Source organism: Brachycentrus maculatus, unplaced genomic scaffold, assembly GCF_059751285.1.
Source record: "Brachycentrus maculatus isolate JH-2025_06_01 unplaced genomic scaffold, ASM5975128v1 h1tg000261l, whole genome shotgun sequence".
Taxonomy (NCBI): domain Eukaryota; kingdom Metazoa; phylum Arthropoda; class Insecta; order Trichoptera; family Brachycentridae; genus Brachycentrus; species Brachycentrus maculatus.
Window position 1 is genome coordinate 2,560,001 of NW_028281012.1, and position 227,500 is coordinate 2,787,500.

Genomic DNA, 227,500 nt, shown 5'->3' on the forward strand with positions numbered 1-227,500 from the left:
CTCATGTTTGTGATTATAATCCAGGATTCGGACCTCACACACAAATGAAAGAGATTCTGCTCAATAAAAAGCTTCTTTCATCTCACCAATACATGTCTCTTGTGAAATTCTAGCGATTCAAGCACGATTTCGAAATTTAATTGTAAATATATAGAAGTTTTAAGAATTTGAGTAGTGTGGTTGTCAGTCGTGGGTAGAATTGGTGAATGTTACACTGTGTAAAGTGATTACTTAAACCAGCCTATGACGGTCGTAAGCCCCGTAAATGCCCAGACGTCTAAGTTGAGATGTCAAAAAATAATACTACTACTGTTGATGACAGTCGACAGGCCGGTTTCTCCTAAGGAGTTTTCCGTGGTTTCCTCCCAGTAAGAGCTAATGCTGAGATGTTCCCGATTGGCCTACACTAGATTATCCCTCCAGATTCCAACGCAGACAAAACAAAAAGGTAGCTCTTAATAGAGAAGAAAAATTCTACTTGACGATTTACAAACCAGGTATAATCATAAGTAGGTTAAAATATTGAGATTTCAAAAATAATATATTACTCACATTTGTGTATTAGGTGGGGTCTCTGTTACGATGTGGCTGGCGGTTGGGAGGCCGAGCTTTTCTTGCGTTTCCCGCAGGTCCTGCATCTTCCGCACTTCCTGCACCTCCGCGACCTGCCACATCTCCCACATGGCATGCATTTCTTGCATTTCCCAGAGCTGTGACAGCGACCACACATGCCGCAGATCAGGCACCTCACACATCTCCTGCAGGGCTGGCATTTGCCACATTCTCTGCATATTGATCATATATGAATATTATTTATTTATTTTAACTGCACATAGTTGGTGGAATTCCATATTGGGTAATATATCCAAAATAATATACGGTTTTTTGGATTGAATTCTACATTTATTTATGTATATGTTAATACGTGACGCGTTTCGTCTTCTTAGGACATTATCAAACACAAACCGTCTTTTATTTTGGATATATTACCCAACAATGAATATTATTTATTGATTCGGCATTAACTTTGTGCAATGACATGTTGATATTTAAAACAAAATACTTCAACAATATTTGATTGTTTCTTTAAACTTCATGTACAGAAAAGAAATAAGTACATTGGCTGGCTTATTGCTAAAAAGCAATATCTTCCAACCAACCTCAACCAGAATAGTGATATTGATCAAAACGTTTGATACCGTATATAGCTGTTTGCAATCAGAGGGTAAATAGTACTTGAAAAAAAGCATAAATAACAAAAAGGAAGGGAGTTTAGGGAAGGAGGTAGAGGGAAAAAAACTAAGGGAGGAGGTTTGATGGACAGCTAGGATTCTAATGATAGATAGTAATGTCTCACACGTTTCTTAAAAGTTATTAGAGAAGGTGCATTTTTTACAAGAAGAGGTAGTTCATTCCATATGAATATACAATATAATACAACTTAAGAGTTTTATTTCATTACACACTTTCTTTATTTTATCGATAATGCTGTAGATAAAAAAATAATAACTTCATCAAAAAATGTTTTCCCATTTAAAAAAGGCAAAAGATAAAAGTTCAAATGGACACTTAAAATATATTTTTTAAATTTGACTTGATTTTTTATCATTTTGATAAGGTTACGTTATAAAAATAATAATATATTTATATATCTCATAAAATAATTCATTAAATCACCGTAAAAGGTCCTACTCAATTTACATTTTCAAAGTGTTTTAAATTTTTTGAAAACTTTGGAAGGGCTAAATAAGAATATAATCAGTGTGTAATATTGATTTAAAAAAATAATATTGATTTTTTACTCACAGTGAAATCTTCATTCACAGTAATTAAATGTAAACGATAAAACGATGAAACGATGGAACGATGGAAGGAAAAATATATCAATTTATTGAACGAAGAAAAATGAAAACACTAATTCACAAATAACAATATCACACGACCGTGTGAAGTGACTACCAAAAATAGTAACAATAATTTATGCAAATAATGAAAATATGAAATAATTTTTTTTCCAATTAATTGAACGATGAAAAAATGAAAACACTTGCAATTCACAAATGACAATATCACACAACCGTATTTAGTGACTACCAAAAATAGTAACAATAATTTATGCGAACAATGAAAAGATGAATTGAAAAATCTTTCAATTAATCGAACGACAAAAAATTAAAACACCCGTAATTCACAAATGACAATATCACACGACCGTCTCCACTGACTACTAAGATGCGATAGGCGGCTGGCGGTATGCAATGTTGCCAAACAAATCGCAAATAAAATATGGGAAATTCAAGCAGATTTCAAGCACCGGTAACACATAATGTGGCGCCTCCCCCTCCCCTCCACACATAAGATTCTCGAGCTATAGATATCTATGGTACAAAATTTATTGTCGTTGTGCATCATTTATATTGTTTAATTTTAAACACTGGCTATTCTTTTATAGTGTTTGATAAAAATCGCTAGATGGCAACTGTAGTAATAAAGCTCGAGTCGCATTAAGTTGAAGGAAATTCGTTTCACTGTTTTTGGTGTCAGAAACTTTCGCTAGATGATACCCTCGTAATTTGCTATTTTTAATATATTTTTGCGATATTTAACCATTGTTTAGTTGTATTTTAATTCAATTTATACTTAACAATATTTGTTTTCCTATTTCACCGTTGCAAACAGAATTTAATGTTTTTTTTTACTGTAATAAACGGCGTTTTCGGCATTGAACTGAACTGGATGCTTTGAATTGATATTATATATAAAAAAAACATTAAAAAAACTAGCATTGAATGCAAATCTTTTTTTTGGGAAACAATTATAAAAAATGATTTCAACCACCTTTTTATGAGTAGACAATGTATTAGTTAACAACATTTATTTCTGGTACTTTCGTGACATGACTCCGACATTTTTATACCGCTTTTGGAACCATATTTATTGTCAGTAAGTTTTTTTTTTCGAATAGAAACGGAGTAGAAAAAATGTAGATTTTAAGATATATTTTGCTTTACTTTAATTAAATAAAAATACATATTCATTGAATACTTGTACGTTAACATTCTTTAACAATACTAATCGACAAATGCTTTAAAGATAAAAAATACATTAGAAAAGACAGACACAGTTATCTACATTATGTAGTTAAAATGTTAACTTTCATATGGAACCCCACCCCTGAAAAGCTATATGTGAGCTGAAAAGTAGGAAGTGGCATTTTCCAATATTGTTATATTCCAATATTCTTTATTACATTGCAGTTTGCTGGATAACAAGTAAGCGTATATTTTTTCACGACTTGTCTTTTCCATTTTACATACAGCTCAAGCATTCCATCTGCCCATGCGAAGGTTTTGTTTTCTAAGAGATAGGAGGATACTTTTCCATTGTTTTTCATGTTAATGTTTTCTATCGATTCCCACTGACCGGAAAGCCTATTTCAGTAGATGGTAAGTCATCTTAATATTTTGATGACTTAAAAATATATTTTAAGTGGTTTAAATACATTGAGACGATGATTGCAGTGATGATAATCAAGATAAGACCTTTGTTGTTACAGGATTATTAAAAGAATAATGCGATTTTTCGAAGAATTTATTGTAAAACGATTCAATTACATGTTTTTTCCTTAATTAACATTTTATAAATATACATTGGTAACTAATTAATACGCACTTAAAATAAATTTAAAATATTAGTCTTATTAATTATTTGAACCAAGGCAAAGATGTAATAAAATGATTTAAATCAAGCATAGTAATTTGGGCGCGAAAAAGATGCTGCGAATACATATATGTTGAGCAGTGATAATTATTACTTACACTGGTCAGCACTTATACTATTTCCCTTTTCATGTATTTTTAAAGTTCTAATATTAAAAGAAATTTTGCAAATCAGTACGAGAAGTGTTTTGCTTTTAATTTTTATTAGTACTTACAGCCAATCTCGATCAGCATATACCAAAGCATATATATCAGAGAAAGTAATAAGAACCGATGTTTATTTATGCGTTCTTCCATTCCTTTATCAAGGATCTGACTTGGTTTACAGTATCGTATGTTACAACGAGTAACGTAAGTAATAATCGGTATTGTTTGTTGTATACAATGTCCTTATCCATAAAGGAATGTTTGATCAGTGGCTGCTGAGATTAAAAGGGAAAATTTAGACCACTGTCTTTATCTGAAAAGCGATGATTAACCAATGGTTACCGAGAGAAAAAGGCAACATTTAGAACACTGCCATTATCCATAAACCAATATTCGATAAATGGAAATTAAAAGGCAACATTTTGACAGTTGCATTTTAGATTCAGTATGCGTAAGCAAACCTGAATCTAGGGAGGATAAGATGCCGACCAGTGTTGTTATTTTTTTGCATTTTTAATAAAATATTTAAAAATATAATATCTGGCTAGTCAAATATTTATTTCAGAGTTATAATATATTAATAATTGTATAATATATAGAGTCTTCTTTGAAATCTTTGAATACTTACTTTTATATTATCTTAAAATAATTTGATATGTTAAGTTTAATTAATAATGAAGTATCGAAGACTTCATATACAATTCCTAGAATACAAACATATGTGCACTGATACGTAACGTGTACATTAATATTTATTTTATTGCATACCTACCTACATTTATAAGCCACAAAATGTGCACGACAGCGAGCTAATGAGAAAACATGTCATTCGAGAATTTAATATATTGTTTGTGTTATAAAGAACATACTTATATTTAGATTGAACATTTTATTACATCAATGAAAAGACAAAACTTAAAAAATATAAAACAAGCGTTTGGTGCATTTATTTGAGAAGATGTTTTTAATCCAATTCTTCAACCACTTCCGCTAATGTTTAAATGTATAAAATAAACACTAAAAAATATGTTCATCTTGTTTTTCTATACAACAATAAAGTTGGAACTCACCTCCAGTCATTGTAACGAGTCTAATTTGTTCGTTTTACGACAAAATAATACATTGGACAAACATTGTAAAAAGATAAAATATAGTAATCTTGAAATGATTGCATCCTGTATCGTAAAAAAAAACGATAAATTAGAACATTGAAGTTAAAATAGTTATTGATATGAAAATACAAGTGATGTTAACATACTAATCAGGGCAGTAATTGCACATGTGCACAATTAAATTGCAGTGTACGTAACATCAACATTACTTATGGTCATTCATTTCTAATGACTTAAGCATTTTAAAACCCAAAGTTTAGGTTTAAATCTTATGTTTATCTTACTGTCTTTTTTTTTAAAATATTTATTTATACTGACTATTAGATTACCGACTGTACGACATTAAAATGTTAACTTCCTTATGGAATTCCGGACTAAGTCATCGATTACATACAGTAGTTAACATTTCGACTACGTCTTGTAACATTTTAAAGTTCCAATACAAAAGTTACATATTCATGTATTGTAACCTCAAAGTTGCAATTCTTCTTACACTTATCCGCACCCAATAGTGCATAGGGCACTATTGGGTGCGGATAAGGGTAACACTTTGTCAATACACACGTATTGACGCAGTGTTATATTTATTTTTACTTACATGGCAAGGTAATCACTCCTGCACTTTAGGGACCAGTGCAGGATAATATTAAATAAAAACGTATTTATGTGTAGAATCACAAATATTGATTTTCACTTCACCCTCTGGGAATCGACCTCCAGCACGGCAGCTTAACACGCTGACCATTACTCCACGGAGACGGGTTACGTACGGAAGTTAATATTTTAATTAAGTGTAAGAAACAAATATTTAATTATTTTATTTTCGGCGTCATAAACTTCATGATAATTCTTGTCGATAACCCTTTTCAAAATGCCAAAGCCATTAGAACTAAGAGTCCAGGAATAAAGCTAAAGTTTCTTTTAAATATAGATATTAAAGGCATTGTTAACTTTCTGGTACGGTAATATAACACTCACCTTATCATTCATATTTCACTTTGTATTTCACCGATTTCGGAATAACCTAAGGTAATAATAACAGAAGGTTTTGACCTGATAGTCATTAAGTATATAGTGTTTTTAAGTAGTATTACACAAAGTGAACGATGAATGATAATGAGAGATGAATGATATGTTAAAGTTACCTACACAGTGTAGTTAACTCTTTAACTACACGACTACAGCAATCCCAGCCTAGGGTTGAAAACTTAATATAAATATATGTCTGTATATAAAAAAAATGTACAACTGACTATAAGGCTGAAGCAGAGAAAAAAGTGTCAGTTAAATGAATTGATGGTTATTAATTTCATATAATTTCCATTGACATTTGTGTCCATTCGACTTCCTAAGAAATTCTTGGAGAATGTTTTTATACTTCCTTAATAATTTCGTCGCTAAACACAAGATGTTCGCGGTTCCCAAAGCCAGGAATATGTCTTGGAGGATGTCGTTGGAAAATAAATTTCCAGCACTCTCCATATAATTCATCGTTTACTTTGTGAAATACCACTTTTATAAACACTTATTCGTGACAACTGGTTTCGGAATAATCATTCCATCGTCGGGTCACTAAAATAAAATTATTACGGTTTGACACTTGTACCAAAATAAAACCGTAATAATTTTGTTTTAATGACTTGATGATATATTATTCTTCTGAAACCGGAAGTCACGAACAAGTGTTTATAAAAGTGGTATTACACAAAATGAACGATGAATGATAAGGAGAGTGTTATATTACCATACCCACCAGAATGTTAACAATGCTTTTAACATACAACATACTCATAAAAAATAATTTTCCAATATATCAAAATTTTGTACATAGAATTTTGCTGTTAGGTTATACATACGTTAAATATTTATTGTAATGCGGTAAGCAGATTGGTGGAGGAATTGATTTAATTGAAATACATAAAATAACTTTTTTTGTTTGTTTTTTTTAAGTATCAACTTTCTTTTAAGTTATTTTAAATATTTATAATAAAATAAACTAAAAATTTAACATTTTAAAAAGCATATCATAAAAGTAAAATGGCTAAATTGTAATAATGGCACAAAATGGCAACAACGACTTTGTGCGATATTTAAAAAAAATTAAACCCATTTTTTATCATGCACACTGCTATAAACTCCACATAAAACTGATTTGTAAAACTGAAAATGTATATATATATATATATATATATATATATATATATATATATATATATATATATATATATATATATATATATATATATATATTATATATATATTTATATATTTATATATATATATATATATATATATATATATATATATATATATATATATATATATATATATATATATATATATATATATATATATATATATATACACATACATATATAAACATACAGATACAGTCACTGGATGCGAATACCAAATATATTTCTTAAATTTACAAATTTGACGAAGTAAATTTATTTTATTGATTGATTTGAGCTACATTCAGGGAATCAACATCCAAGATTGCAGACATGTACTGCGTTTTAAACAAATATTTTTAAAAGATTTCCTAAGAATTTTTTCTAATAAAAAAACTCAGGTTTATCCCTCGTTAGTTGAGATTTTTAATAACGTTTTAGTGGAGCTTCATATATCTGTTGTCGTTTTTTTTACAAACGTTCACATTCACCCTCGCACTATCCTATGTTACAACTAACATGGCTTAATATAATAAAACATAAACGATATAAATAAATTTGTACAAAATCAAAACAATATGTTCATTTAATGAAACAAAGTTTTATACACACCACTTACACATAAACCTTAAAGAAAAATCTTGCGAAATTTGAATTAAATAAAAATATTTTCAATGATTATTTAAGTAATCATATAATATGTAATACAAGCTATCTAATACCCAAGGTAAATGCTTTTGACTCAATTAAAGGCAAAAAACTCATTGAAAACCTTAACAAACAGGGTACGGTTGACAATACTAAAGATATATTTAAAATTAACATTAAGTATCTACATTATAACTGGTGCAACTTAATTTAACCCCACAATGCATACCGGTGCAAAATTGCTTTATATAATTTATTGTTCTAAGTACTATAATATTATATTCCATAGAGATTTCATATAAAATATTTGATTCAAGTCAAATTTTAAAAATTTATTTTAGAAAATCAATTAAAGTAATGTATGAATAATGGCTTACTACGATTAAAACTACTATTAAAACACTTATTTTATAAGCCATTTATGTAAATTTTGTATTTTGATATTTTACAATTTCCTTTTATTAAATAATATTAACATTATTATTTATTTGGTTTTTTTTAATCGTGCATTGTAGGGTTAAAATAGTACAAAATCACATTAAAAAAATGATTATAATATTTATTATTTTAGATCATAAACCACAAAAATAGTGAAATGTTGTTGATATTGTACGTGTTTCTGATAATTGGTTTCCTTTCATAATTTAGTTGAGCGATTACGGCAGTATTTTCGATAGTTACGGTGTTTAAAAATAACCGTTTTGGATATGGTTTTGTTTTTAACCCGTTCTCTAGAAAAAGCTCTGCAAAATCTAAATTCAAATTTAAAATTTCTATAAAATATATCCCTTAAACGTTCATTGCCATGATGAAAGCTGTTAAAATGTTCATCAATATGATTCGTAAGTAAAAGTGCTATATTTGACTTAAAGAAAACTTATCTAAGGAAAAAGAGAAATTTCCACAGTATATAAGAACCAATCAATTTAGTTAGGATACGAACCTTAGAGGCATACTAATGCATGTTTGAAACGAAAATGTCAAAAAGAGCCTAGTGTATTTCCATAACCATAAGACTTGTCATATTTTGACGAGCCTACATCTCAACATTCTGATATCAATGATAAAAAATCCACACCTCATAAGAACTTGAAAAATTATCACCGGTGCAAAAGAGAAAGATTTCCCTTGAAAATCTTTCACTTATTTAGGTTTCAGAACTTTAGAGACTCCTGTGATTCTTTTAAATGATCTACTACTTTCAAATTTATAGATACGCCCAGCATTTTATTCTGACTTCTTTTGTATATGTAAGTGTTTACGACATAGAACTTAATTTAGCGCATTTTAACTTATCGGGTCATTTTCTGGGTCATCGTTAGGGTCTGGTTTTCCGATTTATACCGTAAATAAAATATATACAAATAAATTTAAGATTTTTCAACAAAAAATATTTTTTTGTAGAAGGAATTGCATTTCTCTGCTATTAATTTACGCGATTATTCACATAAGCTTTATTAATTTCGCGAGACTTGCATATGTATGCATCATTGGTACGGGCAAATAACAAGCACGATTTGAAAATGTTTCATTTTTTAATACCGAAACATCTTGTGTTCCGTTATATGAAAATCAAATCTTTACTTTCTATTTGTAGTACGAAGTATCACATTTTAATGAATGGATAATTTAACAAAAGTTTATGTTTTTAAAATTACTATCGTAAAAGCTTTCAATCACTTATATAGAAATTACAATAAAAACCGAAAACGTAAAAGAGATGATATCTTGCTCCTAACTCAGCAACGCAATAGCAATGTGTAAGATAATAAAGCATTTAAAATGAATTGAACAAAATGCTAATGTTAGATAGCACCAATATTAAATTTTGATAACCGGTGTTATTTTTAACTATACAGCCGATTAATGTAATAATAAATAACCTTGAAAACGTATATTTTTAGTTGCGTACACTGTAAATTGTTTTATTATTCATTGCATAAGAATATAAAACATGCATACATTCATTCATATATATATATATATATATATATATATATATATATATATATATATATATATATATATATATATATATATATATATATATATATATATATATATATATATATATATATATATATATATATATATATATATATATATATATATAAATTTATATATATATATATATATATATATATATATATATATATATATATACATATTATATATATATATATATATATATATATAAATATATATATATATATATATATATATATATATATATATATATATATATATATATAAATATATATATATATATATATATATATATATATATATATATATATATATATATATATATATATATTTATATATAAATACATGTATAAATATATCATGAATGAAAGAAATCATAAGGTTTTTTTTCCTTTCAAAACATAATCTTTCAGGTTATTTGATTACAATATACTCGTAGATGATTTCCTCATATTTTGAGAAAATCCTTAACATTATATTATATATCTCAACTTTTCAGTGGGACTAAAAACACAGTATTTAAAAATTAAAAGTTTCAATTTAATTTCGAATTTTAAAAACATTTTATGTAAGAAACAGATAATTATTAAAAAAAAGTGGATCACCTCCGTTTAATTTGTTTTAGCATAGTGTAAGTAATTATTATAACAAAAGTTTGCAAAAATTATGAATAATGTATAAACATGGCGATTTCGGACAATGCGCCTACTAAAAATCTTAAAAATACTTTGCAGCATATGAATGTCTTCACAATGCTAAAATTTATTTATATTTTTAATGGCACGCAAAGCTTCAATTGCACGGGGGTTTATATATATATACAAATTAATACCAGCTTTGGCATTTTTAAAACTATGAATGTTTAAAAAATATTGTAATAAAACTCTATTTGTACTTATACCAGGCTTGCTTAAAAATCTTCAAATAAATGCAGTGTATGGCTATTAGCTTTATATTAAATTATTAATAACTCCACATAATTGAAAAGAAATATGATACTCATAACAAGTTGGTAGAAAATTTTTTCACTCACAAAACTTTTCTGCCTACGTACTTTAATGGTATTCACGTTAGACTGTCATATGGTATGGATTCAATGTAAAAATTATTATTTTAACAGTTGCTTCAGTTTGGCAAACGAAGTAGAGCTTTTGTTCAGGAGACTATTGAACTAAATCATCCCTATGCACGATTCTGTCGCGTATAAAAGGGATGAAAAATATGTTTTCAAAGAAAATAATAACGGAATGTTTATTTGACTATTTTATTTCCTTACTACTACCTTATTTTAATTAAAATAATGCTGTGGGGAAGAATTGGGTACATGAACAAATATATATACAGTGCATAATGTACATAATTTTAAAACTATATTATGCATATTAATGAACAAATATAATACTTTATATACATGTGTACAGTTTTCAACGGCATATATGCGTTGATCGATTATGAAATTAACTTTATATGTACCTAGTGGTTTTACTTTATGTGTTACGTGAATTACCCGAAGTTGCTTAGAGATGCGCTTTATGAAAAAGCCCCGATGAGATTTTAAAAGGGAAAACAAGCGTATTTAAGGGTGTAATATTTATATTTTTCATTATTTTTCTTATGCAATAAACGAAATTTTAAGGGTTTATTTTTATAAAGAATAGCTCTAACAGTAAATAAATATTTTACAGATTTTGGATAAATATTATAATTTATTTACAATAATTACTTTACTAAATCATCAAATATTATTTAAAACAAACAAATAATATTTTTCTCGATATCTGATAGAATAACAAGGATAATTTCCCTGAAACGTGCTGGTATTTCCAATTAATATAACAGTTTACCCAAATGAAATTGGCAAAAATTGATACAAAAATATATCATTACTAAAAACGAATTTTTACAAAATAATAACAAAACATTTAAAGCAAACGTTTAAAACTGTGTGGAGATATCATATTTATTCGTCGATCATTTAGTAGTAAAGAGTATTTTTATAACAAAAAAAAAACAAGAAATAGCTATGTATAAATTTTAAAAAAAGATAATCACTGTAAATAGTACGTTCATGCACTAAGGGTTGTTTTTTATGGAATATATTGCAATAAATGCAGATTGTAAAAAACGGAACAGTTTTTTTTCTTAAGAAATTTGTACGGGATATTGTCGAAAAGACAAAAAGTCTTGACAACCTTGTTTACTACAAGCTTTTAAGACTTTCAAGGCCTAAGTTACCTTAGAAAGTTGAAGGAAAGCTCTCAAGATGAACCGAGCAAAGGAAGGAATTCATGGGTCTGATTTAAAGTCAAATTGTTTCGAATAAAGAAACATAAATCATAGTTAAAAATTAAGATAAACATATCGCTCACTCCTTTCAACAACGTCATAAATGAAAAAACTTGATGTTTCAGGAGATAATTTTTAATGTTTAAAAATATACTACAATGTATTACAAATAAATATCAGGCCACTTATTGAAATTTTTACTGTGCAACAGATTTTTAAATGTTTAAATTTTTTGTAAAATTTTTCAAATGCAGAAAGTTTTTTCTTCATTTGAAAAATATTGAGTATATTTAAATAAATAATTAAACAATACCTTTTCTGCCCTGGAGCGGGTAAATATTAAGTTAAAAATATGCCGCCGTTGGTGGGATATAGTACATTTTCTGGACATTCCGAAAACATGCACAACTGAAAATTGACGATTTTTGATATATGACGTTTTTGAAAGGAGTGAGCGATATGTACTAAAATAGCTTTCTGCTAGGATATAAAGTTTTGCTTTTCATTAGAATAAACACAAATTAAAAAAAAATAAAGAAAATTAAAAGATAAAAAGATCATAGCCTTCCTACTTTGATTTTGAGTCCATCCGAACCAGATGGGAAGTTTAGATAGTGTTTATTAAGGAAATTGAGGTATTTATAAAATATAGCCATCTTAGATGCTGAGCATGTGACTCAACCATAGATACATATATGTATATTTATGAAAATCTTTTACCAGCGGCCTGGACCCATGGTTACTGAAATCATCACACTTGGAGAAAAAGCTATGTATTTGTTTTATAATTATATAAATAGAGCTTTACCAAAAAATTATAGAATAACTTAAATCTAATTAAAGAAGAATTATTAAAAAAAACAATTATTTTGGCAACAGTAGGCAGTTTATAAGCTTAGCTGTGCGAATGCTTGTGTCATTTTGTTGAAGACAATGAATGTATTTTGTCGTATCACCATCTATAATGGACTGTGTTAAATTATTCGAGGGACGTATCTAATAATTTGAGGACTATCTGTAGTTAACACACGTTAACTACAGATAGTCCATCGGCGTCTTTTTGACATCGCGTGACTATTTATGAATATTATACAGTAAGATTTTTCATAAATTATGCCATTTTTATTATTGCGAGATTTCACAATATTATAAAATAACTCATCACATATATTGCTTTAAAAATAATACTACCTCTATGACTCATCCGTACCTATTTGCTTTTTTTAATGACTGGAATAAAAGCTTAGCAATAATAACTTTTCTTTTTGCCGATTCTCCACTAACCGTTCATTTAACCCACGTGACTACTTTATCATTACGCTCACACAAAATATTCTCTCAACTTTATACTGAATGTTTATGTGCGTTCCTGTACACTGGAAATGCAATTTCAATTCCAGTAATTTTCTTTTGGCAACATTAACGTCCTAATCAAATGAATCGTGTACGAAAAGCTAGTTTCTACTGTATTTAAATGGCTTCAAAGAAGATAAACCGTTCTACTGATCGTCTGATCCCATCATCATCATACTGCTAGCGTAGTTAAATGCTGACGAACAGTCTACGTCGAACGCGTTCTTGGATTGCGTGGATTGCTCTACCTTCCGTACATTTTACGTGCCATGCAATATGTTTCAATGGGAGAAAAAACATTGAATGGCGGTTTGAGTGCTTTCAGCGATAAGTTGCATCAAAACATTTTAGCTGCGGAAACTTAAACCACTTTTGAGAATACCAAAACCTTAGACATCTATAAATGGGAATTATACCTTACGTCCAACATAAGTGTTGACTGTACCAAGCGTATGTAAATTTATAGTAAAATCGGGATACAATTTTGTTTTGTTTCACATTTTCAAAAAATTATGCAACTTAGCTTAAAAAAATTGCTTTGCAAGAGAGGGCCTGTCAGGAAGCCTAGATACTCCTGTATCAGATCTGGGAATGCGGTGGGACAGCTTTCAATAATGTACCAAGCGCATATTTGGAATTAAAGATAACAACAATCCCCCGAGTGCTAATGGGTGTTTGTGACGTAGTGTGTAATTGGAGCATTGCATTTATAAGTGGGCGCATTGGTTGCAAGGTTGTTGGAGGTCGTGTTGGGAGAAGTGTTGCGACAAGGGCGGAACCGGCGCGGGCGGGGCGCCTGCGCGGGTCGCGGCCGCCCTGCGCGCGGGTCATTTGGCCGCCTTGGGCAGGTGGCGCTTCATGTGCAAGGCGAGGTGGTCGCTGCGCGCGAAGCACCTCTCGCACGCCGCGCACTTGAAGGGCTTGGCGCCCGTGTGCTTGCGGAGGTGGCGGGTCAGCTCGTCCGACCTGGCGAACCTCCAGCAGCAGTCCGGCCACTTGCAGTCGTAGGGCTTCTCACCTGAAAACATACGACTCTGAATGCGTGACACCCCCTCCGCTCCTCGCGTCTCCTACATATACGATACGTAGGTACCGAGCGAGCCTCCACTTCGAACAGGAAAATTAAAGGATACTAACAACGCAGTATTTTTGACCAATTCTTGAAAATCACGTCTCAACCAAAGAAATTTCCCTACGAAAATCAATCGCTCACAAAAACATAAATAACTAAGGTATTGTAACTGCAGACAGTTGGGTAATATATCCAAAATTAAACAAGGTTTTGGATTAACTTTTACTTTTATTTACATATATACGTGTAAATGTGACGCGTTTCATTTCTTATTAAGACATTATCAAACACAGAGTATTTGATAGTATCTTAATAAGACAAAACGCGTCATATATTTATGTAAATAAAAGTAGAATTCATTGTATTACCCAAAAATATTAATTAGGTACTAATCCAAATCATTCAAACACCACCATCTTAAATCATGTATCGCAGTTTAACTTATGTTTTTAAACAGTGTCAACTTATGCAGATTCACAATAAAGCTAGAATGCAGTACTTATTACACTTTCAAATACATATTTTGCCGATTAGCGCTCTCGTTACTCTACTGGTCCCTTTCAACTGGTGAATTTTCATGCATTACGGAATTACGGGCACTTTTTACCAGTCTAAAGATACCGTCAATGGGAAATTGCATTAAACGCCAAAAACATTATAAGGCATGATATATCGCACATTTGTAAAGTAATATACCAAACAGTTCACTGAACATATGAAATAAAAATAATGACTCATTTCAAGAAAATACATATAAAAATGCCACAAGACTGATGTAAAAAATCGCAATATACAGTATTATTTCAAAATATATTTCACGCCAACAATAGCGCATACTACATATCTTATCATAGGTTAAGTGTTGTTTCGAAACGGTCGTTTAGGGTTTAAAATCAAAAGATTTTCATTAAAAAAAAAATATGATATAAAATTGCAATACTTATGAGAATCTTATTTTTTTCGTATCCTTTATCCCTTACCTGTATGTATTCTTTGGTGTGCTTTCAGATGTGAACTTTTAGTGTATACCTTCGCGCAACCTATAACATAAACAGATATTATTATTTGATATAAGTATGTGAAAAGAGGGGTGAAGGATGGCGCAGGACCGCGAAGATTTAGCCAGAGATATCCCTTCTTCCTTAGAAAATAACAAAAAATAACTACTTGAAAATGAGCACTATTTTTGACCGACTTTGGACTAAAAGCGTGTAAATTAACTTCAGTATTCGGCACTCTTTTGAACTAGTTCTAACTTTTGTCCTTAAATCTTCGACATATTTTTAATAGCTTGTAAATATAATCAGAAATAAATATACAACTTTACAAAAAATCATTTAACTGTTGTAATTTGGCTTCTACTCTTGATAAAAAGTATAACTAACCATTACATTTCTAAAATGTCGACAACTGTTCTAATGCTGATTATTTTATTTTTTTCTGGGTTTTATACCGGAGATTTATATTTATGACTTTTACACGTCAGAGTAAGGTTTCAAGTATATTTATATATATATATATATATATATATATATATATATATATATATATATATATATATATATATATATATATATATATATATATATATATATTTATATATATATATATATATATATATATATATATATATATATATATATATATATATATATATATATATATATACCTTAGTCGTATTATATCGATTGAAATCGATAGGTGTCATGGTAAACACTGCATTTTTTTTTACATAAAACTAGTGTGTAAATGGTGCTATGGTGGTGAAGGGTGGTATTGTTTGCATGCTGTAATAGTGATTGTCCTGACGAAAAGACGGGTACATCTCGAAACCGGTAGACATAAAAATCTCGGTGAGTGGTTTTATACTAATATTATTAACATTTTTGTAAAAAAATAAATAAGTAAAAATGACTAACCACAAAGTAAATGCTTTAAATATTAATAATATTGAGAATATAAAAATAAAATGTTTTTACCTATGAAGTCACAGTGGTGGACGCGACGCTTTTCCAACTCAGGGTTGTTCCGCCTATTGAACTTCAGTCCGTGGGGGTGCGGGGTGGGCGGGGGCGGAGGCTGCTGGTGGCGGGGGGCCAGGGGGTACGGGGGTGGCGGGGTCCGCCGCGATATACACTGAAGGAAAATACATTTTCAGAATTAATTAACATTTTTTTCATTCTTTTACAATTCACAATTTAATATAAATGTTATACAATGATAAAAGAAAACACTTGTTTTATACCACTTGAGTTTTATTAAAGACTACATGTTTCAGAAGTTAAACTTCCATCATTCAGGTCTGTATAATAACTAAAATTTAAAATTGTTCTATAAATGAGGAGAGGGAAAAGTTAGGGGGAGGGGGTAAGTCAAGGAGCGGAATTTGAAAACAAAGGAAAAATGGAAAGCAAACGTGAAGAATTTTGAAACAATATATTATTTAATAAATTATTATTAGAATTTAGTTTTTTTTGGATTTCTAAATTTTCTAAATAATTCATAATTTGGCCTTTGTTTGAAACAAGGTGTAATAATTTTAATTTATGAGAGTGGAATGAGTGATTTGTATCTATTATGTGATTTGCAAATTCCGAAAAATAATTACTAACAAGACAGCTACGGTGTTCTTTAATTCTAATCTTTAAATTTCTCGCGGTTTGGCCTATATATTTTGATCACAATCTCCACACGAAATTTCATAAATACCACTTTTTTGTAATAAATCTATTTTTGATTTTGAGTTTTCGAGGATTTTATGTAAATTATTATTTGTAAAATATGCAGGTTGGATATGGGATTTTCGAAATATTATTAGATATTGAACCGGTGTATAAAATTTTTCGAAGATTTTCGAAATATTATTAGATATTGAACCAGTATATAAAATTTTTCGCCAAGATTTATTTTTAATTGAATCATTATTAGCAGCCGGATAACTGTATTTTTTAGTTAAATAATTTTTTAGTATTTTATTTTTTAACATTAAAAATACAAAAAAAATCAATAATATTAACAAATACAAAAAAGATACCACAAGGACATGGCCTGTGTGTGGGTAAACATTATATTTTAGGTTATAGTAAAGGGCACTGGAAAGAATACAATAGTAATTATAAAAAGTAAAATTAGATAAAAAAGTTTATATTGTATATTACCAGTTGAAGTTTGCCGGTTTTTTAAATAAAGAAAACGCTTAATTCTCAAGACAATCTCGATTTTTTTTATTCAAAGTATTGACCATCGGATTCTATACGTTTTGCCCATCTTTGAGGCAAATCATGGATACCATTAAAAAAAATCTCTTTTGAGGCAAAGCATTCGACGAGCCATTTTTCGACTTTTTCAAAATCGGCGAAGCGCTGCTCTGCGAGTAAGTGTCCCATTGATGCGAAAAGGTGATAGTCGGACGGGGCAAGGTCTAGAGAGTTCTAGAGAGTACGGCGGGTGCGATAATATTTCCCAATTCAATGCTTTGAGAGTGTTCTTCACCACTTCAGCTGTATGAGACGGTGCGTTGTATGCGACAATTTTTGATTTGTCTCTCGTTCATTTGGTGTGGTACCCATTTTCCATAGTTTTGGATCTTTCCCGTGGCTTTTAAACATTGGCAAATCGCTCCTCGGGTCACATTTAGTATTTGGGCCAATCGTTGTTTGCGATTGGGTTGGGTCTTCATCCAATAACGCCTGCAATTCCTCGTCTTCTCCACTTTTAAATTGACGAAACCATGTCTCACATGTTCTACTCACTGGAGCATGTTCACCATAAGTTTCTACCAGCAACCGATGAGCTTCAACTGCTTTTTTCTTTTGATTTACTTGGAACGAAACTCGACATATTCACTTAAGTAAACAACTATGACACTATTACTTTGGCAGAATGTAACTTAAGGTTAAGGTAAATGTCCATAGAAAATTATGACAAAGATGCCAAATCTTAAAAATGTATACATATCTCTAGCCACATCTATGAGTAAAACCGGCAAACTTCAACTAACACCCTTATGTAAAAGCATTTATAACTTTGTGGTATGGTAATAAAACACTCTCCTTATCATCCATTGTTCACTTTGCGTAATACCACTTTTATAAACACTTATTCGTGATTACCGGTTTCGGAAAATCATTTGCCTTCGTTCTCTCTTTCAAAATTTTACTTTTATACAAGTGTTATATCGTAATAATTTTATTTTAATGACCTGATTATGGAATGATTATTCCAAAACCCGTAGTCACGAATTAGTGTTTATTAAAGTGGTATTACACAAAGTAAACAATGGATGATAAGGAGAGTGTTTTAAATTTGGTTCTTTAAATTAACAGAAAATATTTCACCTACTGAATTAACCCTCGATTTATTATACACGTGAGATCCAACTGATTGATCAGAAAACATTGGAAAGAGTGTGGAACAACTTGTCATACATAAAAACCCCTTCGCAAATGATTCTTCTTCATCGTTAACATAAATTTACAGTCTCATTAATATATGATATAACATTGTAATAATTTGTTCATTTTTACTTTTTAATTTTTAAGTTTTATTTTTTCAATGTACTTAAGGAACATAAAACGCGCTAAAAGTGCTAGAAATGAAGACTCTAAGGAGCGTATCTGGCAAGAGTCTTCGAGATAGAATAAGGAACACCAGGATAAGAGAAATATTTGAGATCCTAGATCTCATTAGGTGGGGAAGGCAACGAAGAAGACAATTGTGTTATTCGCATGTGAGGAGAATGGAAAAAATCATTAAAAATATACAAATAAGAAATGTCAATTTTATTTTTGATTTGGAAATAACTCGAATAACGTGATAATTTAAATTTAAAAAATTCAACACTTGTATACGATCCCGTTTTGTGGCTATTAATGTAAACGCGGCTAGTTTCGAGAACATCAATAGTTCTCGAAACTAGAATATCTATAATTCTCGAAACTAGACGTTTTTACTTTAATAAACCCCAAAAATAGCCTTGTGTAAGTGATTTATATTTTATATTTGCATAAATGTTAATGAAAAAATAATCTTCATTCATAAAAGTATATCAAACATCTGTAATAGTTACATAAATTACATAGCGTGTCAAATAGGGGTATTTGTGTTTAAAAATAAAAACGAATTTAAAAAGTAATATCCGAATACTGACCATGACATTTGTCCAACAAGTAGATACCTACGTTATATTACATTATTGCGCGGAAGTATTCAAAATGCATAATATTAAACTGCATAATAGTATTAACACCGTGAAAACAAAGTAATTCGATTTATTATTATGTACCGAAACTTATATAATCGTTAGTGTCTTTTTATCATAAATTTTATCATTATCAACATATTACAAAACAGGGTGGCGCAAAATTGATCATCCTACCGGAAGATGTTATAATTTTTGTCGCGAATTGAAAATCGCATCGTACGTCAATAATACTTGTTATTTGTCAACTAGATAGCTGAAAAGATGTTAGTTTTTAAAGTATACATACATATATGTATTTTGTCCGCCTCCGTGGTGTAATGGTCATCATGTTTAGCTACCGTGCTGGAGGTCCCGGGTTCGATTCCCAGGGGGGGAGGTGAAAATAAATATTTGTGATTTAACACTGTAATATGTATTTAATATTATCCTGGACTGGTTCCTGAAGCGCAAGAGTGATCACTTTGCCTTCATGTAAGTAATGATCAAGATAACACTTCGTCAGTGCCCTATGCACCATTAGGTGCGGATAAGGGTTATAAAAATAAATAAATAAAACATATACATATGTACATTTATAAAGTCCATTTTTTTTCTTCAATTTAATCTGATCATGTTTGATGGAATGCTTGAAAATTAAAGAAATAATGTATAGGATTAGAAGATTATTTTTTTAAATTAGCCCCTACTAATTTAAAAAAATATTTATTTACTAAACACAGAAATATTAGAGACACAACTAAACAACCTCGCACATTACAGGAACATTGGAAAATACAGGTGGAAATCTCGCACATTATAGGAACTTATGATGCTATCTACGTGAAAGTGTGGGACAACTTCAAATGCAGATTGGAAAAGTGCATTGATGAAGACAGTCAATATCTCGCACACATTTACCAAACATAAAGCAGGAGTGATTTGGAGAAACCCATAAAATTCCGGAATCCACAGATTTTCATTTTATTCTAATTTGAGAATCTGAGAACTAAAAACCCACCTTAATCCTTAAGAATTCATAACATTAAACATTTCTTTATTTCTGTTAAGGTTATTATATTTGGTTATTAGTTCGACGTATAGCTACAAATATAAACAAATGTTTTATTCATTTGTAAGACATTATTCTAACTGTACATATGTAAAAACAAAAATTAATTACACAAAACAAACATAGTATTTTTAAATAACATGTTATCTTTTTTTTATTTGCACATAATAAATAAAAATTTTATTAAAATATTTTTTTTTTAAATAATTACAAGTTTCATAGGAGCGTTCAAAAAATTACTTTTTCGGTAAACACAATCATAGAGGATTCCCAATGCACCAGTAAAATTAAGACCATACCTGGATAGGTATGGTTTAACAGGAATTTCATAAAAAAATACTTTTCACTGCCCGAATACTAAAAAAAAATTAAAAAGGGATAAATTAAAACTTTTTTCTGGGGTATAATAGAACTTTGTAGTTTCGAAACATGGACGGTGACTAAGGAGAGAGAAAGAAGCATTTAAGTTGTGAATGAGGAAAGGATGTGAGAAGAGTGTATTACTAAGAGAAAAGAGTGACATACCCAAAGGTTTTATGATAGTGAAAAGAAAAGTTTTTTAGAAACAGAAGAAAATAGAATAGGGAAGAACAAATAAAAAATGAGGAGATTAGAGGAAGAGGAAGACCAATAATGAGTTATATGGAGTAGTCAAAAGAGATGATAAAGATTTGAAAAACATGCTTTTGACAGAGAGAGTGGAGGACGCATAACACAGAGGAGCCTAACTCTATAAATTCGTATTCATAAGATAATATAAAATATCATTTTATATAAATTTTATATAATCAATGATCTTTGGTACTTTTTCCCATTCAACTTTTTTTACCACCTGTGCTTAAGTTATCTGAAAAGAGGAAAAATAAAATAATTTATTATAAATTTATTACTATACTATCAAAAATTATAAAGGCAGATACTATGTTTTACCTTGAGACTGCCACGTCATCAGTGCATTATGGAATCCGGCTACAATGTTCTGGCTATTTAACATTTTGAGATCTTTTGCAAGTCATTGTAGTAGCGCCCACGCTTATATTCGACGCAATGAAAATACACGGTATCGCGAAAAAAACGTATTTATTAAGAATTAATTGTTGTTAATTATTTATTATATTTTGGTAACTAATTAAATATATATATATATATATATATATATATATATATATATATATATATATATATATATATATATATATATATATATATATATATATATATATATATATATATATATATATATATATATATATATATATATATATATATATATATATATATATATATATATATTGTATATATATATATATATATATATATATATATATATATATATTTATATATATATATATATATATATATATATATATATATATATATATATATATATATATATATATATATATATATATATATATATATATTTATATATATATATATTTATATATATATATATATATATATATATATATATATACATATATATATATATATATATATATATATATATATATATATATATATATTTATATATATATATATTTATATATATATATATATATATATATATATATATATATATATATATATATATATATATATATATATATATATATATATATATATATATATATATATATATATATATATATATATATATATATATATATATATATATATATATATATATATATATATATATATATATATATATATATATATATATATATATATATATATATATATATATATATATATATATATATATATATATATATATATATATATATATATATATATATATATAAAAATATTTATATACAAACATAATATTAAACTATTCTATAGATAATATATGTAGATAAAAATGTATTATTCATTTAAAATCTAATTTATCTACAAAATATTTTGAAACATATCACGTACATAAGTTACATATACTCGTACAATAACTCATTTTGGGACATGAGATTAAGGTAAAACACAAATAAGGAAGGAAAAAAAATAAAAAATAAAATAATTTCAAAACGTTTGTGTTAACACACGACTACCTCTTTAAATGTTTTAGCAACTTTCTTCTATAATTGAGCATTTCTTTAATATTAAAGAAACTGAGACGAAACATCTATCATATTTATGAAAATGCTTAGAATTTTATTAGTAATTAATACGAGTAATAAAAAAATATTCATCACTTTTATACTGAAAAGTTAAGACATTTTTACTTTTTTCATATTTTATTTATTATAACATTACTTTTTTGCGTTTTATAAAAAAATATAAAAATTAAAAATGACAAAAAAATATTAAGTATTTTATAATATTTTTTTTAAATGGTAAAAAAAAAGGTTGAACCTATTCAAAATAAATAAAAATAAAATATATCATTTACGTCCTATAATTTGACACACCGCGTATATTGTTTAGCATAATTTAATAAGCTTTCCATCAGAAAACATTACTGATGCTATTCAACTTGGAGACCAATCAGTTTGTTTGAATATTTATAAGTCTAAAGTATTTGTAGAAATATTGTGTGATTCAACCTGCATCAAGTTGATTAAAATTATTGTTGATTAGCAATTTTTACTCGTGATAATTAACTCTGTTTAAAATGTGTGAGTACTATTTTTTTATGGAGTTAGCTGTTGTTGTGTTGTGTCAAAAAGTGCTTACATTTAACATTCTTATGTTGTGCTGAGATACACGAAAAAAATGCGTTAAATAATTGCCTTATATATAAACCATATATTTTTTGAAATGTAAAATATTGTATTTTTTTTTTTAGTTTTGCTTAGTAAATACCAGTATTTCTTAAAATATATTGTGACACGTGTTTCTGTGCATTCAGCATCGATACACGTGTCACATGCACCGTAATATGGTGTTTGAAAATGCTGCTGAATTCATTGAAACGTGTCACAATACATTTTAAGAAATAGTGGTATTTGCCAAATATTTTTTTTAAATTAAAAATGGATAGATTTTGCCTCAAAGAGGCTGCCAATATATGTGACATTTTGTAATAAAAATGTGATTCGCTAAATCATATGTTAGTTAAGATAACACGTACCTATCTCGCTCCAAAACAGACAATGTTTTCGTTAGTAACAACACATGGTAAGTCTAAAATGGGCATTTGTGCATTATAGTAGTAACGTCAATATTCCTTATGAAATTAATGAAATAAAAAAATACTAATTTATCAAAAAAAAATCAAATAAAAGAAATAAAGTAAAACTTGGATATAAGTACTAAAGTATTTTCAATAATTTGTTGAAATAAGTTTTTCATGTAACATACATCAATCCAGGCTTCCAGATAACTGATTTTGAACAGGTGAATACAGTGACACATACATTTTTTTATAACTACACATATGCAAAAAAAATACTGTTAATTATGTTCAGAAACTCATTTTATTTATATTTGAGTGAAATAAATATAAAACCCTATCCACACCCAACCAAATAGGACAATTTCCTGGATTCAATATTCAATATTAGATCACTATTCCCACTAACTCTTTAGAGAACTTTTACATTGCTGACCACCTTCCTTCATGTGTTCACGATCAAGATAAAAATTGCGTTTATATTATGTAGTGCCCTATCGGGAGCGGATAAGTGTTTGAAGAAGAAGATTCACCTGTAATCCTGGTGATCCAGGGTCGGAGGTGGGCGGCGTGAGCGGGCTCATGTACAGGGCCCGGCAGGGTGGCGGGAAGGGCGGGGCGAAAGGCGGCGCCTGCTGAAACTGCGGCTTGATGTCCTGCGGCGGCGGCGCCAGCTCCGCGGCCTCCAGCTTCACGAGCGGCGCCAGCATGGATGCGTTCTCCGGGTCGATGGTCCTGATGGATGAGGCTATGTCCTCCCATAGCGCTGGCCGGAAGAAGGCGTCCTCCCGCCCGGGCTCGAACAAGTCCGCCTCTAGAGACGGCTGGCCGCCTTCCTGCTTGCACAGCAGGTTGTCCAGCTCGCTCGTCTAAAACAAAGTCATAAAAAAAATTAATCAAAAATACAAACTTTTTATAAAACCTATTAATTTATTTATTGCTAAATTTTCACAGAAAATCCGGCACCCCGGCTTATAAATTCGATCACGCTAAACTGTCGTAGTCGCTTTAATTAAAAAAAAACCGGACTGCCGGACAGTAAAATTTCGTGTAGTACACAAGCGCCCATAAACGTTACTTAACTTTGCTCATTCTAAGTATGTACTAAGTTATCAAAAATTAACCTTACCTAACCTAACCCAATCTTAAGATTGGGTTAGGTTAGGTGAACCGAACATAAACTTACCTAATCAAACGTTACTTAAACTTGCTCATTCTTAGTAGGTACTAAGTTATCGAAAATTGACCTAACCTAACCCAACCCAATCTTAAGATACTCAACCGAACATAAACTTACCTAACCAAACGTTACTTAAACTTGCTCATTCTAAATATGTAAATATTATTATTTGACATCTCATCAAAGATGAAGAAGAATATGGAAGTCTGGGCATTTACGGGGCTGACGACCGTCATAGGCTGGTTTAAATGATCACTTTACACACGTGTAACATTCACCAATTCTACCCATTATAGACAACCACACTACTCAAATTCTCGGAAGTTCAATATATATATGAACCAATATAGAAACCTTGTTCTTGAATCACTAGAACTTCACTAGAGACATCTATTGGTGAGATGTAAAGAAGCTTTTTATTAAGTAGAAACTCTTAACTAAAACTCTTAAATAAAAAGCATTTCTTTCATCTTTGATGAGATGTCAAAAAATAATATGAAAATAACTCCTGTAATTGGAGATAATCCAGATTATGTGAACGAGTATTTGGACACACTCAAAATGTATGTAAATATTAAGTTATCAAAAATTGTTGACATGTTGAGATGTCAAAAAAATTGTTACAATTTTAGAGCCAGTACGTGTCAGTACGTGAACGAACATGCTAGCGATGATATTACTTTTACATTTTTTCAAAACATGGACGCGTTCGCGTGTTTCGTTTTTGGACACGACACCTATCGGAGTTTTGACGAGGCAGAGTATAACGAGTTATGAGATATCGCTCACTCCTTTCAAGAACGTCATAAATCAAAAATCGTCAATTTTCAGTTGTGCATGTTTTCGGAATGCCCAGAAAATGTACTATATCCTAGCAAAAGCGTCATATTTTTAACTTAATATTTACCCGCTACAAGGCAGAAAGTGTCGTTTTTGCATTTTGAAGAAAAGGTATTGTTTAATTATTTTTTTAAATAAAATAAATATTTTTCAAATGGAGAAGAAACCCTCAGGTTTTACTTTAAAAGATCTGTTGCACAGTAAAAAGTTCAGTAAGTGGCTTGATATTTATTTTTAATACATTGTATTATATTTTTAAACCTTAAAAAGGTTCTCCTGAAAAATCAGGTTTTTTGATTTATGACGTTCTTGAAAGGAGTGAGCGATATGGAATACATAAAGAATCGATAGAAGAGCAGCCCCGGAGTAAATGACAATCGACCAGCTCGCCGCCCACACAGCGTACACCACTATTGTATGCAAATGGCGTCGAGCGAGCTCGCTGCTAATGCGCCCCGTTGCACGAAATTATAACAGATTATATTATTTAAGCCGAATTCATGGGTCTGTCATGTACTCCATCAGGGAAGGCAGCCAAGATAATGTTATTATATTATTACATATTTCAAAAGTTCTGATTGATCTGATCGTGCCAAGTCTTTTTCGGTCGTCGTCGTTCTGTTTTCCCTCTTACATTCGCCACATATATTATCTCTCGTTATCCATTTGCTCCACATGTCTCAACTCTTCCTAATCTTTTCAATTCTTCCTCGTTCAGCCTTACATTCCTTCCTTACATCTTCGTTTCTAATTCTGTCATACAATGATTGTCCACAAATTCGTCTGAGGGAGCGCATTTCAACAGCTTTCACTCTGCTTTCATCCTTCCTTTGCCATTTCCATGTATCTGCGTAATCGGAGGGCATGTATGACTAGATGCATGGATGTGAAGGAGGCGAGGAGTGTATGTCAGGACAGAAAAGTGTGGCGTTCCATCCTCTCTCCCTACCCCTGCGGGGAAACGGCGTGATGGTAGTAGTAGTAGTAGTAGTAGTTGTACATATTTCAATTCCAAGTTGAATTTTGATGTGAATCTGATTTGTTATTTACAATATTTTCAAATTTATTGTACCATACTTTTAAGGCCCATTCATTCATTCGAATCCTTATCCGCACGCCAATGGTGCATAGGGCACTGCATCATATAAACGCAGTGTTATCTTAATCGTTAACATACAAAGGAAAGGTGATCAGCCCGCCGCTTCAGGTACCAGTCCTCCAGGGTAATATTGAATTAATATTAGAGTGAAATAATCAGTCATATTTATTTGACCCCTCCTGGAAATCGAACCCGGGACCTCCAGTACGGCTGCCGAGCGTGCTGACTGTGATGGCTAGATATACTTTTAAAAAAATGTCTGCCGAATCAGTCGATGAAAAAGGATTTAATGCCTGAGGACGACATCTTACGACCCCTACCATATTCAGTCGGGAAGAGTTATTTAGTTCACAAAGTTGTCAACAAATGGCAGTATACGAAGGCAATTATTAATTTACTCTATTGAAAGATTAAATAAATAACTAAACATTTGTGTAAGTAATATATTTCGTTCCTATAGAGACATCTAAAATACATTTTCATTATTTTGTTTCATTAATTGATAAGCATTTACCAAATAAATGTAAATTGAACGAAGGAATATATTGCCTTAAGGCCACCAAAGGGGAAAGGTTTGGATAGAGTTCTACAGCAACTTTGAAATGTTCCGATGACGTTGAAATTATTTTGTGGATTTAGCAGCATCGTTCAAAATATGATTGAAAAATTATTTTTGTGTATGTCGAGCTTGTTTAAAAAACTGTGACTTTTTCACTAATTCATATGTCCCTCTACGATAATGTAGATCATATTGACTAGTCTAACAAGTCCGGGTTAATTTTGATATCTATGACTGAAATTATTCTGCTCTACTGGGACTCGTGCGTCTCGCGTGTGACGCTTATCCTTCCATGTTTAAGTAAGACAAGCTAACAAGCTTAAAACATTAAGCTCTCAAAGTAAGGACACGGCAACAAAGCTTCCCTCTTAACTTAAATCTCCCCTTTCTTTTTTTATATGACTTTATTATTATTTAAAAAATAATTTTTTTTGCCCTATAATGGCGAATTGTTTATAAATAATGTCAAAATATTATTTTAATTATGTGATAAGTTTTTAATTAACCTAGCCTAACCCAATCTTAAGTTAATCAACCTAAGCTAAACTTACATGATCAAACGTTACTCAACCTTGCTCGTTATAAGTAGGTACTAAGTAATCAAAAAGTAACCTAACCTAACCTAACCCAATCTTAAGTTACTTATCCTAATATAAACTTACCTAACCAAACGTTGCTTAAATTTGCTCATTCTAGGTAGGTAATAAGTTATCAAAAGATATACTAACCTAATGTAACCAACCTAATACAACTTAAACATGTTTAAACTAACGTTACCTATCCTAACCTAGTTTTAGTAAGATAATAAATTTTTTTTCTTTTTATAAACCTTTTTTCAGTACCAGGCTATTCCAAGATTATATTTTAGGATTGTCGTAAAAATGCGTACGCCCCTGGCGCTAATGTTCGTGTATCGAACAATGACTGAATGTAGGTACGCTGTACTCCGAGCCGAGTGTCTGTTAGTTCAGACCCCATGCTGGGAACATTTGATTCATCCAACTCACTCCTCAACACCTGGAAAAAGAACCGGGCGATTTTGCATCTCCGTACAGTTATTTCCATTCACCTTCTTCACCTGTCAGACTCTGTTCGCTCAGAATTTGTTCGTGTCCAACTCCACAGACTCGAGGAGAGTGTCGAAAATCGCCGAGACTATACGCACATCCTGACCAAAAATGTATTCGACGCTAAGCCCCGCCTTATAAATATTAAGCCATTTCGTCTGAACCTTTTGGCGCAGACCCTGCAAAACTTCAGAATTCTCGGTTTTCACCAACTAAAAAAGGCTCTTTGTTTTCCCACTTATACAAAATTACTTGTAATGGACGCAATTACAATTTCGCCCCGTCATGAAATAATGTTCGTAAATACTCGAGATGTATAAATCAACACGTTTATTAGTATGATTGAATTAGTTTTAATGTTAACGGCATTGCTGAATGTATTTTATGTATGTGTGTGTGCACACACGGCATCTGAGCAAGTTGTTTTTACAACTAATATAAAATACTTATAAAAATCAGGCTAACAAAAAATATGAAGCGTTATTAAATTATGGTTTAAGATCGTTAAACTAGTTTGATTATTTTGTGCGTATTTATTTATGATAAACATTCGATTGCATGTAATACTTACCTACCTATTCGCTCTTCAAATACCATAATAAAATCACATTAAAAACATCTATTTAATAGATTTATATTATCCACTGACACTTCGTGATGGAATTGCATTTTTAATATATTATTAGATTAAAACCAATATTTTTAGCTTTTCCACTTTATTTTTATTTGACCAGCGACCGGGTTTCGTCGTTACCGACATCATCAGACTGGTGGGATGCTATACAAATTGTTATGTTATATATAAAACAAGGCAGGAGTTGATAACCATGATTTGATATAATTTTATTGTTTTATTGTTTTATCTCAAATTAAATTAATTTCTCATTTCCCTTGTTTTATATATAACATAACAATTTGTTTAGCCTCCCACCAGTCTGATGATGTCGGTAACGACGAAACCCGGTCGCTGGTCAAATAAAAATATAGTGGAAAAGCTAAAAATATTGGTTTTAATCTAAAAATATATTAAAAATCTATTTAAAAAAAGATTAAGTTTTACACGTAACTTAATTACTTACATCAAGGGTTCAGAAACAATATTTTAAATTCATTTTTACCAATAGTATTTTTTTACTCTTTGAATGAAAAAATTAAAGTTTCTATTTAAACAGATAAGCTGATTTGAGAAGAGAACTTTAAGGACGGTTCAAATAATGAACTACAAATATAAAGGTCTTCTACAAATATAAAGGTTCAAATAATGAACGACAAATATAAATGCAGTCTTTTATATGAATGGCGGAGGAATAGGGAAGAGGGGTTTCATTTTAAGAATATATCTTTTAAAATATTAAACAAGTTAAATAAAATTAAGAAAATAATTTAAATAAAGTTTTACATATTAATGATGGCATTTTTAACGCAGTGTGATGACGTAATAATTGAAATATGTATATCTGGGCCGAACAGAATAGTAAATCATTATTGTCAATCTGATTTGAACGCAACTTACATTCATTAATAATGCTTACTTCAATACACAGATAATGTAACGAAGAAAATACATACACGCACGAGTTACTGATTATTTATCTTAAATTAGAATGAAAAATAAATTGGAGCTGTGAATATTTGATTAAAATATGTGTTTTTTTGTTGTTGTTGCTGGAAGGTCACTGTGACTGATAATCCGTTTATATGTATATGGTAAGTGGATTGATTGAGTGACCGAATCGAAATATTGAGATAATTTCGTTCACAAACTTTGATTCGACACGTGTTCACTGATCCACAGATCAATCCAATCCATGTGAGCAGAAAACAGAACGAGTACGATTGAAAAAGACTTGGCAAGATCAGATTAATCAAAACTTAAAATCAGGTGGTGTCAAAAGTCTACGAGATCGAGAGACACTTAAATAATTTTTTCGTTATTTTTATCAAAGTCGTTCAATTTTGATATTTCGACGGTGGCTTCTAAGATGGATATATCAATAGATAAGCGGACAATCCATGTCCAAGCATACCACGAAAACTCAAAGAGACGTTGCAGCCGAGGTTGAAGTAAGTTTAGCGAAAGTCAGTGAAATCATAAAACGCTTTGAATTGTGCTTGAATCACTAGAATTTCACTAGAGACATATTTTGGTGAGATGAAAGAAGCTTTTTTATTGAAAAGAAATGCCCTGATTTCCATATTTTACTTCGTCCATGTAAAGATTTCAAAAAAACACATGATAAATAACTCCTATTATTGAAGATGATCCAGATTTGTGAACAAGTATTTGGACACACTCAAAATGTTGTAAACAGTAAAAGTAATTAAGTATATGGCGAAATAAATAAATGAAAAGCGGATATGCGCGCGCATGGCACGCTTATGTTGTGGAGGGCCAATGGCAGGCGCGGGTCGGCGCATGCGCCGGGCGGAGTCGGCGTCGCCCGGAGAGGGAGACGCCGTCCAATAGCGGCGCTGACAATAATGCAATAATAGCGGTACAGCGTGCCAACAGAGTGAAAGCTGGTTTTCCGAATCATCCTAACATAAGAGACAGCCAGGAAAAAAGTTTCGTCCAATTTTATGTTATACAGGTTTTTGTATTATGCAACAATTACATTTTATTATTTCTGGCATTTATCATGTGTGTGATTTTAATCCAGGATTTCGACCTCACATACAAATAAAAGAGTTTCTGCTCAATAAAAAAAGCTTCTTCATCTAACCAATAGATGTTTCTAATAAAATTCGAAGTGATTGAAGCACTTTGTTTTGAAATTGGATCATATATATAGAACTTCCAAGAATTTGAGTATTACGCTTGTCAATCATGGGTAGAATTGGTGAATGTTACACGTGTATAAAATGTTTACTTAAACCAGCCTTTGACAGTCGTAAGCTCCATAAATGCCCATACTTCCACATTCTTCTTCATCTATGTTGAGGTGTCAAAAAATAATAATTAAATTTTAATTCAATGAAGAAAAGGTAAATATTTGTGTTTTTATTATTTAGAAAAATGCTTCAATTTCATACTATTTCTGTGAGCCTAAGCATATTACTACAAATAGGTAACGAATTGTGGTTGAGTGCATTCCAACCGAAAAATTCTGACCACTAACCACTGACCATACCCCGACACTTCTTACTATCAATACTTTTTTAAAAGGACTTTAATGAAACTGACTCAAAGGACTGTGCAAATTAGCAACGTCTAGGATATACAAGCTAGCAAGAGTACGGGTAATCAACCCGTAGTGTCCTATTCAATAATAATAAGACAGACGCCGTGGCGTAGTTGGGTAGACGCTTGATTCCGAAACGGGCGTCGCGCGTTCAATTCCCGTCAATTGAAAAAATAATTCAAGGATTATTTATATTCAATTAATCTTTAAAAAAATACATGGAGTTAAAATTATTCAAAATGTCATCTTACGACACCTTCAGACTCTGAAAAGTCCCCCCCCCCACTTAAAGAAAACAATATTAGTTTTTTTTTGTTGCCTTTTTTGTATAACCGTCATTGTACAAAACTGCTCTATACATACGCATATATATATATATATATATATATATATATATATATATATATATATATATATATATATATATATATATATATATATATATATATATATATATATATATATATATATATATATATATATATATATATATATATATATATTGTTTTTGGGGTTGTTTATGGAGATGTGTGTATGGAGATTTTTTAATAAAAGTTTTTTTTTTAAAAAAGCGTTTTTCACAAAAAGTGGAAAACATGCTTTTACTGTGGCTTGACATTTTTCGATGAGATATGTACGTTGCCATTCATGTTATCTGTAAAATTAGGAACTAAAATAATAGTGTCCAGCCATCACGTATGTACATTACTTGCCTTCCTTTGCTCATGTACCTGCAAGTATATGAAACTATGTAATAAATTAATCTACTTCCCTTTTACGCCTCTAGGCATATTTCACGGCCTATAGCGAACATCATCAAAATGCTTTCATGAATACAATTCGTAACTGTTTTTTTTCAAATTGTGGTCTCGTTGCGTTTAGTCAGTACCTACATATGAAAATGTTCAAGTTGCAATCAAATGTCATTACTCAATGACATTTGATTGCAATTAACTAACTGACGATTAACTAACTAACCATTGCGAGGCTTCTTCGCAGGGGTAGGTAGAGAGAATAGAACGTCACACCACATAAATAACCGACAGTTATTAAACCTCCCAAACTCACTTTGAAGCACAGACTTCTTGTGTTCCGAAGCGAGTCTCCGACATAATCTATTGGCAGGAATACTATACCGAGTTACAGAAAGTGCCAACAATTGAACGGAGGCTTGCATCAATGCTAGAAGTGGCCATTTGAAAGGCATACTTTTGTATATCATTGTAAAATGTATATTTAATATAAGTATGTACATTTTTCACATTCTTTTTTTTGTGTTTCAGTCTTGTTAACCTTAATCTCATGTCCCAAAATGAGTAATTTAAATAACTCATCGCGAATATTATATTATTGTTTGACATCTCCACATAGACAAAGTAGAATATGGAAGTCTGGGCATTTACGGGGCTTACGACCGTCATAGGCTGGTTTAAGCATCACTTTATATTTACTATTGGAAACAATCCAGATTTGTGAACATCTATTTGGACACACTCAAAATGTTGGGAGCATTATGTTTTAAAATAAATAAGTGAAACGAATTATAACTTTGGAGATCTTTTTGAGTTATTTAACAAACTAATTATGCATGACTTCTTGGTTCACCCTATTTAATGATATTTATTTGTATTTGCTGTAAAGTAAAAACAATAAAATATATAATTGAACAATGAGAGCTAACCCTTTGAGGTCCTTTGGCGGGAGCCACCCGCCCGAAACAAAATTACGCTAGAGGTCCAATGGCGGGTGTCACCCGCCCGAGCTGTCATATGAAAAACGCGGTAAGTTTCTTATTTCTTAATAAAAAAAAACGGTACTTATACTACCATCTGTTGTAAAACAAATGAAGCTTGCCTTCAAACAAAGAAAAAATAGTTGATAAAACAGATTTCTGTTTGAAGTTAGAACTTAATAAATCAAAAATTCTTAAATCTATACTGAAAATATTATAACAATGCAATTCCTTTAGAGCTTTAGGGTATACTGTTAAAAAATTAAAGAATTGTTTCAAAATTTATTTAATAAAATTGTGGACTTTACCATGAGAATTATTATAAATAATTTTCTATAAAAGCATTTTTGAGGGGTTGAGAAAAATTCAAATGAAGCCAATCAGAGTGACGATTCCTGATCTATCCGATCCTAATACAAAATATTAAGAAGATGGAACAGAGCGCGTTACACGTGTATTCGTCGCAGATCATCTTGACTTTCATGTATCGATAATTCCCTTGTGAAATAATTCATATGTTAAAAATGTTATTTTTTTATATCTCTCAACATAGATGAAGAATGATATGGAAGTCTGGGCGTTTACGGGGTTTACGACCGTCATAGGCCGGTTTAAGAGATAACTTTAACACACGTGTAAAATTCACCATTTCTACCCATGATTGACAACCACACTACTCAAATTCTTGGAAGTTCAATTTATATGATCAAATTTAGAAACATTGTGCTTGAATCACTAGAATTTTACTAGAGACTTCTATTAGCGAGATGAATAAATAATATGAAAAATGACTTCTATAATTGGAGATAATCCACATATTTGGACACACTCAAAATATTACGTTGAAAGTGATCATTAAATTCACATGGAAAGAGGTTACATATATTTATAAATATTATATAGCATCCAGTGAACGTGTTTAAAGAAATTCATCACATTAAAGTCATTTACATTTAATTTAATATGTTATACACTAAAATGGACATAAAATCATTTATTATTACAATTATTATGCATAAATTATGTTAAATAGGGTACGTAAATCACGGAACGCTGGCGAAGAAAAGTGATAAAATACACTCCCACGTTAGAAAAGATTGATAGAGAGTCAAAATAAATGTACCTTTATGCCATTTCAACTATTAAATACACAGTTTTTTTTATAAACTTATAATATATTACGCGCACTTATTTTAGGTGTTGTTAAAACATTTATTTGCTAAGAATTTAGACCTTTTAAAATACTTTACAGTAAAGCCATGATGTATTATATGGTATATTATACCGAGTACTAAACGCTATATGAAGATATAATGTTTCCTTTTACCGAGATTTTTATGTCTACCGGTTTCTGTATTCATATAAATGATTAAATTTCAAAACATTGTATCACTAGCATTTTCACTAGAGACATCTATTGGTGAGATGAAGAAGCTTTTTTATTGGGCAGAAACTCTTTTATTTGTATGTGAGGTCCGAATCCTGGATTATAATTACATACATGAGAAATGCCAAAAAATATCCTTTTCATATTTAAAAAAAAGTTATGTTTGATTTTTAAAGTTATTGGTGGTTACCTACTAAGACAAATAAAATCATATGGGTACTAAATATCCCTTTCATATGAAAAGGATATTTAGTACCGTAGAACGGGGCTACTTGAACTTTGATGTGTTACTTGAGCCCAGTAAAATTTTTTTATTTAGATCGTGGTATCGATCGAAGTATCGTGACAATAAGTGTCATCTGTCAGGGAAACAATGAATCATGTCGATACGTTCATTATTATAGAACAAATACAGATTTAATTTTTTTTGTACTGGGCTCAAGTAACACAACGCGTCATATTTTAAAATAATATTTACTCGCTACAGGGGATAAAATGTTGTTTTTGCATTTTGAAGAAAAGGTATCGTTTAATTATTTTTTTAAATGTATTAAATATTTTTCAAATGGAGAAAAAACCTTCTGGTTTTACCTAAAAAGATCTGTTGCACAGTAAAAAGTTCAATAAGTGGCTAGATATTTATTTTTAATAAATTTTATTATATTTTTAAACTTTAAAAACGTTCTCCCGAAAAATATTTTATTTATTTATGACGTTCTTGAAAGGAGTGAGCGATATCAAAGTTCAAGTAGCCCCGTTATATGATTTTATTTGTCTTAGTAATCACCAAAAACATTCAAAGTCAACTCTATCGAAAGGATATACGAATAAAATAAATGAACTGAAATGAACAAAATTTTGAATGTCTCCAAATACTTGTTCACAAAATGAATAAATTATCTGGTCAAATTATAAGCTTAAATAATAAAAATGAAAATGGTATTTTCTGGCGTTTCTCATGTGTGTGATTATAATCCAGGGTTCGGACCTCACATACTAATATAAGTGTTACTGCTTAGTAAAAAGCTTCTTTACATCTCACCAATAGATGTCTCTAGTGAAGTTCTAGTGATTCAAGAACAAGGTTTCTAAATTGGTTAATATATATAAAACTTCCAAGAATTTGAGTAGTGTGGATGTCAATAATGGGTAGAATTGGTGAATGTTACACGTGTGTAAAGTGATCACTTAAACCAGCCTATGTCGGTCGTCAGCCCCGTAAATGCCCAGACTTCCATATTCTTCTTCATCTTTGATGAGATGTCAAAAGATAAACTGAAATGAAAATGAATATCACGAAATGTTAATACGAGTACCGAGTGTAATTATTGAAAGCAATCATAATACGTAGACGTAGACAAAGCAATCATCCGGCTAAATGACAGTTGTATTCAATGGATATAACGAAGCATGTAATAACGCGATGGCGATACGATGGTTCGACGGTCTCCTTTCGGCTATTGTTTTAGTTTAGCCGAGTGGAACTGAGCTCCGAGCACTGAGCATGCGCGCGCAAAGTAACGATTGGTCGCCAGCGGAAGTGTTCCCTATACTTCGATACCTACAAGCGATGGCCCATTAGCCAGGGCCGGGTGGCCCGAAAACCCTAGATGAAAACGCCATTGATAAAATTAATTATATATCTGGCGGTGTCAAAAGTCTGCGTAATCGCGATGTGAAGGAGGTGAGGATTATACGCCAGGACAGAAGAATGTGGCGTTCCATCCTCTCTGCCTACCCCAGCGGGGAAACGGCGTAATAGTAGTAGTAGTAGTAGTAGTAGTAGTAGTAGTAATTATAAATCTTTTATCCGCCTCCGTAGTGTAATACTCGGCTACCGTTCTGGAGGTCCCGGGTTCGATTACCAAGGAGGGGTCAAATAAATGTAGGTGATATTTCCACCCTAATATGAATTCAATATTATCCTGGACCCTGGACTGGTTCCTGAAGCAGAGGGTTGATCACCCTTCCATCATGTGTTAATGATCAAGATAACACTGCTTTTATGTAATGCAGTGCCCTATGCACCATTGGGGTGTAGACAAGAACTAATATAAATTCAATATTATCCTGGATCCTGGACTGGTTCCTGAAGCAGAGGGTTGATCACCATTCCTTCATGTGATCAAGATAACAATGCGTTTATGTGATGCAGTACCCTTTGCACCATTGGGGTGTGGACAAGGATTTGAAGAAGAAGAATTATAAACAGAACAGTTGTATGCATGGTTTCGCTACAATTATTTAGAGAACTTTCATAGCTTCTGCTTCTGTGGTCTCAATCTTGCGGATGGGTTCGCGGCAATAAATAATACCTCCTTCGCCATTCCGGTCTATCGTGCGCCACCCTCTTCAGCTCCTCATACAAGTCAACTCATATCCTCGTACGTCGCAAAGATATTCGCGTAGTGGGCGTTGGTTCCCTCGATCATTCCCTTTATTTCCAGGTGTAGGAAACCCTCCAGTCGCAGTACGTGACCGTTCCATTTGGCGCGTATCTTCGAGATAGTCGCGAGTAGGTGCCTTCTTCCTTCGATTCTTCGTAGAACCTCATCATTCGAGGTATGGTCTCTCCAGGATATCCTCACATTTCTTCTGTTGGTCCACATCTCGAACGTATTCAGCTTATATTATCTCTTCATAGCATAACCCATTAAATTATTGCATTTGAAATGACACACGTATCCACACGGGGATTTTACAGTTCATTTCAAATGAAAAAAATACTAACAAAAATCGCCATGACGGCCCTGGTGTGGTCGTTCGGAAAATACCCCATTCAAATGGGGAATAATGATTGCTTAAATGTATCAGAGATTACCAACGGATTCACTCATTTGCGCATGGCATTGAAATGACATAGAACCGAAATGGAATTGTGATTAACCGTCATTATGTTTATGTAAAGATGCCAACTGCATTGTTCTAATTGAATGTTCGTTTTTTAATGTCAATATTATCGATAGACAAATTAAAACAGCCTAAAGCAGCTTGTGCACTACACGGAATATTACCGGCAGTCCGGTTTTTGAAAATAAAAGCGACTACGACAGTTTAGGGTGAAGGAATTTACGCGCACCGTGATCACGCACCGATCGAGCACACCGATCCCAAGAAAAAAGACAAAAACGCAAGCCTATTCAAGCCAATTATCCGTTTTATATGCTAACTGAAGTGTCGGGCGGTAAAATTCCGTGTAGAGCTCAAACGCCTTTCAGATGTAACAACCAGTGTTTCAGTAAAATCTAATGATTGTTTTAAAATTTAAAACTAATTTTAGAGATTTGCAATCAATCGCTTGCTCATTACAGTAGAAATAAACTATATTAGATTATAATTATTATACAGGGTGGCACAAAATTAATCACCCTATCGGAAGATAATATAATTTTTGCAAATAGCGTCGTAAGTCAATCATATTTGACATTTCGCTCACTCCTTTCAAGAACGTCATAAATCAAAAAACTTGATTTTTCAGGAGAACGTTTTTTAAGTTTAAAAATATAATACAATGTATTAAAAATAAATACCAAGCCACTTTTTGAACTTTTTACTGTGCAACAGATCTTTTTAGGTAAAACCTGAATGTTTTTTCTTCATTTGAAAAATATTTAGTATATTTCAAAAAATAATTAAACAATACCTTTTCTTAAAAATGCAAAAACAACACTTTCTGCCCTGTAGTGGATAAATATTAAGTTAAAAATATGCCGCTTTTGCTGGGATAAAGAACATTTTATGGGCATTCCGAAAACATGTACAACTGGAAATTGACGATTTTTGATTTATGACGTTCTTGAAAGGAGTAAACGATTTGTGAACAACTGCAATATACAAACAAATTGATTACACGGGCATAAATGTGTATGTAACACTGGCGGCAGCCACTTGACGGATATCTTTACCACTTAACACAAAAATAAAAGATCTAAATAAAAATTTCCATCTCTCAAAATCTCTTTTTTTAATTTAGTAAAAATGTTATTCCAAACCAATTTGGATGGTTAGTTTTGCACAACTCTATATTTATTTATAAACTACAGCTGACTAGTCTAGTTCACAAGTTTTAAACATGATTGATGTACGATGCCATTTGCATAAATTATAACATCTTCGGAAAGAGTGAATAATTTTGCGCCACCTATATAATATGAAGCACCAACTTTGCGTAAAGTTCAATCAAAGTTAATTTGTAAGTTAGACTTCTTCACCAATAACAGTTGGATTTTATCAGCTATAATTTTAGATTGATTTATTTAAAAGCTTTTCTTCTGCGATTATCACAATGTTACCTACTACAGACCTCGGAGTCCCTTACCCAAGAAGGTTTCGTTATTATAAATGTATTTTCTTGATTTTCCTGGGAGACGAAATATGTCCAGAGTTTGACGGATCACATAACATATGTATGTCCTTTGTTGTCTTGAAAAAGTCGCCAGGAAAGAGGCTGTACTGCGTGCGTTTGAGACTGTAATTTGTGGTGATAAATAATGATATGGCAGACCTGGAAATGTTCCTCCTCCCTCGACTGTGAAGGGGCGTATTGTCCCTTGGTGAATACAAATTACTCCGTAAACTAACATTGTAATTAAAGCCAGCAAGCATTCAATAATGCGTCGAAGCATTGTTGATTTACTGTACCATAATAATTATAAATGAATTCCAATATTTCAAACCATATTTTATTTTGCACTTAGTACATACTATCTGTACCCAGCCACGTATTACTGAGGCTCAATCTCTTTAAATGAAAAAAAAACAACAGGCACACCTTTGTAGTATGTTTAATCCATATTGCTTGTGAAGCAATTGAAGGACTCCAAAATCTATAAAACAGCATTGCAAATAAAAAACATTAAAAAAGCTTATAGAGAACAACTGTTAAGACACAAGAATTATATTTGGTAAAGCGTATGTTGCTGTTATGTTTAATAGGTGGCACTACCATTGCGGTAAAAATAACTATTTTTCTAATTAATCACGCTTTTACTTATTTAAAGTAAAATATAAAATTATTAATAAAAAACACCCGCGTACAACACTCTGTGTAAAAATATTAAAGCAATCTAGGAATAACTTTTAGATTTTTAGCAAACGTGCATTTATATTTTTGTCTATATAGATTAATATATTTTTAAGAAAATAATAAAAATAAGAACTGTTAGTTATAACTGTAATGAAAAATCAAAATATCACATTTATGCTTTTTAGCATACTGTAATATATTATACATAGATCTCCAAATAAGTCTGTACATCGGTGATATTATAATAGTACCGAAAAATTAATTGAAATTAAAGTAAATATGCGAAGATAAAAGAATATGATATTGATGTTCAGAATATACAATATATTATATTTATTGTTTCGGCATTCACTATGTAGTAAGACATGTTGAATTTGTAAAATAAACACTTGTTTTTTTTTATAACTCAAGTGGTAAAAAAATAGTGTTTTTCTTTTATAATTACAATATATTACATACTTAATTTAAGTTTCAAATTCAAATTTTCAAATACCGAAGTGATCCGGAATGCATCGAAATACGTGTCACAATAGATTAAAAGAAATAATGGCATTTACTAAGTAAAACTGAAATTAATTGCCGATTCAATTAATGAAATAATACACTACCATGAAAAAATCTTGAAACCTCAGTTCTACAACATAAATGCTATTCACATTTCTGCACATCTATAAAATATTATATTCTTGAGTCAGTTCGCGTAGCAGTTATAATACTTAGCTGAGTTTCAGCTAACTTTACATTATCATATTAATAATGTATTATATGATTACGAAAGCTCATTTTCGCCTCTGGCGTTTCCCATCACCATCTGTATGAAATCCTAGTTAATTACGTATATAACAGTATATCCCAATATTTATTATATTATATGAAATCATTGAATCCAGATATATGTACATATATAAAGCGGATAATCGTCCTACACACTTTCCACTGCAATGGTATTGCATCTACATACATACATGTTATGTCCACATAATAATCAAAGATGTGAATTTAATATCAAATGCAATATTAAGGTTTTCGTTAAGTTGCAACTTAATTTTCTCTAAATCCAGGTAACATTTTACGTAATTGATTATTTTCTTTAAAAATAGTTTTTTATTGAAAAAATAAGTTTTTCTTTCTTATAATATATGGTTTTGAAAGAAAAGCGTAATTGAAAGGTTAGGAGATAATATATCCTTACATATTTTTTATAATATTTATACATCCTTTTAAAAAATCGGGCGTTAACAGACATGTGACTTCTCCAGTGGGATGAATTCTGTGTTCGCGAATATCCCCTTAATGGCGCATTTAAAGAATTTTATTGCGAAAATAACGCTTTTATTTATATAAACATAGCAAATTGACTATAAATTTTTGTAATACAACCACTGATATACAATAGATAGAAGTCCATGTTAAAAAATTTCGTCGTGGTATAAAACGTTTTTTTTCTCTATTTTTCGGTTTACCTGTGGTCTGTCTGACGGTCTGCATTTTTATGATTATTCGAATCGTAATAGCATTGGTAAAAATATATTTTTGTATTTTTCTTTTTGGTACCAGATACATGTATTATTTGTATTTGTCTATTTATAAATGTAGTTAGATGTTGTATCAGAGTGTGTGGGCAAACAAATACTATATTATCTCTGTGCTGGAGAAGGAATCTTAGCGTTTCCCAATATTAAAGTTCTCACGCCTACTACTGGTCTTACAACAAGGAACGATTACCACACTGCCTGCCAAAGTGTTATCTGGTTCATTATGAAGGAAGAAAACGCGTAGAAAGGAATGATCGAAACCGGCGCTGCCGTAGAAACAATTTGATTATTCTAACACTTTTTTCTTAGGTTCTCCGAAAATGGCGAATACTCGGCGCTGACGCATGTACCAGATTCTACTGTGGTCGCTGTACCTACTCACTGTTCACCCATTTGTTTCTGTCAAACTGTTCACCTTACATTTTTTTACCATTTATTTATATTATGTATTTATCTATACCCATTATTTAGAAGTGATAGGCATTTAAAAGTTCAAACGGTTATTGCATTGTATAATATAATATTAAAATACTCTGCGATCGTGTTACTTTTACTTGAGATACAATTAATAAATTTTACATTGTGCTTTCAGCCATACTATATCGCAATAAATGCTCTTAACAACTATCACAAAAAATTGCCACATTTTTTCTACCCATATTAAAAATATATACATATATATATATATATATATATATATATATATATATATATATATATATATATATATATATATATGTATATATATATATATAATATATATATATATATATATATATATATATATATATATATATATATATATATATATATATATATATATATATATATATATATATATATATAGGAATTAATTTATAAATGTATGTATGTATTAACGCTGCATATTGGCTGGTTCAATATAGAAGAAAAGATAGCAAAATAAAAGTAAAGATCCTCGGATTTTGTTTATTCCAAATTTTGTATCGGGATATTGAATACAGAAATTTTGCTCTATATATTGTAATTTTAGCAGACGAGTGGGTAAAAAAAATAAATAATGCTTTAAAAAGACGATTGTATTACCTCACAGGTATGTTCATACCTAAACATAAGATGAATCACGGATGACTAGTTTAAATAGATTCAAACAGAGATTATATTATTAATACGCATAAATTATAAGTATTAATTTTTGTATGACTAACAAAACCTGTTCAGTACAAAAATAAAACGGTTTGTGGTTCAAGACACACTCGTGTATAATTTACTGTTACCTATTTATATATTTAGGTAATACTAAGCGTTTACAAACAAATATATGTATTCGAGATTTTTTTATTAATATCTCAATATGTGAGCGAAGTGTTTTTGAGGTAAGACAATGTAACTCAGGGCATTTAAAGGATTGTCTACCCGTCATTGGATGGTTTAAGTTAACACATTGTAGGTACACTGTGTAGCATTCACCATTGTCACCAGATTAATAACCACATTACCCAAAGTTCTGAAGTAGTATTTATGCTTTTTTTTATTTATTTCAAAACGTATTACATACATAAGTCAAATATATAATATTCCCGATGAGTAATTTCTATTTCTCATTTTGGGACATGGGATTAAGGTTAACAAGACTGAAACACAAATAAGAAAGTTACTAAAAACAAAACTAATACATGGAAAAATATAAAACAAATAAAAAAGAGTTAAAAAGCATGTTTAAACGAAACAAATGAAAAAACATAATTTAAGAAGATGTTTAAAAGAAATTAAATTAGAATATATAACAAACGAGAAAATATTAAAAAAAACGTAAGGCAAGAAGCATGTTTAATGAAACAAATGAAAAAAAACAAAAGGAAAGAAGCATGTTTAAAAGAAACAAGAGAGAAAAAGAAGAGAAGAAGCATGTTTAAAAGAAACAACTGAGAAAAATAAGAGAAGAAGCATGTTTAAAAGAAACAATTTAAAATAAGCTTAAATCGAAAAGATCAACTGCGCATTATTTCGTCGGCGACATGTATGATTGAAATTAGTAATATTTTCACAGAAACCTCATGAAATGTAAACTGGATTTTTATCGCATTATTTTACATTCACTGAGATGGCTGAAAACATACTAGAAAACATACAAACAGACTAGTTTTTTATTCGCGATTTGAGTGTGTCCGAATTTTCGTTCACAAATTTGCACACTCGTGAAATATATTGTGAATACAGTGATCACCATTATTACTATTTTTGTCTTGCTACTTACTATTCATTTTGCATTTTTTACCTACATGTCATTCACCTAGGGCATCGATTACATACGGAAGATAACGATTTAACTACGTGGTGTACATACCTTTGACTTTACTTTTATAAACAACATTTTGAGTGTGTCCAAATACTTGTTCACAAAATCTGGATTATCTCCAATTACAGGAGTTATTTTCATATTATTTTTAACATCTCATCAAAGATGAAGAAGAATATGGAAGTCTGGGCATTTACGGGGCTGACGACCGTCATAGGCTGGTTTAAGTGATCACTTTACACACGTGTAACATTCACCAATTCTACCCATTATTGACAACCACACTACTCAAATTCTTGGAAGTTTTGTATTTATGAACCAATTTAGAAACCTTGTTCTTGAATCACTAGAACTTCACTAGAGACATTGAATTTGAGTAGTGTGGTTGTCAATAATGGGTAGAGTTGGTGAATGTTACACGTGTGTAAAGTGATCACTTAAACCAGCCTATGACGGTCGTCAGCCCCGTAAATGCCCAGACTTCCATATTCTTCTTCATCTTTGATGAGATGTTAAAAATAAAATTACTTTTATAACTTTACTTTCTAATAATACTGACAGACAACCGATTTTTTAAGTTCCAAAGCCGTCAGAAACTACTGTTTTCATCAAAATGATTAATAAATATAAAAAACACATAAAAAATACACAATGAAATAAGCACAAGAGCTGAGTCTCTTTTTTGGAGAGGAACTGCTTAATAAGAACCAGATATTTTATAAATAAGAAGAAATGTTAAGAAGAAATGTCCAGTCAAAATATTTACTAGACATTTATTCTTAAAGTGTAAATAATTATTGAAAAATTATTAAAACAAACAAAAATCATTTCCTTACTTAACAAGCAAAGTGTTTTTATTTCGAAACAATAATAGGATAAAATAAAAATTGTCCTGAAGTAGGTACTTTATTTTAATTTTTTTTTACCGTCAACCTTAAAAAAATACTATATCTATTTTATTAAAAGTATTATAGATATACTTACCTTCGTGACTCATTCAATAGTACGATTTTATATCACCATTCGCATAAATAGTTAATGTTAAAAAATCGTATGTATGCTAGGATGACTCATATACATATTGTCTGACCAACATATTTTATTAATTTATTAGCGATATATCGTTAATCAGAGAAGTTGAACACCGTCTCGGATTGCCTCGAATATTTTGAAAATATTAATAGACACCTATTTGACAATCGTTACATCACCTTAAAAGTGTTCGCCAACATGTTAGGTTTCATATATACACGGCCATGCAATACTTTTGGTCACACGAGATCACACAAAAATTTACATTATAAATTTGATCAAAGTAGATATGGCGAAAGTTGATATTTCACACATGTGGCAAATGTTATGTGATACGAGTAGATATGCGACAATGTTTACAAATGAAAAAAAAAATACAGATCGCTCACTCCTTTCAAGAACGTCATAAATCAAAAATCGTCAATTTTCAGTTGTACATGTTTTCGGAATGCCCATAAAATGTACTATATCCCAGCAAAAGCAGCATATTTTAAACTTAATATTTGCTCGCCACAGGGCAAAAAGTGTTGTTTTTGCATTTTGAAGAAAAGGTATTGCTTAATTATTTTTTTAAATATACTTAATATTTTTCAAATAGAGAAAAAAACCTTTAGGTTTTATCTAAAAAGATTTGTTGCTCAGTAAAAAGTTCAATAAGTGGCTTGATATTTATTTTACATACGTTGTATTATATTTTAAAACTTTAAAAATCGTTCTCCCGAAAAATCATGTTTTTTTTATTTATGACGTTCATGAAAGGAGTGAGCGATATGTAAATGCTATAACATACCTACGTACCTTTAGTGCACAGAATTAAATGCAAGCATGATCGTCTCGTATTAAAATATAGAATATCTTGGGCTCAGTTTACTGGCATTTTAGTTTTTTTCCATACCGATTACTCTTGAATCATTATTCACATATATGTATGTAGGTACATATTCTAGGGAGTGTATTTTAGGCTAGAAGTAGACGTTTTTTTTTAAATATCCTTACTTCCTTTTTTCAGCATTAAAATAGCAAAGGTGACTATTGTGTGTAAACATGCATCCATAGTTTCATTTGTCACATTTTGACTGATCATTATCTAAAATAATAATTTTACAAAGCCGTTTGTTAATTTTAGTACACTTTTTTTTTTTTAATATCCTTACTTCCTTTTTTCAGCATTAAAGTAGCAAAGTTGACTATTGTGTGTCCATAGTTTCATTTGTCACATTTTGACTGATCACTTTACGAGTAGATTATCTTAAAATAATAATTTTACAAAGCCGTTTGTTTATTTTATTGAGTATTACTCCGTATCTTCCAGTCGCTCCACTCCGTGTATAAGGTCAAGCATGCATTGATAAAGCGTTTATTCTTTTCAGTTTCGGGGTTATCGTAAAAAAGATTTATTAAATTATTATGTGTTTTACCATCTAGTTTAGTCCATTGTATTTCAGATCTGATATTAGCTTTACTTCGTCATAAATTTATCAAAGTTTTAAAGAAACGTTAAAGTGATTTATTTCATAATGCGATGATACATAGACATTTTTATGGAACATCTTAACTTTCTATGAGAATGGATAAAGGATGCAGCCTCTAAATTATAATGAAAATGAGTTGGTGCGTGGGTGTTAATAGTTAAAGTACAAGTAGGGATTGCAATATCGAATGAAAAAAACCGAACCGGTTCTTCGGTATTTCTTAAAAAATACTGGTTTTGACTTTTAAATGTTGTTCAGATAAAAATATTTTCAAAAAGTCTTTATTTTAAGCACACTGTTTTTTAATATGGAAAACGGTTTCCGATTTTTACAAAAACTTTAAAATAAAACAGTAAATATTCATATCATGTAATAAAAAATGATAAGAAATAAATATAACATTATTGAAAATATATCACTCACGATTACCAAATGAAAAATCTTAATTTTTCAACCCGAATTTTATTTGACCAGCAACCGAGTTTCATCGTCACCGACATCATCAAACTGGTCGGCTATGGAAATGTCGGTTACGACGAAACCCGGTTGCTGGTCCAATAATATTCATGTGGAAAAAACATAGTTGTTATTTTATTCATAGAAACATTAAGAATTTTCCATTGTTGTTATTTTATTCTATAAAATGCAGTTTCACCCAAAAATGTAAGTACAAAACTTTAATCTAATAACATTCTCAAATTATTATTATAAAACTTACGAAGTCAGTTTCAATGTCAAAAAAGGAAAAATTTTTTTTTCAATAATTAATTCAAAATCAAGCAGGCGCTTAATAAGATAAATCTATTTCCACACCTGAAACTGTATAGGATACTTGAATATTATATTCATAATGTAAAAAGCGAATGGCTGGTACCCTGTCAGGTTCAGGAGCAGGACTTATTTAGTAAAATAGTTATGATAGATACATATGATGACCCTGCGGGAATCACACCCAGGATGCGATATGCATATTAGACGATATTTTATTATGGACCTTGGTAGAAGATTTTTAATTGATTGGGAAACAATAAAATGCAAAGATATATGTACATGGTAATATTGAAAATACGGATTAAACGTCCTGAATAATTTGAAAGTTTATTACCGTTGAAGGATATATATATATGTATGAGATGTATATATATATATATAAATATATATATATTTAAATATACGTATTCTAATCACTATACGGTATCCTTCAACAATAATAAACTTTCAAATTATTCAGGACGTTTAACACATGAAGCGGCTATTTTATGCACGTAGAAGGGTGGATATGCAACCTTGAGTAACATTGCTATTACTGCTATTCTCTCCTTTCGCCTTCTAGTTAATAGTTCATTCTCTCACAATTTTTTTTTCCATTTAGAAGTTATCTTTTTCACACTAAGCTCATATTACGAAATCGATACACGTCCCTTGGTAGACTATTCAGCAGACCAATCATTCTCCTTACAGGCATTACCAACACTGAATTGGTTCAAGACTCAAAAAGAACGAATGGTTTGTGTTTCCTGATATAACTATCCAATACATATTGTTAACTTAGATCCGAATTTCATATAAGACAATCATAATCGTCAATAACATTTTTTCTACTTTTACCATGCAGTCTTTATAAAGAAAAATGTAAATGTTTGTCTCTTCAAATACTCAAATCGTCCAAAGTAATTCAAGGATTACATTGGAATTTTACAACGTTGTATTTAAATACGCGGATATTTACACTAAACACCTGTGATTGGTATTTTTACCTGTGACTGGTAAAAACACTGTTTTAACAGTTACCATATTTTGTTTTATTAAACTCAACAGTGACACGCGCATATCTTAATATTGCTCATGGTGGACAGCATGCTTCTTGAGACTGCTGACACTTGTATTTTCAATGTTTTTTCATTGCAATGTTGTGTCAAACAAATTTGATATTTTCATTGAACATACTAAACATATAAAGTTTGTTTATGATTTCTTTTAAAATTAACCTGATCAATCCGCAGTAATGTTTCACCGGATAACGTTAGATGTATAAGGATATTCAATAAATCAATATTCTCACTAAAAAATATAGGATCTGTCGAAAAAAAATTAGATCATACAAAAAATATGCTAATTTGTGACTCACTCGAACTGGGAAGAATTGTAATTGTTTTGATTTCATATCTGTCATCAAAACTATTTTAGTATATAATTTTTTATTAGTTCATTGAATCCCTGTACTCCACAAGTACGTGCATATATGTTCATTTTGTATTATGCGGTACGCAAGGACGAGGTGCTATCATTTGAACTTTGTATTCTTTTAAATTCAACACACGATTTTACTTGGACACTTTGTGAGATGCCAATGAACTCCTTCAACGACCAATATTATCTTGGCAAACGTTCACTTTATATTGCATTCCTCTAAACGGTTATTCAGGCTCTTCTTAAAAATCTTTTCACGATTTGAATGACTAAAATAATCCGCATTTACTAAAATTCATCTAAAATTAAGAAAATTCAAACGAGAGGAGATTATTTTCTAGTATATTGGAAAAAATGGCCTATGCAAAAAAGAGAATTATTAATAATGATATTTCAAGAGCGTTTGTAATTTATATTACACATGATAAGAAAATATTAAGAGTACTACAATTTTGACTTAGTTTCACATATGGTATTTGAAAATGATGCGGAATGCATTGAAACGAGTGTTACAATAGATTTTAAGTAAAACTTAAACTGAAAATGGATATATTTTACCACAAACTGACTGCCAAATCTGTTAATAAAAATATTAAGTACTAAACAATCATCTATCTTGAGTTGAATAAGTGATATCTCAACATAGATTAAGAAGAATATGAAAGTATTGGCATTTAAAAAGCTTACGACCTGTCATTTTTGACAGAATACTTTATACACTGTACCTATAACATTCAAACTTCTCCCCATCATTGAGAACCACAATACTAAACTTTTGGAAGTTATATTTATGGTTCAAATGAAAAGATCTATTGAACATACATATGTTACTTTATCGGCGATATATAGATAACGGGTCGAACCATAGGATTAAAATTTTATATTTTTAGAAGAAGAAACTTTAAAAAAATTTACGTAAGATTCTATTTAAACCATATACCATATATATAAGGAGACGAGAAAAATACCATTTTCAATAATCATATTACTTTTTTTTACCAAATTATTATTCACTAACATTTATTATTACTTTCTTATGTTACCATACTTCCATATTCTTCTTCATCTATGTTAGATATGTAGATGGCAGTATTTTTTTCCACGTAAATAACTTTTTAGTTCTTTAGTAGATCAAATCCGGAATTTGTAACAAAAATTTGGATACACAAATGTCTTGAACGAATATGACTTCACAAATACATAAATATAACAGCCAGTATATTTCTCGATTATTTAACAATACAAAATCCATAGGAATATCTCGCTAAGTATACAAATGATCAATTTAAGGCCTTACTCGCAAAAAAAGTATTCATTGAGCATCCGGCTGCACTGGTTAGACGGACGTCAGGTCACGTCCATTTTTGTTTTTGTTTTTTTAGAATACATATTGAATTAATATATTTTATAATATCTTTTTTAACTCCTTACTTTCAATAACTCTTTTTTTTATAAAAATCATATATTTGTTTCGAAGAAAAGCTTATTTTTTCGATACAAAAATGGTGTTTTTGGAAATATTCAATTCCGTCAAAAGTTACCAGCGTTTAATGAAAATTAAGTTGCGATATTTCTTATGTTGGGCCTTATAGAAGAATAGTTCGTTCAGACAGAACATGTTCGTATTTCTATCTGTGGATAATTTGTATGAATGTGTGCGTACTCGTACGCTGCAGACGTGTTGCCATAACCACATTTTCTTAGTATGAAAGATAGCATCTCAGTTACCAAGAATCGTGTTGACAAAATATCAAACTATCTCTCAAACAATTTGAGCAGTACATGAGTTGATAATTTATAGGATATATTCTGAGTGACGGCTGCCTACTTACAAAAGCGGTTTGTAGTTAACGTTTTATATATATATATATATATATATATATATATATATATATATATATATATATATATATATATATATATATATATATATATATATATATATATATATATATATATATATATATATATATATATATATATATATATATATATATATATATATATATATATATATATATATATATATATATATATATATATTTATATATATATATATATATATATATATATATATATATATATATATATATATATATATATATATATATATATAAACTGAAGACAATCAAATAATGCCAGTATGCCATGGATGGCAGTATTTGTCAATGGTGTTAAAATTTTAGAAATATAAAAAAGTTTATAAAAAACAAAACCTAATAAGTATCACATAAAATTATTATTTTCTAGTTTGTTCCGGAATTTTGTGGTAAATCTGTTATTTTTTGTTTAATATTTTTCTATTGTATTATCTGAATTCATCCTTTCAATTATGATTTCTAATGATAATTTATGTCTTATATTTACGTAATGTATACTTTATGAATTTTTTCTCGTATATTTTATTTTCTTCTTGTTGATTTATATTACGTCACTTTTTGTATGACCAGACTATTATTTTATGAGACTTTATGTTATCCCCAAGAAAAGCTAATTTTTTCCCGTTGTATCGTAAAAAAATATTTTATCCTATTTACTGTTTTGATAATTTTAAAACAATTTAATTTCCTTTTTTGTACCCTGTTGAAGGGTCGATGAAAAAAATAGCATACACTCAACATATCGAGTTTTAATAGCGAATAAGAATTTTTTTTGATTAAAAATTGACTTTTGAATCAGGAGACAAGGATGCGTTTGTAATAACTTCGTTTTATCAAAAATCGTGATATTTTTGCTCAGTTATAGAATCACCACACACATTTTTCGGAATTTGGCGACAAATAAAAGTATAGTGATAGGATTGGTATAAAAATTGAATAATTGCCACAAAAATTACTTTTATATGAAACCATTAGCACTGAAATTTTAGGGTGTGGTCAAAAAAATGTTCTTTCTATCAAATAGGCTCAAGTTTTGTTCATCCGTTTATAAAAAAATGTTTAATTCAAATATTGTGCGCTGACATCTATTTTAATTTTCTATGCTTATTGGAAAGTTATGTCAAGTTTGATGTGTTATAATTTGAGTATTACTATAGATAAGGGGATATTTGTAAACACAGATTTCATTCGCAGGGCGACCCCCAGAGAGGTCATATGTCTGTTCACGCCCGTTTTTTTCACGAATGTATATTGTACGTTTTTTTAGAATATATTTCAAAAAATATTTTAATACTGGTTTTTAACGCCATACACTTCAATAACTATTTTCTTTTCAAAACCATGTAATTATTTCAAAGAAAACCTTATTTTTTTCTTTGTAATTTTGTAACCTTTGTAACCTTTTTTCAATGTAAAAGCGGTGTTTTAAGAAAAAAATCAGTTACGTACAATGTTACCTGGAGTTAGAGAAAATTAAATTGTGACCTAACAAATACTGGGCCTTAAGGATGTGAGGAAAAATATTAAAATAAAATAAAATGTATGAAGAGCATCCTACTAACTTTGGCAAGATTGTGTATTATTTATTTATTATTATATATTTATGGTATATGAGTATATTTTTTCACGAGCAGTATTTTTAATTCAGCAGCATCGGATTGAACGATAGAATCATCGATAAAACATTATCGACTGATTTCTCTTGATAAAATAAATGTTTTACCATTAAATAGTTACATACGCTCGAGTTCACACGTTTGCCCTGATTGAATAATAACAACCCGAATTGTTATACATACATTATGTTGGAGTAGCGCGTGAGGTGACTATGGAGCTAAGTGAATTTACGTGTGTGCAATAATAAGTTTAATATTGGACTAAGGTCGATGGTCGTCCAGAATGTACTTATACAGGCTGTTAATCCGATATTCGGATTTAAGGAGCTTTTTAAGGAAAAACGGTGGTATGCTTCATATAGGTATTAATTTTACTCCAATTTTTTTTTAAAAATCACGCGGGATTGTACTGAAGATTCGTTTATCGTGTGAGCTATTTTGTTTTGTCAGAATATCATATTACAACTTATGATAGTCAAATAATCATACGCTAAAATAATCATTACACACTCGTTTAAGAATTACTCGTATACAAAAAAACACCTCCCACTAAAGCACACAAATCACTATATACACACTTTATGGAACCACAAATAAAACCTTAGATCCAAAACACCGAAACACACCAAACAAAATCTAAGATATAACTCTTCTGGTTTTAAAATAAAGGAAAGCGCAAGATATTCATCGTTTTTAGGGTGTTTTATATCAATGAAATTTCCAAGTCTTAAGAGATGACTATTTTACTACGCATACAATGCAATCTTAAACCATTTTTTTAAAATAACATTTTATAAATGGTTACTACGTTTTTCTAAACACTTTTGAAGAGTGATGAATTATCTGTAACTCGTAGCACTATATTCTGGTTTATCCCTCTGATTTCTTGAATAATATATGCTTTTAAAGCTCGTAATATTTGAGATCTATTTACGAAAACCATTAACTTCAAGTATCCCCACAAGGAAAAGTCAGAGCTTCTTATTATCTGTTATGCGATGTGGCTCTTCCTTACTGCATTAAGAGAACGGTTTTTCTAGGCATTTATTATAATGTGTGCAAATTAATTCGAATTCTATCACGGAAGATGTCTCATGCATTGTATCACTTTGTGATGGTGGCCACTAGCATAAGTTTATAAATAAAATATTTTTATTATACGTGTGAATGTGTTAGTCAATGCTGCGTTGCGAAGTATAATACATTTTTTATATAGTATTAATTATTAAAATAATAATTATTTTATTTCGGCCAAACCAAGTGGTGGGTGTAATAGTACTTAGTATTTTAAAATATAAGAATAACAATAAATATATTTAAAAAAATTAACACTGTAAAAATGTAGTGTAATTTCTTTTTATAAAAAAAGGTATCCTGATTGCTTTGAAATTTTATAACAAAGCATTGAATTCAAATACGCGTATATTTATAAATTAAAATGTGAATGATTATTTATTGTGATAGCTTTTAAATTTTGAGAGTATCGTTGCATTTGAATATGCGTGTGTTTTTATCAAAATATTAAAATGTAACAGAGGACGAGTAAAAACGTTATTTAAAAAAGGCTCAACAAAAAGGCAGTGCCATCTGTTAAAGGGCATTTAACATCTGTCTCAGATGTTTTTACCTGTGAATAGCTTTAGGAGATTTAAAATTGTAGGCAAACGAACGTTTATGGATATTTAATGTGGAGGAGGTCCTCACCAAAACGTTACATTTCCATTATAAATGATTTTAAGTAATCAGAAATTCTGCCTTGTAAAATTGTTACGTTTTGGAGATTAAATAATTTCATATTGGTTTAACACAGGATTGGTCACGTTTTTTCGCAACTGTAATTAAGATTTCGATAGAATACAGTAAAATGAACAGATTTGCATTTAAATGATTTTTCATGCAATATTGGAAATGTAACTTTTTGCTGAGTACCTCCACAAATATAAACAAAAGATCATACATGACAATATCGAAGTGCTATGTGAATATGTCATGCGTTTCTCGTTTGTAAAAAAATATGTAATTATGCATAGTGATGTTGACATTTGAAGCGACCTAAATCTGTAGATCGTCATCCATTTAATGTTTTATTAGAAGCGTGAATAACATTGTAATTGGTACCGTAGTCACAGTCATAGTTCTCCACAAGGTGGTTGGGTGGAAACGTACCAAGGAACGGAGACACGGATGGTGCCGAGAGCCGGAGAGGTGGTCCATACGACTACTAATTATGGTGATTACGATCAAGCCCTGGGCAGGCTTATGTCATGCGCTGATGTGGCCGTATCAATTTTCTATCTGACATCTGCACTAATCATGATATACATCATCAGAGATTACTGCTATGCAACGTTACGAAGAAGAAGGTAAACTTTACGGCATTTAGTAGGAAATCATCACTCAGAGATAAGCAGAAAAGGATAAAAATCCACAACACACTGCCTTTGTTCACCCATCTCCTCATGCATACTCCGACGGTTATTCCGAATCCTGACTTCTCCACCGCCAAATATTGAGATTATACCATGTTTGGTATTTTTTTGCTTCTATTTCCAATTTCGTTCGCCTAATATATTTTGTCAACCGTTTTTTCCGTTCTCATTCTTTCCACGTGCCCAAACCATCTGAAAACGCCTTTCTTAATTTTATCGATAATCTCAGTCTTGTGTTCTTTCCTTATTTCACCATTCTACATCTATCATACATAGTTTTGACAACACATTCATTTAAGAGATCACATTTTGACTATCAAAATACCTAAAAGCTATTTAAAAAAATTAAAAATGTTTCTAATCGAAAAAACTATGACATTAAAATGCGAGTGCTAGTTTAAAAAATACGAATAAGAAAAACATTTTTTGACAATAATCGTCCATGAAATAATTTTTTCATTAAATTTTAAATATTTTTCTGGTAAATGTAAAACATTTTTCTCATTTTAATTTTTTTTTGGTAAAACATTACACATTTTTCTCATTCAATATTAAACATTTCTTTAGTAAAACATTACATATTTTTCTTATAAAATGTAAAACACATTTCTGGTAAATATTCAGCTAATTTTGCAGCTGTAAATATAATTTTGTACGCATTTGTGTATAACGATGGATTTCTCTGTTGCATCAACGTATTAATAAATTTAGTTACAGGTGTACCTATAAGGTATAAGGCCGTGTCAGTCGAATTATTAATGGACCGAAAGAACATTGTACAATAAATTTACATTTCAGTCTAAACTGAGCATGTAAATGACTTAAACTTTGGTAGATTAAACGGCAAGGCGAGAAGAGAAATTTATTTAGTAAAATCTTACTGTTACCTTAAATCTAATGTAATATATTATAGGGCCAATGAGTGTAATGCCCTGGAGTTAAATGATCCGTAAAAAGCGTGTTGCTCTCAAACTTCTACATAATATATACAGTATTTCAGACTCTCTAGTTGAAGCAAATTTTGATAAATTACACGTGAAGATTTCAGAGTTTTAAAGTAAGTATTATGCCTATGTAGGTACTTAATGCAAAACCATAATATATTTAAAATGTATTTCCAGGTTATAATAATAATATTAAATTTGGAAAATTTATAAAGAACCAGTTTTATAAAATATTATATTATACTACCTTAAGAACGTTTAAAACCCGTAATAAATTTTCGTACAATAATTTTTCATTAGAAGATTATGGAGTATTTTATATGTATCTACAATAGATAAACGCTGTTTACTCGCCGGAGATGAAAAATAACGTTTTATTATAAATTCTTCTTCTAACCTATATCCGTACTAAGTGCTGTATAGAGCACCAGTCTCGTTATCAGTCTAGGGTGATTTTACAATAAATATTAGAGATAAATTGAATGCAAGACCTGGCATACAAAACGCACCAACAACTAAACTATGGAGGTGGATATTATAAATGTTTAAGTCATATCTATTGTTCTTTCATTTGTGGAGGTCCTCATCAAACCGTTACATTTCCATTTCCAATGATTTTTAGTAATCAGGAATTCTAGCTTGTAAAATTGTTACATTTTGTTGCAATTTAATAATTTCAAATTAGTTTAACACAGGATTGCTCACGTTTTGTCGTAACTTTAATTAAAATTTCAATAGAGTACAGTAAACAGAACAGATTTACATTTAAAGGATTTTTTTCGCCATATTAAAAATGTAACTTTTTGGTGAGGATCTCCACATTTAACTATTACAAAAAAGTAAATATTAATTTTGTTCGCCTCTGTAGTGTGATTGTTAGTCTGTTTTCCTACCGTGCTCAGAGTATTAGATTTGTTTAGAGAGAGATTCTTTGAAATAATAATATTGTCATGGATCTTAAGCGCAAGATTGACCAATTTGCTTAACGATTAAGATAACACTGTTTAGATAAAAAATGGTGCCTTTTGCACCATTGAATAATGATAGAGGTTAAACGAATAAGAATTATTACTCTCTTATTGTATCTATCAATTATATACATCAAAGATAGAATGAGTTAAAATTACTTCTTTCGCAAAAAGTTTTTATAAATAGCAGAATATATATTTAAAGTTCATCTCTGTTTCTCGAGTTTAACTGGATCATTGTCATTTTCAAAGACAGATTTAATCACGTCTTAAACGTGACGGCAGCAAGAAATGGCTCCTAATAAGCCTCGATTTTTGTGTTTTATACTTTATATTTTACTCTCGTACATAGAACTCGTACCTACAACGAAACCCCGTTATAAGTTTATAATTCGTTATAGGAGTCAGTTTGTAATTGGTAGTACTCATGCATGCTAAATACTTGGATTATCATTGCCAAACCTCTGGATGATTGCTAATTTAAACCGATAAATTTTAATTTAAGCTTCAGGATTCAGATGAATTTGTTTAAATTTGCATTCATCATGACATGTTTTTCTTCCAGTTCCTCTCCTATCTTCTATTTGACCGTAACCACAGAATTATAGTTGTTATGACCAATATTTTGGAGTTTTAATGGTGAATAAATTGGACTGACATTTATTTCCGGCGTAGAATATTTCACATTGAAATTACCTTCAGTATATTTCCACATACGACTTTTATCGTCATCGCAAGAAAGATATCTTTCATTGTTATCTTTCATGCAGGTTTTATCTGTTTCACGAAAAATGACGCATCCTGACTTTCAAAGTTCGTGCATATTGAAGTGATCACGGAGAAGGTCATTTTCAACGCACGTGTTGCTCACATTTTCTCTTTGGCTTCCTTTGTATTTTTCATATTATTCTAAACATATACCTACCTGTATCTGACAAGTCTCGATCCTTAAATCACCCGCGTTCTTCCATCAATTTCAATATTTCATCTGTAATACAGTCACGTTTCTTTTTTGCTGGACATTATTAGTCGAAATGCATAAGGGATCTCAGAAAATGAATACGAACTGTTGGATTATAAAAATTGACTGTATTATTTGATAAAATGATTATTTTATGTGAGGATAAATAAAATAATCGACCTGCTGTATGGAATAAATTATATATGTATAATATTATACGTACACATGTTGAGTATTTAATGACTTTAATTAAAATCTATTAAGAAAATCTTTTCCACATATCATGAAAATAGATTTAAGCTCTCTCCTACATTTGCAAATTAGGTATTATTAAGTTAGTCGAAATACTTGTATTTCACATAGTGGTTATTATCGTTTTTTGTATCTATTAATTTTATGGTGTATTCCACTGGACAGGCTATAATCACATTTGATTTTTCTATTAACATTTTATGTTTAAAGGAAATAATATATTAATTTCACCAAGAAAAAGTGGCTGTTGAAAATTCTGATTATATAATTATTATCGTCGAGTTTTGTGCGGAAGCTGTTAGCGTCGCAAGTTCTATGCAAAATTGTGTTTAAAAATTATCATTAGTTACAAATCGTAAGATTCGTAATATTTATTTGCGAGATTTAATGTTGCATGTATTCATTCTTGTACTATTATGATACATAGCGGTAATGTATGATATTACAGTATTGACGGCAACTAATCGTGTAACGTTTAGTTACGGAGCGAGTGTGTAATTATTAATGACAGCACAAGCCGCAGCTTACGCGGAAGATCAAAGTTGTGTCATCGAGGGAATATTGTAATTAAGAGTAAACACTTGGAAGAACGTGGAGACTCCATTATAATGTGATTACTATGCGAATCACATTTCTTGACACTCTGCAAACAATATGCATCAATTTTTCTTGTACCCTTTAAAGCATAGAAATATTTTTTAAAGAATATCCATTAAGAATTTAATATTCATTTATATTTTTTGGAAATATAATACTTTTTGGAATGATTCTTTAATGTTGATCATAAACGTTGATTGATAAAATATATTTACAACATTTTGAGTGTGTCCAAATATTTTTTCATAAATCGGGATTATCTCCAATTATGGGAGTTATTTTTAATATTATTATTTGACATCTCATCAAAGATGAAGAATAATATAGAAGTCTGGGCACTTACGGGGCTGACGACCGTCATAGGCTGTTTTAAGTGATGACTTTACACACGTGTAACATTCACCAATTCTACCCAATATTGACAACCACACTACTCAAATTCTTGGAAGTTCTATATACTCGTATATGAACCAATTTCGAAACTTTGTGCTTGAATCACAAGAACTTCACTAGAGACATCAATATTGGGTAGAATTAGTGAATGTTGCACGTGTGTAAAGTGATCACTTAAACCAGCCTATGACGGTCGTCAGCCCCGTAAATGCCCAGACTTCCATATTATTCTTCATCTTTGATGAGAAGTCAATAAATAAAATAATAAATAATAAAGTGTGGTTGTCAATAATGGGTAGAATTGGCGAATGTTACACGTGTGTAAAGTGATCACTTAAACCAGCCGATGACGGTTGTCAGCCCCGTAAATGCCCAGACTTCCATATTCTTCTTCATCTTTGATGAGATGTCAAAAAATAATATGAAAATAACTCCTGTAATTGGAGATAATTCAGATTTTGTGAACAAGTATTTGGACACACTCAAAATGTTGTATATATATATATTTATACATATTATAAACATCTAGAGAAATAAAAATGAGAACGTTCATTTGTTTAAAACCTTAAATCTCCTTAATTACTGAGTGTTTTGAAATTTCGACATATTATGGCATTCGATTACGTCCATGTTTTTATATACCTTCCATTCCATTCATTCCATGGCATTCCGAAAACATGCACAACTGAAAATTGCCGATTTTTGATTTATGACGTTCTTAAAAGGAATGAGCGATATACTCATGTCAATAATTGCAGTAGGAGGGTTTAGCACGTTCATTGAACTAATTAAACTTTTTGCTCAGCCTGACATCAAACGAATCGGGATTTTGGCGAAGGCACCTAGCCAAGCGAAATATTAACGTGAGTGACGAGATTGATTATTACGTTTTATATTACATCCATAACCGGTATCGATTTTAAAACTATTGTCTGACAACCCACGCGCATATTTTTGTAGTTTTCGCTATTATTTTTATTACTTGCTTCAATACGATGATTGGACGTTGCTAAGATATCGTGACAAAGAACTATTTTAGTGTTGAATTTATTGATACATCTGTATAACTTGACACATCGGTCATTAGTATAATTATGATGTTGGTACATCTTCTCTACGGCACAGCGTGCAGCAAAATAAACATGAAGATTTTCATATAATTTTGTAACATCTCATCAAAGATGAAGAAGAATATGGAAGTCTGGGCATTTACGGGGCTGACGACCGTAAATGCCCAGACTTCCATATTCTTCTTCATCTTTGATGAGAAGTTACAAAATAATATAAAAATAACTCCTGTAATTGGAGATAATCCAGATTTTGTGAACAAGTATTTAGACACACTCAAAATGTTGTAAATAAATTATCTGGTCAAATTATAAGCTAAATAAAAAAATAAAAATCGTATTTTCTGGCGTTTCTTAAGTGTGTGATTATAATCCAGGATTCGGACCTCACATACTAATATAAGAGTTTCTGCTTAGTAAAGCTTCATTACATCTCACCAATAGATGTCTCTAGTGAAGTTCTAGTGATTCAAGAACAAGGTTTTTAAATTGGTTCATATATATAGAACTACCAAGAATTTGAGTTGTGTGGTTGTCAATAATGGGTAGAATTGGTAAATGTTACACGTGGGTAAAGTGATCACTTAAACCAGCCTATGACGGTCGTCAGCCCCGTAAATGCCCAGACTTTCATATTCTTCTTCATCTTTGATGAGATGTCACAAAATAATATGAAAATAACTTCAGTAATTGGATATAATCCAGATTTTGTGAACAAGTATGTGGACACATTCAAAATGTTGTATGAAGATTTTCGTTTTATTTAACATAAAATCGTGGATTTTATATCTTAAACACTGCGTTTTTGATCATCGCGCATAAAATATTGTAAATCCATTTATTATAGAGTGAAAACAGTGGTAGTAAATAACATTTTTAGTACGATATTGACCTCGTATTAACGGATACCTATGCCGTCGTTTACATTATTAACTAATTCGCTTTTAGATTACGCACTGCTGCCAATATCCATTTTATAAATATTTATTTCACAAACGAATATTGCAATCCTAATCCTACCCAAGTGTGTGTCCGCCTCCGTAGTGTAATGGTCAGCACGCTCGGCTACCGTTGTGGAGGTCCCAGGTTCGATTCCCAAGGGGGGGGTTAAATAAATATGAGTGATTTTTTCACTGTAATATTTATTCAATATTACCCTGGACTGGTACCTGAAGCGGAGGGTTGATCACCTTTCCTTCATGTGTAAACGATCATGATAACACTGCGCTTATATTAAGCAGTGCCCTATGCACCATTGGGGTGCGGATAAGGGTTTTATTATTATTAATCCTACCCAAACATTTTTTCGAAATATTTTAGATTATCGATAGATTGATCAGCCCAGATTTTAATGTTCATCGGAAAGGCGTTACTTTCCTTACTTAATGGATTATGAATTATTTACTGGAATATCTATAAAATAATATTTATCCCAATGGTGTTTATTACAATTTATGAATATCTGTAAGTTAGTTATTTTTTAATTAAAAACGGAATTTCTTCTTCTTCTTCTTCAAACCCTTATCCGCACCCCAATGGTGCATAGGGCACTGCATAATATAAACGCAGTGTTATCTTGATCGTTTTATTTATTGTTTCAGCATTTACTTTATGGTAAGATATGTTGAAATTATTAATGAAAACACTTGTTTTTTACCACTTGAGTTTATTTATGTAGTATATTTATTTATTAACTAGTTTCGGAAGCTAAGCTTCCATCACCAGGTCTAAATGTAAACATAGTAGTTTTGTAAACAATGAGTTTACATTTAGACCTGACGATGAAAGCTTAGCTTCCGAAACTACTTCATAAATAATCTCAAGTGGTAAAAAAAAGTGTTTTCTTTGATAATCTTGATCGTTAACACATGAAGGAAAGGTGATCAGCCCTCCGCTTCAGGTACCAGTCCAGGATAATATAAAATAAATATTAGACTGAAAAAATCACTTTTGTTTATTTAATCCCCCTTAGGAATCGAACCTGGAACCTCCAGAACGGTAACCAAGCGTGCAGATCATTACACAACGGAGGTGGACAAATTGATTGCTTAAGTGTTTTTTACCATTTGAGTATTACCATATATTGTAACGTTAGAATCTTGAAAATATTTGGGGTGTTACATGCATTCATATTTTTATTCCTGATATCTGAAATCCGTTTAAGTACATACATGTTTTTTTTACTATCCGTTTCTCAAAAGTGATGGTACAATTTATTAGTGCAATAATATTAGCCAGAGGCCTTCAAAAACGGAAGACAAATCACGACCACATTAATGAAGGGGTCAGAGTAATTATTTCAGATTTAAACCCTTGACTTGTACTGGGTAGAAAACCTTTTATGAGGAATGCTAATCACCTAGAGTTATTAGCGAGTTGCGTGCGCATTGCGCCCGTCTTCCCTCGCGTGTAGTGAGGCCTTAAAACACCGAGGCTTTGGTCTTCGTAATGTGAAGTTTTGAGCGCGGTGTTGGTTATTTATTATTAGTCTGTTTGCACGAAGGTCCAACGCCGGAATGGCTTTCTGTGCTCCGCGGACAAGACGTATTAAGCTATTAATGCATTCGCATAAATATCAATTTTCTGGAAACTAGTGGTACCTAGAAACTAAATATTTGAAACCGACCACTGTTCCTAGGCGCATGTACTCGTAAACACATTTCTCAAGTCTAGGAATAGGAAGTGTATAATGAGAATACATGCATTCAAGAAAGTTTCACTGATTATTTTTTTTTCAAAAATGTTAATAATAGTATATAACCACTCACTCAGTGAGTGGTTATATACTATTATTATTATCATTTTTGTAAAAAAATAAATAAGTTAAAATGACTAACCACAATGTAAATGCTTTAAATATTAATAATATTGAGAACAAGAAAGTTTGATTTTGATAAAAAAAAATCTCCATGCTTTACGTTTTCAACTAACCTAGAAAAAAATATAGATACAGTTTTTCGCATATAATATAAGCCTTAATAAGTTATAGTTTCAATCACATCATTATTTATTTTGTACAAACATAATACAGTAAACCCCACTATAACGCCGGTAAATGGGAGGGGACGTTATAAGGAAGTTAATGTTTTTTAATTGTATTTCATTTTTAAATGACTCATTTCAGTAATTTCTGCTGGTTAAAACATTGACCCTTTATAAAATTCCCTAAGATAAAAGGGTACCTATGTCACCTATGGGTTTACTGTATTTTGTATTATGTAAAAAGCTACCCAAAACACCTACTTTTACATTTGTAATATGTGAGGTTAGTGAGATAAATTTCTCTAGTTAGCTAGCATATTTGTCAAAAAAATCTACTACATGGGGATTTCAGACGAGCTTTGTAAAATTTAAAAGAAAATTATATCAAATTAAAATAATGCAATTGTAGAAATTGTGCTAGAAAGCGAACTGCAATAGGGACTTGCTGACGCATCTGGCAAAGAATACCTAATAGTATTTTTTTTTAAATATTCTATACTAGAAAATGCGATGAGAAAAGTCGTGCAATAAAAGTGATGACGCACCTAATGGAAAATGGTCTAGTGGTATCATGACAGAACACATGCTTGTTGAATTTTGTTGCAAAAGTTTTGTCGAAATGACTCTCCATGAGGTAAAGGTATAATAATCGTACTTTATTTAAATTTTTACTGACGTTTCAACATTGATTAATAAGCTTATATTTATTAAAAATATGAAAGCCTGAGCTTCCAAAAAGTCTTTGGATGGTTTTAGCTATTCTTTTTATACGTTTTGTAACCTTCCCTATTCTACTCATTCTTGTTAAACACATTTTTGAAATTTCTGATATTCGTATGCATCGATATTTTCTGGCGCTTCTCCGTGAAACAATTCAGAAGAATGTAACATGCATTAAAATTTAAAGGTAATTTCTACATATGATGCAAACTAATTTCTACAAAAGATGTCACCGATGAAATTTTGCTTCTAAATACAAATTCTATTTTCAATTGAAACATAAATATAAATCTTGAATTCAAGTCATGTGTATTTCAACCATGTGAAGAAAGCATTAAAAGCTTCTTAATCTACATTTACTGAGATGTCAATTAAAATCATTGTACAAATAATTATTAAACGAAGTGAATCAAGAATTTGGTAATAAACGAATGTGCATTTAAAAATATTGTGAGTGTTTTAACTTGGTAATGGTCCCTTTAAAAATTTCACCAAAGGTAACATATAATGGAAGTACACAACTGGTTAAAAAAACTAATGATGTTTTTGTTCATACATGCTTCGATAATGTCACAGAAAAAGTGGTTTAAACTATGTGATGAGAATACACACAATTCAATTCATTATGGTACAAATTAAAGTAAATATTCTAAGAGCAAATATAATAGGTTAAATTCGGTTACTTCATTACGTGGGTAATTGTTTCCTCACGATATTTATATCTAGGAAGCATGTTCACAAGTGATGGAAAAGTGGATAAGGATATTGAGGGAAGAGTGAATGCAGGGAATAGAATAAATGGTGCTTTGAACAGAGTGATTGCAAATAAAAAAATGTGTCCACGGAAGCGAAAGTAGCGGTTCACAACGGAGTATCGGTAGTGACACTAATGTATGGAAGTGAAAGATAAAACTGACAACGGAAGGATGAAAGCAGAGTGAACGCTGTTGAAATGCACTCCCTCAGACGAATGTGTGGAAAAATCATTGTATTACATAATTAAAATCGTAGATATATGAAAGGAATGTAAGTCTGAACGAAGAATAATTGAAAAGATTAGGAAGAGTTTTTTTTAAGGTGGTATGGACTGTGGAACGGATGGATAACGAGAGAATGACCAAGATATATGTGGGTAATGTGAGCGGGAAAACAGAACGAGGACGGCCAAAAAAGATTTGGCACGATCAGATCAATCAGAACCTTAAATCTGGTGGTGTCAAAAGTCTGCGTTATCGGAGGACACATATGATATATGGATGTAAAGGAGGCGAGGAGTGTATGTCAGGACACAAGAGTGTGGCGTTCCATCCTTTCTGCCTACCCCTGCGGGGAAACGGCTTGATTTATTTATTTATTTATTTTATTTGGAAAACCAACAGAGAACAATAGCATATAAGTATACATCTTAATTATTGAAAAAAGCTACAATAACAGGTTTTCGCAGAATGAGTGTTAACAATAAAAAAAAACAGATTATTAAATACATATATAATATATTACAAACAATTGTTTGACTGTAATGGTAATAGTAGTAGTAGTTTCCGCAAGGGTTATATTATATGGTATTGTACAAACATGTGGTGCGATTAGAGTCTTGCACATGGGTAATAAGTATGGACATGCGTTGCGGATGCGTCTGCTGTGTCGTGCAAAGTATGGCGGGCAGTTACCTGATGATGGTAGGAGGGCGGGAATAGTCCTTGCAGAGCGTCCAGCGGGGAGACGCAACCCTCGCCATGGCCTTGGAGCATCCAGCTCTACCACAGAAACAGAAACACACCCTTTATTCGCTGTCCAATCCTTATATATAAACCTTATCCGCACCTAATGGTGCATAGGGCACTGCATCGAATTGACGCAGTGTTTTCTTGATCATTACTTACATGAAGGCAAGGTGATCGATCACTCTTGCGCTTCAGGAAACAATCCAGGGTAATATTTAAAAAAAATATTGCAGCGTAAAATCACTAATATTTATTTTCACCCCCCCTGGGAATCGAACCCGGGACCTCCAGCACGGTAGCTAATCACGCTGACCATTACACCACGGAGGCGGACAATCCACCATCAATAACAATGTGACAATACAAACTATGTAATCAGGAGTTTCACGTGGTTTCATCCCAGCAATGAGCAAATGCTGAGAATTTATTGTCACTGCAGACAGTTGGTAGAATTCCATTTTGAATTGTTGTCAACATTTTGAGTGTGTCCAAATACTTGTTCACAAAATCTGGATTATCTCCAATTACAAGAGTTATTTTCATATTATTTTTTGTAGATGAAGAAGAATATGGAAGCCTATGACGGTCGTCAGCCCCGTAAATGCCCAGACTTCCATATTCTTCTTCATCTTTGATAAGATGTCAAAAAATAATTTGAATTGTTGTTATTATATATGTAAATAAAAGTAGAATTCAATCCGAAAACCGTGTTTAATATTGGATATATTACACAACAAATTTCTGAGAAGTTCCTGATAGGCCTACACTTGATTATTCCTCCTGTTCCCAACACAGATTCAAATAAAAACTTATTAAATTAGCTGGAAGAAACAAAAATCCACTAAATTGTCTGTAAACCTTGTACATAATAAGCAAGGTAAATAATAAATGCAATTCCTATTTAAAAAAATACAAAGTAATCTTGCAGTTAACAACATTTTGAGTGTATCCAATACTTGTCCGCCTCCATAGTGGTTAGCGAGCTAAGCTACCATGCTGGAGGTCCCAGGTTCAATTCCCAAGTGGGTCAAAATAAGTATTCGTGTTTTTTTCCAGTCTAATATTTATTTAATATGACAGCGGAAGGCTGATTTAATATGACCTTTCCTTCGTGTATTTAACGATCAAGAAAACACTGCTTCTATACGATTCAGTGCTCTATGCAGCATTGGGTGCGGATGAGGGTTAGAAAAGTCGGGTTGTGGTCCCGTGGTTAGTGTCGCGGACGCTTGAGTCAAAGTTTCTCGGTTCGAACCCACTCCACCACAATTTGATACCTATTTCTAATAATGAGCCGTTTAGGCTCACAGAAATAGTATGAAATTGAAATATTTGTGTAAATAATAAAAACACAAATATTTCTTTAAAAAAAAAGGAATACTCGTTCACAAATGTGGATAATAAGTATGTGATTATAATCCTTGATTCGGACCTCACATATAAATATAAGAGTTTCTGCTCAATAAACAAACTTTTTCGTCTCACCAATAGATATCACTAGTGAAAATTGTAGTGATTGAATTCTGTGTTTGGGTTGCATCCCCTTAATGTGTGAGATGTTCATAATTAAAAGAATATTAATACCATACACTGAGAACTATAATGGTATTCGCGATATCCATCCAATATTATTGGGTCCGGTTCTCCCGAAACAGCAATAAAATCCGCTAAGCCGCGAAATCACGCGAAAGTGTCACAATAATGAGGAATATTTCATTATTGCCAGTCGCGCACTCTGAACCAGGGGCGGAACAAGGAGCAAAAAGAATTTTTGACGCAGGCGCCATATTTGGAGAGTTTTCAGACTGCTTTGGTACTGAAGAACTTTGTAGATGTTTATATTTTGGCTCTTTTACACTCCTCAGAACGTAGAAAATCTAACAAATTCATAATTTTGGAAGTGAGGATCCCCACAACTTCATCTTCATTCTTCATACCCTCATCCGCACCGATGGTGCATAGGGCACTGCAACATATAAATGCGTTATATGGATCGTTAACATGTGAAGGAAAGGTGATCAGCCCTCCGCTTCACGTAATATTGAATAAATATCTGAGTGAAAAAACCACTTTAATTTATTTGAACCTCCCCTTGGGAATCGAACCAGGGACCTCCAGTACGGTAGCCGAGCATGCTGACCATTACACTACGAAGGGGGACTGCTAGTTGATTAATTCTTCAACTCCACAACTATTGGATTCATTCCTCCATATGTAAGGATACGGTCACTAAACTCCTTCTTACTTGTTTATGACTCACCTGAGTTACTTGTATTACTCTATTTTCCTGTGAACCCCTTTACTTTCTCTGTTACTTCTATATTCTCGATTCTTGACTATCCTAGCAAAATATTTAACATCGGAAATCCTGCACGTTTAGTATTCATTTATTTAATTTGATTTTAACTTCATCATTCACATGAATAACAAATTTCGGTGTTTTGGATGTTGTAGTTGTTGTAGTTGTATATACCTTACCATAAAGTGTGGTGATTGTGATTTCTGTGCTTTGCTGGAAAGTGCTTTCTTGTCTTATGAGAGAGTAATTCTTAATTGCATGTGTAAGGATTGTTTTAGTATATGGTTATTTGACTGTCACATGTGTATGTATGTTATTTACAGATGGTTGCTGAAGGATGTAGACATTTCCAGTTTTAGGAATGCCTAGCATCCATCCCCTGCATCACTTTCAGAACACACTTAGGAAAAAATAAGTAGACATAAATTAATTCCTATATATTTCATTATGTTACTTCTGTATTTGTGTCGCAGTGTAGAAATTTTAATTTTTATGTTATTACTTCTATAAAGGTAATTAGTTTTGATCTGGCCATATGCACCTAAAAGATAATTATATTATAAAAGGTTACAGTTTAAAAAAAATAATTTTAATTTGTACCCCAGGCGCCAAATGGTTCGTCCGGCCCTGTCCGAAATATACTATTTATATACCAACCACAGTTCAATACCGTTACAAGGGAAAATTCGCACAGAAAGTAACATTTCTAAGTGTACTAGTAAGCTCACTTTTTATGAACATTCGCACGTTATCCTGAAGTCGTAAAGTCGAAGGTGTATACTCGACTTCACCTTACAAAGCGAGCGTAGGAATCCATGAATTATTCTTTGTACTTGTATTATGAAGAGCAAGCTAGCACGAGATTACTGTATAAATTCATATTTTTCTAGACTCGTGGTGTAGTGATTATCACATATTGCCAATGCACACGAGATCAAAGGTTAAATTCCGAGTCCAACATAAATTAATAATTTAAGTTAATTAAATTCGTCTTTAATCCAATATAAACCATTGTAAATTATCTAGGACAAAATGTTTTTTTTTTACAAAAAATATATTGTTTTATTGAAAGTATTGTATATTGAAATCACGTAAACTGACGCAAAAATAACAGTTATTTTTGCCGTTTACGTCAATCTGTCTTTTTGGGGATTTGATGGTACTTTCCCTCTAATTGAAAGTGCTTTGCATTGTTAAAAACTCGTAACTATTTCGGTTGAAATTATAAAACGGTAAGATTCATCGTTCACGTGTGCACATTTACACCTCGCGCTCCGGTATGCGTGACCCCGCGTGTCCATCTGTTTGTGAACGATCGCAGAAAACATCGTCATCTTAACTTCAAACTGCGTGAATACAATTTCGGGGTGTCGGGAAAATAGGTCTTAAGCGCTGTGAGCAAAGGGACGATGTTGGGTCAGCAAAATGAGTGATTTTAAGAGTTTTTTTTCTGTTTTGGTGGCGTGTCCGGCGCGTGGCGTGACGCCGTCCGGCGACGTCCATTAGCTGATTACTGGCGAGGGGAGGGGGTGTTTTGACCCGGGAGGGGGAGGATACCCAAGAAGGATGGGGCGCATTTTACCCCTCTGGAGATAAGATAAAACACCGGGCTTTCTGACTCACGGTGCTTTAACCTGCATATTTTTTTCTTGTTATGATATTTATAATATTATACGAACATTTTATACACGTACATATAATGTAGAAAAATCATTACTTGTGTCTCGAATTAAAAAAGTGTTATAAACTATTAAATTGAATTTTCCCACATATGGGATAGAGACCAAACCTTTTTTAAGAAATTCAGAAATAAGGAAGTTGAAGTTCAAAGCCAGAAACACGCTAGGAGACCGAACAAAGAACACGAAAATTCGTAAAATGTATAGTGTTTAGGCTGTGAAACATGGCACCTTATAAGGGCCCAGAGCAGCCGTGTACTAAGCTTTGAGAATAGGTGTCTGCGGAGAATTTTAGGCGTGCGGTGGTTTGACTTTGTGAGGAATGAAGAGATAAGGCGTAGGACGCAGCAAATCTTGGTCACAACTGTCGTCAAGAAAAGGCGATTCAGTTGGCTTGGCCATGTACTCCGCATGCCTCCTGAGAGCCGCCATCAAGATTACTTCTTTTACAAGGCATCAGGTTCGCGCCGCCCAGGACGAATCGCCCAAATCTAACGCCACACCACTCTGTCTTTGCAAACATTCTTCGTCTTTCCCACATTCATGAATCTCCTCATACATACCCGACGATTATAACGACACCTGACCCTGCCGCTTTCAAGTATTTAATTGTGCCATGTTTTTCTCGGTCTTCCTCTGCTCCTTTTCCCAATTACATTCGCCTCATAAATTTGTTTAACCGTTATTTCCTCACTCATACGTTTCACATGTCCAAACCATTTAAACACACCTTTCTTAATTTTATCGATAATGCTTATCATTCTCCCAGCCTTGCATTCTTTCCTTATTTCACATTCGAACATCAAACATCGTTTTGCCGCACATTCGTCTCAGGGATCGTATTTCGACAGCATTCAGTCTACTTTCATCCTTTTTTTGCCAACTTCATGCCTCTCTACCATACATAAGGGTTGGAACCATGACTCTATTGGAGTCTATCAGATTTTTATTTGCTAAAACTGATTTTAGTGCACCATTCACTCTGTTCCCAGCATTCACTTTTATTCATTCATTCATTCATGTGTGGATGAAAGACTTTTTGGTCTTAAAGATTTTAAAGCACCGTTATCCTAATGCATAAGGTGAAAAAGATAGAATAAATTACATAAATTATTTTTATTATTTTAATGATTTCAAAATATCAAGTACGTATTAAATTATGAGTTATTTTAATTTGTATCGAATTTTATTGTTTAAATTTACTTTAAAGGTCATTTAGTACATACGTACACATCTCGCAGCTTCCTTATTGTCAGGCTGTCTTTATACCAACTTTGAAGTGCATTAGCAAGGCTGTTTAATTTCAAATGATTGTTAGAACATGGAAACTTGTTATTTAAGTACAGTTTATATAGGGTTATCCAATAAGAGGTTTCATTATGATATTTGAAAAAAAAACTGGTATATTTTAAGATAAATCAATGAATATTTATTGCATTGTTAAGAGAAAAGTATGGGATTAACGATGGAAGACGATATTAGCCAAATGGCCGCCACGGCTACGGCTGCAGCACCATATCCTTTTCATGAAATTTTCCATGACCAATTTGCACATTTGCGGCTGTATGTCCACGATAACTTCACGAATTCCATCTTTAAGGTCTTCAATCGATTGAAGAGCATTGGCATAGACCTTAGTTTTTACGTGGCCCCAAGGAAAAAAGTCTCAAGGTTTTAATCACAAGATCTCGGGGGCCAACTGTGATCACCTCTTAGAGAAATAACACGGCCAGGAAATTTTTGTTGCGAAATTGCGATTGTTTCGTTGCTTGTGTAGCATGTAGCGCCGTCTTGTTGAAAATAAACGTCGTCCACATCAATATCTTCCAATTCCCGCCATAAAAAATCATTAATCAATCCATTCACCGTAACAGTTACACCTGCCTCATTTTCGAATAAGTAAGGTCCAATCACACCGCCAGCCCAAAAACCGCACCAAACAGTGACACGTTGAGGGTTTCGATTCTTCACATCACCAAGTTGTCCCAACAGCTGAAATTTTTTAACAAGTTTCACTATTGCTGGCCGAGAAGGCGCTTCACGACGCCCAAAAAGGGCTTTTGTTTCGCGAACTGTGATTGCAAAATTTTCACCATTTCTGTAGTGAATTTTAACAATTTCAATGCGTCGTTGAAGCGTGTATCCTTGCATTTTTATTAATCGCGTAGTTTTTACTTGTCAAATATCAAAAGATGACAGCTTTAAAAGTGGCAGTTGCCCAGATAGCGGGCCATTCAAAATGAAACCTCTTATTGGAAAACCCTATATTTGCATTTAAACGATTGTTTCACCTAAAATAGATTCACTGATTAATTTGGTAGTATTGAAAGGAAACGTTATGACGTTATCTATTGATAATTGAGTATACATAAAGGATTGCATTTTTAAATATTTTTTTGAAATTTTGTTAGTCATTTTAACCATTATGGCTTAGACCTCAACCTTTCAACTCATATGCGCACGGCCGCGCTAAGGAATGCACGAGTCTTCACTCCCTTGTTTTATAAAGGATGTACCTACAAATATCGTTTTGTTTTATTTTTTAGAAAATGAATTGAAAAAAATCTCTTGTCCTTACCTTTCGATAACTCTTTTCTTTTCAAAACCACATAAGTATTTCTAAAAAAAATATTGTTCAGATTGGAGATGAATCTATGAAAAATAGTATTTATATTCCGTAACGCTAAAACATGAAATCGTATAACATACGTAAAATATCAACTTAAATACTATTAAGGTACTCATTTGAAACATTTTAAAACATTTTTTAAAACACATGACAAAAAAAATATATATATATATATATATGCTGCTGTAAACAAAACTGGATAATGATTAGGTACTTTGAATTTAAGAATCACTAAAAAATAATCCCGAACTTTGATTGTATTAAGGTATATTACTTTAACTTTGATTACCTGTTGGTAATCAATGTTAAAAATCCATACTAAATTGACAACTTAAACCATTATCGACGTAAAAGAGTACATAAAGGCACTATTGGGTAAAATGATTATGTTAATATTGATGGTTATTCAAATTATTTTGAATAATTATATGTTTTCTTATCCATATCGACACATAAATGCCGATTATGAAATAATGTATGGCCATATTATAAAAAAAGCAATAAAAATAAAAGCTTTCCAGAAGCCAAATGAAAATATTCACTCCATCCGCTATTCAACAGCGGTCTGATGAAAGTAAGATACAAATGTTTTGACATTTCGAAAATAAAAGGCATAAACTCAATTATTTTATATTGTCTTTGTCGTAATATTATCCATTCAAATACAATAAAGTATTCTAATGAATTCGATTAATGGTGAATTATGCCTACGAGTATATATTTTTAAATTAACGTTTCGGATTATTGCCTTCAAGTATGCCTATCTCTATTATTCATGAGACGAAAATATTGTTTTAATGATTTTGTTTAACAAAAGAAAATATTTCTATTTGCTGATTTTTTTACTCCATTGATGACTAAAAAACCGGAACAATATTGAATTCTAGTACATTAGTATTCAAATTAGAATTGTCGTTTTATTTAAATGAGCGATGACTCAACGGTCAAGTAAGTTATATTATACATACGTAGATTGCGCTCAGCTGAATAATGATATATGGCAAATGTTTATGTCTATCAGTTTTGTGGATGTTACCACATTAACTTTTTCCCCTGAGGTGGGAGGTGTCATAATGACGAGGGGATTCCTCGGTATGGGGGGTGGAAACGACAGACGGTCGTAGATTCTTGTGAAACATTTAATCATCATAAAGTAAATTAACAACGGGCGTAGGATGAGAAACGAAAACGTAGCAAATGAATATGACTTCCAACCACCTGCTAGTAATACAGAACTTCATAGAATTTCATTACACAGCTTAACTTATCAACAAAATATAACATCAGGTCATTTAAATCGCATCAATACTAAACCCTTTCCATTCTGACCATTTTTTCTCATAACTGATCAGCTACTCGGATAAAAAAATGCGACGTTTTTCTACCATTGAAATAAATATTTTGGGACACTCTGTCTGGCAATTAGTATGACCATGTTAATTATGATTTACTGAATTTATCTGAAATATTTTTTGGTAGAATATACTTGGGTGATAGAGAAATCAGTTACTAAAGTTATACCTGCGCCGGGCCAGACATTGTGGCCCACGGAGCTGCCTATTAGAATCATACGGGCCAGAATGTCTGGCATACAGAGTGGTAAGAGTTAAATAGCCGGATCAACCCATGGCTCAAATCCTCAATTTCCATCATTAATGTCATTGCAAGTTGAAAACAATCTTGTATTTTTTTTTAAAATATAATTTGAAACATATTACAGTTTTTCGGACTTCCCCTCTACGCCATTTCTCGCAGTTTTCTTTCTGAATACTTAGAATCACACATGTTTTACCTGTACCTCTGCTTAGTGAGAGCCAAAATTTTGGTTTGATAGAAAAAATCTAATGATTTTTCAGTTCATCTATTGAAGAAAAGTGGTCACCGTGTAATAGAGATTTAAAAATACATTTGTTATAAAATGGGTATCTCAACATAAACAAAAAAACAATACAAATAAATAATCATGAATATTTATTTTTATTGCTTTTTCAAAAAAAAGATAATGCCTGAAATAAACGCTAAAATGAAAATCATTACCTTTCGTGAAAACGATTTTATACTTCAAAAATTATTTTATATTTAATTAAAGTAATTTTTTGTTTAAAATTTTATAAACATAATGTAAATTGATGTTAATAATATTGCTTGAATTTCTTACCGAAAATGCTACGTATTTAAAATGTATAATTTAAAAAGTTAATCTAACCAACTCAGAAAAAAACCGTAAAAAACGTATATTACCAAAGAAAAATGTTGAAAAAATTCACATCGAATTATTAGACCTAAAAATTTTAATATACCTACATAATTTAAAAAAATATAAAATTTTTACTGTAGATTTCTAAAACACATACTTTAAAATATATGTATACTGCTGTAATGAATTGACAAAATAGAGAACAAATACAGTGGAACATGATAATTCGTCATGCCAAGGAGAGGAGGGTTGATGAATTATAGGTACTGCAGTTAATTCGTTTGTAGTTTTTTTTAAAGAATAGGTCTAAAAAAATAGAAGAAACAAATACAGTGCATAAACTTTTACTCGATTTATTGCATTAACTTGTATTTCCATCCATTTATTTAATTTACAGTACACATTACTTCGGTAGTGTAAAGGCAATCTGTCTCAGACCAAATTTTAAAGGAGAACAATAACCAACTTGTGAAATAAAATAACTCATTTGTTTTATGTATTTTAAAATGAACATATCTTAATAAAACTAAATAAGTATTGCAAGTACAGCTATATCCTTTTGCCAGATTATGGAATATACTATTTTAGACATTTTGTGGAACAAACTTGGAAAATGAAAATTTTGACAGATACACCCCTTTGCCATTAGCCTACCGACTTGTTGAAATAATTTGTATCACTGATTGATAAATTCCACATTTGCCGCGTTGCGATTAGTTTGGAAAGGTTTGTCTCTAGTTGCTGTTGATACTTTTTGATAATGAGAAATGTCATCTTCATCTTGTTGGTGTCCTCGTTGATTACTCATTCAACTATCTAGTCGTTGTTCAAAATCTCGTATCCCAAATCAGAACGAGGGCGAATTATTGAACATGCTGATTTATGGAGTGTCGAATTATTAAGTTTTTACAGAAAATAACCTTTTATTACAAATCGTTTATTTAAAATGACGGTATAAGCATTTTAAAAATTATGTTAAATGATTTAATAATTATTTTAAATGAATAATTAATAAAAATAACTAGCCATCACGCCGCTTTCGCGCAGGGGTAGGCAGAGATAATACAACGCCACCCCGATCTGTTTTTGCAAAAAATCTTAACTTCTTTCACATACATGCATCTTTACACATTATACATACCCCCTGATTATTCCGACTCCTAATATCTAATACTGACTTCTTTCAAGTATTTCAAATAATTTATTTGCCAAGTTTTCCTCAGTCTTCCTCTGCAAATACATTCGCCTCATAAATTTGTTTTACTGTTCTTTCTTCACTTATTGTTCCACATGTCTAAACCATCTCAACACACTTTTATTAATTTTATCGATAATGCTTATTTCAGGTATGCATTTTTCCCTTATTACACCATTCGAAATCAATCACACAGCGTTTTGCTACACATTTTTCTGAAAAATCACATTTTTACTGCATTCTGACGTCTTTTATCCTTCTTTTGCCTAATTTATGCATAACATCTGTATATAATGGTAGGTACCAGAACTCTTGTGTACTGTCAGTTTAGATTTCCTTGATAAGATTTTATTTTCCATATCTGATTTCAGGGGACCATTCGCCCTGTTATGAAATAATTGATAAACGTTAGAATTAAATAATTATTATTATCGAGATTATAGTAAAAAAACTTTATATTAAACGATACGCATGCTTACCATTATCCAAAACGATGAAAAATGATTTTATACACTAATACGCGATTATTGATTTTTGGAGCGTAAGTATGAGCACATTGACGTAAAAATGATTTAATGCTTGAGATCATGCCATACAAAATATAAATCGATTGATTAATGACCTTATAAACGGCATTTTCCGGTTTTGAATCCAGTATTTTAAAGGTGATTCGACGTAAATTTATTTACGGCAATCGTAAAAAAATATATTTGTTATTAGTCATCTTCTGAAAAAAGCACAATTTAATATTAATATACTATTTTTGATTTAAAAAAAAAATACTAAAAATTAAATAAATATGAAATTACTAGTCATTCTAGAATTTTCTTTAAAAAAAAATTAGTAATATTTGGCACACAACATGAATTCACTTTAATGACGGGAGTAGAATTTAAGATGATTATTCCACCACGAAATTGGAAGTATATTCCAAGTATTTTGAAACTATCCAAAATTCACGATATTAATTTGTTCGTTGAAAATATTATTTATTAGAAAATTGTCAAAAAGAATTGACGTCATTAAGTCCCCGGAAACTCAAATAAAAATTTTCACACACAGAGATTTTTCACTCTAATATTTATTTAATATAACCCTTGACTGGTACCTGAACTGCATAGTTGATTACCTTTCTTCGTGTGTTTAACAATCAAGATAAAACTGCTTCTGTACTATGCAGTGCCCTTTGCATCAATGGATGTATATATATATATATATATATATATATATATATATATATATATATATATATGTATATATATATATATATATATATATATATATATATATATATATATATATATATATATATATATATATATATATATATATATATATATATATATATATTTATATATATATATTTATATATATACATATATATATATATATATATATATATATATATATATATATATATATATATATATATATATATATATATATATATATATATATATATATATATATTTATGTATAAATATATATATATATATATATATATATATATATATATATATATATATATATATATATATATATATATATATATATATATACATATATATATATATATATATATATATATATATATATATATATATATATATATATATATATGTATGTGTATAAATTAATTGATATGTTCCTATGTCCTTAGCAATGCCTACATGGATTAGTCTGGAACTGATATTTGATGGATATTATTGTGTCACTCTAACATTCAGGAATTTTTCTTCGTGTCCTTAAATATTGTAAAAAATAATTGGAAATAAGAATATTTATTGATAACAATAAAAAACTTATTTGTCAATATTTTGTTTTCTTACATTCACAATTAAAAAAAAATATATTATACGAATAACCCACACAGTTTATGTCTTATCGAATGTTTAAACTAAGTGCATTTAGGGGTCGTAGGCGACCGTGTAACGGGTGGGTACACGTGCTAAGCGCTGCCACGTGTCATCCATTTGTAGTCAGTTAGGGAAAACGGAGGCACACGGTATCTGTTGTAATTGGTCACTAATTGATTGGAAATGGTACAATTACTTTTCGATTATTGAACAAAAATATATATATTAAATCATGTAAAATAGCATTGAATCGTTAACTTCTCAAGATATTCTTTGTTAAAAATAATAATAATTAATATCTGCGTAAACACACAAAAAATTACAAAATGTACATTTTGTATTTTTAGCTTTATACGAGTACCTACATGTGGCTACATCGTAGAATGCTATGATTCCATGGACCGATATGGTCAGCAACGAGAATGTGCTCCAAAGAGCAAGAGCATGGAGTCAGTTTCTTGCTGATATCCGAGCTATTGCATTTAATCATTAGAGGTGATTTAGAGGATCGATGGGGTGTGGGAAAGACAGATTTCCTGGCTCCGGAATATACGAGGTTGGACGATTTCTCTGATCGGACTGAGATCAGGGCGACCTGGCAAGACACGAACAGAAGAATAAGAAGTTATACACAATGAAAGTCTCACCCAAAAAAAAAAAAAATTTTTTTTCTCTGATTGCGGTTAGTTAATAAATATGAAAAAATATTTTTAAACTCAAGATTAAATTCGAATGAAAGAATTGTATATTTAAAATATGTATACACATTTTATATTTTTACTTTTATACAAACAAGGTTTCGTCCGCTAAATATCCAAAAAAAAACATGCATTTCTCTGAATTTGGTTAGAAATTCGGTTGAAATGGTGGAAAACTATTTACAAACTAAAATTCAAATCAAATGTACTTGGTACTAAAAAAAAACTTTTTACATAAATTTTGTAAATATCTTATCAAAAACTCCTTTTCACATTTTTATTTAAAATATGTAGTTCCTTTTTTAATAGAATTTCTATACATTTCTACTAAAAACAATCTTATAATTTTTGTTACGCTGAGCTTCTCCTAAAAAGAGATTGAGCTCTTGTCCTTGGAGATGGACTTTTTCCTTATTGTTTTGTTTGTTTGTAGTATCATGGTATACATTTAAACGAATATTACAGGGGAACATATATATTTATGCGATATGAGGGAGTCATCTTGTTTAGGTTTCTATTGAAAGCTGTCCCGCTGATTCCCAGATCAGATACAGAAGCATCTACGCTTCCTAATAAACCTATTTTTTTTAAACTAACTAAATTTATTGAAAATGTGAATCATTTCTATTGTAAAGTCTATATTTGTTTGTAGTCTTCGTTTATTTATTTTTAGAGTTTGTGTTTCTTTTATATTTTTAATTTCTTTATTATTCATTATCCAAAATCTTGCTGTTATTAAAATCAATCTTTTAATAATTGACGATTATGGGTTTGGTAGGTGTAAAATTTAGGTAGGCTCGCTAAGGGTTGGGGATGAGATAGCGTGTAGTCTAGCGTTCGGCTATGTGTACAGCGGTTAATGGCACTTCGAATTATGGCGGGACATTATTAAGCACATTAAGTCAACGTTTTAAAATGAGCTTCAACAAAAGATATCACTCAAAATGTACCCTGCATTTACCACAGAATGAGCTTTAGCATTTTCGTACAAAAATATAATTATAAGCTAGACCTTTTCCACGCTGCACTGGTTCGACGTAATTGTGGCACGCTAGGGTTCTAAATGGTTAAATATAAAATCACGTGACAATTTTTTTTACTTAAAACTAGTAATTTGGTAAATATACACACACACACACACACACACACACACATATATATATATATATATATATATATATATATATATATATATATATATATATATATATATATATATATATATATATATATATATATAACGTGGTAATATTTTCCTTTTGAAAATTAAGTGTAAATAATATGTAAAGTGGGTGTATAATAATAAAATAAACAATGTGTTGCTTTGTAATTAAAGTTTATTCTTAATTTATCTTTATAATAATTTTTATATCTATCTATCTATCTATCTATCTTATTCTGACAGTCAATAATATTATCGGAAGTCTTTTGTTTTATTCTGAGCTGGAACTGTTTTGTGTAGGTACTATTTGTAAGTACTTAATAAAATGTATAGGTAGGTACCTAGTTATTTTATTACATCTCCCCCCTTGGGGATGAAAATTCATAGTAAAATTTTCACTCGTCCTCCGGATCATCTTCTTGTAGTGAATGGACTGGTATAAGTTTAGTGATATGATATTTTTTTTTTCTTTCTTTCTTTTTTCCTTCTTTTTTTCTTTCTTTTTTTTCTTTCTTGTTTTTTTTTTCTTTCTTTCTTTTTTTTTCTTTTTTCCGTTCTTTTTTTCTTTCTTTTTTTTTTGTATTTTTTTTCTTCTTCTTGACCCTTTTAAAGTAGACACAGTTTTTTTTCAATCCATTTGTTTTTTTCTTTTGAATTCCTTCATTTTTATTCTGATCTCTCTTAAAGTATCTTCTAATTTAACCAAATTTATAACTTTTAATTGTTCATCTGCATTTTCATTCGATTTTAATACTGGATTCCTGCTTAGACTATCTACTTCTAAATTCTTCTTTCCTGGAGTATATTTTATTTTATCTTTCGTAGAAGTTTTTTCTACTTTATTTTTATTTTTATTTTTCAAGCACTGTTTCTGTGTTATTTGTTTGTCTTCATTTTTATTCTGATCTTTTAAAATATCTTCTAATTTAACCAAATTTACAACTTTTAATTGTTCATTTGCATTTTCCTTCGATTCTAATACTGGATTCCTGCTCACACAATCTGCTTCGAAATTCTTCTTTTCTGGAGTATATTTTATTTTATATTTTGTAGAAATTTTTTTCACATTATTTTTATTTTCATTCTTCAAGCACTGTTTCTGTGTAATTTGTAAATCTTCATTTTTATTATTAATCTTATCATCCTCCTTTGTTTTAAACCAGCACGTTGCTTCAGAGTGATATCGAGTTCCCTTATTTAAATTTTCACAAATCTTACATGGACTTTTATCTTTAATTTTATCACTAGTTTTTCTATTTCCACGTCTTCTTTGTTTATCTTCTAATCGTTTTCTTTGATCATCTTCTAATTTTTCTCTCTCACTCCGAACATATTGTAGTAATTGTTTTAATACATCTAATGTTTCATAATCCATTTCCAATTAACAAAATTGTCGTTTTATAACGTGGTAATATTTTCCTTTTGAAAATTAAGTGTAAATAATATGTAAAGTGGGTGTATAATAATAAAATAAACAATGTGTTGCTTTGTAATTAAAGTTTATTCTTAATTTATCTTTATAATAATTTTTATATCTATCTATCTATCTATCTATCTTATTCTGACAGTCAATAATATTATCGGAAGTCTTTTGTTTTATTCTGAGCTGGAACTGTTTTGTGTAGGTACTATTTGTAAGTACTTAATAAAATGTATAGGTAGGTACCTAGTTATTTTATTACACATATATATATATATATATATATATATATATATATATATATATATATATATATATATATATATATATATATATATATATATATATATATATATATATATATATATATATATATATATATATATATATATATATATATATATATATATATATATATATATATATATATAAATATATATAGATATATATATATATATAGGTATATAAATATATGTAAATATATATAAATATATATATATATATATATATATATATATATATATATATATATATATATATATATATATATATATATATATATATATATATATATATATATATATATATATATATATATATATATATATATATATATATATATATATGTGTATATATGTATATGTATTGTATTTTATTCATTGTTTCGACATTAACTTTGTGGTAAGACATGTTACAATGATTGAAGAAAACACTTGTTTTTTATCACTTGAGAGGTAAAAAACAAGTGTTTTCTTTAATCATTATATATATATATATATACATATTTTTTATATTTTTCCCTTGTAAATCATTTTGTAATTCCAACCCTTATGTATGGAAATGAGGAATGGAGTTATCAAAATATGGATGAAAGTAGACTGAATGTAGTCGAAATGCAATCTCTCATGACAGATGTTCGATTGGTGAAATAAAGAAAGGAATGCATACCTGAAATAAGCATAAACGATAAAATTGAGATTGGTTTGGTTTTGACAGTTGGTAAGAATGAGTGAATGAGTGATTGAATGACGGTAAAACAAGTTTATGAGGCGAATGTAGTATGAGGAGCAGAAGAAGACCGAGAAAAAGTTGATTGATTACATCACAGGATAAATCTCAAATGATTGTTGAAAATGTTAGAACAGAATTTGAAAATGAATGGAAAGGAATCTTTATGACTATTTAAGTGTTAATAGTATAAAGGCGTCGTGTGCGGGGTCGGTGGTGCAGTTTATTCAACACCTAACTGCATATTGAGGACGTGGATAAACATCACTAAAATGCAAAAGAAAATCCGCGAGAGATTATTTCTGTTAGTCGTGTGTTGTATTTTCCATACGTTTATCATTTTACCCTTTCCTTTTTTCCCTCAAAAAATATTTGGGATATTAAGTAAATATTGTATGACCTACTTTGCTAGAGCTTCAGTTTATTTTTAAAATTTTATTATATAGAAGTGGAATATATATGTACTCGTACTAAACGGCATAAACCTATCATAAGTGAAGGAGATCAGAGTTAAATACATATATTGCTATCTGGCAAAGGGATAATAAGAACTGTATTTCAGGAAAGGGAAAATGGCAGTGCTGTATAGGACACTCGGGTTTGATACACGTACTCGCGCAAGCTCCGTATTACATTCATAAGTCACGTATATTCCCGATCAATAATTTCCATTTTTCATTTTGGTACATGGGATTAAGGTAAACAATAACTGAAAAAACAGATAAGAAAGTTACAAACAAGAAAACACAATAAACAATACATTTCCGTGTTTTTGATCTTGTGGTTCTGTGCATGTTTTCATACAGTGTGTAACTGGTTATTTTTTGCTGTGTGTTTTTTTTGCTGGGAGGTGCTTTCTTAGGATTATTGAATATTTGTGGCATTAGCGGTATATTGATCCATTTTTAAGCATAACAGAAACTGCTCGGATGTCGGGAGTGAGTTTCCATACGCTAAATTTAAAAATTATAATGAATTTTATATCCTGTGTGTACATTATACACACAGGGGATGTTTACCGCTGTGAGAAGCATGTCACTGTCTAATTAAAATATAATTTTCCTTTTTACTCACCCCGCGTATGCTAATTTATAGGACCTGACAGTTGAATGTTCGTGAGTCACAATTAGCCCACATTTCCAACGAGGTTACCATGATAATTTAAAATGAATTATTTTCGCAAATGGTTATATTCCTGCTCGCTTCAAGAATTTAAGTGGAAAATTTCCACGCAACGTGGAAAGGGACGCCAGATATACCTAACTAATATTTATTGCGGTGGTGTGCTTCATTACTTTCCACAGTTATATGGCCCAACATTAACGCTCATTATTAACATATATACAATATGTAATATATCACATGTTTATTTTCCTTGTCCCATTGGGTTACGACGTTCACATTAGCATATTTTTAAAAACGAGTAATTTTATATTTTACGAAACCAAAAATTACCAATTCATATTTGCATATTGTATATTTTTTTCAATCTTATAAAATATCTCGTAGAGTATACAATATATCTTTCAAGTTTCTATGGAAAATCTAATTCGAGAGCTTTTAGCTGACGTTTTACCCTACAGTTTAATGTGAAAGGTGTTTTTGTTGTTTTAAATTTCAAAGGAAAAGACTGTTTCTGAAACCAACCCTGATAAGATTGAATTGCTTTGACTTATAATAATAAAATTCAAGGGTTAAGTAATAACTTAGAGTGAAGTGTTCCAAAATATGGATCATACCAATTGATTTGTTGAATAAATATATATTCAGAAAGTATTTCCATGTTTTGTAGGGATTTTAGTAAAACGTAGTAAGGTAGTGATAAGCGTCAATTGTAACGTCTAACGGCGCGTCGGCTAGCTACAATGGAGTGGTAAATTTTACGGACGCGTGTTATCGCGCTGTATCCGATTTTCCGCTTTGGGTGAGCTATGTACCGCCATCAGGAGTGTTTGGTCATTACATAGAGCCTTTACGCATGCCCGTGCATAGTATCGAGCGACCGAGGGGCGGAGTCGCGACACGCATGCGCAATACTAAATATACTGCCAATTTTGCTTAGCACCGACGCCGCACCGGAGTTATTATCTGTACCGCAGATGATAAATTTCACATTTCATTATTCATGCACAATAAATTATTTTCTGAGAAGTGACATTTGAACTTGAGCGTCGCAGCTGCAGTCTCCGCCTATACTTAGTTTTAATGTTTTAAATTTTACAATCGATGCCAAGGATGTCTGAGGAAATTTATTTTTACTTATACGATATTAATATTCAGTTAGAATTATAAGAATAGTATTATGAATGCGATGTTACAGCGGGAAAGCAAGGTTTTATCGCTGGCAAGTACGTATATTTTAATGGCGTTATTCTATCTAGATTGTATCGCCGAAGGTAGGTACTGCCTACAGCAGAGTGGAAGACTCGCTCGGAAAGGTCAGCTCAAAGGACGCCCCGAATGCAACTCGGAGGCTCGATCGTACCCGCTAAATTAGTCAAACAAACCTGCATCTACATAATATACCCATTTGGGTAGATATTCCACTCAGATTAGAGTATCTACTTTTTGCAACTCTTTATACTAAAAATGTTGGCCGTGAATTGAAATAGAAAGGCTCGGTGTAAAGGTTACGAATATTATTTGATATAATTTGAGAGGCAATATACTCTAAACTGGTTCCAGCATAATGCGGGTTTCGACACCTATTGTTCTTGCACCGAGTGGGGGACAGCCCGACGCGCTCGACGCGACGCGTGGAAGGAGATCTATTGATGGTATACCACTCTTTGCAAAGTATGCAATAAGCATGCCGAAACACACTCCCCCGAGGCGATAACAGAATTCTCCAAAAATTATTCAAAGTCTTAACATGAATTATGGTAAGTTGCAAATGACCATTACTCATTGTAATAAATTCTCGATATTAGGTTCTCGCAGACCGAGACTAATAATAATTTGTGCCTACATATGAGGCTGTATTCAAATATTAACCTTTGTACAGACTTTCCTTTAGGTACCGGCGCACAATTTGTTTCGAACATAAATTAAATAGAAATAACTTGTCAACGTTAGAAGCAATTCTCGAACGCCAAACGTATTTAAAATCGTAGAAGTCGACGCGTATTTACCCATATAGTCACAACATGTGTACGACGCAATGATATATCGGTTGGGTTTAATTTCTGTCGGCGTACTAATGGCATTCGGTACCCTCTTGGAATCTTTTTTTGCTGCCCGATTCTCTGTTCGCTGTAGAGACAATGCAATATAATTTGCCGGTAGGTCTACCTTCAAATCTCGATTGTTGAATCCTACGACACAAATCGCCCACGCGGGTCGGATGAAATATACATAGAGGTACGTTTCTCGGAGAGTTCCGCTAGTAACAAAAATGAGTGTATCAACCTGTGTGGTACACGGTACGGCATAATAATGGGCACTCCATTCATTCTTCATCTCCGATAACGAAAATAGGCATTTCGGGCCATGACACCACTCCGGAGGGGCGGAGGACTTTTGATTCATACTGAAGCCTCAAAAGGCCGGTTTATCAATCTCAGTTCAGAAACGAAAAATGTGTACATTTAAAATCGCACAACCACAAGCACACGCGATGTGTTTGACGAAGCAAAAACATTTGTTCAATTCAATCATCACGTCAAATAATGAACGAAAATGATAGAATTTTACTTTAGTTGGATCTCAATTTTCATCTTCTCAATATTCTAACACATGTATCAGAGAACTATTAACACATTACAAATAAACAATGGGTTATTGCGTAATGGGATTTAGAAAATATTAAGTGGTATCATCGATGATATCTGAAAGTGCCAATGTCACAATAGTTCTTGAAATCTTCATTTACTTTATAAAACTCTTGCGTCTGGTTTATTTTGGTAATTTTTCGAAGTATTGACTAACTTTAAAAATTTGATATTCATTTGATACACTTTTATAGAACTTGGCTCGGTAGAACTAGACGGTTGTGTCATTTAACATGAGGCGATCGGTGACTTTATTCGGTGTATACGCTCTACGGCTCTGTTTTATTGGCTTATAAGCAGGTAGGATAGTAAAGATACCAACGATAGATATGAAAAAATACATCACAAATACCTAAACCAATCGAAAATAAATATTTCTTAAAATTAGTATAAGATCATTTAGCAATAGGGAATCTAAACCGCGACTCCTGTTTCGCAGACGGGTGTCTACCAAACTACGCCATGACGCGTGAATCTTAATTGAATTTGTTTATTGTTTAAATTTTCTTCGCACTTCATAACGTTTTTGTAGTTCCCTATGACGTGTGTAATTTTTTATTTATTTATTCAAATATATAACACACATAAGCAACATTTATAATATTCCCGATGAGTTATTTCCATTACTCTTTTTGGGACATGAGATTAAGGTAACAAGACTAAAAAAAAATAAAAGACAGCCAAAATGTTAATATAAAGCAATAAAAGGTACAGTAAATAGGCATATAAAAAAGGAAAGAAGTATGTTTAAAGGAAAAAAATGAGAAAATATCCATCACACAAATATCTTTCCATAAAGTATTTTTTCAGTTCATTCATTTTGGATCCCTGTATGGGTTCTACTTTACATGTCAGGCTGCTGGTTAATTTACGTAAAGGCATTATATTGCATGGACCTTACTCCAAACTTAGTTGTGTTTATCGGTTGTACATGTATTTTATTATGTCCTAGTGTATAGCAATAATGAATTTCTCTATTAAAAATCGATTTGGTGTTGCTGTGAGTCGTTTTAAAGATAAAAAAAATCCGAAAATCTTAAAATACAATTTTATAAACTAACCGCATTGTGTGTATAAATGGTATGCGACGCAACATAACAAAAAAAAAACTGATGCGTGTTTTTTTTTTAAACGTCAAAACATTATCTGGGAGACTGAAGGTACTTGGCATTAAAAGTCATTGAGTTTTATGGCAACAAACTAGTACGTTTAATAATTTGCGGCTAGATTTAAAATAGTATCAATGAAAATAAATTCTAGGTAGCTATAAAAATGACAAAACAAATACGATCAAAGCGTCAGAAAACACGTTTTACTTTGGAAGTATCAAAATAATGTACGTGGTATTTACTAACTTCGAGACTTAATTAAGGAATGGTGATATAATATTATGATAAACATAGTAGGTATAGTCGTGTACAATATTGTAAGGTCTATCTATGCTGGTATAATATGCTTAATTATATTTTTAATTTACAAATTTACTTACAACATTTTAAGAGTTTCCAAATACTTGTTAAAAAAAATCTGGATTGTCTCAAATTATAGGAGATATTTTTCATATTATTATACATGGGAAGAATTGGTGAATGTTACACGTGTGTGAAGTGATCACTTATGACGACCGTAAGCCCCGTAAATGTCTAGACATCCATTTTTTTTTCATCTATGTTGAGATGTCATAAAATACTACAAAATTACTAGTTCATTCACATAGTAATCATTTAAACACGTCAAAGTAAAGAATAATATGAGAATTCTATATATTTTTAATGCTTTTTATAAGAAATAATAAGATCTTATATAATGATTAAAGAAAACACTTCGTTTTTTACCACTTGAGTTTTATTATAGACTACATGTTTCAGAAGTTAAACTTCCATCATTCAGGTCTGTATAATAACTTATTATACAGACCTGAATGATGGAAGTTTAACTTCTGAAACATGTAGTCCATAATAAAACTCAAGTGGTAAAAAACGAAGTGTTTTCTTTAATCATTGTAACATGTCTTACCACAAAGTTAATGCCGAAACAATAAATAAAAGATCTTATATCATGTATTAAAAAAACGAAAGGTGGGCTTTTTATACCAAGTGGATATTTTGTTTTACTGGCATTTTTTATAGAGACACTATCGTACAATGTTGTTATAAACTAAAAAAAAATATGCAAATAACATGGTTGATCATTGAGAATCAGATGCAAGCTATGGTTTTTTTAAGGCGTGTAGTGTCATATTACACTAAAGTGTAATATATATATATATATATATATATATATATATATATATATATATATATATATATATATATATATATATATATATACACATACATATTGAGTATGCATAGAGAAAATGCAAATATTCCACAATCATCGTTGTTATGTCAAGAAATTAATGATTTTAATAGTCATCATCACCCTTCGTATAATGTGATTGTCATGAGATTGGTCATTAGAAAATGCATCCATGATATTTTTACTTGAGTTGTGTGTGAATACATAAGCTTTAATATATTTAAGCGAATGAACCAGAACATTTATGGCTGTAATCAATTGAATGGAAAACTCGTTAATATATTTTTTATTTTATATAAATATGTACATATGGTGTAGATCAAAAATAAAGAAAAATAGTTCTAAAAAACAGCGTTACGTAAACAAAATCAGTTAGTTCGTAGTAGACTAAAGAAATTATGAATATGTTGAGTTATATATGTAGTTATATATACATATGAGTTGTACAAATACTGACGTATTTTTTAGTGTTAAGTTTTAATAAATATAAAAAAATATATTAATAAAATTCTGTTTTTTCAACGTAACTTATTTAATGTAATAAATTTGGGGTTCAATAAACGGATTGTATAAAAAATGGTAAATTATTAATATTGAGGTAATGTTTTACAAAAATGGAGAATTTTTATTTAAAAAAAAAAAAAAAATTATTTACTATTTTCAATATTTACATTATTTTAAAGTTGAATGCTGGGTTTTTATAAAGTTTAGTTTCAGGTTTACAAGAAGTGAAATGCGAAATGGGTTTGCATATTTTAAAATAAATGAGGAAGTAACTAGGACACTCCTTATCCATCGTCATGGAACATCATTCTTCAGTAATTCCTTTATGTCCAAGCGGCCGGACTATGGAATAAATTATCTCTTCGTATGAAAACGCACCATCTCTGATGTGACTGGCTTTCAAGAAACGCCTGAAATATTTACTACCTATTCTTGGAACCCTAACATTTTATCATATCTACATCAACCATTTGTACATAAATCCTAACATATAAATCTTCCTTGGTTTCTTCTCCCTCTCCCCCCTCAACTGCATGCCAGATCCTTTTTATTCTGCCTTCCTTGTTTTCATCATATTGTAATATTATAATAATATTTAAGGTATAATTTTAATTTTTTTGTGGAAAATCATTGAATGACAGAATTAAAAATGAAGACATAAGAAAGGAATGTAAGGCTGAACTAGGGATAATCGAAAGATTAAGAAGAGTTCTTTAAGGTTGTATGGACACGTGGAGCGATTGGATAACGAGAGAATGACTAAGAAATTATATGTGAAGGGGAAAACCGAAGGAGATAATCAGATCAATTAGAATCTAAAATCTGGTGGTGTCAAAAGTCTGCGTAATCGGATGGTATGTGTGGCTAGATATATGTCAGGACAGAATAGTGTGGTGTTTCATTTTATTTTACTTTGTCTTTCAATACTTTTAAAATATAAGATATTATGTGTTCATAGATATATTATAGATAGTCAATATAATTTGTATTTTTACAATAATAATTACAATTCGTATGTACCACATTTATAAGCATTAAGAATTGTGGTAGACTTTAGTAATCTTTAGTAGTAATCTTTAATACTCGCCTGATTTCACTATGTTTATTATTTTTTAATAATTATTTTCATCATCTTACTCACCCAAGTGCAGCGGTATTTAGTCTAATGCGGACCTGGATTATGCAATTAACATGTACAACACATAGTCTAACATCATAACGCTGTAATAAATATGGTGTATATGTATAATTATCTGCGACATCACCCAAGGTTACCTGTTAAAATGAAATGTAAATTTTAATATCAGAGTTTAAACTAAAAAAAGCTCGTGGTATTTTTTACAAAAACGGTTTATTTTTAAAATAATGGAAATATGAAATAAAAGCATCACTATTTTCAAATTATAATTATGTAAGTATGAATTATGAAGTACAATGTAAGTATGGAATGTGTTTACGATTATCGAACAGTAAAAAAAAATTATTATGTTTTTACAATATTTAAAGTGTTTTTTTTTTTATATAAATTAATTTTAAGGAATATCATTGTCATTGTCAAAATGATGGGATACATTATGTTTGAAATACAATGTGAAAGTTTATTAAAAAACTAATGTATTTCAAATGATATTGGGTCGTGAATCGAAAAAGGGTAAATACATTGCAATTAAATAAACGCAGAAGTCAAACTTAGGAACTGAAGAAGGATATTAAATGTAAAATTAATGAATTTGTATATATTTTCAATATTAATTCGCGTAATTGTAACAACTTTTTTAGTTTATTAATGTAAACACAAGTTTTGGGAACTAAAGATGTCCCCATGTAATTCCTATTTCATAAAAATATTTTGTAAACATACACAGTTCCCTATGCACTATCTGGGCGCAATGGAGGTCAAAAAAAGAAAAGAAGATAGTTTACGTTTTATAATAAAATAATCAATTGAATATCTTACTGATGAAAATCCGTTGATGTAATCGGTATACATATTTTTAAATATGTACATTATTATATTTCATCATGCCTTCATTTGCAAAAAAACCTAACATTGCGCATGGTATAATGTACGCTGTTTTTTATGAATTTGAAAAGACATAAATTTTCCATGATTCCTATCATCAGGAGCGATTTGAATGTATAGGCCAGGGATGGGGAGCCTTTTTAAGCCTAAGTGCCATTTAAAAAAATAAATAATAATATGTCGCATGCCGCGGTAATAAACATACATGAAATGTTTGTGTAACATCAGATTTTTAATACAAACAAAACATTTTTACCTCAAAAAATAACAAAGTACTCATTTATGGTAAAATAAAAGAAATAAATAAAAAATAGACTTAATCCTAATAATGTATAATAGAACCATTAAAACATTGTTTATAGTGAATTTTTTGTTGTTGGATGCTAGATGCCGATTTTTTATATCGGGTTCATAGCTGCTAGCTTTTAATAAAATACAGGCAGTAGTACGGCTGTCCAAACTCAAAACACAGTAGAGACATTTTTATTGTAGTACGTTTTTTTGCGTTTTTGGACTAAGTAGATTCTACTTAGTCCAAAAACGCAAAAAAACGTACTACAAAAAAATGTCCCTTACTGTGTTTTTAGTTTGTACAGCCGAGTACTTTCGTCTGTAAGTCTACCATATTTCTTATGTCTGATTTAATAATGTTTTAATTTTTTTGTGCATCAATTTTTTTTCTCAATTTCTCGATTTGCGTGCCATGTGAAATCGTCTGGCGTGCCACCTATAGCACCCGTGCCATAGGTTCGCCATCCATGCTATAGGCATTGATTGCAGTAAGCGCTATCTAGCGCCAATATATGTTGCCATGGCGCGGGCGTACTGAACATTTGATATAAGTACTAGTACATAGGCAGAGCGGCGGTACATTAGGTCGGGGCCGATACACAATACTGATTGGTTTCGTCCCTTAACAATGTTGTTGATTGAGGAAATTAATTTCCGGTCATTGGTTTTTTGTTTGACAGATACCCACACTAACAGACGGTCATTTGCGATTTCATCGAAAAATTAAGCAGTCTTTAATAATAACGTAGTGAATGCGTGTCGGCACAACGATGTTTTTACAAAGGATGTCACATGTTTCAATTATTTGTTTTGAAAAATCGTATTATTTATTTGTTTTGAAAAATGTAGCGGCCCACGTTTCTTACATTAACTTTAATTCTGTTACATGATAAACAATTTTCCAAATTAATAAACAATAATAGAAATATAAACCGTAATAAACCCATCATTAACAATATAAAAATGACTAAAGCCTGTTCCATATTGTCTATGTTTCCACTGATAAAAAAACAGCTTCTACCCCCTCTTTAAACTTCAACGTCCCTAGGACATAACTGTAAGATTTAGTCATAGTTTCACATGCGGTATTCGAAAATGATGCAGAAAATATAGAAACAAGGGAGGCCATTTAGAAAATATAATGAAATAGCAGTATTTAACATGTACAATTTTGGATTAAAAATTATGTACGTCATTAATTTTAAGTTATTTCACTTTTAATTTTAATTTGAATTTTTTCATTACTTTTAATTGTTATTACTCTTTTTTTACAACCAAATTTCTATTCTTTATAAAGGTATTAAACCGGCACCATTATTTGTTTCTGTTAGTTTGTAGTGTTCTCATCTAATTTATGAAAAACATTAAAACAATTTGTATTGCACTGTATTTCATTTCTTGTAATATGTTTTTCATTGTTTGTGAGCCATAAATTAATAAAATAAAATAAAATAAGTGGTTGTACATACAAGTATTTCAGCGAGAAGCTAGACTAAGGTCCCTTAACTGTCTGTGGCCAGTCAATTTAGGGACCTTTAATATTTAATTAAAACTTTACTTGGTAAATAACACAATATCTAAAAATTTATTGTGAAAAGTAATTTGATGTATTCCGCATAATTTCTAAACACAGCAAACGGTAGAAAATATTTGAGAAGTGTGGTTGTTAATCATGGGTAGAATTGATGAATGTTAGACATGTGTAAAGTGGTCACTTAAACCAACCCATGACAGCCGTAAGCCTCGTAAATGCCCAGACTTCCATATTCTTCTTCATTTATGTTGAGATGTCAAAAAATAATACAGTAAACGGTGTTAGTTATTTTGCCATGTAAAATTTAAATGATAGATATTATAACAAAGTGAAAAAAGCCAGCCCACTACTGTACTCAGTGGCTGTGTGTAAGGTATTAATAAAACAAATATTTTGACCGTTCGTTTTCACATGAGTTTTAGACGAAGCAGAAATGCGACAAAACCAGTTTGTGCATTGATAAGAAGTCTTGAGATTAATGTACCGTCGTACGCTGCATAGCTGCTGGTTGAATTTTATAATAGTAAGGTTACCCAGTCGACGATTGACCTTTCGACAATGTATTATATGTGTGAACTAGTTTTTTTTTACGGAATGCTTGAAATGGTACCTCGGACGGGTTTTGTTATTTTATTTATAGCTATAAAACGTTTACGAATTTATAAAATGCAAGGTTAAATTTAAATAAAATCTACAAAATACATTGGAGTGAATTAAAATTACATTAACTATATACTCGTAAATGCGATTTCGTTCACTATTTTCTTAAACTTTTTATGAAGAATTGAATATGTGTATTATTTAAAAACTTGATAATGGAATTTTATGAAATTTTGGTTTCAACCATTTTCATTAAAATACTTAAATATCAGAAGTTCAGTTTTAAATAAAAAAAATTATGTAGGGTTTTGTGAAAATATCAAAGCATATGAAATAGGTTTTTTTAATTTTTTATCATATGCATTATCTGTGTATTAAAAGAAGTATTATATTTCATAATTATTTAACACACCTAAGGAATTGAATCCCAAGCGATCTAATTTAATTGATGTAGATTATCCTTTGGGTAAGCTCACAAGTGTTATGTCTGAACGTGACGAACATTAAATTTAAACTGCAGCTGTCGAGTTCACAAATAACAAATATGATTGACGTAGGACGTTATTTGCAAAAATTTTAACATATTCCGATAGGGTGATTACTTTTGCGCCACCGAAATTTAATCGTTTTATTTGAAGAGATTTATGAATTATGTAAGTTTATACTAGCTAGGCACGATAATGTCAGTGAAAATGCCTTCAATTGTTTTCTTTAGTTATGAATCGTTTATTTTGTACACTACCAACCAACTTTGTCCATTCCATCTTGTCAAGTTATTTAATGAACATAAAAAGAGTTATTTTTTCACAACTCATTAAATACGAAGAATAAAATGGAAGTCTGGGCATTTACGGGGCTGACGAACGTCATAGGCTGGTTTGAGTGATCACTTTACACACGTGTAACATTCACCAATTCTACCCATTATTGACAACCACACTACTAAAATGGAAGCTCTATATACATGTATATTTGTACCAATTTTGAAACATTATTCATGAATCACTAGAACTTCACTAGAGACATCTATTGGTGAGATGAAAATAAGCTTTTTATTAAGCAGAAACTCTTTTATTTTTATGTTGTAAATAAAAAGAGTTAGTAGATATACAGGTGGCGCAAAAAGAATCACCCTATCGGAAAATGTTATCACTTTTGCAAATGGCGTCGTACGTCAATCGTATTTGACATTTATAAACTAGACAGCTGCAGTATACAAAAAAATTTGAGTGATGAAAAATTTATCATTTGTTTTTGTTTTTGAATAACTTTTTTACTTAATAAAAAAAAATTGTGATGGAAATCTTTATTTCTATCTTAAGATGATATCCGTCAAATGGCCGCCGCTAGTGTTAATTCACATTTGTGTCTATTTTATGAATTTGTTTGTATACTGCAGCTGTCTAGTTTAAAATGTCAAAAATGATTGACGCACGTCATTTGGAAAAATTATAACATCATCCTATAGGGTCATTAATTTTGTGTCACCTGTATGATGATCCGCAACCTACAAAATTATTGTTTGCATAACCTATACCTGTTTATGTGTGTTTTCCGCTGTGTGTTGACTTTAGCGTGCTAATCACTCGAGTGAATGCTGCCATTGAATCCAAACCTTACACAAAAGTGATCTTTTCTGCGCATTTAAGGCCCAGCATACGTTAAGTCGCCACTTAATTTTCTCTGAATTTAGGTGACATTTTACGCAATTGATTTTTTTTTCTTAAAACAACTTTTTTTGAAAGAGAAAATTTGTTTTTTACGTCGAAATTATTATATGGTTTTGAAAAAAAAGAGTTATCTCCATATATTATATATATTCTAAAAAACAAAAACAAAAAATTAATACATCATACATTTTTTTAAATCGGGCATGAACAGACATGTGACGTCTCCAGTGGTCTTCGGTGGATTGAATTCAATGTTTAAGTCCCGTTTTAAGTCTTACAGTGATATTAACATCTTAACATAGATGAAGAGGAATTTAAATGTCTGGGTATTTACATGAATTACGACCTGTCATATGCTGGTTTAAGAAATCACTTTATACACGTAAAACTTTCACCATTCTACAAACGATAACCAACCACACTACTCTAATTGGAAAATGGAATGGAAAAATTGAATTTATGCTTCAATTGAAAATATTAACTGCATTTTAATGTAAAGCTTCGTCTGCGTCATCAATGGTTTAATAAGAAAGTTTTAATTTTATTATTAGCAGAAAATTTTCTGAAATGCATGTAAGATTTTTTCCCGTATTATTTTATATACCTACTACGAGACATCTGATACTTTTATTTTACTAAATTTTTAAGAAATGGGTTTTTTTACTTACAATATTTTGAGTGCAATTTTGGATAAGTTTTAAAAGTTTTATTTTGCAGACACCTTCATTCCAACATTGTAACATTCCTCAAGAATTATTTTACATACTAACAGACGCTTTGAACACATGATTCTAAATTTTTATTTAACTTATTTTTTACCAGGTATTTTATTCACAATATTTTGAAAGCATTAGACATTTTTTTCACAAATGTGGGTTTGTGAAAAATCTCTGAAATGGAAAACCCAGAATTGCATACACTTAAAATACCAGTTTTAGTGATATTTTGTTTTAAATGCGGTTTTAAAAAATATATATATTTCTACGTCGCAAAAATGGCTCTTATAACACTTTTCATAAAGTCCTTAGGCCTATGGACTAACGACGATAAATATTTTTCATTCATGGTAACTAAATTAAAAAGTAGAACAAAGAACAATTATCAAAGTAATACTAAAACAAAAATCGCTATTCTCAACACAAACCCTTTTCGCAAAATTTCCAATACATTCAATTCAATTCAAACCCTTATCCGCACCCCAATGGTGCACAGGGAACTGGATTATATAAACATAGTGTTATATTGATCGTTAACACACGAAGGAAAGGTGATCAGCCCTCCGCTTTAGGTACCAGTCCAGAGTAATATTAAATAAATATTAGACTGAACAATCACTAACATTTGTTTTGACCCTCTAGGGAATATTGAGTAAAAATTAGAGTGAAAAAATCACTTATAAATCAAACCAGATATTTGGCCAATTTTCTTTTATGACAAATCAAAAACGTTCCACATTCTAAAAAAACACATATATTGTTAAATTTTTTGCATGATATTTACTACACAATATTTAACAATAGACACGAACAATTATATAAAATAAACATTCAATAGAAAAAATCAATTAATTTAATGCCTGTTTTCAAAAATTGTTCCGCCAACACTAGACGAAAAACCGCGCGTTACTCATACGGCGCCGTCTTGACAACTGATTTCTGCTGTCGAATTCATAATTCCGTATTTCCAGGTGTAAAAACTATCTTTTAATGTTGTCAGAAGTGGTATCTATTATTGTAATAAATATAAATTTTCTAATAATGCTGTTATTATGTTTTTTTTTTTAACAAAAAAGTGATAATGAAAACAATTACTGTCTTGGGTCTATTAATTAGGCACACGACTGTACTTCAAGAAAACAGTCACCCAAAACTCGAAACAACCATATCCCAAAAACACAAAACATCAGTACCAACAAAATTAAATATATAATATAATTACTGTAATTGGAGATAACCCAGATTTTGTGAACAAGTATTTGGACACACTCAAAATGTTGTTAACATTATACATTATAAAATTATGAAATTCGCAATTGAAATGCCAAAATGTCTATTCTATATTATTTTTTAACATCTCATCAAAGATGAAGAAGAATATGGAAGTCTGGGCATTTACGAGGCTGACGACTGTCATAGGCTGGTTTAAGTGATCACTTTACACACGTGTAACATTCACAAATTCTTCCCACTATTGACAACCACACTACTCAAATTCTTGGAAGTTCTAAAAACATATATGAACCAATTTTGAAACATTGTTCTTGAATCACTAGAACATCACTAGAGACATCTATTGGTGAGATGTAAAGAAGCATTTTATTAAGCAGAAACTCTTATATTAGTATTTATTCTATATTTTTAAATCAGCATTCTTTCATAAAATTACATTAGTACTTAGGTACCGTGCGCCCGAATACAGTTAGTAAACCTTAGAAGAAAGAAAATTTTATAAACAACACATTGTTGTAGTGGGTCAAGTTGGTATGCAATAAGCAATCAATGGAGGATGATGTTTTCGACAAGAGATTTAAGTGCTCACCTACACAAATCAGTCTATTAATTTTAAACATTGTCCTGTCATATCGTTAAATTAACACCTTAATAAATTACGCACTCAAAACAATAGATTTTTCGTGATGGATGTTTATATTTAACAGTTGGTACTCGCATACATTGCCGGTAATATTATTTGAGAACGAACAATTTATTAAAAAAAGTGCTCACTCCTTTCAAGAACTTCATTTATCAAAAATCGTCAATTTACAGTTGTACAAGTTTTCGGAATGCCCAGAAAACGTACTATATCCCAGCAAAAGCGGCACATTTTTAACATAATATTTACCCGCTACAGGGCAGAAGGTGTTGTTTTTGCATTTTGAAGAAAAGGTATTGTTCATTTATTTTTTTAAATATACTTAATATTTTTCAAATGGAGAAAAACATCTAGGTTTTACATAAAAAGATCTGTTGCACAGTAAAAAGTTTAATAAGTGGCTTGATATTTATTTTCGATACATTGCATTATATTTTTTAACTTAAAAAAAAGATCTGCTGAAAAATCGAGTTTTTTTTATTTATGACGTTGTTGAAAGGAGTGAGCGATATGTATGTTTTTACATGTTGATAAACTTAAACAATAAAACTCTCTCTTACTCTGAACTGGTCCCTGAAGCGCAGGAGTAATCGTCTTGCCTTCATGTAAGTAAACATCAAAAAAACACTGCGTCAATATGATGCAGTGCCCTATGCACCACTGAGTGCGGATAAAGGTTAGAAGACGAGAAGTTGAAGAAAACAATGAAAAATATAAATTTCCGCAATACATAAATGTTTCAATCTTAAATCTCCTAAAGATAATGATCGATTGCTTTGAAATGTTGACACAATGTCGTAATCAAATACTTCCGGGTTTTTTTATACCAGTGACACGTAAAAACAGGTAACATTTATTTACTGCAATGGCAGCGCCATCAGTTGAATATAATGTAAATAAACGCAATACTAATCATCGAACGTTATTATTGACAGCTGCTAAAATATTCACAAACGATGTGAAATATATGAAATATGATTTTTAATTTTTTCACTGTCAAAATATTGAGATTTTTGTAGTTCAACATATATTATATTTCTTCAAAATATGTGTTCACGGTTTTGATAGTGATCAACTTTAATATTTAAAAAATATTTTTAAATTATACATTTTTAATTTAAAGATATGGTGTTGTATAAGTTATATAGTTACATATATAGTTATCCAATTGTATATTTATTTACTCATTTTATTTAACTATAAATATAAAAGGCTACCATAGACACATTTTGATTAACTTCAGAAACAGAAAGGGAGCCGTCGATTTATAATGTAAAGAAGAGATAATATCGATTCATTAGTGAAAATGCAGTTAATGTTTTCTTAAACAAATTTACGACACATTAGTAAATTAATTATTCTTTTCGATTGCGCATACCTATTAAGAATATATTATACAATAACAGGTTGATGTACTCAGTAATAAGTATGTTAATTAATAATTTTAATACGAACATCAAATAGGTATGTAATTTTTCATGATGGTCATATAAACACAGTAAAACCATTATAACGGACTAATTTAAGAATTCAGGCAGAAATAAACGTCGAATCAATTAAAGTGAACATTTAAAAAATATATTTTTAATGTTTTTTTATTATATTCACTGAATTAATCACCATACGAATGATATTACTATATACCTACATTAAACCCCTCCCCTCTTCCCCATAATTATTAACCTATATATACCCCTAAATATTTTTGTTCGTTAGTTTTCATTTTTACCAGAAGATGAAAGCATCTGTAACTTTTCGAAACTAGTCGTATATAAAAATAAAACTCATTAAGTGTAAACATTTTTAAAAATAATCAACATGTCGTTCCACAAAGTTAATGCCGAATCATTAAATAATATCGATTAATAACATAGCATAAACCCTACTCAAATAATATTACAAAATCGATTCATGAAATGGCATCCGAAACATTTGCATATTGTTTTATTTTCTCTGGGTGTCTTGAATGGATGGTGATGAAATGTTTTTTATTGTTAAAAGATTTTGTTTTTCAACAGCGTAATAATATTTTCCAACTGACATTTGACATTATTGCTAGATAATAATGCCTAAGGCTCAGAGCGATCGAAGCCTCACCCATAAGCTTGGCCCCGTACCGACCATGATCTATTATTCTACAGAGAATTGAAAAATGTGTTGAAACGGGAAAAAATCCTTACTTGCGGGTTTAACGAAACTATCGATAATATATTTTTTTTATGATTACGCAAATTCATCAAGTCAAATTGATTCAGTTACAATTTGGGTTTAAATGTTTTACGATAACACATGGAAATGAAGTATTTTCTCTGATTTTTATCAAACAACTATCACATATCGCTCACTCTTTTCAAGAACGTCGTAAAAAAAACTTTATTTTTCAGGAGATCGTTTTTAATGTTTAAAAATATAATACAATGTATTAAAAATAAATATCAAGCCACTCATTTAATTTTTTCCTGTGCAACAGATCTTTTTAGGTAAAACCTGAAGGTTTTTTCTCCATTTGAAAAATATTTAGTTAATTCAAAAAAATTATTGAACAATTATTGTTATAAGGTGTTATACCTTTTCTTCAAAATGCAAAAACTACACTTTCTGCTCTGTAGCGTGTAAATATTAAGTAAAAAATATGCTTCTTTTGCTGGGATATAGTACATTTTCTGGGCATTCCGAAAACATGCATAACTAAAAATTTACGATTTTTGATTTATGACGTTCTTGGAAGGAGTGAGCGATATTAGATTTAAATTTTGAACTCATATTTCTTGGTGGAACAACATTTTATTTAATAAAACAACAATACGGATTTTTCCACACTAATTTTGTCTGAGCAGTGAAAAGTGGCGTGCCCAGAGAATTAATTAGGCTAGGCATTAGAGGTAGGTAGTAAGGTAAGCTGGTACTACTTAGTAAGGTAGGGTAGGTACTGGTTGCATTTTTATATGTCAATCGGGTATGTTAGGATAGGCATTGGCTTTCTGCCTATAAGGAAGGCACGTTCCTGGCAGGGACCGGGTTCCATCATTACCAACATCATCAAACTGTCTGATGATTCTATAATAACGAAACCCGGTCAAATAAAATAAAAGTAGAAATAGCCGTCTAGAGTTGTTTTATTTTATTTATGATGTATTTAAAAAAATACATATTATATATTAATACAAACCATCAAATCAATTCAAATCATTTAATACGCATTTTTATGTCACGAAACATCTTTGCATTTCTGTCAATAAGCGTAGAAATAAAATAAAGTATAAATATTTAAAAAACAATTTCGAAATCACGCGTTGTGACTAATTCTCATATATTTATTACAAACGGAACAATCAAACTTTTACGCTTTTGTACAATTTTATCGTTTTTTAACAAAAATAAATCATTATCTCATATTAAAAATAATATTAAAATTAATTACAATTTTTTAGGTTACTTTTATTTCCTATTTTTTCGTTTATTTTCAAATGGCATATAATTGTGTCTGCTTCCGTGGTATAATGGTAAGCGTGTTAAGCTACTGTGCTGAACGTCCCGGGTTCGATTCCCAGGGGTTGGTGAAAATAAATATTAGCGATTCACTCTAATATTTATTTAATATTACCCTATACTGGTCCCTGAAGCGCAGGAGTGATAGTTACGATCAAGACAACACTGCGTCAATACGATACAGTGCCCTATGCACAGTTGGGTTCGGATAAGTTTAAGAAGAAGAAGAAGATAAATTTAGGTTTATGTGTGTTGGTATATGTACATGCATAGTAGGGCAGCTTATTTTCTTAACCAATTCTTAGATGCATTTTCAAAAATAAATATAACATCATCCTGTAGAGAATTGCGTACAAATAGCGGTGTACCTCTGTGTTTTGGTAGCTACTATGGATTCTGTCCGATCCGTCTTATTTCACGAAATTACGACTTGAGGAAACTAGTAACCGCTTACATTATGTATTTTTATTTGTTCATTCATAAACTCGGGTTTTTATTTTGTAATTCACCATTTATCATGCTCAGATTTAACTGAACAGGTTTGACTTCTTCGCTCTGACGCGTGTATGTAAGAATGAGTCAACGTTGGGCATTATATTTATATCACATTATTATCATCATTGGTTAGCGATAGTTTGAAGGAATTAAAAACATTGTGTTTTTAAAGCCTATATATCTCCCGAGGTTATTTCAAAATGTAGATTTTAGTGCAGGTACGTGAATGAAAAAAAAAACGAATTAATGGATTGTCTTTGCTCATAAAAATATATTGCTAACGAAACGTTTGCAACTAGCTATTATTTTTTTTAATAGCTTAAGGCCAAAGTGCAATAAATTATGTAAAAGGTAACAAGAGATCAGAACTGAAATGAAGTGTTTCGTCCTACGCATTAAATTCTAATAATATGCAAGTACTGTAAACTATTGACTTAAAAAAAAAGTCACGGGTATTACAAAATCATGTTAAATGTTGCCCAGTCAAGTCTGAACAGTAAAGGAGAATGAATCGTATCCTACCCTTATCCAATTAATTTATCTGTAGTAAATGACTGTAGCTCAGGACTCATGTATGTAGGTATTAAAAAACCAAAAAAACATATTATTTATTGATTCGGCATTACATTAAAGACATGTTGATTAAAAAAAAAACACTTGTAATAAACCACTTAATAAGTGGTTTATGTAATAAGTGTTTAATTTTTAAAATAAAAAGAAAAAATCAAAGAAAACATATTATTTCGCTTTCACTCTATATTCACTTTATATACTTATGTTCACCAATCCACCCATTATTGAACAACCATTTTGCATTATATTCAGGATTACTTTCATATGTTTGTTGTAATTTTAAAGTTGTGGAATTTGATGGTACTGCTATCAGTTGGTTGAACTGAAATTTCCCAGTGAATCGAACTCGGAAATCGAAATTCATATATCGCTCACTCTTTTCAACAACGTCATATATAAAAAATCGTCAATTTTCACTTGTGCATGTTTTCGGAATGCCCAGAAAATGTACTATATCCCAGCAAAAGAGGCATATTTTTTACTTAATATTTACCCGCTACAGAGCAGAAAGTGTAGTTTTTGCATTTTGAAGAAAAGGTATAACACCTTATAACAATAATTGTTTAATAATTTTTTTGAATTAACTAAATATTTTTCAAATGGAGAAAAAACCTTCAGGTTTTACCTAAAAAGATCTGTTGCACAGAAAAAAAATTAATGAGTGGCTTGATATTTATTTTTAATACATTGTATTATATTTTTAAACTTTAAAAACGTTCACCTGAAAAATCAAGTTTTTTTAATTATGACGTTCTTGAAGAGAGTGAGCGATATATTATAAATGACATCGGTTTTATGTGTTATCGACACATTCGATAAATTTAATAATGTTATTTCAAATGACCAACGTACATGTACACAGTAAAAGGGTACATAATATTAAATACAAAATTTATTGTTTCCCATGACACGTAATATAAAACAAAGTAGCATCCCCCTAAATTCATTTAACTAATGGTATTTACTCCTTCGGATTGTATTCCCTCCAGAGAGATATGGGGAAAGGTAAAGCTGAATTCACAGCCCTATATCGTCACATTTTTAAAACATAAGTCAACGCTTTAATTCAAATATTTTGATAGTGAAAAAACTAATTTACGAGTATATAGTAAGCTAATCATGAAAGCATTTTGATAAATGTCATCTATAATTATGTGATCCAATATCAATTGTGATTTTTGTAAATTTAACGAAATCGTTTTTTTTATTTACCTACTTTAAAGCGTCGTTTTAAACAGGGTTTTTTTTCCATGTAAGTTTTTTCACGGATAAATTTATTTTACTTAAAATTTTAAATCAATTATTCGAAACAATGTTTACTCTTACGTAATTAAAATAATTATTTATGTATATAATTCGTCAAAATGATAAAATATGGTATTGTAATGAATGTTTAAATGATATTAGAATTTATATTTTTTTTAGTAAAAAGCTTGACATGAAGTTAGTTCCGGGACCTTTTTTATTTAAAAAAAACTTGGTTTGAAACATATGACTCCTATCCGAAACCAAATGGTGAATAGAGCATTACCACAGTGTTAACTTGACCTTCAATCAGGAAGGCAAGGTGATCAGTCGTGCGCTCCAGATCTAAGAGAGGAGTGGAATATAATTGATGGGATACACATAAAGTAAGCGAAGATCATTACTGCTAAAAGCGCCCTTGAGGTAGCATTTTACGGAAATGGCGCTCAATAAATATACGAAATTAATATTTTAAAGGAAAACAATTAAGTAGAGACTAAGAGCGTATGTCGTGTTAAGCGCTTTCAGCATACCATACTCTCTGCTTACCCCTGAATTTAGCGGAGTGGTGGTAGTAATAGTGGTTTTTAGCAAGTTTGTAGGGGTATTAAGTAATATTATGTTAAATCGTCGCTCTCCTCAATAACTGTCGTAACTGACAATATACAAGAATGTCAGCTCATTACCGTTTTGTTGACATGTTCTAAGCGTGCACGCGCTCGCCGAGTCTCATAACATACCTGTATCTTTCGCCGTTTAATAGGTATTCATATATTTTTTTAAATTTTAGTTTCGAACTTATTTTTTTTTCAATAACGTAAGTAAAATGTAAGTATATTCACTCTACATCGACATTTTTTTCATAGACCGCACCGAAAGGTGCATATCACAAAAATAAACATTCCGATGGAAAAATGTTCTATCGCCAATTTGATACAACAGTTTGCTAGGAGAACGGCAATATAATTATCATAGGTAAATGATAGTCGATATGTATTGCAATGGTTTATTTTTACACGGTCTTACATTACAAAAATGAATTAGCATATTCTCATTATTGTTAAAACCAGCAGTTATCAAAATATTTCCAATCGTTTTGAGGTCTGGCAAATGGGCAAGCCAACTCCGAGAGTAGAGCGCCGGTTTTCGCGCGAGGCGGTAAGTGACGCCTTTCGTGTCGAGCGACTGTAGGTCTTGTGACGCCTGACGCGAGGGCCGTTGTTTCACGTAGGGGAGAATGGAGTTGAGAACATTTGAGATGGTTTGAGATGTAGAGGGGACGGAAACCCGTCCTGTGGGCGGACGGGCCGCGATAAACACTGCAGCTGAGATCGACGCTCAAAATCCATAACACAGTAAGCAAAAAAACACAACAAAAAAGAAGAGCATTTGGCCATTCCAGAAAAACGTCTAGAAACGTCGATTCAGGAATTTCCTCGTCGTATGCATTATTCCTTAGAATTATCATATGAATTTTTTTCCTTACTAATGATATATTTTAAAAATATTTGTTTTAAAAAAAATTATCAAAATATTGGTATATATTGTATAAAATTACTTTAACGTGCTCTTTTTAAAAACTCATAAATTTTAATTTCGTATTGTTAATAACTTATCATTCTCTTTGAATAAAGAAAAAGCACATTGTTTAACAAACAAAAAAACTAACAAACGGTTCTTTAAAAAAAACTTTATTAATATTTCAGTTAAATTAAGAAATGTTTATTTATAATTAAAATGAAATATTAATAAATTAATAAACGAGCATTTCATTTATTAAATAAAAATTATATCTAAAGAAAAAAGGGTGATTAATCATTTTTACGTACTTAATGAAGAAATCTCCGAGAACTGTGTGAGTATTCCGAAATGTAGAAAAATGTTTAAAGTAGCAAGAGAATATCCTGGACTTTTAGTGAAAGGTTGTTTTCACTGACCCAGTCTGATACCGAACTCGGTTGTCGATGTACAATAATTATTTCGTGTCGTGCTAGTACACGGTGATGTACACTTTGAAGTACATTTTTGTATCATATTTGAATTTTGCAATCGTGATGACACATTATTTGAATATTTATTTTTTTTACATTATAATTTTTTAGTAAATTGTGCGTTACTTTATTTTGAATTATCAGCAACCCATTTGATGATGGCTGTAGGTATATCAGAATTTATTTACAAGAGTCGAGAGAGTATTGCTTGTATCTATTTTTTGCTAATTCATTCATAGTTTTTTTTACTTGTTGGAATATTGAGTTGAAAAAGTGATCTACAAGAGGTGATAAATAACATACAAATAAAATTTACAAAATTTCTCATGTGTTAGGCATATGAATATTTAATAAGAAAGCATAAAAGGGGGTGAATAAATCCTTAAAAATTAGTGTGTTATGTTACGATCAGGTACATGAAGAAAAACAAATATTTGGAATGTTAGTATGTGAGGCCCGAATCCTGGATTATAATCACACACATGAGAAACGCCAGAAAATACCATTTTCATTATTATTATATAAGCTTATAATTCGACCAGACAATTTGGACACACTCAAAATGTTGTAAATAAATTGTTTGGTCAAATTATAAGCTTAAATAATAAAAATGAAAATGGTATTTTCTGGCGTTTCTCATTTGGAATGTTGTTACATTTAAATTTTTATACATTCTTCTATGATCGTATTTTTTATTAACGTATTAATTTTACATATTTTAAAACGTACTAATTATTACTTAAGACTTTAAATATATATATTTGTATTTATTTATAATTCAGAACATACCATGTTATGCAAGTCATTAGGAATATCTCGTAAATGTCCAATTCCTTACCTGAAACAAAGAAAATAAATAAAAATAACGTAATGTTCAAGGTTTAATTTGATTTTAGTTTATTTAACTGTTTCTTGATTGAGCTGCACATCACATTATATTTATATATATATATATATATATATATATATATATATATATATATATATATATATATATATATATATATATATATATATTTATATATAAATATATATATATATATATATATATATATATATATATATATATATATATATATATATATATATATATATATATATACACCGCTGGACAAAAAAATTTACGAGTTTACTTGCTACCGCACGCCTTGACTTTACTGAATTCTTTTTCTAAGAAATCCTTTATCGATACCTCTTTCTTTTGTTCAATAAATTAAAGACACTTTGTGTCACCTTTCTACAATATTTACATTTTAAAATGTCTCAACAATTTTGTTTTACCCGCGTTTGAGGGAACATAACACAACAATCATGGAAAGTGCAAAGCAAATGTCGATTGCGATAAAATCCAAAATAATCACACTGTCGCAACAAAACATATCTAATTGTAAAATATCTCGTCGAGTTGGGTATTCAGAAGGTGCAGTGAGGTTTTTATTTAAAAAATTCCAAGAAACTGGATCCATAGAACGGAAAAAAGGAAGCGGATGGGGGCGCGCGACATCTGCCCGAGATGATCGCTTAATAAAAAAAATTGTTATGCGCGATCGATTTTTAACGGCACTTAAAATACACGCAGAGGTGCAGTCTACCAGCTAATCAACATTTTTAGTAAAAACAGTGTCCAGGCGGCTGTTGGAGCATGGTTTCCAAGCACGAAGTCCCGCAAAGAAACCATTACTGACGAACAAAATGCAGAAGGCTAGACTGGATTGGGCGAAGGAGCACCAGAATTGGACCTTGGAGGATTGGCAAAATGTTATTTTCTCCGATGAATCAAAATTCAACCTTTTTGGTCCAGACGGCAGAAAGATAGTTCGACGAAAACTTGGGGAAAGATACCATCCGTCGTGCGTCACTCGAACCGTTAAACATTCACCCTAAGTCATGATTTGGGGGTGCATGACAGCGTACGGTTTGGGACCTCTAAATTTTATACAGGGTACGATGAATGCCATCCAGTACAAAAAAGTGTTGAAAAACCATCTTATTCCAACAATCGAGGACATTACGCAGTATACCGCGGACCCGATTTTTCAGGACGATTTGGCGCCGTGCCATAGAGCCCGCACTGTGAGTACAAATATTTATTTTTTAATGCACTTTGTAGACCATTTGATAAATAATTTATTGTTTTTCTTACAGATCATTGAATACAAGGATAAAATTGGCTTAAAATCGTTGACGTGGCCCGGGAATAGTCCTGATTTGAACCCGATAGAAAATTTATGGGCGATTATGAAAAAAAAAGTTGGGAAAAAAAAATAAAAAAAACATTGAGGAATTAAAAAAAACTTGATTCAAGTTTAGAAAGAAGAAATAACATCAGAAATTTAAGATTCGCTTTACGCTTCGTTAAATAATAGAATTTTACGTGTTATAAAAAATAAAGGTGAATTCACTAAGTATTAAATATTTTTAAATGTTATAAATATGTTTAAATGTAAAATACCTTAATTTAAAATAAAGCGATAAGAACCTTCTTCTTAAATATGAATTAAAAAATTACATGTCTTTTATTACTCCATCACAAACACTCGACCATAAATGAACCGTTATGGGTCTCTAAGGTTCGGATAATCTGATACCTGGTATATAATGGCAATTTCTAAATACAATTCATGAGTAAGATCTTTCATTTTAACCTTGAAGTAACGAGTAGTCATCACATATGTTAAACAATACAAAAAAAAACTAATTTAATATCAAGAATAATTCATTATGTGTCAATTTTAGTTTTTTTGAGGACTCGTAAATTTTTTTGTCCTGGGGTGTATATATATATATATATATATTTATATATATATATATATATATATATATATATATATATATATATATATATATATATATATATATATATTATATATATATATATACATATATATATATATATATATATATATATATATATATATATATATATATATATATATTTATATATATATATATATATATATATATATATATATATAAATATATATATATATATATATTATATATATATATATATATATATATATATATATATATATATATATATATATATATATATTTATATATATATATATATATATATATATATATAAATATATATATATATATATATATATATATATATATATATATATATATGTATATATATATATATATATATATATATATATATATATATATATATTTATATATAAATATATATATATATATATATATATATATATATATATATATATATATATATATATATATATATATATATATTTATATATATATATATATATATATATATATATATATATATATATATATATATATATATATATATATTTATATATATATATATATATATATATATATATATATATATATATATATATATATATATATATAAATATATATATATATTTATATATATATATATATATATATATATATATATATATATATATATATTTATATATATATATATATATATATATATAATAAATATAATATATATATATATATATATATATATATATATTTATATATATATATATATATATATATATATATATATATATATATATTTATATATATATATATATATATATATATGTATATATATTTTAATATATATATATATATATATATATATATATATATATATATATATATATATATATATATATATATAAATTTATGTGTGTGTAAACAAATATGTTAACACCTCAGGTCATCCCGATCAGGGGATATAATGTTGATTAAGGTGCATTAGCTCTAAATACGTTAAACCCTCATTTATGGGTCACCCCAGGGTACTGCTACACGCTAACTCATAAATGGACAAAATATCAATTTGATCCTAATTACGGAGGGACAACAACAGGGGTTGGCTGTTTTGAGGGTGGCCAATGCTAACATTATGCCGCATTATTTTTCTGGTGTCTTGTGGTGTGAAATCATCCGTTCATCGGTCTAAGTGTTATGGGTGTTTTTTTATATATTAATACGAGGTTAACCATGCGTGCTGCGAAGGGTAACTCCATAAACTTAGTAAAAAGCTTTTTGTAAGGGTTAGGAAAAGCGTGTTCAGACGAGGACATGCGTTTACATTGTTTTATTTTGAATTAACTGCATTTGATAGTATATTTTGATTCCTCTACTGATATATCACATAATGTTTACTCCAGATATTACGTACATGTATATTAAAAATTACATGAAAATTCTACAATAAGTCACAATTTTACATAGTTTTCTAAGATTTTCTAAAATCATAAATCTTTTCGACATTCATAAAATTATTTCATCTCGTGGGGTTTATCTGTGCCGATTAAAGCGTTGTTGACTTGTCGCTAATTATAAAACGGTGATCAGTCCTGCATTCCAGATCCAAGTCTGTCAGATGTATATACAAGTACCTCGAAGTAACACTATTTGAATAACTTTTACTCTTCTTCTTCCTTTATCTTTCTTCATTACGCATAACACACATGTGTGTGCTATTAGGCTATGTATCAAGTTGTCAACGAACGTAAACCGTACCGCGCAACTGTAATAAATCTTATTATGTACAAGTTTTATAGATCATTAAGTGGATTTTTGTTTCTTCTAGCTAAATAAATATGCTTTTATTTTAATCTGTGTTGGGAACAGGAGGGATAATCTAGTGTGGACCAATCAGGTACTTCTCTGCATTTGCTCATTGCTGGGAGGAAACCACGTACATCTACTCGAAAGGAGAAGGCGGACTGTTGACTGTCATTAGCAGACCTTCCGTTCCACTAGAAGAGGGTTTGGCATTTACATAGTTTCAAGATCTCAGAGATCAACAGCTGTACATGTGGTGATGAGACACCTCAAGATGTCCTTCACCTGTTGATGCTTTGCCCCCTATTTTCAGCTTTCAAAGACAACAGCTGGAGGCGCGTTGCAGGAGCTTGGGTGAGGACCTATCCGACATCGGATCCGTGATAGTTTATAAGGTGGTTCAAACATGATAACAAATAGGTAAATTACACATGTTACAAGTACGTTATAAGCACAATGTCTCCGTTGGAAAAGTTTGGTATGAAATGAGACCACAGCTTAAGGTAGACTAAAGCTCTAGAGTATTTAAAGTACCTATTATTAGTTTGTTTTTTCGCCGATAAAACCAGAATCTATTAAATCCAACATTCCTTGCATTAACTGCTAATTACTTCGTCACGGTTTTATGGGTTAATGTGATATTAATCAACTAGGAATTGGTATGGTGTCAAGTTATGGAAAATTTTATTGCACGTTAAAATGAATACTCAATGTTCAATTCATTACCTATTTTTTTCTTCGAATGTAAACATTGTTATTTATCTTATAACTTCCTGGGCAACCAAATATGTGTTATGTCTGCATAGTTGAATATTATGCTAGTCAAATGTATATGCATGTACTGATTTTTAAAAAAATGTTAATAATATGAATTATATATGTACTGATGTTTTGAATTTAATTCTTACGTTTATTTTTATGAAAGGAATAAGAAAATTCAACTTTGAAATAAGAAAAAAGAATCACTTTGGAAAACGCGTTTTTTGTAACAAATAAAAGTTATTAGTTTTTTTTGTTTTCTTAAAAGCTGTTTTATACATATGTCATTCGTAAATTATGAGTTTATAGTTAATACTAGAAAATCAGGCCAGGTGTAGAAATAATCGACGTGTATATATATATATGGAAAGATGCATGAATGTTGAGGAGGTGAAGATTGTTTGCAAAGACAGATTGGTGTGGCATTTTATTGTTGCGTTAATACGATGAAGTGCCCTATGCACCATTGAGTGTGGATAAGGGTTAGAAGAGAAGAAGAATCTCGAAGAAAAACGGCGTGACAATTTGTCAGTTTTTTAATAGTATAAAGAGAATGGTTCCAATATCAAAATGTGTACGAATTGATTAATTAATTTTTTAACGTACGAAGATGAGGAAAAAATAATTTGTACCAGATTTGGATAGATACTATGTAACTTGCGCGACTGTGTACATTGTGTATATTTGACCTCGGCTAAAACAAACGGATTTTTACGATACATTCATTTAGCATATACCTATATATTGAGGTTTTTTTTATATTTGTTTATACAGTTTTAGTATTTATGGCACCGATAGTGACTTTCATTTGATAAACACTTTAGTATTTATGAACTTGGTCCCTAGACCTTAAAAAATATCAAGTTTAATTAACTTAATATTATTGTCCATTAATGCTTCTGTAGTAAAAAAAGTCTTAATCATGTTACCAAACATTTTTCAGAATAAAATGGTGTTATAATTTTACAGTTTATATATTTTTCGTTAAATTATTCAAAAATAAAATTAATAGAGATGAAATATACGAACATTTCAAATGATGAGAAAATGTACACATTGAGATATAATAATAGTCAAGCGTACATATTCTTAAAATTTTGAGCAGACTTAAACAGCGGAAGTCCAAACATTTATTTTTTTAGTTTCATTAATCGATTCGGCAGACACTTTGTGGTAAAATTTGTCCAATATTAATTTTACTCAGTAATACCACTATTTCTTAAAATCGATAAAATAGAGATGACATTCAGACTATTATCAACCATTTACCGATGCACTATTTTAAAATTTCTAATGCCAACTATAGCATGATCAATTTTGTATGTTTGAGATTGATTAAAAAATTATTTTGAGCTAACTATACACCACTGAGAATTTCCTTGCCTGAAAAAGGTTTAAATTTTCGAAATTTCCTAGCTTACGCGCATCATAACTTTAAAGAGTTAATAAAAGTTCAAAAACTAAGGCGACTGTAGTACGTAATTAAAATTAAATTTTTATTCATAATTCGATGTTTTTATTTATTTATGTATTTTTCAAAACATATTACAAACATAAGTCATATATATAATTTTCCCGATGAGTAATTTCTATTTCCAATTTTGGGACATGGGATTAAGGTTAACAAGACTGGAACACAAATAATAAAGTTACAAAAAGTTTTTTTTTAATAACCAAAACTAATACATGGCAAAACATAAAAACAATAAAAAGATATAATAAATAGGCACAAGAAGTATACTTAAAAGAAATAAATCTGAGAAACATAAGATCAGAAGCATATTTAAAATAAATACACGAGAAAATATTAAAAATGAGAAAATATAACAAATGAGAAAATATAAAAAAAAACATAAGGTAAAAACAACATTAAGAAAATATATTGGTGAGATGTAAAGAAGCTTTTTACTAAGCAGAAACTTTTATATAAGTATGTGAGATATTATTTATATTTACATCTCACCAATAGATGTCTCTAGTGAAGTTCTAATGATTCAAGAACAAGGTTTCTAAATTGGTTCATATATATAGAACTTCCAAGAATTTGAGTAGTGTGGTTGTCAATAATGGGTAGAATTGGTAAATGTTACACGTGTGTAAAGTGATCACTTAAACCAGCCTATGACGGTCGTCAGCCCCATAAATGCCCAGACTTCCAAATTCTTCTTCATCTTTGATGAGATGTCAAAAATTAATATGAAAATAACTCCTGTAATTGGAGATAATCCAGATTTTGTGAACAAGTATTTGGACACACTCAAAATGTTTTAAATAAGAAAATATGACAAAACACTACATATATATATATATATATATATATATATATATATATATATATATATATATATATATATATATATATATATATATATATATATATATATATATATATATATATATATATATATATCCATAAATAAATTTCGTTAGTAAATTGCTAACGCGACCAAAAACAATTATTATTTTTTGTGAATTCTTACAATACTCATTAAGTTAAATTACAAAATTTATGTACAAAACTTTAGTGTTAGAATTTTTTTTATTATGACTATTCCATCATTCAGGATGCAATCGTTTTTAGATCTCCCCACTTCTATTATTCACTTATGAACAGTACTTTTATAAGTATTTGTATTTATTTTTAAGTTTCTATTTATAATGACTACATTAATAATGGAAGCGGGTTTTACAACTTTATGGCATAATAATCAAAGTTCTTTTGACCAAATAAGGTATGATTTTATTTCATGTGTTTCTGTGTTATGGATGTTATACGAGTAGTTTTATGTACGTTACCATAAATTGTGTCAAATGTGATTTGTTGGCTTTGCTGTGAGGTGCTTTCTTATGTAGGTCTTAGTTTTTCTTAAATGCATATGTGAGGATAGTTTTGCAAAAGTTTACTGTCAAAAGTTGTAATTTGTTGAATATTTCCTCTCTGGAAGTCCGTCTCGGAACTTGAACTATTATTTTTAATATTGATTTTTAGGCGACAATAACACTTTTTAATGATACATTACTCGTACCATCCGAATTAATAATCCCACTCTATAGAAAACACTGAGATAGAGGGTGATAATGTTTTACTAATTATATTTTATTTTATATGTGGTTTTAAAGATGTAAGTTTTTATTTTATTTTATAACAGTCTCAGTTGATAAATCTCATTTTAAGTTTTTGTCTTTATGCATTCTTAAACCCTTATCCGCACCCATTGGTGCATAGGGCACTGTATCTTATTGACGCAGTATTATCTAGATCGTTACTTATATAAAGGTAAGGTGTTGTCAATTTTATTATTATTATTACAATAATAAGTATGGATTTTGTGGTAATTTTTTTCGTACATTATTGTATATTTTTATAAACAAATTTTGTAAAATGTGCCATAGGCACAGGGAAACTTAGAAAGGGCACATTATTGCATTTTTTTATTTGTCATTGTGTATGTTTCATAAAACAAAATATAATTTTAAAAACTTATTTATGTTATTTGAAACGACATTTCAACTGACTTCGTTCACTTATAATATAATTATTTAATGTTGAATACGACAGTATTGATAAAATCCTGAATGATGAAAAGAATCAAAGCTATCGGTTAGGGAGGAGAGAAAAAAATAAATGTCGAAAAAATGCCATAATGCTTTACGGAACTCTGAAAGCTTGATTCTGAAATTTCGTTGATGATTATAGACATTTTACAAATGGTCTCTAAAGAAGATCCTATACGAATAGTACCGGAAAGAGAGAACAAAGTAACAGAGGAGTTTCGTTTTTCAATGTTATCGCCATTTCAGGAAATCATGTTACATTAATATACTAATGTCATGAAATCATGGTACATTAATATACTAATGTCATGAAATCATATTACATTAAAATACTAATGTCATGAAATCTTGTAACATTAATATACTAATGTCATGAAATCATATTACATTCATATACTTATGTCATGAAATCATGTTACATTAAAATACGTATGTCATGATATCATGTTCCATCAATATACTAATGTCATAAAATCATGTTACATTAATGTAATAAAAATATGCGTTAGTCAATGTTATACATTTAACACCCTAGAAGAAGCTGAGTTTAGATTAATTATCTTCTATCTTCAAGGTCCAGGGCTGTGATCCCAGTTGATTTTTTATTATTCACAACTTTTTTAGTGTGTCCAAATACTTGTTCACAAATCTACCAATAGTTTTCTCCACATAAAAGTTATTTTTACGTTTGACGTCTCAAAATAGATGAAGAAGAATATGGAAGTCTGAGTATTTACAGGGCTGTCATAGACTGGTTAAGTGATCTCTTTACATACGTGCAACATTCGCCATTCTACCCGCGATTGATTCTAAACTGCAATTTTTTTAAAAAGCCATGTATAAATCATTAATTTCATGACTAATTATGTATTTCTCAATTAGAACATTTTCTTATCATTTGAAGTGTTTGTGTATATCATCTCGCTTTATTTTATTTTTGAATAATTTAACGAAAAATATATAAACTGTAAAATTAAACATCATTTTAATTTTAAAAAATGGTTGGTAACATGATTAAGACTTTTTTACTACCGTTTGAATTTGCGTCTTTTTTCGTATCGGTATCTGCAACATAGGTACGTAAGTTGCATTCTGAAAAAAACATAAAGATGTTAACACGAAAAAAAGGACGTGTAACGGGCTCCCTTTTGGAATATTGTGTTTCTCCTTATGTGCGCTTGAAGGAACGAATTAATGTTTAAATTAAGGAACTTAAGCCGACTTCAATTAATGTCCGTGGTTCAGCTGAAAATAGTACTTATACTAGACTCCTATTGTTCCCCAAGTATACAATAATTATATTAAACCAATCAGTGGAAAATTAATCCTTTTCAAATTTTGAATATAATGGAGCATCCGGTGAGTTATCCTCTCGTGATTGCTCGAAAATTGAATTTTCGAGGTGAAAATCACTTTCAAGGAGAATCGCTTTCGTAAGCCCCGTAAATGCCCAGACCTCCATATTCTTCTTCATCGTATGAGAATATGTTTGAATGTGGAATAGGTGAAGATTGTGTTCAAAGACAGATTGGTGTGGCATTCTATTATCTCTGCTTATCCATGTGGGAAAGCGGCGTGATTTTTGGTTAGTTAGTTACATTTTTTCTATGTCTCTCAAGTAATTAATAATCTTTGATGGAAATTATGACGGTATTTTATTAGAAACATCTCAAAATTCGTAAAAAAATTAATTGCAAATCAAACACTCGTATAATACTATTTTTTTGTATTCTTTGTATAACTTGACCTTAAATTATTTGTGAAATTTAGAAATACATAAAAATTTCATTTCCAAAATACATCACCATTATTATCTATGTTCCCATGTAACAAAGTCCCGCCCTTTAACCTATCCCTCTAGATATTAATTATTGAACCCACCTCAATATATACCTGAATATTTTTTTCTCGTAAGTTTTTGTATTTTGTATTTTTTCTGTTTACTTTTTTATTACACACTCTCGCTAAGTTCGTTAGATATTAATTTCCAAGTAGATACGCGTTCACGTAAGTACTCTAATATTAGAAAAATCACTGCAAACAAAAAAACAAATATTGAAGGAATCTCAAACAAAATCATTCGAATTTTCATAAAAATAGAATCGTATGAGCCGATTTTAAATTGTAATCCGCAAAATACATCACCATTATTATCTATGTTCCCATGTAACAAAGTCCCGCCCTTTAACCTACACCTCTAGATATTAATTACTCAACCCACCTCAATATATAAAGGAATATTTTTTTTCTCGTATTTGTATTTTGTATTTTTCTGTTAATTTTTTTAGTACACACTCTCGCTAAGTACGTTAGATATTAATTTTCAAGTAGGTACGCGTTCACGCAAGTACTCTAATATTAGAGAAATCTCTGCAAACAAACATTCGAAAATATTGAAGGAATCTCAAACAAAATCATTCGAATTTTCATACAAATAGAATCGTATGAGCCGATTTTAAATTGTAATCCGCATTTTTCGGCATGGATGTGTTGTGAAAAATTGTCCGTTTAGTATTTATTTATATTTTTAATATTTTACTGAGAACCTGAACAAATTATAGTGGAAAATAAATTGAGAAGCGTTAAAATGAAAGTGATTTTGCCTCAACTACTGGAAGAAGGTCCGGACGCTTTTCCTTCAACCTCTTGCGAGGACTCGTGCGGAAGGCGGCGCAAACGGTCTTGTTCGCGACGGCGGAAGAGACGTCGCTCGTGCTCCAGGCGCAGGAGGAGGCGGCCCAGAAGGAGGTCCTGCTCCAGGAAGCGCAGGCGCTGCGGCCGGTTGCGCAGCAGCAATCGCCCGAGCCGGGGGAAAACGTTCAAGACGAGACGCTGCAGAGATTCAAAGTCCGGCCGCTTCAAGAGGAACCGGTGCTGCAAGTCCAACGAGCGTGAATGCCTCACTATCAGAAAAAGGAGGCGCCGAAGTTGTTGAAATTTCAAGTACTCTTGAATTTATTTCAACCCTGCAATATTCTGTATCGTACTTCTATTTGTATAGTATTTATTGTATTGTTCGAATAAATTGTTTACACGCACGTTTCCTTTTTAATAACAATGACGTTAAATTAATACCCTGGAAGAAGCTGAGTTTAGATTAATTATCTTCTATCTTCAAGGTCCAGGGCTGTGATCCCAGTTGATTTTTTATTATTCACAACTTTTTTAGTGTGTCCAAATACTTGTTCACAAATCTACCAGTAGTTTTCTCCACTTAAAAGTTATTTGACGTCTCAAAATAGATGAAGAATATGGAAGTCTGAGTATTTACAGGGCTGTCATAGACTGGTTAAGTGATCTCTTTACATACGTGCAACATTCGCCATTCTACCCGCGATTGATTCTACACTGCTAACTTGTTAAAAAGTTATGTATAAATCATTATAATGATTAAAGAAAACACTTGTTTTTTACCACTTGAGTACATTTTAGACTACATTTTTCCGAAGTAAAACTTCCATCATTCAGGTCTGTATAATAAGTGAATGATGGAAGTTTAACTTCTGAAACATGTAGTCTATAATAAAACTCAAGTGGTAAAAAACAAGTGTTTTCTTTAATAATTGTAACATGTCTTACCACAAAGTTAATGCCGAAACAATAAATAAAATATAAATCATCAATCTCATGATAATTTACATATGAGATCATAAATAAAAAAGGTGCCTGTTTATTGAAAAACTTTCTTAATCGAACAAAGATGGCTCTTGTGAACTCATTTTTTCATGGTCATGAGATTAATGATATATGCAGGAGTTCCAAAAATTTGTGTTGTATGATTTTTTTTCTACTAATTTAATTTTAAATCATATAATGTGACCAAGCAAACTAGGATTCAGTAAATATTTTATATATAAGAAAACAAATAGCTTAAACATATAAACTATTGGAAGAACATTTTTATTTCACCGCAAACTATTTTTTCCGTCATTGAAATATTTATCTTTAGTATGTATGGTACGTCCGCCTCCGTAGTGTAATGGTCAGCACGCTTGGCTACCATTCTGGAGATCCCGGGTTCGATTCCCAAGGGGGGTAAAATAAATGTAAGTGATTTTCTCACTGTCATATTTATTTAATATTACCCTGGACTGGTACCTGTAGCGGAGGGCTGATCACCTTTCCTTCATGTGTAAACGATCAAGATAACACTGCGTTTATATGACGCAGTGCCCTATGTACCATTGGGGTGCGGATAAGGGTTTATTATTATTATTATTATTAGTATGGTAACTTGTTGCCACTCAAATTCCATTTATGTGCCAATAGGGCTAGGATATTAAACGGAAGTTGTTGCTTAATTGACGTAGAGAACATAATTCAATCTTCCTTAGTCAATATCTTAGCACTTTAAAAAATTACGGAAGACAAGACACACAAGGTGGTTCTTCTTCTCTTATTCTTCTTCTTTTTCATCTTGTTGTTTTTAAAAGGGATTAGCCTACTGCGATGTCGATTCCCAGCTATCGACCCATCTCTTTAATGGTCTGCCCGGAAGTCGTCTATCATGGGGTCGGCCTTACAGTGCGATGTGGGGGAGTCTGGATGGTTCCATTCACCTCACATGCGCATGCCATTGTCTCCTTCGTTGCCTTCCCCACCTAACGACATCTTCGATCTCGCATATTTCTTTGATCCTAGCGTTTCTTATTCTATCTCGAAGACTCTTGCCTGATATGCTTCTTAGAGTCTTGATTTCTGACACTCTAAGAAATGAATGAGATTTAGTTTTAAAGCAACACCGCTATGCGCATCATCCCAAAATTAAGAAAACAGTCAACTAGAAAATAATGTAATCAGAGTAAAGGAAAGTCAAAGTCACGTATGTTAAGTAACTAAGCGTTTGTACATTTTTCAGAATCGCGTTCTTGAGCATAAAGATACGCTCATCTTAAAATGTTAAAATATTCAAATTTAATAGTCCTTAAAAATTCCATCTCACGAACTCAGGGTATCCATTTTAAATGTAGATTTATCTCTCCTCTAGTATCTCTCAAGATATAATTAAATCGTCAGTGCTCTACTAAAAGTGCAAAAACATAGTATTTCGGTAAAAAAAATAATGGAAATTCGAAATGGAAACCTTTTACACTTTTGAGACTTTTGTTTCTAACAGAATACTTTATGCTTTAAAAACAACGAATATGTCTGCGATCAGTTAAGAACTCCATAATGTTGAATTAAAATAATACAGAAATTAAATGAAAATTTCTTCGAGTCAACGATTGTAGGCAGAAATGAAAATTAACGTAGGTATAACTCAATACTGTATTTTTTTCATTTAATAAATTTGCATGAACTTCACCGAATTGAAGTGCCATCAAAAGATTTCGATAGCGTATTAGGAATTAATACTATTTTTTTGACATCTCAACTTAGATGAAAAAGAATATGGAAGTCTGGTCATTTATGGGGATTCCGACCGTCATAGGCTGGTTTCAATGGTCATTTTACACACGTGTAACATTCACCAATTCTACCCATGATTGACAACCGCACTACTCGAATTCTTGTAACTTCTATATAACTATATAACTTTAATTCTATATAACTTTAATTTCGAAACAAACTGCTGAAATCACTATAATTCCTAAAGTAATATCTTTTGAAGAGACGAAAGGAGCTTTTTATTGATCAGAAACTCTTTTCATTTGTATGTGAAGTCCGAATCCTGGATTATAATCATATACTTACATAAGAAACGCTAGAAAATTTTATTTTCATTTCATTATTTTTAGATTATAATTTGACTAGTTAATTTATTTCTAACATTTTTAACGTTTATTTATTTGGACGAACTAAACATACTGAAGGTATAAATACCACCGTACATATCATCGGTTAGTAAAACCTAAGCTGGTTGAATAACTAGTATTCGTACTATCTTCTGGTAAATAGGGTAGGTAAAATGGATTTATTTGGTAATTGACAACTGTCAAACCAACGTACATATATTGAATGAACGAAAGCAAAAAAAGCACAAAAGTTAAAGAATTCGGAATCGTTTATTATTGTCATTAAAAAGCTTGATAATCAGAACGAATTGTGTTGCGTTTATGATGATTTCATAATTTATAAATAAGGGTAAAATGAAATTTCAACAACTTCGGCGCCTCCTTTTTCTGATAGTGAGGCATTCGCGCTCGTTGGACTTGCAGCACCGGTTCCTCTTGAAGCGGCCGGACTTTGAATCTCTGCAGCGTCTCGTCTTGAACGTTTTCCCCCGGCTCGGGCGATTGCTGCTGCGCAACCGGCCGCAGCGCCTGCGCTTCCTGGAGCAGGACCTCCTTCTGGGCCGCCTCCTCCTGCGCCTGGAGCACGAGCGACGTCTCTTCCGCCGTCGCGAACAAGACCGTTTGCGCCGCCTTCCGCACGAGTCCTCGCAAGAGGTTGAAGGAAAAGCGTCCGGACCTTCTTCCAGTAGTTGAGGCAAAATCACTTTCATTTTAACGCTTCTCAATTTATTTTCCACTATAATTTGTTCAGGTTCTCAGTAAAATATTAAAAATATAAATAAATACTAAACGGACAATTTTTCACAACACATCCATGCCGAAAAATGCAGATTACAATTTAAAATCGGCTCATACGATTCTATTTGTATGAAAATTCGAATGATTTTGTTTGAGATTCCTTCAATATTTGTTTTTTGTTTGCAGTGATTTTTCTAATATTAGAGTACTTACGTGAACGCGTATCTACTTGGAAATTAATATCTAACGAACTTAGCGAGAGTGTGTAATAAAAAAGTAAACAGAAAAAATACAAAATACAAAAACTTACGAGAAAAAAAATATTCAGGTATATATTGAGGTGGGTTGAGTAATTAATATCTAGAGGTGTAGGTTAAAGGGCGGGACTTTGTTACATGGGAACATAGATAATAATGGTGATGTATTTTGGAAATATAATTTTTATGTATTTCTAAATTTCACAAATAATTTAAGGTCAAGCCATACAAAGAATACAAAAAATAGTATTATACGAGTGTTTAATTTACAATTAATTTTTTTACAAATTTTGAGATCTTTCTAATAAAATACCATCACAATTTCCATCAAAGATTATTAATTACTTGAGAGACAGAGAAAAAATGTAACTAACTAACCAAAAATCACGCCGCTTTCCACATGGATAGGCAGAGAGAATAGTATGCCACACCAATCTGTCTTTGAACACAATCTTCACCTCTTCCACATTCAAACATATTCTCATACGATGAAGAAGAATGTGGAGGTCTGGGCATGTACGGGGCTTACGACCGAAAGTGATTCTCCTTGAAAGTGATTTTCACCTCGAAAATTCAATTTTCGAGCAATCACGAGAGGATAACTCACCGGATGCTCCATTATATTCAAACTTTGAAAAGGATTAATTTTCCACTGATCGGTTTAGTATAATTATTGTATACTTGGGGAACAATAGGAGTCTAGTATAAGTACTATTTTCAGCTGAACCACGGACATTAATTGAAGTTGGTTTAAGTTCCTTAATTTAAACATTAATTCGTTCCTTTAAGCGCACATAAGGAGAAACACAATATTCCAAAAGAAAGCCCGTTACACGTCCTTCTTTTCGTGTTAACATCTACTTATATGTTTTTTTCAGAATGCAACTTATGTACCTATGTTGCAGATACCGATACGAAAAAAGACGCAAATTCAAACGGTAGTAAAAAAGTCTTAATCATGTTCCCAACCATTTTTTTAAATTAAAATGTTGTTTAATTTTACAGTTAATATATTTTTCGTTAAATTATTCAAGAATAAAATAAATAGAGATGAAATATACAAACATTTCAAATGATGAGAAAGATGATGAGAGATACAGATACGAATAAAGACGCAAATTCAAACTTTTTTTTTTTTTTTTTATTATTATTATTATATTTTAGGTATTACAAGGTTTGGCATTTATGCATCGAAATGGATTCTTTCATCGGGATATGAAACCAGAAAATCTTCTTTGTATGGGTCCAGAGTTGGTTAAAATTGCAGACTTTGGATTAGCAAGAGAAGTTCGGTCCAGACCCCCATATACAGATTACGTTTCTACTAGATGGTAAAATAATATTCCATGTATCAAATCAAACATAGACTCGAGTTCCCTTGACCAGAATACAAAGGGGTCAATATTTTATTTATTCAAACAGATATTTGTGTTCTTATCGTATTTCAAATCAATACTATTTTTAGGTAAACCTAAGTAGCTTGTGTTAGAACAGAGCTGTCTAAACCAAATACAATCTCGGGCTAATCCAAATAACTAAAAAGATTGGAGGTCTGCAGAAACCAAAATAATAAAATACAGGGATAAAATTGTTGTAACATGAATAATTAATTTTTAAAAAAAACTTAATATTATTGTCCATTAATGCTTCCATTAACGATGTAAACAAAATTAAATTTTTTGATTAAAGTTTTTTAATTGCTATAAGCAGAGTTTCAAACACGTGCGTTTTATAAACCTCAGTGAAAATAATCATAAACTTTGATGAATGATTACACAAAATGCAATGCAATGATTTTTGCAACACACACACACACATATTAGGTCTTTTTTGAGTGATTTGAGTGATGAAGTTAAATAGCTCATAAACTCGCCGTAGTCCTTAAGAATCTGTACAATATTACTACCGTTTTATGTTTTATTATATGTTTTATATTTGATATTTTTTAAAATCATTATTGGGCTAAAAATAAACAAAACTTAAAATAAAATATATGAGAAAATCTTAAAACTAAACAAAAAATATAATGAAACATTAACAATTAGAGTATTCTCGTTTTCAAAAATAACTCTTTTGACGGTTGAAAATTTTTAAAAATATCCTTCATTATAATTTCCTTGATTATTATATTACAAGTTAGCGATATTCGTCTTGAATGTGTACATAAAATATTATATCTCGGACACAAATAACAATGTAATAATTTTATCAAAGAGTATTCCGACGTGTTACATAAGTCTGATAATGATATTAGGTGAAACTAATAACTAGAAACTACTGAAATGTGAATGTTTAGATGGTCAGACAAAATAAAAAGTTCACACATTCGTGGAAACCTGGGTTTAACTGACATATATAGTAAGGAAAAAGGAAAGGCATTTGATATGGTATGGGCACGTATGTAGGACGTAGAAAACCTAAACATATTGTAAACCAGGCGATCGCCATTGATCTTCCTCAAAAGACATCTAAAGGAAGACCAACAAATTCATGGATGCCATAGAAAGATAACATGATTTGAAGGCATAACCTAGGTGACATTGTATAGGATGGAAGGACCAACAACCTGAGGATGAGGATAGCTGGCCTAAACAGTATACGATAAATTGGGATGGAGACACTCAATTATGGCACTTTATTGTAATTTGTTGTTAAGTTAATGATGAAATAAACAACTAAATAAACTTGTATGCAGTCTTAGAGAGGTTTCCGTCAACGCCCCCGCCTTGTCTCGGTATATAGCCACAATAAAGGCATCGCTTACCACTCTATCGTATGTTGGGTGACGCCATTTCAATCGGCCTGCTAGAAATTTGCGCGATTACACCACACTTTATTGTGCTTTCAGTTACTGCGAACAAAAGACCGACGCAACTAAATAATAGCTCGACTTCTCCGCTGACGTCCATCACTAAAAATGCTAATGGCACGTGCCTATTAATTTCTCGAGATAAAATAAAAATAATAAAAATAATTGTTATTCGATGTGACCACATTATTGTGTCAGAGGGGACATTAAAAGTTTTGACCAAGCCAAATGAAGAATTTGGTATATTCACTATAAAAATGATATTATCTTTTTTCCCACTTAGCTGGCCGAGTAGTTAAAAGCTCACCGCCATTAACTCATTCCGCCGCATATTAATTTTTAATTTACCTATTTTTTATAACAGATTTTTACTATTGAAATTTCAACCAAAAGCGATGAAGATTTGAGATGGGAATATTTTTGGGTATTTACAGGGCTTATGACATATTGCTGGTTTGTTGAGGCAAACTTAACATACCATATCATTAAATAAAGCCCTCAAGGGTTAAATCCAGTATTTGTGTGAAATGTTTGTATTTTTTTAAAGTAATTTTTATTAATGAACCAGTTGCAGTTGCAGTTGAAAAGAAAGGAAATAGAAAACACACATTTTTAATATGCATAAAATCATACATAATGCTTGTAAAATAAAAAAATAATTAAAAATCTATGAAACATCAATGCAATAGAAAACAACAACAAAAAAGTCTATATAACAGCATCTGTCAAGAAAGACGCATGTCAGCCTTAAACAATATTTAATTATAAATATTAATACATATATATTTATATATATGTATATATATATATATATATATATATATATATATATATATATATATATATATATATATATATATATATATATACATATATTTACATTACATATATATATATATACATGTATATATATATATACATTTACATATATTTATAGATACATATATATATATATATATATATATATATATATATATATATATATATATATATATATATATATATATATATATATATGTATATATATATATATATACATATATATATACATATATACATATATATACTTATATATCGGTAGTGTAAAGGCAGAGGGGTATGTGTCAAATTTTTAATTTCTATGTTTGTTTCACAAAATGTCTAAAATAGTGTATTCCATAATCTGGCAAAAGGATATAGCTGTAATTGCAATACTTATTTGGTTTTATTAAGATATGTTCATATAAAAAATACAAAAAATAAATTAGTTATTTAATTTCACAAGCTTGTTTTTGTTCTACCCTTTGCCTTTACACTACCGACATACATATATACGAGTATACCTAAATAAATTGATAATTTACATTTTTAAATATTAAAAACTAACCCGTAATAATGTCGTTAACCCAAATGCAATCGGATATAACATGTCATATTTGAGGTTTATTGTTTTGTTGTTATCTTCTTATTCTTCTTTCTCTTTAGCTAGGACTGTGTCCTGTTATTCTCGGATTATGCTTTTGGAGGTGGAAGACCAGCTATCTTTCCATCGTTTAAGCTGACCTTCTGTGTATGTTACCTCTTATGCATTCGTCTGATGCTATCCTTATCACTTGACCTGAACTTGCTCATCCCACATGATCACTCCAGAATCCTCTTCTTACTCCTTCCCACATCTTCGACATCGCAGATTCTTCTTATTTCAGAATTTCTGTGTTGTTGTTATATTTTAATACAGCCGTTTCAATAATTTGTTGCTGAGAATTTCATTGATATTGTAAGAGACTTGTAGAAAAAACCTGATTTTAATGGGAGTCTAATCCCATCATTGCATAAAATGTATGTTACCATATCATCGATTAATCAGCGGAAATATTCATTTATAGAATTTTACAAACATAAAAAAATATATATTTTTTCTATATATTATTTCGAGAAATAAAAATACTTTGTGTTCTGATCCACTCACATTTTTATTTAACCAACTATTTTCGGCAACAACCTGTTGCCCTCTTCAGGGTTACATTTATTACTAAACCCTGAAGAGGGCAACAGGTTGTTGCCGAAACTAGTTGGTTAAATGAAAATGTGAGTGGATCAGAACACAAAGTATTTTTATTTCTCGAAATAATATATCAAAATGATCCACAAAGTTAATGCTTTCAATATTCAAAACATATATTTTTTCTTTTATATATAATATAAAACCCTTACCGCACCTCAATGGTGCATAGGGCACTGCTTCATATAAACGCGGTGTTATCTTGATCGTTTACATATGAAGGAAAGGTGATCAGCCCTCCGCTTCATGTACCAGTCCAGGGTATTATTAAATAAATATTAGAGTGAAAAAATCACATATATTTATTTGACCCCCCCTGGGAATCGAACCCGGGACCTCCAGAACGGTAGCCGAGCGTGCTGACCATTACACTACGGAGGCGGACAAATTTTCTTTTACCGATAATAATAATATGTAATTTTGCGCACGCTTAACTAACTGCTAAATTATTTTCCAGTTTTGTACTAGGAATGTTCAGGTAAAATGTCAGCGGCGCTCGATGAACTTTTACTACAACACAAACTCGTTTATTACAAAAGTCACGGCTAAACCTCTGTACATTCAAATAATGGAACGATTAATACTAGACCATAATTTCTCAAAAAAAAACATTATTTAGTAACAACGAAATTCTCTAAGAACGATTTTAACTGGCTTTAAGGTATATTTATATCCCTCATACGAATGTGTGGCAAAACGGTGTACGATAGATGTTCGAATGGTGAAATTAGGAAAGAATGCAGGGCTAAGATAAGAATTATCGATAAACTTAAGAAAGGTGTGTTGAGATGGTTTATACATCGCTCACTGTTTCAAGAACGTCATAAATAAAAAAAAACTTGATTTTTCAGGAGAGCGTTTATAAAGTTTAAAAATATAATACAATATTAAAAATAAATATCAAGCCACTTATTCAATTTTTTACTGTGCAACAGATCTTTTTTGGTAGAGGTTTTTTCTCCATTTGAAAAATATTTTGTATATTTAAAAAAATAATTAAACAACATTTTTTCTTCAAAATGCAAAAACAACACTTTCTGCCCTATAGCGGGTAAATATCAAGTTAAAAATATGATCCTTTTGCTGGGATATAGTACATTTTCTGGGCATTCCAAAAATATGCACAGCTGGAAATTGTCAATTTTTGATTGATTATTATTGATCATTGACTTGAAAGGAATGAGCGACATGTGGAAAGTATGAATGAGGAATGAAAGGTTAAATAAAGTATGAGGCAAATGTAGATGGAAAAAGAATCAGAGAAAGACCGAGGAAAACTTCAGGCACAATGACGTATGTCAAATACTTGAAAGCGGCCGGTTCAGGAGTCATAATAATCGGTGGGTAACAAGATAATTTAAATTAAAAATAAAACACTAAATAGAGAAAAAATATTTTTACTCTACTAGTTTCGACTGCAGATCATAAACAAATTTATATTTGTTTAAGATTTGTAGTACGCGAAACTAGTCGTGTTTAACACTCTCCTTATCATTCATCGTTCACTCTATGTAATACCAATTTTTAAAAAAAACACTACTTCATGACCGAATAATGTTTTGGAATAATCATTCCATCATCAGCTCAAATGTAAAAGTGGACACAAAGAGAACTATGAATAATGAGGAGTGTTATATTACCATTCCATAAAGTTAACACTGATTTTAATATACAAAATATAGTCGTGTTTACATTAATGAACTCAAGAAGTTGTCTTGTACAAATGCTTAATTATTATTTCTCGATGATTGTTTTAATTCATTTTAAATTTAAATCACTCTTGATATTTTTGTATATGAGTATTTATTGCATCTGCAGATAGTTTAATTGTTGCACTAAGCAGAGAATATCGGAGTGACAGGGAATAATTTACATTTTTATAATGCCATAAAAATCCATTTTCTTCTTAGCTTTAATAAACTATTGCATAAACATCACCCACGCTCCATAAAAGTTCTTTCAAAGCAGGAGTATGTTAATATAACCACTTACATAAATTTATCTTCCCTGAGAAAAGGACTCGTAACATCGAGTACGGTAGACAAATATGCCAATCACTCTACTATAGAGGCGAATAAAGCCTGATTTCTGAAGCACTGATTTACTTATAAATATTTCAATTGATTTTTATTTTCATTATTTGATTCGGCAGGCACATTGTGGTAATATAATCTATCCATTACGTAAGTTTTACTTGACAAATGCCACTATTTCTAAAAATCTATTGTGATAAAATTTTCGATGCAATAAGCATAACTTTCAAACACCGTACATCGGTCAACCAAGTAAAACTAATGAGAGGAGTTATTTTCATATTATTCTTTAACATCTCATCAAAGATGAAGAAGAATATGGAAGCCCCGTAAATGCCCAGACTTCCATATTCTTCTTCATCTTTGATGAGATGTTAAAAAATAATATGAAAATAACTTCTCTAATTGGAGATAATCCAGATTTTGTGAACAAGTATTTGGACACACTCAAAATGTTGTAAGTAAAACTTAAATAAAAAGTTAAATGAAATTTAAAAAAAAATAATTTTAAGTATAATATGAGGTACATCACTTCGCATGCCTCCCAAGAGCTTTTATCAAACACAAGGCATCAAGCTCCGTAGACAATATGTCGGCAGTTCTCGCCTGAATTTCGGGACATAGACTTGACATAGGAATCCTCCCAAGGATTTGTATTATTTAACTTAAAGTACCTTTACCTATAGGTGCAAGGAAACTGAATGGAAGGTGGAGGTACCGGAATCGATTCCCAGGGGGGGGGGTAGTGAAAATAAATATTAGGTATTGATTTTTCACTTTTATTTTTTATTACCCAGGACTGGTCTCTTAAGCGCAGGAGTGATCACATCGCCTTCATATAAGTTACGATCAAAATAACACCACGTCAATACGATTCAGTGCCCTATGCACCATAGGCTTAGATGTATATATATATATATATATATATATATATATATATATATATATATATATATATATACATATATATATATATATATATATATATATGTATATATATATATATATATATATATATATATTTATATATATATATATATATATATATATATATATATATATATATATATATATATATATATAAAAATATATAAATATATATATTTATATATATATATATATATATATATATATATATATATATATATATATATATATATATATATATATATATATATATATATATATATATATATATATATATATATATATATATATATATATATATATATATATATATATATGTATATATATTAATATATATATATATATATATATATATATATATATATATATATATATATATATATATATATATATATATATATATATATATATATATATATATATATATATATATATATATATATATATATATATATATATATATGTATATATATATATATATATATATATATATATATATATATATAAATATATATATATATATATATATATATATATATATATATATATATATATATATATATATATATATATATATATATATATATATATATAATTTACACATGTGTGTGATTGAATAACCCGTTTTTTATTGATTAGTGTCGTTTCTCAAATAAATAATAAAACACATTGCCGCTTAGTTTGCCCACAATACAATGGAAGGTACAAGCATTATTAAATGAATACAGCATCAGGTGTTCCTTATTATAAATAAATACACTAAGACCCCCGACCGCGTGACATTCTCTGTCCGCTTGTTTAGCTGTATTCTACGTTATAACGATGATACCAACGCAGTACACATTGTCTGTATAAACGTTTCTTATATTTGCCCATCACTCGATAATACCCACTAATGGTAAGGCCGATAGCTTTTGTTTACCGCGGCTAGCCACAGTAAAAGCTGTGTATTTGTTTACATGTAATAGATAATACTACAACGGAATCAAATAAAAGTGATCTGAAATCACTCGCAAACGAGAGGAGGCTTTAAAAAAACACAACAGAATGATTTTAACGGGAAAAATCAAATCTGTCTCTAAAATTTTGAGTCAGAAGCCTATACTTTGATTTAAGTAAAAAATGCATAAATTTAAGGAACTAAAAAATATAACACTCTCCTTATCATTCATCGTTCACATTGTGGAATGCCACTTTCAAATTCACTATTTCTTGAATACCTGTTTCGGGATAATCATTCATCATCAGGTCAAATGTAGACCTGATGATGGAATGACTATTCCGAAACCGGTTGTCACAAAAATGTATTTTTTATGTGGTATTACACAAAGTGAACGATGAATGATAAGAAGTGTTATATTACCATACCACAAAGTTAACAAAGCTTTTAATATACAAAATATAAAAATGTACTTTGAGAATCCTATTTGCCCATATAAATCAATAAAAAATGTCATATTTTTCATTGAAATAGTGGTAACATATTGACCGAATAAAATTTAAATTCAAAAGGATAGATATGACCAAAAAGTGACTCCTGAATCAATTACTTATAGTAAAAATCAAATGAAATATTTATAAGTAAATCAGCGCTGAAATCAGGCTTTATTCGCCTCTGTAGTAGAGTGATTAGTGTATTTGTCTACCGTACTCGATGTTACGAGTTCTTTTCTCAGGGAAGGGTCAAAATAAATAGGTTTTATTGATTTTTCATCTGTTTATTTTATTATCACCTGGACAAACCATTCAATTAAGCAATCAATTGGAAGCTTTTGAACAATTTTTTGGTGTAAAACTAAGTATACAATTTTTAAAAAAATCTCGTAAAAATATATTTTTGGGGCAAAATTGTCAAATTTATAACTAAAGTTAAATCAATATGTCACATAATTTCTTGACGCAATTTTATTGTAAGGATTTTTCGTTTTGAAATACAAATACCAAATTCTTAAAATTCCAATGAAAAGTTGTTTATTTTTGTAAAGACAAGCGCGTAAAAGTTTTATGACAAGTGTAATTAACTTTATAAAAATATCAAGAATAAGTTAATTTACGCGTTTAAGTATTATAAATATGTATGTAATTACTGTCAAACGATTTCGATAAAACGTGTAGGCACTTTAAAGTTTAAAAATATTTTTTTTAACTTAACCTTTAGATAACGTTTATTTACATTTGACGATATTTATTTAAACATTATCACATTACAAACAGAATCATGGAAAAAAAAGTTTTTTATTATTCTTATTTTTGTGGTGATGCAATATCCTACACATATGCGTCGATGCATTTTACTATGTTAGCACAGAAACGCTTCGGAAGTGTGCATGCTAGTATACTTACTGTTGACCTTATGTATGTACAATAATATGTGTTTCTATTAAACGTTATATTAATGTTCTCGCTGTCAGAGATGACTACTACCTGCTATAGCCTCATCTCGCCAGCAATAAAGGAAATATCGTTACGGCAGACATTCTGAGATTTCGAGTCCGTCTGTAGTGCAATGTGTCACATAACTTGACCGCGTGTCCCTTTCTCTTAGGCTACATCGCGCCAAATGCTAGAATCATATCGAGCTCTTATCAATACGTAAAAACAGACGCTTCCACAAACACGCTCAAAAGTGCACTAACCTTTTTACGTCGGTACTTTGCACAACGTGGTGTTGTTTGCACCTCTCGCCTCGCCGCCAACTTTGTCAATAAGGAGGCCTAATAGTAAAACTGGTTTGTAGGTGAGCAGGTAGACAGAGAGGGCGATACGCGCGCCGGATCATGAATGAAGCTGGGTACATTGATGAGAATGGTCTGTAAATCAGCGCTGTACAGTTAGAGGATACCGTTCTGCCCGTTACTCGCCGGACACGAGGGACCTCGACGCGCGGCGCGGCGTGCCCAACGAAACCCGCCTCGACACCGCGCGGCGAGCGATGCGCCTCCGAGTGGACTTTACCCCCTCTACCCTTTCTATTAATTGTCTTTGGATTTATATCAATCACACCCAGAGCCGTACAAACTGGCTAGAAGAGATCGCCACAAGTCATTAGCCTGCCAATATAAAATATGCATATTAGAAAGAGATTTTCTGGCGCAGTCGTAGAAGACGCGGTTATTACAGGTTTACCTACCGCACACGATGATTTAGTAGCCCGCGATGCAGTGTCTACTTACTGAGACACGGACTTGAAAACTTGCTCAATAAGTTAAAAGAATTTCCGCGACACTCGCGCAAAACATACTAACGTTATGCCATTTCCAAAGAAATAAATCGTATTTGTTTGCCTACGGTCATGTGCAGGTGTATTTCTACCATTGAAATGTGCGTGGGTTTCCTAGCCAACTAATATGTATCTCGTACTATGCTAGCGTATTTCCCGAAGATTTAAATCGTGTTGTCTCAAGGTAATCTCAAAAAACAAAGTTTGATAAATTGGTCGACCGGGCAGGAAACTTGCCTACAGTCGCAAAGGTCGAAGGTTCACATCCTGATTTATCCATCCTCACAGCGCTCTCACGTTTTGAGGAATACTTTAATTATTACTAAGTCTTTCTCGACTTCAGTTATTTTAATCCAAACAAACGATTTATTACAACAGTTCCACATTATATCTATGATTTATCAATGTTATAAGATATGCTTTAATTTTTCACGTTTGAGTTCTCATTATTATGTTATTTGTAGCTTTAAATTATGAATAATTTTTATTTCAATAATATCGGATATTACACAAAGTTTTCCGAACAAAAGTGGTATTACGATTTTAAAACTAAATTCATATATTTACATTGTAATACTACAAAAATAATCATTATTTTCTAATATTTACAGAACTTTAACAACAAAAAAATCAATTTTAATTGGTTTACTTCGCAATATAAAGCACAAAAATATAATTATATACAACTGTCCCTACTAACTCTTATTTTAATTTTTTACTTATCGTATAAATTATCTCCCCAAAAATCTCATTATGAGGAATATTTTGAAATATGCAAGCAAGGTTAAGAAAATCCTATAAACCTGTATCAATATATAGAAATTCTTAAAAAGATGAACATTTTTATAAGCAGTTACTAGTAATTTTGTAATTTTGTTCTTGCTTTATTCATGTTTTTGTTTTTTAAATTTAGTGTTAGTGTATCTTTTATTTGTTTAGTATCTTTTATTTTATTATTATATCATTTACAATGATTTTTTTTATATTCATATGTTTGTAACTGGTTTGTATTATGTTACTAAATTTTGTTTTATGTTGACTGACTTATCACAGGGCCTATTGTTAGTCTCGTAGAGTATGTGAAATATTTCAAACGTATGTGTTTTTTTTTATTTAAATAATTACACCAGCTTGTTTACGCCCTTTCCGCTACCTCTTATAGCTGCGTCACTTCTTGTTTCATTATCACATTCCGTCGATTACAAAAAGATTAAAGGCAGGATACCTGTAATTATACGCGTATATACATGGAGACTTCATTGGTCAATCACATTAAGTCCATGAATGATCGAACAGAGATAGTAAAACTTTTGAATATTCTGTTTTTTGGTGGGGTTTTATTTTATTTTATTTTTTTTAAAAGATAACATTAATAACCATTTATAAATATAATACAAATAAAATTATGACAAACATAATATGCGTATTTAATAATGGTTTTCATAACGTGAGATAAAACATTTTAATTTTATTTATTTATATTTATTTAGTTATTTCCTTCACAATTTTTTCTACTGAAGGCACCACCGCCAGCGATACTACCAAATCCATCAAATAATAACTATTATTTATGTAAATATATTACCAAAAAACTTTAAAAAAAAACATTTTCATGATACGTTAAATAATTTATTATATTTTTACTGTATCGGTCCTATCGTTATAACCATAACATATTTTTTATGAGAATTATAATTAATTGAACTTAAGTTAGCATCATTGGCGTTGTAACTATTTATAATGCGAGTTACACTGGCGGACCTTTGAACTTTCCAATATGTAGGTATCACTTACATAAATCTAGTTCATTCAGGTTTCAAGATCAAGCAATTAATTCTCTAATTTGTAGATGAAGTTAAATGAAAGTTGTAGATTGGAATGTATGTGATTCTACGAGATGGGCTACCTGTTTCTGCGGATGTGTGTATAATAAAATACCTTCATTATCATGACGTCATACTACACGTGTGAATACAAACAAGCTGTCAATACATGGTAAGAACATATCATGATAAGAAACATACTGAATTTTAAGTTTCGTAAAATATTAAACTCGTTCGGCAGTTGAGTTAGACAGTTGGGAATAGGAACGTAAAAATTTACTTGTTTTTTATGTCTTATTATCTGTGACCGGCCACGCAGTGTTGTGCCTCGTTCTAGTTTAATGGAAAAGAGAGAAAACAGAAAGCATATGTTTAATTTCACAATGATTGTGAAGCAATGACAATATTAAAATCAAGCAACCAACAATGCAATCGAAAATATTAAATATGATTAGAAACAGCAGCTAACAATAAACAGCATTGCGTGAATTCCTTTAAAGTTTAATAGATGGCACTGATATAACGGTTTTAAAAAAAAACCTTTGTTTTTAAACATGTTTTACCTACTACAAGTATATAAAAACGAGCAGATTATTTTTTTTGACATCTCATCAAAGATGAAGAAGAATATGGAAGTCTGGGCTGACGACCGTCATAGGCTGGTTTAAGTTATCACTTTACACAGGTGTAACATTCACCAATTCTACCCATTATTGACAACCACACTACTCAAATTCTTGGAAGTTCCATATATATGAACCAATTTAGAAACCTTGTTCTTGAATCACTAGAACTTCACTAGAGACATCTATTGGTGAGATGTAAAGAAGCTTGTTGTTAAGCAGAAACTCTTATATTAGTATGTGAGGTCCGAATCCTGGATTATAATCACACACATAAGAAACGCCAGAATATACCATTTTCATTTTTATTATTTTAGCTTAAAATTTGACCAGATAATTTATTTACAACATTTTGAGTATGTCCAAATACTTGTTCACAAAATCTGGATTATCTCCAATTACAGGAGTTATTTTCATAAAAAAAAATTGACATCTCATCAAAGATGAAGAAGAATATGGAATATTCCATAATTCCACAAAAAAAATAATAAGAAAATAACTCCTGTAATTGGAGATAATCCAGATTTTGTAAACAAGTATTTGGACACACTCAAAATGTTGTAAAAACGAGCATATTCGAATGCAACATCTGTCAAATTTTTAAATCAATTTATGAATAGATTGTGGGTGTTTGAGATTTTTACATTGTTATTTATATATGTAGGTAGCAAAGGATTGAATCGATGTTGATTGTTAATTAAATAAACCCCCGTTGAATTATTATATATTAATCCATCCTGAGTTTAAGAGGATCTGTTCTGAGTTTATATATACCCACCCTTATTGCCGTGCGCAGAGTTTTTAATCGGGGTAGGTAGTAGGGTCAGGCAAGGATAAGGCACAGTAGTCACTGGACGTGTTTCTATATGGAACGCGAGTAATCCAAGGTAGGCACTGCTTTTCTGCCTATATAGAATTCACGCCTCTACCACCCTCCCTTTCCGGAATCTTACTCGGGATCTCATGCATGGTAGCTAAACCCTTACTCCTACGCATTTCGCTTGTTTTCCAATGCAAAGTTCTCAAAAAATGTAGGGTGTTCATAGATTACAAAAAAAACCTTCAAATATATAATGTATAGAAAGAAGTCGATATAAATAAAAATATGCAAATATTAAATTGGCTCCTATAATCGGTATTTGTAAGCAAGATACGGAAATATCTCACGAACACATTCCAAGTGAATGTTTGTATTATTTCAGATATTTATCATCTACAACTTATCTCACGCGAGACCCAAGAGTCGTTTAAGCAATCCGAATAATTTATTCTTAAACTCGTACGACAGTAATTTATAATTTTACAATACCTACATAATTATCCACACACCGATATCAAATTTCTCACAGATCATATTATATTCTTTGAAGCACATTATAAATGGGTGTGTATACTTTACGTAGGTATTTATATATATATATATATATATATATATATATATATATATATATATGTATATATATATATATATATATATATATATATATATATATATATATATATATATATATATATATATATATATATATATATATATATATATATATATATATATATATATATATATATATATATATATATATATATATATATATATATATATATATATATAATATATATATATATATATATATATATATATATATATATATATATATATACATATATACATATATATATATATATATATATATATATATATATATATATATATATATATATATATATATATATATATATATATATATATATATATAGGTAAACTAACTTACTAATCATCACGCCGCTTCCTCGCAGGGAAAGGCAGAGTATATTAAGATATTCATTTAAATTCTTAAGATGGATTTTATTTTTAAATATGGCTTCTCGCATATAAAATGTTATTTAATTCAAGATTCTCTTATAGACCTTGTAAATGCCCAAACTTATTGTATTGTAAAAGCATATTCTTCTGTATGTTTGTTGAGATGTCAAAAATAATATAAATAAAACTAAGTTAAGTTATTTAGTTAGGGTTATTTGTTTGAAAGCTGTATTGTACGCATAAATGATGCGTATTTTCTGTTTGAGGTCCCATCGAAATCTCGAGTGTGAAAATGCACAAAAGTGATTGAATTCAAGGCATACGGCAATCGGGACGCCGTTCAACACAGGTACAAAGAAGTACCGGCCGATCTAGTTTTCTCAATGACGAAATACAAACGCGAGTTCGCAACTGAAACCTATCTGTGGCATTTATCCACTGGTAGCTATTCCAAGATTGATTATCCTTGAGACTATGAACGAGAATCGAGAATTGTGCCTTGCCTCGTTCCACGATGTAAGAATCTCTTTTGAGACTAGCCGCATTCTCGCGTCGACGAGTCATTGTTTTGTCACTTTCCTCTTGGAGCCAGGTCCAGCGGGAATATGATAAAAATTGTGAGAAATATGCAGGTTTCTGCCGAGAAAAGCGTTGGCTCTGCAAATACTTTAACGGGTATGGAATTCCGATACGAAACCCGAGTGATAGTGTAGCGAGTCGCTATTACGAACTGCAGTGCGCACTTTTACAAGATCCTTCTTCAGCATTTAGCAAATATATGCTTCCTGTCTGGTTTACAAGGATGAAAACTTACGCACTAGAAAATAATCAAATTATGCCATATAATACAATTGTAACAGACATTTCGTTATACAGGTGGCACAAAATTAATCACACTATCGGAAGATGTTATAATTTTTGCAAATGGCATTCTACTTCAATCATATTTAACATTAGGAACTAGACAGAAATTAATAAAACGGGCACAAACGTTTATCAACACTGGCGGCAGCCACTTGAAAGGATGTCATCTTTTCTACTTTACAGAAAAAATTTAAAGGTTTTAAAATAAAATTGTACAGATTTCCATTTCTAATTTTTTTGTGTAGTAAAAGAGTTGTAAAAGAAAAACACTTGTTTTTTACCGCATGAGTTATATTTATTTTACTATAATGACTAGTATCGGAAGCGATGCTTCCTCGTTAGGTCTAAATATTGTATAAACTAAAGCGTAAATAATTATCAGGACAGATTTTCATGCAATAAGTTAAACTCAAAATAATTTAATTTGAAAAAAAAAAATTAAAATAGTTAAAACATAAAAAAATATGGTGATTAGTTTCCTGTGTTTTTTTATGTTCCCTCTAAAGAAAATAGGAGACAACACATGTGGGGTCACATTTCTCAAATGTAAGTGTCACATACGTGTTAAATAATGATTTAGAACTGATGGACAAACATTTATAACGTATGTATCATTTAGTGGTATTTACCAAGTAAAGTGAATATAGAAATTCTTAGAATTTGAATGCTGTGGTTGTCAATCATGGGTAGCATTGTTGAATGTTACACGTGTGTAAAGTGATCACTTAAACCAGCCTATGACGGTTGTAAGCCCCGTAAATGCCCAGACTTAATATTCTTCTTCACGTTTGTTGATATCGCTCATTCCTTTCAACAACGTCATATGTAAATCAAAAATCGTCAATTTTCAGTTGTGCATATTTTCGGAATGTCTAGAAAATGTACTATATCCCAGCAAAATCAGCATATTTTAAACTCAATATTTACCCGCTACAGGGTAGAAAATGTTGTTTTTGCATTTTCAAGAAAAGGTATTGTTTAATTATTTTTTTTTAAATAAAGGTACTAAATATTTTTCAAATGGAGAAAAAACCTTCAGGATTTTCCTAAAAAGATCTGTTGCACAGTAAAAAGTTCAACAAGTGGTTTGATTTTTATTTTACTACATTTTATTATGCTCTTAAACTTTAAAAACAATCTTCTGAAAAATTAAGTTTTTTATTTATTTATGACGTTCTCGAAAGGAGTGAGCGATGTGTTAAAAAATAATATTATTAAAATTAAATAATACCATGCATGAAAAATTGTTTTAAATTTTATTAAAAGTTATATTATGGATACAATCCATATAAAACATTGAATTAAAGTTTGCTGTTGAATTAACGTTGAAGTGAGCACGCGCGAAGTGATACGCAGCAGGTAGTAAGGGTGTCGCAACGTTCGGAATAATCCAACCGGAGAATGTAGCCGTAATCTGTATCTACTGCTGCACAAAAGTTAAGCAATTCTGTTTCTTCGGTATTTCTTAAATGTCAATAAAGGGAACGCTATAGCATTTACTGAGGAAGGATCGTGCACTTAAGGCTTTGTTTGCGTTGACATTAAAACGTGCGCATTTCCCCACAAAACAATTTATACTTTTCTTGCTAATTAGATATTACTTATACATTACACTGCAATATTCTGTGCTATTAATGTATCTACGAATAGGTATTATGTATTTGACGTTAAATATACTGTTTTGATGTATCAAGTTGTAGTCCTGTTCGGAAAGTATAGTTCAGTTTTAATTTGCCAAAACTTGATTCATATTTGAACTTTATAAAATGAAATAACTTAGTTTGAACCACTTTTTTATTAATTAAACCACAATTTAACTCACCGGTTTCGACCAGAATCTTGTCATCATCAGGGTTTATTTTAATTAAAAAAATATTAAAATACTCTCACCAAAAACTTCCACACGGATGTGTTTTTTACGGAGTGTGTGGAAATTTTTGTAAGGTAGGTTAAATTGTATTTAAAAAAGTGGTTAAAACTAAGTTATTTAATTTTATAAAGTTTATAAAATGTGTCACAAAGTATCTGCTGAAAACATTAAACAAATGATTCATATTACTTTAGGAGATTTTTATAAACAAGGGATTAATGATGATAATGATTCATATTATGTAAATAAAGTTTTATGATTAAATTACTACAAAAAAACTTCGATTGGCTTTTTTCAAACTTTTGAACAGTATCACTAGTCTATTTTTGGTTGGTGTGAAGATATTGCTTCTTAACAAAAATAAGTTTATGTAAATCAATAAATAATATTAGTTTTTTCCGATTTAAAATTCACAAATATGGACTGTTAGTAACAAGACGATACATTTGGAAAAGAAATAAGCTAGCTAGAAATAGTTAAAGCGAATAGTGGCACAACTTAATGAACGAGTAGTGCTAACGATATGATCAAAAATAGGACAAAATTTTTATAAGTGTGATACATAGTAATTAATTTTTTTTTTTCAATTCAAACCCTTATCCGCACCCCAGTGGTGCATAGGACACAGCATTATACAAACACAGTGTTATCTTGATCGTTAACACAGGTTAACAAGGAAAGGTGATCAGCCCTCCGCTTCAGGTACCAGTCCATGATAATATTGAATAAATATTAGAGTGAAAAAATCACTTATATTCAATTGAACCCCCTTGGGAATCGAACCCGGGACCTCCAGAACGGTAGCCGAGCGTGCTTACCAATACACTACGGAGGCGGATAGATAATTAATACATACCCAACATAAATCTACCCTACTAACAATTTGAATAAAAACTCCGAATCATCCCTGCCCACTCGGATCAGCGATATCTTGAACTCGTAAAATATATAATAAAAAATATATGGGTACAATAATGCTTCAATCATTCACGTAGCGTTAGATCTCATCAGTCCTTATGCTTAATGGTTCATTGTATGGATTGGGAACTTAGCACAATAAGCCGAGAATACTGCAGACAGCGGGGTGCCATTGTCATCCCAACACAGGTGACGAGCACTATCAGATGGAGAAACCAATTACCCGAATACCTCCCGAGGTTGGCTTAATACAGGATTAAATGTGAAAATTATTCAAGCACTTAAATGTTGATGTGAGCTTCCGTTGGTCTTTTACTAAACAAAATACGAACAACTATTTGAAGCGAAAATTTCTTATGCGAGTAATTTTTCTTATTTTTCTTTAAACCTCTTCTCCTTTCCGGTGTCTGGTGACTGCGTCCCAAGACAAGGATGTAATGTCTTTTCCTACCTGTCCAAATATCGATGTTACCGTGTTTTTTTCATGAGTTTTGTGACATCAACCTTTTTTGTTTATTCTTTAAAAACATATTTTACACCATTTATCATACTTACTTACTTTCTTTATAGATCTCTGATAAAAGTTCGGTGGATATTTTTTTTATTTGTCTCTAACAAAGCATAAAGAAACACTGACTCACTAGACTACCTATGATACTAGTATTTTAAGAACAAAATTTTTACCACTTTTTGATATGTATATAGAGCTTGCGTAATTCTATGATAACGAGGAGAATATTTTTAGACGAAGATTGGCTTCTAGCTAACCAACAGTGTTCATGCCTAAAGACAGAACAATTTGTTTTATATTTGGGACTTGAGTAATAGTCAGAAAATACAAAATACGGTGTCCAGTTGGTTTCTTGACCGACTTTACAGTTTAACTTAAGGAGAAACACGCATTAATAAAACTCAGTTTACTTCCGGAAACGCATAGAGCCGGTCGTCGGACACATATTGGATTTCGTTGTTTTTTAGAATATGTCTTGAAAATATATATTTAATAATTTTTTATAACTCATTACCTTTTAATAACACTTTTTTTTTAATTTACGTCAAATGTTACTTTTGTTTAAGGAAAATTAAGTTGCTATTTTAACGAATACTAGGATGAAAAAATGAACAGCATTTAACTTTTTTTTATATATATATATATATATATATATATATATATATATATATATATATATATATATATATAAATATATATATATATATATATATATATATATATATATATATATATATATATATATATATATATATATATATATATATATATATATATTTTAATATTGTCTTAGACCATAAATAATTAAAAAATATATTTTTATTAAACCACATATATTTATACCATAATTAAATATCTACACGTATAGCTGGAAACGCCTGTTTAAAAAAAAGTTAATTTAATATTGCGTTAATATTGTGTTTGCGTTAATATGAATCTTAGGCGTGCGGTGGTTTGACTTTGTGAGGAATGAAGAGATAAGGCGTAGGACGCAGCAAATCTTAGTCACAACTGTCGTCAAGAAAAGGCGATTCAGTTGGCTTGGCCATGTACTCCGCATGCCTCCTGAGAGCCGCCATCAAGCTTGCCTCTTTTACAAGGCATCAGGTTCGCGCCGCCCAGGACGACCACTGCTGACAATTCGTCGGCAGTTCTCGTCAGAACTTCGGGACGCGGATCTGACTTGGGAGGATGCAAGGGAGCTGGCAGCCGACAGAAAAGCCTGGAGACAGTTTGTGGACTCCATATGCTCCACCTAGGGAGCGGATATGGATATGGTTATATATAATTTAATATTTTGGCTTTAATTATTTCATTCTGGATCAGAATTAGAGAATCGCGGTTTTGGTATTGGATTGAAAATATCATCCCATCAAACAATTAAACTTATTTTATATGTTAAGTATCTATGACTCCCATTACTGTTATATGTACAAACAAATCTTAATATAATACCCTTAAAACATTTATTAAGAGACAGTCGTTTATTTTTGGATGACTCGTTTTGATTATCTACAAGATGGATTGAATCGTTTTGTTATATTTTATTAAACACCCACTATCTATGTGATGATTAAAATAGTTTTGTCAAGTCGGCCAATTCAGTCAATTAAATCAGAGCTGGTCTAACAGGCCAATCAGGTAAATCGAGTCATAAAAAATGGCTTCAAATACTACGCGTACATAACGTAACGAGCTAAAAACGTTTTTATTTGGTGTAAAAAAACTAGACAAAAATAGATGTTTGTTATGTATGTAAAACCTACAGCATGCATTAACGGTTATACATTAATCAGTATATACATTAAATTTAGATAACCAAATAACCTGTAAAATATCTAATAACCGATAATTTGCGTAAAATGTTTTTCGCTTTTTAACGTTGTACAAATAAATTGTCCTGCCACGATTTTACTATATATATAAACATTTTTTTTGTTTTATCTTTTTAACAAAATAATATGGAGTAATAGGTATAGTTGAGGTATTCGAAACGGACAAATGAAAAAATAGAAAAGGCGTGCAAAAAATAATAGCTTATTATATATTTTTGGTATATTCATGAAATACCAATGTTTGCAAATTAACAGGTAATGACTTTATGTTCTATTTTAGCTGATTTACTGGTAGGTAACATTATTATCCAATAATTTCGCATACCATGGAAAAGTTTGCTTTGATTAAAATCAAAGTATTTCAACGACGTCAGAGAAGAAAACATAACACGAAGACTTTTTTAATGAACAATATTATTGTGAGGTGATAATATACGACATTTTCATTTTCACACATTGTTTTATATTTTTAATATTTGTATTAGACAACCTTTACTTAGTTTTCACGGTTGGTATGTTTCAAAATATTTTAAAATTATGTGTCAGTAATTTGTAAAATTGTGTTACGGCCGTAAATAAATAAATACAAAATAGAATAACGATAACCGAATGATTTTTTCAATTTTATCAAAAGCACGTAAAGCCAACAAATATAATTTAACCAACACGGCTATCGTTGGTCCATGAGCAGGAAGATAAGTAAACCATAAAAGAGAATTCATTCACGTTCCAATATTTATGTCACAATATCGACGACTCATTCATCAGTAAGTAACGCCGGACCTCAAGCATACGACCAAGTCAAATTCGTTCGTTAATAAAACGTTTTCGTTATATCTTTTATTTCTCAAACTACCGACGAAGATCGGCCCGAATGTCATTAATTGTTCATCGCACTTTTTAATGAAAGTAACATTAAAAATAAACTAAACATCATGTATTCAAGTTATCATTAAGAAACAACAAATTGTTATTAAATGTGTATATCAAAAATATTTTTAGTGGACAACATATTGTATTTAATGAAAATAGCTAGTAATATTACGAATACATTTTTTAACAATGTAATAGTTGAGTTTTACTAAAAGTGTAATATTTAAATGTATAAATTATGATATTATTGTATAATATAATTGTTATAATAATAATAATAGAGAATATATGATATAACCAAATACATATTTCTTCAATTTGCAAAATAGAAATTTGACAAAAGTAAAAACAACTAGTAAACAATAATTGATTCATTCAAAAGTTCGTTACTAAGCGTCACATCACATGTCGGTGAAAACAATTGTAGATTTCGAAACTAGTCATGTCTAATGAAATAAAACTCAATAAATGGTATTATACAAGAACATTATTAAATTAAAAACGTAGTGGTGTATAAATTTTAGCAAATGAAATAGTTTAAAAGTCCAAAACGCTTTACTGGCGATCAACGAAGAGCAGACATTATACTTTGTTCCCTGTTATATTGTTTGAGACCAGGAGGCCATGAAATGAAGAGAGATAGGTATCTGGTTGCTGTAATAGGATTACACAGTAGCAGCAACCATCATTCATAAGTCACAGACTTAAGAGATTAACTCCAGCTTCCACCTTACATGCTACCAACAACCAGTGAACGGGGACGTATTGGAAATTCATTTAAAAATATAATTTCTTAACATACTCTATCGAAGAGATAAATAATTATTCATTCCAGATTTTGAACTTAAGCAAAAAAAATGTTTTCACCGTGTAGATCAAGTCAACAACATTTTGGTGTGTCCAAATACTTGTTCACAAATCTGGATTATCTGAAAACGATATTTTCTGGCATGTCTCATGTATGTGATTATAATCCAGGATTCGGGCTTCACATACAATTGAAAGAGTTTCTGCTCAATAAAAAGCTGTTTTCATCTCTAGTGATGTTTTTGTGGTTCAAGCACAATTTTTCGAGATTGGATCATATATATAGAACTTCCAAGAATTTGAGTAGTGTGGTTGTCAATCATGGGTAGAATTGGTGAATGTTACAGTGTGTAAAGTGATACTTAAACCAGCCTATGACGGTCATAAGCCCCGTAAATTTCCAGACATCCATATTCTTCATCATCTATTTTGAGATGTCAAATAATAATGATGATTAAATAATAACAATTTAGTATAATTTACATTGCGCCCTTTTTGTTTATAATTCTTTGATAGCAATTTCATGGTCTGCATTTAGTTGGATATTTTTTAATTTAAAATATTATAATGTAAGGGAAATTGTTTTCTCGCAAATTATTCGTTGTTTTGCTTTTGGGAAAATTTAATAGTAATATTTACGTATTACGGGTGAGTTGGATTTAAAAAAGAACAATAAACTTTTGTTTTTTTTTTCTTAATGTTTATTATGCTTTTTTAACACCTTTATCGTCTTTTTATCTACGTAACAGCCTATGGTGTATAAAACACAACATCAATACGATGTCGTGTTAACGTAATCGTTAATATCACGAAGGCAAACCGATTAGTTTTGGCTACAGATACCAATCCAGGATAAAGTAAATTGTATTAAATTGATAATAGTATTTTTTTACCCCCCAGATGTCGAACCCGGTACTGCCATCTAAGCAGCACAGAACTGCACAATAGAAGCGGTCTACTTATAATTAATAAGCCTTTACTATATAACGAATAAGTCACGAGAAAGACAACGAAAAAATGTGCTCCCTCAGACGGATGTGTGGAAAATCATTGTAAGACAGAATTAAAAACGAAAATGTAGCAAAGGAATGTAAGACTGAGCAATGGATAATTGTAAAGATAAAGCATGTTCACAAGGGATGGAAAAGTAGATAAAGAGACAGAAGAGCGAATGCAGGGAATATAATAAATAGTGCTTTGAACATATATTGAGTGATTGCAAATAAAAATATGTCCATGGAAACCAAACTGGCGGCTCACAACGGAGTGTTGATACCGACAACACTAAGCGAAACATGGAACTGGCAAAAGAAGGATGAAAGCAGATTGAATGCTGTTTAAATCCGCTTCCTCAGACAAATGTGTGGAAAATCATTGTATGACAGTATTTAAAACGAAGATATAAGAAAGGAATGTAAAACTGACCAACAAATAATAATAATAAAAATATTAAGAAGACTTCATTAAGGTCGTATGGACATCTGGAGCAAATGGATAAAGAGAGAATGACTAAAAAAATATATATGGCGAATGTGAGCGGGAGAACAGAACGAGGACGACCGAAAAAGACTCGGCACGATCAGATCAATCAGAACCTAAAGTAGTGTTAAAAGTTTGCGTAATCGGAGGGCATGTATATCTAGATGCATGCATGTGAAGGAAGCGAGGAGTGTGAGGACAGAAGAGTGTGGCTTTCCATCCTCTCTGCCTACCCCTAAGGGTGAAACAGCGTGATGGTAGTAGTAGTAGCAGTAATAGTAGTAGTAAGGCAACGTTTCAAAACAGAAAAAAACTTGTATATTCATTAATTAAAATTAATCGATGTTCTGAATTCTGATCCCTCTGTTTGTATTTTAACGCAGCGAGTCGCGGAGTAATTACGTTATTATATTGACACGTGCCCCATATGACACGTGTGTTTATTTTTGTTTGTCAATGCAGAGAAATTAATGCGTTACCCCGCCCATCCGAGGCACTTTAAGTAACAGCAATTTCAAAAATATCTTCTTCTTCTCCTTCTTCTACTTCTGCTTGGTGTAAACCTTGTAGCCCGTTTTTATGAGGGATTAGCCACCTGCGATGTCGATTCCCAGCCGTCGATCCATCTCTTTGGTGGTCTGGCCTGGAGTCGTGTACTTCTGGGTTAGCCGTGCAGTGCAGTTGGGGAGTCTGTATGGTTCCGTTCCCCTAACAAGCGCATACTATTGTCTCCTTCGTTGCCTTCCCCACCTAACGACATATTTCCCTTATTGGAGTGTTTCTAATTCTACTCGTAGACTCTCGCCAATATGCTACTTCGAGTCTTCATTTCTGACACTATTAGCGCATTTTTTTGTTGTTTTATATTTTCCATAGATTTTAAAATGACTAATCTTTAAACGTTGACAAATCTTGACGCAAATCATAATAATTAAGGGATGAATTGTGTTTATTCAATCGTCATTCAGTTTAATATTGCAAACATTTCAATAATCTAAATAGCATGCCTGTTCACGGCCAATTTTTTTTAAAGAGAGAAATTTTGTGCATTTTGGATTTTATACAGAAAAAATAGTTTTTAACTCTTTTCCATTTCAATAACTCTTTTTTATCAAAAACAAACAATCATTTCGAAAAAAACTTTGAACTTAAACATTGTTTTAAGAAAAAAATTAATTACGTAAAATGTTACCTGGATTTACAGAAAATTAAGTTGCGACTTAACGAATACTGGGCCTTAAATACTAGTAAGACTTAAATTTAACTTAACTTAACTTACTTAAATTAACTTACTTTAAATTAACTTAACTTACTTAAATTTACCCACAACGTTGGTTTGATAGTCCCAAGAATTAACAATAAATATGGGAGTCGAACGCTGCAATGTATCGTTCCAAACATTTTAAATTTGTTGCAGACGGAGGTTAGAGGTCAAAATAAAATACGGAACAAAGGCAAAATAAAGAAATGGGTAAATGATCAAGAGTTAATTCTACGAAAATTGTAAAATAGTTTTATTTTAAATTGTTTTTCTCTTATTTGTGTGTATATTAGGTTAAAATGGATAAAAACAGTAAAAATGTATGTAAAAAGAACTCCACCGATAAGACACACAACGTGGCTTGATGGGTCTCTACAAAAAAATATGTATAAATTTATTCTTTTTAGTAAATGTTTACAATTTATGTTAATAGTAAAAAAGGTCCCCATTAGATACCTAGGACCCAGTTCCGTTAGTACAAACATAGTTAAGGAAATGTAACCACACAGCTGATGACACTAGAATTCAAAGAGGAAAATCAAAACATGTAGACGACAAACAAAAGGCAATTTGAAAGTATTTAAATAAAACTGACATTATTATCATGACTTTTTTTAGTTATTTTATGTAATTATTCATAATATGTTTATAATTGTTATTTACATAAATGTATACAATTTATGTTAATAAATATAAAATAAAAAATATATAAAGCGAAGTGTCGATCCAACGATGTATGTACATTACATTAGAACATAATACTGTACTAGCTTAACTAACTGCGTTGTATATTTATCAGTCAGTCAACTTTTACAGAACATCACACCAGCAGTATATTTATATTTTTTTTAAGATCTGCTCGATAAATAAGTAAGTATCAATAATCTAAGAAAAAAATTCTTGTTGACTTAATTATACGTACTCAGTGGTGAAGTGGTAAGTAAGTTGACCATCACGCATGAAGTGCAGGGCCTTGCTATAAATGAAAATATGTAACATATCGCTCACTCCTTTCAATAACGTCACATATCAAAAATCGTAAATTTTCAGATGTGTATGTTTTCGGAATGCATAGAAAATGCACTATATCCCAGTAAAAGCGGCATATTTTTAACATAATATTTACCCGCTACAGGACAGAAAGTGTTGTTTTTGCATTTTGAAGAAAAGGTACTGTTTAATTATTTTTTTAAATATACAAATTATTTTTCAAATGGAGAAAAAACATTCAGGTTTTACTTAAAAATATATGTTGCACAGTAATAAGTCCAATAAGTGGCTTGATATTTATTTTATTACATTTTTAAACTTTAAAAACGATGTCCTGAAAAATCATGTTTTTTGATATATGACGTTGTTGAAAGGAGTGAGCGATATATGTACAAATGTATAAGCCGATTTAATCGGCACATCTTCATAAATAAAAACGTAATTTTTGTTTTGTTCAAAATCTCTAATCTCCTCAAGCCATTTACCGATTGCTTTAAAATGTTGATTCAATCGAATCAGTGAAGAAAGGAAAAGATAGTAAAACAAATATATGTGTCGAATATGGTTGGTAATAGAAACAATGGAAGACCAAGGAATACTAGGCGTGATCAAGTATTTTAAATACTTGAAAGTGGTCTGGTCAGGAATCAGCGGGCATGTATGTAGATGCATGAATGTGGATGAGGCGAAGATTATTTGCAAAGACAGATTCATGTAGTTCTATTCTCTCTGCTTGCCCCTGCGGGTAAGCAGCTTGATGGTTAGTTTATTTATTTTTATTTTTATAAGTGATAATTCAGGGTGCAATCTATCCTATCGGAAGATGATGCAAAAATTATTAGGGTGATTAATTTTGCGCCAACAAGTATAAGACAATCCTTAAAAAAGCTTCCTAAGTATATAAATTATGAAACAATTTACGGTTCTTGGGTAAATCGGGTCAAAAGTGGATCGATACGACATGACCTCTTTTAAACATCATTTGCTTTGTAACCTAGATACCATTCATTTTATTAATTAATTGCCTCAGCTAACGATTATCTTTTAGAGAAAAATTAAATTAAATGGGGTACCTACGATTATAATAACCTATTTAATTTTTAATTATTTTTTATTTTAAAAACTCAGGTATGTCAAATACTTGAAAGCGGCCGGGTCAGGAGTCATAATAATCGTCGGGTATGTATGAGGAGATGCATGAATGTACAATAGAAGAGGCAAAGAATGTTTGCAAAGACAGAGTGGTGTGGCGTTCGATTCTCTCTGCCTACCCCTGCGGGGAAACGGCGTGATGGTTAGTTAGTTTTTAGTTAGTGTAATTTTAAAAAGATATTTCCAGTTTCTTTAATGTTTTACGCAGATACTTTGTGGCACATTTTATAAACTTTATAAAATTAATTAACTTTGTTTTCACCACTTTTTTTTATTAAAACAATTTAACTTACCGGTTTCGACAAGAACCTTGTCATCATCAGGGTTTATTTTAATTTAAAAACATTAAAATAGTTTCACCAAAAACCTCCACATTTAGGATTTTTACGGAGTGTGTGGAAGTTTTTGGTGAGAGCATTTTAATGTTTTTAATGTTATATATATATATATATATATATATATATATATATATATATATATATATATATATATATATATATATATATATATATATATATAAATATATATATTTATTTATATATATATATATATATATTATATATATATATATATATATATATATATATATATATATATATATATATATATATATATATATATATATATATATATATATATATATATATATATATATATATATATATATATATATATATATATATATATATTTATGCATATAAATATATACTCCCATTTTACTTGGTTCGTGAAGGTTGATACTTAAAGGATGTAAGTTCACATATAATAAATAGTCCATAACGGAAATGACGTTACCAAACCAATTTAAAATGTTATCTTTTTATCGCTGTTTGTATGACAATTCACCTCACATATTTGAAGACCTGTTTCAACTGTAATATGACACGTTCAGAACAATTAACAGTCTCAAACGTTGAACTTTCTAGAACAACACCGCAAGTCCATAAATAATTATTACCTTTTTTACATTATATGTACTCTTCAAAAAATAACCAAAAAATACTAGACTAAGCCGATTTATACATTTTTATTAACATTTATTTATGAAAATGTACTTTAATTTGTACAAGTACTTTTCTATCTACTAATATAATAATTCATACTAGCAGATGTATTGTATATGTAACAGTCGTTATTTACCGGTTGTAAATTAATCTCTTACATGTTATATTCCGAAAACCCCTTCGTAATAATAAAGGACTGATATTTAAATCTCATTTATAAATACAGTTTTAAAATATTTTAAAATATTTTACTTACATCATTTTAATTTACACAAATCGATTTCATCTTCTTTCGTATAAAAATAAACGATGGGTGCTTTGTCCAAGTTGCGACCTCTAATATAATTTGTAATCTCCATAATAAATAATCTTGTGTCTGATTAAATAATAAATAATATAGTAACATTCATCTTTTTAAGGGCATACTAAACTAAATGATTTTTGCACATCCTTATAATATAACTTTCTTCTTCTTACACATACTTAATGAAATAATATGGCTTTACAGACATGGTTCTCAGTTTAGTTGAGGATGAATGCACCCCTTATCATCATTCTTTAATGGTGGGTTTTTTTACCTATGAATATGGGTTTTGTAGATGTATATTTTTGCTACGTTAATGTGTCATTGTTAGATTAAATACTAGCACTAAAACGAAGTTTTTTTGAAGACATTCATTTTCCGGTATTGGCTAACGTATCAATATTTACTAGAACATTTGAGTTAAGGCTTAAAGATACGTGTCATTTAAATAAACATTACGTTATATGAGATAAGGTTTACCTATACGCTAACTAGGTATTGAAAGAAATATGTACCCAACAGGAATGTGAGGTAAACGCGAGCAGGGCCGGTGCAGTATCTTGGGCTCCAATCTCATTACTATGCCTGATAAATGATGTGAAACAACTCAATATGGTGGCAAGAAAGACACTCGGCAAACGCAATAAGGGTTGGACCTATTCTGCGAATGTGTTTAAAGTTATATCGGTCAAATGAAGTCTGTACAAAAAATATACTTACTCCTTGTATCTTATTTTCTATAGGAAAGATTTGTTTTTTCTTAATCTTACTATTCCTTAAGTTTATCACCGATCGCTCTGAACAATGATGCGTTCGAATATGCGTATGTTTTTATATTCCTTTTCTTAATTAAAAAAAATGTTTCCTGACCATAACAAACATAACAAACAACGTTCTTCGTCGTTCAATGGATACTTTTGGTGAATAAACAGTTTTTCGTCAAGTTAAAAGTTAAACATATTTTAAGACACATACGATTACATGTCCCTCTTTTGACAGAAAGCCTTTAAATAATTCAAATAAAAAACAGAAAACTATCAACAAAAAATATATTAGAATTCTTAAATCAATGGGGAATATCGATGTTTCTAAAGCCTCAGATTAATTTTTGAAATTCTCTAACATGCAACGTGAGAGGAAGAAGATGAAAAAATACGATCACGTTTGAAATATAAATTACTTTTTATCTTATTATTATTAATATTTTTTTCTCTTACGGTGTCTTGTATTTAGAATTCCTTGGTTTCCGTGGCATTTAATTTTTTTTAAAATAGGTTTTATCCAGTGGTACTTATTTTATTTTATTACATATAATAAGACAATCATACTAATAATATACTAAGTGGTTGAGTGATAACCAGCCATGACAAGTTGTTACCCCTGTAAATGATCAAACTTCCATATTATTATCCATCTGTGTTGTGATTTTACTGAATTAAATATGTTTTAAACACAAGTGTCATCACTATAGTGGACTTTATCGGTAAAAAATAATAATATCCTATTCCAATGAAATTAGCGGTCGATCTCATACCGCCATATGCATGGTTTATCATTACTACCAATTTAAACAGGTTTGAAAATATTGGCTTTATGCAACACAAATAAAATAATTCTTGTTGACATTCCAACGGGTAAGGTGCTAAACGCGTCTTATTAAATGATAGGAGAGCGATTTTTAGTATTTATTCAAATACGTTTTCAAGTATTTGGCAAATAATATCTGTGGCATAAAATTGTTTACTTTTCAACACTTCGTAGATTAGTTCGTATCGGCATAATTTCTCAAACTACTTACTCTCACCTATTCGCCTAATCGATTACTTATCGTGCCTGATTTGGTCATGCGACAGTTTGTGTAAAAATACTTGTAGGTCAATTTAAATAAATATCACATTCCAAAACAGTTACACGATCAAAGATCTTCATCAAAAGTCGATTTTTCTCTCACTCTCTCTGTCTTTATGTACATGTATATATATATATATATATATATATATATATATATATATATATATATATATATATATATATATATATATATATATATATATATATATATATATATATATATATATATATATATATATATATATATATATATATATATATATATATATATATATATATATATATATATATATATATATATATATATATATATATATATATATATATATATATATATATATATATATATATATATATATATATATATATATAAATATGTATATGTGTGTGTGTGTGTGTGTGTGTGTATTTATATAAATATTGTTAACAAAAATTCATGGATGCTACAGAAAGATAACATGATTCGAAGGCATGGCGTGCATATGATAGAAGGACCTACTACCTGTGGACGAGGAGAGTGTCTAATCGGTGTCTTAACAGAGACAAAGTCTGGGTATTCCAGGGCCTACGAGCTGGCATTTGGCTTAAGTGATCACTTTATAATCGCTTAAACGATATAAACATTAAAAAGTTTTCTTTGTTGGTTTTTTGAACTCAAAAAGCATAACATGCCAAATATGCTCATTTGTTTCTTCCATAAAATAAAAAAAAATAAAAAATAAACTAAAATAACTACACACGAACTACACTCTAAAACATTTCCATGCTTGCACGAAGGACGAGAACAAAGCTAAATAACTATGTGCTTTTATAAAAAGTTAAAATCACTTGGGAATCGAATCCGTGACCTCCAGCACGGTAGGCAAACGCATCAACCTCTACACAACGGGGGTGGGAAAAATATAATATCTAAGATATAATTCATCAAAAATCTTATGTAATGAAATACAGATGTACAAAACTATCAAATGGCACCCATTTTTTTACAATGTTTATCAAAATATTGTGACACGTGTAATACTAAATATTTAACATCATTATCAACACCTTATATGTGTATGTTGGATCAAGCTTCAATTTTTTTAGTATTAGCGACTTGTAGTTTACCAGCAATACCTAATGCACTCTAGGTTACCCGCACTTTTACAAACTACAGAGAAAGTGTATGATTCCTTTGAGTATGAATACTTAACATTTACGATTTTATTTCTAAAATATCTTTTTACAAAACTGTGGAACTTCTATATTAGGAAGCAATTAAATAAGGGTTTTTTTCTATTAATGAGTCTTAATTATAGCTTTTTTTGGCTAAGCTTAATTTTTATTAAATCATTAAAACAATTTTTATCATTTTGTAAAAATTATTTGAGCTATTGATTAAATACTGCATATTATATATAACACCTGTTTGTAAAAAAATATAATACATTTCAACAAATAACATCCTTCAGATTTTATAGAATTTTATAGATATTATATTGAGTCTTTTTTTAAACATCGGAGGATAAAATCAGTCGAATAAAATAGACAACTATTACTAACCACCAATTTAAGACAAATATACATGAGTAGGTACCGTACTTTGCAACTCTTATTTCGTGTATTAATTAAATCATTAAAATACGTAAACGTCATATTTATTAATCACGTTTTTCCATAAATCTAAGGGTGTGATATTTAAGGTATATAAGTAAATATCTTCAATTCTAAATTACACGTAAACACGGGCAAAACATCAATCAGGATCGCTTTATTTATAACGTATAGACACGCACTATATGTATCTACATGTGTTGTTACTATAAAGTACGTGACAAGACGTTAACGGATTATTTAAAACTCAATTCTATACGCAAGATATCAAAGTAAACAAAGACACGATAGATAACATGTGATAAGGTTTGTGTATACTTTACGATACAAATTGGAGATTAGTCGTCGATATAATGGAAATAACATTTTCGGAGAAACAGACATTTAAATATGAGATTTTCGAAACTCGCAGATATCATGTTAATCAAATTATACTTTTTATTGAAAAAATCGAATTGATAATATTAATTATACAAATTTAGACATACCTGACTAAGGACCCCGGAGTTTATTTATATTTACGTAAAAAAACTAACTGAATAACCATCACGCCGCTTCCCCGAATGGGTAGGCAGAGAGGATAGAATGCCACACCACTGTCTTTGCAAACATTCTTCGCTTCTTCCACGTTCATGCATCTTCTTGTACATACCAGCCGATTATTACTACTATACTATAATATATTACTATATTACTACTTTACTCCTAACCTGACCACTTTCAAGTATTTGGCATACCTGATCTACTATGTTTTTCTCGGTCTTCCTCTGCTCCTTTTCCCAATTACATTCGCCTCATAAATTTGTTTTACCGTTCTTTCCTCACTCATTCGTTCTACATGTTCAAACCATCTCAACACACCTTTCTTATTTTTATCAATAATGCTTATCTCAGCTCTTATATATATATATAATATTTATATATACATAAATAGTTTTTGATTCCAAAAGAAAACCTACACTAAAGGACCATATACCTACGCCTTTACGTATTAATTAATTCAATATTACAATATGAGATTCAACTAGTTAATTTTGAATTGGAATGCAACTAAATATTCATCACGCTACTTCTCCATACGGTAGACGACATAGAGGATAAATCGCCTAACTGTACTGCCTTGGTAGACTTACTTCACTCTTCTACAATATATTCCTACATCTCATTTAAACACGCCGATTTTTCCTGCCCATTTTAAAGAATTTAGAGTACCTACTAGCTTGTTCCTTGTCTTATTCTTCTAGGCATATTTAGATCGTAAATCTGTTAAAACGTTATTTTACTGTCCATTCACTCCACACATTCAAACTGTTTTTATATGGAATTTCGCATCATTGTCAGTGCTGAGATCGTTTATTTTTTTTAGTGTCAGGGCATGTCATTTGTTGCATTGTCACAATATTAAAAAAAAATATGTTTTTCTTTCCTTATCTCTTCATGGTATCCCGCTACCAATTTTTTTTTGAAAATGTGGAAAAGTCAAACGAGTACGTTAATGTAACTGACCAAAATTTTCTTATTTGAATTTCCCATTGAAATACAATATTATTTCTTTATCTTATCGACAATTCTAATTTTAAGGTTTTGTTCTTATCGTATTTTTCCGTCCATATACCGAACATCACGCTGCACTAATGCATTAGGGATTTCAATTAATTCAATATATTTTTTGACATCTCATCAAAGATAAAGAAGAATATGAAAGTCTGGGCATTTGCGGGGCTGAAGACCATCATAGGCTGGTTTGAGTGATTACTTTAAATACGTGTAACATTCACCAATTCTACCCATTATTGACAACCACACTACTCAAATTCTTGGAATTATTTGGACACACTCAAAATGTTGTCAATTTATTCCATTCAGTCTTCAGTTTTTCCACCAATGGTTGTTCGTTTACTTTCCGTATGTCTATATTTTTCGGATGTTGGAGCCTTAATGTGTTTCGGAAAAAAAAACAGTATATTTTTTCTCAAAACATCATAGTCATTTCCTTGAAATATAAAAATAATAAGAAAATTATGCAATCGGGTTAAAAAAACCAAACCAAATAATTTATTTTCCTGAAATATTTATTATATGTATATCGGCGTATGTGTATGTTACATGGCAGTATTCTTAGTTCAACATATGTGCATATTTGAGAGAAAAGGTCATTTGGTATGCATAGCCAACTCGTGAATTTTATTATTCTGTGTGCCATTCTGAGTTTTACAAGTGACAGGAAGAATACGAATGACCGTGACATTGTGTGCGAACTAACAGGGATTGCAAATCAACGTATTATCAAATCACACTCCTTTATACGGGGAGTATGCTTTTATCGATTCTGCGTCCACTAACTGTAATCAATCTTAATCAAAAGTTTAATCACAATGAATACTTTATTTGCTCAAAGGACAAAGAAATATAAACAAAGGACATTGAACTTAATCATTACTGTGATATAAAATAAGATTTCAATCAATTTATAAATTAAAACGATCCGTAAAGATTAGCTGCCGTAGGGCGATATATATGTATATATATATATATATATATATATATATATATATATATATATATATATATATATATATATATATGTGTATATATATATATATATATATATATATATATATATATATATATATATATATATATATTTAAATATACATATTCGTATTACTAATAGATATGTCTAGTGAAATTCTAGTACCTAATTCAACAGCTATATTTCTAAATTGAACCACATATATATTAATAGAATTTCCAAGAATTTGAGTAGTGTGGTTGTCAATCATGGGTAGAATTGGTGGATGTTACATGTGTGTAAAGTGGTCAATTAAACCAGCCTATGACGGTCGTAAGCCGCGTAAATGCCCATACTTCATATTCTTCTTCATCAATGTTGAGATATAAAAAAATAATATATATTTCAGATTGCATCGGTAACAATAAAACCAGTTTTAATGTTATCAAAGCGAATGTGGGCACAGTTTCATATAATTATTTAGTATGAAATAATATTGGTATGTTGATTAGTAGCCCCTGGTTCATGTACGGGAACATTGGAATGTGTTATTATAATATAAAAATGCGTTTGCGATTGCTTGATCGTGTCATTGTTGTACCAACCAACACGATGTGAGTAGGTACTAACTTATACTTACTTATTAAAGTAATAAAGTTGTAATAAGTGCAAATGCTGCCTTATTCTTGATTTTTGTACGACGATAAGGTAGAAGCATTATGTACTGCGAACAAAATTGCACTATCCATAAAATTACCAAGTAATGTAGACCGACCTAGCATACTCGTATAACAACAGTTGTGACAAACGCGTAACAATAATGTAGACGTTCGACTGCGTAACCGGCGTCACGGGTTCAATTCCTGCTAATCGCAACATTAATTCAATAAAAACTACTTTTTGATTGGTCTGGTTGTTTAATGCAAAAATAATATGAATAAGTGTAAAAAATCATATTTCGACATCTCAACATAGATGAAGAAGAATAAGGAAGTCTAAGTATTAACAGAGCTTATGACCTGCCATAGGGTGGTTAAGTGATCATTTACAGGTGTGACATTCAATTTTCCACCCATGATTGACAACTACACTACTCGAGTTTTGGAACTTCAACATATATAATAAATCTCACGACGCTGTATGTGTGAGTTTACTGGAGCCATCCATGGCTGGTTTGAGAAAACTTTTTATTCAGATATATGCAAGCTCCTAACCGCATTGGGCATACATACTACATTTTCAATTTTTGGGCAGCATAATTTGACCAGTTATTTTCTTCGCATTTCAAGATAACCCCAGATTTATGAAAAAGTATTTGGACACACTCCAATATTGCAAAAAAAAAAAATATATTTATATATAAATATATATATATATATATATATATATATATATATATATTTATATATATATATATATATATATATATATATATATATATATATATATATATATATATATATATATATATATATATATATATATATATATATATATGTATATATATATATATATATATATATATATATATATATATATATATATATATATATATATATATATATATATGTATATATATATATATAATATATATATATATATATATATATATATATATATATATATATATATATATATATATATATATATATATATATATACATATATATTCAAAAAAACAAAAATTCCCAAACATTCCTTAAAAAAATCGGGAGTGAAGAGACGTGTGACCTCTCCGGTGGTCGGCCAGTGATTGAAATCTGTGTTTACGAATACCCTCTTCACAATTACTGAATTTAAAATATGGCGACATCACGCGATATGCATTTATTTCCCATTTTGACTTGCAGTAGTCTAAAACCAGATCTCACATTACCAAAACACCGGGCGATAATAACTTAATCATGAGACAATGAATATCGACAAAACTTGAAGGATATGTGACGCCTCAGAACCCAGATCGTGATGTTTAAATTATACTCCTTTCCTAGAGAATGTACTTGGTACCTACCGACGTAATTCATAGCTCCGAAATCTAGAACCATTTATTATTAAACATTAAATAGGTACAAAATAGTCGTGAATGTATTCCGCTATAGGTATGATGCACAGAGTTGTACTGAATAAAATAATGTTAATTCTGCAGAGAACTTTATAAATATATTAATTTTTATAATATATTAATTTATTTTATATTAACACTAAAATTCTAGTTCTACTTATAATACCTATACCCTTATCCCTTTTACTATGACCTTAATTTTATTGTATACCCACACACGGGCCATGCCTTTGTGGGATATTTTTTTGTATTTATTTTTATTCATATTTTTTTGTATTCGAATTTATGTCATGTAATGCAAAAGAATTTAAAATAAAGAAGAAAAAAATGTATCTTCTTCTATGTACAACATTTTGAATCGAAATACTTGTTCACAAATCAGATTTTTCTCTAATTACGAGTTATTTTTTTCATTATTTTATTGACATTTCAACATTGATGAAGAAGAATATATCAGTCTGGGAATTTACAGACCTTACGGGGGTCGTAAACTATGTAAATTCCCACACTGCCATATCCTTCTTCGTCTATGTTGAGATGACAAAAAAGAATGTTCTTCTATCTTAATAAAATAAATGTTTTCATTAATTGATTCGGCCGTTACTTTGTGGTAAAATCTATCCATTGTTAATCTAACTTTTACTTCGTAAATACCACTATTTCTAAAAATCTTTTTAGAAGTGATACGTGTTTTCATGCATTCCGCATCATTTTCATACAGTGTGTTCGTTTATTGAAAAAAAATTAAATCTCCTTAAATAATTCACTGATAGCTTTTGAAATTTCAACACATCATTGCATTTGAATACATGTTTGTTTTAATTTTTTTAATCAGCAACATTTATTATATTTTTACCTGTGACAGGTTACATATTTTTTTCAACAGACTTTTTGAACGCAAACTGTTGAACGCATCAACACATGCAATACTAATTTATTGTTTCGCCTTGTTATGGCATTTTCAAACTACTGTGAGGATAAAATGGACTGAGGGTCTTTATATAGCTATACAATTCTTGGTACATAAGTAATACATAGTTAGTCTTATCTGGTATAACATGTCACAAATTACGAAACAATTGTCACAGATTTTATTTTTATGGGGTTTTAATAATAAAATACAATTTAGTATATTCTAAAATTAGTGTTTGATTTCGATTTTCAATACATAAATTAAAATAGAATTATTCAAAATAAATTCCAAATCAATATATAAATATTTTGCAAACATTACTTTCAAAGGATGTCACATTTTTCGGTACTGATTTTCTATAACAGGGACATATTTCGATTTTGGCGGTAAGCATAGTCTGTTTTAGTAAAATAACATTTATTATTTACTAGTTTTATGCGACCGGCTCTGGCAAGCAGAGCAGGGATAATAATGAATGGAATTTTGGCAAAAGATGGCGGCACGTAGGTACCTCACCAAGGCACAGGTGCGCACGGGAGAAAGTTATTTTCCTCTCAACTGATACAACATAAACAGATAGGAAATTGTAATGAATGCTGCAACTGTAATCTTTTTTCAACATGTACTGACTTAGCTAATGGACACCGCATAGTTTAAATTTTTAATCATCTACGTGAGTATCTATTTCATTTAAATTAATGGCAGCTTCAATTTTGAGATATTCTTTATGTATTTGAAAAAATTAAAAGACATCGATTTGTTATGCATTTTCATCTCAGTGAACCTTTTTAGAGAATGCAGAGAAGCTCAAATGCACTCAGATCTATGGAAAGATCCATGCTTTGTTTAAGCCTGATGGATAAAGTATGAAATGAAGATATCAGGAACAAAACTAAAATAGGGGATATCATGGATCGCATGGCGAGACTCAAATAGGAATGGGCAATGGACCCCAAAATGGAGATGGAGACCTTGGGAGAACAAAAGAGGCTTCAGAAGACCCCAAAAGTGATGGTCTGACGACATAGCCGCTGTGGGGGGTAAAAACTGACGGCAAACAGCCAGTTTCTACCCCCAAACAAAGAAGGATACGGAAGAGGCCTATATCCAGCAGCGGAAAACAGAGAGCTCATAAAGAAAATGAAGAAAAAGAAAAAAATTACGTCGTGGATTACTTAAATAATAATTCAATAAAAATTTACAACACCAAAATATAAATTTAGTCCAAGTTGGGATTTCGTAAGTACCTACGGTTTAGTTTTATAATGTAGATAACTTTAACTTTGCTTCCATTCAGTAATAAACAAAGTTTCGTCGGCCATTCAGATTGGTGACCGCACACCAAATTAAGTAGGTATATTTGTACTAATCAAAGAAAAAAAATCATGCCTGACTGTGTTATTGTTAATAATAATTTTAAATATTGGATTAATCTGTGAAAACGTTATTAAGTGTAATTCATAAGATATTAAGTGCGATAGCGTAACAGCAGTTGTTCTTTCGAGGGAATAAATGGGTTCACTTTGTGGGTCCTCCACACGTCACTGCTTCCTATGAATTGACATCCGGACGATTTTTCATTATGTTCTCCGCTTAGTACCTTTTAACCCATTTCGATCGGCTATAATTCACGGGTCAAATTGCTGGCAATAAAGCTCCCATTCTTTTCCAAATCAACGTTTAATACATGCATAATGTCCCCAGAATGGCTAATTTTCAACAGGGCGTTCACAAAGCTATGCACGACACTAACTTATGTAGTAAATACATAACATCATTTAATCATACTCATGATAAATTTAAACAGAAAATTTCAGTATATTTCCATACCAAATGTCTACTTTGATTAATTTTACTTACTATCACTGCGTATGTTAAAATATCAAAGATATTGTGGTCATCAAGTAATAATTATATTGTAAAGGTGATGCATTGTTCACCTCCGTAGTGTAATGATTAGGGCATTTAAGAATAATTCAAAAGGTACAGGGTTTGATTCACAGAGGAATAAAAAAAGAATATTCATTTTATATAACTTAAAGCGCGGGAGTGATCATCTTGCCCTTACATATTGATATCATGGTAATAACATCTAACATATGCACTATTGGGTAAAGATAAGCCCAGAGAAGAAAGCTCGATACAAAACCATCTAAAATAGGTTTCCCAAAAAAGTTAAAGGCACGGGTGGTAGTAGGGGAGTGAGGATGTACAAATACCGTTTTGATCAATTATGTTGTCTGTGTTAAACACAGTCAGATAGTACAGTTGGAGACCATGAGCTCAAAAAGTATAGGTATTGGATAGTGCTCGGTGTAAATATTAGCAAATTCACATCTAATTTTAATTATCCTCTTAAAAAGACGAAAACAGAATGAAATTTAAGCTCTGAAAATCTGTTAGAGTTTAGAAGTCAATAGGTTATTTTATTTTCAATAAATTACTATGTCAAACTCATTCAACATTTCATTTATTTTCTGTGTTTCTTGGCATCAAACAGCATTGAACGCGTCAAATAATGAACATATTTTTTGTCATGATTTTTTTCACAAGTTGAGTTAAGAATAGTAAATTTGCTAACACTAGTTTCGCTGCAAAACTTGGCCTTTGCTGAACTTTTTTACTGAAAAAAGCAATCTTATATGAAAGTTTAATATTTTAATGAAATACATACTTGTTATGGTTGCAGAATATGGGTTCCCTGTATCTGCCAAAGGTAATATTGTAACCGGAATCACGGTTCATCCGAGAATAACAATGAGCCATCATCGTTACACGGTAGGTATCCTATCATATGCACTAGATTATAACCAATTACATATAAGAGCAACTTCTAATAAAACCTAGAGACCCTTATATACACAAAGTAATCATTTCTAGCTTTAATTAACCGTTGTTATCTTCGTAATATTATATTTTGGAGTACGAAATATTTGAATATGTCTGCATTTAAAATATGTTCCAATTTGTATGTTCTCTGATACGTTTTCTGGGTCGTTATAAATATAATATATTGATGATTTTATGCGCTTCTGCAGTGTAATGGTCAGCATGCTCGGCTACCGTCCCGGGTTCTAGATGTCCCGCGTTCGATTCCTAGGGTGGGGGAGGGGATCGAATAAATATAAGTGATTTTTTCACTTTAATGATTTTTCAATATTATCCTTATTATTATCTTTTATATTATGAAAAAAAACTCATATTTATTTGACCCCCTTCCCCCTGGGAAACAAACCCGGAACCTCCAGAACGATAGCCCAGTGTGCTGACCATCACACTACGGAGGCGGACAAAAGGTAATGTTTAATATCTAATATATTTGTAAAATAATAAAAAAATTCTAAGAAAGATTTTTTTGTAATATTACGAAGATAACTTGTAATGTTTCCGATTCTAATTGTTTTAGGTATGGACGGTATTTTAAAAAATCCATAAAATTTTATTGCGTTATGATATGGTATTAGTAATTTACTACTATTTATTTTAATAATTAAAAAGTATTAAATACAGTACATCCGTTTCCCACGGTATGGAATTAATAACAAACTATCGGTGCGTACAATGAAACAGTAAGTAGGTACCTACATACGAATGTAAATAATTTAAATCGATTGAACACTTTATCGCTTCAGCGACTCCCCTAATAATATCTACTAACTTAACGTTCTGACCTTATTGACCAACTGTAATAATGTAATATATATTTCAAGAATTATTATAAGAATATATATTTTTTTAAATTGTAAATAAGACGAAGATAATAAGAGTTTGTACGAAAAATAAAAAAAATTAATCCTCTTGAATGAAAATACCGATATTAAGGGGATACAACGCGAACAAAAAATTCACTCACGTCTCTTCACTTCCGATTTTTTATATAGAAAAATAAATTATGTAATTTTTAAACTCCTTTCCTTTCAGTAACTCTTTCCCTTTCAAAAACTTATTTCTTCAATGGAAAAACCGTTGTTTTAAGAACAAAATCAATTACGTAAAATGTTAGATGGATTTGGAGAAAATTAAGTTGCCACTTAACGAATACTGGTCCTTAAAACAGCCCATTATCCTATTAGATCACACAAAAAAATCTATAGCTAGGTAAGACGGAGATTACTCATACTCATATTATTGTACCATGGTTAGTTACGGTTTTATCCATATAATAAAAAAATGTAAATGTTGTTACTGAAAAATTTTATATCCCTAATTGCAAAATTATCCACCGATTGATTTGAAATTTAGACACAACGTTGGAATACGCGTGTATTGGGTGTAGGTTAAACCTGTGACTGGCCTGTGACAAATAAAAGAAATATTAATTAAATAGAGATTTTTATCCTTCAATTCAATTAGATTCCACAAAACCATTTTCTTATCCTGAAATAATAAAATCTTTAACAATTGCAAAGAGAGCAATGCATAAAATTAACTGTTTCTAGGACTTAAAACGTTTCATTTCTGATGCACGGGCATCCAAAGCATTTAATTGGGTACTATAGGTCGTAAATATATCGCTCACTCCTTTCGAGAACGTCATAAAAAAAATCGTTAATTTTCAGTTGTACAATGCCCTGAAAATGTACTATATCCCAGCAAAAGCGGCACATTTTTAACTTAATATTTACCCGAAAGTGTTGTTTTTGAATTTTGAAGAGGTGTGTTGTTTAATTATTTTTTTAAACATAATATTTTTCAAATAGAGAAAAAACCTTCAGGTTTTACCTAAAAAGATCTGATGCACAGTAATAATTTCAAAAAGTGGCTTGATATTTATTTTTACTACATTGTATTATATTTTTAAACTTTGAAAACATTCTCCTAAAAAATCAAGTTTTTTTGATTAATGACGATCTTAAAAGGAGTGAGCGATATGTATATTCACATTTTATCTTAAATACATAATATGCTACAATAATTTAAATACAGTAAAAACTCGATATAACGGAACTCTTTTTAACGGACAAAAATCTAATCAAATGTAAAAAAAATATATAAAAACGTCCTGTTAATAGTATCCACGCTTAAATACAAGTGTCGCCACGATAATCAGGTCATACGTATAGAACTAGAATTTGGGACATAATGCAGTCCTGCTCGTTGACTGCACCTAGCCGGAGCAACAACAACAGTGCCAAAAATGAAGTTATCAGTGGTAAGATTACATCTCGACGTTCTAATACCGTTTACTAACTATATTATATATATGTTATATGTAAATAATTTATTTAAACCTGAATACAGTGTATTTATTTTCAACATAAAAAAGTTTTTTGAATTATTTTAAACCAATTTTTATATTACAGACATCCCCTCCCCCAATGAGTCCGTTATATTGAGGTTTAACTGTAATCTCAATCAATAATAAAAACATGAGGGCAAGGTGATGAATCTTGCAATGGTTAGCAATAATAAACGGGAACGAAATGCATTAATCGCATATCACCGACGCTCCTAAAACTCTCTACATCTGAACAAAGAAGTATGCCTTCTTGCGAGAACTCTGTGATACACAGTATGTCTTGATATACTTATTAAAATTATCTTACCTGCATTTGTATCCAGGCGTCTGCAAATGAACTGTTACTCTGATATGGGGGATGTGGGTGGGTACCACCCCAATTTTCAGTAGCTCCCGGTACGATCTACAAAATTAAATAGTATAACTTATTTCATATACATTTAACTACTACATTTTTGATGATATCAAACGAACATGCTATCACGTTATTCTTTAAAGTTAAGATGTATAATAAGTACACCATAAATAAACTGTCATTTTAGAGTTCTTACTCGCTGGCGGAATTAATAATAACGGAGCATTTCTCCATTCATTTTGACAAATACTATACTAAATGTTAACTACTGTCTACTTCAATAATCTATTAAATTTAATATAAAAAATTACGACTTTGCGACAAATGACTTCGCGTCCATCAGACTAATAGTATAATATGATACAAATATGATTAAAAAAAACATTTGTCAGATACGAACGATAGCGGAGTATGATTTTTCAAAAACATTTAAATCAAATTTAATCTAAAATGTATCGTATTAAACATCAATCTTTTTTAATTGCACCACATCTGACGGCAAACTTTGAATTTTGAATACATAAAAATGCAGTACAGAAGGTGGTATAGTTTGACTTTAATATAAAATAAATAAACCCCAAGAGTTTTCTATAGATCTTAAAAGCAGCCTAAAAATAATTAAATATATTTTTACTTAATAAATATATATGTTCTGTTTACTCTATAAATAAATTCATAAATAGTAAGCACCTGATTTTATAAATGGTCAATAACTATACGAGTATATCAAAGTGGTCCGAAAATTATATTTACGGTCGGTTAAAAATATATAAACAGTCGGCAACCAATGGATTTTGCAAGGAGATTAAAAGGCTGGATTTATGTTATTAAAATAGAATTATATTAAATACTCACTGGTCAAATAATTGACCACTAACTACATGCATACTGATCAGTGTATTTAACATAAATTTTAATACTTAAAACTTAACCATTTTAATGTATTATTAATGACATCCTAATTGAATGACTAAAATACTAAATGATTATTGTAACAGTCTCCATGATGGAAACCTGAAGACAATATATATAAATAAAACGCAGATATAGAATTGATCGAAATCATTACTTTTCTTAAATTATTCACCGATTGCTTTAAAAAATTGACAAACCGTTCCATTTAAATAGGTAGGTACGTCTGATGGGTAAAAAATTCAAAAAGCATTTTTGACCGAAATGGTATAGCCATCTGTTGAACGTAAAAAAACACACGCAATACTAAACATTGCTCATGGCGGACGGAGTCTTTCTTGACGGTTGCTAAAATATTGTTTACTATATTGTGAAAATAACATAGAAACGTATGTCTCTTCTTTATTTTATCAAAACAGCGCGTTAGCTGCGGTACATTTAGTAATTAATAAAAATAAACGTATTCTCTAATCGATATAATTTGTTTTTTAAGTCGATAATTTAAATAATTTTTTATTAAAAGACCTTTTATTTATTTATTTATTAATAGACATTTTATTATCTAAGTACAATTAAATGCAGGAAACAATGTATGCATATCTACATGAAAAAATATTAGTGGACACGTTCAGTTGTTATGTTACTTTATCTCTAAGGTTATTCGTTTCAATTTATTTAAATAATAAAATAAGGAAGCAACCATATACCAACAACAATAAAGATTACAATAATTTATTTCAATAATATATCTCCTACTTTTACTCACAGTTCGTGATGCCTTTTCCTAATAAAAATGATAACATTATACATGCAAAATCCTTCATATTGTAGGCTTAATTCACCATATGAGAGAGTTAATAAATTGTATCAAGCAGAATTTACTGATTCAAATGCATTTTATGAAATGGTTCAATACAATAAAGTGCATTTAACGGTTAAATAATAATGCTTTTTCTGTCTTCTGACGACGAAGCCCAGACGAAGTTAGACACTTACAACTTAAGCTGACCATTTATTTTATTAAATATTAAATTATACAACTTTCTTCTATGAAACTATATAATTTGTTTATATAATAATGATACGAAATTTGTTTTTTACATTTTTCTCAGAAACTCTTTACTACAAAACAACTCTAATTTCTTGAATGTTTTCCGCAGATACTTTGTGGCACATTTTATAAACTGTATAAAATTAATTAACTTTGTTTTAACCAATGGTTTATAAATAAAATTTAATCTACCGGTTTTAGGATTTTTTACGGAGTGTGTGGAAGTTTTTGGTGAGAGTATTTTAATATTTTAAATGTTTTAGAATTAAATTTACCCTGATGATGACAAGGTTCTTGTTGAAACCGGTAGGTTAAATTGTATTAATGAATAAGTGGTTAAAACAAGGTTCATTAATTTTGTAAAGTTAAACTCTAATTACATAAATTTTTTCTTAAATATTTATTATGAGAACGAAAAACAAAGAATTTTATATAATATACCGTATCAAAGTAGATAATCAGAGTAATTTAATAATAAAAAATAAAAATAATTAATGAAACATTATTTATACGTAGATTCCATTTTTTTACTAGGTATTAAATAATATATTGTTTGAAAATTTTCACCTTTGCTTTCCATTTTTCCTTTGTTTTCAAACGCCGCCCTTGACTAACCCCCTCTCCCTAACTTACCCCTCTCCTTACTTATAGAACATTTTTTTATTTTATATTTAAGTTTTATTTAGACCTGACGATGGAAGTTTAGCTTCCGAAACTAGTAGTCTTTAATAAAACTCAAGTTGTATAAAAACAACGGTTTCCTTAATCATTGTAACAAATCTTACCACAAAGTTAATGCCGAAACAATAAATAAAATATTGGTATTAATTACTAGGTATCTGTTTCAGCTTTAAGAATAGATGTAGCCCATTCCTTTCAAGAACGTCATAAATTAAAAATCGATAATTTTCAGTTGTGCGTGTTTTCGGAATGCCCAGAAAATGTACTTTATTCCAGCAAAAGCGGCATATTTTTAATTTAATATTTACCCGCCACAGAAAGTGTTGTTTTTGGATTTTGATGAAAAGGTATTGTTTTTTTTTTAAACTAAGTATTTTTCAAATGGAGAAAAAAACCTTCAGGTTTTACCTAAAAAGATCTGTTGCACAGGAAAAAATTCAGACAGTGGCTTGATATTTATTTTTAAAACATTGTATTATATTTTTAAACTGTAAAAACGTTCTCCTGAAAAATCAAGTTTTTTTATTTATGACGTTCTTGAAAGGAGTGAGCGATGTGTATAAATTTTTTTATGCGTGCAGAGGTTTGACTTTTTGAGAATTGATGAAATACGGCGTAAGACGAAGCAAGTCATGATCACAACTGTCGTCAAAAAGCTATTTCGTTGGCTGACCCTTTACTTTGCTTACTACCAGCCTCATGACGATTGAATCAAGTTTGCTTCTTTAACAAGGCATCAGTTTCCCGTCACCCAGAACGTCCTCTACTAACAATCCGTCGGCAAGTCTCATCTGAACTTCGAGGCCTGGACCAGACTTGGGAGAATGCAAGGGAGCTGGCAGCCGACAGGAGAGCCTGGAGTTTGTGGACTCCATATGCTTCATATACAGAGTGGATATGGATAAGTAGTTGAATATATTTTTTTCGAGAAATTATCAACCAAAATATATTTTTAAATAGAAGCATACATCTGTAGGACGAAGATTAATCAATTTAAACTATGGTCGTACCAATAGATAAAGCTTATGCTTCTTCATCATCTCACCCGATCCATACCGTTGTTCTCTTGGTCGTCAATTACGCGAAGGGCAAGTGATTCGTCCTGCGTTTGCGATACCAATCAAGGATCATATTAAATAAATGTCTTTCTGAAAAAAAAATATTTAGAGTCCCCTGGGAATCGAATCCGAGACCCCTAGTTCAGTATTACCACTTTATCTGGGAAACAAATACTAAGATTTTTTACGATGTTTAAAAAAAATATTATAATTATACTTCATTTAAGTAACCTGGATATCATACTGATATTTCATTAAAATACAACAATTTTCTTTTTTATTTTCTTAGGTTTAGGTGTCTCGATAGAGACGAAGTGTCTTTTATACTAGTCAATGCCCTGTTAATGTACAGACTAGAGTGAAACAATTTTACATGATTTAGTCTAAAAATAGGAAATAATATATTAATTTTACCTTTCTACATCATTTTTTAAATAATTTTATTAAACATGAAAAATAAAATTCATACTTTATTATTTTTCATTTATTAAGTGTTTTATGATTTCTTTTAACCATTATACGTTTCTTAGTATGTTATAATATGGTAAATAATTTATAACATACTATATGAACCATAGAAATCAGCTCACTTCATTATAAAATTTTAATATAAAAGTAAATACCGATTAATCTTAGAATATTTTATTTATATTTTTAAAGAGAATTGTTTTTATAATTTATTAAAAACCCAAATTTAACAATATATTTAATAATAATCATAATTATTTTAATAATAAACGACACAAAACTTATGAAAGTATAATGCAATAAAATAAAAACAAAATTTGAAAAGTTTTTAAAAAAAAAAGAAAAAATCTGAAAAAAACATTTTCCCATGAAAAAATACTAAAGCCGTTTTATTTATTTTTAATTTTCTCTGTATTTCCTTCATTTAAAGTGATTTTATAACGTTTATATTAAAAATATTGGATTTTCTAAATCAGATTTATTTTGGTATTTACATTTATTATAATGGTTTTTCAAGATTGTATTGATAACGTTTGAAAAAAAAAGTGGTGTGCTTTTTATACAACGAACGTTACGCTTGTATATATTTAAATAACTAAATCAGATTTATTGCAGCATTTAAATTTATTATAATCAATTTTCAATAAGGTATTCATAAAGTCTGAAAACAAAGCGATGTGATTTTTATAAAACACTAGTGGTGGACGTTATGCAAGTGTATAAAGTGATCACTTAATATACAGTCGATGATAGATGGAATTCTCTGTAAATTCAAAGACTTCTAAATTCCGTTGTCATAATATTGCTTAATTTATGTGATATTATAGATAACAATCGTTTGTAAGTTAAATCCAGTATTTGTGTTCTTACAAAAAAATGCTTATAATAAAAATAAAGTTGCTTAAATAAACGTGCTATGGTTTTCAATATTCATGGTCCCCAAAAGTAAAAACTATTTTAAAAAAAACGGGTATCTTCCAACTATTTAAGGGTTGAAATTTACTAGGGTGAAAATTACTTATATCTAAATAGAAGTTCATCTTTGAGATATAAACGTGACTTTACAGTACCAACATGCAATGCCAAACAATTGATACAGAACTTGGAATATTTGGGAACTCAATATAATACTTCAACAACCTTCCTACAGACATAAAAAATGAAGACTTTAAAATGCTAACAAATTAAATTAAATGAATTTTATAAATACAAATCTAAGAAAGAAAAAAACAATTTCAATAAAAATAAATTGTAAACAAGTGTAAGTTCCTCTCGGAGCACAACAGCTCAATCTCTTTTTTGGAGAGAACTGCGTTTTTCATTTTTAATTTGTTAAAAATGTTTAGAAAATGTATTAAAATTGTAAAAAAAATATCGGATCTAAATTAAATAAATAAAAACATGTTTTTATTTATTTTTCTTCCTTATTTTTCCTATTTCTTCTTGCTTTTAACAGTTTATTGTTGTAAAAACAGCAATGAACTGTTAAAAGCCAATTAAAAGGTAAGGTACGTAAGGTGAGACATGATAAAAAGAGTGATAATTTAGAAGTTTACCTATTAAAATATACGGTGTTTGAAAATGATGTGGAATGCATCGAAACACGTGTCATAGTAGGAATTTTAAGAAATAGTGGTATTGACTAAGTAAAACTTAAATTAAAAATGGATAGATTTTACCACAAACTGACTGCCGAATCAATTAATGAAATGAAAATATATATATTTATGTACTGCAAGCTGAAATGACTAACTTATTTATTTAAACGGACTCGTCGACTATTTTTTGTTCTTCTTCTTCTAACTCTTATCCGTTCACAATGGTGAACAGGGTACTGCATCGCAACAACGCAATGTTATCTAAATATTTTTTGCATGAAGGCAAGGTGATCCGTCTTGCGCTTAAGGTAGCCCGGTAATATTTGATAAATATTGGAAAGAAAAAAACTTTTATCTTTATTTTGACTCCCTTTGGAATTGAACCCTGGATATACAGCGCAGTATTCAAATTTTCTTACCAATACAATATATAGGCGGACAGTATACCATATTTACAATTCTTTGATTTTCTCAAAAACAAAAGTTAAAAACATCAAAAAAATATTAATATTTGAGATCATAGAAAATGATCAGACGATAAAATCAAGATGAATCAAAATGAATTTTACTTAGCGTGTGCAATTTTGTTCAATAATTAGTAAAATTTAGAGTTAAAGAAACAAATTTAATTATTGATAAATTAATAGGAGAAACTACTTATCAGTAATCAAATCGAAACAGTAAAAACAAAGATCTTCATTGGCTGGGCAGCGCTTGTTTACCCGGTAAAACTTACCCCGAGTATTTTCACGGTTTTATTCTAACGGCGGTAAGTAAGGGTAGTGACAATAACTCTACACTGGCTAGAACACTATTCTTCAAACCCTCAGCCCTCCACTTCAGGCATCAGTCAAAGGTAATATTGAATAAATATTGGAGTGAAAAAATCACTTTTATTTATTTGACCCCTCTTGGGAATCGAGCCGGGACCTCTAGTATGGTAGCCGAGCGTGCTGACCATTACACTACGGAGGCGGACAAGCCTTTTTTCAGAACACTATAGAAGGGTGAAAAGCCATAAAATAAGAAGAGGGTAGTTACCTGGTCGCCCAACGGGTCTCCGGAGGGTCTGAGCACGCAGCAGGCAACCTCCATCCCCCCGCGGTAGGCCTGCGCCCCCGAGCCCTGGGGCTCGGCTGGAGGGGGTCTGTCGGACCTCTTCAGCGTTCCGGACCCTACCTGGCTACCCCCTCAATACCGGACTCGACCGCACATGAGAAAAACTCAATTTCAACACTTTTTTCAGGATCGACTTTCAGGATTTCCACTCATAGAATTTTCACACATTTCCGACAACAAAAGTTTTAGTGTATTCTGTCATACAACGCGTATTTATTTGTCTTTTGAGTAATCTTATTTTAAAACATATGTTTTTAAAACACGGGGATATGATTTGGAGTCATTTCATTTTATTTTTTTAAATTATTTTCTTCAGTACATGGGTTGTTGTATTTATTAGAGGTGTTGTTCGTATCGGATGCCAGCGATGATGCGGGCGACGAGACGGCGTATGTACGTACACGTCGCGCGGCGGTCAGCACCGTACTAAGTTAGCGATAAGTGAACAAACCAGTTAACGCGATGTCCTCAGTCAGAAGGAAATATTGGTGAGGCTTAATGCGCGCCGCGGCGGGGAAAACGCCTTTCTGTCTAGTTCTAATCACAAATACCAAATACAAAACTGGGGGTTTTTGCGATTAAACGATGAAATTTCACGAGTGAAAATGAATTACTATGCGTGTATTAAGTAATGTGTATAAATATTTTCTTTATTATTTTTTTTATTCATTTAATATAGTAACAAGTGTTTTTTTATACTTGAATTCAATTTCTAGAAATTTCTACGTTATAATTTTAAAATTAATTGCGCAGTTCTCTCCAATAAAGAGACTACGCTCTTGTGCATGGAGAGAGACTTACACTTATTATTTATAGATTATGTTAGTGGGTGATATAATTTATTTTTATTACAACTGACACCCTAGCGCTTCCCACGAGAAGAACAAACTCTAAACAAGGTCCCTATATTTATCGTGAATTTTGCCATGTTCTACTCGACATTGTCAGCTCTGCGATCGCGTACATGTGTAGTACATAGTAAGTCGATATTTATATCGTGGTGTGTCCCAATTTTAACATAATTTGTCTTTGGCTTGAACTTTGATCTTTCCCTTTTCCCCTTTTTCTTCCTCCCGCCCCTCTTCCAAGTATTTATATTAAACGATATATGTGAAATTTTGAAGTGTACTTGAATCACTATAATTTTCACTAGAGTCATCTATTGATGAGATGAAGAAGCTTTTTTATTGAGCAGAAACTCTTATATTTAAAAATAAATAAATAAATAAAAATAAATAATATATATAAAAATAACAGTTTTTTTAGTTATACTACATATGTGTCTCGTAAGCAAGTTTATATCTACAACATTTTGATTGTGTCAACATGAAAATGATATTTTCTGGCGTTTTTCATGTGTATGATTATAATGCAGGATTCGGACCTCACATACTAATAAAACAGTTTCTGTTCAATAAAAAGCTTATTTTCATCTCTAGTGAAGTTCTAGTGATTCAATAAAAATGTTTTAAAATTTATTCATTCATATAGAACTTCGAAAAATTTGAGTAGTGTGGTTGTCACTAATGGGTAAAATTGGTGAATGTTACACGTGCGTAAAGTCATCACTTAAACCAGCCTATGTCAGCCCCGTAAATGCCCAGACTTCTATATTCTTCTTCATCTTTGATGAGATGTCAAAAAATAATATGAAAATAACTCCTGTAATTGGAGAAAATCCAGATTTTGTGAACAAGTATTTGGACACACTCAAAATGTTGTGTGTGAACGAAAAAAATGCGAGGTTTGTCAATCGGTAATCTGTCCTTGGGAATTGAAGTCCTTTTGGAGGGTTTTTCATACGTGCATACGAGAGTTCAACAAAACGGTGATTCGGCGACTCGGCGACGATTGCTTGGGATTATCGAAACAAATCCATTTTTCATTTTCTCTAACTCTTTCTTAGCTATACGATCTGCGCACTATTGGGGCAGTACTATTACAACATGCGCGTATAGGTACACAAAGCACGCCAAGCGTGCACACACGGAAACGTTTGTATATTGGTGATTTTATCCCCGATTTGTTCACAAATTATTTATTTCCGTCGCTGCAAATAAATAACTTTATATTTTAATATAATACTTTCATGTGATACATAATTATATTACGAAGGAATAAAAAAATTATGAGCCCATATCTATTATATTTTATTTTAATTTTTTTATTTTAAAAGTAAAGTTGTGGTAAATACATATTTATATACAGCTACGAATACAAAAACCATCCCACTTACCTGTTACCGCAACCCTGGACTTTGCTGAACCGCTCTTGTAAGAAATTCTTTTTCTATAAATGTTTCTTTTGTACGTCGCATTAAGGGTATTATCGGTTATCTTTCTACAAAATTTAAAGTTTTGAATATTACGCCAGACTTGTTTTACTGGTGTTAACATAAACATCGTTTTTAACGGCATCCAAAATACACAACAAGGTACAATTTGCTAGCACTTCAACATTTTCTGTTAAAACCGTGTCCAGAAAACTGTTAGAATTTTGTTTTCACGCGGAGAGTCCGGTGAAAAAAATATTCTTAATGGAGAAAATGTAAAAGGCTTGGTTAAATTGGACGAAAGAACAAAAAAAATGCACATTGGAGGATTGGTAGAAGGTCATATTCTTCGAAAAATCTAAGTTTAATTTATTTGACACAGATGGAAGAAAGCTATTGCGCCAAAAATCTGGGAATAGATTTCTTCCCAAATGCATTACTCGAAGTGTCAAGCATTAACCCTGCGTCATGATATAAGGGTGTATGACAGCTCACGCTTTGGGTCCGCTGCACTTCGTGGAGGGTACAATGAATGACATACAACACAAATCAGACTTGGAAAACTACGCCATTCCAGCAATTGAGGACATTAGTTAACATTAGCTATATTCTAAGACAATTCTGTACCTTACCTTAGTAGGGCCCGTACTGTGGGTAAAAATCTGTTTTTTTATAAATTTATTTACTTTTGTGATGTATAATTTATTGTTTTACTTATAAATAACTAAATTCAATAATTTTTTTGAGTTAAATCGCTTATTTGGTCCGGGAACAGTCCCGATCGGAACCTAATAGAAAATTTATGGGATATAATGAACCGAAAACTTGCAAAAAAGCAGATAATATCCACGAATAAAAAAAAATAAAAAAAATGTCTATTGGATTTTGAAAAGACGAAATATTTTCAGAAATTTTAAATTCACCGTATGGTTCCATAAATAAAACAAGTTTAATGGTTATTAAAAATAGGGGAGAAATTACAAAATATTATAGTATTTAAAACCTAATAAACTTGTTTTATTGAAAATTGTCCATATTTAATACAAAGAAATATTAACCTTTTTTCAAAGTATAAACAATAAAAAAAATTAAACTTTCAATAATAATTTCAAAGACACTATCCATATCAAGCGTTATGCGGCCAAAGGGTCAGGTAATCTGCTACCTGAAATATATTGTATAATTGATTTTTATTTTTAACTCAGAAGAATAAAATTATCATATTATCCGTTATAAATAGCAATATGTTTTATTATAGATAATTCTTCATCGAAACGATTTTTCTTTAAAGGCATTGAGACAAGACGGCGAAGCATAAAATGGTAAGCAGGATGTTCATGTGACAATGGCTGGTTGGAATAATGGATCATTTGCAGACGGGAGGAATATCTAATTTAACATACTCAACCTATAAAGGATTTTATAAAACCCGTTTTGTGTTTATAACAGCCAATATAATCAATATTTTCATTAATCATTTTCTTTAGGGAAATTCGCCTTCCTAAAAGCGTTGTTTTCGTAAGTTGGCAATGAACGACGTCACAGAAACGATGGACTTATTTTAATATTGGTGACATTGCTAAATTATTGGCGGCTCTATTTGTTGATGTCTATGGACCACCCTCCCACCCCCCGTTCATATTGTAACATAAATGGTAGTGTAGTAGTATATAAACAATCCACGCTACTACTATTATAGCTCTATAAAGCAGTGACATTTTAGGATACATCGTACAACATACTCGATGACGTATAGCGGTGTCCGTTTTATTAAAATATCTAAAGTTGAAACCTTAATATCTCCCTTACTTCTCTACAGATTTCAATAAGAATGTTAATAGTCTTGTGATTTTTCATATTTATTTATTAGCTGATAATAACACATTGTGAAATTGATCCATTGTGGATGACAGTATCTTTATGTTGGTTTTCTATAAAAAAAATATTGATTTCAATAAGTTTTCACAAATCGACAAATGCTTAATAAGGGTGTTGAATATATCGAAACTCGTGAGACATTACATTTAATCAATGTACACAAAATTCAAATTAAATATAAAACTTATATAATACTGCCAATAAATAGAAAACACTGTCGATAAGATGTAGCGCCCTATGTATCATTGGGTGCCAGTAAGGTTAGAAGAAGAAAAAGTATTCGGGTTACTGTTAAATGAAATGTCTGCACTCCGTCATGTCCTGTTAAACTGTCCGCCATGAGCTATGATAACTATCGCGTGTATTACTGTTCAGTTTAACAGATGGCACTGCTATTGCGGTAAAAAATATTTTTACCTGTCATAGCCATATGAAAATGCGCGCGTATCCAAATGGAAGTTCGAGTCAAAATTTTACTTGAGCAGATTTATGATGTTGTAACGAATTACACTTTTGTTAATGGAGTGAAACTTCTCAGACGGCGATTCCATGATCAATAATCGACAAAAAATGGAGAGTGAAATTTCAAGGACGTGTCACGTTTATAAGGTCCATTTCGTTACATGAGAAAAAAGAAACTTGTAACGTAGAGACGCAAGAGACTACAAGTTTTCATATCGGGAGTAACGCATCGCGCGATGTTTAACGGCTATCCAGACCTGTACCAAAATAAATGCACTAACTTATTCATCAAGATGAACGGTGCTCCGTTAGCCAAAAAAAACACATTTATAGTTAATAAGTGTAGAAAAATTCAACATTAGTTAGACAGAGGGTATACGGAAAATTAACAAACTGTCTACGCGGTGAAAAAGTTTGGGAACCAATGTCTTAGAACCTTAATCGAGCCTGCCTCTTAAAAGGTTTTTACGCCCAGGAGGTCCACGGCTGATGAATCATTGACAGTCCTCGCCTGAACTTCGGGAAGCAGACCTGACTTGAGAAGATGCAAAGGAGCAGGCAGCCGATAGAAGAGCTTGTGGAATACGGATTATGTATTTATGAAGGGTGAATGCCGATACCATAATAGAAAATGTATGTTTTTATATATAAATATAATTAAGATTTTTCCTTTAAAATGCAACAAACAACCAAATCCAAATAAACCTACCAGGTTGGTGGCCCTGCATGCGGAATGCAAGAGGGTCCAATATAATCATCGCGCACGAGAAAATCTTCTTCTTCTTATATATATATATATATAAAAATAAAACATCCAAGAATTTGAATAGTGTGGTTGTTAAATCATGGGTAGAATTGGGGAATATAATTTAAACCAGCCTTTGACGGTCGTAAGCGCTGTAAAAGCCCACACTTTCATATTATTCTTCATCTTTGTTGAGATGTCAAAAAAAAATTCAGTGATATTTATTATTCTTCAAAAAAAAGTTATTTTTTAAAATTAAGCCTCCACTCATTTACGAATGATTTTAAAATAGCTTATTGTAGTTTTTTATTTACTTTATATTTCTCAATTAAACACCAAATCTGGTGAACCTGATATAGAAAATATATCTTCACCATCATTTAATGGTAGGTATACGTTCGTTTAAAAAAATTTGGTATTTTATCTCACCCGACAAATTCGAAGCATTAAAAAAAAAAACATGCATGTGCGACATCTATCGACGTTGTGTTAAATTAATTTATGAAGGAAAAAGTAGGTACATATGCTTAGACAGGTAGTATCTGGAGTAAATACTTATTAAGTATGTATTTCCAAAACCATTCAACTTTACTATTATTTTTAGTTTGATTGCATTTACATAGATGGCACTAAAATAATTTAATATTTAATTATGTTAACCATGATTTTTAAGTATATATTATTAAACATTGCCAACTTCTCCGATGACGAGAAATGAACGTATTTGCAAGAATATGTTTTTTTTTTAAGTCTTTTTTTTAGTCAAAAGATCTCATATAAATAAATCTAAAAATCCATAATGCACTATCAAAAAACTAATTAGTCTGCCTCGCTACAGCAGTGCTTCGGAAATGTTTGTCAATACAAAAAAAATACCAATACATTGAAAGAATAAATATTTAAGCATAGTAGACCATTAAACTCACGGCATTATGTCAAAGTAAAAATTAAAACAGTGATTTTATTAATCGTTTCACTTAATTTTATTTTCAGGATTATAGGAATGGAATAGGAATAACTAACCAACTAACTAACTTTCAGAGGAAGCTAAACTGGCAGTGTACAACGGATTCCTGGTTCCAACTCTAATGTATGAAAGTGAAACATGGAGTTGGCAAAAGAAGGATGAAAGTAGACTGAACGCAGTCAAAATGCGATCTCTCAGAAGAATGTGCGACAAAACGATGTATGATTGATGTGCGAATAGTGAAATAAGGAAGGAATGCAAAGCTGAGATTAGCATTATCGATAAAATTAAGAAAGGTGTGTTGAGATGGTTTGGACATGTAGAACGGTAAAACAAATTTATGAGCCGAATATAAGTGGAAAAAGGAGCAGAGGAAGACCGAGAAAAACATGGCACGATCAGGTATGCCAAATACTTGAAAGTGGTCAGGTTAGGAGTCGTAATAATCGGTGGGTATGTATGAGGAGATGCATGAATGTTGAAGAGGAGAAGAATGTTTTCAAAGACAGAGTGGTATGGCGTTCTATTCTCTCTGCCTACCCCTGCGGGGAAGCGGCGTGATGGAATAGGAATAGAACATAGTAATAAATTATCATCAAAGAACGAAAAGTGGGTGAAAATAGATTAATTACAATTACTAGCGTGTTTTATCCTTTTAACTTTTATTTAATAATACTTCATAACCAAATATGCTAAAGCACAAATAATACTCAAATTTTCAATGGAAAAACTGACTATATAAAACGCTTACTCAATTTTTGCTCTGCGACGGCCTTATTCATTGCGTTATATGCATGTATGTACCAAATAGCGTTTCTGTTTGATGTCACCAACTAGCAATATCTGTGGCTAGTGAATCCAAAGAGTATTACTCAAAACATAAACTTAACCCTTTGCGCTGGAATGGCGACAATGTGTTGACATGGTAAATCGGTTGGCAACTATATGTCGCCACTATGTCCCGTTATGTTGTTTAAATAATAAAAGGCCGGGATACGTACTAACGCAGGTACAACTATGTCCCGACAGTTGCTCAAGGTCCTTGCTAGTATTGAGTCGCTTAAAGTTTGTGAAAACTAGTTTTTGTGAAAAATCAGTTGGTAGGGGACTTTTGGCAGATTCCAAGTTGGCCATCTACTCCTTAAACTGAGGTCCGCCTGGATGGCAAACTACATGTTTTATGTATAGGATCAAAAAGAGACTGTGGTTTGCTCACGGAGGGACAAAAATTGGCAAAGGCATGAGAGTTATGAGTTTTGTGACCCTCATCCTGAGTAGCCTAGGATGCATTTGAGCGATTGTTTTTTTAGATAGCGTCCATTAAAAAACCATAAAATTTTTAAATAGTAACTAATTGTCTTTATTTTTCTTAAATAAACCATTTTAAACACTTATCCATTGGTTTTATTGTCAATTTGCATGATACCCATTTACAGTTATTTTTTTGTATTATTTTTCAAAATAAACTATTTTTGTGCAAATTTGCAAAAAAGTACACCCGAGTTACTGGTATGTCATACAAAAAAGTCTGGAGTGCAAAGGGTTGATCTAATTTTAACGAAAAATCGGTAAATCTGAAAATGGACAAAATGTATGAATGATGAGCTGTGAAGGGCTACCATGGTTTTTGTGAGTATCATTCATATCATTGAGTTTCAAAAAGAAAATCATTTGTAGGTTTTCAATACATTTTATTTCTTGAAATAATAATACACAACATATATGGTTTTTTAATTGAAAATAAGATTACATTTTAGCGTCAAATGTGCATAAATGTTGCATCATTAACATGTTCTTATATGATTGCATAAGTGTTAAATTTTGAAATATTTTAAACTAATATATATTTCTACTACATCTTCAGCTGTATTTAGTTGTCTCGGCTCCAATTCCTGATTGGGTTAATGTAACAAAGTGCAGCATGCTATTAATATTTGCACAACTGTCTAACTGTCGAGTATGTAATTGACAATCAAGGTAAACTTTATTACATAAATATTTCAAAACATGGCGCTTCGGGCTACCATGTGGTTCATTCTTGTCAGATGGAATCAATAAATGTTTAAAAAATCAGAGCAATATGGATGTGTGTCATTCATGTTTCCTGTAATTGCGCCAATTATGGGATACATTAATGAAAAACAGCGTAAAAATGATCACAGAATAAATTGTAACCCATTTAAATACCCAGACTTCCATATACCCTTTTTCATTGTCATTGATATAAGTATCTATATAAATTTACATAAAATTGTATTTAAGACTTTGAAATTAAATATTTTATACAATTTTAATTTGAGTCAATTAAAAATTTTAGATCCAATTTAAAAAATATTTTCTTCCAATAAACATATTTCAGTTATACCGAATTTTTTTAACATTGAATTTTATCATTACAAATAATTAAACTTTTGTTGAGAATACAAGAAACACAAAAAAAATATATAAATGCTTCATTGAATATTTCAATTGCTTTTTTTCAAGTGCTTTTGACCACATAGAATAATTGTTATTGATTATTTTAGATTAAAAAATAATGGCTATGTAAAGCATCATTTTGCATTGATTTTTTAGATTTGTATAAATAACTTTTTTTTAAATCATGCCGTTTTTAAATTATTTATAAAATAGTTATTTTTCACATAATGCATATGTAAACCTTCAATCCATGTAAATATCATCCTTAAGGTGGAGACTGACTGGAGCATTTCGTTGTAACGTAACACGTTACGATGTGAGCATTCGTATAGTCAGTACAGCGAGCCGAGCGCTCCATCCATAGTTTCGGATGCTCGCTGATGCTCGCCATGAGCGATGTTACGACGTTATGTTACGACGAAATGCTCCGGTCAGTATCCACTTTTATAATGAGCCAGTGAACATTATTGCGATTTCGCCATTCTGGTGCAAAAGTTTCAAATCTGCATTTAACTGGTACATATTATGCATTAACAACAAGACATGATTATATTATATGACAACCATATTTTTTATTTTAATGTGTTTACTTTATACAAAATAACACACAGACGACTCATGCAGAATACATTAATAATCACAAATGATTTTGTACTTCCCAGGGAAGGCTGCTCTGACTCGTATAAAAAATCGTTTAAAGATACAAAATTGAAAAAAAATCACACTGTCAAAAAAACTGTTCCTATAATATGGCATGAATAGTATGTAGGTGTTAAAGATATACACAAGATTATAAACATAACTAAGCTCGAGTCAAAACAGCATTGTTAAACCTTTATACCAGGTTTGAAAATTATTATAGTTTGTCTACCATATAGCTCTATCGAGACTGGGAACAACCTAAACTAACTAACCGTCACGCCGCTCACCGCAGAGGTAGGCAGAGACGATAAATCGAATGCCACACTAATCTATCTTTGCAAACAATCTTAGCCTCTTCCGCATATTTATCTTACTATTTCTTCACTCATTCTATTCACATACCCAAACCATATTAGTATGCCTTTTTTAATTTTTATTGTAAATGGGAACAACCTAATAACCTATATCTAATAATACTCTAATATTTAATACAAATATATTTTATATTTAATATAAAAAAGTTCTTAATAACAGCCCATTGTTAAAATTAATATTTGGTTTTTAATATGAATAGGAAAGATAATCACAACACTAATAAAATAAAGAAAGCTAAAACCGTTGAACTAAATAAACAAGTTTTAATCCATTTTATAATTGTGACTAGTCCAAGTTAGATGAAACTATACAATAAAAAATTATGATGGCATCATAAATGTGTAGTCTGTATCGTCTAAATTTCTTGATTACGTAAAATATCCAAATAAGATAGAAATTAAATAAAAACTACATCTAGTATTCTATAAAAAAGCTAAAATCGATGAAATCATATCGTAAAACAAAATAGCAAACATAGAGGTCCCGGGTTCGATTCCCAGGGGCGGGGTTAAATAAATATGAGTGATTTTTTACTCCAATATTTATTCAATATCACCCTGGACTGATACTTGAAGCGGAGGGCTGATCCCCTTTCCTTCATGTGTTTACGATCAAGATAACGCATTTATGTGATGCAGCGCCCTATAAACCATCGGGTATGGATAATGGTTTGAAGAATTATAACAGGCTCTCGATTTACTGGAAATGGTCAACCAGGAAGCAGATTATCCAGGATGTGGTATATTATTAAAATCACAGTATAAAAAGGATTGAAATTATAAAAAATAAAATTCTGCGTTTTTGAAATGGTCACAGATTATTGAGTGCATCAACTATTTTGTCAAATACTCATACATTAATAATATATGATAATTAATATTAAGATAGTTCAGACATTCATTATTATTTCAGGGGGAAAAGAGTGGGATAATTTTATTTTTAGTACATTTTTCAATATCCTTGGATCAACTTGGAAAACTAAAGAACAATCCATCCAGTAAAATGGAAAGTCTGCTGTATTACAAATTAGTACATGTACCAATAATCTTAAATTCTAATGTTTTTTTAGACAACAGACAAAAGTAATACTTTTATTTGAGCTATTATACAATTTATTTATATTTTAAACTACTGAACATATTTACATGCCATAAAAATATTATGCCTACGTAAAGTCTGTGCTTGGTAGCTACCTTTCTAAATTCTTAAATCTAATAATAATAATACTTAATGCTTTTTTATTGCGAATATCTTACTTTTGTATGATAATATATATTGTCTAAATTTACAAAATAAAAATTCCAGTAAGGAAAAATCAAAAACCGTGTTATACATTGGGGATGATGAAATTCCCATAGACCAACCAATTTTGTTAACCGGTAACCTGTAAAAGGAATTTTGCCAGGTTTGTGGGTAAACCAGTAATACTCACTCTACTCCTATATATCTACTCTTTATATACACTACTTGTTATCTTTAAACTCCCTAAATACGCTATTTTGACCTTATTTTACTATACATTCGCTCTAAACAGCTTATCCATTTTGGAGACTGTTTCTTGTTTCATTTAACCCGGTGCCGTGTGGCCGGGTATTATAAAATTTTGACAATTTTAAAACAACGATAAGCTATGGTTTGATGCTTATAGTAGCTGAGTCGTTGACCTCCATGACCGTGTTAACTGATCTAATCAATATCACTGTGTCTGTTGTGAGAGTTACACGCGTGTAATGAGCATTTCACGAAAAATTTTCACTTCATCAATGCATTCCAAATAAACCTGAACCTTTATTAATGACTTTCTTTTTAATTGACTTGAATTTTTTTTTGTCAATAATCGTAAAATTATTTGTTAGGATAGAAGTTACAAATTTATATTCCTCAAAAGTTGCTTTATGGGAGAAAGTTAATATTTTTATTTTTATGTTTGATTATTATAATTACATTTTATTGAATAAAACTGTTACATTTTCATAAATTATATTAATGTTGCCAAGGTACATAATAACTTGTATTAATAAGCTCATAAAATTCATTTCGTATGTGAAATCTCCATATGGGTATAATACACCCGGCCACAACGCTCGTGTTCTGCATAGTCGCCACAACGGCGCCGGGTTAACTAAACTCGTATAACGTTTCATTGTCTTTTTATATCTTACTATTTTTTATGTACACAGATTTGCATAAAACATAGGTCAATCGGAATAAAAATTTTAAACCTAATAATACATTACATATATCTACTTTTTTTAAGACTTCATTGGTAAATGCCACTAGTATTGGATATACACAATACATATGAATAATTTACAAAAAAAAATACATAATTTAAAGAAAATAGTTTACAATCTACGATATTACAAAAATTGATGATATTCGTTAGAGTCGTTCACTATTAACAGGTTCATTGTAAAATCCACATAATTTCAATCTGCAATGAAAAAAATAATTAGATTTCCATTAAAAAATAAGATTAAACTGAACAAAAAGAAAAAGAAAAACCGTAAGGGTGAGATAACTTATAGCAGTATTTTCAAAAAAATATCTTTTAAAAATAACATTTACAACAATACAGAACCGATTTCAGTTTATGCCACCATTTTTAATCATACACAAAGGCGTTACAGTAAAATGTTATTTTAACATTCCTCATTTTTATATTTGCTATTTTACGGTTTGCATATAGTTATATTTTTGTTTCAGCTTTATAGAATTTATCCCAATTTTAAGCCACCCATGATGACGCAATCCCATTTTTACATATTTATAAAAATCGCGATTTTGGCATACTTATTGCTGAAAAATAGTAACAACAATGTTCACTCGTTTTTAAAACATTGTGCTATGATTTTTTTCTATATAAATTTGAATGCAACGAAATAGAAAGGGTGGAAAAAAAAGATGAAAGCCAATACAAAATCAATTATCAAATTTTTCAACAAAGTTACCTGATAAAAATTAAATTTTTACATTTATTTTCAAAACTATTTTATTCAAATTGGTCTGTAAAATATTCCAAAACACGATATCTGGATTGATTGATGATAATTGTGAATGGTGATCAGTTTAAACAATTCCCAGTCTATTTCAAGTATGACTTGGACAGTCTTGTTATGACTTGTTGGTGAGGATTTCGTGCAGCGATGAATTTTTCTCTCCAAAATTCAACTGTTAAGTGGTATAAAGAGCAAGTCTCACCTCAAATTTAATCTTTCAATTTCTTTTACACATGTCATCTTGTGCTCCAAAAACTCTTCATTCTTTTCTTTTAATTGAATGATTTGTTCTGACACTTTGTCAATCTCCTCTGAAATAAGATAAGAATTTCAGATATATTAACCATAGTATGACAGTTGATTGAAACCAGAAAACGCAAGAAAATCTAATTACATAATATTGCAATAGTCCAGAAAAGTAAATACTGTGTTTCTTGCCATATCGCTCACTCCTTTCAAGAACGTCATAAATAAAAACACTTGATTTTTTAGGAGAACGTTTTTAAAGTTTAAAAATATAATACAATATATTAAAAATAAATTACTAGCCACTTATTGAACTTTTTACTATACAACAGATCTTTTTAGGTAAAGCCTGAAGGTTTTTTCTCCATTTGAAAAATATTAAGTTTATTTAAAAAAATAATTAAACAATACCATTTCTTCAAAATGCAAAAACAACACTTTCTGCCCTGTAGCGGGTAAATATTAAGTTAAAAATATGCCGCTTTTGCTGGGATATAGTACATTTTTTAGGTAAGCCGAAAACATGCACAACTGAAAATTGTCAATTTTTTATTTATGACGTTTTTTAAAGTAGTGAGCTATATATATACTAATCAAATTGTACATCGGTTGTTTCTGCTTACTGACAACCGAAGTCGCTTTGCCCATCAAATATGGTAATCAAAAAGGCTGCGTCAAAATAAGTTTATATAAGACATTGTTTTTTTTAACACTAGCTCTGCCCGCGCGTTTACACTGGTTTGCGTTAAGACAAATAACCTAACTGAGCTCTCCAAAAAATTCTTAGATAAATGACCAAACTGTACGGCCAACCCCATGGTATATGACTCCCGGGCACACCACCAAAGAGATGGGTCAATAGCTGGGAATCGACATCACAGGAGGCTAATCCTTAAAAACAGGCCACAAGGCGTACAACAAGATGAAGAAGAAGAAGAAGAAGATAGTTACACTAATTTTATTTTTTATATTAGGTTAAGTTTTTTTTTGACATTTTTTATTTCTTCTGTTTTTTTTTTAACTGGACAACTTTTAAATTATATAAACTTTTTAAATAAAGAAATAATATAACCTGATATTTTTAGTTATATGGCTATTTTTGTGAAAAATTCCTTAGCCTGAATAATTCAATAAAAAAAATACATAAAAAAGTATGGAACTAGAACTCTTTAGATGCAGCCTCTTCAGTTACCTCTGCTGTCAAAGTGTCAGCTTGACAAACAAAGTCATTTCAGGTATCAAACGCCAGCATGCGGAAATAACCTAAATATAGTTTGATTAGCAATATAGAGAAATGTCCAGTATATTCTGAATCAAACTAATATAAATCAACATCGTATTACTATCATTGAATAGGAAATAAAAATAATGATTTAAAAAATAAATCACAATTGTATTTCGCAATCATCGCCAAAATATTAAAAGTCGCCAGAGTTAAAAAGCTTATCGGACATTAACATACATAAAAATTAAATTATTTTTATGTATTTTGAACATCCACAGGTTTAAAATAACATTGCACAGATTCTCGTATATAGTAAAGAGAGAAAACATCAAAGCTGTTTATTTAAAATGTTACTTTATGAGTTGTTATAGTGTAAAAATAAAGATGTAACACTGAAATTGAATATACGCCACGATAAAGAAACATACGAAAGATATAAAGCAAAATTCACCTTGGGCTATACAAATCTCATAGCACAAATCTCTTATTTGCGAGCGAAGTGTTGAGTTTTCTATTATAAGTCTATCCTTGTCTAGATCCGGACTTGAAGGCTGAAAATATAAAATAAGATTTAAATTAAGTATACTAAAATTAAGTGCAAATAATATTTTTAGGCAATATACAAATAAATTCTATGAAATATTTAGAAATTTCATTCCAATTTGTACTTTATACCGCTCAAGTTGAACTGAACTATTTAATTTTAAAAAAACAAGTTGTGGATATGAAAGTTTTTTTTGGGTTTAACCTCAACTAATCTGGAAGCGTCTCTGAACGAAGCAAGTTGTTCCTGAAACAAAGAAATAAAAAAATTACACAATCCTTGTAGCATTATCTTAAAGGTTTTCACACTATTATTACATAATTGATGGGAATTAGTTAACTATGAATTAGCTTAGTGTTCAGTCATGTCTTAATCTCTTGGAGGATATGGATGAATCATGCCGTCCGAACAAAATTAGCCCTTGAAGACAATTACATTTGTACTTATAATCCTAATGTTGAAAGATTTTTAAAAAATAGGACTTGAAGTGACGTGACACCTACAGCATTCTTCACAGTTTTTAAAAAGTTTTTTTTTTACAATTATCTTTGTTACACTGTATTATTATACATCCGGCTTCATAGTGTAGTGGCTAGCATATATGGCTTTTATGCTGGAGGTTTTTTTTATTCCCAGGGAGGTCAAAATCAATGTGAAGTAAAAAGTGTTTTTTTTTTCAATCTAATATTAATTCAATATTACCCTGGACTAGTACCTGAAGCTCAGGACTGATCACCTTGCATTCATATAATAAATAATGAAATCAAGATTACATCAATTTGATGTAGTGCCCTTTGTACCATCAAGTGCAGATGTAAGTCAGTAGTAGAAGCAGTATATTGTTCTCACAACACAATTTAATTTTTATGAAATACCCATTACCTAGCAATACTGATGGTACAAGATTACTAAAACTCGCTACTAGTTTTCTAATGTTAGAATTAACAGGGTAATTACCACAATTATGTAATCAGCTTTGGTCGGAAATTTAAACTAAGGATTGCGAGTAGTTTGATAAATCAGTTTACAAATTAAAATAAAAACAAGCTTCGATGCATATACAGACCAGAAATATTTTTAGTGCTATCTCAAAAATGCAAATTTCAAAGTTACCTCGTTAAAGAATTTCCTCCACAAATTAATTTAAACTGCATTTTTTTATTAATCTATGATACTATGAAAAAAAAAAAAATATTAAAAATTATACCCTTGATATTTACCGTTTAATTTACAAGAACTCATTCGCATATACATACATTTTTGAACTTATTTGAATTGATTAAAAATAAATAACCTTTGATGAAAAGTATGCAGTTAAGCTATTATAAATAAAAATAATCAAATTTATATCACTTGATTTAATGAATCCAAAAAATACTACAAAACATCAAGGCAAGTCTGAAAAAATCCTTCTGCAGAGTGCAACAATTTACATAGTACATATCGACGTGCCTTACGTAAAGTGCTCTAACTACATTTTTGTCAGTTTTAAGATATTTGGTGTATGTTATCAACTGACCGTTATCTACAAATATAAACAAACAAAAAAATATATAAAATAAATTACGCCTAGTTTTCAAGCATATAAGATGCTCTCGAATTTTCGAAATGAACTGAAGTACTAAAATGCTAACTACTTAATTTTGACAAAGCATAAAGTTTTAAAACGATTTAATACATTATTTTATCGTGTTCTTAAATGTTTAATACTAGTTTAGAATTTCAGATAAAACCGTTAATTAATAAAAAAAAAAATTGTTGAAAAAATCTTCTAAGCTCTCTCCTGTAAAGTAAGAAATTTGCAGATAGAGCACTTTACGTAGGGGCCGTCGACATGTTAGCAAGAAGAGTTTTATAATTTTTTAAATTCACCTTTAAAGTATCAAGCTCCAATTGTGAGATGCGTAACTCTTGTTTAAGAATAATTTTCTTAGATTTAAGATAATCGACATCCTTCTGAAATTTCTTCTTTTCGGTTGCTATGTTTTCCAACTAAAATGAAATACATGGGTATTATACGTAGTTTATAATGTAAAAATAATAAATTTACCTTCTAAGTAAATATTCTGTTATCGGTTCGAAGGGTTAACTAACCTCGTCTGACAAAATTTCTAAAAGCGATTCATTTTTTTCTTGTTCTCCACTTAAATTATGTGTCTTTTTCGAAGATCCTTGGGAATCTGAGCTGTAATTAGATTACATAATAATTATTAAATACATGTAAATCACAATGTTTCATTTAAATAGATATTTTTCCTTATTTTTACATTTCACTGATACATTTCATAGATATAATACTTGGTTCCCATTGTGGTAATATTTATCCACATTATGTTTAACTTTTACTTGGTTCATACCACTATTTATGTAAATGTATTGTGACACGTAACACAAACATAGTGTTTGATAATGGTATTGACCAAGTAAAACATTAATTAAAAATGGATACATGTTACCGCAAAGTAAATGCCGAATCAATTATTGAAATTTGATAATGGTGTTGAATGCTTTGAAACATGTGTCACAAGATGAAAATAAATAGGAGCAATTACCGAGTAAAAGTTAAATATAAAACGTAATACTTCTGATTTGGACATGATTTCTTTAATTTTATAAAATAAACAAGCAAAAAAATGGCCCTTAACTAGCATAAAAAAGATGTAACCTTTTGCCATTGTCTTTATTCATAGTCAAGTCCTCGTCAGTGAAACTTCTTTCTCCCTTTGATGCATGTTGAGATTTCCTACAAAAATAATATTTTATTATGAAGTCATTTAATCCTTTAGTCTTCAGATACAGGTTTTTCATTTCAAATTGTACGTTTCACAAACCAAAGTAGTACTCATGATTAAAAAAAGTATTGATAATCTTGTCTGAAAACTTGAGTACACATCGCGCCCACAGACTATGACAGCGCGCCGCACAGTTTTGCCAACTTGACGACTAATGCACTTGCTGGTCTAAAGAACAAAAGATATGGGCAGGTATTCACAATGACGGTATATGTACTACAAATATGAATATATTTTTGAGAATTCCAACTTTTTTGTAAAATACAATGTATGTTATGTATTTAAGCAAGAGAGAGATAGAGATGGTTATATTGTTAATATAATTAATTAGATAGATTGATAATTTGTCATTTAATTTGCATTTTAATGATTTTGGTAATTAAAATAACTTACAATTTATGATCGGCAACTGTTAATTCGTTTCCTGTACGCATATCCATTTCTTCTTCTTCGTGAGGTTTGTTACTTTCTTCTGAAAGAAGAAAGAACAGTTTGTGAACAAAGAGAATCCTCAGAATATAATAAAGGATAGAAATTAATAAAGATAGAATAATTACACATGAGATTTTAAATTATTCATGACCTCAAAAAATCACTGGCTTGTGTACAATTAACATTGCTGCTATTCTCGATTTTCCCTTTTAAATTAAGAGTACATACTATATTTTATTTCCCATGTATGTAGCAATGATTTTAGCCGCACTGTACTCACCATAGACAGGATCAGGAGATGGTTGCGCATCTTTCGGACGGTTTCTATGCAAAATATTTTCAAATTTAGAAGTAATAAAAGCAGCATTTTCGTCATTTATAGGTTTTGTTAAAATTTGTTTGATGTCATTCAAAATACTATTGAGTTGAGCGTTTGCAGAATTTGCCTGTCTCTTGTAAGAATCCCTTTCATGGCGCACCTGGAAAATAATGTGATTGAATAAAACTAAACCCGTGATCAATTCATTTATGGATTGCAATCTATCACAATCACTCACAGTAAGTAATACAGTAAAAAAAGTGATTTATAAGATAAAATGTCTAGATAAATATTACAAATTTCAATACTTCTTTTTCTTAAAGCCATCGTTGCTTGTACCGGGTCTTAGTCAACACACTAATGTAAAATCAGACAGTAAAATCAATAAGGTATGCGTAACATATTGAAATTTAATCGCAATTTACTGAGATTAAGGAAAACTATAAATACAAGTGGAATTGAAGAAGAGGACATTTTTTATTGGATCGGTGAACTTAACATTATTATTATTTTTGTATCGGGTTGTGGTCCCGTGGTTAGTGTTGCGGACTCTTGAGTCAGAGTTTGCCGGTTCAAACCCACTCCACTACGATTTGTTATCTATTTCCAAGGCTTTTTATTTTCATGTAACGCGGTGGAACGGCGTTCTAGCACCTTTTTCCACGGATATATATTTTTTAAATTTCCAAATCAAATCGACAAAACAATGTTTGCGCTTGCGTAATTACAATGCATATTCATATTATTATTTTTTGACATCTCATCACAGATGAAGAAGAATATGGAGGTCTGGGCATTTACGGGGCTTACGACCGTCATAGGCTGGTTTAAGTGATCACTTTACACACGTGTAACATTCACCAATTCTACCCATTATTGACAACCACACTACTCAAATTCTTGAAAGTTCTTTATATATGAACCAATTTAGAAACCTTGTTCATAAATCACTAGAACTTCACTAGAGACATCTATTGGTGAGATGTAAAGAAGCTTTTTATTAAGCAGAAACTCTTATATTAGTATGAGAAACGCCAGAAAATACCATTTTCATTTTTATTATTAAGCTTATAATTTGACCAGATAATTTATTTACAACATTTTGAGTGTGTCCAAATACTTGTTCACAAAATCTGGATTATCTCCAATTACAGGAGTTATTTTCATATTATTTTTCGGAGTTATTTTCATATTGATTCGGATCTCACATACTAATATAAGAGTTTCTGCTTAATAAAAAGCTTCTTTACATCTCACCAATAGATGTCTCTAGTGAAGTTCTAGTGATTTATGAACAAGGTTTCTAAATTGGTTCATATATAAAGAACTTTCAAGAATTTGAGTAGTGTGGTTGTCAATAATGGGTAGAATTGGTGAATGTTACATGTGTGTAAAGTGATCACTTAAACCAGCCTATGACGGTCGTAAGCCCCGTAAATGCCCAGACCTCCATATTCTTCTTCATCTTTGATGAGATGTCAAAAAATAATATGAAAATAACTCCTGTAATTGGAGATAATCCAGATTTTGTGAACAAGTATTTGGACACACTCAAAATGTTGTAAACATATTCATATTGTTCGTCAAAATGATAAACTATGGTATTGTAATGAATATTTAAATGATATTTTTTAAGTAAAACGCTCGACATGAAGTGAGTTCCGGGACCTTTTTTGTTTCACCCTTCTCTTAGGTTGCTAAAAACTTCCACGTGCACCGGTGATATATATCAGGTGTCCGGTGGGAAAATTCGAATTTAAAATTTCAATAAAAAATAAACTGCAAAAGATATACATTTTTTTAAATAAGTGTTTTACAGAAAAGAATTGCAGACTTTATTTCTGAAAAATAATTTAGTCTAAATGTAGACCGTCTCATCGGACACACTCTTAGAATCTGGCCTCAGTATTCCGTGCCGCTCGCTAGAGAAGTAGACGTCGAGATGCCATGTACTTCAAGATTGATATTTTTTTTTTAGTGCAGAGATGGTCGTGGGGTCAGTTTTGTACACTTTACTTTGCAAACGGTCCACGGCCGGGGCCCAGCACGACGTCCAGAACAAATCAAAACATCCAACCCGTTGCGTGATAGTCTGTGTCAACTCGTGCGCAAGAGAGCAGCTACCCTAGGGCTTCCAAAAACTATTGAAGAAGTTCCACCTCACACACATGATTGCAGCAAGATAGAGCTACCCGTCACACTTCTAGAGAGACAATGGCGATCTTCGTGATTTGTTCCCTAAAAAATTGATAAGCCGTTTCGGTGACATCCCCTGGCTACCCAGGTCACCAGATCTCACTTCTTTTGACTTTGTACTATGGGGGTAACTCAAAATTAAAGTGTACGAAACCAACCCCATGACAATATCTGCACTAAAAAAAAATATCATTTGTGAAGTTAACGGCATCCCGACGTCACTTCTCTAGCGAGTGGTACGGAATACTGAGGCCAGATTCCAAGAGTATGTCTGTCGTAACGGTCTACATTTAGACAAAATATTTTTTAAGAAAACAAATCTGCACTTTTCTTCTTTGTAATAGTTATTGAAATAAATGTTTATCATTTGCAATCCATTTTTTATTTAAATTTAAAATCCTAATTTTGCCACCGGACACCCTATATTTTGTACACCATATGAAAATGTGATTTAAAAACGGGAAAAACGTAAATATTCCTAAATGGTACTTTTATTGACCATAATTGAAGTTGAAATGTAACAATTTTGTAATGTTAGCTCTGGTTAGTACCTTAAAAATAGAAAATAATCGTAAATAACACCATAGCTAGCGTAGCGGCACAACCACCCTGGACGACGACTTGTGTGCAACTAAAATGAGATCCTCCGAAACAGTAAGGGTAATGGTTTCCCACTAATGGCAACCTTAATCTCAGGAAAGTGTGGTTTAAATTTGTTTCCTATACATTATTGATTGTTTAAAGTCATGAAGAAAAGAGGAATTGATTGGAAGGACAGAAGAACCATCCTCAAATTGTACAAGGACCAATCCACTCTCATAGATATTAATGGTTCCTCAAAAGAAGCCAAGATAAGAAAAGGTGTGAGACAGGGTTGTCCGCTGTCACCCTATCTATTCAATTTGTTCATAGAGGAGGCCATTGAAGAGTTGAAGGAAAAAACAAATGGAGTAAAAATAAACGGTCAACAAATACATTGTATAAGATTCGCTGATGACATCGCCCTGATAGCAGAGGACGAGAGTGACATGAACCACATGTTAAACACTCTCTCTAATGCTCTGGATAAGTTCCATTTGAAAATTAATGCCGCCAAAACAAAATCAATGATCGTTGAAAAAGAGCAATCTGACCTCCATCCAACAATACTTCTCGGAAATAGAGTAATTCAACAGTTGGATCAATTCTGTTATCTGGGTAGCACGCTAACATATAACAATAAATGTACCCTAGACATAAAAAAGAGGATAACGCTAGCCAAGCAAACTTTTATGAAAAAGTACAGCCTCCTATCAAACAAACATTTAAAAATTGAAGTAAGAAAAGGATTCATAAAGGCTTTTGTTTGGAGTGTTTTGTTGTATGGGTGTGAAACCTGGACCATCCAAAAGTACGAAAAAGACCGGCTTGAAGCATTTGAGATGTGGGTTTGGAGGAAGATGACCAAGACATCATGGGTCGTAAGGAAGTCCAACGAAAAGGTGTTGCAGGACGTAAAAGAAAGAAGAGAGCTCATAAATCATATTTTGAAGAGGAAGGCCAAGCTAATAGGGCACTCAATTAGACATAGCACCTTTCTTAGCAACATCTTCGAAGGAAGAATCTTGGGAAAACGAACAAGAGGCCGCCCAAGAACTTCATACTTCCAGGATTTGAAGCGGCTCATGGACGTCTCCTCCTATTCGCAGCTCAAGAGGATGGCGACTGACAGAGACAAGTGGCTGACACAACAAGGCGCTGCCTTTAGAAGATGATGATGACATTATTGATTTTACCGTGTGATGTTACGCACGTAAGTGCATGGGTAAGGCCTTGTAGTATAACATTTTTTTCTGGATGGCATGTGAATGCCCAATCGATGATTAAAATGGGGGATTATTGGCATGGTTCCTGTACAAGATTAGTTATCTTGTTATAATGCCGAGATGAAATAAGCAATGAGTAATAGCATGTGAATGTTTCATTTTACCTTGCTCCACTTTTGTCTCCAACCAGCAGTACAAGCAGTCCACCAACGAACCGTCTTCTCCATTTGGCATTCTCTGATCCTAGCTTCTTCTAATTCTCGGACTAACGCCGCCTACAAACCAAAATCAATAAAAGTATTATAAGCGCCCAAATAACAAAGCAAAGAAAACTCTTTTTCAGTTTAATCCAACATCAAATAAGAGTCTTAAAGGAAGCATAACAACTATTAACATTTATATTAACTACTTTACGGGATAGGTAGTCGACGAAGTTTTCAATGAAACTTGTATTTATTCAAATTAAGATAAATGAAATTATTTACTTTAGAAAGCTCGTCATCAATTTCGGCATGAGACGTCATTGTTTGTTGAAATTGCAATGAATAAGTCGCGATTTTCGACCCTGTACCTAACCAAATTGGCATTAAAATTACGATGCCAGCTGTCAGATCTCGCTGGCAGATGATTCCATAGATTGTTTGTGAATATTGATCATAGAGAACTAAAAAAAAACATCAACCATAATAAACAAAAGTAAGTACTTAGTGCGGTCAAAAACTGTGACGTATATTCAGTCAGATTTGGTAAAAAATATTATTTACTTGTATTTTAGTCCCAACATAATATTTTATTAAAAAATATACATTTTTATAACTTTATGACTTTGGGTAGTAAAAATGATATTTTAATACTTCTTATTGTATAAAATTACCATTTCGAGTGATGAATCACTGTTACCGACTTTTGTATTTGGGTATATATTTAGTTAATAATAACTTATGCACCCAAACATTTTTTTTGTTATTTTGGTGAGATAATTAAATTTGTAAAGAAACCAGAAACATTTTTTTGTTGAAATATTTCAAAGTTAACGTTTTAAATATAGATAAAAAAATTGCCATCCTTTTTGTAGATTTAGTTATTGCGTAAATGAGAAAACGATGATTGAATGTAAAAAGATATACTAAAAAATCGAGTTTCGATTTTGACTTGTTCTCATCTATAACTTTTTCTTTGAATTTTTTAGTAACAACACTGCCTCAAATTAATTTTAAATCATAATTTAACAACATTTTTATATTTTTACACAGGGTGACAGAGATATTTTCAAATGAATGTAATAAAATTAAAAAGCTACCGAAACATTGGAAATATAATTTGATTATTTGTATATAGATATTAAATGTGTATTTATTTTCTCTTATGAACTTCGGGACGCAAACCTGACTTAGGAGGGTGGAAGGAAGCTGGCAGCTGACAGAAGAGCATGAAGGAAGTTTGTGGATCCCATATTCTCCACAGAGGAAGGATATGGTAAAGTTGTAGTATGGATAATTATGTTCTTTTTAGTATTGAAGTAAACCGTTTTTTTTAAATTACCTAACCTCCAAGTGACTCTAAAATCTAGCTACGGCTTATGCAACACCGTTTATCATGTCCCTACTCAGGCTTCAACTTTATAAGTTTCATAGCCTATGCCTACTTGTGAGTGGATTTACTCTTTATATTTAAAGTTACTATAATTTCATGTAATTCATGAGTGAAAATTCTAGGCAAAAACACTCGCTTTTTGAAGTAAACCACAGATTTTTTAAACATACTTATGTACCTCCTTGGCTCTTTAACTCCTATGGAATTTTTAACGCCCAATTTAATTTGTTTCGGATGATTACGTGATAAAGATGCGTTTTTATAAAAATCGGTTGCTACATATGGTAATACGCTTGGCGACATTTAAATGTATATATACTCGTGTATAATTAATGTGCGATCTTGTATGACATTATTTTCAACATCAATATTCCTATTCATACAGGTGGCAGAAAATTAATCACCTTATCGAAAAATCTTATAATTTTTGCAAATGGGTTCATACCTCAATAATATTCGACTTTTGTGAACTAGACAGCTGCAGAATACAAACAGATTTAGGGTGGCGTAAAATGAATCATCCAATTTTGTCTTTATAACATTTTACAAAATAAAAATAAAAATATTTTGAGTAATGAAAATCTGTACATGAATCTTAAAGTGGCTGCCGCCAGTATAGATATATATTTATTTGTGACCATTTTGTCAATCTGTTTGTAAACTGCAGCTATCTAGTTCACAAATGTAAAATATGATTTACGTATGACGCCATTTGCAAAAAGCATAACATTTTCCGATCGGTTGATTAATTTTATGCCACCCTGTACGATATCGTATTATGTTCTAAAGCACAATGTAGAAATAGAGTATCTGTAACGGATAGTAATATATAGGTACCTATAAAACAAAATTGTAACGAAACATCGGATTATCGCCATCCATCGGTTGAAGAACCGGCGCCATCTTCATGACGTAACGTGGGTAACCAAATGAATGTGAAAACAGGAGCCGAGTTTTAATGGCGACTATATAGAAACTCTTTAAAGAAAATGAATGATTCAATCAAAGTCGTTACTGCTAATAGTTATTGGAGTTAGAAACTTTCACGAGATTAACAAAAATCACCTTTCCGGAAATTTATTAAGAGGGCGGAACGTTTCTGCAATTTATTACGTAAACGTAGCTGCTTCAGGGTTGTTTAAGCTGATTTTTGTGTATTCGGAATATAAAAGAGTACTTAAAATAACTGGTTTGCTTAGGTTATTTAAAGTTAGTTTCCTATTGCGTGACATAGAATAGAGGTGGACCCAGGACCGGGCCTATTAAATATATTCGGCGCCCAGGGCATGTGATACGAAAAAAAGTAAACGTTGAAGGGAATTTCGATATCTCATTTGCCTTTTCCCAAAAAAATATTTTTTTAACCCTTTCGCTCAAATTGAGCCCGTCGGCGGAGGAGAGGGAATTTTCATTGCTAATCGTGTCAACAAAAAGGTCATCGAGCAAAGGATATTCAGCGCTCTGGGCGATATCCAATATTTAGACCCCTCGCCCTCCATCCTAACCGAAGATTTGTAAATAGCGCCGCCATCAGCTTTTGCGCCCCAGGCGACTCCTGAGCCGCTCACCCCTTGGACAGTCCGTACGCGTCTCGGATTGGACCCAACAAACCGTTTTGATGTTTTTTTTTTCTCAGAAGGCTAGCAAGAGGGATATATTAAAAACAGCTGTTATTAATTGAACGAATTCATGACAAAATAAAAATAATTATCACTTTATTTATTGTTTCGGCATTCACTTTGTGGTAAGACATGATGAAATCGTAAAAGAAAAGCACTTGTTTTGTACCACTTCAATATAGTTTATATTTAGACCTGAAGCATAGCTTCCGAAACTAGTCGTTATAATAAAATAAAGTGGTTGAGGGAGGGCTGATCACCTTCCTTCATATGTTAACGATCGAGATAACACCACGTTTATATGACGCAGTGCCCTATGCACCATTGGGGTTCGGTTTAGGGTTTGAAAAAGAAGTACATTTTATTTGTTCAAAAATTATTGCTCCTCGACTCTAGCATTGACGATCTCTGCCAATGTGTAAAACCATAGGCTGTGTTCTAAATATAGTGGCTGAAGTAGTTTGTGAAGTAAAGTTTGGCTTTAGAACGATGCAGTATTACATATGGATGTAGGGCCGACACTAGCCGTGGCTGGTACAAGATTGCGAATTTCACACTTGAGGAGAGAGTGAGAAATGAATTCCGAAAGGCGAAAGAGATTGATGCAATTCAGTATAGAGAGATTGGTGGGAAATAAACCTCGTTTGCAAGTTTGCATATCCTGCATTTATAAAAGAAAGAAAAGTCTACACGAGTAAAAGTTGATAGAAAAAAATATTTGTGATTAATGGCGTGGCAATATTTTTAATTAGTATGAGTGTTTCGAGTTCAAAATAGGAGTATGTAGGTATGTATATATCTTATATACATAATGTCGGTAGTGTAATGGCAAAGGGGTATATCTGTCAAATTTTTCATTTTCTATGTTTGTTCCATAAAATGTCTAAAATAGTGTATTCCATAATCTGGCTAAAGGATATAGCCGTAGTTGCAAAACTTATTAGATTTTATTGAGATATGTACATATAAAAATACATAAAATAAATGAGTTATTAAATTTCACAACTTTATTTTTGCTCTCCTGTAAAATTTGGTCTGAAACAGATAAACCCCTTTGGCTTTACACTACCGATGTATGCAATCAAAGCTGTGACTAATGAGTATCTGTTACTTTTTCGGTCACCCAAAGTATTGTTAATATTAACTACATTTTGAGAGTTTACAAATACTCGTTCTCAAATCTGGATTATCTCAAATTATAGGATTTATTAATCATATAAATTTTTTTTGACATCTCAATATAGATGAAGAAGAATATGGAAATCTGGGCTTATGACGGCATTTACGGGGCTTATGACGGTCAGAAGCCCCATAAATGCCCAGACTTCCATAACAACTTCATCTGTGTTGAGATTTAAAAAAAATAATATGTTATTATTAATTTAATGTAGCCTGAAGCGTCTTCATATAATTCACGATCAAATAAGCATTGTATGTACCCTATTCATTATCATATTCTGTGCATCATTAGGTGCGTTAAGGCTGTGGAGAAGTAGCATATAGGAAGATACTGTCTTATTAAAATTATTTAACCATCCCATGTTACAAATATTGTAAAATACTTGAATTACAATTTTATTTTTGTGTGTACAAGAAATATGGCGCAAGAAACTCTTTTTTTTGTAGAAAATCAATTTTATAGATATGATTATATTTATTCGGTGCATCGATATGATTCCGTAATTGTATGTATCACACAGATTCTTACATTTCATCTAACAAAGTTTCAGAATTCCTTCATTTTATAATAATAATCATAATATAACCCTTAGATAAGGAATCTCTGATATTTATAATATAATATTATTTATGTCATGTTGGTTTTTGTGCATTCAAATAGAATAATTCGTCAGAATATCCGAGAAATTATGAGCCTAGAAGTATTTGACATGAACGAAACTTTAAATATGCGTAAATAATAGGTCATTCTTATTACATTTTACATTTACTGTAGCTTTTCTTTTGAATATATTTTATGTATACCCTCTTTTTTTACCTTGCGTTTTAGTGATTGAATTATATCTACGGCTTATGAAATACACTTGTTGTACCCTACTCAGGCTTCAACTTTGCAAGTGTTATAGCACTTAACCTATTCCTAATTATAAGTGGGTTTACTTTAAGTGATCAAAGTCACTATTAGTTCATGTGATTCTTGAGTGAAAATCTCTAGTCAAAAACACCCGCTATGTAAAGCCTCCACGAACGAAATGCGTAGGCAAAAGCCGCAGGGGTTCTGGTCTCCGGGTTCTAGAATTTCCTTTGATATGATATTTTACGAAAATATCAGTAAACAAATTAACAATCAAATCGGAGGGCGGAAAACTTATGTGTATTCGTGTACTCGTGTAACCTCAATATCCCAAAACTGACAAACAAGATTCTGGAATACACAATCATTTTTATTGAAACGCCCTCGCTCTCCCGAAAGTAGGGATAACCAAAGAAGTCTCCCTAATTATTATTATTTAGGGATTACTTGTGCAAGATCTCTCTCATTTTATTCAAGCGGAAAATAATTGCCGTTTTACCAATAATCGTAACCGACAACAGTTACGGTTCCAATATGATTTTGAAAAATTTTACAAGAAAAATGAAAGTTTGCCTTTGTTCTGTACGTGAGCTATTTTTGCAATAATTTTTTTTAATTTTCTAAACATAAATTTAATCGCAAAGTGGGATTTTTATGTTACCTAACTTAACATACACTAATTTATTAAATTTTTAAATTTTTAAATTTAGAAAAATTCGTAAAAAAATAAATAAATGAAACACTTCAAGCTGCCCCTTGAAACCAAAAAGCACGAATATCAAAATTCACAATGTCTTTTAATTTTCCAAATCATGTGGCTAAGTGCAGGGATATTTTGTAAAATATTATTTAAGATTGTTTTTATGATATGTGTAATGCCATATCCACGTTAAAATCGATATAGTCCGAACGATATGTTAACCTCCGTTTATCTATGCTTTATTCAATTAAAACTTACTAATACAAATCGCATGTCTCGGTTCTATAAACTTTTGGTCGTTGTGTTTAGATTAAGGAAATCAGTGGTGGATGTCCCGATTTCGTCTAATTCAATTATATTCTATTTTGCGTTTCTTATTTCTGACAAAACTTCAAAGTTTCCCACTATCTTTCGTCATTCTAAGTATTTTGGTGAAGTTTAAGGACACGATTCTGTCAATTTCCGTGATTTAAATTACATAAAATTAATAAGTTATCATCAGTTATCACTGATTCATTTGGAATTTATAACTAGAAGAAAACAATAAAATAATTACCTATATTTTTTTCTGTTTATATGAATTATGGTACATGAGCTTTGTTCAATCTAACAGCGTAATTAAGTGTTTTCGGTGAGTTTCAAGAAGGTTTCTGTGTTATTATGAAATAAATAAAATCAACTGGTTGGAAAATTAATCAAATACAAATAATGTGGTGTAATAAAAACATTTATTTGACCAACCTTTCTAAAAGCATTACAAGATAACAATTTTTAATGCTTAAGCTTTCTAATGTTTAAATAAGTTTATAATAATTTAAGTACTTAGCTCCCACAATATTGTTAAAAAAATAAACGAAAATTTATCTTTATCTCTCTCTCTCTCTTTCCCTCACACACACAAACACCCGACTCAAAAACCTTATATTTTTATTGATCACTCAACAGAGTCAAATAATGAATTATAATGGGGACACAATTCATCTTTTAACTGTGTGTATTATAATATTTCATGATATAAGTTTGTGAATGTATCATTATTTACAGATCTTTCTATATTTCAGTTAAATTAAGTAAATACTTAGACTTTAATATTTCCAACTTAATAAATTCGTTACCTATATTGAGATATCAATACAAAGCTTACAGCTTTTGAAAAAATATAAAGAAATTAGGCACACAAAAATTTGTTAAAAAAAGACTTTATCAATTAGTTTCATTAACTGATCTGCAAATATCTTAAAGATCTCAAGTCTTTGGTCCAAGCATTTAATAATAAGAAATACCTAAAGCAAGTATTTTCCAAGATTCCGAGTGAGTCGAACTTTCTAAATTCCATCTAAATTCCATTATAGCAATTTTAAGCGCTTATGAAAAGTGTTTTTTTTTAATAAATGGAATTTCATTATCCTGGAATAAAGGAAGTCATTTTGTGAAATAAAACGCTATGTTATAACATATATTATTTTGATTTTCTCCAAGAATATTCAGAACATTTTCACATATTACAACGTTAGTAACAAAAACAATTTTTGTATGTATTGTGATTTAGGTAAGTAATGTTTTTTTTTATGACCGTAGTCTAAAGCAACATATGTAGGTCCAATGTCGCAACGCGCCCATCTTTCCAACTACATACATATGTACATACATAACCAATTATTCGTCTATGTAGATTAAACCAAGTTTGGAAGCCTCAAAAGTGACGTAAAGAGAGAAGTGAGAGTTTTTGTAACGATAATTTCAAGAATTATTTCGATAAATATGTAATTCTTGAAATTATCGTTACGTAAATGGCAATGTACTTGTAGAATATAAGTAAATTGACTAAGATAATTTTAATAACGTCGCTATTACTTGTTGGTAAAGTTCTTTGTGTGCCTTTACGAATACCTATTACAGATCTTTAGTAACAAAACGGTAGTATACGTATAATATAATATTTCATTATAAAGTATTTGGGTGTATCATTGATTTTTTAAATATTTGGCGTGGTTGGAATGAGACGACAACGCAAAATAATAAAAAATGACATGATTTATTGTTATTATCACCAAATTCTTCAATAGGAATGTTTTCAGGGATATAAAAGTAGGAAAGTGATAAAAAGGCGTAATTCAAGGGAATATAAACGAATGGAAAATTCCCGCAATGCACGCCAGTGGACGCGAATGTTTGTATACGGTGGAAAGGGGGAATTTGCCGCAAATAAATTGCTAATCTAGTCAACAAAATATAGAAACCATAACGATATTTTATTACCAACGAAGCCATGACCCGTTGACAGAGGAACCCGGCGTAGTTTTGGTTTGATCCTGGCCGTAACAAGTTTTGAATAACCAAAAACATTATCTTCGGTTAAAAACATCTTAATTTTACCAGTGGTGGTATCACAGAGCGTCATGTCTAGCCCGGAGCCTGCATTGCAGACCAATCAAACTACAGAAGATGAACTCAATAAGGTCAGATGATTACTATTCAATACTAAGTAATATTAATTGCTGCTTGAACGTCCCAAGTAATTTACAACAACAACAACATAAAGATCAATAAAAATGATTATGCAAGACTATTCCTATAGTACGCGAGAGTTTTATTTGGAAATTTACTCATATTTTTTTAGTCTGACGACAAAATAAAATGATCACTACTTCGACATGCTCACAACGCTATATTTGATAATTTCTTCTATGATATATTTTGTAAAAATGGCCACGGCCAGAAATATAAAAATTTATACTGCACAATTTCCAGATGGTAGGTAGGTACTTACAATACGATTGATTTAAAAAAAGATTAAAAATCAATTTATAAAAAAAAAAAAAAATATATATATATATATATATATATATATATATATATATATATATATATATATATATATATATATATATATATATATATATATATATATATATATATATATATATATTTATATATTTATATATATATAAATTTGTAAATTGTATATTCGAGCTATCGTTACAGAATCAATTACATAACAGAAAGAACTGCACGTTTAATTAAAAAAAAATATGTGGATAAATGAATTCGGCAGTCACTTTGTAGTGAAATCCATCCTTTTTTAACTAAAATTTTATTAGTAAACACCACTGTTTCTTAAAATCTATTATAACCGGTATTTCGATACATTATACGGTGATTGATAATGATGCAAATGCTTCGAAACACTTGTCATAATAGATTTTACGAAAAATGTTAGAGATAAGATTAGTCTTTCAATATCTCAATATATTTTCATTCCAACGGAAACATAACAAGGCGAAACAATTTGCACGAAAATAGTTCATTACACTTGTCAAACAAATAAAGACAAAGCGACTTAATGTTTTCTATACTTTTCTACTTTTTTAGCACACACACTTCATAATATAAATTTTTATTTTTCTTTCTATTCCCCTATTCGCACCTAAATGTCTACATGGTGCACCACACGAAAACTTCTTCTGAGCCAATAATGCATAATGCACTGTATCAAATTGACACAATATTAAATTGATTGACAATTCGCTCACTCCTTTCAACAACGTCAAATATAAAAAAACTTGAATTTTCAGGAGATCGTTATTAAAGTTTAATAATATAATGGAATGTATTAAAAATAAATATCAAGCCATTTATTGAACTTTTTAGTGTGCAGGAGATCTTTTTAGGTAAAACCTGAATGTTTTTTCTCCATTTAAAAAATATTTAGTATATTTAAATACAACACTTTCTACCCTGTAACGGGTAAATATTAAGTTAAAAATATGCCACTTTTTCTGGGATATGGTACATTGTCTGGGCATTCAAAAAACATGCACACCTGAAAATTGACGATTTTTGATATATGACGTTGTTGAAAAGAGTGAGCGAATTATGTAAAATTAATGCGATCGGTCCTGCGCGCCAAATACCAGTCCAGGGTAATTTTAAATAAGTGTTAGAGTGAAAAAATCTTACAATTACTTTTTACCTCCTGCGATTCGAACCTAGGTCTTCTAGATAGGCAATCAAATACGGTTACCACGCTAGGGAGGCGGACGTAGAAACCAAGCGATGTTAACTTGATCGTGATTTTATGAAGCTGTGGTAATCAGATCAATGGATAAAGAAGTAGAATCTGTTTGATGAGATTTAAATTATGCGAGTGAAGAAGCTTACGGTGAAGGACTTAACTGCTATATGAGAAAGAAATGGAAGGGGAACAGAAGATACTACGAGTATAAGAGAGGAAAAGAAGGATGGAATAGGATCTCGGAGTTGCATACCCGTATTCGTGCTAATTTGTGTATGTTGGATGTACAAGTTTGTTGAGGTAGATTCTCATGGTTATTTTTAGTTAAACAACTTTTTTTTCGTTCCTAAAGTGTTCCTTATGTCATTTCTTCTTTTTAATATTTTATAAGCCATCTTTACAAAAAAGTGTGTATTTTAACAAATTGTATTGAAGTCGTCAAAATATATGGATATCACATGAAGATAGCTCCTGTTACATTGGCCGAAACATCGGTATGAAGAATAATACACAGATTAAATAAAAAAATGTTTACCAAGGTGTGTCTAATAAGGTTTAAAAAATGTTTAATAAGGGAAAGAGGAGTTATGATAAACTACCATAAATGCAATATTTTTACTTTTCAATGCAATCTTTTAAAACACTAACGCATTATGCAGATAACCTATTAAATCATTTATTTTATCGAAGAACAAACTAAAAAGACGTTGTCCTCAAAATAGCCTCAACTCAAAGACTTCATACCGAAATGGCAGTAGAATAAGTAAATCTAAATGTATGAAGTGTTTTACACGATAAGATATTTAATTAAGAATGTTATAGTCATAAGATATTAATAAATATCATTTCAAACAATACTTCGGGAATGGTAAAGTAAATATTCGTAGATTCATTTTGATTTTTAATACCATACATGTATGTATAGCTTTATAACTGAATACCTCTAATATGTACAACTCGAGATATCTTGAAAACAAAATACTGCAAATTAAAAAGTTGTGAAAAAACCCCAGAATGGTTGAGATAAGGCTAAACACACACACACACACTAAACTTTTAAAAAAAACATGATTTAAAAAAAAATCCCTCTCCGTAGTATAACGGCAGCACGTTAACCTACCGTTCTTCAGGCGCAGGATTTGAAAAAAAGATTTTATTGAAAATTTGAAATGAATGAGAAGTAACGAATTTTTAAATTGAGTTTTATTCAGCGTGATAGTTTTTTTTTTTTATAATCACTTTATGTTTGAAATATTCAAAGAATAAAAAAAAATTACAGCGAATTATTCTAAAAATTAATAATATATGACTTTTAGATTTTCGATTATCCATAAAAAATATCTTTGTATCAAGCAAAATAACATTTAATAAAATGTAATCAAGAATTTAAAACAAAATCTTTGTAATTTCCTTTATTTACCCCCGTCTATGTTCACATTGATAAAAAAGTAAATAAATAAGAAAAAGCTACCCCCTTTTCATCCTTCAACGTCACAAGGACACAACTCTCAAATTTAGAAATAGCTTCACAGCTCAAAATTGATGCGGAATGCACTAAAACACGCGTAACATTTTTTTGTTGTTTAAATAGTGGTATTTACTAAGTATAACTTAAACAAAAGACTTTGTAATTTCATTAATATCATTTCCCACTCTTCTGAAAATAGGTGATTCCTGAACATATCAATGATAAATGTCTTTACTATTGGGAATTAAATTTTGTTTGTTGATTTTCTATTGTGACCTCAAAACATCGATAATATCGATAAATATATCTCTAGAAAAAATATCTACTTTCAAAATGCAGTGAGCGAATTTTTCATACACATAGACTTCCAGTGCCTCCACTATAAGACATTTAATTGAAGTCGTATACCATTGCAAAATTAATTCAATTATGTTACTGAATTACAAACTAATTCAGTATTTCATTAACGATTATCATTTCCGTTGTTAAAAAGTTCTTTCAGAATAAGTTTTCATTCAAACAAAGGGTTGTTTTTTTCTTCTTTAAAGATTTTTGAAAGAACCGCGATTTCATTTTATACAACTTTTTAAATTTAAACCCTGCGTGTCTTCGGCATGATATTGTTGATTTTTTTTAAATCGTTTTAGGTTAATATGAAAAGAAATGGTACGTAGAATTATTAGTTGTGGCATTAACTGAGAGACCAATTCAATGATAATAAAAAAATTACCATTCTAAATCAATTTTCAGAAAATTAATATACTAGTAATAATGCACTATTTTATATAAAAAGTAATACACTGCTAATAAAAAGGAAAATCAATAATCTATTTAGATGACGTCATCTAGACTCTAAAGACAGAAAAATCATTTACACACATCGCTCACTCCTTTCAAGAATGTCATTAGTCAAAAATCGTAAATTTTCTATTGTGCATGCTTTCGGAATGCCAAGAAAATGTACTATATCCCAGCAAAAGTGGCATATTTTTAACCCTCTACAGGACAGAAAGTGTTGTTTTTGCATTTTAAAGAAAAGGTGTTGTTTAATTATTTTTTAAAAAAACCAAATATTTTTCAAATGGAGGAAAAACCTTCAGGTTTTACCTAAAAAGATCTGTTTCACAGTAAAAAGTTCAATAAGTGGCTTGATATTTATTTTTAATACATTGTATTATATTTTTAAACTTTAAAAACGTCCTCCCGAAAAATCAAGTTTTTCGATTTATCATGTTCTTGAGTGAGCGACATGTCAAATCAGTTTGTAGGAATAGTTATTAGAATTTATAATAAACCGATATTTAATCGAAAATTTCAAAATACATAGTCAGGTCAGAAGTCGAAACAAGTAACATATAAAGAGACATGCCATGTGGACGTGAAAGAGGGGAAGCATGTCATATTAAACTGTTTGGCGTTCTATCCTCTCCGACTTTACCTACGGAAGTGGGGTGTTTTTACAGTAATTTTAATTGACTCATTACTGATTTTTCCGGGCGTAAGAATTGGGGATAGAACAAAAAAAAATGATTGGTGATCATTAAGATGCATTTGAAAATTAAAATTCTAGTTTTCAAGTTAAAATACTAGTTTTCGGTAATTAAATACTTATTTTTAAATGAAAATTAAGTTTTCATAAATGAGGTCGATAATAATGAATATATTCGGCCCAGCATATTCTTAAGTCGCCACTTAATTGTCTGTAAATACGAGTAACATTTTACGTAATTGATGTTTTAAAAGACCGTTTATGCATTGAAAAAATAAGTTTTTTTCGAAATAGTTATATGGTTTTGAAAAGAAAAGAGTTATTGAAAGGTATAGAGTTAGTAAAAAATAAATAATAAATTTTTATATACGAGTATATCCTAAAAAACAACCAAAAAATCGAATATACATTCTTTAAAAAAAAGGTCATGAACCTCTCCGGTGGAATATTCTGTGTAAAAAGTATTCTAGCGATTATCCTTTTAACATTTAAGTATTCTTGCGATTATCCTCTTAACATTTAAGTATTCTAGCGATTTTCCTCTTAACATTTAAGTATTCTAGCGATTATCTTCTTAACGTCTAAGTATTCTAGCGATTTTCCTGTTAACATTTAAGACCTAACTTATTCCCTATTCTCAAGACAGTGTATAATGTGGTGTATATTAAATAAAATTTTAAAAATGAATGGACATTATCACAAAGTGACTACCGAATCAATGGATGAAAATATAAAGCGGCAATTACGAGTACATTTCTTTGACATAAATTAACAAAATGAGTGAGTCTCGAAGATCCCGACTTTTCAATAATGAATCAGATTATTTTTTGACACCTCAACAAAGATGAAGAAGAATATGGAAGTCTGGGCATTTACGGGGCTTACGACTGTCATAGGCTGGTTTAAGTGATTAATTTACACACGTGTAACATTCACCAATTCTATCCATGATTGACAACCACACTATTCAAATTCTTGAAACTTCTATACATGCGGTTCAAATTTCTAAATATAGTGCTTGAATCACTAGAGACAACTCATTCATTTGTATGTGAGATGTCAAAAAATAATATGAAAGATTACTCTTTTACTTGGTTATAATTTAGATTTGTGAACAAGTATTTGGACACACTCAAAATGTTGTGAATGAATCTGAAGTTATATGGTTAAAGTAAATAATTCATTATGATGAGAAATGAATATCAGTGGTGAGTAGGAAACTTCGTATCGGCTAATTTATCAAGTATCATCTCAACTTTGAATATCTTAAAAAAGTTATCAAACAGAATTTCTAATATTTACTCCTCGTATGCAAGTAAAATGTTAATGAATACACAACATTCCCTGCATAATCTTCCTCCAAACTCCAAGTTTAGCCTTTTCGAACTGAATAAGGGAGACTGTTTGATCAATAATGGGACAAAGTGAAATATAGCGTGTAGCAGAGACACAAACAAACTCAATATTGCGTTTTGTATCTTCATATAAAAACTATAGCTTAGTGAATTAATTATGCAGTATTATCGATTTTAAAGGTTCGCTAACAAAAGTACATAGACAATGATCTAAGATTTATTTATGAACCGAGAAAGAAACATTTTTCATGAAAAATCATGCGATTTAAAAGCATTTATCAAAAGAAAATAAATATTTCTTAATAATTTATTTATTTATTTTTTATCAATATTTTGAGTTCAAATTTTTGTTCGTTAATTCTCAGATTTACCACATTTATGAATTATTTTTTCAATTATATGTATTGATTGTTCAACATAGACAAAGAAGTGAATGCATATGTAAGAATATGAATATTTTAATATTTAAAAAAACTTACGAACAGTCATTATCTGAGTGACCACTGTATAACACTGTATAACACTGTATAACTGTATAACATACATTTAACAAAATTGGAATAGTTGTATGTAACATGTTGCAAATAACAACACACAACGGTTTTTTTTATGAAACGTATTGTTATAAAAAAACATCTATGACTGAGATAAGTTAACGGAAACCTTCGTAAGTGCATTTGAGATAATATTAAAAATTATTTCGCATACTAGGAAACGCCTTAAAATAACAATCCTTATACTTTGGTCTTCACCGAGCATAAATCCGATCTCCAGACAGCCTTCATAGTGTTAAATGCGGACCCTGCGAGTCCTAAGTGCATTTCCAGTTCCTTTTGAAGGCTGCCATTTTCAGTCACGTACACTCCCAAGTACTTGAAACTTTCGACCCTTTCTATGAGCTGGTTACTCGATGAGCTGGTTGCACAACACATGGGTTTTGCAACATTTATTGTAAGCCCCATGTGCGTATACCTATTTACCCTGTCGACGATTAATTGGAGACTCTCAACGGAGTCATCAATAATAACAGCATCATCTGCATACTCTAGTTCGCAGAGTTTCCGGGAGTGGGAGATGGTTATACCTCGGTCAGATGGTAATAACTTTCGAAGAATGAAATTTATGAGAAATCCAAGAGAAATGGCGCAAGGACGCAGACTTGTCTGACTCCGGTAGAGACCCCAAACCAATCCGCGACAATATCGTCAACTCAAATGCTTTTATGATCAAATAAATTTATGTTCGGTGAAGACCAAATGCCGCTTATACAATGTCTGCATTGCTCCTATTCTCTTATACGGCTGTGAAACATAGCACCTCACAAGGGCCCAGAGCAGCTGTGTACCGAGTTTGGAGAACAGGTATCTGCGGAGAATTTTAAGGGTGCAGTAGTTTGACTTTGTGAGGTATGAAGAGATATGGCGTAGGACGCAGCAAATCTTGGTAACAACTGTCGTCAAGAAAATGCGATTCAGTTGGCTTGGCCATGTACTCCGCATGCCTCCTGAGAGCCTTATCCAAGCTTGCCTCTTTTACAAGGCATCAATCAGGTTTGCGCCGCCCAAGACGACCACTGCTGACAATTCGTCGGCAGTTATCGTCAGAACTTTAGGACGCGGATCTGACTTGGGAGGATGCAAGGGAGCTGGCAGCCGACAGAAAAGCCTGGAGACAGTTTGCGGACTCCATTTGCTCTACCTAGGGAGCGGATATGGTTTAATTTTATGTACTTCTGTACTAGTTATTTTATTCACAATATTTTGTGTGTCTTAATCATTGTTCACAAATTCTAAGTTGTACACCGCGTAAGAATTACATTTTATCGATATTCAGTAGATTTCCCAGCATATATAAAAAAGGCAACGGGGAGTTAATATGAAAGTTTAAGTATTTGTAGGTTTTACAGCTTGTCATTGGCTGGTTTGAGCGACCATTGTAGATGCTTAGTTACATTTACAATTCTAATCATGATTGACGAACCCATTTTCTTTATTGCTTAACTTTTATAATAATCACTTAACGTCTATGATAATAGCTGCAAATTCTGTAATTTTGTCAATTTATGTAGAAAAAATTCATTAAATTCTCATTCTATAATTTTTTAGACCAACAATGTGGAAATAGTGGATTACACAATAACATATATGATGAAGAAATTCTTGTATCCTTATTATAAATTAATAAAAATGTAGCAACAAGGTTCATTATTTTTATTCACATATGAAGTTTACATACATTAAACAGTTAAATGGAGAAACAATACCGAATTGCGACTTCTTTCAATATGTAGGGTGACTAATGCATAAAGATGAAGGGTGTGCAGCAGATGTTTTGCATAGAATTATTGTGGGGTGTATGAAGTTCAGATCCGTGACGGGAGTCCTTTGTGAGTCCTTCCCTTAAGGGAAAAAGTCTACCAAACAATTGTCAGACCTGAAGTCCTCTATGGCTCCGAATGCTGGACGGTGTATAACACCTATTCTAGGCAACTAAAAACGACTAAAATGCGAATACTTAGATGGTCGTCTGGAGTCACCCTTAGAGACAAAATAAAGAGCTCAAGCATTCGTGGAAGCCTGGCTGTAACAGATATCAATACTTCAAATTTTCAACAATTCGGATTTTCACCAAAATTTTCGTAACTCCTAGGGCGATTGTCTACTACCCGGAATTTGACCTTCCGGCAGTCGGGTTTTGAAAAATGAAAGCGACAACGACAGTTTAGCGTGATCCAATTTACCCGTAACGTATTCACGCGCCGATCAAGATCACCGATCAGAAGAAAGATGGACGAAAGCACAAGCCAATCCAAGCCAATCCAAGCCAATCGTCGTTTTAAAACGCTAATTGACGTGTCAGACGGTAAAATTACACGGAATTACTCCTAATTTCGGGTAGTGGACATGCGTCCCTAGACATATTGATCAATCTTGTGACACAGTACAAATGAGTTCACAACAGCCATCTATGTGTGTTACATAGATTGAGAAATGCTTTTATTTAGCAGAGATGGAGTGTTTGTGCACGGAACTTTACGAAATCATGGCGTTTTTTGTTGTTGATATGACGTCACTCCAGTGTCTATGTTCACATGAAATGTCCATATAACATAATAAGATATTGTCAACTAGATGTCAAGTATAGATATAGTCAACTATATGTAAATTAAATCTATTTATGTATTTTATATACGGGTTCAATAACTAAAAACATTTTGAAAATCTTACCCTCCCATATCCAACCTGCATATTATACAAATAATAATTTACATAAAATCCTCGAAAACTCAAAATCAAAAATATATATTACAAAAAATTGGTATTTGTGAAATTTCGTGTGGAGATTGTGATAAAAAATATATAGGCCAAACTACGAGAAATTTAAAGATTAGAATGAAAGAACATCGTAGCGGTCTTGTTAGTAATTATTTTTCGGAATTTGCAAATCATATAATAAATACAAATCACTCATTCCACTCTCATAAATTAAAATTTTTACACCTTGTTCCACATAAAGGCCAAATTATGAATTATTAAGAAAATTTAAAAATCCAAAAAAACCTAAATTGTAATAATAATTTATTAAAAAATATATTGTTTAAAAATTCTTCACCTTTGCTTTCCATTTTTCCTTTGTTTTCAAATTCCGCCCCTTTACTAACCCCCTTCCCCTAACTTTCCCCTCTCCTTATTTATAGAACAATTTTATATTTTATATTTTAGTTATTATACAGACCCGAATGATGGAAGTTTAACTTCTGAAACATGTAGTCTTTAATACAAACTCTAGTGGTATAAAACAATTGTTTTCTTTAATCAATGTAAATTAAGTATGAAAAAAGACCTAATATTATGTTTACGACTACTTGTAGGTAAACTTCACACCTTTTAACTCCCAAAAACACTATTATATGATATGAACGACACCCACATTTCGATTACTATGACGACCACTACATTTCGGCGTATTTCGTTAAGGACCTTTTCCACTAACCCATGTTTTTTTGTAATCAATATTTATTGGCGACAAACAATTGACTTATTTGCGTATTTCCTAGATTATTAAACAAAACTAAAACTACAAATATGTTATTACGTAAGTACAAATTAATTAAAGATTATTTAATTAAATATAATAAAAATTATAATAAAAAATCAAAAGAAATAAATCAATATTAAAATTGCTTAAAAACGTCAATAATCACCGACAGTCAAGACAATGATGATCAAATAAATCATCTACTTTAAGCCCCTATTCGCACCCGATGGTGCAAAGGGCACTGCATCATTAAACGCAGTGTCATCTTGATCATTATTAACACATGAAGGAAAGGTGATCAGCCCTCCGTTTCAGGTCCAGGGTAATATCATGACTGATTAATACTATTAATCAGTCTTGATAAATAAGCGGTTAGCTTCGAAACCGGTAGACATTATAATTAAGTTATATTAAAATATTTATAGTGATTTTAAAACAAAGTTACATTTTAATTATGAAAAAATATCCACTGTAAAAATTAATCTTACCGTCTTTCCTTGTAACCCCTATGTTCATCGTATCAGCTCTTCCTTATTTCTACTACCTCTCCCCTTTACATCCCCATCTGATTTTATCAATTTGTCATTACACAAATACACTTTATTGTAATTAAATTATCATTCATACTTTAACTCATTTTTTAACGCATACTTTACACATATATTTTTGGTTGGTTAGGAGATATTGCCTCTTAGCAATGAGCCCCTTTATATTTATCGATTATGTACTAGTAGTTTCATAAATAAATAAATAAGAATTTTATATTTATTTCACCATGATATGGAAAACATGCAAATAAGTAAATACTATTTCAAATGTCAGCAATAATAATTTTAAATGTGAGGATATAGTAATATAAACAAAATGTAAAAAACACATACGTATGCTTAATATTGATTCATTAAAACCCAAAAACTCTTGAAACGTTTAATATGTTCGTACATATTGGGTTGAAATATTTTGCGCCAATCAAATATGGAGACGCCTTGAACACCATTATGTCAATAAGTGTCGTAACTATGTTGAAGGCACCCTATCATCACATTCTGGGACGAATAATAACAGTTCGGTGTGGTGTCTAAGTGTTAAAAATTGTTAAATATACCCATTATTTGACAGTGCGTAGTGAATCGGATTATTTTGATTTGAAATGAGTTCGGACGAAGCAAAAAAGCCACCTAAAAGGAAAAAGACTTTGCAAAGATTCGGTTCCAGAATTCTCCTAGAAAGTTACCAAAATAAAGCTAATGGGAAAAATGGCGCGCGTCCTCCCAAGGTAAAAATGTTGATTAGCGTGTGTGATTTCTCTGTTGGCGTATACAATCCGTTCAAGCACCTTAAATAAAATTAATAACGAGATAATTTTCTAAACAATAAACTTAAGAAAAGTAAAAATAGTTGTTATCAAAAAATATATTTATATACGTATTCGAATTCGTTGTCGTTTCATACAAATGGTTAAAATATGTCAAATTCGTCATTTTTAAAATGTATGATCTTTATCTTTTAAAGACCAACTAAAAAATAAAGAAAAAATATGGTTTACTGCAATTATTTGATATATACTCGTAGATGCACATATTTAAACGAACTTTAAAATACGAGTGTGATGCACCGTAACACGTGTCACAATAGATTTTAATAATAAAATTTTAATAAGAAAATATTAAATAAAATTGAACAGATGTGACCGCCGAATCAATTAATGAAAATATGTATCATATTTTATTCTTAAAACGTTTACATACTTCTAAAATAGCTACCCGTACTATAAATGGTTCGTCTTAAATCGTTGTACGTAGAAAATTTAAAAGAATGAAAAAAGCATTTAATAAATAACTTTTAAAATACGTACTTAAAAAATAAAGAGTTTTTAATACTTTTTAATATCAACAGGATTCTTGTAAGTTTTCTTACTAAAATACCGAAATTGTTGTAAATGGTCTCAGGTCTATTACGTCCTTTTGTCAGATATTCAATATGTTATTGCGATATTATGAACTTAAATTATAGCATTAAAGTAGCATTAAAATAAAATCTAAAAATACTAAACCTTAAACATGAAAAATGACATCGGTTCTTGGAAAAAAATCGGTTTCCTCCCCATACAGGACTTGAGCTAAGCAGTAGTTAATATAAAATTTAGTTGAAGAATTAAATTTGGAAAAATAAAAAAAATGTTTCGTTTGGAAAATAAACTAAAATCATTATTTAAAAATTTGTGACCTTTTTAAAAAATTCTTTCTTTGCCGGGAGGTGCTTTCTTGTCTTATGTGAGAGTAATTCTTAAATGCATATTATTTTAGCGTATAGTTATTTGACTGTCATAAAGAGTAATTGAACTTAGTGGAATATTTCCTCTCGACGAATCTCGGAACTTTAAGTATTATTTTCATTATTAATTGTTGGAGAACAATAACACTGTCTATCAATGCAATTAAAAATCTTAAACTTAAAATAATACAAATTGTAATACAAATTATTTAAAAACAATTCAAGTATGTAACAAGTATTTCTTCTAGTTTCATGTAGGTACTGGAAACCATATCTAAACCCTGATAAAATAAAAACAAATTAATTGGTCAAATACATTTATCCGGATGATATTTTATCACCCTCCTGATCTCACACTAATGAAACATTTTACGATATTCCAATACTGTATACATATATGTAGAGAATGCATTTTAGCAGTTTCTAGTTGCTTAGTAGGTATTATTCATCGTCCAGCATTCGGAGCCATAGAGGAATGCGGGTCTTAAAATTATTCAAAGCATATTCTTCAAACCCTCACCTTCATCCCAATGGTCCAAAGAGCACTGCATCATATAAATGTAGTTTTATCTCGATCGTTAACACATGAAGGAAAGGTGATCAGCCCTCCGCTTCAGATACCAGACCAGGGTAATATGGAATAAATATGATAGTGGCACCATATTACGAAATATAATTAATCTTTGAGTTGACCTCTACGTACTTTATTCAAGTTTTAATAGTATTATAGTTCTACATTTTGTTTACATAAACTATACTAAAGAATTTATCGTGTCATATAAATTATTGGAATCGATGATCCCAAACTACAATATTTTGTCTTATCCAATAATGTTCCATATATTTCTCTAAGGCAATCAATTTCGCACAACAAAAAAGATACTGGCACAACTAAATCAAATGCAACAATTTAATCATGGCAAAAATATTTTAAAGTGAATAATTTGAGCTTTTTTACTTTTTATCCAAGGATTTTGTATGTTATTTGTACTATAAATTTTGAATTACATTTTCATAATTATCATTATTCGACAAATTAAAAGTAGGTACACAATATTTTAGCATATTGTCGTTTAACATTTGCAGACCAAATAATTTTGGAAACATGATGTGGGTGTACAACATTTTGTGTGTGTCCAAATACTTGTTCACAAATATGGATTATCTCCAATTATAGGATTTATTTTTCATATTATTTATTTTACTAATAAAAGAGTTTGTGTTCAATAAAAAGCTTCTTTTCATCTCACCAATAGATGTCTCTAGTAAAATCTAGTGATTCAAGAACAATGTTTCGAAATTGGATCATACATAGATAGCGTGGTTTTCATCAATCGTGGTAGAATTGGTGAATGTTACACGTGTGTAAAGTGATCACTTAAACTAGCCGATGACAGTCGTAAGCCCCGTAAATGACCAGAATTCCATATTATTCTTCCTCTTTGTTGAGATGTCACAAAAAATTTAAGGTATTAAAAATCACTATCGTAAAAATTCATGTTTATATATTTTTAAATAAAATTTCTTAATCTGTCTTAGGATTTTTTACCTTTACCCGCACTCAAATTGTGCATAGGATACTGCATCAGATCTACTTTGTGTTAACTAGATGATTAATTTTGTTTTGCAATGTATAAAGCGAATATTTAAATCAGTCGATAACAGATTTTAATACATGTCAATGACAGTATTAGATTTCTGAAATTATTTTATTTGAATGGATATTCGTCACTGCTGAGTCCATAATTCCTTGATATTAAATTATCTTGAAGGTTACATAAAGAATTTACGAACAAAGTTTTTGACACGCTTGTTCTTGTTGGCTAAGCATTAACTTAAGGAAAATGAAAAAAGGTATTTGATTTTTTTTATCAAAAACAGTTTTCATACGGAATTGAGACATTTCGAAAATATTCGGTATGTTTTTAAGATTCGACTAAAAATTGAGCTATCGCAGTATTGCTTTCTACCATATGGTGTAGTGAAACTTTTAGCATATGGCGAGACGCCACCAATGTGGCGTCCTTGACAACTTATGATACCAAATGATGATTGCAAAATATTGGAAAACTCACCAGCTATCGAAATTTTATAGACAGTACCAGTTTGGGAGGGTTCCTAGCGAAAGCTACTATGATCAGTGTTGTGAAATTTGCCTGTCAAATGGTATGTACCTACGTATTTGAAAAAACAATTTTGCATAGGGACACATAGATTTTATTGCAAACAAATTGTATTTTTGAATAATCGATATAAAATACACAAATAAGAAAAGTTATTTCCCGGCTGACTGACTCATCAACACACAACCTAAACCGCCTAATTTAGAAACATGAAATTCTGAACCTTTTTCATTGAAAAAACGTTACGTGTTGACTTTTGCAATACATTACTTTGATAAATTATTTACTCAATTTAAGGAATATAAAAAAAAAAAACTTCCACAATGTTGAATGTTTATCTAACCGTTACCCGCACCCGGTGATGCATAAGGCACTCCATCATATTGACGCAGTGTTATCTTGATCGTTACTTATATGATTATACGATTATCGGCAACGCGATCACTCCTGCGATTCAGGGACCAGTCCAGGGTAGTATGAAATAAATATTAGAGTGTACAATCTTTAAATTTTATTTTCACCCCCCCCCCTGGGAATCGAACATCGGACCTCCAGCGCGGTAGCTAAGCACGCTAACCATTACACAATGGAAGTGGACAAAAACGCAAATCAGCGAAAGACAGGTCGCAAGTCTTGTAAATACATAGACTTCCGTATTCCCGTCGTAATAGACCTATTCATCATTGATGTAGTATAAAAACGAAAGATCAGAGAAATAGAGATCAAATATGAAATAATTCCTTGAGAAATGTTGAAACAGAAGACGATTAGAAATCATTCTGGATTTATTCCTTACGAAATGTTGAAACAGAAGACAAATATAAATATAAATCAAAACTGAAATTATTCTTTAGGAAATTTCGAAATAAAAGGCAACTAGAAATATAAAACTGAAATTATTCCTTAGGGAACTTTGAAAAAGAAAACATATAAAATTCGAAGCTGAAATTATTCCTTAAAAGTCTTTTATTTTGAGAATAACTTTCGCAATTGTTTTTTAAGGTGAAAATTTTTTAAATGAAAATATTTTCGTCTCGCGTTCGATTTAAGTTTATTTTAAAATTAATTATTCATATTTTGCGCTATAGCCATACTTAGCCCAAAAGCGGAACCTGCAAAATACGTTTTAAAAATAAAAATAATTTTGAATTATTTATATTGCGCCATTTTCTTAAAATACTACCTCTAGGGCTGTAGTATTTTAAGAAAATTGAAAAAATTAAGAACGAAAAAGACTTTAATAATGAATGATTTTGAAAATAAATATTTAAAAAAAAAGTAAAAATAAAACTTCGTCAATCGGACTTGTGGCATCGAGTAGGCGGAGTCCGGGTGGGGAGGAGGAACGGACGTTTGTAACCCCTACTCTGTTGCGGAGCATACTCATACTTCACCGACATATTTCTTAATTTAGGCTTTTCAAAGGATATCAGGTTATATATAACCGAAACCTTATTTTTATTTTACGTGTGTAAGGCTTCGTCGAAACGTCGCATTCTTTTACGACGTTTCATGGACCGTGGAAGGATGGTTAATGATTTTTCCCGCAAATTTTAGACCAGCGATGACAATTTATTAGAATAATTATTCTTAGGGAATAAAAGAAAAAATGCAATAAAATTGTGACGTGCGTCGTTGAAACTATTCAATATTTCAGTAATCAACTGTTTGCATTGTAAAAATAGGAAAAAAAAATTATAAAATAAAACAATTTTGTTTTTAACCATTTTTTTATTGGTACATTTTTTCTCCAACCGGTTTTGACTAAAACCTTGTCATCATCAGGGTTAAACATGTACTGAGCTAAACCCTGATGATGACAAGGTTCTTGTCGAAACCAGTTGGAGAAAATGTACCCATAAATAAGTGGTTAAAAAAATTGTTGTTTTATTTCAAAAACTTTATGAAATGTGCCACAAAGTATCTGAAAAACATTCAAGAAAAAAATAACGCTTATTGTCTCCATCAGCCCTATTCCAAGTAGAAATGGAAATATATTTACAATCGAAAAAAAATCAGAAAAAAACACAATTGAATCGAAACCGATGAAAAGAACTTTTAATATTGTGCAACAACCTGTTTTTTTTATCAATAAAGTCAATAATAGAAATATAATATAAAAGATCTATTCATAAATGTATGATAGAAGTGAAGAGATATTAAATAGATCGCGTCATTCGGCCAAGCCGTGCTTAATAGCATGATATAAAACCTTTTTTTGATACAATTTTATTAATAATGTACCCTTGGAATGGAAAATCTCAGTGATGCCACATCTATCAAATAACGTTTTGCAACACATAAGTCTGAGAGATTGGATTTCGACTGCATTCAGTCTACTTTTATCCTTATTTTGCCATCTCCATGCTACACTTCCATGCATTAGGGTTGGAACCAGGACTCCATTGAATACTGCTAGTTTAATTTCAACTGAAATAAATAATATGTAATTATTTGTGTCCGAAAATCTTCTTCGAAAGTTTTTCCGATAAATTTATTGAACTTCCAAAAGGTATTTTGAGAGACATTACTTTTCATTTACGATACGTAGGTAGACGATCGCGATGGCGTCGACCAATACCGACCAATTTAAAAGTACAGTAAAGAGTTGATATAACGGACCTCTAATTAACGAACTTCTGTCTAATGTTTAAAAAAAACCTCCTGTTAATATTATACATGCTTAAATTCATGTGTCACCGCATGTAAACAAATTTTATTTAATTTATAATCACGCCATACGTCTAGCACTAGAATTTGGGACAAAATGTCATTCTTCTCGTAGACTGCACCTATCCGGAGCAACAACAACACTGCAAAAAATGAAGTTATCAGTGGTAAGACCACATCTTGACGATATTATAACATTTATTGACTATTCGTCAGATAACGATACTTGACTATAAGTATACTCATTTTCATAATTTTAGAGAGATGATTACTTTCAAAAAGCAGGCAAAACTTAATTGCCTTTTCAAAGATCGATATCAAACAGCAACATAACTTCACAACAAGTGTCCGATGACAAATAAATAAAAAAGAATATTGTTTGCGTTTGGTTGTGTTTATTTATATCTAAATACAATGTTCGGATTTTAAACATTTTACTTATTTATTTTTAAACCTCTTTTTATATGACGTATACAATTAGTCCATTATATTGAAGTTTCACTGTAATCTCAATCAGTTATAATAACATAACGGCAAAGTGATCAATCTTTAAATATTATTTTTTGACAGATTGAAAAGAAAGGAATATGGGTGCCATATAAATAAATAAAAGGAAAGGGACACGGAAAGAAGAAAAACCATTTGCAAAATCTTACTTGCCAGACTGAAAAGAAAGAGCTACCTATAGCTAAAAAAGAGTTAGGGAAAATGAAAAATGGATTTGTTTCGATCGCAATCGTCGCCGAGTCGCCGAAGACCGTTTTGTAAAACTCTCGTATGCACGTATGAAAAACCCTCCAAAGGGACAATTCCCAAGAACAGATTACCGATTGACATACCCTACGCGCACTTCGCATTTTTTGCATTCACGCACAACATTTTGAGTGTGTCCAAATACTTGTTCACAAAATCTGGATTATCTCCAATTACAGGAGTTATTTTCATATTATTTTTTGACATCTCATCAAAGATGAAGAGGCTGACGACCGACATAGGCTGGTTTTTAGTGATCACTTTATATACGTGTAACATTCACCAATTCTATCCATAATTGACAACCACACAACTTAAATTCTTGGAAGTTCTTTATATTTGAACCAATTTTGCAACATTATTCTTGAATCACTAGAATCTTTGATGATATGTGAAAAAATAATATGAAAATAACTCCTGTTATTGGAGATAATCCAGATTTTGTGAACAAGTATTTGGACACACTCAAAATGTTGTAAATCTTTAAATGTTTAACAATGATAAACGGGAACGAAATGCATTATTCGCATATAACCAACGCTCCTCAAAGTCTCTACACCTAAACCGAAGACAAAAAATTATTACTTCGAGTATAACGGATTTCACCCCCTCCCCCGAATTAGTCCGTTATATCCTGGTTTTACTGTATTTATTTTAAGACAATGTAGTACTTTTATGAGCGGAGCCATAAAAGCAATTATTTGAATTTACTAGTAATAAACAGTCAGTACTTCGTGCTGGTTATAATTAAACTGATATAATTTAGTGTCTTATTCGTACCGTGCCTATGAGTCGTGTTTCTTGAACGTCATGAACTGTCACTAGAATACTGCTCGGTACCTCCAGCGGGTGGGAGAATACTATTCCTGGGCTTGTGACATGCAACCACTGTCTTTGTGTCAATGAGGTGTTTCAGAATTAAAATTAATTAATAAACTAATTCCAAAAACTCGAAAAAATAATAGAAAATCAAATATTTTGAGTTTATATGTAGTAGCACTTTCAATGTATTTATATTTTTGATATCTATTGTATTCTTTCCAGTACCCTTTATTAAAACTAAAAATAATTAAAAGATCCCACACTTTTTCTGGGATCTTTTTCTGTTTAAATATTAAAATAAATATAAGAAAATGAAGGATCATTTAAAGAAGAAAAACATTGATGTAAGATCTTTCAGCCTCTTCCCATAAAACTTCATTTCCTGTACCGTCAACACTATTCATAAGACATAGTTATAGAATATAAATATATATAAATATATATCTATATATATATATATATATATATATATATATATATATATATATACATATATATATATATATATATATATATATATATATATATATATATATATATATATATATATATATATATATATATATATATATATATATATATATAAATATTTGTGTGTGTGTGTGTGTGTGTGTATCACAGGATAGTTGTGCAAATTAACAATATACTCGGTGCACGCAATCATTAGACACGCATATTTTATTTATTGTCATCTCATGATTAAAGTTTTTTCCCGAATTTATTACGTACGTTTTCACGGAGTTTACGTTGACATTTTTCGTCCCGGAAGCTACGTGAAAACGTTTTTGTATCGAAAACTCGTGCGCTGTTTTCTCAAAGCCCATTTTTTCTTTTGAAATATGATTTAAATCGGTATCCTTGTTACAATCTTACCATTCAGTACTTGAGTACTTTTCTTTTTAAATATGACTCTAGTTTCTTAACTAATATTTGGCCTCTACATAAAGTAAATTTTCAAAAACAAAAATACTTGTCAACTAAAATGCCCGTCAACCCCTCTGTATCGTATTGTAGGAATCAATCCTACTGTATTATTAAGCTTACTTTACTTTACTTTTCGCGAGGCTCCGGCTTTTCCTTCACTCATTTGGGTTGTGTATTGTGGGATTAGAGTCTTGGCTCCAGTTTTATCAGCCAGTCTACCGCCTCCAGGGTCGCCTCATGGATATCCAAAAATCTTTGAGCCGGTAGGATTGTTATGTTCTTTTTTTAAAATTGAAAATCATGTTTTCAGGTGGGGCTCAAGTATGTGAATTTAATCCAAGATTCGGACCTTACATACAAATAGAAAGAGTCTTTTGGTTCACACACACACATATATATATATATATATATATATATATATATATATATATATATATATATATATATATATATATATATATATATATATATATATATAGAACTTCCAAGAATTCGAGTAGTGTGGTAGAATTCGAATCATGGGTAGAATTGGTGAATTTTACTCGTGTGTAAAGAGATCACTTAACCAAGCCTACAACGGTAGTAAGCCCGGTAAATGCCCAGATTTTAATTTATTTGTGATAGATGTCAAAAATATTAAAAATAACTCCTAAGCGGAGATAATACAGATCTGTAAACTAGTATTTGGACACACTCAAAATGCTGTTTTTTATTCAATGTCTAAGAATCACTACGGGTCACGAGTTTATCAATTAGTATTATTAAATTGGGTCGTTGATGACGAAGTCAGTTGGATGAACTACCCCCGGATGACTATCTCACCGTTGGATCGGCATGCAAGAGGCGCTATCTGGCCCGTGTGCCGCGTGTCGTCCCGGACAAGTCGGGCACGGAAGGCCGCAGCTGTCATTCACACGACTACAGTGAGAAACCTCTCCAACCCTCAGTTGCGACGCGACTCCAACACAGCATTTACCAAACCGCCGGAGAAGCGAATTAGAAGCGACAAATATCGTTAAAATAAAATCATCATGGGCAGTTGTCTCTTTAAGCCATTGCTTTAAAATCGCTTTTACCGCGCAAACCGTACGTCTTCCACTCGCGATCTTGGCCATTGTCTAGTGCGACGTGTATTAACATTTCCCATTTAGTTACTTCTAAATAAATAAAACCTCGGAGGCTTCCACAATGTCTCGTACTTTATCTATCCTTATTAGAATGTAATCTCTTCGAAGTTATTAGATACATTTGTTATTTCAAATCAGAGTTTGAACGAAGTAATTGACACAGTCACGACTAAGCAAATGAACTCTTAAGAACGCATGATCAGTTTTATACAAAAGAATACAGCAAAATCAAATTTATCTATCCTTATCGAACTATAGTCTCTTTGAAGTTATTAGATATATGTGCCATCTTCAGAAGTCGATTGTATAGTTTAAACAAAGTGATTGACACAGTCACAACTAAGCAAATGAACTTCTAAAAACGCATGATCAGTTTTATAGAAACAAAGGAATACAACAAAATCAAATTTATCTATCCTTATTGGACTGTAGTCTCTTTGAAATTATTAGATATATGTGCTATCTTCAGAAGTCGATTGGATAGTTTAATCAAAGTGATTGACACGGTCACAACTAAGCAAATGAACTTCTAAGAACGCATGATCAGTTTTATAGAAACAAAGGAATACAACAAAATCTAATTCTAAGAAACATAGATCAAATTCAAGTAAGAACAGGCAGAAAATGACCAAAAACCCTTGAATATAACAGACTTAATAAAAAAATCTAATAAAAATATTCTCTGAGGGATTTTTTTTTTGTTTTGTCTTATTTGGTCGTCGCTATAAGCTCATTCTAAAATGTTCGTTCAAGGATGTAATGCGTCGGATTCCAGCGAGGATTCGGATGAAGATCTTATGGATATGTTGATGGTATGGGTGCACATTTTCAGATTCTTATTTTATCTATCCTCAACAACCATTGTATTTAACGTACGTGACGTAACGTAACGTGTATGTAACGATGAAATGTCATTAACAATAAATTAAATTAATTTGTAAATAAATTTTTTGGTCAAATTATAAGCTTAAATAATAAAAATGAAAATGATATTTAGTGGCGTTTCTCATGTGTGTGATAACAATCCAGGATTTGGACCTCACATACTAATAAAAGAGTTTCTGCTCAATAAAAAGCTTCTTTTCACCTCACCGATAGATGTCTATAATAAAGTTCTATGTAGTGATTCAAGAAATATGTTTCAAAATTGGTTCATATATAAACAAAATTAACTAAAAAACCAGCTAAATGAGATTTTTCAAATTGTATACATCGGTCATATCAACAAAACAAATGTTTACTCGATAATAATCCTCTAGGTGTCTTAATTGTTGTAGGGTGGCCAATTAAATACTTATCGTTTCTCATACCCAGAAGCATTTTTTTAAATATTTTTTTTAAATCAATATTGTTGACTAGTTTTATAGTCATATATGTACTAATGAACGAATTTGATCAAATATATCACTATATGTGTTCTGATTAGTACTCGAATGGAGTGCTCATTACAATGCGAATAACAATATTCAATGGCGATATTGTAGAACAGAAGGTACTTGCATAGTAATGAAACTCCTCCATAACCATATATTGGAAAAGTTTTAATTATGCGCATTGTATTCGTTTCATCATTCAAACTGTAATAACTTCACGTTCCCCTAGAGGTGTCAATCAGTATCTGTTTCAAGGAGGTAGTGAAAATAAAATACAATTTATATCGTGTACTAACCTACCAGGCAGGGTTTCTGCCTGGTAGGTCGTATGCTGATCAAATCCATATTTTAAATTGTGTAAGGCAATAATTGACAATATGGTTTTTTATTTATAAAAAAAATCAATATTCGCTTGTTTAAAATTTTAATTTCTTACGCTAATCACCGATTTTATGAAATTTGAATACAACGTTGCATATTTATATGCGGAAAAAAATAAAAGAGGATTTTGTAGTCATAAAGTTTATTTTGAAGCAAGTAATACTGATAAAGGAGTGACACAAAGAAAAATATACGTTTTTAAAAGTAACGTTAATAAGTAAAGTTTTCGAATATATCGTAAACATAAACAAGCCTTTTATCCTTATTTGATATGTTTTTAGCGTGACTACCCCTATCATACTGAGGATATAACATATTAATCCACATACAACATTTTGAGTGTGTCCAAATACTTGTTCACAAAATCTAGACTATCTCCTATTACAGGAGTTTTTTTCATATTGTTTTTTGACATCTCATCAAAGATGAAGAAGAATATGGAAGTCTATATTTAGTCCATAGACTTCCATATTCATTAATGAGATGTCAAAAAATAATATTAATCCATATATGTATTATGATATTAATCCATAAGTATATGTATGTATTATGATATACATAATTATTTTAATTTATAAGCAAACTGAATTGTGAATAATATGATTGGAGATTTAAAACTATTGAATATTTAAAGAAATATATGACCTTTCAAGAATGGCACACTTAGGTCCTAATTAGGTTGTTCTTCAATTTCTAATTTTATATGGTATTGTTGATGTTATGTCAGAAACGTGAATTATTAGTTATTTGATATTTATCTAACAAAAAATATTTTGTGTTGACCAAAGGAAACATTATCGTTAGGCTTTATATATCAGGTGAAAATTGATGAGAAATCACAAAAAAGTGTAACCTGATATTTGGGGAAATGTTTTAAAAGTTTTCATCATAATAAAAGTAAAACCTGATATTTTTTTCTAAAAACGACGATACAAATATATACAAGGTAATAAATATAATCCTGCCTAATAAACATATTGTTGACAGCTCATACAAACAAGAAAGAACTTCGCCTTTTGATGGAAAATAATGATGAAAATACATACTAAATTTGATGGATGACCTTCATGAAATGAAAATTTTCTTATTAAAATGTAATACGCTAAATGTTTTTACTTTTTTTTCCCGATTTTAATCGTTAAAATCACAATTAAAATCAAATTATATATAAACTAACGCAGCAATTTACAAAAATATAAGTATACACAAAGGTACTGATTTTTTTTTTTAGTTTTCAAAAAGAACCAATTTTTTTAATCGAAATTCTCAAATTCTCGTCGAGTAAATTTTATACAAGTAAAGTGTCTGAAATTATTATTGAAAGCTCTTATTTTTTTACTGTTTATATTTTGATATAAGGTTAATGTTTCTTTATTTTAAAGATTGACAATTTTAAATAAAACAAGTTTATTAGGTTTTCAATACTATAATATTTTGTCACTACACCCTTATTTTGAATAATCAATCAAATTGTTTTATTTATGGAAGCATAAAGTGAATAAATTTTCCAAAAACTTTTCGTTTCTTCAAACTCCAATCAACATTTTTTTTATTCGTGGATATTATTTGCCTTCTTTTTTTATAGCCCATATAAGTTTTTGGTTCATTATAGCCCATAAATTTTCTATTGGGTTTAGATTGGGACTGTTCCCCAGCCAAATAAGCGATATAACTCCGGAAAATTCTTGAATTCAGTTATTTATTAGAAAAACAATAATTTATGTATCACAAAAGTAAATAAAATTTAAAAATAATAGATGTTTACCCACGGTACGGGCCTTGCTAAGGTAAGGTGCAGAATTGTCTTGGAATATAGGATCGGCAGTATGTTGACTAATGTTCTTAATTGCTGAAGTGACGTGGTTTTCTAAGTCTGATTTTTATTGGATGGCATTCGTTGTACCCTACACGAAGTGCAGTGGACCCAAACCGTGAGTTGTCATAAACCCTCATATGAAATATATAATATATATATATATATATATATATATATATATATATATATATATATATATATATATATATATATATATATATATATATATATATATATATATATATACATATAAATATATATATATATATATATATATATATATATATATATATATATATATATATATATATCCATACATATATATATACATAAATTTGTAAAAGACAAATGCGTCACGTTTACTGTAATCCCTCAAACGTTCGTCTTCTTTGGGTTTATTTGATACACCAACAGGTGAAAAGAAGCTTAGAATTCTCCCTCAGACGTTTTCTCTTGTGAAATTTCGTTAGAAGTATTCGGGGATTCTGAAAAGAACTCAGTCTTGATGAGGGGAGGGCTTAGGCTTAAAATATAAGACGCCGCTTTTCAGAGAAGCGGATTTTGCTAGAAGGATCGCGGAAAAGTTAGGTGCCTAAGGAAAAGGAGGGTGAGGGGTGGGGGTAAAACTTTGAGCCGGTAGATAATAATACAACGCAAAAGGAAAAATAAAAAACCAAAAAAAGAATAACAATCTTAGAGAAAATATTCCAAATAACGAAGCTTTGTAGCATAAACGTCGATGACTCGTATGGAATAAAATCGTCAAAAATTTAAAATAAACTTTTGTTGGATACTTTCTTTAAATTAATTCAGTCTCATTAAATGTAGTCTCGGAAGAGTCTGGGTACAAAAAATTTAAAAATTAAATGAACTTCGAGAAAAATAAGTTTTTACTGTACATTTATATTTGGCCCTTAAATAAATACGCAACCACTGCCAAATTATTTTGACATTTTTGACATTTCGTGATTTAAATTAATTATACGGTGACACCCTCGACATTTAAAATGAAAAAAAGCTCGTTATTAAAACACGGATAGTAAGAATCTGGTTAAGGCCACGTGGTTAGTGTCAAGTTGCTAGGTTCAACCGCACTTTACCACAAATTGATTCGTGTAGCTTAGGCCTAATTTAATTTCTTAAAACATAAAAAATAAAATATAAATAAAACCCTTATCCGCACCCAAATGGTGCATAGGGCACTGTCATATAAACGCAGTGTTATCTTGATCGTTTATACATGAAGGAAAGGTGATCAGCCCTCCGCTTCAGGTACCAGTCCATGATAATTTTTAATAAATATTACAGTGAAAAAATCACTAATATTTATTTTACCCCTCTTGGGAATCGAACCCGGAAACTCCAGAACGGTAGCCGAGCGTGCTGACCATTACACTACGGAGGCGGACAAAAAACATACAATTAAATTATTTATTGATCTTGATATTTCAACACAGATGACGAAGAACACGGATGTCTGGGTATTTACAGGGATGGGAAAGACAACCTGCCACAGGCTGGTTTAATTGATCACTTTATACACGTGTAACATTCACCATTCTACCTATGATTAACGACCATACTACTGAAATTTCGGTCATATTTATGCTTTAATTGACTTCAGTTACTTCTTCACTAATCAATAAACTCAACCATAGATGGCACCGAAGTAGAACCATGCATATACAATAAGGTGTCTTAAGAAGCATAAATACTCGTATAACTTCCAAAATTTGAGTAGTGTGGTTGTCAATCAAGATTAGAATGGTAAATGTTATAGGAGTATAAAATGATCACTTAAACTAACCTATGCTATATGTTTTGTACTGACATTTCTTGGTGTAACTGCATTTTATAGAATAACATAAGAACTATGTAATATTTTTCGAGTAAATCTTATTTAACCAACAACCGAGTTTCGACGTAATCGACATATTCAGGCTAGTGATGGTGATGACTGGTCAAATAAAATTAATGTAGAAAAAATTCCAAAGCTGTATTTTATTCTAACCAATGATTGGTCGTTAACCCAGACCAGTTATTATTTTTCAGTAATATTAAAATATCTTCTAAGTACAGACAAACCGAAGATTTGGACCAACTCAAAATATTGTTATTTTAGTTACTAAGCTTTTTTGAATTTTGAATTTATATATTACGAAAACACATATACAAAAAAAATACTGTAACTAACTAACTAACTAACTAACCATCACGCCGCTTCCCCGCAGGGGTAGGC

The 227,500-nt window shown here is 30.6% G+C and overlaps 4 protein-coding genes across 6 annotated transcripts in view; 1 reads left to right on the plus strand and 3 right to left on the minus strand.

Annotated features, from left to right (window-relative positions):
• Positions 1-2,249, minus strand: part of LOC148305839 (uncharacterized) — a 5,683-nt gene extending 3,434 nt beyond the window's left edge. The window contains exons 1-2 of one of the 2 annotated variants that reach the window (XM_088266021.1): positions 1,807-2,249; positions 553-785 (exon numbers count right to left, since the gene is read on the minus strand). In XM_088266021.1, coding sequence (XP_088122147.1) covers positions 553-782 — 230 coding nt within the window. In that variant the 5' untranslated portion in view covers positions 783-785; positions 1,807-2,249. Of the gene's footprint in view, positions 1-552; positions 1,587-1,806 lie in introns of those variants that run through there. The other variant, XM_088266020.1, reaches the window with a different exon arrangement.
• Positions 2,250-13,579: 11,330 nt separating this feature from the next.
• On the minus strand, positions 13,580-170,780 carry LOC148305840 (Krueppel-like factor 5). Of its 2 annotated transcripts, XM_088266024.1 has the most exons (7): positions 170,295-170,780; positions 163,438-163,533; positions 64,922-65,008; positions 24,397-24,732; positions 16,477-16,633; positions 15,478-15,537; positions 13,580-14,443 (listed from the first exon to the last, which is right to left on the minus strand). In XM_088266024.1, exons 1-7 carry the CDS (start codon positions 170,346-170,348, stop codon positions 14,253-14,255), a joined length of 981 nt encoding a protein of 326 aa, XP_088122150.1. In that variant the 5' UTR covers positions 170,349-170,780; the 3' UTR covers positions 13,580-14,252. The 2 variants fall into 2 exon arrangements, with proteins under 2 accessions (XP_088122150.1, XP_088122151.1); XM_088266025.1 differs by lacking the exon at positions 64,922-65,008.
• An 11,499-nt stretch (positions 170,781-182,279) lies between these two features.
• LOC148305841 (uncharacterized) lies at positions 182,280-193,334 on the minus strand. Its single transcript, XM_088266100.1, has 11 exons — positions 193,175-193,334; positions 192,854-192,964; positions 188,650-188,848; positions 188,331-188,409; positions 187,811-187,888; positions 187,240-187,330; positions 187,018-187,137; positions 185,350-185,391; positions 185,053-185,152; positions 183,333-183,441; positions 182,280-182,565 (listed from the first exon to the last, which is right to left on the minus strand). Exons 1-11 carry the CDS (start codon positions 193,274-193,276, stop codon positions 182,514-182,516), a joined length of 1,083 nt encoding a protein of 360 aa, XP_088122226.1. The 5' UTR covers positions 193,277-193,334; the 3' UTR covers positions 182,280-182,513.
• A 28,064-nt stretch (positions 193,335-221,398) lies between these two features.
• Positions 221,399-227,500, plus strand: part of Dhc1 (dynein axonemal heavy chain 1) — a 60,584-nt gene continuing 54,482 nt past the window's right edge. The window contains exons 1-2 of the mRNA XM_088266120.1: positions 221,399-221,487; positions 226,628-226,683. Of these exons, the coding sequence (XP_088122246.1) occupies positions 221,399-221,487; positions 226,628-226,683 (145 nt within the window). The remainder of the gene's footprint in view (positions 221,488-226,627; positions 226,684-227,500) is intronic.

Coding starts and splice junctions, on each gene's coding strand:
- LOC148305840 (XM_088266024.1), bottom strand. CDS start 170,348: ATGGAGGTTGCCTGCTGCGTGCTCAGACCCTCCGGAGACCCGTTGGGC. Junction 163,534..170,294: donor GAGACCCGTTGGGCGACCAG/GTAACTACCCTC, acceptor TTAATTTTGTAG/ATCGTACCGGGAGCTACTGA. Junction 24,733..64,921: donor CGCCCTCCTACCATCATCAG/GTAACTGCCCGC, acceptor ACTTTGTTTTAG/ACGAGCGAGCTGGACAACCT.
- LOC148305841 (XM_088266100.1), bottom strand. CDS start 193,276: ATGCCAATTTGGTTAGGTACAGGGTCGAAAATCGCGACTTATTCATTG. Junction 188,849..192,853: donor GGAGACAAAAGTGGAGCAAG/GTAAAATGAAAC, acceptor ATTATTTTCCAG/GTGCGCCATGAAAGGGATTC. Junction 182,566..183,332: donor ATTGAAAGATTAAATTTGAG/GTGAGACTTGCT, acceptor TTTTCATTGCAG/ATTGAAATTATGTGGATTTT.